The 280,022-nt window shown below is 48.0% G+C and overlaps 1 protein-coding gene, 3 long non-coding RNA genes, 52 other non-coding genes and 8 pseudogenes across 63 annotated transcripts; all 64 read left to right on the top strand.

The window, feature by feature from the left end:
* Window positions 1–16,764: 16,764 nt before the first annotated feature.
* TRNAE-CUC (transfer RNA glutamic acid (anticodon CUC)) lies at window positions 16,765–16,837 on the top strand. Its single transcript has one exon. It is a non-coding gene; the product is annotated as a tRNA-Glu (tRNA).
* Window positions 16,838–20,636: 3,799 nt separating this feature from the next.
* On the top strand, window positions 20,637–54,844 carry LOC113267266 (uncharacterized). 6 transcript variants are annotated; one of them, XR_008961467.1, is made up of 7 exons: window positions 20,652–20,739; window positions 23,317–23,393; window positions 23,638–24,372; window positions 26,074–30,606; window positions 30,715–30,892; window positions 40,092–40,167; window positions 54,470–54,844. It is a non-coding gene; the product is annotated as an uncharacterized LOC113267266 (long non-coding RNA). The 6 variants fall into 6 exon arrangements; XR_008961466.1 differs by having other exon boundaries at window positions 23,638–26,187; window positions 30,531–30,606; XR_006411279.3 differs by having other exon boundaries at window positions 20,637–20,739; window positions 23,638–30,606.
* Window positions 54,845–73,233: 18,389 nt separating this feature from the next.
* On the top strand, window positions 73,234–202,473 carry LOC113267261 (uncharacterized). 2 transcript variants are annotated; one of them, XR_008961464.1, is made up of 67 exons: window positions 73,234–75,999; window positions 76,404–76,508; window positions 83,233–83,345; window positions 87,700–87,774; window positions 87,875–88,025; window positions 90,209–90,367; window positions 91,510–91,606; window positions 99,663–99,734; window positions 102,566–102,637; window positions 105,705–105,798; window positions 109,971–111,082; window positions 115,381–115,476; window positions 118,194–118,317; window positions 120,959–121,314; window positions 123,835–123,921; window positions 125,852–125,934; window positions 126,513–126,664; window positions 127,339–127,415; window positions 131,844–131,884; window positions 133,862–133,925; window positions 136,015–136,056; window positions 136,519–136,656; window positions 137,349–137,425; window positions 138,297–138,358; window positions 139,253–139,323; window positions 140,031–140,113; window positions 140,897–140,977; window positions 142,044–142,132; window positions 143,068–143,136; window positions 145,763–145,831; window positions 147,155–147,240; window positions 148,127–148,211; window positions 149,108–149,191; window positions 150,057–150,134; window positions 151,075–151,160; window positions 152,861–152,918; window positions 155,529–155,690; window positions 155,920–156,005; window positions 156,653–156,811; window positions 157,086–157,769; window positions 160,018–160,102; window positions 163,917–163,999; window positions 164,880–164,962; window positions 165,505–165,578; window positions 166,906–166,991; window positions 167,920–168,010; window positions 168,839–168,912; window positions 169,831–169,901; window positions 170,795–170,877; window positions 171,765–171,852; window positions 172,692–172,777; window positions 175,050–175,129; window positions 176,086–176,171; window positions 177,229–177,310; window positions 178,492–178,577; window positions 179,073–179,156; window positions 180,014–180,100; window positions 181,570–181,624; window positions 184,647–184,729; window positions 185,456–185,542; window positions 187,344–187,427; window positions 188,313–188,398; window positions 191,407–191,491; window positions 192,334–192,425; window positions 193,343–193,424; window positions 195,074–198,904; window positions 202,270–202,473. It is a non-coding gene; the product is annotated as an uncharacterized LOC113267261 (long non-coding RNA). The 2 variants fall into 2 exon arrangements; XR_008961465.1 differs by lacking the exons at window positions 73,234–75,999; window positions 76,404–76,508; window positions 83,233–83,345; ... (10 more) ...; window positions 120,959–121,314; window positions 202,270–202,473 and adding an exon at window positions 121,327–121,748 and having other exon boundaries at window positions 195,074–196,923.
* Window positions 90,466–90,542, top strand: LOC113267441 (small nucleolar RNA SNORD112). The gene has a single exon (XR_003320788.1). It is a non-coding gene; the product is annotated as a small nucleolar RNA SNORD112 (small nucleolar RNA).
* On the top strand, window positions 108,655–108,726 carry LOC113267416 (small nucleolar RNA SNORD113/SNORD114 family). The gene has a single exon (XR_003320770.1). It is a non-coding gene; the product is annotated as a small nucleolar RNA SNORD113/SNORD114 family (small nucleolar RNA).
* On the top strand, window positions 110,766–110,837 carry LOC113267413 (small nucleolar RNA SNORD113/SNORD114 family). The gene has a single exon (XR_003320768.1). It is a non-coding gene; the product is annotated as a small nucleolar RNA SNORD113/SNORD114 family (small nucleolar RNA).
* Window positions 118,936–119,005, top strand: LOC113267434 (small nucleolar RNA SNORD113/SNORD114 family; annotated as a pseudogene).
* On the top strand, window positions 121,635–121,706 carry LOC113267419 (small nucleolar RNA SNORD113/SNORD114 family). The gene has a single exon (XR_003320773.1). It is a non-coding gene; the product is annotated as a small nucleolar RNA SNORD113/SNORD114 family (small nucleolar RNA).
* Window positions 124,537–124,611, top strand: LOC113267412 (small nucleolar RNA SNORD113/SNORD114 family). Its single transcript, XR_003320767.1, has one exon. It is a non-coding gene; the product is annotated as a small nucleolar RNA SNORD113/SNORD114 family (small nucleolar RNA).
* LOC113267414 (small nucleolar RNA SNORD113/SNORD114 family) lies at window positions 126,639–126,716 on the top strand. Its single transcript, XR_003320769.1, has one exon. It is a non-coding gene; the product is annotated as a small nucleolar RNA SNORD113/SNORD114 family (small nucleolar RNA).
* On the top strand, window positions 128,022–128,094 carry LOC113267428 (small nucleolar RNA SNORD113/SNORD114 family). Its single transcript, XR_003320782.1, has one exon. It is a non-coding gene; the product is annotated as a small nucleolar RNA SNORD113/SNORD114 family (small nucleolar RNA).
* Window positions 130,113–130,189, top strand: LOC113267421 (small nucleolar RNA SNORD113/SNORD114 family). Its single transcript, XR_003320776.2, has one exon. It is a non-coding gene; the product is annotated as a small nucleolar RNA SNORD113/SNORD114 family (small nucleolar RNA).
* LOC113267490 (small nucleolar RNA SNORD113/SNORD114 family) lies at window positions 132,504–132,577 on the top strand. Its single transcript, XR_003320831.1, has one exon. It is a non-coding gene; the product is annotated as a small nucleolar RNA SNORD113/SNORD114 family (small nucleolar RNA).
* Window positions 134,696–134,768, top strand: LOC113267411 (small nucleolar RNA SNORD113/SNORD114 family). The gene has a single exon (XR_003320766.1). It is a non-coding gene; the product is annotated as a small nucleolar RNA SNORD113/SNORD114 family (small nucleolar RNA).
* On the top strand, window positions 136,578–136,652 carry LOC113267456 (small nucleolar RNA SNORD113/SNORD114 family). Its single transcript, XR_003320801.1, has one exon. It is a non-coding gene; the product is annotated as a small nucleolar RNA SNORD113/SNORD114 family (small nucleolar RNA).
* LOC113267455 (small nucleolar RNA SNORD113/SNORD114 family) lies at window positions 137,726–137,800 on the top strand. Its single transcript, XR_003320800.1, has one exon. It is a non-coding gene; the product is annotated as a small nucleolar RNA SNORD113/SNORD114 family (small nucleolar RNA).
* LOC113267468 (small nucleolar RNA SNORD113/SNORD114 family) lies at window positions 138,682–138,756 on the top strand. Its single transcript, XR_003320812.1, has one exon. It is a non-coding gene; the product is annotated as a small nucleolar RNA SNORD113/SNORD114 family (small nucleolar RNA).
* Window positions 139,661–139,735, top strand: LOC113267466 (small nucleolar RNA SNORD113/SNORD114 family). The gene has a single exon (XR_003320810.1). It is a non-coding gene; the product is annotated as a small nucleolar RNA SNORD113/SNORD114 family (small nucleolar RNA).
* LOC113267484 (small nucleolar RNA SNORD113/SNORD114 family) lies at window positions 140,428–140,497 on the top strand (annotated as a pseudogene).
* Window positions 141,326–141,400, top strand: LOC113267458 (small nucleolar RNA SNORD113/SNORD114 family). Its single transcript, XR_003320803.1, has one exon. It is a non-coding gene; the product is annotated as a small nucleolar RNA SNORD113/SNORD114 family (small nucleolar RNA).
* On the top strand, window positions 142,472–142,546 carry LOC113267462 (small nucleolar RNA SNORD113/SNORD114 family). Its single transcript, XR_003320806.1, has one exon. It is a non-coding gene; the product is annotated as a small nucleolar RNA SNORD113/SNORD114 family (small nucleolar RNA).
* On the top strand, window positions 143,471–143,545 carry LOC113267472 (small nucleolar RNA SNORD113/SNORD114 family). The gene has a single exon (XR_003320815.2). It is a non-coding gene; the product is annotated as a small nucleolar RNA SNORD113/SNORD114 family (small nucleolar RNA).
* Window positions 146,381–146,454, top strand: LOC113267423 (small nucleolar RNA SNORD113/SNORD114 family). The gene has a single exon (XR_003320778.2). It is a non-coding gene; the product is annotated as a small nucleolar RNA SNORD113/SNORD114 family (small nucleolar RNA).
* On the top strand, window positions 147,580–147,653 carry LOC113267486 (small nucleolar RNA SNORD113/SNORD114 family). The gene has a single exon (XR_003320826.1). It is a non-coding gene; the product is annotated as a small nucleolar RNA SNORD113/SNORD114 family (small nucleolar RNA).
* Window positions 148,551–148,625, top strand: LOC113267470 (small nucleolar RNA SNORD113/SNORD114 family). Its single transcript, XR_003320814.1, has one exon. It is a non-coding gene; the product is annotated as a small nucleolar RNA SNORD113/SNORD114 family (small nucleolar RNA).
* LOC113267450 (small nucleolar RNA SNORD113/SNORD114 family) lies at window positions 149,515–149,589 on the top strand. Its single transcript, XR_003320794.1, has one exon. It is a non-coding gene; the product is annotated as a small nucleolar RNA SNORD113/SNORD114 family (small nucleolar RNA).
* Window positions 150,499–150,570, top strand: LOC113267453 (small nucleolar RNA SNORD113/SNORD114 family). The gene has a single exon (XR_003320797.1). It is a non-coding gene; the product is annotated as a small nucleolar RNA SNORD113/SNORD114 family (small nucleolar RNA).
* LOC113267473 (small nucleolar RNA SNORD113/SNORD114 family) lies at window positions 156,125–156,202 on the top strand. Its single transcript, XR_003320816.1, has one exon. It is a non-coding gene; the product is annotated as a small nucleolar RNA SNORD113/SNORD114 family (small nucleolar RNA).
* Window positions 157,137–157,209, top strand: LOC113267489 (small nucleolar RNA SNORD113/SNORD114 family). Its single transcript, XR_003320830.1, has one exon. It is a non-coding gene; the product is annotated as a small nucleolar RNA SNORD113/SNORD114 family (small nucleolar RNA).
* On the top strand, window positions 158,528–158,600 carry LOC113267425 (small nucleolar RNA SNORD113/SNORD114 family). Its single transcript, XR_003320780.1, has one exon. It is a non-coding gene; the product is annotated as a small nucleolar RNA SNORD113/SNORD114 family (small nucleolar RNA).
* Window positions 160,433–160,504, top strand: LOC113267451 (small nucleolar RNA SNORD113/SNORD114 family). Its single transcript, XR_003320795.1, has one exon. It is a non-coding gene; the product is annotated as a small nucleolar RNA SNORD113/SNORD114 family (small nucleolar RNA).
* Window positions 161,563–161,637, top strand: LOC113267492 (small nucleolar RNA SNORD113/SNORD114 family). Its single transcript, XR_003320833.1, has one exon. It is a non-coding gene; the product is annotated as a small nucleolar RNA SNORD113/SNORD114 family (small nucleolar RNA).
* On the top strand, window positions 162,697–162,770 carry LOC113267481 (small nucleolar RNA SNORD113/SNORD114 family). Its single transcript, XR_003320823.1, has one exon. It is a non-coding gene; the product is annotated as a small nucleolar RNA SNORD113/SNORD114 family (small nucleolar RNA).
* On the top strand, window positions 164,323–164,394 carry LOC113267463 (small nucleolar RNA SNORD113/SNORD114 family). Its single transcript, XR_003320807.1, has one exon. It is a non-coding gene; the product is annotated as a small nucleolar RNA SNORD113/SNORD114 family (small nucleolar RNA).
* On the top strand, window positions 165,287–165,361 carry LOC113267474 (small nucleolar RNA SNORD113/SNORD114 family). Its single transcript, XR_003320817.1, has one exon. It is a non-coding gene; the product is annotated as a small nucleolar RNA SNORD113/SNORD114 family (small nucleolar RNA).
* On the top strand, window positions 166,141–166,222 carry LOC113267432 (small nucleolar RNA SNORD113/SNORD114 family; annotated as a pseudogene).
* Window positions 167,322–167,389, top strand: LOC113267478 (small nucleolar RNA SNORD113/SNORD114 family; annotated as a pseudogene).
* Window positions 168,349–168,423, top strand: LOC113267475 (small nucleolar RNA SNORD113/SNORD114 family). The gene has a single exon (XR_003320818.1). It is a non-coding gene; the product is annotated as a small nucleolar RNA SNORD113/SNORD114 family (small nucleolar RNA).
* Window positions 169,235–169,309, top strand: LOC113267491 (small nucleolar RNA SNORD113/SNORD114 family). The gene has a single exon (XR_003320832.1). It is a non-coding gene; the product is annotated as a small nucleolar RNA SNORD113/SNORD114 family (small nucleolar RNA).
* LOC113267465 (small nucleolar RNA SNORD113/SNORD114 family) lies at window positions 170,230–170,301 on the top strand. The gene has a single exon (XR_003320808.1). It is a non-coding gene; the product is annotated as a small nucleolar RNA SNORD113/SNORD114 family (small nucleolar RNA).
* LOC113267469 (small nucleolar RNA SNORD113/SNORD114 family) lies at window positions 171,207–171,278 on the top strand. The gene has a single exon (XR_003320813.1). It is a non-coding gene; the product is annotated as a small nucleolar RNA SNORD113/SNORD114 family (small nucleolar RNA).
* On the top strand, window positions 172,188–172,266 carry LOC113267479 (small nucleolar RNA SNORD113/SNORD114 family; annotated as a pseudogene).
* On the top strand, window positions 173,322–173,394 carry LOC113267483 (small nucleolar RNA SNORD113/SNORD114 family). The gene has a single exon (XR_003320824.1). It is a non-coding gene; the product is annotated as a small nucleolar RNA SNORD113/SNORD114 family (small nucleolar RNA).
* Window positions 174,508–174,582, top strand: LOC113267422 (small nucleolar RNA SNORD113/SNORD114 family). Its single transcript, XR_003320777.1, has one exon. It is a non-coding gene; the product is annotated as a small nucleolar RNA SNORD113/SNORD114 family (small nucleolar RNA).
* LOC113267433 (small nucleolar RNA SNORD113/SNORD114 family) lies at window positions 175,538–175,579 on the top strand (annotated as a pseudogene).
* Window positions 178,011–178,082, top strand: LOC113267467 (small nucleolar RNA SNORD113/SNORD114 family). The gene has a single exon (XR_003320811.1). It is a non-coding gene; the product is annotated as a small nucleolar RNA SNORD113/SNORD114 family (small nucleolar RNA).
* Window positions 179,450–179,521, top strand: LOC113267457 (small nucleolar RNA SNORD113/SNORD114 family). Its single transcript, XR_003320802.1, has one exon. It is a non-coding gene; the product is annotated as a small nucleolar RNA SNORD113/SNORD114 family (small nucleolar RNA).
* Window positions 180,434–180,505, top strand: LOC113267424 (small nucleolar RNA SNORD113/SNORD114 family). Its single transcript, XR_003320779.1, has one exon. It is a non-coding gene; the product is annotated as a small nucleolar RNA SNORD113/SNORD114 family (small nucleolar RNA).
* On the top strand, window positions 181,942–182,013 carry LOC113267480 (small nucleolar RNA SNORD113/SNORD114 family). Its single transcript, XR_003320822.1, has one exon. It is a non-coding gene; the product is annotated as a small nucleolar RNA SNORD113/SNORD114 family (small nucleolar RNA).
* On the top strand, window positions 182,868–182,942 carry LOC113267418 (small nucleolar RNA SNORD113/SNORD114 family). The gene has a single exon (XR_003320772.1). It is a non-coding gene; the product is annotated as a small nucleolar RNA SNORD113/SNORD114 family (small nucleolar RNA).
* Window positions 184,092–184,163, top strand: LOC113267427 (small nucleolar RNA SNORD113/SNORD114 family). Its single transcript, XR_003320781.1, has one exon. It is a non-coding gene; the product is annotated as a small nucleolar RNA SNORD113/SNORD114 family (small nucleolar RNA).
* On the top strand, window positions 185,056–185,127 carry LOC113267461 (small nucleolar RNA SNORD113/SNORD114 family). The gene has a single exon (XR_003320805.1). It is a non-coding gene; the product is annotated as a small nucleolar RNA SNORD113/SNORD114 family (small nucleolar RNA).
* LOC113267494 (small nucleolar RNA SNORD113/SNORD114 family) lies at window positions 185,827–185,901 on the top strand. The gene has a single exon (XR_003320834.1). It is a non-coding gene; the product is annotated as a small nucleolar RNA SNORD113/SNORD114 family (small nucleolar RNA).
* On the top strand, window positions 186,784–186,858 carry LOC113267485 (small nucleolar RNA SNORD113/SNORD114 family). Its single transcript, XR_003320825.1, has one exon. It is a non-coding gene; the product is annotated as a small nucleolar RNA SNORD113/SNORD114 family (small nucleolar RNA).
* Window positions 187,748–187,819, top strand: LOC113267420 (small nucleolar RNA SNORD113/SNORD114 family). The gene has a single exon (XR_003320774.1). It is a non-coding gene; the product is annotated as a small nucleolar RNA SNORD113/SNORD114 family (small nucleolar RNA).
* On the top strand, window positions 188,722–188,796 carry LOC113267487 (small nucleolar RNA SNORD113/SNORD114 family). The gene has a single exon (XR_003320827.1). It is a non-coding gene; the product is annotated as a small nucleolar RNA SNORD113/SNORD114 family (small nucleolar RNA).
* On the top strand, window positions 189,668–189,733 carry LOC113267430 (small nucleolar RNA SNORD113/SNORD114 family; annotated as a pseudogene).
* Window positions 190,850–190,921, top strand: LOC113267477 (small nucleolar RNA SNORD113/SNORD114 family). Its single transcript, XR_003320821.1, has one exon. It is a non-coding gene; the product is annotated as a small nucleolar RNA SNORD113/SNORD114 family (small nucleolar RNA).
* On the top strand, window positions 191,785–191,859 carry LOC113267459 (small nucleolar RNA SNORD113/SNORD114 family). Its single transcript, XR_003320804.1, has one exon. It is a non-coding gene; the product is annotated as a small nucleolar RNA SNORD113/SNORD114 family (small nucleolar RNA).
* On the top strand, window positions 192,782–192,857 carry LOC113267454 (small nucleolar RNA SNORD113/SNORD114 family). The gene has a single exon (XR_003320798.1). It is a non-coding gene; the product is annotated as a small nucleolar RNA SNORD113/SNORD114 family (small nucleolar RNA).
* Window positions 194,109–194,189, top strand: LOC113267435 (small nucleolar RNA SNORD113/SNORD114 family; annotated as a pseudogene).
* LOC113267431 (small nucleolar RNA SNORD113/SNORD114 family) lies at window positions 196,000–196,073 on the top strand. The gene has a single exon (XR_003320784.1). It is a non-coding gene; the product is annotated as a small nucleolar RNA SNORD113/SNORD114 family (small nucleolar RNA).
* Window positions 202,474–217,629: 15,156 nt separating the features above from the next.
* On the top strand, window positions 217,630–227,721 carry LOC130544825 (uncharacterized). Of its 2 annotated transcripts, XR_008961463.1 has the most exons (4): window positions 217,630–221,646; window positions 222,447–225,036; window positions 225,207–227,536; window positions 227,635–227,721. It is a non-coding gene; the product is annotated as an uncharacterized LOC130544825 (long non-coding RNA). The 2 variants fall into 2 exon arrangements; XR_008961462.1 differs by having other exon boundaries at window positions 222,447–227,536.
* Window positions 227,722–245,723: 18,002 nt separating this feature from the next.
* Window positions 245,724–251,293, top strand: LOC130544824 (uncharacterized). Its single transcript, XM_057318664.1, has 5 exons — window positions 245,724–245,952; window positions 246,038–246,476; window positions 246,887–247,188; window positions 249,827–249,884; window positions 249,975–251,293. The coding sequence occupies exons 2-5, from the start codon at window positions 246,244–246,246 to the stop codon at window positions 250,024–250,026; spliced, it is 645 nt and encodes a 214-aa protein (XP_057174647.1). The 5' UTR covers window positions 245,724–245,952; window positions 246,038–246,243; the 3' UTR covers window positions 250,027–251,293.
* Window positions 251,294–280,022: the final 28,729 nt, after the last annotated feature.

The following is a 280,022-nucleotide window of genomic DNA, read 5'->3' as shown; positions in this document are numbered from 1 at the left end:
CGTCAGGCTCCCTGCTCGGTGGGGAATCTGCTTCTCCCTCTCCCTCTATCCCTTCCCCTGCTCATGCTCTCACCCTCTCTCTCTCTCTCTCTCTCTCTCTCTCTCAAATAAATAAATAAAATCTTAAAAAAAAAAAACCAAAACACTTTTCACTTTGTACGATTTAAATATCAATATACCTCGACAAAGTAAATAATATATTGCTGCAAAATCTCATCCTCCTGGATGCCTGGGATGGAGTTAAATGGGCTTTCGGGGAGAAAGGAACTTCTGGAGAGATAGACCCGAAGGGCCTTCCTTGCCCTCAGTCATTAGATGGCAGGACTGGGAACTGTGGTTGCTTCCATGTGCCAGGCCTTGCCTGGAAGGAATCTAGGGGGCTAAGTGTGGGTTCAGCAGAGGATGGAGGGGTGACAGATCACACATATATGGAGTCCTGAGGCACTATCCCCATCACTGTCAGATTTAATTTTGCTTGAAAATGCTCTGAATGGCTTACAGGGCACCTGTGCCCAGAGAGCCCAGCTGGCGGAGGGGGTCTCAGTGGGATCGGGAGACTTTTGGATTCTCCTGTGACTGGCTCTAAGGCTGTCCCTTGGAGCCCGTGACAAATGACAGCACAGAGAAAGTGTGCTGGTTCCAGAACTCCCTTCCTTTCTCCCCCAGATATAGACCAATAAACACTGTCACTGTGGATACTTAGCCTTTTACTTTCTAGCTCTTTGCACTTTTTTCTCACAAACCCCCATTTGAGAAGCTGACATGTCTAGATCTCTGTGCCTGAAGAGGAAGGTCAGAAAGAGGTTCCCAGTGCCAACGTTCTCGCACTCTGTGGTTCTGGGTCCTGGCAAAGCATTTCCCATTCAGGGCAGTTAACCCAGGGCCTAGCACAGAGCCAGCGCCAGGCCATGCCCCGGGAAGCCTGGCTTCCCTTCGCCTTCTGCCCTCCTTACCCTCAAGCCCCTTTCGGGGTGCTGCTGTTCTCCTGGACCACTGGGGATCACTGTGGAGGGAGGTGATGGGATCGGGGTGTTTAGCACAGCTCCCATCCCCCACCCCATCCTCCATCTTCCTCCGCCCCCCCCCCCCCCACCAGGTCCCACCTGGGGCAGCAGCCACTTTGGCTCCTGCAGAGACACCTCAGCAGGGAAATGAAAATGTTCTCAGACCCTGACCATCCTCCTCCCTGGGGTTGGGGCAGACACCTGGCCAAGGAGAAAGGAATCGGGCTGGAAGTCAGCCCCCCAGGCCCTGTATCTTCACTTAGCAGAGTGGTTTCCACTTAACCCAGCTGCCTGTCATTTCCTCTTCTGTTAAAAGGGAATCTGCAAACCAGCCCCCTGGACATTGTGAAGCAGAAGCTGGCACCCTGGGGACCATCCCATTTAGTCCCTGACCTAGGAGGCCATCAAGCACTCCCGCCTCTCTATGCATTTGTAGAGGGAGTGGGCAGGGAGAGAGGGACCAGCAACTTGCTTCAGGAGGAAGTGTCTGTCTCCTGGAGTTGGCCATGTCCCTTCTTTCCTCCGCATTTCGGAGTTCACCCTCCACCCCAAGCTCTTGGAGACCTACCTGCTCAGCGAGCTGATTTGGCAGGAATAACAGCCTCCACAAAACACGGAAGAGGTTTCTGTTGGCCAGCATCCTCTCTGGTCCTCCCCTCAGCCACGAGGAAACCCCTTCACCTGGAAACTGAGCGTGCCCCTGACCCTCCAATGGTGTTGGGGAGCTCTAGGGTGAAGAGGCACTTCCCTCTAAGGCCACCTTCCCATCCTCGTTGTGCCTGGAGACCCCACTGGCCCAGGCCCCCGCAGGGGAGCAGCGGGTCAGAAGGGGAGTAAGAAATCACACTTTGCACTGTCACACACCACTGCGTTCTTTGGCTCTGTGTTGTGTGGGCTTCTTTTTTTTTTTTTTTTCAACAAGAAACAAGAATTATTCCTGTAATTGTCTTAAAGGTTAAACTATTATGACAGTTCCCTGATTGGGCCGTTGGGAGAACTAAACGAGATGACACTCCAGGGAACAACAGGACTGCTTTCGGGAGCTTTCAGACCGTGCAGGAGAAAGGACAGCCCTTCTGCCACCAGGCTCCTTTGCCTCAGTCGTCCGTGGGGAGCTCTTTGGTCCCTGAATCTTGTCACTCATCACATCCTAGCTCCTGGCATCTTCTACATGACAGATTCCCTTACGGGTTCTCCGGGGAAGCCTTGCATCCTAACGGCACACTTATGCCTTTGAGTGGAATCTTCAGTCATAAAGGACTGTGGGGGTGCGATCCTGACTAGAAGAGTTGATCTCGCCTGTCCTGCCACGCTCCCACCCCGGGCTCCCTTCCCCGACCAGGACCTGCTCCCCTAACCCTCGTCATGGGTGAGAGCTCCGCACCACTGTCCGCCCCCAGTCTTTGTCTCCAGGGTCCTGTGCTAGGACGTTCTGTGCCCCCGAGTCTGCCTTCTCACCCGCACACGGGCCTGGGGGCCGTCACCAGCCTGGGACCCCACCTTCGGGCCGCCAGTGAGGGAGGTCGAGCGTCTTCACTTTTCTGGTTTAGGCAATCATCATGTTGGAGAACAGAAAACACACCTCGAGGGACTGTCGTGAGGATTCAGTGAGATAAATGCCAAGTAAAGACCCCTGAGATCCCAGGAAATTGAAGAGTTGGCAGCAGCCAGACGCCTGGGCTCCCAGAGGAGCTCTCCACCGCGGAGCTGGAGAACTCGCGGCTCCTCCCGGGCCCCCAGAGGCAGCGCGGAACACGCCGGGCTCTAGGGCTTATCGATCCATCGGATCCGCATCCGCGGGCCCCTCTCCCAGCCCAGGGCAAGGGGCGGTGGCTCAGCCAGGAGGCGGAAGGAGGCAAAACGCCCCCAGGGGAAGGTGGCGCTTGGTGCGCAAGTCCGCCCCTGGCTGCTCCTCTAAGAGGGGACATAGTCACGGCGGGGCTTCCCACAAACAGAAGGTGGGTTTTCCTCGCCCTTATTTGAAGGCGCAAGTTAGCAGACAGCAGAGGACGGGGTTTGGGAGGGTGGGGGAGGGGGGACTGGAGACCTGAGGGGACTGAAACTGGGGAATGGGCCCTTAGGTGCCTGCAGGGCCGCCCCAAGCCTGGCCTTTGCCACTTGGGTGCTTCCTGGCCACCATACTTACACTTCGAGCAGAGAGATTGGGTCTAGATGCTCAAAGGCATAGTGTGGGGCTGCCAGGTGACACTGGGGATGAAATGAACGGCAGGCCCCAGGCCTCCATCCCACTGGGAGACTGTGAAGAGTGACAAGCTGGCGGTGCCGAGGTTTGCCAGGTCCCAGTGCCTCGATGCGCTGGCTTCCCTGGTCACCGGCTGCACTTGCCCGGCTCACTGGCTGGCACGGGTTGCCCCACCACCGTTCCTGGTGCTGCAGTCAGCTGGCTCCCCATCACTGGCTGTGCTCTGGTACCCACGCATGTTCGAGGTCCACCGGGGGCTCTGGGACCTTGAACCGCTGTGTGCCACGCTTCGGGTCTTGGGAGTCTGGCGCCCGCTACGAGCGCTAGTGTCGACATCCTGACAGCTGCGCTGTGCCTTGTGTATTTGCCACAAGGCTGGAAGGAGAGAAGTGTGTGTGGGGAGGAGGACACAGAAGTTGCTGCAGGCCTTTGCCCTGAAACTGTCCCCAGTGGGGTTGTCTGTGACAGGGGCTCCCCCATGCCTGAGACGGACCAGTTTGGGGTTCTACAAAGCTGGAGACTAGAATATCCATTCCTAGATCTGTTGTGTTAAGAAAATGCTACAGTTCAGGAGAGCACCACACACTGTAAGGCTGTGCAGGACCCAGACCCTGTAGGACCCCCCCATCTCTGATACAGAGTGGGGTGCAGGGAGGGATACCATGCTGCCCTCTCCTCAGATATGAGGGAAGGACACTTTAGCCAGAATGATTTAGCCATTGTTACTCCAAAAACCTGCGGACCCCACTCTGCAGACCCTCATCAGGGAGAGTGTACGGTGAATACATGTGCCCCCCAAACCCCCTCCCAGGCTGCACTCAGTAAGTTCTAATCTTAAAGTGCCCCTTTAAGGCTGTCTGGAGAGACTCTGCTCCTTTAAGAAGAGAGGGCCCACTGAGTTGGAAAAGACCACCAGTGGAAAGAAATACCATATTCCTACTGCCCTCCTGCTGCTTTGTAAATGGCTCTGTCCGTTGGAGGCCAGAGTACTGGGACTAGCAAAGCGATCCCAAGAAAGAGAACCGACCCACCCCTGGGTCCAAGAGAGCACAATTCTCCTTTTTTCAGCCCTGGTTACTGTAAATTTGAGATTTGGGAGTCCTGACAAGGTTTGGCACCTACGGGATTCCCCAAAAACCTCCAAAAGTGCTGAGCCCAGTGCAGGATCCGGCTGCGGGGCTAGGAATTGAAGAGATTTTCATGCCCCAGGTCCGAAACAGGGATTGCAGAGTTTGTCGGCCTACAAGAGGCAACTTCCCTTGGGCTGTGGTTCACCAGTGGCCCGCGGTCCAGCAACAGCCAGCACCATAATCCTGCGCAAATGCTGAGGTTCACCACAGTTCCTCCGGTCTCCCTGCCCCACCCCTACCAGACTGTGGTTTGTGCCACAATTCACCATGATTTGCCAGGTTTCACTGGTGTTTACTCAAATCTTGATACTTGGAGTGGCGTGTGACCATTGCCCAGGTCCAGGGGACTGGTTTCCAGCTCCTCCCACCTGGAGTGAGCAAGCAAGAATAGCGGCAACTGCAAAGCCTCTCCAGGACTACTTTGGTAAATTTCATCCTTAGGGCAGCTCGTTAAAGCTGGTTGGGGTTGCCCTGTTCCTTTAATTAAAGGAAACTCAAAAGCCAGCTGAATTCCGGAGGTGGCTCCTTACTCCCCTTACTGTTTTGCAAATGACTTTCTTTGCCGGAGGCGAGTCTGCCTTGAAAATGGGCCCTGTATCCCTCTCCACTTGAGTCCTGGGGTCCAAAGAATTGGATATAGGGTCTCTGGGGGAGACTTTGCACCTGAAGCATATTTCCAAGACTATTATCTATCCCTTTGGGCAAAGAGAGCATGATCTGCTACTGGTTGGGGTCCCCCAGGAGCCTGCGGTCTGCCAGTTGCCCGTGTCCGCCATTTACCCATGGTCCACTGGTTGTTCGCGGTCCGGTCGCAAGTTACCTGTGGTCCATCAGTTTCCCACGGTCCCCCAGTTGCCCGTGGTCCTCCAGCTGCCCGCGGTCCCCCAGTTGCCTGCGGTCCCTCAGTTGCCAGTGGTCCACCCGTAGCCCGTGGCCCGTCAGTTGCCCGTGGTCCCCAAGTTGTCCATGGTCCCCCAGTTGCCCGCGATCCTTCAGTTGTCCACGTGGTCCCCAGTAATGCGTGGTCCCCCAGTAGCGCGTGGTTCCCCAGTTGCCTGCGGTGCCCCGGTTGCCCGCGGTGCCCCGGTTGCCCGCATGGTCCACCAGTAGCCCGTGGTCCCCTAGTTGCCCACAGTTCCCCAGTTGCCCGTGGCCCCTCAGTTGCCTGCGGTCCACCCATACCCCATGGTCCGTCAGTTGTCCGCAGTTCCTGGGTTGCCCATGGTCCCTCAGTTGCCCGCACGGTCCACCAGTAGCCCGTGGTCCCCCCGTTGCCCCGGGGTCCACCCGTAGCCCATGGTACATCAGTTGCCCGCGGTCTGCCCGTAGCCCGCGGTCCGCCCGTTGCCCGCGGTCCGCCTGTTGCCCGCGGTCCGCCCGTAGCCTGCGGTCCTCCCGTAGACCTGTGGTCCGCCCGTAGCCCGTGGTCCACCCATAGCCCATGGTCCACCTGTAGCCCGTGGTCCATCAGATGCCCGAGGTCCCCCAGTTGCCCGCGGTCCGCCAGTAGCCCGCGGTCCCCCAGTTGTCTGCAGTCTGCCATTGCCCATGGCCCATCAGTTGCCCGCGGTCCCCCAGTTGCTCACAGTACCCCAGTTGCCCGAGGTCCGTCAGTTGCCCGCGGTTCCTCAGTGGCCCACGGTCCGCCGGTTGCCTGTGGTCCTCTTTGCCGTCATCCTGAAGCACCGTAACTGCCACACCAGATCTGTCCTGATCCCCTTCCCATCCCTTCTTTGCTTGGAGGCAGTTCTCTGTAGCACAGTTCACTGTGATTCGCTACCATTCACCCTGGTTTGTGACTTTATGGGTCTCTGCAATTCTCAGGTCTGCAAGCTCTCACTGTGAGGTATCTGCGTGTAATCGCGCCAATCTCAGTGGTCCTTGGGCAACTTTGTGCACCCTCTTGAGGATTTGCTGAAATTTTGCAGTGGCGATTGCTCCAGACCTTCGTCCTAACTCAGGAAAACTGTTCAGATCCTGTTCTCCTGCTGAGAGCCTATCTGAAATCCCACGTCTCTTCCCTTATGGTTTGTGTGGTCCTGGCACCAGCCCGGTTACTGAGAGGAGCCAGTTTGGGATTCTCCAAAACCGGAGGGCAGAGGACCCATTTCTTAGCGTTGTGGTAATGAATAAATGAAATGAATGACATGGCATCGTTACTGAAGACACTACGAATTGTGAGCGTGGCAGAATCAACCCCGTCAGGAGCCACAAAATCCTTGATACGCAGGTGGGGTGTGGGTGGCCACACCAGCTTCACCCCACATCTGGGGAGGTTAGTGTAGCCAGAGTGGCTTTGCCTGAGCTGCTTCTGAAAGTCTTGTGTCTTCTCTGTGGCTCTCCACTGCTGGGTCCACATCACGATGGGCTCCGCAAATTTCATCCATGGAGTCATTCATTACCACCTGCCTGGGTTACCCCGTTCCTTTCAGAAGAAAAAGACAGGCTAGAACTGAAAAGACCAACTTATCTCCTGAACTCCAGGGGTGGAGCTGCTCACCCCCTACTCCCGCCCCATTGTTTTGCAAATGGATGTCCCCTGCGGGAGCCAGAGCTACTGGGGGCTGGCCAGATCTGCCCTGAGAATGAGATCTGTGGCTCCCTTCCCTTTTAGGCTGGGGACCTGAGTTACTGAGTTTGGGGATCTGAGTAGGTTTGGCACCTGTAGCTCTCTACCCTTTGAGCAAACAGAGCACAGCCCTGCTGTCCTGAGAGTGGGTTCTGGGCAGCGTGGGTGCCAGCATGATATTCACGTCTCAGACTCAAATCAGGAATTGCCAAGAGTTTGTGGGCCCTTAAGAGGAGACTGCACTTGCCAGGATGGGGTCTGCCAGTTGCCCGCGGTCCGCCAGTTGCCCGCGGTCCACCAGTTGTCCGCGGTTCACCAGCTGCCCGCAGTCGGCCGCCACACCATAATCCTGCAGCGCCGAGACTGACCACATAAGTCTGCCCTGATCCCCCACTTCCTGGCCCTTCTTTACCTAGACACATTTCTGTGCAGCGCAGTTCAACTGTGATTCACCACAATTCACCACGGTTTGTGATTTCATGGATCTCCACGATTCTCAGTTCCGCAGGTTATCTACGGTCCTCCGGCAACTTTGTGCACGGTCTGTAGTATTTGCTGAAAGGCTGCAGCAAAATAGCTCCAGGCCCTTGTTTTTCACCTCCCCCATCTGAAGCTCTGCATTTCAAGAGGAATTGATACTTGACTCTTAGTCGACCCTCCCCCAAGGCTCTTGGTTACCAGTGAATTATTAGCCCTCAGTGGGGGATGGTGGAGCCAGATAGGGGCGTAGCCTCGTCTCCATTTCCCCGGGCAGATTTCAGCCCCCTGGGCTGTCTGAGCAGAGGTGGTGGAGTCCTGGGGGTCCTGCCAGTACTTTGATACGATGCCAACTGGGTATCATACTCACAGGCACAGCCGGAACTGTGTTGTGGGTTGTAACCAGCTCAGGCTCACCCGAACACATATGAGCATGCATGTACATATGTGTGTGCACACATGCACGTGTGTGCACACACAAGCTTCTGTCTGGCCCCTCTCCATCTTCACGAGACGGACCTTGACCATTTCCTAGATGCAGAGGTGCAGGAACTCAAGCCATGTGTTCCTTGAGGAGGAGCAATTCTTAGTCCCTGGCACTAGGCAGAGCCCTGGGATCTGCTTTTCCAGAAGGAAAGACAATAGCTGTTAGGAGACAGAAGAGGCTGGCAAGGGAGAAAACTGGCGCTCACCGGGGAGACTTTCTGTGTCTCCTGAAATGCCCATCTCATTAGATGAGGTTTTTGTGACAACTGTGTCTCTTTCAGTGGGGGAGTCACCCTTTGAAGAATTCTCTGTCCTTGACTTTTCCCACTCTCTGGGGCTCTCTGCTCTCTCAGACTGGCCTGGTGTGAGGTGCAGGAAGTGCCCTAGTTAGTCCTGAGGGGTGCCCTTTTCCTTTTGACCTTTGACCAGGACATTAACCTGTTGCCAGGGATACCAGGAGACACTATTCTGCAGGACCCAGCCCAGTGGGCCCCCACCATCCCATGCAAGTCCTGGGCCTCAGACACTGGGTTCCTTGTCCCCCGACATCTTCTCAAGCCAGCGACTTGGCTAGGGCAGAAAGGAGAAGGGCTGGCTCCCACAAATTGGCCCTCATCTTGGTGCCCGCCAGATCAGAGTTGGGGCATATGGGCAAGTCTCTGGGCTTCTGGGAACCTTGACTGAGGCATCTGGAAAAGGGAAGAATGGAAGCTCTGTCGGGCAGGATTTGGGAATAAAAACAAGACTACAACACTATGTCGTGATCCATGAAGTCATGATAAATTGTAAGGGGGAACTCTGAACTGCTCCCCCGGGAGCCCCCGAGGAACCCTCACAGCCCCTTCCCAAGTGCTGGAGTAGATACCAGCCCCTTCCCAGGCTCTAGGAGACCACAAGGGCCCCTTCTCCCAGCCAGGGGTGGAAGCTGGTGCCACTGAGCCCAGGAAGTGGATGGAAATGCACTCCCTCAGGGGCAGTGGTCTTCGGTCCCCAGGCTGCTCCCAGCAGGGGTTGTTCTGTCCCTTTAAGAAAGGAAAGGACTCCAGTACTGCAGTTTTCAGGCCCCATCCTGGTCCTGCTAGTTTGCAAAGGACTGTGTCTGCATTGGGGGAGGGTGAGGCTGAAGGCTGCCCATCCCCCCCCACCCCCACTGCTCAGCCCCAAAGACAGAGAAATCGGCTGTAGGGTCCGGGAGTCTCAGAGAAGGCTAGGCACCTGGGGCTTTACCCGAGAGCGAGCACCGAAGCCCCTCTTGGGCACTTCTTGCTGGCCACGTTTCTCCTCTGAGCAAATGGAGAGGGAATGTTCAGACACGCAAATGTGTGACAGGGCTGCATGGTGGCCTAGAAAATAGGATAGTTGGAATGCCGTAGCAAACTTGAACCATCGGTGGGCCGGTGAGGGGCCAGGTCACTCACTTGTCTGGCGCACAGTGGTTTGCAAAACCGCCTGCCGCGCGTGGCTAGGCTGTGGCTCATCAGGACTCCCATCGCCGCCCTGCGGGGCCAAGGTTGGCGGTGCGCGGGCACCTGCTGCCCTCGCCATGGGGCCTTTGTGTCTAAGGGCAGGGCTTGCTCAGACCCGCAGCACTGGGGAGTGCTGGAATAGCGGGGCCGGGGTTCTCTGCGGTTCCCAGCGACTGCCTGTGGCGAGCCGCACCTCGCAGCGGTTGGTTCAAGGACGCGGGCAGCATCCCACCCCTCCTGGTAGCCTCTGGAGAGCTGGGTGGGAGCTGCTGCAGGCCTTTCTCTCCAGGCAGGAAAACCCAGCTCTCTCGTGGAGGGTCAGGTCAAAACGATTTCTGACCCTGTAGTGCCCCCCTCCTGGGCCAAGTGTGGGGGATGTATGGGCCTTATCACATCTGCAGGGGGAGAGATTGGTAACTCCCAGACTGTAAAGTTGTGCCCACGGGACACTCCGGCCTCCTTGGGGTTCTCTGTCACCTGCGTGGCCAAGGAACTCTATTCAATGTCCTCATCCTTTGCATGTTACCTGCTCTCCCGGGGCGGGGGGGGGGGGGCAAGGGAGTCCGGAGAAATGTGAATGCAACGCATCAGGTGGAGGAAGTGCCTCCTGGCATGCACCCCGGGTCTGCTTCTCATCAGCCGTAGCTCTGTGCCTCAGTTTCCTTCTATGTAAGCCGGCGCGATCATGCACTTGGCTCTCCAGTGAAGACGAAATGAGCTATTGCAAGGCACAGAGGAAGCGCAGGTAAGCATGGTGGTCGGTTTGCCGACTGACAGTGCCACACCAGACCCCGCCACTCTGCACTTTCACACACTTGCCCCGTCCCGTGTGCGGGGACCACCTCTAGAGGAAAGCGGCCGGACTGAGGCTCACGTGCCGTCAAATGTTTGGTCTGCACGGCCACAATGCCCGCCAGAGAAGTCGTGCCCGTTTCCACCGCAGACACGGTATAGAGCTGGTGAGTGGAGCTGTGGGGGGTGGTGGTGGCCGTGGCATTTTTTAAAAAGATTTTATTTATTTATTTATTTGTTTGAGAGAGAGTGTGAGCGAGGTGGGGGGGGGGGAGCACGAGCTGTGGGAGGAGCAGAGAGAAGGAGAAGCAGGCTCCCCGAAGCGGGGCTCCATCCCAGGACCCTGGGATCACGACCCGAGCCGAAGGCAGCCGCTTCACTGACTGAGCCCCCCAGGCACCCCGGTCGTGGCATTTTTATGGTAAATCTTCCAACAGTTGAATACAAGAACGTAGATTTTAAAAAACAAACCAAAAAAAATCTTGCAGGGACATTTTGACAAGGTCCAAATCAAACATTACCCTTTTTTGCGTTCTGTAGACCCTGAGTCTCCCCGGCCACCCCCCGTGGCTGCAGGTTGGGGGTGAGGGGTGCCAGATAGTCACAAGCTGAACTTGGCCAAGTGAGGAAATAAAGCAAAGCCAGCCTTAGCGCACGGTCTCGCTGGGAGCCAGTGAATCTCGGCGTGGAGTTGGGAGGGACGCGTCGGGTTTTTTTTCACTTTATTTAGAGGGAACATGGGTTCACGTGTGAAATCCCGACCTAGGGGAACACAGCTCTGCCTCTGTGCTCTGCTTAGCACGGACTTCTAGAGCTGCCAGGCGGCCCGATCCCGGATCCCTGGCTCGGAGATTCCCGCCCCAACCCCAGCCTGCCAGGAGCGCAGCCTTTGGGGGTGAGGCCATCTTGATTTGATTCAAGGGCTCCCCAGCAGACGTTAAGGTCCTTCACATTTTGCTTCTGCCTCCCGTTGCCTTCCACTGAGGTTGGAAATGCAGGCACAGCATCGCCTTTAACATATGGAAATGTGACGATGACTGCTGCTAAGTGCCCAGCCCCCCTTCCCCGAGCCCCTCAGTGAGGCTGGGGCTGGAGCGTCCCTGACCCGGCTGTCCTGTGCGCTGCCTCCGATCCACCGCAGACCCCCACACATGTCTTGGGCAGGAGGGGCACAGCAGCCCCCTCTTTTGGATTGCCTTCCTGGTCCCCCAATCCAGCTCTTAATTCACAAAACGTGCAAGGACCCCAGGGAGGCCTGGAGTGACCCTTTCCTCAGTGCTTAGACAGCCTGCTGTTGGGGTGTGTGACCCCCACTTCCAGCCATATCCACCAGGCTCCTGAACACCTGTTTCAGCTTCTGCCCTGTTCACTGGCGAGGGGTGGGGGGTCTGTTTTGAGCCTCTGCTCCTTACTCTGTGCTCCAGACCCCATCCTGGGACAGGGCAGAGAGCAGCCTGCAGGTTTCATGTGGATATAGACTTCCCCTACAGAAACCTCACCCACAGAGAGGTTTGGGGGCGGGCTTGCCACTGAGCTCCTGTTTGCCTTGACCCCTCTGCCCCCTCCCCTCACCATCCCTTCTCCACCTCTTACCCCGCCCTCAACTCGGCTTCCCTTCTAGCCTGGTGGGAGAGGACAGCTTATATACAGTCCCCCCCACCCGCAGCCCCCGCCACTTCCTGACCCCCGTCAGCCCAGCTCCACTCAGGTTTCTCCAAATGAGGGTCCTCTTTGGGCTGCAGAAACCAGCCACGAGTGCGGGCCTGGGTCCGCGGGCTGTTCAGGGCGTGTGTGAGGGCCCCGTGCAAGCCCCCAGAGCGGGGGCGGGGATATACACTGAAGCCTTTCAGGGACAGCTTGGGCTGGGCAGCCAGACAGTTTTGCTTGGATCTCTGGGGCGGCCACGTGGCCATACGTTCAATGCTCCGAGATGTCTGTGCCCTGAGCCAGCCAGAAAAGTGACTTACAGCTGAAAGCAGGGTTTGAACGGCTTCTGCTGTGGGGAGGCCCCTCAGAGTAAACAGTAAGAATTTCTGGGAAATGTACATAAGGCCAGACTGTTGGGAAAGACGTGGGCCCAGAATTCCTGATCCTCAGCCCCGGGCGAGAGGTGCCAGCTTTTCATGGTCATCCCAGCCCCCACTCGGCTCTCTCTTCCAGTTAAGTGACAGTTCTCTATTTGCCGAATGTCCCCAGGGAGGGCAGAATGGCTCACTCATCTCGGGCCCGGGCTGAGCATACTGCCTACCTGAGATCCAAGCAGAGGCAGCCAGAGGCGGGCCCGACACATAGTAGGTGTGCAGCCCAGCGCCTCTGATCTTCAGCTGGCCTGGCTGGGAGCTTGTCCCATCACTTGTCATTTTATCCCTAGCAGCTAAGACAGTGACAGCCCTGGGCACCCAGTGTTTCTTGAACTGAATGAATGCACAAATACCTGGACTTGCCCAACAAAATTGATAAAAACTTAGCTAAAGAGGCAAAAACCTCAGCTGGCGTGTTTTGGGGCAGCCCCCCCCCCCCCCCCCCGCCCCGCTTTGAGCTTGCCGGCCTGGCTCCTCGGCCCAGGAGCCACCTACTAGGTGACTGGCTCCAGGGGGCCTCCACCACCCCAGGGGGGACTTTGACCCCCAGGGTCCCTCAGAGAATGTGGAAGGCTTTTTGTGTTTCACAGTCTGTTAGTCGATCTTACTCTGTGTTCAGAGCAAACCTGTGGCCTGAGTATTGATTTTCATATTTTTTGCCGAGGGAACAACTGGACGCTCCGTGGGGTGAAGTGGGCAGGACCCTCCTCAAAGGGCCAAGGGGTCCAGAGACCTTCCCAAAGCCCCCCACCCCCAACAGTTCACAAAGGCCGGGGGATCTTTAGGTTGGGAGCCAGTGGGAGCAAGCAGGCCTTTGAAAGGCGGCCTTTGTTTGCTTTTCTTTATCATCAAAAGTGCAAGGGCAGCTCCGTTTACCTAAAGGCAGGCGCCTTTAAGCTCATCCTTTCTGCAAACACCTAAAGGGTATGTTGAACGTTTGAGCCCTGTCTCAGAGGGCAAAGCGTTTGCAGAGCATAAGCCCGAGCAAGCTGGTAGATGGGGGCGAGACACGGAGGCCTGCCGTGACCTGTGGAATTCTGAAATGACCTTCAGTGCCTGGCCTTTACCCCCAGCACCCCTGGTGGTGCAGTTACCCCAACGGGGGGGTGAATGAAACTTTTCGGTGGGCTGTGGCTACAAGATGTGCGTGCGTTCTGGCTCTAGAAAGGGCACGCAGCAGGGACTGGCGTGGACGGTGCCTCCTCGCCCTCAGAAACTTTGCCACTGCCCCTCCATTGGGATTGCCAGGACCGAGAGGCTCATGACTCTGCTCTCCCAGTCCCAGAGCTGTTCCTCCTCAACTGTAGGGAGGCTTTGGCAGAGACTCTGTGCTCTGTGTTCCTCTGGAGAGGGTGGCCTTGCTAGATCTGCAACCCCGGGGAGGGTGTGTGTGTGGGGGGGGTAAGTATGGGGTGGGAGGAGGCCACCCCAGTGACTGAGCATCTCCCCGAGCCCTGCACTGAGGGCTTCCCGTGAACGGCTTCATTCAACCTTCTTAACAAGGTGCTCACAGAGAGGCAGATACCATTATTATCCCCATTTTACAGATGAGGAAACTGAGACACAGAGACACCTAAGATGCCCTCAGAGCCAAGCAGCTAGTAAGGGGCGGTATCCAAGTTGGAACCCGGGTCTGAAGTCAGAGCCAGCATTCTCGCCCACCTGGCCTCATGGCCTCCTTGCCAAATGTCCATGCCTGTTGTGTCCTACCAGGTCTAGGAGGACAACAGGGAAGAGGGGGAGGAGGAGGGCCATGTGTCCTGGGAATAATTTTTATCTGAAAGATCTCGTTTCCCTCTGAGCTTGCAAACTGCATCTCAGATCCCAGACTTGAAGATGGGAGGTCATACCAAAGAAGACAGTTGGCCCTTGGTGGTGGTGGGGATGGAGGGTACTGGGCCAGGTGGCTGTGTTCTGGTGGCCGGCCTGGTCCACAGGGAGCCCACAGGGCCCAGCAAAGAGGCTACAAGTGGGGAGGCCTGTTTCTCCTTTTTTTCTGGCCGATCGTGGGGACCGGCAAAGCCCAGCCCCAAAACTGGGGGGGGGGGGTTCAGCATCCGTGCTCTCAGGCATTTTGCAAAGAACGGTGTTCAAGGCCGTCCTACCCACATGAGAAGGGCACCTTCATGTCTGTGGCAGGCCGACAGAGTGCACAGAGCACAGAATTTTTGCTCATTGACCTAGCAGTTTTACTGAATTTACTTCTTAAAAAATTAAATTAGATTTTATTATTGTTATTTTTAAAGAAGATAGACGTTTATTGAACACTCCACAAGGGAGTGACAGGGAGGACAGCAAGGGAGAGACTATCTGCCTTTGCCTTCTTTTTTTAATTACAAAATAAATTTATGCTTCCTATAAAATAAAGGCAAACAACAACAAAACAAGAAGATCTCTTTGTGCTCTCTTCGTGTCCTATAGGTGGGGACACACGGTGAATACACACTCATTTTTTCCCTCCCCATTTAATCTTACCACCAAAAAGAGGCATTTTGTCCCCATTCTACAGATCATGAAAATGAGGCCCGGGAGGCTGAACAACTAAGTCAAGGCCACACGGGGAACAAGTAGACTTGCACCTGAGGTCTGATCTCAGGGCCCAAACCCTCAACCACCAGGTGAGACTAGTCCACCAGAGGCTGCGAAAGGAGGCCAGCAGTGGGACTTTGCGACCGCAGGGCTGTCATCCCCCAGCCTCTCCTTTGCAGTACAACTTCTGAGCTGTTCTCTCCCATGGGAGTCATGTGCACGTGCTTCCTTCTGGCTTTTTGGTGAAAGCCAAGGGGCTGGGCATTCCTCTTTTCACTGGTGCCCTTTCCAGGGGCATAGACTGTGACACGGACAGCCTAGGGTCCACAAGGGAGGACTGTGTGCCCCTGGGACCCCTCTTTGTGCAGAGGGCCCCTAATTGCCCCATTTCCTGGACGCCCTTGACTCTCTACCAGTGAGCCGGTGGCTTCTGGGTGAGGCTGAGACACAGATATCACCAGGCTTGGCCCAGAGAGGCCGACTGTGCTCTCTGAAAGGATCGAGACCTTGAATGTTTAAATTGAAAGCGTGCCCAGAATTGGCCCCCTTCCCTTTGCCGTTAAGAAGACAGGTCTTGCTTTAGTCATCACTGAAATCTAGTACAAGTGTCTTCTCTTGGAGCCTCTTGGGTGGGGTGGCAGTTTTTCAACTGTCAGCGATCTTTTAGTTTAAAAAAAAAAAAAAAAAGCAAACTTTCCAGTCCTGTTCTACCTGGAATACATTTTCTTCTGGGGGCCCCTCCCCCAGGCCTCAGCCCTTCTGTCAACACAGCAAAGCCAGCCCCCTCCCTCGCCGCAGGCAGTTGAATGAAGCAGTTCTTTGCTCCACCGAAGGAAATATTTCCATGGAGTGGGGCCAAGAAAACCCCTTGCTCGAATCCGGGGGCTGGCCCACGCCCAAAGCCAGGGGGGCTGGGTGGGGGCGGGGCGGGTCGACGTGGCCACCTTTTCCTCGTGTCAGGATGTGACTTCTAAAATCTGACCCATGGCGGTGTTCTGCTCCGCCAAGATCCCATTCTTGGCCTGCCTCATCCCCTGGTAGATGGATTTCTTTAGGCCCCTCCTGCAGGAACAAAACCAGGGAAGTTCACTTTGTTTTGCTGTGACCAGCTCAGAATTTGCTCCCCTCTGGTGCGGGTTCGAGAGAGCCCTTCCAGAAGTTGGGTGTGGCTGTGGGGCTGTCCCAGCCCTTCCATGCCCACCCCACTCTTGAAAGCCTCTATCCAGGGACCGTGCCTGAACTACTCAGGAGGGAAGTCCTGAGTCTCTTCATCTGCATTTATTTCAGAAAAAAATTTCGTACTTGAGGACCCTAAGGGGGAGGCTCAAATGGTCAGTCATCTTGCACTGCTGCATTTTTTTTTTAAATGCACATTATAAAAGCAATACGTGTAGTAAAGACACGCATAAAAGTAGAAGAAAAATCACCCAGAATTTATTCACCCAGAACAACTAATGGTTTTGGGGGGTATTCGGGGGTAATTTCGGCCATCACCTTCCGGTTCTTTCTCACTGGCTCTAGTCATGGAAAGTATTGGTAAAGAACCGTGTCTACCCTCTCTCCCGCATACCACAAACCCCCAGAGCCAAACATGCGCGCTGCCTTGAAGCCCAGCTTCAAGTCTACCGGGAAGTAAGCTTTATCCTTGGCCTTTAGCAAAAGGCGCTGACTTTTATTTGTCTTTTAATATCTACAATTTGACAAACTCCTCTATGCAAAGGTTGAGGCTGCACCCAGAAACTCAGGTTTCAGGGAAGCGGGGTGTTCCTGATATTGGTGTCCTGGGTGGGAGAGGTCCAGAAGTGCAGAGGCAGCCACAGTGTACAGCCCCCGACTCCCCAACTCCAGAATCACGACATCCACCAGAGAACCCCCCCTCCCCAAGCATCCAAATCACAGGGAGTGTGGGTATGAACTGTGTTTGGATAATAAATAAATAAATAAAAAGTGAGCCCCTCATACAAGTCCTTAAATGGGAAAGAGGTTAGACTTCATTTTGAAGGCAAACTCAAGCTCCTGAGAGGGGTGCCTGGCTGGCTCAGTCGGTAGAGCACGCGACTCTCAATCTCAGGGTTGTGAGTTCAAGTCCCACGTTGGGTGTAGGACCTACTTTAAACTTCCTGAGGGGTTGGTAGTATCAGAGCAGTGGGTCTGTGTGCAGTCCAGAGGAGCCACTGTCAATTCCAGGACCCCAGAATATGGGACTCTTGATCATTTCCCCCAAATCCTTGACTGCTTGAGGTCCAATCTCTCACCTCATAGGAGGCAGAGAGGCTGTTCCTGACAATGCCCAGGCATCTCTACCCCAAAATAACTTCAAGGGAAGGCCCTCTGAATGCCCTGCTGCTTCTCTGATTTTGGTTGAGGTCTACGGGGGAATGGTAGGGGGTTCAGAGATGTGTGATTTTGGGACATTGGCATTGCCGGAGGCTGGCTTTGGAACTGGGGATTAGGAAGGCACAGCTTTGCTGTAGCCACTTGTGGGAAGTGTGGAAGGAGCCTCAAGAGATTTCTGGGGAATACTATCATTTTAGGGGTACCCGGAAGACTGGGAAAATCTGCTTAGAGGAGCAGCCACATGGTATTTTGTAAAAGCTTGCATTGTGGTTTTTGAGAAGAGAGTGCATTTACCCGTGGCTGGGAGATTGATATAGGAGGACCTTGTCTTCATTTCCTAGCCAAATCTTAGGACATTTGTACACTTGCCCACAAGTATGTACATGTGGATAGGAGACTGCTCACACAGCTTTTGAGGGTTCCCAAGTATGAATTAAAAAAAGAAGAAAAATGTGTGCTTTGAATTAGATCTATGTGAAAAAAAAAAAAAGGCAACAGGCTAAGCCATGCGTCTGGGACACTGGCTCTCCTCCAGGGCCCTTCAAGAGAGCTGGGTTTCAGCATGTACAGAAAGAAAACGAGTCATTTCTCAAACCTGGATTTCCTTGTCTGTTTGGCCCTATTGATATCAATCTGAGCCCTCAAATGTCCTTTTTTGAGCAAGGAAAGCATGCACGACATTGCTCAGATTGAGAAACAGTTTGGATCCAAATATTACCATAGATTTGGCTCTTTCAAGTTATTTCTTCCATTGCTTTGGACCAATAAACATTTAAAAAGTTAGGTTCTGAGCTCCAGAAAAGCCAACAAAAACATTTAAACATATGGATATCTTTTTTTATTGTGGTTAAAACCACGCTCAGTAGAGATTAGTTTACAGCAGTGTTTTCTTTCTCTCTTTTCTTTTTCTTTCTTTCTTTCTTTCTTTCTTTCTTTCTTTCTTTCTTTCTTTCTTTCTTTCTTTCTTTCTTTCAGGAAGCCAGAAGGATAAACATGTTGCCATGGTGTTCTGTTTAAAATAAAATACAATGGAAAGAAAAGCAGAATGATGAAGTAACCACATGGACTGCAGGATACACCTGATACTAATTACTGTCATGCAGAATGTTCTGGAAGACATTTGACTCGCCTGATGTATACATTCAAATCAAGCAAAGCAGGACTGGAAGGCTCCTTGGGGACCATCTTGTCCAACTCTTTCCTTTTTCCAGATGAGGAAATAGGGGCCCAGGGAGAGGCCTGGACCTCAGCCTCCCAGTTAGGAGGGAGCAGAGAGGGGATTCAACCCCCCCCCCCCCCCCCGGGCGCTTTTGTCGGAAACACATAATTTCCAGGGTCCTTTACCTTGGCCTGTCAGTAAGACCCTGAAAAAGAGGAGTGGGCTTTATCGTTAAACTCTTGAGCACAGGGCTTTGGAGCCAGAGAGCCCAGAAAAAAAGCAGAGAGGCTGATTGCGCTAGGAGGCCCAACTTTCCTCCTGGGCGCCAGGCCCTGAGAAGAGATGCGCATGGATGTCTGGAGTTTCTCCTTCCTGGGCCTCCCGGGGGCACCCAACCAAGGCCTGGGGCTCCTCCCAGAGCATCAACTCATGTCCTTTTGGGGCTGCAGGGCTGACGCCATGAGGCACTGTCTCTAGGACAGCCTCCAGGGGCCCGGAATGCATGGCTACTGACGCTCTCTGGTGGCCGCCTGGGCGCCCACGCAGGCCTCCCACGCGTGGAGGGCGAGCGGGAGCCCCCGTGACAATGCGCACCCCTCGCCTCTGCCCCCCGAGAGGCTAGCAACCGGGCCTGCTGGCGTCTGATTGGCTGCGCGGGCCTGACGACAGGGGCTCCTGGACGCTGATTGGTCCCGGCCTGCTCCGGCTGTTTCCTAGCTATTAATACTGAGGCTAATAAACGTTCTCCTGTTGACAAGGATGCTCGGAACCATGATTTTTTGAAGCTTTCTTGACGTCTGTGGCTGGTGCAGGCCTTTCTGTCTCGCAACTCTTGATGGGGGACTCTAGTCTCTGGGGCTTCTTGCATGCTCCCTAGGCTGTAAACTGGGTGTTCTCTTTTCCCCCCTCATATTATCTGACACTTTGGGGTGGCTCCCCGCCATGCCCCCCCAAAGCCCACTCTATCTTCGTCTCCCCAGCAGCACAACTGCTCACCTATAAACGAGCCCCCTGCCCAAGGCTCGGTGTCTCTCGTGACCTGGTGGTCCACTTTCACCTCCCTACTACAGCCCGTGGGCTTGCAAACAGCTCTGTCCCTTCTTTTCAGCCCCGGAGTCTCCTGTCTGTGTGAAAAACACCTCGCAGGATCGCCGGGCATGGGGGGGCTGGTGGCTCGCTCTGAAGCTGCTTTGAAACTCCCCCCCCAAGTAGTGCAGGTCCCCACAGGGCCCCTCTGCTTTTCCCCTTTGGGACCCATCACTCATTCTCACCCCTCTTCTGTCACTAGGCGCTTCATCCTTGCCCTCCCGGCTGCCACCCACCTGTCACCCTAAGATAGATCCTTAGTCCCTTTCAACAGCATTTTGACCTTTTCGAGAGGACATTTGATTGACGGCCCTGCCCGCTTTGCCACTCAGTGCCCGGCAGAGCTGCCGAAGGCGCCACCTGTTACGGATTAAATCTCATGTGCCAAGTCCTGGAGCACGAGGCCGTGCAGCTATGCTCTGCCGCAACATGTGTCGCTGCCTGTTTCCCCGGGGCAGTACGGGGGGGGGGGGCTTTTCAAAGTGTGTGGGGGAGATCACCTCAGTTTGGGGGGATACCCCATGCATCTCCACGTGGGACACAGTCCTCCTCGAAAAGTACTTTCCCTAGAGGGACACAGCTCGTGTCTAAATTATTATTACGACCCCGGTTGGGGGGAGGTACCCCCTTGTTAACGTGTAGGAAACGGACCCCCTGGCAGAGGAAGGGACGTTGCAAGATTCTCGTGCACGGCTTGTAAGCGGCAAAGCCCCGGACTCAAAACCCGGTTTTTTTCTGACTCGGAGATGCTACGCTGTGCCGAGTCTTCTATGTCAAAGATAACCAATCAGAAATGGACGGGTGGGCTAAAAGGGGGTGACAGCCGCCGACTTACATTTGGGTACCGGTTATCTTGCTCAGGGCGTTTTATTTTCCGGGACAATATGCAGAAAGCATCATTTTCTTTCCCTAAGCCGCATCCTTTGGTGGAGGTTCCGAAATAGTCAGGTGTGTGATCTGCTGCCACCAGCGCCCCAGCTTTACCCTCGGCCCGCCTGAGGAAAACCATCCCCTGTCCCGTTCTCCCAGCAAATTGTGCAGACAGATCGCCCTGCTCGGCGAGCGGGGCTCGTGTAGAGAAAAAGCACCAGCGAACACAGGGTGTTGGTCATGGCGGCGAGGGGCACTGCGGCAGATTTTTTTCCTCCCTTCTTTGCTGCAATCTGGGTGCGGCTAGAGCAATTTGTCATAGAATCTGGGGGGCTCATTTTTCCGGCCAATCACTTTTGGAGAAATGAGCGCATTGCAGCAGAATGCGCTGACGTCAGAGACCACCCCTTCTGCGCCTGCATATAAACCCCACCCAGCCAGCCCCTAGCGCAGACGGCGGAGAGCTGAGATGGAGCGCGCCTTGGCCCGCTGGCCTCGGCTGCAGCTCCTCGGGAGAACCGGGGCGCCCACGCGAGAATCTCCCCACCTGGTGAGTGGTTGGCCATCCTTGCCTGAAAGGATGTGCAAATCGAAGACGACAGCCCTTCGAGGTTGGGCTCTGTCCTCTGGACATGCCGATGACAGACGCCGGGGACCTTCTCTCGAAGGCGGCCACCTCGCCTGGTCCCCGAGTGTCGGCAATGAAATACTGTCAGGCAGGAAAATCTCGAGGCACATTTTCCTGGGGTTGGGGGAAATCAGGGCCCCTTTCTTGTCCAGGCCCTCATCTTGAGGGTAGCCTGGGCGGTAGGGGCTTAAATGGAGACCGGGGGGAGGAATCCGATCAGATCCCTGTCAGAACCGTGTACCGCAGTGACCGGGGTCCAAAACCCCGATTTTCTGTGCTCGAAGCCACCTTTAGAATCGTGGTTGGTGGGAGATATGGCGGCGGGTACATTCTGCATGCCCCACGAGTTGGGGGGGGGGGAACATCTAAAAAGAAGAGTCTCCCAGGTAGATTCCCCCCTAATTTTTGGCTAGGTGGCCCGTAGGCGTGAGGGGTACAGGTTCCCGTCCGCAAGGGATTGCGAATCCAAATACAAGGGTTTAGTGCAGAGCCGACTCCAGTCAAAATTTAGAGTAGAATTGTTAACTGCTATCATCTGGTTCCCCCGATCAGTCACTTTAATAGTGGAGAGATATGGCGCCCAAGTGTAGCCCATCAGAAGCCCCCTAGGATCAGTTCCGTAGAGAAGGGCGGCTGGGGGAGGGTCAAGTCATTGGGGGCACTAGCAGAATAGAAGCAGGGGGGTGATTTGGGGTGGAGAGAAGGCCATGTCCTTGGGGCTGGGGAAGACTAATCTAGAGGGAAGAGAGAAATGCAGAAAAGGGGGCGTGTTGGGGGTTGTCCAGGCGCTGGGAGTTGGGAATTGGGGGTCGGGGGTCTTTTTAGCATTGCGTGATGGTCGCTAGAAGATTCTGACATGTTGCGGGCTTTTGACTTTTGATAAAGTCGTCTTTTGCCGTTTCCTTTGTCCCTGTCAAGCCCCCCCCACGCCGCCCCCTCCCCACTCTGGGCCGGCGGGCTGGGGGGGGGGGGCGCGAGCGGATTGCTACGTGGCAGGTTTCTGGAAGGTTCTCTTGCTGGCCGCCAGAGGGCGCTGGTGGCACTGCGGAATTTTGGGGGGCGGGGTGGCGAGGGGAGGTGGCCTTTGTTCTTCTGCTGGAGGGGGTCGAGCGCGGGATTTACTGGAGAATTCTGGATTCATTTACCTGAGGGGGAAATGTTTTAAGATCTGGGGGTTCACTGGGGAGCAGCTGGAGCATTCGCGCTGGGCAGAGATGCCGTGATTCGCACTAGCTGTGTGACTTGGGGTGTCGTGCAAGAGCATGGACGCATATTAGTTTATCTTAGTCGGTTTTGGTTTTGGGGGTCTTAAGAAGGTGTGGCTCATTTGAGCAGGATGAAGGGGTCGTAAAATTGTTAATTAGGTGTCATCGTGCGAGATCTTGAAATTCTTGCTGTGACCAAGAAGGGAGGTGAGATTGCGTGGTGGTGGTGGTGGGGGTCGATGGTGCTCTGGGTGGTTTTAGGTGGTTTTGGCCGCCTTTATATTATCTTTTAGCAGTACTATTTTGTATCATGTGTCCAGAGACCACGCAAATGAGTGAAAACAGTGTATCGAGAACTGGGCCTTTATAATTTTAATTGATTTATGTTTAATTGGATTTACCGAAGGTCAGAGTCAAGATTTCTGTGTTTTTACTTATTAAAAGTGGAATCGTGTTCTGGAAAGATCCTATAGCGAGTGCCTTCTTGATAGCCTCATGTGTCCCTGATGCAGGGTGACCCCCATAGTTGGGGGGTGCTGAAGGGCCCCTGGACTTGTGTTGGGGGGGCGCTGCTCGATGTCCACAGGTGGATTCTGGCATGCGATGGCGGGCGTGGTGTTTCGGGGACATAGCGGCCCTGCACGATGTGCTGGTGCGGGCTGTGGCTGCTCCCCACCCCAGCCTGAGACCTGTTGGGTGCCCCCCGCCCCCCGCCCATTCTATGCCAGCTGTGCCCCTGACAGCTGCTGGCCAGGCGCTGCGGGGGCGCGAGAGGCTCTGCTGCGGGGGCGCGGGAGGCTCTGCTGCGCTCGCGCCGCAGGTGGCTGTGCTCCTGAGTCCTGAGTGCTGGCCGCGCGCCCCCTAGCGGTTTGTGCCTGCAAATGGTTCTTGGCCCGCTAGACCTGGCTTCAGGTTGCGCATGCGCATACAGCTAACACTTGTGCCCTGTCAATCAAGTCTTCCTTACCCCCTCCCACTTCTCTCCCTCCTCCCCTTTTCAGTTCTTTCCTTCCTACTCCTCCCATTTCTCCTCTTCCCCTCCCCTCTATTTTTCCTCATCCCTCTTTTCTCCTCCCCTTCCTCTCTCCCCTTCCCTCCTCCTTCCTCCCTCCTCCCCTCCCTCCTCCTTCCATTCCCCTCCTTCTTCCCTCTTAACTCCTCCCTCTTCCTGCCCCCTCTTTCCCACCTCCCTCCCTCTCCCTCTGACTGCCCCCTCCCTCTCTCTGCTGTTCCTTTGCTGACCGTTAGAGGTCATCAAGATGGTTTCTAATCCGGCCCCCTTCCCATGCCATAGGGTCTCTTCAGGGATGACATCATCCGTTCACCTCCTTGTCTTCAAGGACCACCCCTCGATGCCACGCTGCTGCCAAGGTGCTTGCTGCTCACCTCCACCTGATGGTACCTCAGCCCCTCTTTGTAGCAGTGTATAACCCAACGTGACAGGCTGAATCCCCACCCCGGCCACCCTCCTTGTACCACCCCCAGACCCATTAGCAATTAAAAGACCATTTTAAATTTTAACTAATTAGTTTTAGTTGTAATTAATTCATTTAAATTTAATTACTGCCTAGACTTGGGCTTTTAAGTGGGTCCTCTAACCTTTGATCAATTGCAGAGGACACTAGGAGCTCCGACCCCTGGATGACACCAGCATACAAAGCAGCCACTGGCGGAGACCCCCGGGACGAGGATGACAGAAGATGAAGAGGACCAGAACTGACCAGCCAGCTCCCCCTCTTGGCTGAATGTTGAAACCAATGCCCTAGTGAGGGGGCATTGGTCATTAACGCCTGACCTTTGCTATGCTTATGCCTTGATGCTATGAATACTTTCCTATAAGTCTCTGCTTGTGTTCATGTGCCAGCGACCTGGAGTGTTTCCCTCCCCAGGGAGTTGTCAGTCTTTCTCTGACGACAACCCTGTTGTTGCCTGTATGATGTCCTGAATGAAAGGATCCCTTTGGGAACTTCTCAGGAGGGGGACCTGGGCCAAGGGCTCGACCAGCATCTCACTGGCAATTCCAAGGCCCAACATGGGCTTCTGGAATGAGCATGAGCCCTGACGCCATGCTACGGAACTGCCAAGGGCATCCCCACCTCTTCTCAGATCTCCCTGTTCTTTCTGGGGAATGGGGCCAAGAAGAGCAGCCTCCCAGGGTTGTTGTGAGTATTGAATGAGATAAAACCGCCTCAGGCAGGGCTGGGCATAGAGGAGGCGGTCAGCAAATGTCTGTTGAAACATTTGGTAGGTCAGTCCCTTCCCACCCCTGTCACTCTCGTCTCATGCTTCTTGTTTATTCTCCCACAGCGCTCCAGGCAGCCCCCTGTCCGCGGGGCTCTCCTTGAAGCAGGTAGGGGTCCACCAAGATGGGTGTTGGGTTGACCTGAGTAGAACATGAATCTTGCATGTGGTCATTTCCAGAGCACTTTCTATGTTCTACAAGTGTCTTATTTCCATGTCGTACATACATATGAATGAAGCAGCCTCACTTACAGATGAGAATGGGTTCGACATTGATTTGAGGGATTTTTAAAACGGTCGGGGGGGCAGGGGGAATAGGACTTAGGAGAAGCAAGTGCCCCCTCCCATGGCATAGGACACGTTCACATTCACAGCGGGACACTGAGGCTGGAGGAGTGTAAGTGTTTTGTCACATTGTTGGCAAGAGAAGGGGTCAGAGTTGGACCCTGGGTGCCCTTGTGGCTGCCGCTTACACGCCCCCCCGACCCAGAGTTCTACTAAGACCCTTTTGATTTCCAATCAGGCATTTGACAGTGGGATAGCTTGTTTGAAATCCCAGCTGTCCAGCGTGGTCTCAGGGGGTCTGGGTGGCCCCAGCGCCGCTGCCCTGTGCTGGTTCCACCTCTCAATGAAGGTGTGACCTTAAACAAGTCACTTAACTTCTCCAAGCCCCAGTCCCTTTCATGGGCTAAATGGGGATTTAAAAAAGAGAAAAGAAAAAAAAAAAAGCACCCGCTTTTATCAACCCCACAGGGCGCTTTTGAAGACCAAATGATGTAACCACTATGAAAGTGCTTTGTAAATCGCTGTGGAAATTGCTAGATACTTAACTCCCGGGGTTAGTGCCTCGTGGTGCACATGCCCAACCCCATTCTCCCGCAGTAATAATGGCACCCAGTAGGTGCTGTGTGTTTGTGCTGAATAAATAAATTCCAGAGTAAATAAAAGCAGAATTAATCCAACAAACATTTTCTGGAACGCCGACAATATGCCCAGCACACCAGGCCTGGCATGTGATCCAAAGATGATGAGAACGGTCTCCTGGAAGCTAATTGGGGTCCTCGTCCGACCCGCACTTTCTTTCGTCCCCTTTTAAGCCAACCAGTTTTGTCCGGACAAGACAAAACAACTCCGGCGCTTTAGAGAAGCCCAGCTCGGTGGAGACAATAGCTCCCGGGCATCTGAAAGGGGCTGATTGGATTATGTGGCAGATAGAAGGTGGAAGGGTGACTTGGAAGGTGACAAACGAAGTGGGCGGAGAGCTGCTTTGAGTTAATCCAGGCTATTAGGAGGGAACCCTTTGTCTTCCAGGGGCTGGCAGGAGCTTTTACCACTGGTTTTTACATCCTTAATGTAAGGACGCCTAATTTATGGTCAGTGAAAATCCAGGCCCCGGTGAGGTTTGAGTGGGCTGTAGAATTGGGCGTCCTGCTACCAGTGAGTAATTATAGCGAACATTTATGTCTCCCTTTGCAGTCTGCAAAGGCCTTTTGCAACCATGGATTCATTTGAACCTCACAACTCCCTGTCCCGACCCCGGGGCTGGCCTGCCACCTCCAAGGGGAACAGAGGCCATCAAGGTGTTCTTCCAATTGGGGTCCCACGGCACATTTGCACCCCCATCACCTCTTGGGCTGTGAAGGAAGAGGTGTCTGCTGTGCTGGTCCCTCCTGTCTCAGACCTACCTGTCCCTCCCACCCCTAGTTCTTCCCTCTCAATTCCTAACTTTGCTCTCTCCACAGCCTGGAGCCTCCCAGGCCCCCCTGTCCCCCTTTCCAGCCACTACAGCCTGTCTCTTTCCTTTTCACAGCCAAGCTTCTCGAAAGGCCTGTCTACACTTGCTGTCTTCCTTCCTCACCTCCAATTTCCTCTTCAACCCACTGCTTCCTGACTTGTTCTGCTCCGTCGAACGACCCTAACTCAGGTAATGACTTTTTTGTCACTTAACTCTGGATCCGTTTCCAGCTCACGGACACACGGACACATGGACACATTTTCATTCTTGGCCCTCACATGGCTTTTGGCTTTGGTTCTCTCCTGTTGACATAGACTCCCCAGACGCTTCACAGAATCACCTGCTCCTGGCTTCCCTCATTCTTAGTTTCTCCTAAGAACTGGAGTATCCGCAGCTCTCCTGTCTACGAGACTGCCTCTCCTACTGTCTTACCATCTTGGCCAGGTTCGAGGCCTGCCCAGACCACCTGGTGTTGAGGCCTTGGGGTTAGTCAGTTTTTCCAAGCCACGTTTTTCTCAGTTCTGGAATAGGGTTGCTAGTCTTTACCTGGCAGGTCAGGTGGGATGGGTTGCAGGTAAGAACCAAATACTAGTTGAAGGACTTGAAATAATGTCAATAAAATGTTCATGAGAAAATTGGAGTCCCCATCAGCTTTTCTGACAGGTTAAGTTCCCACAAGGAGAACCAAAGGGGGAAGAAAGATGTGGGGGGCGGGGGGAGGAGTAGCAGAGAAAGAAAAAGAAAAAAAAAAAAAAAACAGTAAGAAAAGACACTAGAGGCACCAAAAAATGGAGAAGGGAGCCTTGGAAAATATTGAAATCTACCAAAAACCCATCCAGAGAAAGGTTTCCTCTCGGGTCGGGTCCGGCTAAAAGAAGGTAAACAGGAAAAAGGTTTTAAATTGATTATCCCAGTGACAAATCCCAGGAAGCTTTCAAATCAAATTGCCCCATTTTGGGTTTTTAACTCCTTCTATCAAGTTTAACCTCTTTACCTCCTGCATCCTGGTTAAACCCTCCCCAGCCCCCCTCGCTGGTGATTAAGTCCCGAAGGTACACGCAGCCTTTCAGCGAATGAATGGCCCACAGAAAGCGCCCTCCCCCTCCCCCCAGCTGTGGTTTTCAGTTTTATTCCACTTTCCGCCCTTTCCCCTTAATGAACACAGGGCTAATCTTGGGCCTTGTCAAGGAAGAGGCTGCAGACGTTAATGAGGTAGCTGCTGGATTCCAATATTCGTCTCATAAGGAGCCCTTCTTTGTCTGTGAAGGAAAAACACACTGATTATCATAATGAGGTGAACTGGCGTCCGCAGGCAGGGGCAACCGGTGCTTAGGCCACACTTCTAACTCTGGGGCTGGAGCCCGGGTTTCATTGGCTCCTCATGTGAGTCTTTGCCTCTGTCCCAGTGAGGTTCCATTGAGCGGGGTTGAAAGTTGAAGGCCGCTTTGGGAAGCTGGCCACAGATACGGCCGCTTTGCAGAAAGTTCCTTTGTTCGACCCTACTACACACAGATGTCGCAGTGGTCCAGGCGCTTCATGCCTCCTGGATTCAGTCTCCGAAAATCCCGGGAATGGACGTGTGCATTTCCTACAGAGCACGCACCTGACCTGTTTCAGGACTCAACTGATCTTTAAACACATCATAATCTACCTGTAGAACCCCTGGAATTATCCTAAGGCCAACACCCATGGAATGCCCCATCCTGATCAAGAGATAGATGGATATTGGTGCCCCAGAGCCCCCGCCCCGTGAAACAGCAAGATTTGCGGTTCCCATTTGGCTCCCACATTCTCCTGAGTGCGAGCTTCGGAGGGCCAGCGATTTGTCAGGGTCACTCGGTGAGCCAAGTGCACAGAGGGGACATTACAGCTCAGATCTGGTGTCAGAACCAATAGTCAGTGCTTTTACTGGCTTCCTATCTCCCTCCCCCATATATCCTGTGCCCCAAAGGAATACCACGCCCCAAGCTTCTGTCCTGATATTTGAACTCCCCAGAGCCCATCGATCCCTTTAGAGCAGGTATCTCCCCAAGTCTGCAACCTGCCCTTCTGGGTCCCAAGTTTTGGACTTTTCTACCCCAAGGCTGATCAGGATTAGACCACTCCCAATTAATCATCAGATTCTAGCCAGACCTTTAGCCAAATGAAAACTAAGGGAGAAAGGAGGTGATAGGGGCCAGGGGAGGAGGCCCACAAGTTCTCTGTTGGCTAACGTTTCTCTGGCATCATGGCTCAGAATTCGCTTGCTCTTTTCAAATCTGCAAACCCAAATCGTCTGGCACTTTAACCGTGTCAAGGGATGGCCAGGTGACCCGGGGTTGCCTGGGTGAGGATGAGCACCTCTGAAAATAGGGATCCCCACCCTACCCCACCCTGGGTCGTTATTGGAGAGTAACATAATAGAGCAGTTCCTGGTGTTTCTAAATGAGAAGGCTTAAATAGGAAAAAGTTAACCATGGACCTCTTCTCAAATAGTAATTAAAATACAAGCCCCCAAGTCATTAATATGCCAGCATCTGAGAACCTGGGAAGGGTGTGGAAGGCATTAGTTGGCCAGGATCTTGGGGGTTTTTGTACTCATTCCTGGTACCCCGAGTGCCTAGCATTGACAAAAATCCTCTCCCCCAACTCTGCTTCTGCTTGGGTTTCTGGAAACTAGGCGGTCCTCTTTTAAGCTTTTCTGAAGCCACCAGCAGAGGGGTCTGAGCTAATCGCTCCCTTGAGCATAGGGGTGGCCCGTTGTCACTTGGCCCCTTGTTTCTGCCACATCTCTGCTACGCCTGGGAAGGACGTCGCTCTCTGTTGCCTGTGCACACAGGACTTTTGCACCCCACTTTTCCAGCCCAGGGGTCCAGTCTGGCTTCCTGTGTGAGCCCTCTGGCTCCCAGAACCCACTGGTCTCAACACCCCTCAAATCAATCCTGGAGGCTCTGGAGTTCTAGGAAGAGGTGGCTTCACCAGGTGGAAAAGTAGAGAATGCGTGAGGCCAGGAGACGCCCCCGCCCCACAGTTCTGAGTTTCTGCTTTTCTGCTTTTACTGGCCACCTCTGTTCTCCGCTCCCTTCTTCCTCCCCTCCTTTCATCACCACTTCCTGATTTGGTCCTCTGGGGGTGCCCTAGGCCAGCCCATGCCACCTCTGGGTGCCCCAGCCTCAGCTTGGCACAAAGTGGGGTTCAGTAAGAGTATGTGGGATGTCTGTTTGGACAGGTGAGTCAATGAAGGAACCGCCATTACTTGTGATGCTAGAGGGGAGTCTTTGGGACCCTAGGAGTTTAAGGCGATCGGGTGGTGGGTGGGTTTGGTTTCACTGAGGGGGAGTGGGCCTCGCCCCACCCCCAGCCCCGTTTGAGCTGGGCTTTGCTGGTCCTGCCCCTTCACTCACTCAGGCGGCCATGCCGTCATCCAACAGTTGATCCTTACTGAGCGAGCCCACGGCCCGGCCTCGGCTCGGCCCCAGCATCCCATAGCGTGTCCCTTGATGGCCTCTGCCTCCCCGGGAGGGCTGGCCGGGGGGTTGCTTCTGTTGAGGGCGGCCTTGTGCTGTCTCAAGAGCTGGAGCGGTGGCCTCCGGCTCTGTGGAGAAGGCCAGCAGAGGGCTGAGAGGGGTAGGCCTGGTCTGCCTTCTTTGGGCCAGTTGGCCCCCGTGACCTTTAATTTAATCCCTGGAGGACACTCGAACCTGCCCATCTCCAGGGCTCTGCCCCCCGCCGCCCTCTCTGCCTCCCAGCCCCCATCCCGTAGCTGAGTGCTGATGGCTGCCCTGGCCCCCCGCCCTACAGCTCAGGACTGAGGCGGGCACAGGAACTGCGGTGGTGTGCGTGCCCCTCGGGCTCCGGCCACATGGGTCTCCCTCTTGAGTTGGGGTCTGTGACCTGGACCTCTATCTCCATGATGCCTTCCTCCCCCTGGGGCTAAATGTAGCCCCTCTGCCACCCGGGCGTTGGCTGGGAACCTCCAGGGAGCTCTGCAGGCCCCCTTGGCCTGGTTGCCTACCTGCTTCGCTCTGTCTGGTGGCCAGCCTGACCCACCTGGACCTCTGCTTGCCACAGTCTGTCTGTCGCCTGGCCTGACCCACATGCCCCTTCTCTGTGCCTGAATCACAGGCTCCTGACCCTCTGGACCTCAGCTGTCCAGCCCTGTGCCTAGCTGGTTGGTTTTCCTTGCTGAGCCCACACCTGTGGTTACCTGGCCCTGCCTGCTTCCTTGTCCACTTCCTGCCTGCTTGCCTCTTGGCCTATTGGGCCCAAATGCCCCCCCCCCCAGCCTAAGGAGCCCCTTCCCCTGTGTGGCTAGAGAACCAGTCCCCAGTGCCCATGGGCCAGGCCCCCGCTGGCATGCCACCTCCCCCAACCATCCTTGGATGCCCCCTCCCTCGGGGGGGTTGGAGGGACCATGACTGCAGCCAGACTTCTGTCCTGCCCCCACCCCCGCCACCTCTCGTCCCACTGGGTGTTAGCCACAGCCTGTCCCTGTGAATCCTGGGCTCTGCTGTGCCCCTGGCCTCATGGCTGGTGTGGGCGCTGCCACCTAGGCCCGTTGCTTCTCCGCCTCTTCATATCATTGCTCATCTTCACGAACCACCTCCTTCCACGAAAACCACGCTGCAGGTGAGACTGGGTTTGATGCCTTTTCGTGTGTGTGTGTGTGTGTGTGTGTGTGTAGCTCTTCTGGAGTGCTAGCCTTGTCGTAATCCTAATTTCCTGCCTCTCCTGCAGGTCAGCCCTGTCCTCGGCACACTGGCTGCGACCTGGCTGGGTCGGCCCAAGAACCAGACGGAAGAGGCTGAGGCAGCCCCCGGAGGACCGCCGCCCTGCCCCACTGAGCCCGCCCTGCTGTTGGTCGCCTGGTACCTCATGTCCAGCCCTGCGCTTCTCCACTTCCTCCTGGTTTGGGGTGAGTTTCTTGCTTTCTTGGGACACTAGGATTTTGTTAGTTTCAGCTCACACATCTCTATTCACGGATGTACACATTTAGCCTGGGGAGGGGGCCGCTACCAAGAGTGAATCTTCTTCACCAACCCTGTGGCCTGGGGGTCTGCACGCTGCCTGGAGCCAGGACTGTGGCCACATGGAGCCAGCGTGGGGGGCCCACCATGGGTAGTGGCATGCCGTGGGTCAGGCACGGTAAGTGAGGGGTGTCCACAACTCTGGCCCTGGGCCCCCGAGAACCAGTTCGGGCCAGGCACACAGTAGGTCCTCAGTGCAGCTTTGCTAAGCACGTGAATGAAATGAAGAATGGTGCATTTGTCCTCTCTGGTCTCCGAGGCTTGCCCAGAGGGCCAGCGTGGAGACAGGGAAATAAGAAAGCTTGTCTGTCTGTAGAAAACCTTTCTCCCTGAAAGCCAATGCTATGGTCAGCCCTCGTGAGAGTGCTGGGTTCTCACACACCAGGCTTTGATAATGTCCTTTAATCACAGAATGGTTTTTGAGTGAGTTCTTCTCTTGGCCCCTTTTCCTCACCCCTGAGATTGCAATGAGATGGGAATGTTTGTGTCTGTTTAAATAAAATCAGTAATGGTAGAGAAGAAGAAAGCGGGGGATTATAGGCGCACGGTTCACGCCAGAACGAGTCATTTGTTTATCTGTGCTTTACTTATTCGAGACGCATGGATGGAGCCATGGGGGCTCAGGGCTGGGGCTCTCCTGGGGTGCCTAAGACCAGCTTTGCCTTAAGGACCAGAGGGTCTAGCGGGGTTCCCTGGGAGATCCTGTGCAGTGACGTGGCCCATGTGGCAGCTAAGCAAGATGGACAGGAAGAAAGGAAGCTCAGCTGAGGGCACGTTCCTTTTTCAGGTCCCAGGAGCCAAGTCTCACGGAGGGGCCGGGGGCGTTGTCAGAGCCAGCGCAGGGGGCTGGGCTAGCGAGCCTGGCTCTGTGTCTGCTGTGCCTTGTGCCGGATGCTCCCGGGGCAGCCACGGGGTGATGGATGAGGCCAGTGAGACTCCTGGGCTGGTCCAGAGGAGATGGGGAAGGGCCCGGTGAGGCTACCTCAAGCCCACAGACAGTGATGAAGCCTCGGGTGGGTCCCAGCCGTGTCCTTGGGCCAGATGCCAGCATTGTCCTTGGTGCCCACACGCAGGGTCTGGTGAGAGGCAGGCGATGAACACAGTAGGGGCCCCCTCCTCCAGGTGCCGCAGACACCCCCACCCCCCGCCACACTCACTGCGAGGTCTTGGGTTTCTAATTCAGCTTCCGTGATGCCCTTTTATCTGACAGAGGTTTCAGAGACGGGTCTGCCCTTCCCTTCTCCACTGAAGGGAAATGGGGTGTGGATATTAATTTTAAACAAAACCCGTCAGTGTAGGCGGCAAGGGTGGAGGCATCCGAACCTGGGGACTGTTGTCTTTGCTTGTTTTCATTCCCTGGAGAGCCAGGCAGGCTGCCTCGAGGTGGGGAGTGTGTGCCCAGGGCTGAATCCAAGGACGGGCACCAGGAAGGCTCTGCCCTGTGATATTTACCTCATAGCTGGCATTTGCTGAGCCATTGCAAGCACGTGGCAGAGAGGCCTGGGCGGGAAGCTTTACACAGGGCAGGGTGCGGGTCTGGGGGGGTGGGGGGGGTCTCATCCGGAGCTTACCAGACAGATCCACGTAGCTAGTCTGAGCCAAGCGCCCGTGGTTTCTGGATTCTTCCGGAGGGACATCTCAGCACTCCCTCAAGGTGGGCTGAGCTGAGGGGCAGAGTCAAGGTGAAGGCAGGTGTCCAGCCCGCCCCAGACTTTGCCAGCCCCCTGCCCCTCGTCCTCCACAGCAGTGTGGGGTGGCGTCTCTTTGCGCCCAGTTGTATTTCAGGTACACTTGGGAACGTTCCGTCTCAGGCAGATACATGTTTTTGTGTGTCATGAAGCAGAAAGTAAAGACTAGATCAAGTATTCTTCTCAATGAAAGGGTTAGAACATCATAAATCAGCCTTGCAACCGAACATCCCAGGCATTATTAAGTGTTAAAAGAAATGATCATTTTCAGGAAAATTCTTTTTTGGAGGGCTTGGCCCACCCCTGAGCAGTAAGGGGTAGATAGGAGCCCCTGACAGGCCCAACGGAGGGCAGAGGGCCCTGTTACTGTGGCAGGAGGAGTTTCTTTGGCCATTTGTCACATGCGAGGCTGGTCGCCAGGGCCTTCCTCTAACTGGGCACTTCTAGGAGGGCACAGATGCACGGAGGAGATGGTGGTCTTGTCTGGAAGCTGGCGCTCCCCTCCCACGGGCCTCCCCCTGGGTGGGTGGGACACGGAGCCCAGAGCAAAGCTCAGCCTCTGTGTTCATGGAAGGACACAGAGTGACCCTCAGCCCCATGTTTTCCCACCTGCAGGTTGCTTGGGGTGCTCATTGTAGCTTTTGGGGCCCCTGACCTCATGCCTCCTGACTTGTGATTCAAACCCCAAATGCATTTCCAAGCACATTTCTCCAAATAATGTCAAAACCTGGCAAGACTTAAGGGCAACAGGATGCATGTGTTTCTTATTCGTTTACATGAAGTAACTTCAATGTGTTTTTTATGACCATTCTGACTTCCAGAAAGAGAAAAAAATCGACCCATCTTTAATGAGCTTGCTAATGAATTTTTCCTTGAAAAGAAGAAGGCGGCTTTACACAGAGGGGGTGTGGAGGGAGACAAATTAAGGTTCCAAAGGGTTAAAGGGCAGTGGGCGATGGAGAGACCAGCATTGTCAGCTGAATTGAGAAAGGCCTGCCGCTCTGGGGGCGATTTCTTTTTAGAAGACCCGTGTTGAACACAGTGTGAATCCGTCCCAGGAGTGGCCCCCCTTCCCTCCGCTGCTTTGAGCCCTGTCCTCTCTCCTAAAGGGGGAACAAGGAAGCATCGCCTGGTCTCCCATCTCTGGTGTGAGCAGATGGAAAATTCTGGAAAAGAGTCATATCTTTCCAAATGAGGCCATCTCGAGTGGGGGGCTCCCATTTTGAAAGCGAGACATGAGTGTGGGCAGAGAAGGAGGGACAGCTCTCTCTCTGGTGCCTGGTTCCAAGGGGGCAGCCCCGAGTCCTGAGTGGCCTCGAGAAGCTGGGCCTTTAGGGAAGTCTGAGGGATGGGCTGTTGGAGAGGCAGCTCTCGTCCTCGGTGCGGAAAGAGTCTGTGTTTCAGAGCCAGGAAAGAATTCAGAGAGCCATTGGGACTCTGTTGGGAGGAGTTCTGCTCCCAGAGTTGTCCCCCCCGGCCCCGGCACCCTGCACCCCTGCAGGACAGAGCAGCCCCAGCGCGAGGGGTCCCAAGTTCAGTTTGGTGCAGCTGAAGCGGGTGTTGGGGGAGGGGGACTCCTTATCTGTGCCAGGTCGAGAGACCCATCTTTGAGGAGCCCATACATCCTGGAATTTCTAGTGCTTTCTGGATTTTAGAGGCTCGGTCCCATATCCTGGTCTTCACAGTGGAAAACTGATTGCTCTAGCCATGCTTTTGGGGACTGACTGATGAGAAAGTCTCCAGAAATATCTGTGTTTGTCTTCTCAGCTGCCCCCTCCCCTGAGTCCTGGGCTCACGAGGGACCAGGGGCCAGAGCAGGTGCTGAGGAGCTGAGGCTGGGGTCGGCCCCCACTTGGGATGCGTGTGGGAGGGGAATTAATCAGGGGAGAGGAGGCTGGTGGAGGGTGTAGTCGTGGGTCTCTTAATTGCTCTCCAGTTTCTTTGGGCTTAAAAACAATCCAGATGGAGAGTTCTTAAGTCTCCCACCCTGGGGGTCGGGGGAGAGGAAGGCTGCCCACCACCTTTCGCCTGGCTCCTCGGAGCCGTGAATAGGGTCTTTGGCAGGGGCTTAAGGAGGAGACTCTTAGCCTGGGAGCTCCCAGGGCTGTTTGAGACGGAACAAAGGCGCAGGCAGAAAGGAATGTGGGGGCGCCCCCCATGGAGACCAGCCACCTGGGGATAATCGGGAGGGCTGAGTGCACATGAGTTTTCCCAGGTCCTGTGAATACATTCTTTCAATAGAAGGTGTCTTTTCTTCAGATGAAAAGGAGAAAAGCTCAATCACCTTCCCTGGACCCGAGTGTGTGTGTGTTCCCTCGGGCCGCGGTGGCCCCTTCCTTGTGTGTGTGTCGGGGGCTGCACCGCGCAGACAAGAGGCTGCACAATGACACGGTTAACCAGTCACCCCGTCAGCGCGACCTCGGACATGCTTACGCTCCTTGGTGCTAGGGCTTCTCTGCAAGTGTCTCAGGAGGAAGAATTCTCGTGCCTCTGCCTGTAAACAAGAATTGGACTAAACCGGGCCTGATGCCCGAGAGAACGCCAGACAGGCAGATGAGGCCAGGGAGACAGGACTCCAGGGTGGAAAGGAGGGGGCTGGGAGGAGGGTCCGAGGGGCTGAAGGCTGACCACATGTCTGTGCCAGCCGTGTGGGCCCACAGGGGGGTGGCTCCTTCTGCCTTCCCCCACCCCCCGTTCTCCGGGCCCGCCTGACACTGGAGGCAGAGTTGCTTCCACCAGCTTAAGAAATTGGGGGCCGGTGTTGGCAGTTAGGGAGGATGACGGGGTCAGCACGGCTCACAGGCCAAGGGGCGGCCCCAGGCAAGGGGACCCTGCCAGGTGGAGGGCAAAGCGTTTGCGCCAGCCCGGCCCCAAACTGTCCCGAGGGCTCTGGCCCCTTTGGGGCAACTGGGGAAGCAGTCCCTGCCGTGAGAGGAAGGAGTCCCCGTCTCAGTCTTGGCCGGTGCCTCTCACTGCTGGCTTGTGGGCCTCAGTTTCCCCATCTGTAAAAGGAGGCAGTAGCCTGTCATCTCTGTGTATTCTCTAAGGCAGAAGGAGCATAGGATGTCAGTTTGGGAAAGGCAAGGGCCCTATTTCACCAGAAGGGGTGGTGGGTGGAAGGCCTCAGGTGTCAAGACTGGGCCCCCACTCACCTCCTGGCTGGTGGGCACACTCCCACTACCTGGGGCTTGTCATTCAGAGGAGAAAATTCTGAATGGGTGCTCTGGACATGGTCTTTTGGAGACTTGGTCCCAGCCCACGCTCAGCCCCAAGTCTGGGAGTGACCTTGGATCCTGTCTCTAGCCTTCTTGACCTCACTTTTCCCATCTGTAACATGGGGCAGTGCAGGATCCCGGGCATCTGAGAGCCCTTGGAACTCTGGGTTTCTTCCAGATGCCTCAGTGGCCCTTTGGTTTGTTTGTTTGCTGGGTCTTTAGAGTCAGAGGGTCAGAGATGACTGGTCCCCTGACATCCCTTCCCCTCTGCTTTAGAGAGGGAACAGAGAGGGCCGGCGCCCCATCCCGGATAGCAGGCCCTGGCCGTGAAGCCCACTGCTGGTGGCTGGCTCCCTCTTGACCAGCACGAGCAATGGGGTTGCAGTCATTAGTGAGTCCCCAAGGCCAGCTTTTTGTGAACAAGATCCCGATAGCGCTCATGCCCCAAGCTAGCTCCCAGGGGCTGCCTGCGCACTCTGAGGCGGGGATGGCATTTTATGGAGCATTTTTCCAAATGGGTGGGCCGCCGGCCAGGCCTGGAAAACCTTTCTGGGCTGTGGAGTGGTCAGTGTGTAATGAGACTGGCCCCGTGGCGGCAGTCCCAGGAGGGTGTGGCTGGCCGTGCCATCCCCTGGGGTTCACCCCGTGCGCTGTGGTCACGAGCCTCTGGGCAACACCTCTGTTGGTGCCCTCGCCTGCTCGCTGAGAACTTCCTGAAAAAGCCATCAGGGTGGAAACTTCTGGAAAAGTGCTCAGTAACCAGGCCTGTACCGGCTGTCCGTCCCAGACCCAACTTAGAAGACGCCTCCAGCTATCCCTTTGTGTTTTAGCATGGGATGGGTAAATGAGCTCACGGAGCCCTCGCTCGGTCCCGCACCCGGTTATCGCCACAGTGGGCTGCAGCCTTTGCTTTGTGACCTTGGTTGCTATAATACCTGGGAGCTGAAATGAGGAGTCGAAAAATTGCCAGCCTCAATTAGACCAGCGACTGCCTTTGCCGAGGCTGCCTCCGCCACTCCAGCCATTAACCGTAAACATACACCAGAGAGGCCCTAATTCTCTCTAATTGCCCACTCCTGAAGCAGAGAGTGAGGTTCCAGGAAGAGGCATATGTAAACATTCTCCGTGGCCTGGCCAACTGAAATTAGAGGGCTGACGGGGGCCGGCGAGAGAGGGGACGTGATTTCAAAAGATGTCCCAATTACCTCTCCCATTTTCATAAATGGGTCCATAATGTCCAGGCCCCTGTCTTCACAAAGGTACAGGAAATTAGCTTTGCAAAGAGCCTGCGTCTGTAAGGGAAGTTGTAGGAGGGTGGTCTTTACTCAACAGGTAGGAAGCATGAGATCTGAGGCGAGGCTGATTATTTGTATACACTATGGGCTCTCTTTCTGGAAATCACCATTTTATTGAAAATAATCCTTTGGTGTCTTTCCCTGCACTAAACATCCATAAGTTCTTTGTACCAAAGGCATGCCAGACCCGTTCGGTCCTGCTGGCCTCCGGGAAAGAGTCACTTTTAAAATCTTGCGATGAACAGCTAGGCTTTTCTAAGCCTGGGAAGCCATGGAGGCTGCTTCTGGGCGTCTACCAGTGGGTCATGAGCTCAGCGCAGGAATTTAGGAGGTCTGAGATCAAATGCTGGTGGCGGCTGTTTCTCTGGACCCCGTAAGGAAGCCCTGAGTTTTCCTCTGGTTCCAGACAGTGACTCATCTCTGCAGCTTTCCTGACGCATCTGTTACCGCTCCAGCCCGGCGCTGCGTTATCACAGATCACGGCGGACCCAGGGCTGTGCTGCACGCAGCTCTGAAACCAAGGCACGACTTTGCCAGTGCCGTGTTTTCGCAGAGCAGCCTGGGTCTGCATGAAGGTTAATCCAGGGCCGCCAGGAGCTCTGGGGGCTCATGGAGCCCTGGGGGCAGAAGCAGGGAAAACAAAACACAGATGCCCCAAGCTACCTGATTTCCCTGGTCCCAGTAAACACACCAAAGTCCTCCCCCTGCCACCCTTACGCCCGTGGGAAGTGGCAGTGCTGGGGTCTTGCTGTGTGTTCAGGGTCTAGAGTCCCATTGTCACCTTAGGACTGTGGTCATGGTAAGAGGGCCACCTCAGGTGCTCACCCCGGGGAGGGCTGGAAACTATCTTGGGGGGCATCTGCTCCAAATGGGGGGCCCGGAGTCTGCCCTTGGTCATCCACCAGCTTACGACTGTTTGGTTAACATGTATTTATTTTTATTTTTAAAGACTTCGGGTGTTTTTTGGTTATAAAATCAACCAATTAGAGGAAAACAGGGTTTTGGAAGCTCAAGGCCAGGGAAGGAATTTTTAGGAGGATTTGGAAGCAAGAGGTATACCCCACTGTGTCCCGGCCAAGTCTTGGGAGGCATAGACGTGGAGGGGATCGCACAGGGCTTAAGTCAGGGCAGGGGGAGTTGCAGAGGGCCTCTTCCTACCTTGGGGCTCCCTGCCTGCGCCCTCTCTCGCCTGACCTCTGGCTCTGCTCTCACCCACCTCAGAGCGCTGTTCAGACCTCAGCTGTGGCCGACTACCTTTTGGCCACGCTACTTAACCTTCACGAGACTACTGAATGTGTGTTCAAAATCAATTCACTTAGAACAATCGGTTTTGTTTTGTTTTGTTTTGCTTTAACAAATAGACGTTTTTTCCCCCCTAAGGAGCCTTAGGTTTATGGAAAAAATGAATGGCAAGCACAGAGAATTCCTACACCTGCCCCTGTCCCTGATTGCTCCTGTTATTAACAGCTTGCGTGTGCGGCCCATTTTGTTACAACTGATCAGCCAGTGGTTGATACGTTGTTATGAAAAAAAGTCCGGTGCTTAGGTCATTCGTTGGGTTCCCTCTTTTGTATAATCTGTGTTTTTTTTTTTTTTAAAGGATTTTATTTATTTATTTGACAGAGAGAGACAGCCAGTGAGAGAGGGAACACAAGCAGGGGGAGTGGGAGAGGAAAGAAGCAGGCTCCCAGCTGAGCAGGGAGCCCGATGCAGGGCTCGATCCCAGGACCCTGAGATCACGCCCTGAGCCGAAGACAGACGCTTAACGACTGAGCCACCCAGGCACCCCAGTCTGTGTGTTTTGACAGATATAGTAACTACCGTTGCTTAACTCACATTTTTTTTTTTTAAGATTTTATTTATTTATTCGACAGAGATAGAGACAGCTAGCGAGAGAGAGAACACAAGCAGGGGGAGTGGGAGAGGAAGAAGCAGGCTCATAGCGGAGGAGCCTGATGTGGGGCTCGATCCCAGAACGCCGGGATCACGCCCTGAGCCGAAGGCAGACGCTTAACCGCTGTGCCACCCAGGCGCCCCTCACATTTTTTTTTTTTTTTTAACTTTAAGGCAAATGCTTGAAACGCAAGGTTTGATGTACCTGGACACAGCTCTTCGGTGCTGATTAAAATGTGTACATAGGGGCGCCTGGGTAGCGCAGTCGTTAAGTGTCTGCCTTTGGCTCAGGGCGTGATCCCGGGGTTCTGGGATCGAGTCCCACATCAGGCTCCTTTGCTAGGAGCCTGCTTTTTCCTCTCCCACTCCCCCTGCTTGTGTTCCCTCTCTCACTGGCTATCTCTCTCTGTCAAATAAATAAATAAAATCTTAAAAAAAAAAAAATGTGTACATACTTATTAAAGTGAAGGTATCTCTCCAGGCACCACGATCTTCTATCCTCTGACATGTGCACCATGGTTTAGGACACACATCACAGACAGCACAGCCCGTGGCCCACAGCCTACCACTCTAGTCTTAACCCACGCTCACACCACGCCCCGAGCACATGCTGTGCCTCGGCACTGCCCTTCCTCCATAGTGGGATACCCTTCCAGGGAGTCTTCTCCCCACCCTTTTGGTGTCCAGCTCAGCTGTCATTCATGTCGTGGCTCTAAATTTTTGAGCTCCACAAAATGGCACGTATCTCCATGCGTAGCACTAAGCCAAGGGCTCTTGGGTCAGGAGCCACATCCCTGCCTCTGGGCCTGCCCCCATCGACTCCATGGGTAGTTAAAGCCGGGGCGGGGAGCTTGGCGGGTGAGTGAGCTTGCAAGCCAGGGTACTGAAAAGAGAAATGCTTGATTTCACCAATTCCACACCTGCTAGAAAGTTGGGGAGTCCCTGCTTTGGTTGGGTGAGGTTCCATCCCAGTGATCCCGTGCTCTCTCATTCCAGTTGAAGACGCCATCCGGAATCCTCCATGGAAGGAGACAGCGCGACACATGACCCAGCACCCTCCAGCATTCAAATCGTAAGTTGCTGGAGTGTGGGGGACACGTCTGTGGGCTCGTCACTGAGGGTGGGGGCTGCCACCCAGAGCACATTGCCAGGCGAGCCCTGTGGGAGGGCCTGGTGAGCACTGGCCAGGGGGCCGCTCACGGGGAGGCGGGTGCCCAGTGAGCCAAACTGATTGCGGACCTGGGGGGCTTGTGTTCTAAGGCGGGACCCCCAGCCTCCTTGTGTTGTCTCTGTGGCAAAAGAATTCTATAGGCGGCTTCGAGTGCCGGACCCCCAAAGAATCCCTTCTCTCTCGCTCCTCTCAGTGAATGGCCCTTTCATTATTGAGTGTCCCTTTGGCTCTTGTGCCCCAGGGCAGACTAGGATGGAAGTGCCCTTGTGAGCTGGGGGGCCCTTCAAAGGGCCAAGGAAAAAACGCGGGCCGAGGGACCAGCCTCTCAAACGGGCTTCGAGCTCCAATGACCTTCGCTCACCCCCTTGAAATGTCTGGAAAACAGAATGGGCAGATTTTCTGTCTTCAAAGTTTCCGGCTAAACCTCTTCAAGTTCTTTATTGTTTTGGACTGAGACACTCAGCAATGGTAATGGGTAGTTTCTTTTGTATTGGCCTTGAAAGGCCAAAATATTTTCATATTGCTACAGACAAAGCCGTCTATTTAGAAATGAACGCCATGTCTGTCGTTTCCCACTGGGGAGACTGTGTACAACGTGTGTGTGTGTCTCTGTGTACTCTAGGGTCTTGAAACAGGTTTCTCATGGGGATGGCCATTCACCGGGGTCCAGGGGGAAGCGCCTGCCCTGCCAAAGGGGCCTGGGGAACCCGGCCCTAATTGCACATCTATCCTGGTTGGTCTAGGACGTGCACCCCGGGAGGGTCTGGCTGCACTAATATGGACTCTGCCTGCATCTGCCATGTGTATGTGTTAGGGACTGTGGCTTGTGCCTCCGTGGTCAGCTTGGTGGGAGGAAGCAGGAGACTCTAAGATACTGTGGGTGTTCTGTTTCTCTTGTTGCGAGGTCATTTCACTGGTATCTGTTACATGATCCAAATAATGGCCCATAGATGGATGAATGAAGGCACAAAGGAGTGGATCAACTAATAAACAGGTAGAGAAGTGAGCAAGCCAGGATGCGGATGCAGGGAATGAGATCCCATCTGATGCCTAGCAGAGTGATCTCTGAATCAATAAAATATTGAATCATCAGCTAAAGAGAGCCACACACAAGCTGACACCCAGTCCTCGTGGGCCAGGAATAGGTGTAATGCAAATAAATGGCCCCTGAAGTTTACCAATAAAAGAATAAAATGTAAATAGGAGAGAGAATGACCAAAGGGTGGAAATGCAGAAGCCAGTGGCCACAGGACCGTGCCGTGTGCTCACACACTCGCTAGGGGGCTAGATCTCCTGTGGAGTGTTCTGATCACAGATGACGGCAGTGATAATGGTCCTTCCGGGCGGGAGGAAACTTCTGGAGGTGATGGATAGGTTTAGGACAAGGATCGTGGTGTTGGGTTCGTGGTGCACGCTTCCCTCCAGACTCATCAGGTCCCGTACGTTAATTATGTATGGCTTTTTGTGTGTCACCACACAATCAGAATTAAAATGCATAAAGAGAAGGTCACTGAAAGGACTCCCAAAGCACTGGTGAGCACGACAGGTGCGGGAGAGGGAGAGGGGGCAGGTGATTGGGGGGAACGAGAACACGGCAAAAGGTACTTAGTAAATGAAAGGAAGAGCGAGCATTTTCTTCGATTAGGGCTTGCACGAATATATAAGGAGGTACAAGGAGTGCTGTGCCAGGTGACCGTGAACCAGCCATTACGATGAATCCGCACGTGGGCACCTGGCATAGATAAACAGGCAGCCAAGAGTTCTAAGAACAGATTAAAAAAAAAAAAAAAAGAGAGAGAGAGACAGAACCCAGGACACCAAAGAAGAGAGTTAAATTTTACCAAAAGTTGTCTAACTCCTGGCACACATAAACAAATAAATATCAAAATGAGAGAAAGCCAAAGAGAGAGTGAGTGGTGGAAACTCCCGGACACGGATGGGAGCATGACGTGAGGGGCTTGTGTCCCCCAGTCCTGGGAGCTGAATCTGTCCCATGAAAGGGTAAAAGAGAGAATAAAGTAAAATACCCAAATACAAATCAAGAGGCACAGAAGGAAGAGGAACAGGAATGGGTGAGTAAATGCAGACAAGTAGACGGGGGTAGGATTCGTGCTAGAGCGTTGCCACGCAGCAAAGGTTATGGTGAGTCCAGTTCGACAAGCCAGGGCACTATCAATAAAATAAGTGTCTAAATCAACAAGTAAATCAGGATCTAGAGAAACAGGGCAGAGTGAAGGGGAGCCAGGCCCCTGGGCAACAGGGTTGTCATTAATGTCATCTGGGCCCCAAAGCCCCCGGAGAAGGCAGGCAGGCAAGTGGAGGGGAGAAGCAAAGCTGACTCAGGAGGGAAGGACAGCTCTCAGGGTGTTGGCAACCAAACAGAGAGATGGGGGCTAGGTAGGAGATCCGAGGGAGAGGGTGGGCTCAGACCGCGGAGCATCAAGGGTCAGAGTCTGGACACTCATTTCCGTTAATAGTGGAGTAAGTAGCTGATAAAGAAAAAGAAAACATGAAGGGAAAATGGAAGGAAGGAAGGGAGGAAGAAGTGCACGCACCGCAGAGCCTCAGGGGTCAGGGGTGGCCGTTTGCAGGTGGCAGTAGGATTCGTCGGTCTGTGGTGACTGAGGGCCAAAGATCGAAAGAACGCGAGAGAGAAGAGAGAAAGGAGAGAGACAGAAGCAGGAGAACGGGCTTGGGGTGGGGCGGACGGTTGCAGTTAGGTGTGCCTGCCTCCAGGAGCATAAAAACAGTTACTTAACTAGGGACAAGGACTGGCCGGATCCATGAGCGCCCTAGGAAGGAGTGAGGGAGCAAAAGGTTTGTGTTAAGCAATGAGGAGGGTGCCTAATTTCCAACAGAATGAAAAGGCAGTGAGAAAGACAAAGGATGGGAGGAAGGAAAAAGCAATCAAGATGGGGAAAAAAATAAAAATTAAAAAAAGTCTATAAAAATAATAAATAAATAGGTCAGACAGTTAAGCCTAGGACAGGACATTCATTCAGATCTGGGGCCCCAGAGTTTATAAATGATAAAAACAAGACCATAAATAAAAAGACTGATGCGTGTAGATACACGAGAGGGAGAGGCCCACACTGGGGTAAGAACATGAGCAGGTGCCGTGAGCCCAGAGTTATGACTGGCTCAAAACTGGGCTCTGGAGATGGCGAACTAAATCCTAAACCAAATCACCAGCTCGAGGAATTAACGAACAAAAGGGAGCCTCACGTGCATGGGCGCTGAGACGGCTCTGGGAGCCACGCGTTGTGGTTAATCCAATTCTGTGCACCTGAGGTCCATAAATGAAAGAATAAATATTGAAATAGAAGGGTGACAGAAAGAATGACTGGACACAGGAACGACTGAATCAGAAATGGAGATGCTTGGGACAGCCAGGAGAGCTGTCCTTGGGATCGTCACTCATCTGACTCCGGGCCCCTGAAGGCTCCCCTCCCCCGCCCCTGAGCAAAAAGATGCAGGGACCCAGCTGCAGAGGGCAAGAGAGAGGAGGAGAGTGGAGGGAGACTAACAGGTGAACGAGGAAGGGGGGAAGGACACCATAGAAGGTCACCGCGGGTATGTCCGAAGCTGCAGGCTCTGTTAGGATTAGCCATGAGATCGACTGGTCCCTGTTTGTAGAGCGAGGGAAGTGGAGGGAGTGGAAAAAGAAGCAAAAGACGAGAAAGGGAAGATAATAAACATGAAAACAACCACAGTGCCAAATGGAGAGTTGGGAGAGCTTGTCCGAACAGGGATTATAATTAGTTTACCTACACTCTCCTTAAATAGATCCATGCACTGCCCCTTTCAGAGAATGAATGAAAAATAAAGGGAATACCCAGCCCAGTGACAAGGCGGCGTCATCTAGCACTGTCATAAAACAGACGCAACGGAGGCCCATAAATGAAAGAATAAATACCTAAGTGTAAACGCCGGCTCAGCGCCAGGAAGAGAGATTGCAGATGTGCATGGGGACCTGGTGCTCGGTGTGCGGGGGGGAGCGGGGGGCTTACCTGGCAGGTTCTCTCACAGGGGACCAGGAAGGGAAAGGAGGGCCCTGGGCGGGGGAGGGCAGGGGAAGTGGACTTACCCTCGTGTGGGGAAGAGCAACATCAGGAAGGCGAGATTTGGGAAGAAATACAAGAAAGGAATAGGGAACAAAAATGCTAGGTGAGCACAGAGGTAAGGGCTGTGAAGGGAGGTCTGCACACCCAAGGCTCTGATCGTGGAGGCCCACAGATGAGGGAGTTAGGTGTAAAGGGATGAATGGAGGAGGAACTAAAAGGGGGGGGGGAGGAAGGAAGGAAGGAATAAGGAAAAAGGACGGAAGGAGGGAGGAAGGGAGGGAGGGAGGAAGGAAGGGAGGGACAAAGAAGGAGGAAGGAAGGGAGGGAGGGAGGAAGGAACAGAGGAGGAAGGAAGGGAGGAAAGAATAAGGAAGAAGGAGACGAGGAAGAAGGAAGGAGGAAGGAAGGGAGGGAGGAAGGAAGGAAAGGAAGGAAGGGAGGCAGCAGTTTCTCGGGCCCTGAGCCCAGCCGCTGAGCGAGAGGGAAAGAAGAGGGATGGCTCTTGGTATGTTGTGTGCCTGGCACACGCACTTTGCCTGGCAGGGAGGAGCTGGCTCAGGAAGACCCAGGGCGGTATGCTGGCTGTGTGGGCCATTTCACCTCATTTTTCTGATCCTCAGTTTCCCCAGCCGTAAACTTGGAAGGGCATCAGCTTCCTGCTTGGATTGATCGTGGGGGCAAATGCCGTCCCGCTTGTTGGCAGTGCCCTGTCCATAGCCCTGGGTAGGCGGAAGGGCTCGGGCCCAGGCCTTGCAGAAGGCTGTGTGAACAGGGGGTGTGGGGCCAGGTGGGTGTCTTGGCCCCTCCCTGGGCTGGGTCACCTGTGAGGGAGGCTCTTCCCGCCAGGGGGCAGCAGAGGGCAAGGGAGCAGGAGGCTGTGGGGCTTGTGGGCTGTCAGGGTGTGGCACCACTCCAGGGAAAGGTTAGCACGGGGCCAGCAGGGCCTCACAAAGTTGACCCAGGAGCCCGGTGACCCAGGCGCCCAGAGGCAAGTCCCCAGAAACCTCGTTCATGCAACCTTCTGAAATGGGCGCAGGCACCCTCCAGCCTCGTCTCCTAGGCCGCTTGCCCATCTCATCGGGGGTTCTCAGGCAGGTGCCCCTCAGCCTGGGGCTGCAGACGTGGTCCCGGGATCCCGGCCCCCTTGACATGGCATCCCCAGAGCCCGTTTCAAGGCCTCACTGTCTTCTCGCCTGTTTTCCGATGTCCTCTGTATTTGGGCAGAGATGGCGTGGGGGTGTGTGTTGGAGTTGTCCCCTCTCCTCCTGACCTCCCCCCCCCCCAGGCCCACAGCAGGGCGGGAAGGTCGTTTGTACTGACATTTCCGACCCCAGGGACCCTGCGGATCTGTCCCGTCTCCTTTCTCTGTAGTGGACAGGATTTGTGCAGTGTGTGTCGTGTGCCTGTTTGTCTGCAAAAACCAGAACAAAGTCCCTCTCGACCTCTCAGTTTCTCTTGGGGACGTTAAACCAAAACTGGACTCTTGACAAGTGCCCTGAGCAGGAGGAGCCGTCTTGGCCGGAGCCTGGTGCGTGGCTGGGAGCCGGGGAGCCCAGAGGAGCCGGGCTGGGGCGGGGCTGGCGTGGGCGCTGACACCTGCGCTGACTCTGGACCCTGGGAGGGAGCAGGTGCCGGGGGGGCGGCTGCTGCCCCGGGGGCCAGCCATGCCGAAGGTGTGCACTCAGGCCAGTGAGGTGGGAGCCGCGGGATTCACAGCTGTGGAGTCGGAGACAGGACGTGAGGAGGCGGTGAGGGGGACTGGGGTGACTGCCACGCCTCTTGCGTGGCCCCAAATGGAGGATGGAATTCATGTGTGAGGAGCCACCGTCTGTGCCTCCAGGACCACGTGTCTGGGCCACGTGAGCAGGGCCACATGGGCCTGTATGCTGGGGCTGCAGGGCTCTGCTCACCTCCTCCTTAGGAATCTGGGGGCTCTGGGCTCTGCCTCAGCCGGGCTAAAGCCTGAGGGGTGCACCGGTTACCCCGAGATACCTGCTCACACAGGGACACCCCAAAGAGCTTCCCTAACCAGCTCACGTGTCACTGTGTGGACTAGGGTGGGTGCAGGAGGGGCCTGGAGCAGGGAGAACCCTATGCGGTTAAGTTAGCCAAGGCGCAGGAAGACTTTAAAATGTTGGTGTGCGGTGGGGAGGAGGAAGGGGCCACAGCCAAGCGCCCGGAGGGAGCAGAGGAAGAGGACCAGACCTCTAGGGGAGCCTCCACCCCGTGTCCGAGGGGCTGGTGGGAGGTCCCACTGGCTGGGGAGAAGCTCCAGGGAGACCCGCGGGTGCCCCAGTGGGTGTGTGGGTGGGATTCAGTGGATTGTCTGTGTTCTCAGGAATGCAGAGGGCATGAGGCTTGTCAGGACGCTCAGAGTCTTTGGCCCTTAAGAGTTTTAAGTCTGGAGTTCTAAGGGTCTCCGTTCTGGGGTGCTGAGATTCAGGACAGGGCTTCCCCCCTGCCCCCCGCCCCCCAGCTGCAGAAGCCTGATGGGATCCCTGTCCGGGCCCACCCACGAGCTCCGAGTTGGGATCTTAGTGCTCCCCTCTGATCAGGGCACATCTTAAGTGTGTTTTTCTTTCTTTCCACTTATTAAAACAAGAACAAATTTTCTCTCTTGGACTTTGACTTCTGCATGCACTCCGTGCACAAATCCTTCCCCTGGTGACACTAGGAGCTCTCCTTAGACTCCTCTGTGACTCCCAGCTCCCTCCTCTGGAAACTCAGCCTCAGGGCTGGCCTTCCAGAGGCTGGAGGCTGGAGGCTGGGCCTCAGGCAGACAGGCCAAGGCCCCCCTTGTGTTCCTGATGTAACTGGTGTGGATGGCACATGACCTAGAGCAGGAGGTCGCCCATCGCCCTGACACGTCACGCCACTGTCTTTCTCCCCTTCACATTCCTGTCTGTGGGCATACTTTTATTTATTTTTTTAATGGACTTTTTTTTTTCTTTAATAAGCATCCAGTTTTAAACCTTGCCTTCTTCACTACATATATCCTGCGTTTTCCATGCAATATTTTTGTCATCAGCGTTTTTCTTTTTTCCATGAAAAAAAAAAGAATCATCGCCTCACTGGCTGTGTTGTGTCCCATGGAGTGGTTATTTGCCGTCATTTGCAATGCTGACCTGCTATTGTTCTGTATAACTCATCTTTTTTTTTTTTTCCCCGAATGCTATGAATTCCACCACGGCGAATGGCTTTGCGCACATCCACTTTTTTCATTCTTATGAATTGCTTTCTTTCACCTGGAAATGACCATTGCTTCATGGCATGCCAGTTTCTCCTGCTAGACTGTGAGCCCCTTAAGGGCAAGGAGCTTGCCAAATGGATCTTTGTACCCCCAGTGCCCGCCATGTTGTGGATGCTGCGTGGGTGGTGTGCTGGGTGAGACGGTGGAAGGATGGGTGAATGCGTGGGTGCTGAGCGTATGATTAGCTTTCCTAGGGTTGAGCTTCTTGAGTGAAAGGCCAGGGAGTTTGTATGGATGTTGACTAATTTCCAAGGGCTTATAGCATTTTACAATGTCCAGTGATGTATTAGCATTTTGTTAAGATATTCCTAGTTTATCTCTGTTAAACAGTGTTTTTCTGTCATTTTAACTTGCATTGCTTTGATTACTAATGAAGGTTGAGCATTTTCACATATACTTGTTAACCAATTGTATTTTCTCTTCTGTGAACTGTTTGTCCAAGTCCATTGGGTCATGGCTTTCTGGTGAGACTGTTCAAGGATGGAATGGGTGTCCTTGGGATGTAGTGAGCCCTCCGTCACTGGAGGCATTCAAGGGACAGGCCAGGCAGAGCTTTGATGAGGGTAGTTTAAAGGAGATTCACATAGTAGGTGTGGGGTTGGTCTAGATGGTCTTGCAGGTCTATTCGACTAGGATTTGCTTCTCCCTGGAAATGGGGGGTGGGGGCCTCTTCCACTTGGCAGCCTGGCAACATTTAAGATCACATCCCCTGGCTGGGTTCATACATATGTGATTTATAAACTCTACACCGTACCCTCTGGAACTCTTGTGGGACAGGAGTATCTCTTTGACCCTCCGAGGCCCAGATAACCATGCCTAGCATCTCGTGCAGTTAGCTGGTAACTTCCCGCCAGCTCTGACACCCAGCCTTGTTTTCCTTTGAGGAAGCCAGCCCCCTGGACCATCATTTCCCACCTCTTAGGGAATCAGGAGAGACCATCTGTCCTTTGCATTCCCAGTGTCCTGCGATGTGTGAGCAAATGTCCCTGAGGCCTTAGATGGACGGCACATGTTAGATCAGGACTGGTGAAGAATCCTTCGTGTTTTCTTCAGTGGGGCAATTAAATTCCATGACCCGAGGAGCAGAATGGACCCCCTGGTCTTCTTGGGTTTCCCCTTGTGCCCTATCACAAACTGACCTCAGCTCAAAGGCCATCGAGACCATTTGGGGAGGGTGTGTCACCCACGGAGGGCTTGCCCTACTTCCGGAACACCCCCTGCCCTCAGCACAGAGCTGCTTCCTCCCGCCGAGCCCTCTACTATAGCACTGAACGCTGTTTGCCTGCGTCAGAATTAGTCACGCACATGTCTGTCCCAGCATCGAGGCTTGGGAGGCCAGCAATGACTTCCAGCATTAATTTAATCCATCCATCCATTCATCTGTGCGTTTGGCCTCCATTTCTTGACCTGGTGCTTTGGCCTCTCCCTTCCCTGAAAGCAAGCCTTTTCATTTTGCCGGGCTGTGTAGCGCCATGGGCTGTGGTCATGAAGCGAACGCTCTTATTAGAGCTTTCTCCTCCGGGGTCACTGCTCTGAGCACGTCCCAGCTAGACTCATCTGCCACTGTCACCCACACGGCTTCTGTCCCCATGGCGCTTTCCCAGGCATCACCCACGGCGGCGGATCCAGGGCCAGGGTCCGAGAGCCCCCCCGCCCCCCGCCGTGCGCAGAGGTGTCCTCCCCAGGCCGCCCTGCCTCGTGCATGGTCCCTGCCCTGAGCTTTGCCTTCAGCCTCTCTGCTTCCTCCACCAGACGGCAGTGGTTGTAATTCACCCCTTCATTCCTTCATCCCTTCATTCCTTCACAATCGACACACATTTTTCCGAATTAGCTAGTGCTATACTAGAGATGGCTCCCAACGACTCATCCTGATTATCTCCTTTTGGAAGAGAAGACGGGCCTGTCTGCAAGGGGCCATGTTTGTGTGCCAGCAAAAGGCGCCACCCTTGGTTCAGCCCCAACTTCCAGATCGGAGTTCCGTTGGAAGTTTGATGGCCTCCCCGACTTTTTTCCTTACAAAACTAGGTTGATTGGTAATCAGCAAACTGCGTCCCCGGGTGTTCAGAAATCATAACCTGTGTCCTCAAGAGGCCAGAGTGACGGCTAGGGGGTCTGAGATGAACGGCTGCTTCCGGCCGTGAGCTGGCTTTTAAGTCATTAGGACACCCTGATCTTGCCCGCTGGTGATCTTAGAGCTGTTCCTGTCCCTTTTGAAATTAGTTAATGCTGAGCTCTATTTAGAGAAAATTGGGGGAGATGATTGCTCCCCGAGGTGACAAGGATCATACCCTGTGTGCGGGTCTGTACCAACTCATCCGTTGGCAGACCTGGGCATCCAAGACATATGGTACTTTGCAAACCCTGGACGTGACCCCGAGCATTCATGCGGGTCCCAGGCCAGGCAGGACCCCCCTCCCCGCCTTTAGTTCACTGCTCCCTGTGTGGGACAAGGCAGAGGTCTTGGGGCCTCTGCTTAGAATTCTGCAGTTTATTCATTGCATTGGAGAGAAGGCGTAGTGGGCAAAGCCAGGACCCTGGAGCTGGACAAACGTGTGTGGTTGAAACTGACCGTGACAGCTTGAGTCTGTCTTCTGGGGGGACAATGGCACCCACCTCGCAGGGCTGTTGTGAGGATTGCTGTAACCAGGGCTTTGAACTGGGATTCTGACCAGGCGGTGCGCGTGCCCCCGGGGGGCTGCTGGGGGTGGGATGGCAGGCCGGGAGGGGCAGCCTGACTCAGCAGGTTAGTGGGAAATTGCTTTGCCAGACACGCAGGGGACACCGTGGGATAGGGTGCTAAATTGGTATGACATTGTAGGGTTAGATGGGAGTAATTTTGGCAGGGATCTTTATGCCGGGGGAATGGGGGCCTCTTTGGGCAACACCCTTGCCCCCCCTGGGGTACGCGTTCACGCTCACCTCTGTAAAAGGTTGGAAGAACCCTCTGGGTCCTGCCTACTGCTGGGTCTTGCCTGTGGGCGGCACTCACACACATTCCTCCCTCCGCAAGAGCTCTCTCCTGGCAGTGTCCTCCCCCCGACATACTAGGCACCGGCCATCAAAGACACCGCAACGTCCCCTCCCTCAGTTAACAACATTTGGGCTCAAATGCCAGCAGCCTGGGTGCCTAACACAGAACCAAGCCAGTGGTAGGGGCTGCCTTCCATTTTTGTTGAATGGCCAAATAACGAGTTGTAACCACATGCAAGCGGCAGATGTTAAAACCCTTACTAAGATTTTGTATCTCGCTCCTGATTAACCTGTTAACAATTGTTGTATTGTATCTCACGGACTTCTGTATGATGTGTGTTGTTTGAAAACCAGGATTCTTGTTTTGGGTGTTATGCGATGAAACTTTAGCTGTGTTCTGTGTTAGAAATTAGAAATTAGAACCCGGCCGACCCAGGGGCCACCTAACTGTTGTGCGGTGCTGGGCAAGTCACTTCTCCTCTCTGACCCTCGGTCTCCTTTTCTCTGATGGGTCACCAGAAAGCTTCCTCCACTGGGTGGTTGTGAGGCCAGGGGCCGGGTGAACTATAACAGAGCTGATCAAATGCCGGCTCTCATTGAGAATGGTTTTATGTTGGGGATTGCCTGGAAAGTTCCAAGCCTTTGCTGGTTCTAAGTGAGTTGAAAGTCAGCATTGACTTTGTGCTCAGATTGTATTTCAACAGTCAATAGAACGTGTGAGACAGAGGCTGAGCGGTCTGCAAGTATTTAGCGAGTTGGCCCAGGGTAAATACTGGTTTGATTCATGAGTGACGGCTTTTTTCCTTCCTGGGAGCCTCCCCCTCGTCCCACTTTCCATCCTGGCTGCTGCTTCTCATGGGGAGGATTGCCACTGGCTGGGGTGACTGCTTCGGGCTTGCTGTACCTGTCGATGCCGTGTCTGCTTGTGGGGCTTCCGCAGACGTCCGTGTGTGCCCCGGGTCGAGTCGGCCAGGCAGGACGAGGTTTAGAGGCAGCGTGAGGAGGGGCTTCTGGGTGACGTCTTTGGGTCATCTTCTTCTGCCCTTTAGGGGAAAGGCCTGTGCTCCTCATTTCCTCACACCCCTCTTCCGTCTTACTCTGGCTGTAAGGTGAAAAAATCAGTCTGCAGTCTCTCTGTGGGCCTGGGACCAAGCTGGGGCAGGGCTGTAACCACTACACCCCGCAAGCTTCCTGCTTGATTGGGGGGTGGGCCCGGTTTCTCCATGAGGGAGCTGAGATTCAGAGACGGGATCAGAGCCAGGGCTCAGCAGTCTTGCATGAGGAGCTGGTGCCCTTTGACCCTGCCAGCCAGGCTCTCCTAGTTACTGAGGCTGGTCTCTGCTGGCCCACATGTGCTTGGCCGTGCCCCTGGCAGGGGTCACAGTGCTCCAGAGCTCAGTCGGCTCCAAGGGGGACTTGGAAGCTTGGCTGCATTAGATAAGATATTAGGGGTCATTTTGGGTGGGTGGGTGGGGGGGTCTCTTCAGGAGACCCCTGAGTTTCTTTCCTGGCCCTGTCCAGTGTGTGGGGGGGAGTAGCACTCTGCTCTGTCACCCCGAAACACCATCCAGGTGGGTTGGAGTTCTGCACCCCCAGCCTCTCTCCTGCTCTGCCCGCCCTCTGCGGAAGCCTCACCGGCCTCCCCTTCTTTCTGCCTCCTGCTTTCACAGCCTTGGTAGGCAGGCTCTTTGTGGCCCTCGCTGCTGTCCACCTGGCCACTTCTTGCGGGAGGTCTGGCGTCCACCCCTGTGCACCTGCAGCCAGGAGCACTAGCACCGACTCCCCGATACTCCTCTCCCTCAGGCTTAGCTGAGGGGGCCCTCGCTCTATCACTGTTGGCTGTCTGCCCTGTGGACATCCCACATCCTTGAGAACATGCCTGAGCGGAGAGGGGCCTTGCCTTGGTGCTCCTGAGGGACCCCAAGGGAGAGACAGGTAGATAGGGGCCTCCTCCCAGGGGACTATGAGTTTATGTTCAGGTGTCCGCTCCCCGATGGGCCTTGGGCTCCTGGAAGCTTAGGGCTGTGTGTGACCCAGGATGAGGAAGTCTCCTTGGTGCCCAGTATTGACACGTCACCTGCCCCTTGAAATGGGCAGGGCTGGGTCCCCATTTCCTGAAGGCAGGTGAGGGACCGGAGGGTCGGAGGGGTGACGGCCAAGCTGTACTTGAACCCTCACTCTGAGAGCTATGCTTCTCTGACCTTACTGCACTAGTAGCGTCTAATAGGTGCTCATGACTGAGGAGGCGGGGTTTTTCAAGGACGTGAAGAACTGAATTGATGGTCAGCTGATGTGCAAGGTGAATCCACATGTGTTTCTTTAGGAGGAAAGTGTGTTTTCTTTGCAAAGACTCCCCAGGGCACATCCTGAGGGTCTCTGCCTGTGGCGGGGCTTCCCCCCGGGGCAGGTGCAGCTCAGAGGAGGGCCCCTCCTGACAGACATGTCTGTCTGCTGCACATTTTTGGAAGTATTTATGTCTAGAATAAACTTCATTTAGGCTCAAGTGTCCTCGTTTGTGCTGTGGCCCAAGTGATTTTGGTAATGTGGCATTTGGTAATGCCCAGGTTGGAGGGAGGCCCTGGTCATGCCCACACTCTCTCTGTGGCTGGTGGTGGTGGGTCCTGGAGTGTGGAGATCTCCACCAAATGTCTTTGTTTCCACCATTGGTGACAGTTAACCTGTAAGGCACATGCCAAGTCCGAGATGCAGCCATGGGCACCCCAAAAGCAAGGAGGGATTGGACTCCAGACCGTGGTTCCTTTCATCTGCTCTCACCCCCAAAGACGGTACCCGGGCACAAGTTGAGGGATGGGACTCTGGAGGTCTTGCTCTTTTGAATTCTGGTCCTGGTGTCACCGTTGGCCAGCGCAGTGGCCTTGGGCAGGTTACAGGCACCCCGAGTCTTGGTTTTCCCACCTGTAGAATGGGTACTGAACAATTGTATCCGCACAAAGGACACTGGTAAGCCCCGAGAACAGGCCGCGTGCCTTGCTGCACCCCATATGCTGCTCTGAGAATCAAGGTCTGGGTTCGAGGCCACTCTGGGGCCCACGTGTGTGTGGCCTGGCCGATTTTTGCTCACCTGTAACCTGGAAATAGTCACATTTACCTGGCACGGTATTGTGGGATTCAATGAGTTTGTTTATGTGAAAATAAATGCTTTGTTACCTGGTGCACAGGTGGCCTCACCCCTTGTTCTCTGGTGGGCCCCGGGTCTGGCCAAGGTGCCCTGTGGCCTGTGGGCGCTGGTCGCAGAAGTCCTGTGCTCCCCAGAACTACGGTGGCCCAAGTGGCTGGTGCGCGGAGTGGAGGGTGTCAGGGAAGCACGCGGCCAGCTCTGGGGAGGCAGGCAGGGAGGGCAGGGTTTGCTTTTAAATACAGAGATTTAACAAGATCAGAGGAGGTGGGGTTGAGGCCAGAGGCGTTGAGGGCAGGGGGGAGCAGGGGGAGCTTTTAGACACCCCCAGAGGAGGGGGGCTGCTATTTTAGAAAACATCCAGGTTTAATTGGCAGTGGTTTGGGCAGGAGAGCTGGGGTGGTGTTTAGAAAGGCTGAGAGTTCCAGATTCTGGGTTAGTGAGGTGAGAATCTTCAGAGGTCATGGGTACAGGAGGGTGTCAGGACTAAGGGTATGCTTCTGGAAATCTCTGCAGGTGGGGGAGACTGGGGAGGTGGTGATGTGTGGGAGCCCAGAGATCGAGGGGCACTAGCTGGAGGGCAGGAGCTGGTGCCTGGGTGCTCCTCCGACCCCCCCATGGCTGCTGGGAGCCGGGGCCTTCCCCCCGTGGTGTCCAGTGGTGTCCAGTCCCGGGGCCCTCTCTCCTCTCCTCGCCCCCCCGGCCTGCCTGTCTGCATGAGAACTCTTGTCAGCCAGTGAGACCGGGAGCGGGCCCCTTCATCTGCACCTGTGTCTCTCTCAGCCTCCGCAGCCACAGGGACACCCTGCACACGTTCCCGCGGGACAGGCCGGACCCAAAGACTCTGGACCAGGGCCGCCCCCTGCGAGGAGGGGCATGCCCTCCCGGCCTCTCCTTGCCTAGCCACCCGCCCTCTGACTGATGGACTTCACTGATCTGAGGCTCAGACACGTGGGCTGGACCCCTACCCACCCCTCATGAACCCTGAGACTTGGGGGAGCCACCGAGCCTTCACTTGTCCACACCTGAGGAGTGGGCTCGGACACCTACCTCACAGGGTTGTTGTGAGGAGCGAGTGATGTGGTTTGAAAGCGCCTGACCTGGGGCTTGGCACAGCCTATTGTGCTCTCAATAAATGTGTTTCTTGCCTTAACAAAACCAGTGATGGACGTGCTACTAATATGAGGAGGGCTGAATGTCGGGTGTGCCGTCTGGCTGGGGCTGCTCTCACCCCGGGAGTGTGGTGGGCGGGGAGGGCGGGGGAGCCAGCGCTGACCTCCTGTGGCAGATGTGTTTTGGGGTGAACTAACTCCGGCTGGTCCCCCTTCTTCTAATGGTTTTGGGATGTCAGGTTCCTTTCCAGAAAGGAATGTAGCTGGGGAGTGGAGGATGTCTGAGCTGAGTGCAGCGTCGGGGTCCCCAGAGCCCCAGAAGGGCTGCCCCCAGGCTGCGACTCTTCCTCCCCTCCTCCTGCACTCCCTGGGCCCTGCAGGGGCCAGGCAGAGCTGCGGTCCTGCTCGAACTGACGGTGAGTGTGTGGCCAGCCTGGGTATGACCCAGGGCCAGCGCTCACTGCCTAGGATGGTTACCGAGCTCAGAGGGACCCTGAGGAGATGGCAGCGGTGCAACCTCAGATACAGCTGCTGTCCCCACTGGTGCGGGCGCCGAGCCTCGTGCCTCTGAGACCCAGCTCAGGAAAGTCAGGCTGTTGGCTGAATGGTGACAGAGAGGAGCAAGGGCCAGGGAGCTGTGGACCAAGTCCACACGGAGTCCTGGGGGTCGGCACACCTGGCTTTGCTGGAGCAGATGAATTCGACATGCAACCAGTGAGAAAGGAGAGGCTGACCTCTGCCACTACCACCATCAACACCAAAAGCCACCTCCACTGCCATCACCACCACCTCCTTCCTCCTTCACCTCTTCCTACTTCTTCCTCCTCTGACTTCCTCCTTCATCACCTTCTCCTTCCTACTTTCTCCTCCTCCCTCCTCCTTCTCCTCCTCTTCTTCTTTCTTCTCTTCCTCCTCCCTCCTCCTCCCCCACGCAGGGAGGTGCCTCAAGAGAACTACAGGAGAGTCCCACCATGAGTGCATGGGGCTGAGGATGGCTCCTTTGCAGAAAGAAAGAACTACCTTGGTGCCCATGGCCATGTCTTGGCCAAGGAGACTCGACCCCAGTCCCTGATGGAGATGATGACACCCATGGTGTAGAGTATGGTCCAGGCAGCATGAAGACAAGGAGAAGATGGTCTCCAGAGTGTGCCCCACTGAGATGAGTCCATCCCAGCCAAGATGGGGCCAAGAGAGTCCTGCCCATGGTGGATAGAGCCCCAGCCTCTGATGACATTCAGATGTCCATGATGAAAGACCCCCTTGACGTTCCAGAGCCGAGACCCCAGCTCCAACCTCCCATGAAGCTCAGATGTTCATGAAGGGCCTCCTTGATGTTCCAGAGCCAAGACTGCAGTTCCAGCCTCTGATGAAGATCAGATGTCTATGATGAAGGGTCCCCTTGATGTTCCAGAGCCAAGACCACAGTTCCAGCCTCCGATGAAGCTCAGATGTCCATGATGAAGGGACCCCTTGAAATTCTAGAGCCAAGACCCCAGCTCCGGCCTCCAATGAAGATCTTGCATCCAGAATGAGGGTCCCCTTGATGTTCCAGAGCCGGGACTGCAACTCCAGCCTTTGATGAAGCTCAGATGTCCATGATGAATGGCCCCTTGATGTTCTAGAGCCATGACCTTAGCCAAGACTTTGATCAATCTCCTGCATCCAGAAGGAGGGTCTCCTTGATGTGCCAAAGCTGAGACCCCAGTTCCAGCCTTTGGTGAAACTTGAACATCCAGAATGAGGGTCCCCTTGATGTTCCAGAGCTGAGACCCCAGTTCCAGCCTTTGATGAAGGTTGGGCATTCAGAATGAGGGGTCCTTTTGATGTTCCAGATCCAAGACTCCAGCCCCAGCCTCTGGTGAAACTCAGATGTCCATGATGAGTGGCCCCCTTGATGTTCTAGAGCCAAGACCTCAGCTCCAGACTCCAGTATGGCTTGTGCATCCAGAAGGAGGGCCCCCTTGATGTTCCAGAGCTGAGACCCCAGTTCCAGCCTTCGATGAAACTTGGACATCCAGAATGAGGGGTCCTCTTGATGTTCCAAAGCAAAGACCTGGGCTCCAGCCTCTGATGAAGCTCAGATGTCCATGATGAAGGGTCCCCTTGGTGTTTCAGAATTGAAACCTCAGCTCCAGCCTCTGATGAAGCTCAGACATGCAGAACTGGTGAGAAAGCCTCAAGGCTTTCTTGGACAGGACTTTGCTTGGGCAGGACTGGGTGTGTTGAGACTGGAGATGGCAAAGGAGACTCTGCTCTCCACCCATGGCCTGCAGCACTCCTCATTAGCCACACCAGAGGTAGCATTTGGACCCCATGGGAAGCTGGGTTCCAGATGCATTAGGAAAGATGTGGAGTAGGGACTCCTGGCAGGAGGAACAGTGTTAGGAAGAGCATGGCAGCCGAAATAATGGATTGTGGGTGGCACTGCTGATGAAGCTTGCCCATGAGAGTGTATCTGTGCAGCAAAGCTCTGTTTTATGCCTTTTAGTTGTGCTGGACTCATGGCTGGCTGCACACCAGCCTTGACCCACGGGGCTGCCAAGTTGGCTGGACCCTGGAATGTAACCCAAGCTCGTTTCTGCGGCTTAGCTCCTCTCCCAAGGGAAGGTGCTAAACGCCCACTCGCCAGACCGGCGTGAAGCTGTGACCTTGGGGCTGGTCAGATCTGGTTGCCTCTTTCTAGCAACGGAAGCTCATTGAGGTTGGGACTGAGACAGGGCCAGGCCATCACGATGGGTGTGAAGACAGCATGGGGGGCGAGGGGCGCCTCCAAATACATGGGGACATGATGGCAGCTTCCCAGATGCAGCTGCCTTCTGGGCTGGGACTCTGCCCCAAGCACCTTGATGATAGCTGTGGTCTTTCCGGAACTTAGTTGACACCAGACTGTCCACTAAGCTGAAGAGGGATGACAATTAAAGAGATAAGGCCAAAAATATTGACCTTCTCAGAAGCCATAAGAACTCCATGGGTGGATAGAGTTGAAGCTATGCAAAGTGTCAACTTTGGGAGGAGAGAATGCGTGGTATCTGCATGTGCGGACTCTGAAGTCTCTAGACTGGGAGCTTCTGAGAATCTGGTATCATCAGTTATGCCACTGAGACACAGCTCCAATAATATATCCCAGAAACTGACTTATTTTCTGCAGTTGGAGCCTGCAGGAAAAGGAAGCAGCTAGCAAGAGTTCTTGAAAAACACATCCTAACGATGCCAACATCATTTTGGTGATATTTCCTGGAAATTCATTAGCATTTGGAACTATGCACACAAAAACTTCTTTTATGAGTAACTGGAACTCTAGACCTGGGATGGAATGGAGGAGAAATGTCATCTTAGAGGACTGCCCTGCCCTACCCCCACCCTCATTTGGCCAAGTTATTTTAGGAGGTTTCCAAGAACAAGCGATTATTAGAATCACTCGTTGCTGATTTCCTAGAAGTCCCCACAACAAATTCAAAGCCAAATGCAAACCGGGTGAGCCGGCAGTCTTGCAATGTTTGTGAAGAAATGTGGAATCTGCTCTATAAAAAGTCATCTGCTTCGGGGAGTGAGGCTCAGAGTAGGCATTAAGGATGAATGGATAGAAGTTCTAGGTCATCAGGCAGAGCCCTTGATTTAAGATAGTTCAGAGACTCGTACACGGCCCCTCCCAGGAAGGTCATCAGCTCCGGGATGTTTCTGGACTGTGCTAGGCATTGTGCTGGACTTAGGGAGGTGAGTTTGATGCAGGTGTGAGAGGCCAGATTCCAGGTGCTACCACCGTGGTCTCAGCGCAGAGGGCTTCCCTTGGATCAGGATTAGATGGCCCAGAAAGGTCTCCCAGTTACCTCTCCTATTTTTCAGGTGAGGAACTGAGGCCCAGAGAAAGGTAGCTTCCTTGATGTCTGTTAAGACTAGCCCTCTCTCTGGAGGTCAACACTCCCTGCCCCAGGCTGCCTCTGATTTTACTGAGATTCAGGAAGAGCCCCGAAGGCTGAGTGGATGGTCTGCAGTCACCCGTCAAGAAAGCAGTGGTAGGAAGGCTCGGCACCGGAGCTCCCACCTCCTTGGGCAGATTGACCACGGTGGTGACATCCTCCAGGAGCCTGGCCCCAGCGCCATGCTGGAAGAGCAGAGCAGAGAGAGTGAGGGTGCTCTGGGGATTGCGGGGGGCGGGATGGGCCAGGAGGAAGCCCGACTAGGAGTCCAGGGAGCCAGGCCCAGTCACAGTTTGCTCTACCCCCCTTCAGGGCCTCAGTTTCCCCATCATTTACTTTGTCCTTCTCCTGCTTGTTGGAGTGGCTGCTGCTGGCCAAATGGATCAGTGACAGGGAGGCCGGGGTTGCTGAGGGAGTGGAAGGTCATGGCTTTCTTCCTTCCCCGGAGGGACAAAGTGGGGCCCCAGACTTCACTGACACTTCTAGTTCAGCTCTTAGAGGAAGCAGGGAAGGCAGGGAGAGGCCTGGAGCTGCAGTTTTCTCCCAGATGACTCTGATTTTCCCCTTCTCATTCTTCCCAGCCGCTGCCGTTCTGGAGTTGGCAGCTGGGGTGAGGCAGCGTCAGGTGGGCCCTAGGGAAACTTTCTCCCCGGCTCCGCTCTCCTGAGGGCTGTTTTCCTGTGCCAGCCTGCCAGGGAGGGGCCGTGTTCCTAATTGTGTCCTCCGTGTACTTCTCAGGGGACACTTCGAGCTCTGCCCCTCTCTGTACCCTGCAGTCACATGGGGGCTTAGGGGAGGCAGTCCCAGCAGCAGCAAAAGCCCCTTGCTGAGGCTGGGCCCACCCATGGGTGGGTGGAGGTGGGTCAGGAGGATGGACAGGGCAGGGCAGTGGGGGTAGGACTATGGCCAACTAGCCCGGAAAGTCAGGCTGAATTCAAGCCAAATGTTACGCAATCAGCAGAGGAGGGGGAACCCCACACCCCAGAGAGGTATTTATTAGGCTGATTTGGTATCTGCATTTCCCAGACGGCCCACAGCCCCATACCTGCCTTCCTGCAGCCGCGGGGCCTCTAGGGACAGCGCATCCCCAGACCTCGAGCTGGGTCGGGTGCGGGGCGGGGTGGGGGCTGGCAGGGTGTCGTGGAACATTACCTGTATACCTGCACTTTACAAAGCACTTTATCTGTTTGCTTGGTGTTGGCTGATGGTGGAGCTGAGTGGAAGCGTGCCTGTCAGTGGGCTGGGGCTCCTGTCAGCCCCCCACCACGTCAAGGTGGAAACCCTGGGCTCAGAGAGGGGCAGAGGCCATTCTGGGATACTCATATGTACCTAGGGGACAGGCCTTCACTCTCTTCGGAGGGGCCCTCCGTGCCCAGCAATCAGAGGACCACACTGCTGGGAGGAAAGCCCCCCTCCCCCCCCAGTGTGCCCCAGAGCTGACCACCTGGGATTAGTTTCCCAGCCTGGAACATGTCTCCCTTCACTTAGAACTTACTGTGACCCCAACCACAAAGGGTCAGGCCTTAACTGCCCCCCACCCCCCACAGCCTTTGCTCACGCTGCCTGTGAGTAAGCTGCCTCTAGAGCTTTTCTGCAGCCTGGGACCCTGGTCCCGGCGTTACTCTGCCCCCCTTTACCCCAGCTGCCACACTAGCCCCCAGCACCAGGTGGGCCCTGGATCGGTGTTGGGTGACTGCCCCAGGCTAGGCTCAGGCGTGGTCCTGGCCCTGGGAGGACTCAGTGTGCACAGGGTCCCTGGCCTAGGTTGGGGGGGCAGATGTGTGTCCCTGCCTGCTTGTGTGTGCCTGGATTGGGGTGTGTGTGTGTGTGTGCGTGCGCGTGCGTGCGAGTGTGCATGCGTGCGAGCGTCTGTGCTTGTGCGCATGTGCCTGAGTGAGAGAGACAGATGGTGGAGGGTGACTGGAAGTGAGAGACAGATTGGATCTCTCCCTAAGCCCGGACACCCTGAGTGCAGAGTCCCCGTCCGCTTCTCCCCCAGACCCACTTCCCACTGTCAGCCCCTGCCACATGCCCCCTGGAGCTTTGTCCACAGGCCGTATGTGTGTCCATTTCTGCCACAGCGGGCAGGAGAGTGGCATCCTTGGCCCCAGACCCCTTACCCTTCACTGTTGCCCCCCCATTGCCTCACCCTAGCGATGCTGTCACAGGTCAGGGGGATTTTGTCCTGGTGAGCTGCCGACATCCCCTCTTACCAGCTCCGCCCAGTGGACCCAGTAGGCTTCTCCCTTCTGTGTCCTGGAGTGGAGCCCTCCCCTCCCGCAGCCCCCCAGCTCCTGCCCCTTGGGCTGGGGTTCTAACTAGCTCCCCCGTACCAGCCCCTAGACCCCAGCTACGAGGGCAGCTCACGGTAGAGTTCAGCCATCTCACAGATGGAGGGACAAGAACGGGTTGAGCGAGGCACGGCTGGGTCCTCTGCCCAGCCTCCGTGACCTGCCCAGCTTCCCCGGCTGCTGTCCTGCCACCCGGGGCATCTGCCACCCATGGTGCTCGCCAGGGACCCCAGGACCAGATGGAGCCTCCCAGACCTCGGCCGCTGCACCCCACCCTTGACAGCCTCGGACCGGAGGAAAGCTGTGTCCCGGACGCTGCAGGATCCAGGTCAGTTCCCGCTGTGCCTCACGGCGCCCCGGCCCCTCAGCCCCCAGGTGCCGTGTTTACTTGAGATTCAGTCTGAACACCGTGACTCGGGTGGGAAAAGGCCAAGAATGACATCAGACATCTTTGTGTGTGTGCCGGTGAGGTTGAGAGTGGACAAATCAAACGAGCCTGACCACAGCCCCGAGCTGCTGACAACTCTACAGGCTCCACACGCATATTACAGAACATACGGGAGCTTGCGTTGTGGCAGCCCTGCAAGCTTGGCCTTGTTGCCAATTCAAGAACGGGCTGGGGGCAAGGAGGAGATAGGCATCTTTTCAAAATTCCTTTATGGACTATGCAAGCAAAAATGTTTGCTGACCCCTGTTCCAGGGCGTCCACTGTTCCTCACCTGCAAGGTTCTCGGCCTCCGTAATTGTTCTCCAAGCTTCGTGCGCGGTGGATAGTCTGTAGGTGACGTGGGCGTGGTGGGGGTGTTGGGCCAGATGCCGGGCTGGGCTGTGGTTGTGAAGGTTCTTGATTCATGTCCCACATTGGCCTTCAGAAGTTTCCAGGTCCCCCTGGTGGGTCCTGGGTTCCTCCTCCTTGCCTTCGAAGCTTTTGGGGGTCCATGTCAGGCGTATCTGTCACCACGGGTTCCTGCATCATGGCTCCTCGCCCCTAGCACTGTCTCACTGTCATCTGCACCGGCTGGGTCCCAGGGCCCAGGACCCTGCGGGCCGGTCATCTCGGGCTCCCATCACCTCCGCCTGGCCTCTGTCATCCTGGGCACGGCATCTCATCTCCATCACTGTGGACCTGGCCATCACCCATCCATCATCTGCCTCATCTCCATCATCCTCACTTCGGGGCTCCCTCTGGCCGCCAGGGCCTTGTACATGGTAGGCTTTCATTCATTCGTTTGCACATTCGGTGAAGGTCTACTGTGTGCCAGGCCCTGTGCCAGGCGTCAAGTAAATGGACATTGCTCTTGGGAGTGCACGCCTCGGGGAGACGCACGAGAGCCGGTGGATGGCAGAGAGCCTGGGCCAGGGCAGCGGGGACGCGGTGCGGAGAAGAGGGAATCTGACCGCGGCGGGGGCCAGGGGGCGGAGGGTTCAGCAGAGGGCCTGCTGAGTGGGGTCTGGAAGGAGAGGTCCCATGTGTTGTCTTTCTTCCCCGCGGGTGGCTGACATCTCAGAAATGGTGCCGGGAACCCAGGTATTCACTGCTTGTCCATGGGCTCCTTGCTCCTAGGCCTCGGCGCAGTTCCTGCCCCTCCGGGAGCCTGGGCTCGCTGCACTCTGCACCCCATTTTCCGGTGCAGCCTCCTGGCTGTCCCCTTTGTTGGAGATCACCCAGTCCTACCTACACCCGTCGTTGGTCACATCATTCCCTTTTTAGAGGGGAAAACGAGTGCTCAGATGTCAGCACTCAGAGGGTTAGGAAACAAATTCTGTGCCCTTGCCACCAAAGGGGACATGAGAGAGGGAGCAGGACCTTTGCTTCTCGTTGCTCAGCCCTGGGGTGGTTTCAAGGCAGAGTTAGATCACCTTGGAGGAGGGGAGTTTGCTGGAGGGGAGGAGGGAGCGGGCTCCATGTGTGATGCAGTGTTCGTGCTCCTGGGGTGAAATCAGAAAATGGTGGACAAGGCAGTGAATGTTTTGTAAAGCAAAATGTATTCCATTGTAGCTGAGTGATATTCCATTGTATATATGGACCACAACTTCTTAATCCAGTCATCTGTTGAAGGGCATCTCGGTTCCTTCCACGATTGTAAAAATCTGAGTTGTGTCCTTGGGGCTGTTAGTGTATTCGTGTTCTCCGACACGATGCTGGTCTAGGACGGACTTGTTCTGCTCTTGATGTTAGTGCCTGTGCTTGGCCAAGTGTTGGTTGTCAAATATCCATTTTGGAAGTTTCTAGGTCTTGGAGAGCCAGAATCTTGGACCCTCTGTTGTCCATGAAGACCCTGTGGATGTTTTGGGTGGAGGGACATGGGCTTGTGGGGTGTGATGGTGGCTCAGAGGTCTTAAAAGTCCCCTTCAAAAATTGGAGTGCACTCAGTTTTAGAGGAGCTGGGTGGGCTTCTGGAGACCCGTCAGGTGTGTTAACCTGGAATTCTGCTTTCGCTTGATGGTCTTGTCTAACTTCTAGAATTGTCAGGTGGCCCCTTTCGGTTTGCTTCTGAATCACAATGAGTGTGGTGTGTACCGACTGCCTTGGGGTGAGGTGGTGCCCTGGGCTCCCTCCCTCACCGCAGTTCGCCCATCATTTTAGGGGAGGGGCAGCTCCTCGCTGGGTGTTCCTGAGGGCGAGCACCACTCCCGGGTCCTGCCCGAACTTACCTGTCCTCACTCATGTGTCACACTGAGCCCCTCCTTCCACACCTGTCACACTGACACCCTCCTTCCACATGTGTCACACTGAGACCCACTCCCTCATGTGTCACACTGAGCCTCTGATCCCTCATGTGCCACATTGAGCCATGTCTCAGTCAGATGTCACACTGAGCCCCTCCTCCCTCATGTGTCACATTGAGCTCCTCCTCCTTCATGTGTCACACTGAGCCCCTCCTTCACCTGTCACATGAGCCACTTCTCACTCACTGGTCACACTGAGCTCCTCCCCCATCATGTCAGACTGAGTCCCTCCTTCCTCATGTGTCGCACTGAACCTCTGATCCCTCATGTGCCACACTGAGCCATGTCTCACTCAGATGTCACACTGAGCCCCTCCTCCTTCATGTGTCACATTGGGCCCCTTCTCACACACCTGTCACCCTGAGCTCCTCCCCCCTCATGTGTCACGCTGACACCCTCCTCCCTCACATGTCACGCTGAGCCCCACCTCACTCACATGTAACATTGGGCCCCTACTCCTTCACATGTCACACTGAGCCCCTCGTCCCACACGCATCACACAGAGTTCCTCCTCCCTTATGTCACACTGAGCCCTTCCTCACGTGTCATGCTGGGCCCCTCCTCACTCACCTGTCACACTGACTCACTCCTCACCTGTCACACTGAGTCCCTCTTCCCTCAAGTGTCATGCTGAGCCCCACCTCACTCACATGTCACATTGGGTCCCTTCTCCCTCACCTGTCACACCGAGCCCCTCCTCTCACATGTGTCACACTGACTTCCTCTTCCCTTGTATCACACTGAGCTCCTCCTTTGTAGTGTGTCACACCGAGTTCCTCCTCCCTCATGTGTCATTCTGACACCCTCCTCCCACATGTGTGACACTTTGCCCCTCTGCCTTCACGTGTCACCCTGAGCCCCTCCCTCACGTGCCACACCGAGTTCCTCCTCCTTCATGTATCACACTGAGCTCCTCCTCTGTCATGTGTCACACTGGGCTCCTCCCCTCTCGTGTCGCATTGAGACATGTCTCACTCACCAGTAATTCTAAGACCCTCTTCCCTCATATGTCACACTGAGCCCCTCCTCACTCACCTATCACACTGAGCCCTTCCTCACTCACCTGTCACATGGAGCCCCTCCCCCTTCACATGCAGCTGAGCCCCTCTCCTCTTATGTGTCACACTGCAGCATGTCTCATTCACCTGTTATACTAAGCCCCTTCTCCCTCATGTGTCATACTGATCCCCTCCTCGCTCACCTGTCACACTGAGCCCTTCCTCACTCGTGTGTCACATGGAGTCCCTCCTCCCTCAGGTGTCACATTGAGACACATCTCACTTACCTGTCACACAAAGGCCCTCCTCCTTCATGTGTCACACGGAGCCCCTCCTCCCTCACCTGTCACACGGAGCCCCTCCCCCTTCAGGTGCAGACTGAGTTCCTCTTCCCTTATGTATGACTGTGCCCCTCCTCACCCACCTGTCACACTGAGCCTCCCCCGCCATGTATCACGCTGAGCTCCTCGTCTTTCATGTGTCACACTGAGCCCCTCCTCCCTCATGTGTCACATTCAGCTCCTCCTCTGTCATGTGTCACATGGAGCCCCTCCTCCCTCGTGTGCCACGCTGAGTTCTTCGCTCAAGTGTCATGCTGAGCCCCACCTCACTCACATGTCACATTGGGCCCCTCCTCCCTCACCTGTCACACTGAGCCCCTCCTCTCACATGTGTCAACTGAGTTCCTCTTCTGTTGTGTCATGCTGAGTCCCTCCTCCCTCATGTGTCACGCTGAGCCGCTCCTCACTCACTGTCACACTGACTCCCTCCTCACTCACCTGTCTCATTGAGCTTCTTCCCCGTCATGTGTCACACTGACACTCTCCTCCCACATGTGTCACACTGATCCCCTACTCACTCACCTGTTAAAGATTCCCTTCTCCCACATTTGTGATAGCCCCTCTGCCCTCATGTGTCACACTGAGCCCCTCCTCCCTCACGTCACACTGACTCCCTCTTCCCTCGTGTCACGCTGAGCTCCTCCTCCCTCATGTATCACATTGAGACTCTTCTCCCTCATGCGTTATCTGAGCCCTGCCTCCCTCATGTGTCACATGGAGCCCCTCGTCCTCACCTGTCACATTGAGCCCCTCCTCACGAGTCACACTGACACCCTCCTCCCTCATGTGTCACACTGACCTTCTTCCCCCTCATGTGTCACATGGAGCCCTTCCTCCCTCACATCTCTCATTGAGACACATCTCAGTCACCTGTCACATAAACCCTTCCTCCTTCACGTGTCACTCTGAGTTCCTCCTCACATGTCACATTGAGTTCCTCCTCCCTCACGTGTCACACTGACTCACTCCTCAGTCACCTGTCACACTGAGCACCTCCCCCCTCATGTGTCACATTGAGCTCCTCCTTTGTCATGTGTCACACTGAGCCCCTCCTCAATCACTTGTCACACTGAGCCCCTCCTCCTTCATGTGTCACACTGAGCCCCTACCTCATGTGTCACATTGAGCCACTCCTCACTCACCTGTAGCACTGACACTCTTCTCCCACATGTTTCACACTGAGTCCCTCCTCCCTTATGTGTCACACAGAGCCCCTCCTCACTCATATGTCACAGATTCCCTCCTCCCACATGTGTGACACTTAACCCTTCTGCCCTCACATGTCACACTGACCCCTCCCCCTCACATGTCACACTGAGCCCCTTCCCTCTCATGTGTCACATTGAGACATGTCTTGCTCACCTGTCACACTAAGCCCCTCCTCCCTCACGTGTCACACTGAGTCCTTCCTCACTCACTCATCCCACTGAGCCTGCCCCCCTCATGTGTCACATTGAGACACATCTCACTCACCTGTCACACAAAGCCCCTCCTCCTTCATGTGTCACACGGAGGCCTTCATCTCTTATGTGTCTTACTGGCCCTCCCCCTTCCACATGTGTCACACTGAGCCTCACATGTCACACTGAGCCCCTACCTTATGTGTTACATTGAACCCTTCCTCACTCACCTGTCACAGATACCCTTCCTCCATATATGTGACACTTTGCCCCTCTGCCCTCATGTGTCACACTGAGCCACTCCTCCCTCACGTGCCACACTGAGTTCTTCCTCCCCCCGTGTGTCACACTGAGCTCCTCCCATCTCATGTGTCACATTGAGACATGTCTCACTCACCTGTCATTCTAAGCCCCTCTTGCCTCATCTGTCACACTGAGCCCCTCTTCTCTCACGTGTCACATTGAGTCCCTCCTCACATGTCATGCTGAGCCTGCCCTCCTCATGTGTCACATGGAGCCTTTCATCCCTTATGTGTCACACTGACACTCTCCTCCCACATGTGTCACACTGAGTTCCTCCTCTCTTATGTGTCACACTAAGGCTCTCCCCTCTCATGTGTCACACTGAGACACATCTCACCTGTCATTCTAAGCCCTCTTCCTTCATATGTCATACTGAACCCCTCCTCACTCACATGTCATACTGAGCCTGCCCCCCTCATGTGTCACATGGAGCCCCTCCTCCCTCACGTGTCACATTGAGACACATCTCAGTCACCTGTCACACGAAGCCCCTCCTCTTTAATGTGTCACATGGAACCCTTCATCCCTTATGTGTCACACTGACACTCTCCTCCCACATGTGTCACACTGAGTTCCTCCTCCCTCATGTGTCTCACTAAGGCTCTCCCCTCTCATGTGTCACATTGAGACATGTCTCACCTGTCATTCTAAGCCTTCTTCCTTCATACATACTGAGCCCCCCCTCACTCACGTGTCACACTGAGCCTACCCCCCTGATGTGTCACCCAGAGCCCCTCCTCCCTCATGTGTCAGACTGAGTTTCCCCTCCCTCACGTATGACATTGTGCCCCTCCTCACCCACCTATCACACTGAACTCCTCCTCTGTCGTGTGTCACACTGAGCCCCTCCTCCTCCATGTGTCACACAGAGCACCTCCTCTGCCGTGTCCCATGGAGCCCCCTCCTTCCTCATGTGTCACGCAGAGCCCCTCTTTACTCACCTGTCACACAGATTCCCTCCTTATTCACCTGGCACACTGAACCCCCCCTCCCTCACGTGTCACACTGAGTCCCTCATCCTTCAGGTGCACACTGAGCCCTTGCCTACCTCTCTGCCCTTCCCCCTTGGCCACGGCTGTTGTCTTTTGCATCCCCTACCAAGGTTCCACGCGTGGCAGAAGGTGACCCACACGGAGCCCCTGTGCCACTGGAGTCACTAACCCATTACAGCATGGCAGGCAGCCCGGGTAGACGCGTGGGGTGGCAAGGCGGTCAGTCCTTACCCACAGCAGGAAGCTGTGGGGCAGGTCGCGAAAGTCCGTGGCTCTCCCCCCACCCCGCAGCTCCCCTTCCCTCGCCTGCCTCCTGCCTTTTCCTCCCTTCTCCCCAGTCTGTCATGGCATTAGGAGGTCTTGCCGAGCTCAGGAAGGCCTTCCTGAGGAGCCGGGCCATGTCAGGTGTCGAGTATGTCATGTGTGCCTTCGTTGGATGGAATGCATCGGAGCACGACGTGACACGTGCGAGATTGAAGTCCCCTCCTGAAAGGACTTGGTCTTGGCCTCTCAGGGAGGCTCCAAGAAGTATGTGACACGTGGTGGACAGGTGGTTCTCCAGCGCCCCCGGGCACCAGCTTTCTGAGGCCTGAAGGCCGGGGCCAGGGCCCTGAATCTGCATGTTCAACCAGCTGTCTTGGTGACTGCGGTGGGTGGCCCGAGGCCTCACTTTCGAGAAACAACTTTTGGAAGTGGTCAGTGCCTGATACTTCTCTTCCCTGCTCCTGACTGCACTGATCAGAGGGGCCTGCTGCCCGAGGGCTGCCGCGCTCATCCTGGCCTCTCTCTTCCAGGGCCGACTTGATTCCTTTGGGCTGAGCTCAACTCACCTTCCATGGAGGCCTGGCTTTCGGCCGCCTGGGTGTCTGTGCGAAATCCTAGGGTGATGGTGTTTCTGAAATGTGTCCTTTGTTTGTTTTGGAAGACCCTGGACAGGGGTCAGGATGAGGGTCTCATTTGGGTACGAGATCCCCTCGTGGTGGTGCCCGCTGGCCCAGCAGCAGGGCCCATGGGGTGTGGAGGGCAGGCCTGGGTGGCCTTTGTCTTCTCACTTTGGGAGCAGCGTGGGGGCTGCTGGCTTAGCTCCTGTCACCCCCCTCATGTGGGGGCCCGTGTCAGAGGCCCCGCATTGGACCCGTGGCAGCCTGTAGGAGGGGCGGGCGCATCCGGACCTGGGTGGTGAGTAGCCATCAGTGTGATGGCTGCATGTTTGGGAAATGGGTCCAGTGTGAGCCAGACCTCAAGGCTGGAGCACTTGGGACATGGGGGTGGGCGGGAGGGGAAGGTAGGTGACAAGAGGGGTTGATAACCTTCCATGGGGTGGACCTCAGGGTGTTCCCTGGTCCCTGGGCGCTGTCAGAGCTCACTGGATGCCAGTGATCCTGGGAGGTGGGGTGTGGGCACACATAGGCATGACCTCGTGCAGGCCAGGGCCCAAGAGCTGGGAACCCATTTTCCAGAGTCACCGCATGCTTGTTGTCTCACCTTGTTTGTGGTGTCTGTGTTGTCGTAACCCCCCAGCCCAGTTGTCATTTAATACTAACTTTCTTTTCCTTTTTGTTTTTTTGTTTTCTGTTTTTGTTTTTTTTTAATCTTTTTTTTTCCAGGAGGAAAATGGTTTGTATTCTGTTTTTTAAAACTCTTTCTAGGGAGGCAGGGACCTCAAAAACACCCCATGTTTTGTCAGTAGCTCTCGGAGGCCCGGGCATAAAGCCCCTCTGTTTGGGACAGCGGCAGGGGCTCAGTGAGGCCAGGACCCTGCCGTCTGCTGGTGTGGGAGGCAGAGGCCTCTCCTGCTAGACCCCGTGTGTGTGTGCGTGCGTGCGTATGTGTGCAAGTGTGTGCCCGCCACTGTGGGTAAACCTGTGCACCTTGGTGGACATCTGGCCCTTCCACTGTAGGGCAGGGCTGATGGGTGACAATTTCTCCGTTTGGCCCCCGCTGAGAGGCTGTCCTGGCCTGGCAGGCATGGCAGTGCTCTTGGCAGGACTTGGGTCCCAAGCACATGAAGGGTCACCCTCCACACCCCAGGCCCCCAGGGCTGCCCCTACCGAGCAGGCACACAGGTTTGCCTGCAGGCATCAAGCCTCTGGGACTCCCAGGGGCGGCCCGAGTGAGGGGCCAGTGCTGGGAGTGACATCCCCACTGTGACCCCAGGCCGTGTCCCAAGGCAGTTCACCACCATCAAGGAATTTGAGAGCCCCCAGAAGTGCCACCTGGGAGCAGAGGGGATTTTAGGAACCAAGGGTCCTTGGACATTGTATCTTGTTGCCTCTGAAACTCCTCTCTCCTCTCCCCTCCCTCGTTTGATGACAGGCAACAGACCTGAGATGAGCAGCCATTAGCCAGGGCCACCCAAAAGTCAGGATCAGGGCCACTAGGGGAGACGGTGGGGTCCTGCAGCCAAGCCGTTGATCTTGACCCATAGGACCCACTTGTGGCCTCCTGGGGCCGCCGTCAGGGGCAGATGCTAGGAGGGCAGGCAGAGCGGTGTGGTGCCCCTGGCTCCTAGAGCCACCATGATATCAGCCCTTGGTGGGGGTTGTTCCGGAGCCCTGTGACAGTAGACATGCGGAGTGGGCACTGTAGGGGTGGAATGGCCTGAGGTGACAGAGCAGAGGCCACCAGGGAGGGTTCCCAGTCCCGGCTCTGTCTGTTCCTGACTTCTCTGCAGCCACCAGCAGGTTGCCTGGGGTGCAGGGGGCGGAGGGTAGAGCCCTGAGTGCAGGTTGTGCCGATTACTTCCTTTGAGCCCTGCAGGGTCCGGTGACAGATGAGGAAACTGAGGCAGGGGGTGGGGCTTGCAGCCAGCCAGCAGGGAGGCCGGGTGAGAGTGGGTGGCAGCCCAGAAGTACTCCTGAGCCCCTGGCTTTGCACTTGGGGATCCTGACCGTGATCTCTTGGTGCTGCTCTCCGGGGTAGATGCCTCAATTAGATGGACAGGGTGCCACAGCCAGTCGCCCCTGGAGACCAGTGAGGGCACAGGACATGAGCCTGCTGTGCTGCTACAGAGCCTGCAGAACTTTGGGGGTCAGTGGGGCTGTGCTTTTCCTTAGGATGAGGTGAGGGGGGAGGGCCAGTAAGGGAGATGGACGGGATGTCAGGCACCTGCCGAGCCCCTGACCTTTGAACCTGAGATCTGCTTGGTGATCTCATGGTGCCACAGTCAGGGGCAGAGTCAGGGGCAGTTAGAGGCAGTCAGGGGCAGAGTTGGTGGCAGAGTCAGGGGCAGTCAAGGGCAGTCGGAGGCAGAGTTGGGGGCAGAGTCAGGGGCAGAGTCAGGGGCAGAGTCGGGGGCAGTCGGGGGCAGGGTCGGGGGCAGAGTCAGGGGCAGAGTCAGGGGCAGTCGGGGGCAGGGTCGGGGGCAGAGTCAGGGGCAGAGTCGGGGGCAGAGTCAGGGGCAGAGTCAGGGGCAGTCAGGGGCAGTTGGGGGCAGAGTCAGGGGCAGGCCTGGTCGGAGGGGGGGTGGGGTGTTGTTTGAGGGCCTAGATTCCCTCCCCCAGGTGAGGGTCCTGGTCGTGCAGGGAGTGGTTCACGTCCTTCCACCATGCCCCAGTTCACCAGTGTGGACCGTGGGGGCAGCTGTGCTCTTGGAGGTCTGAGGCTGCTGCTGGGTGGGTGAAGCTGAGACCAGGCAGGGGGCCCTCAGTCTGCATGTGCTGGACCGTGGGTTGGATGGGCCCTGAGCGAATGAGTGCCATCCTCCCTTTGCCTGGACTCCCCGGGGGCACCCTCCCCTCCCCAGGGCAGTGCACCCTCTAAACAGCCATTTTGCCACTTTCAGGGCAGTGTGACCTTGGCCTCCACTGGGGATGGGAGAGGGGCAATTGTGTGAAGCTGGTGCTCCTCTGCGTTAGTGGGCAGACAATAGCCTGCCCAGCCTGTCTGTCTTATGGGGGAGTTAGGCCCAGGCCAGAGGTGAGACTGGACTCTCAGGAGGAGGCAGCTTCCCAGTGTCCCTCTGCCCCCCATCCCAGTTTATGTGCCAGGCACGAGGTGGGGCCTGTTTGGGGGGAGAGCCCAGACCCCCCAGTCCACTTGCCCCCCCCTCCATCCTGCCCTCTACCATCTACCTTCAGATCAAACCACAGAGTCAGATAATCTTTTATTTTGCTTTATTTTGGGGGTGGGAGAGGTGAGGGGGTGGGAAAGTGGGGGGTCTCCTCCCCGTGGCAGAGAGCAGTGGTCTGGTAGGGACTGGCTCAGCACAGTCCGCTGGGTGTCTGGGGCCTTCCTCAGTCTCTCTTGGAGCCCCCTCCCCTGTCGTGGACCTCCGGGTCCCTGTGCTGTCAGTGTTGGGAGGGGAGAGGGAGCCCTGCCAAGGGAGGTCACCCCCTCAGTGTCCTGGGAGTCATGGGGACTCTTGAGAATGCAAATCCGGTGAGTACTGGTACGTCGGACGCTCTGTGGAGAGGCACCGTCCAGGTAAGGGCAGAGCTCAGGGCCAGGCAGAGTCAGGGTCGAGGGAGCCGAACCAGACGGTGGGGTAGGGGTGGGCTTGCTTTGCAGGGGGTGGGCGAGGGAGGTGTCACAGCGCTCCACGAGGTGTGAGCGGGGTGGGGGGCGGGGGGGCGGGGCGCGGGAGCCCAGGGGAGCAGGAGCACCGGTGGTGGAGGTAGAAGAAGTCAGTGGAGCACCCGAGGTCAGTGTCCCAGGATGGCACATGGTGGCCACTCGTCACTCCAGGGGGTGGGTCCCCAGCATCTGCTTGCTTGGCTGCGTCTGCTGTGCCTGATTCTTCACCTGGCCTTGGGGCATGGGGTCATCTCCTGCTCACCACTGCTCTCTCCCTCATTGATCTCACTCCCAGCTGCAAGCCTGGGACCTGGGCAGTTAAGATGGGACTGTGGTCGTGTGGCCCTGCGCTGGCTCTGGGTCTCTGATGGTTGGATAGTCCATTGTTAGCACAGATGATGTTGCTGGTTGATGAGTTGAAGAAATTTTTGCCCTTCACAAGTGGGTTCCCCTTGGGTCAGGAGTGGCAGGAGGGGGGCACTGGGTCTGAGCGAAGCAGGCCGAGGCACGGGGAGGCTGGAGGGAGAAGCCCAGGTGGGGGGGCAGAGGAGTGGAGGGTGTGGTGCGGGCTGGGAGGCAAGTCACTGGAGGCTCCCGTCATCCTGCGCCCTGGGCAGCTCTTCCAGTGTGGCTTCTTCCCGGGCCCAGACAGCGGCCGGTTGCGCCTGTGCGTAGACTGCGGTCAGAAAGCGGATCAGGGCCCTGGCTGCCCGCTCCTGGGCGGTCAGGTCGGGCTGCACGGCGGCGCTGCGGACACGGGGTGGGTGTTGGCTCAGGAAGGCGAGGACGTCGGCGGGCATGGGGAGGTGCCGGAGGGGCTGGAGAGCCACGGTGGTGTCGGGGCTGAGGGCCTCCTGCACGTCGTTCTGCTCGTCCTGCGAGGTGTCTTGCAGGCCGTCATGCAGGCCACACTGACGGTAACGTTGCAGGTCGTCTTGCAGGGCTTCTCGCAAGACGGCATCTTCATCGCCCACGACGTGCAGCTCCAGAGAGTGGGTCCCTCCCGGGAGGGGGCGGGCTCCTTGCGGGCTGCCGCCTCGGACGCCGAAGAACTCGCACAGCAGCAGCCAGAAGCCGGGGGTGAGCTGCAGGCCCTGGCGGCTCAGGGGGAGCAGGGCGCCCCGCTGCCAGCTCCCGGGGCCCGGCAGCAGCCCGGCCAGCTGCTCGGCGGGCACGGCGCTCGAGCCCAGGGGCAGGGGCACGTGGCTCAGGAGGTGAGCGACGGCGGCGGCCGTGCCGCTGCCGGGGACGAGGCTGGCGGCCTGGCTGAGGCGCAGCCAGCGCCTCGGGGGAGGCCGGAGCCCGGGCCAGGCGGGCGTGGGCCGCGGGGACAGGCGTCGCCTGAGCTTCAGCAGCACGAGGAGCGCTGCCACGGCCAGGGTGTCCTTCCAGAACAGGAGGCCCCGGAAGAAGTGCAGAATGACTGCTCGGATCTGGGCCATGCTGAAGTGGGCGAGGACGCCATGCAGGATTTGGTCGATGGGTATGAGAGCCAGGAACTCCTGCTGGAGGTTCCGTCCGTGGGGCTCGTCCTGGGGAGGGGCATCCTCGTTCTCGTCTTCTTCCCCGGAGTCTAGTGACCGGTCCCGGGGGGGCCCTCCCGTCGGGAACAGCGACCTCGACCGGGTGGCAGTGTTGTGCTGGAAAGGCCTTCGGTTGAGGTTTCTCAGGGGCGGCAGAGGCCGACCGCCATCTAGTGCTGGCCGCTGCATGACGTCAAAGTTGAAGTGGGAGAAGAAGAAGACCCAATGCCCGGGGAGAAGTACGGTGAGCCTGTCATTATTCAGAGAGGCTAGATCCTCTGTGTTGAGAAGGATCATGATGGGCTCCTCGGTGTTCTCCAGGTAGCGGCACCACACCGTAAAGGCAGCCCTTATGGGAAGAATCTTCATCTCCAGTCGAGAGTAGGCGACTTCGATAGGGGAGATATTTCGGGAGTAGAAAGCGCAGGAGACTCTCTTGCCGGTTTGGTCGTCGATTTGGATCAGGGAGGCGTGCAGAGCCGTCTTGGTGACGCCTGTTTCCAAGTAGAAGGGGTTCTGTGGCTTGGGGTGGTGCAGGAGGGGCGCCTTGCGGAAAGCCCGCTTCAGGCACTCGAAGGCCTCTTGCTCCTCGTCTCCCCAGGAGAAGGTCGGGGCGGTCAGCAGCAGCCGCGCCAGGGGCTCTATGATGACGCCGAAGCGCTCCACGAAGTGCTGGTAGGGCAAGATGAACTGGATCAGGTGTTTCAGGGACTTCTTAGAGCCCGGGGTGGGGTACCCGGTCACGGCGGTCACGATGCTCTTGTTGAGTTTCACCCCTTTGGGGGTTATGACGAATCCCAGGAATTCGACAGTGTGTCGGTGGAACTGGCTTCTGTCCAGTGAGCAGTAGACGTGGTGGTGTCGGAAGCGGACCAGGACTTGTCGGACGTGTTGGAAGTGTTCCTCCTGGCTCATTGAGTAGACCAGGACGTCCTGCCCATACGAGAGCACGAAGTAACCTAGCATGTCCTTCAGGATCAAGTGGAGCACGTGCTGAGGGATGATCGGGTCTGAGGATAGCGGAAAGGGCTGGTAGCTCTTCATCTCTTGAGGCTGGAAACCGAATGCCGCTTTCCATACATCTTCCGCTTGGTGTATGTTCATGCTTTCCTCCACAACGGTCCCCCGCAGCTCCAGCTTTGTGAACCATGTAGCTCCGTGTAACTGGTCAAAGAGTTCTGGAATCATCTGTATGTAGTCCTGTTTGTTGGTCAGCATGCTCTCCAGGTTCCAGTTTTCATCCCGCGGCCTGGCACTTTTTTGCATCCCGGCACCCACAGGTTCCCACGGCGCGGTGGAGGGACATTCGTAAAAGGTCTCTCTGTGATCACTGTCTCCAGCCTGCTGAAGCTCAGAGGGCTCTGATTCAGAAAGATCATCGGATCCGTCTGAGCTTGGCTGGTCGGAAGTCTCATCATCTGCTTCCTTCGGGTTAAACACGTCGGCCAGGTCGGAGTACAGGGGCGGCAGTCCGGGCAGCAGGCTTATGGCATGTCTTTCCAGCGCGATGCATGGTGGGGGTGGGCGGAAGCACTTCTGCAGGCAGTAGGGAGAGTGGAAGGTGCAGCGGCCTTTGAGCCAGTCGACTTCGGGGGTGTGGATCCGGAGCCAGTTGATGCCTAGTATCACGGAGAAGTTGGGGGACGGAACGATGTCGAACTCGATGGACTCCTGGTGGTTCTGATGGATGCACACCAGGGGCTCGGTGTAGAGCCAGACAGGTTCGTTGCCGATCAGTGAGCCGTCCACGCCTTGGACCATCTGCGGGTAGGGCTTCTCGTAGAGCTCCACGTAGTGCTCCTGGGCAAACCTCTCATCCATGAAGTTGCCGCCCGCCCCTGAGTCAACCAGGGCCTGCACCGCGACGCTGTGGTAGGGGTTCACTCGGACCAGGAGCAGCAGGAAGAGGTGCTTGCGGGTAATGGTGGGGCGCACTTCGCAGGGCAGCCAGCTGCTAACCGTCCACCTCTCTCGGGCAGGTGAGTCGATCCAGGTCAGGTTCCGTGGGCGGGCCTCTGGGGGAAGCCTGAGCATGGCCCTTCTCTCTGCCAGCTTTTCTTCTATCTGCAGGACGAGCACGATCAGGCTGTCCAGCGACTCTGGCTGCGGGACCCGGAACAGATAGTGCCTGATCTCCTCGTTGAGCCCCTGGCACAGGTGGGCCTGCAGGACTTCGTCCGACCAGCCCAAGGTGGGTACCAGGCCCTGGAACTCATTGATGTATTCGATGGCGGGGCGATTCCCCTGCCTGATGTTGAACATGGCGTCTTCTGCCACACGCAGTGCCTGTCGGTACTCGAACATACCTGACATGGCCTCTAGGAAGGCCGGGAAGTCATCCACCAGGGGGCTGTCTTCGTTCACCAGAGCCCTGGCCCATTCTAAGGCCATGCCCGAGAGGTGGCACATGACGTACCCCACTCGCAGGCGGTCGTTGTAGAACATTCTCGGGTAGCTTTGTAGGATCAGCTGGCAGAGCACGATGAACTCGTGGTATTCTCTGCGATCACCAGAGAATTTTGATGGGACGGGCAGTTGGCCTGCATTGATTCCTTCCATCAGGATCTCTTCCGCTACTCTTTGTTGCTCTCTGAGGTCTTGCATGCGGAAGTACAGAGAGATGATGGATCGCACGGTGGCCATGATCTCCGAAGTGTCGGGCTCCTCTTCGGGACGCTCCTCCTCTCCCACATTGGCCAGGTCAGTGTCGTTGACTTGTTGGTCTTGGGCTCCCCATGGGTTGACTGATGCTTCTTCCATTCCGCCAGGTGCCTCACTGGTTGGATCCCCCACTTCCTGATGTGAACCGTTGTGTGACTCCTCCAGGTCTTGGAGTAGGTCATTGGGTGGATCCTTTATTTCCCTATGTGGGCCACTGGATGGCTCCTCCATGTCTTGGCGGAGATCAATGGGCAGCTCTTTCATTTCCTGGGCTGGGCCACTGGCTGGCCCTGCCGCCTCCTGCGCGCCGCTGCCTGATGTCTCCACGGTCGTGTTGGATGAGCCCTCGGAGGACTCCATTTGTTTTGATGATGGATTCTTACGCTCCATCATCGTCTCAAATGAGTCTTCAGAGGGTTCTATCATTTCGTCGGATGGAAAGGAGTGTTCTCTGAAGACTGGTAAGGTCGTGACGCGTCTGGTCCGCAACTGGGACCGCAGAGATCAGAACCTGGGGGTGGGGAGGATGGGTGGGGAGGAAAGGCAGCTGTTTAGGATTCACGAGGTCGAGGTTAGGTTCTCTGGGGCAAATCAGATGCCCAGCTCATCAGAGCAGAGAGAAACTGGGGAGAGCTTCCCTTGCCCAGCTTAGAATACCGTTTCTACTCCTGACCTTCTCCCTATTCTCCCAGGCTCGCTCGGCCTGTCTGGCTTGCCTGCTTCCTCCATGGCCGTGAGAAATTCACAGCCCATAAATTCTGTGAGCAATAGGCCCAGAGCAGCCGCTGTGGCAGGCAGGCACCTGGCAGGACACGCTGGCCGCTTCATCTGCCCCTGGCACCCGTGCCTGGTCAACCCTCCTTCCCTTCTCTGGTCACCCCAAAGTTGCAGAGGTTATATGACTGTGCCATCCAGAGCTGTTCCTGGCAGGCCGAGTGCCCTGGAGCAAGCTTGGCCCCCCTGGTTGTGAAGTGGGAATCTCTAGCAGATGCCTAACTGTTTAACAAGGTCAGGGGAAGAGGAGAAAATGGGCCGTTGGCCACAATCCCGTCAGTTGGATCAGCAGCCTAAAATAGCTCTCACTTCCTACCCTAGATTCACAGTAGAAATTGGGCCCGTGGGGGGGGGAGGAGGGCAGATATCGAGGTCTGGCTTTTATTTTTTCCATAAACGTTGATAAAGCACCTACTATGTGCCAGAGCCTTGCACACTGTGACTTGGTCCTCATTCAGACGTTTTGCTGATTTCTCTTACTCTTTCCTCAATTTCCAATCTCCCCAGCTCTGAGCCCTCGGGGAGATCTGTAGATCCTCTCCCCAGCCCTCCCAAAACTTCCACTTTCCCAAGACTGTGAGGGTTCAGGCATCAATTCCATACACACGAGCAAACATATTTACCTGACCCTCCAGTCTTACCGGGGGGGCTGGTTTTGCCCTCTAGCACGCACCCCCTCTCTATTGATGGCTGGTTTCTCCCTAACCTACGGGTGTCTCTAGGAGACCTGGGGTAGTGACTAAGGGGTGGGGGTGGGGGAGGGGGAAGAGGAGGGCCCGAGATATCATTGACCTCTGATTGTCTTGGAATGGAGTTTTCACAGTAGAGTCATGGGTGGTTTGAGTGGGCTAGGGCGGAATTTAAAAGAGATGTCTGGGTTGGGGTTATTTTGCATATGTCTTCTCTGCTGGGAGAGCAAATTGAGTTCTTTATCCAAAAGAGCAGCTCTGTGGTTACCCTTCTTTCTGCATTTAACACCTCTTGTTACTTCTGAGTACTTCTCTTAGCCACCAAGCCCATCTATTTAAACAAAAGAAGTCAGGCATTCCCTCATTGGCTAATATCCAAACTTTCCAACAGGATAGATGATTCTAATCTGCTGTTTCTCAAAATTAAGTCCATCCTTGTTAGCATGACAGTTAATTCCATCCTGCAGAGCCTCTGATGAAAAGGCTTTGTTGTTTATTTACTGTTCACAATATTAAATCCAAACCTTTTAGCATGACAGTTCCTGACGCAGAAACTCACCAAAATCATTCCCTGGCTAAAATGTAAAGGCCTTAGAATAAGAGAAAAGTCTGCTCATGTCATTCCTCCAGGTAGAGATGACATTTCTCAGCACGACGCCCCGGTTGCAGAAAATCACCAGCGTCCCCACCCCCATCCTCACCACACACACAGAGCCCGGCACCGCAATGAACTCATTTGTCCTCACCAGCGTCCTGTAGGGAGTGTGCCACTCCCGCACAATTCCAAGGTTGAATATAAAGTTCTAACTGAAATACAAAATTTGACTGACTAACTCATCTGCAGATTCCTCTATTAGAAATAAAAATCTGTCTCTTCACGCCCTTAATTGTCTAAAATTTAAAATGGAAAAATTTGAATTGGCTGAAATTTACATTTTAAGATGGAAAAATTTAAGTTGGCTCAAATTTCAAACATGAAACCTGCGCATGTCTTAAAACTGTTAAAACCCTTTATTGGCAAAAATTGAAAAATTGAAAATTTTAAATTGGCTAAAATTTATATTTTTGAATATGAAATTTGTAGATCTCTTAAAACCCGTAAAGGTCTTTATTGGCTAAAATTGAAAATTTAAAAATTTTAATTGATGAAATTTAAATTTTAAAATGGAAACATTTAAATTGGCTAAAATTTAAAATTTTAAACATGAAAACTGTATATCTCTTAAAATTTCAAAACACTTCACTGGCTAAAATTTAAGACTTAAAAATTTAAATTGGCTGAAATTTAATTTTTATTTTATTTTAAAAGATTTCATTCATTTATTTGAGAGAGAGAGAGAGCGCAGGAGCAGGGGGAGCAGCAGAAGGAGAGGAAGAAGCATGCTCCCTGCTGAGCAGGGAGCCCAACCTGGGGCTCGATCCCAGGACCTTGAGATCATGACCTCTGTCGAAGTCAGACACTTAACTGACTGAGCCACCCAGGTGCCCCTGAAATTTAAATTCTAAAAATTGAAAAATTTAAATGGGTTACAAATTAAATATTGAAATATTTAAATTGGCTTAAATTTAAAAAGTTTAAACACGAAATCTGTATATCTCTTAAAATTTTAAAGCACTTTATTGGTTAAAATTTAGAACTTAAAAATTTAAATTGGCTGAAATTTAAATTTTATTTTATTTTATATGATTTTATTTATTTGAGAGGGAGACAGAGCACAAACTCTCTTAAATTTTTTGAGAGAGAGAGCGGAGCTTTCAAGAGAGAACACGAGTGGGGGTGGAGAGGGGCAGAGGGAGAGGGAGAAGAGGGCTCCCCGCTGAGTTGGGAGCCCCGACATGGGGCTCTATCCCAGGACTCTGAAATCATGACCTGAGTCGAAGTCAGATGCTTAACTGACTAAGCCACCCAGGTGCCCCTGAAATTAAAATTTTAAAATTGAAAAATTTAAATTGGCCAAAATTTAAAATTAAAAAATTTAAACAGTTAAATTGGTTAAAATTTTTAAATTTTAAACATGAAACCTGTATATCTCTTAACATTTTAAAACACTTTATTGGCTAAAATTTAAGACTTAAAAATTCAAATTGACTGAAATTTAAATTTTAAAATGGAAACATTTAAATTGGCTAAAATTTAAAATTTTATTTTTTATTTTATTTTATTTTTTTAAAAGATTTTATTTATTTGACAGAGATAGAGACAGCCAGTGAGAGAGGAACACAAGCAGGGGGAGTGGGAGAGGAGGAAGTAGGCTCACAGTGGAGGAGCCTGATGTGGGGCTTGATCCCATAACGCCGGGATCACGCCCTGAGCCGAAGGCAGACGCTCAACCGCTGTGCCACCCAGGCGCCCCAAAATTTAAAATTTTAAACATGAAACCTGTATATCTCTTAAAATTTTAAAACACTTTATTGGCTAACCTTTAAAACTTAAACATTTAAATTGCCTGAAATTTAAAATTTTAAATGTAAAATTTATATAGCTTTTAAAACTTTTAAAAGACTTCGGGCACCTGGGTGGCACAGCGGTTAAGCATCTGCCTTCGGCTCAGGGCGTGATCCCGGCGTTATGGGATCGAGCCCCACATCAGGCTCTTCTGCTATGAGCCTGCTTCTTCCTCTCCCACTCCCCCTGCTTGTGTTCCCTCTCTCGCTGGCTGTCTCTATCTCTGTTGAATAAATAAATAAAATCTTAAAAACAAACAAAAAAAACTTTTAAAAGACTTAATTGGTTAAAATTTAAAATATAAAATCTCAGTATGGCTCTTAAAACCCTTAAAACCCGTTATTGGTTAAAATTTAAACTCCTTTGCCAGATGATTTAAAAACTAGATTATACTCTTTTTAACATAAGTCCATATGTCTTAGCATATTTATGAATTTGATGATGATGTAACTGATGAAATCATTCACCTGTCCTGTCTTCAATCTAAAATCTAATATCCTTGGCATGTTACAAAATTCTAATCTTAACATCACTTAGCATCAAAGTTTAAACTTTTAGCAGGATGCATGAAAGTTGTCCCATAACTGCTCTATTTAAAATGTACAGAAGTTTCTTTTCATTGCGTAAAATATAAAGGTCCAAGCACTTAGCATAAAATAAAAAAGTTTTGCCGTGTAATTTATCTGCAAACGGATGGATATAAACCCCCGAATCTTACCAGGCGACGTCTTAAACTCTTGATTGGCTTAATTCCAAACCTCTAAGCATTATATAAAAATTTGACTGTGTCATTCCTCAAAATAAAAGGTCGCACTTCTTGCAAGGTACATGAATTTGGTCTTGTAACTTCTGCTTAACGCCTTATAATATCTCTTAATCACCTATGAGATAAGATCTAAACCGCTTAGCCAAAAATACAGATATTACTATATCATTTCTCTGCAGACTACTCTTATCGAACACAGAAATTTTAGAAATTTTACCATGTCACTCTCTTAAAATCTCTTAATGGCTGAAATCCAAATTCCTTAGCACAGCACAAAAATGTATTCCTGTCGTTCCTCAAAATAGGGTCCAAACTTCTTAGCATGCTATGTAAATTCAGTCACATAGCCTCTGCCTGAGACCTGCCCCGCCTCTATGTCCCTTGCTATAAACGATCCAGTTTTTCAACATAAAGTACAGAGAGGTTGCACTTGTGCCGAGGGGCACTGCCTCTGAGCTGTCGATGTGCGTTCATTATCAGATCCAGACACCTTAGCATAAAATATATTTTACCAGCTAATTCCCCTGGAGACAAAACTCTCATCAGTCACTCCTTAAAACCCTTTACTGGCTAAAATCCAAACGGCTCTGCATGAGGGCTCAAAAATGAGATCATATCCCTCCCCAAAATGAAATGCTCGAATACCTTCGACTCTCACATAAAATCACATTTCCTTGGCATGTTATAAAAATCTGATCATATTATCTTTACCATAAAAACCCACTCTTGTAGGCCTGCCAAAATGCAGTAAGTTTGATCATGTAACTCCCAATTTAAAACTTTCCAAGATTTCTTCATTGCCTATAACATAACGTCCCAACTACTTAACATAAAATGCAACGTGGTACCATGTAATTTATCTTCAGACTGGTCTATAAAAAAACCCCCAAATCTCATCCCGTCATTCTTGTAAACCCTTTATTGGCTTAAATCCAAACTTATTAGCATGATATAAAAATTCGATCTTGTCATCCCTTAAAATAAAGTTCACACTTCCTTGCACAGCATATAAAATTTGATCTTGTAATTCCGCCTTAAAATCTTTAACAATATCTCTTCATTGTGAAATTATGGAGTCAAAGTCCAAATTCTTAGCATAAAATGTGAATTTTATTTTGTGATTTCACCGCACATTATTTATCCACTCCAAACAAAAAATCTTACCATGTCACTCTCTTAGAACTTTTTATTGGCTAAAATAAAATTTCCAGGCATGTACCAAACTCCAATCATGTCAGAGCCTCAAAATAAATTTCAAATTTCTTTGCGCATTCCCAGTGTTGATCATATAACTCTTAGGATTGAAGTTTTTCAACTGTGGTGTCAACACCCATCAAATCTCTGAGAGTCAGACGTTGGCGCCCCCGAGATATAAAGTGCAAAGGTTTTTGCAGGAGACTTAAATTTGTGGCTGTTATCGTTTTTTCTCTTTATAGTTTTTCAATGTTCCCTGTATAATAAAGTCCAAAGCTGTTAGCCTTAAAATACACTTTTTCATGTTTTTCTGCGGATTTATCTTCCACAAGCAAAAATCTCAGCATCACATTTCTTAAGACCCTTTGGCAAGAATCCAGACTCCTTAGCATGATATAAAAACTTGTTCCAGTCACTCCTCACATTAAAGCAACCCCCCAAACCCCAAATCTATTCCTAGAACCCCGCTTAAAATCTTTTCCTGTATTTTCATCACTAACAACATGTCTCAGCATCTTCAATCATGGTGTTCTCAGTGTAAAACCTTTCAGATTTCATGTCCAAAGCATAAAATCCAGATGCCTGAGCATGAATCGAAAATTGGACCAGGTATTTGTTATATTAAAAAGTCTTTACATTACTCTTCACTACTTAGGGAATAAAGCCTAAATCCCTTTGCACGAAACCGACATTTTTCAATCCTCCCTAATTTCTCCATGCAGCTTCTTGTTCCTTTCACACTTCGCTCCTCCAAGACTGGGTTTCTTACCTCCTGTCCCCGAACTCATTTTAATGTTTTAGTTCTGGATCTTTTTATGTTGTTAAGCTGGTTCCTCTGCCTACATTTCATTAATTCATTACAGCAACATGTCCTGATTCTTTTTTCTGGGCCAGGCACTGTATGAGGACCCCGATGGGAAGAGATGGAAACAGGCTTTCCTTGCAGAAAGAGCATCGCCGGCAATGGAAATGAGGACTGTGCCCTCCTGCTAAATGTCGTGCTGGAGGTGAGTGCATGGTCCTGGGGGGCAAGACCAGGGGATCTCCTTCTGCTGGTGAGCGTCTCCTTCGAGGCTCTACTGGGCTCAGCTGCTTGCCCCTTTGGGAAGACTCTGGGTGTTGTTGGGGCCATGTTTTGTAAAGTGAAGGAGTCTCTGGCCTCCCATGTCTGGCTTTCTACAGTGGCTACGGGCTTCCTTCTGACTCCCACCCTCTACACGCCCACCTGCTGCTGTTGGGACAGCCTGGAGGCTACCCGGCCTCTTCTCTGGGCTCCCCAGAGGTAATATGGTCAGTCCTACAGATGTAGCGTGATAAAAGCTCAGATCTCAGGCCTTAAGGCAATTTCTTTAAGAAATATCTCTTGATTTGGCAATTCTCACCTTACCGGAAAAAAAAAATTCAAAATCAAAATCAGGATTTAGTGCACCTGGTCCGGGTCAGAAGTGCCCTCGAGGTCTTTGAGTTGGACCCTCTGCCCCCCGCCGACACTCATAGACAGACACCCCAGCCTCACCACCTTCAGTGCCCGAGCCTTCTTGGCCAGGTCAGCTCCCTGCTTGCCGCTGAGCAAGTGGCCCATTGGGTCAGGGCTGCCAACGTGAGTCTATGAAGGGTTGGGTGGGAGGGGGGCGGGGGGGCCAATCCCTCAGCGAATACCTCGCCCTGTCGGCTCACTTGTACAGTAAAGGAAATCTGATTTTAAAAATAGAGCTTGGAAGAGGAGATGAGGGGTATTTAGGGGCATATTCGAGCCTGGGGCGGGGATCGGGGAGAGGTGAGGACAGGGGAGGGGGCACGCAGCCTGAGTTGCTGAGAAGGAAGGTGGAGAGCCAAGAAAAAGGAGGCGTGCGGGCAGAGGGGAACGAGGGACAGCGGGCGTTCTCTGTCACGTTCTCCCCTTTCCTGGCCTCTCAGACACTAGCGGTCACACCTGCGGCCCTGGCCCTCTGGGCTGTCAGAAGGGGCATCGGGGCTGAGATCAGGGGGAGACCCTCGTCTGCCTTGGCCTGCCTCCAGGCCATCCTCAGAACTGCGTGGCTCTGTGGGACACAGCTACCAGGTCTTGAGGGCTAAGCGACTTTGAGATGAACGTCCCGCATTTACTCCCTCCGCTGCCCCGGACCTGCTGTGCCTCACTGCGGGGTGGGCACGTGGGAACACTGGTGGGTATTAGTTATTTTATTAAACTAGCGTCAAGGTCCAGGTGTACCCTTGTTAGGCTAGGGCTGGGGCTCCTTGGTTTCCTGGTGCAGACCGGTGGTGGGGTCACTCTCCCCCCTCAGCTTGCCAATTGGGATTTCCCAGGTGGCTCCCTGAGAGCCCCGGGAGGAACTTGGGTGGGTCTTGGGTCCCGTGGACTCCCGGGGACTCCTGCTTTGTCTGCTCGCCCCCTGCCTTGTGGATTCAGACCACTCGGGCCTTACAGCTGTGAGACCCTTCGCACCTGGAACCAGAGCAGTCAGCCTCAGTTGCTTCCCGCTCTTCACCTGGGGGCTGGGGCCTGGGGCCTTGGAACACAGTTTCACCGAGGAAACAGTCTCTGGAAGGGGCTTGCAGTGATTCAGGACAGACATGGAATTACAGCAGAGCTGGGGTTGGCCCCAGGGCTTCGTCACCAGCCCCAAGCTAGCTTGATGCGATACCTCCCGGAAACGGTTCCTCGGCCCCTTGCCTCTTCAAGCCATCGAGGTGAGGGGCAGTGCCCCTGACGTAGCAATATTTCTGTGGCCAAGTCCCTACACCCCCGCCCCCTCACTGCTTGATTGGCAGCTCCAGGGGGCAGCTGGATCACTCTGCCCAGAATAACCCTGGGAGGGATTGGGAGAGGGGTCACATACGAGAATGTCCTTCTTCTTTGGGCTGCCCAAATGGGCCAGGCCAATCAGCTGCTCCCCAGGCTGCTTTTGCCTTTCAAGGCAAGCGGGCAGAGGAAGGAGCCTTGCCAGCTGCTAGCCCGGGGCCCACACTGACTTTCAGTGTGACCTTCTCTTCCTGGGCCCTCAGTTTCCCCAGAACTGCAAGGCGGGCTTGGGCAGGGGATCTTTGTTCCTGTAGCTCTGGGGTCCTGGCAGGTGCCAGATGGGTGACTTGGGGAATGGCGGTTAAAGGAGGGGTTGGCTGAGCAGGTGGGGCTCAGGGACCCCACCCTGCCTCAATTCCAGAAGCTGGGGGTCCTTGTACTATTTAAAAATAGTATTAGGAGTTGGGGTCCTCACACTATTTCATTTACGGAGAGCCCCCCACGTATAAGTCATGGTTGGGAGCTTAGGCTGGCCGGTTCCTCCTGGGGTTTGTCCCGTTCGACATTGGGGCTGGGAGGGTCTCAGTGGAGCCTGTCTCTGGTGGGGCCCTCTGGGCCTGGTGTTCTTCTGGCTCTGTGGACGGGACGGGAGCTGTAGACCTAGAAGCTGGGTGAGGGCTTTGAGGGAGACGAGGGGGCTTGGCCTTGCTGTGGGTGGAAGTCGGGCAGAGTGGGAGGCAGACTTCCTTCCCAGGGGAGGTGGCCCTTTGTAAGCTGGAAAGGGTCCCAACAAGGAAGGGCCTGTGATTATCATGAAGACTGGCGACTTTTAGTTTTGGAACACCTGCTGTGACTGGACGGTCAGCCCTCAGACAGCATTTTCACGCCTGGGTCAGCTTGAATTTCCCCACTCGCCCTGTGAGGCGACGGCGTTCCGCCTTGCGAGTGAACGCACGGGAGCCCTGGGGCTGCAGTGACTTCCCTGGGAGCTCCGATCAGCAGTGGCTGTGGCAAGGGGGCCAAGACCACCGAGCGAGCACCCCTGGCAGCAGGCTCCTGATGACCGGAGCTAGCGAGGGGCGGGGCGCGTGCACGAGGAGGCGAGTGCCGTCCAGACGGGGCTAATTAGAATTTATTTATTGAAACTGACGTTTCCCCGGCGTCTGCTCTGTGTCAGGCATGACCCTAGCAGCTTGACCCCCAGACACTGACTTTGCTCCGGACATAGTTCCCCATTTCGTGGCATCGAGAGAACCCAGGTCAGGAAGGAAGCGGCAGTGTAGAAAGCCAAGTTTTCCTGCTTCCTTCCACCAGTGGCTGGAGAGAGCAGGAATGGATGCCCCAGGGGGGCAGACAGTGGCCATTTGGGGACCCCGAGGGACCCTCGGCCAGAGAGGCCACTTTGGTTCCGTGGCATCCATGTTCTCAGCCTCGTGACCCGATGGGAGGCCAGGCCCTCCCTCGGAACAGGGGGCCCCAGTGTCTGCCTCCATCTCCCTGAAAAGCTCATGTGGTCATGGCCAACTCATTTTGGCCGATTCGGTTGTCGGCAGAGGGACAGGACAGCTGGCCCTGGACCTGCTAATTATAGCCGCTCAAGTATTTGAACGAGGTACTGAGTCCCCCATGTCATGGTTTTTTCCTGCAGACAGACTAACCCTTTTACCTTTGTTCCTGAGTGCTGGCCAGCCTAGCCGCCCCATGTATCGCCCAGGCACCCCACGTCCCCCAGCGAGCCGCCTGCCCGGTGGGGAGGTCAGCATGGGACCTCCACCCCAAGTCTTACCTTTGATGCAAGCGTTCAGTTGCTCTGCTCCTGTCCCGCTGTCGGCTAGAATCTCGCTTCTTCCTGCAAAGTGATTGGATACGTTTATTTCTGTAATTAAGAGTGTCCAGGCTTTGGGTCACTTATGGACATTCTCCTGTCCCCCATGGCACACCCCACACCTTCTTCCCTGCTTCTGTCCCAGGGCTGAGTCACTTTGCTCCCTTTGGGTACTTCCGTTTTTAGTACTTACTATTTTCCAGACGCTGTTCTAATTCTTTGAATCCTTATGGCAACCTGTGACGCTCTTACTGTTACTGTCCCCATTTTTCAGAAGAGGAATTGGAGGCTCAGGGGCGAACCTCAAATCTTCAGCAGACCTGAACTTGTTCTCCCACTGGGTCTGATGAAGGCTGCGCCTCCTGCTGGCCTCAGGGATAGCCTACCACCCACGGAGGTCCGCAGTGGCGCTTCCATTCAGCTGTCCCCATGGACTCCTGAGCTTTTGGCAAGACCCCAGTTCTTTCCAGACCCCATTTTGCTCTCAGCAAGAGCAAGAGTTGATGTGAGTCTGGGGTCTGGGCCCCGTACGTCACCCCGAGTTGGTCTCTTAGCTCCCTGAGCTTCGACTTCACAGGCGAATCTAAGTAGCATCTCCTCAGGCTGGTGGTCCTTCCTTCCCCTGGGGCCCCGTCCAGGGGGACCCCCGTGCTGTTTTGTCCTACCCCTGGTGTCTGTATGCACATGCTACTCCTTCGTCCCACCCTCTGTTGGCACGCAGTAGGGCTGCAGGCAGCAGGTGTGTTCTCAGAGGCGGGTGGAACTCTGAGCGGTTTCCTTTCTCCCCTCCCAGGTGGCTGGAGGTGAGACTGCGCTTCCCCCCCAGGGAGGGAGCAGATGCCTGGCCCAGAATCCAATCGAAAGAAAGGTCTGCAACATGAATTTTTTTTTTTGATTTGTAAATTTGGACAATTTGTAAATGTGTAGCTCCCTCAGGATGGAACTAACCTGACCTCTTTATTTTGCAGCTGAGGCTCACTGCTCCCTGGGTGGGCAGTGAGTTGTGGGTTCCTGAGGCCAGCATGCGGCCTGGCGCCCCACCCCCACCCCCCCTGGGACGCACCCCTGTCCAGAGGGGGGTGCATGCTGCCCTCCTAGGCTGACCTCATAGCAGACCAGGTATGTATGCCCTATCTTTACGCCACACAGGTTCCGTGGGCAGAGGCCTTAACACCACGTTAATATGGTAATATAATTAAAAATCCGGAATAACTGTCACTCTATTATATGTAATCAAGGGAGGTATTAAAATCTCTGACCAAGATACAAAGGAGTGCAACAAGTGAGACCTCTGGTGGGGGCTCAGAGGGGGCCCAAGGCGGAGCAGAGAGCACAGACTCCCCTGGGGGACCTTGGTCAAGTGACGTGAGGCCCCCTCCCCTTCTGTAGGATGGGGACTGTCATCTGTCAGCGTTGCCTTGTTGCCTTAAATGAAATAAAATAGAAAGTGCCCGGCACACAGTAGGTATTCAACACAGATAAAAATAACCCTTATTTGAGGCAGATCTGTCCCCTCCCTGTTTGAAAGCCCTTCTCATTTTTAGAGAGCCCAGAGGGAAGACGAGGGGAGCAGGGACTGTTGGGGGTCAGTGTAGGGATCCAGAGAGCCTTTTCTTGAGTCAGCTGTATGACTTGGGCTGGCGTTGCCTGGATTTATGAGGCCTTCCGGAGGAGCAGACGTCTTCATGTTGAATTAGCCTGGCCCGGAGGTGGACGCAGGTGATGTCAGCCCGGGTACGGCATTTTATTTTTCTTTATCCTGCCATATTTCATATCTGAAATCTATGACAAACACCTCAAAGTATTCACCAGGACCAAACCTAGGCCAAAATAAAATGCTGTGTAATAAACAGCAGAGCCTCGCGTGTGGGAAAGGCGATTACGAGCTGGTCACGCTGGCAGAGGGCTGGTTAACCTGTGCTCACGTTTCTTCTACATAAAGTCATGGTCAAAATAGATCTCTGCCCGGCAGGGGGGAGGAAAGTTCTAGAAGGTCCCTGTCTGTGCTAGCAAGAGGAGAGACTCTAGGAGGCCAGGGTGAAACAGGACGAGGGCTCACACTGATTCAGGTTGAACGTTGGCTTAGTTTGGTGTTCTGGAGGTCTCAGAGCCTCAGCGGCTCCATCTTTAGGTGAGACCAAGATGGTCCCTGCTGCGCACTTAGCCCTGTGCCTGCTCAGGGATTCTGACAGCCTAGACAGCTGGGAGGGGGCCTGGGGAGTTGAGTCTGAAGCTCAGGGAGCAAGCAGGAATTAAAGTGTCTTGGGGAGAGGGGCATTCTGATGGGACACCAGGGTGCAGCTCGCCACCCTGGACACAAAGGGGGGCAAGCAAGGGCCTGTGGGGTTGTTCCCCTTTGTCCTGGAACCGACAGATCGGATATACCCGTGCCCTTGAGCCACACTCCGTCTTGATGAGATGTGGGGGAAAAGATGGCAGCTGCAGGTTCTGTACAGAAATCTAGCTGTCAGGACTGCTCACTGGGCAGCCGCGCGGCTGTTGACGACGCACGTGAGCTGTGGGGCTGCTGCTCCCCAGAGGCCCGCATGTCCCCTTCACCAGGCCCAGCTCATGTGACATTCTCCTGGAGTTCTCATTCCAGCTAGCTAATCCCCGAGAACATGGGGCCTCTTAAAGACTGAAAAGGAAAGTCCTCCCTGATGGGTGCATTGCAGACACTCCCGCTAGTTGGCTCGGGAGGGATTTGGGGCCTGGGGGCGGTGAAATCGCAGCCGGCAGGCCCACACCTGCTGGCCTCCTGTCACTGACACGCCACCTGGAGGCCCGGGGCTCTGGCTTTAGGACATATAAAATTAAAAGAGGAATGATCTTTGGGATAAAATAAATCCCCCGTGTCTGGCAGAACTTGTTTTGGGGATGTGTACCCCATCCTGGGCCATCAGCCAAAATGCTCTTCCTTTTGTTTTTGTAAAAAAAAGAAAACAACCCCCCCACCCCACAAACAAACAAACGAGAAAAACCAAAAAAAAAAAGAAAAAAACCCCACACCAAGTGTTTATTTTAATTATGTAGGGAATGTACTGATAATTAATACACTCGTTACTAAAAATCAAACACTGCAGATAAAAGCTAAAGCCATCTGCAGCCCCTCCCTCACTCCCAGCTCCCCCCACCCCCAGCATATTCACTGCCGTTGCCAGTTTCAGGTGCATGGTTCCAGATATTTCTCTGTGCATTTATGTATGTATATAAATAGACCTCTAAAATATATGATTTTGTTTATTTTTTACATAAGCTACAGCACAGTGTACATTCTCTTCTGCTGCTTTTTCTTCCCTCAGGAATCTGCCTGGAGATAATCAAGATCGACACCGTGCCTTATAACACATCTTAGTACCCTGTAATCCGAACGCCCCGGGGCTGACTTAACCCCCTCACTGCTGCGGCAGGAGCCCCAGGTCCTTACCCCGTGGGGACAGGAAGCGGAGTGCGGGGCAGGTGTAAGTAATTTCTCAGAAGCGGGCTCACAAGTGTTTATGACATTATCACAAATGAATATATGGCTGCATCAATTAGCAAAATAAAAGGGGGACATGCCTGGACCAATGATGGCAAAGTGTTTATGAACAAAGGATCATGATGAATCCAGTTCTGTGCAAAATACTGAGGTCCATTAAAAGACAATAGGTCTCGGCTGTTTCATTCTTTTTAAGAGCTGTTTAATATTCCAGGGTATGTATGCACCCTTGTTGATTAGACCCTCTTCTATTGTTGAAAATCCCGGCTGTAAGTGTGCCGGGGGGTAGAGAATGTGTCCAGATAGGAGCTCTGGTCAAAGTCCTGGTCATCTGGGTTGGTGGGGGGAGTCACAGGTTCATGGCTGCTTGTTACGTTATTTAAGGAAATAAATAAAAATGAATACGTAAGATAAAAGTAGACCTTGCAGAGATAAACGAGCATGTCATGAGCCGAGGTTTCAATTCCTACGATTTTGTTCCACTGATGCCGCTAGAAAGGGATCTAAGCCATTCGTGTTTTGTTGTTTCAAATGGCCCCGCAACGAGCATTTTTATAGCCAACTCTGTAAACATATCCCTGGCTGTTCCTTTATCCCAGCTTCTTGGAGGTGGGGTAGCTGGGTTAAATGGTTTGCAAAGTTTATTTTCATTGATCTTTCTAAAATGCCATTTTGACCTTGTCACTGTCCTGCTTTAAATCCTCCCTCTGACTTCCTGGAGCTTCTGGGATGAGGTCCAAGAGCCTTAGCCTGGCACGCAGGCTCCTTCAGGGTCTGGCTGGAAGCTTCCCAGCCTCGTCCCCCCCAACCCCTTGCCCCCCACTAGGCACACTGCAGCCCCAAGAGCTGCCTGCTTCTGTCTGTGTGTGCTTTGCCCTTTTACATTCGGGGGCTTCAGCCTGCCTTCCCAACCAGCTTCCCCCGAGCCTTTAAGACCAGGCTTTGAAATGTACCCCACGCTGAACTCCCCCCAGCACCTTGTTGAAAAGTCCAGCAAAGCACAGTCCCCGTAAGTGTGATGCCTCATTGACACATTTTCCTAGTTCAGGAGAAGGTTTTGAATTTTTCCAGAATGCATGAAACCGGCCACATGTCAATCTCCCCTTTTCCTTTGTCCCTTTCTAGGGCCCTGGGCTCCTGGGTCGCCTGGATCTGCCTTCCTCCCACTGAGAAGGCCTCCTGTTCTGCTCCCGAGGACTGAGCCGTCTGCCCCGTGCACTGGGTGAGTGCTCCGAATGTGTCAGACCACAAACGCATGCCTGGGGGGGAACCTTCCCCTCCACTGCCCCCAACGGCTCTGCCCTGCCCTCCAGGGCACAACACCAGGTTCCCTCCGTGCCTGCTGGCAGGACCCCAGAATCCATGAGTAGGGGGGATGGTAGCATCTCGGGGTTGAGTGTGCTGGTGATGGGTTTGGGGGGCATAATTACAGCTTGGAAACGGTTGATTGCATCTTTTATGGCCTTCTCCTTGCCAGAGGGAAATGGGCTCAGTCCCAGAATATAAGAAGGAGGTAAGTCTTAGCATGTGACAGCAGGGCCACCAGCTGTGGTAAGGCAAGGGCTCTGGGGAGAGGACAGGCTGACAGTGGATGCTGCCTTGGGGACAGGGTCATGTTCCAGAAGGAGCACAGGCTTTGGGGCAGAGGGACGATGATGCCAGGTCCACATCACCCTGGGGGCAGAGGGCCTCACCTGCTTGTGGGAGGGACCAAAGTCACCGGACCTGCTCAAGGTTTGGGTCTTTTTTTTCCCCTCCAGGATGGGGGGTTGGGGGGTGAACTCCGAGAGGCCGGCCATCTTGAGAGCACAAACCCAGCTACAGAGCAGACGTGAAGTGTACGTCTTTGGCAAGGCCCTGAGAATTCCTGTGCCTCAGTTTCCTGATCGGAAAAGCATCTGCACACATGGAGTAGTGATAGGCAGAGTGAGACAAGAACACAGATAAATCACCAAGCACAGTAGCCAGTGGAAAACGGGAGCCTTTCCCCTCCTGTCCTGTCTGAAATGCATAACCTTCCCTCCTGGAGACACAGGCAGCCCCTCTTTGGAGCAGGGAGACCCACAGAGGGGAAAAAAAAGGCTGCAAGAGTGTGAGTGGGATTAAAGGCCCCCCCCCTTGCCCCTCTCGCTCCAGTGCAGACGCCCCCAAGGGAGACCCTGGCCTTTCTGTCAGTGCCCTGGCAGGGGAAGGGGCTGCCCCCGCCGGGTTTAATTGGGTTCTCCTGAAAAGTTTGGCAATAGTTTATTTTATTTTTTTATAAATATATATAAAATGTCAGACTGCTCTTCAGGCAGATTTTTTAGGCGTGTATTTTATGGACTTTGGCAAGGACGGCTCGGAAGGAACAGTGGTACAGTCTCCAGGGGTTAATAATTCCTGGAAAAACTTCTGGCTAAACCTGACTTCTCCTGCATTTCACAGAAAATGCTCCCTGGGCCCGGCCCAGCCTGAAGGAGGTTTTTGTGCAGTGGGCAGCCTTACCTAGCGCCCGTGTGGCTTGTCTGTTGCCTTTTACACAAAAGTGAACTTCCTCGGGGGCGGGGCACAAAGACTCCTCTCTCCGAAAGGTTGGGTTTATTTACTCTGGAGCGGCTCACCCCGGCTGTTTCTCGGTGGCCCCGTGTGTGGAGCTGCCTGCACCCCTACCTCGTAGCCCCGTGCTTCTCGAAACCCCACTCCCCACTTCTTCACACAGGGACGGGGGACAGGGCCCCGGAGCCGGCGCTGTTTGTGTCTGAAGCAGGAGGAAGTGTCCTGGGGAGGGGGATAGAGCCTCCCTCTCAGCGGGAGCCCCTCCCTAGCCAGCCTGCCAGGCAGGGGCTAGAGGGTTTGCCGTCCTGTGGCCTTTGGCTGGTTAGCGATTTGGGTAGGTGACTTTTTAAATCCACACCGGTGCTAACCTGAGCTCTTTCCTGCACCACAAGCTACCCCTGACCAGAAACCTTTATTTGCAAAATTTCTTTTGTGCGAGTCTTGTGTTCCGCACCCCGCATTGCCCCCCCCCCATAATGCTGCAGCGGCAGGAACGCATATGCAAATACCTCTTTACCAAACATTTGCAAATTGACACTTTCAAAGCAATCCTTTAATAGATTAAAACAAGAGCAGTGACAAAATAACAACAGAAACCCCAGGCTCTGAAAAGCAGTTTCCCCAAGGTCTCACAGTAGCTCCCAAGCGGGGCAGCAGGGGCAGTCTGTCTGTCTGTCTGTCTGTCTGTCTGTCTGTCGGGAGTCAGCCTGCACTGTCCACCTGCAACACGATGCTGCCCCCCCACGGCGGGTCAAAGCAGCTGTCGGGACCCCGACAGTGCCCTGGCCCATTGGATTGCCAGGAGCGGGACAGTCAGGCTTGCAGTGACAGGGGTCTCCATCCCCAGGTCCCCAGGTTCCTCTGCCCCCCCCACCCCGAATCTTACAATCTTACTGCCCCACGAAAGTGCGTCACTGCCTTGAGGGTGAGCTAAGACAGCCTGGTCATTCCACACAGCCTGTTACACACGCACGCACGCACACACACACACATGCACACACACACACACACACACACACACACACACACACACACACACGTGCGCGTGCCTGCGCGCGTTCCCTGAGCGCCTGCACTGGGAACAAAGACAAGAAAACTCCTTTAGAAACTGCAGAACAGAGCCTCGTCTAGCGGGGGTCCCCTGATAAAGGCCCCGTCCACCCAGAGTTCCTGGGAACTGAGCCCCCATGAATGGGCCTGGAGATCCAGTGCCTGATGCGGCGTGGGCCGCATTCATCAACATGCAGGCCCCTGGGCCCCGTCGCCGGGCGAGGGGCTTTCACGAGTCCCCAGAGCATCCAAGTCACGGTCCAGCAGCCGGCTGAATCCGTGGCTGCGGCCCAGCCTCCAGAAAAGGGCCCTGCTTTTCCCATGACCGGGAGGCCTCTCAACTCACCAGACCCCCCCCTCCTACTTCCCCCCTGCAGGAAGGTTCCCCCCCACCCGCTGCACCAGCCTGTTGCCCCAGAGAGGACCCAGGCCAGCCTTTCTGGGCCTGGGAGTTGGGGCGGGCACTTGGCCACTCCAGGTGGCCCGGCCCTTGAGATGGGGAGTTGGCTGCAGGACAGCCCCCCACCTCCCCCCTGCTGGCCCCGAGCACTCACCCCCATTCTCTGCTCCTCTCCCTCACTGCCTCATTGTGACAGAAGCGCTCCACCAGCCATCTCCGTGCCTTTGCCATGCAGCTCAGGGCAAGGTACATGGGAAAAGTCTGCGCATCCTTGCTCTGACCCCAGCCTGTCTCCTCCGCAGCCAGCCCCGCTCGGGACTTAGCTCTGTAGGAGCTTCTCAAAGGCCTAGACGTGCGGGCTGCCAGCCCGGGCAGGGAGCCGTGCTGCAGCCTCCCGGCCAAGTACCGGCCTGCCTCTCTCTGCTCGGATGCCTCCCGTAACAGGGAGCTCCCTCTCTCCCCGAGCAGCCCGCTCAGGGCTCGCACACCGAGCTGCTTTGCCGAGCCCTCCCCTGCTTTCTGCATCTGCCTCCGCGGCTCTGCCCTCGGCTCTCCGCAGACAGCAAGCTCACTTCAGTGCTCTCCTTTCCGTGCTGAGGAGCGAGCCCCCCACCCACCGAGGGATCAGATCTGGGGTCCCTGTCACCGTCCAGATCACAGCCGTCTACACCTGTCCCGGGGCGCCTCTGCCCCTGCTCGGTGGGGTCTGGGACAGGAGCCCTTTGCCCTGCTGTTCTGCAGAGAGCCCAGGGGAGGGCGCGGGTCTCCCCTCCCAGGTCCAGCTTCTCGAATCTCTCTGTTAAGCGGCGTCTGAGCCCTCCGTTTTTTATGGCCCCTCTGCTAGTTGCCAGGGAGAATGCTCTCTATGCAACCCCCTGCCTTTTCTGCAGGAGCTGCTGGCGGCTGGCCGGCCCTGGGCAGCAGCAGCGGCGGCGGCAGGCGGCCACAGTGGGGCTGGGGGGCTCCTGAGACAGAGAACACCAGACCGGGCTGGACTCCCTGCTTCCTAGCTGTGAGACCATGTAATTCCTTTTACTTTTCAGAGCCTCTGTTTTTCCCTGTGCAATAGATAAGAGAGGGGCTCCCTCCCCGTGAGATAAAAATGAGATAAGAGTCACCTAGCACACATCAGACACTTCATGAATGCTTATGGAGTAGACAGTGGGACCCAGGGAGGGAGACGCACATGTAACAAGTGGCACGCAAGGAAGAAAACAGTCTGGCCTTTCACGACCCTGCCCCGAATACAAACAGGAACCTTGCTTGCCAGAGACCCCTCAGCCAGCTTAATTGCACAAATGAAGTCAGCCAGAGGCAGCCCCTGGCCTGTGAGCTCACAGTAGATGCAGCAGGCGGTAGAAATGCATGCGAACCCACCTCTGCATTTAATACGGCAAGAATTTGCATTGTGTGTAATAGCACGCGGGGCCCCGGGGTAAGGCATGAAGAAACACTTTGCTCTGCTGCTGCCTGGAAGGGCTGGCTTAGACAGTAGGGGGGGCCATCTGGGAAAGAGAAACCCAGTGGGCTCCGGGCATCCCACAGACTGTGGGATCCGGGTATCCTCCCATGCACTCATTCTCCAAACCACCGCAGTGCACCTACCTTGGCAGGCCCAGACCCGAGTGGGAGGCTGGACCCCGAGTAGTGGCAGTCGGCTTCCTGTCCTCGAAGTTCAGTCTGGTGGGGGAGAGAGACAAGGAGTAAGTCAGTCACTGCACATCAAGTGATCGGGGGGCGGGGGGGTGATGGCAGGTGAGATTTATGGAGCCCTGTCTCGGGGCCAAGCCCTGAGCCTGCACAGGACTCACCCGGGGAAAATCTCTGAGCACCAGCTTCATAATCCCCATTGGGTTGATAAGGAAACTGAGGCAGGGGATTGTGAAGTCGCATACTCACCGTCTCTCAGCTGCTGTGAGGCCAGGCTGGGATGGAACCCCAGACCGTCTGAAGCTCCCCACCACACCCTGCTGCTGAGGGCTGCTCAGGAAGGCAGAGCTGAGTGCTGGGGGGGCGTGGGTGGGCAGGGGATGGATTGATTAGTTATAAGCACCTCCCAGCGGTGCTTGAGATCCCAGCTCCTCTGTGGCCCAATCCGTTTGAAGGGCAGATTCAAAATTAGGTGGTAGCACCTATGGGCAGAGGCTTATGAAAATGGCATTATTAACCTGACGTGGAGAGGGCCCTGCCCACCTCCAGGCAGATTGCAGATAGAGACGGAGGGGGCTGGGGCTTGTTTATGTGGACAGTGCGTGAGAGAGGACAGAGCACATCCGGGGGTGGGCCCGCCAGGGCTTCTTCGTGGGGAGGACTGGCTTTGGAGGGGATGAGGGCTTGATGGCTGAGAGAGGGGAGCAGGGGAAAATATTCAGGGCAGCCCCTCACCTCAGGGAGATGCTCTAAGCTAGAACCCACTCTTGGAGGGAGGGTCTCTGGGCCCTTTTCTGATCGGCACAGGGACTGTGAGCCTCACTGCTCCTCAGTTTCCCAAACGTCACTTCAAGAAAAGCCCCTGTCCCCACACCTTCCCTCCCACTCCCACCGCTGTTACAGTCGGCAGACACCTGTCTGCGTGTTGGAGCAGTATTCAACAGGAGAGCTCTGGTTCCCGGAGGGAGGGAGCGAGGAGGGCTCGATGTGGACGGGGGAGGGAGGGAGGAAAGCCGTGCCCCCGACTCAGAGAGGCGGCTGAGCCAGGTCTGCAGCGGGTAGGACTTGGGCCACTTAAGATTTGTGCCAACTCACGGTGCAGTGGAATCAGACAGTCTGAATTCTTCAGACACCAGCCAAGAGTCTGTGGCGCCCCCAAGTGCCGCAAGGGGGCTGCCTGGGCCACATTTCTGAGCCCAGAAAGTGAGGAGGGGGAGACCGTCAGTAGGGACTGTTGCTTTTGCATCTGTATTGGCGCTTTTAATTGCGGCATGGAGAGGGGGGCCAGGCCATGTGCTGGGCTGGGGACAGCCGGGAGGGGGTGGCAGGCTCTGGCTTGGGGTGGCTGCTGGCTGTGCCCCTCCCTCACAGAGGGCTCCGCTGCAGTGCAGCAGGCTGCCGGAGGGTCCCGGGAACTGTCCCAGGGAACTGTCCCGGAGGGTCCCGGGAGCTGTCCGCTGGCCGGCTTTCCAGAATGGGAAACGGAGGAGGAGGGAGGGAGCTTTTCCAGGGTGACGAGGTGCCCAGGAAGCCCACCGCACAGAGTCTGGCAGCTTTAGAAGGGCCAGGATCGGGGAGAAGAGGAGGAGGGGGGTGGTGGTCCGTAGGGTCTGGGGAAATTGGCTGGACCTGGGGTCGAGTGTTAGTTTGCCGTGGGTGATATGACTGATGCAGAAAAAGGGGGCTGAGAGAGGGAGAGGAAGGGGCTGAGGAGTCAGAGCAACTTGGTACACAGTTTTAGGGCAAAAGCACTAATTCTTTTCCTCCCCAAAAGGCAATTAAAAAAAACAAAACAAAATAAAATAAAATAATTTTAAAAAGGCATTTGAAAGCTAGACAGCTCAATCCTTAGCAGCCAAGCTGGTCTCCGGAAGGATTCATCAGGTGGGCAGCTCTGTCTTGGAGAAGGGAGGGGCTGGCAGGTCCTTTAGAGCCAGTGAAAAGGTTGCAGGGGCCTGGATGGCTTAGGGTGGAGGAAAGGGGCCAGGGAAGGAGAGGGCCTGGGGGGAACACAGGGGATCTGAGGGAGGCAGGAGGGCCAGGGAGGGGGCTGGAGGGCCTGGAGGGAACATTGGGGTGTATGTGTGAGGGAGGCATGAGGGCCAGGGAAAGGGCTGGAGGGCCTGGGGGGGCGGGGGCATGGGAGTGGGGTCTGAAGGAGGCAGCAGGGCTTAGGGGTGGCTGGAGGGCATCTGGTTCTGCAGCTCCTGCACCTTTGCACTTTCTCCTGGATCCAGCCAACTTACAGTGGCCTGCTCCCATCAGCCCCAGCCCCTTTCTTGCACCCTCTCCACTTTGAGGCATTCGTTCTGTGAATCAGCTCCCTAATACCCCCCAACATTTAGTTTGGATGCTGGGCTCCTCTGCTTTTTTTGATGGCTTCCCCTCTCCTACCCCCTCACCTCCTGCACTTTATTTTTACCTATTGATCTTTAAGACCTTCAATTATGTAAAATTTGAAATAACACAAAAGTAGAGAAAATAATACATATTTTCATCACAATTTACAGTTTCCACATTGCCGGCACCCAGGTGCCAACAGCTCTCAGCCCCTCCTGTTCTGTCTGAGCCTTACACTGGCCCCTTACCACCCCCACCCCAGACTATTTGGAAGCAAATTCCAGACACCATATTGTTTCCTCTGAGCATATTTCAGTGCCTATCTCTAAAAAAGAAGGACTCTTTTCTGTTTTAAAAACATAACCACAATGCCACTTTCACAGTTAAAAAATTAACAGCCTTTCCTTAATGTCATCCAACATCTATTCAGCATTCAGATATCCCCAGTTGACTCATAAATTTCTTTAACTGTTGGTTTGTTCAAATCAGTGTCCAAATTCTTTCCTGCACTTTCAAGGGGCACTGGGATGACAGCAGGTAAGTTACAGATACAAATTCAGGGGTCTGACTATATACCCTCACCTTAAGTGAGTAATCCACCCTCAGTAAACCTCAGTTTTCTTACTGAAAATGGGGCAACTTCGGAGTCTCTCCCAGGGTCATTTAGAGGATCGGAGACAGTGCACGGGAAGCCCCCAGCCCTGTTTCTAGACATAAAAGACACTAAGCAAACAGAAGTTGCTAGAACTTCTTTTTTTTTTCTGGAAACATTTAAAGGGGAGTTGGTCTGGGGTAGGTAAAACAAAACTGGCTATCATCCACAAAACAAAAGGCTCCTGGCAGTCCAGGCCCCCTGAGTGATGAAGACAGTACGTGTACCACATCTGAACGAGGGCAATCTGCAGTCTGGGGACTGGGACCTCCAGCTGGCTCGGAACTGTCACCCCACATGGGAACAGCAACCTGGGACCTATCAGGGACCCCGCCGGTTGCTGATCCACTAGATGGCAGTCTCTGCTGGGAGTCCAGGAGGGACCACTACCCCAGAAGGCTCTGGCCACCCCCCAGCCCCTGGGGCCGAAGGGGGATGCACACCACTAAAACACTGCAGATAATTTCTAAAAAGCATTTCTCAAGATGTCATGCAAGACATTCTGGTTTTCTCCCTGTATAAATCCGGGCCCCACTGCAGAAGCAGAGGGAATGAACATTTAATGATCATTTGCTCAGGCCAGTCATTGGTATGTCCACTCTCTCTTTAAATCATCACCACAGCTATGACTGATTTCCCTTTATTTTACAGCTGAGAGGACTCTGAGAGGTTAGTGGCTTATCCAACATCAGCTAGGAAGCAAGACCCAGGATTCCAATCCAGGTTTGTCTGATTCCTGCCCATAATATGGAGAGGAGGAAGGATGGGTGTTTGGTCTGATGGGTGGATGGATGCTGGCCTCGGTGAGGTGTCCGCAGATGGAGAAATGGTGTGATGGCTGGTGCATGCTGGTGAGATGGGTGAATGAATTCAAGTGCAGAGGGTGGAGAGATGGATGAATGAGAGAGAATAGCCAGCTTCTCACCAACATTAAAGGCTTACTTGGTCTCTGAAGAGATGTCTCCTCTGAGTGGAGCTTGCTGGCGAAGCTCCTGCCTTTTGCTCTGCCTCTGAGCGAACTGACTGGCTCAGGTGTCTCTGGGACAACAGGTGGGCTGCCAGCTCACAGGGACCAAGCCCCAGCTGTGGTGCTGGAGCTTCTCAGCAGCAACTCTCAGTTCCAGCAGTTTTCACACTGCACTGAGAAACAGCAGGCAGCCTCCCTCCACTGGCTCTCCTGGATGACTAAGCCCTGAGCCCAACCGCATGCTCAGTCCTTATGTAGCCACTTGGCATAATTTTATCTCCTCTAAATCATTACAATGACCCTCTATGATAGCAGTTACCACCCTCAATTAAGATGCAAGAAAATTGAGGTTTAGGAATGCTAAGTGACTGGCCCCAAATCATGTAGGGGACAATACAGAACCAGGATTTGAACCCTGGTCTGCTTTATTCTTCCAAACTCATACACTTTTAACATTTATTTTTCTCTAAGTCTGTGTCTGAAAAAAAATTCACTCCTTGGGGTTAACCCATGTTAGACTCCTCCACCTGGTCTGTCAGGGAGCTGGACCTCTTATCCCCCATACTCTAAATTTATTTCTCAAGTAACACCTTCTCTAGTTTGTCCTATTTGTGACTATCACACATATAAGGGTCAAGCATACTACTGACATCTTGCAGTATAATTAATCAAGTCAAATTTCTGGTAGTTCCTATGATGACTGAATACTAAGGGAAGCAGATGTAAAAATGACTCTAGAGCCTGAAGGAGTACAAGGCAAGGAGAGAGGGAATCAGACAGAGGGCTTAAGGGCAAATCAGTAAGCCTCCCTGAAGACCTGGCTCAAATTCAGCAGATATGTTTTGATAACCTGCATATGGACTAAGTCCTGTTACACATATCCCAGATGCTCAGGTTTGATTCCCAGGTTTGCTGTTTACTAGTTTTGTGAGTATTTAACCTCTGTGCCTCAGTTTCCTCAGTTGTAATATGGGGATACCAACAGCACCTTATTAATGGGTACTTGAAAATTAAATGAGTCAAACATTTAAAGAGCTTAAAAACAATGTTTCCCATATGGTTAGCATTCAATAAATACTCCGTTACAGTTAAAATTGTAATTGTCATAACTACTTTATTGAGATGGTATTTAATATCTCTAACTGCTAAAGAATCATTATCCACATTTTATAGACGACAGAACAGGTGCTCAGAGATGTGTATGAGCTTGCTTTTGGAGAGGGAGTCTGTGAAATAGAAACACATATAAATTTAAGGCTAGAAGATTTTAGCTCTAGTTAGGGAAATGAGAATTATATACACTAAATGGACATTATCCATCTAATGAAATATTAAGCCTTGGAATAGGCATTTCCTTGGGGGTATCGAGAATTATAGAAAGAATGGGAGCTGAGAAGAAGCTGAGTAGATGAAGGGCAAGATGAACAATTACGTTGTCTTGGTTCAACTTCCTGGCTTCTAGAAGCAGTGGGCAAGTTCCCCCAGTATTCTCATGTATGTTCTTACCAAATTTCTTTCTCTTTCTGTTTTTTTTGGGGGGGGTAGAAAATAATCATTTTAGAAACATTTCTTTGTTTGCTCTTTTGAGGGTGGCTGTTTGGAATGAAGAATTGTTCCATGGAGTCTTAGCTTATGTAGGGCATGAGGACTGGGTGACCTCCTCCCATTTCTGGGCAGGATATTTGCAACTTAAGCCTCGGCAGTGTGTAGCTGCCTGTGGGGGTAGTGCTGGGGTGGGGTGTACATTTGGATGCCCTGCTACCCCAGACAAGGTATGGGGCTAGCATCCGTGCTGACTTGCTGGGCTGTGTTGGGTGCATGCTCTGATTTCAGCATTACCTGACAACGACTCTGCAGGTCCTGCAGGAACTGTCGCCTCTGCGTCTTCTTTAAGGAAGGCAGTGTATTTACTCATCCATGGCTGTTAGTATATCCTGGAGATGCCCTGTGCTCCTGGGACTGCCTGTGTGGGAGGTCACATAAGCCGTCCCACTCACCCACACACACGTTCACACACTCACCTTGGAGGCTGACAGTGGGGTATCAGAAAGCAAGAACCGCCATAAAAATGAGGCAGCAGGGGTAAGTGGGTAAGGCAGACTCTGGAGCTCAGCATCTTCCTTGCTGCGTGACCACTTGTAAGTCACTTAACCTTTCTGAGGCTCAGTTTCCCCGTGTGTAAAATGGGACTAAGCATGTCTGCCCATATATCAGCTTCTCAGGGAGTCTCTCTCGTCATTTGCTATTGCTCCCTCTCCTGCTTTATTTTTCTCCATAGTTCTGTGTCATATACCGCATATCATACTTACTTATTCTTAATGTTTTCTGTTCTGTCTCCACCCAAGGGATGTTAGCTCTCCGATTTTGTCTGTTTTGGTCATTGCTGTATCCCAGGACCTAGACCAGTGCCTGGCACAAAAATTGCGTGCTCAGAACTTTTGGGGGGAAGAAAAAAAGAGATGCTGTTGAATTGTACCCCTCCCCGCCAGAGACTGTCAGTGCATGCCAAGCAGGCAGCATGGTGCCTGGTGCAGTGTATGCATTCAATCAATATTGGCTAATTATGATTATTATGTCTAATTCGCAGGGCTGCTGTGAGGATCAAACAAGATAATGTATGCTAAGGCATGCTGTGAACACTACGTGCTGGGTACAGGAGGTACAACATTAATGATCGTCTGATGCTTGGAGGGAACTTGCACTTAAACTTCATGCTTTTCACTTCCACACCACCTGGGAGGGAGGGCAGACTGGTGGGTTTTTGCCACCTGAGGCTCAGAGAGGGGAAGGGCCTTGCCCAAGGCCATACAGTGTGATGAAGGCAAAGGCAGAAGCCTAGGTTCCCAGCCTGGTGGTCTACCCATGACTCCCTTAGGAAAGTACCCAAGTGGATATATTTATGTATATATTATGTTATACACACATAAACATGATGTATATGTGTTTTAAATTTTATTTTTAATGTTTCATGTCTCGAAAGTTGCACTGTGGTCAGTGTGCTGGGCACCTACCAGGCCAATCTGGGAGGGTAGGGAGGAAACTGGCTATATTGTCAGTAAGGGTCAGAGTAGAGGCATTTGTAGTTTCTGGGAAACGATTTGGTCATCAAGAATCTCCTGGCATAGACTCCCCCGAGGGCAGCCCCATTTCATGAAATGAATTTTAGTTTTCTAAAGCGCATCCCTTAGTTGGATTTCTATTTTCCAGGGCACTTGTTTAAGCTTTGATGCCGTGTCCAAAAAAGAACAGATCCCAACAATTTCCTGCCCGAGGCCCATCCTTCCCGAAACCCTCGGCTTGGCCTGAGCATCGAGATAATTCGTTTTTCTAATCAGATTGGGGGCTGTTTGGCCAGCAGGGTGGGTGTGTGGGCCGGGGAGGGGGGTGTTCAGGGTGGGAGCTGCTTGAGGAACTGTCGATAGTTCACTGCACCCTCACGCTGGACCCACGAGGGTGCTGCTGTCCTCAGTCTACAAATCGCGCAAGTCGGGGCACAAGACAGAGAGGCCAGGTCACGTCTCTGCAGTTACACAGCTCATGAGTGCCTGCTGGGGTGGAACCTGGTCTGTCTGTCTGTCTAGCACCACAGCTCGGGCGCTGCTGCAGAGGGAAGAAAGATTTGGATGAGGGTCTCAGAGGCAGGGTGGGGGTGGGGGAGATTACCTGGTTGCCTTGGTGGGAAACTAATGGCTAATTCTGCTTAGGAACTAGTGCTGCGACTATCTTACAGATGGGGAGACAGGCACAGAGAGGTTCGTTAACTTTCCTGATGCTGCCCAGCTCGTCAGGGTTTGAGGCTGGATTTGGAGGCAGGCAGTGTGGTGTTGAGCACATGTGCTCTAACCATGGGGAACAGAGCTTTATGACTGAGCACGTAGTCACGCAATGTAAAGATGGCACACAGAGTTCAAGGATCTCGGCTGGACTCCCTTTACCGTCCCCTGGTGGGTGTGCTCTTCAGTGAGTCAATGGATTCATTCTCCCCCTTAACAGAGCCCTGCAGAGGCCCTGCAAGCCAGTGGCCCATGGAAGTTACTTGTAAAGAATCCACATATGTGATAAAGCTTTATATATTTATAAAAGGGGGAGGAGAGGGTACCTGGGAGATTTGGGAGTGACCATTGAAGGCAGAGGGCAGCAAGGGTCTAAGATCGAGGGAAATGGAGGTGGGGGTCATGGTTGTTGTAGAGGTTTTAAGAATCAGTAAACCAAGAGAGGGGCAACCCTGGTGCAATGGCCAGAAGTGACCCTGAACCAAGGATCATGATTAATTCTCCACAACCGAGGGATATAAAGAGATCAGACTGGTTTGTGGTTATTAATTTTATTATTAAAAAGAATAGAGTCAAGAAATAAAGTAATAAAGGCCTTGAATAGAGCAATCGTGAGAATGTGTTCTGGACAAAAGATTATGATTAATCCAGGTCTGCTAACCTGACATGAACAAACAAAAAAGGTCTAGGCTATTTTCTTCCTTTTAATGGGGCTTTGTGTTCCATAGAATGGGCACACGGGGGTTTTTCGCGAGAGATGAAAGATCTTTGTGGGGAAGGAAACTGTGGATGGGTGTAGGCGGGGCTTAATGGGTTTTACTGAATAGTCAAAAATGAATGAATGCATAAATAAAATTATAGAGGTCCAAGTGTGGACCAGTGACGAGGATGTGTTTTTAAACAAGAGTTATGAGTAATCTGTTGTATCCACCTCTAGTTACTAAAAAAACAAAACAAAACAGAACAGAAACAAAGCCCAATGAATTCGAGGGTATTGGGATGGTGGGTAGGAAGCATATCAACAGCTATATAGAACTGTCATTGGTCTGGGGCTGGATGGTGGCTTCGAGTGTATTTGCTGTATAGTTAAATATGAATTAGAGGAGTAACAAACTGAGGGTTACTGGAGGGGAGGCGGGGGGCGGGGTAATTGGGTGATGGGCATTAAGGAGGGCATGTGATGGGATGAGCATTGGGTATTATATGCAGCTGATAAATTATTGAACACTACATGTGAAACTAATGGTGTACTATATGTTGGCTCATTGAATTTAAATGAAAAATTTAAAAAATTAATTTGATGAGAAAATAAACAAAAGGATGAAAGACAGCTGATAATGAAGCACCAAAGATAATGTTGTATGAATTATGGATTAAGATTAATACACTTATGTACATTATTTATGTACTTTTATGTATTATTTATGTACTATTATGTACTACTTATGTACACATTTAAAACCATAAAACAAAGCTCTTACGTCTGTGGATAAGAAGCATTGGAATAGAAGTACTAATAATATAAGTGCTGATGGATATTTTTGTTCTGCGTTAGTGCTGACCTGGTGTGTTTATTGTATTTAAAAAAATAAGTAAAAACAGTAAGGGACATGTGGGAAACGATGATGCAATTATACCTGGAATCAAAGATTGTTATTACCTCAACTCTGCATACCTGAGTCCATTAGGAAGAAGATCTGGGCTGGTTCCTTTGTGGGTAAGAAGCATAGAGACAGATGCTTATAATGGCTGTTACTCTGGTTTTTGATTAGGTCATGCACGTTGATTATAATATATTAAGTGAAAAAATATGTACGATGAGAACTATGCTTAGGCCAATGGTGAGAGAGTGTCATGAACCAAACTGTGATTAGTCTTGAGCTGCTCATCCAACAGCCGTTAAAGAATACCTGGTTGTTTCATCCTTTTTAACACATGCCTTGTGTTCCACAGAATGGAGGCCCCAGAGTAGGTCTAATGACACTCTGTTGATGAAGATCTTGGCTGTGACCTCCTGTGGGAAATGAGCCATGGACCAACCAACCAAGTGAGTGATGGGTAATGTTATTGTTCTAAGGTTGGGTGGTTGGGTGATGGGTGTGTGTGTAGCATTATTAAACATGAACAGGCACAAATAAAATCAAAGATGGTCAAACATAGACCAGTGAGGAGACTGTGTCATGAACCAAGGTGATGAATCTCATTTGGCATAACTGTCACCAAGGTAAGAAAAAAAAAAAAAAAACAGGTTGCTCTCTGTGTAGGAGATGAGCAAATAATAACAAACAATTATATTCATATATATTAATTTTATACATGTATAGAACATGCATATCTCTTTACAGAATTGTTACTTATTCCTGGGTTGAGTGGTGAGTTCCTGTTTATTGATTTATTAAAAATAAATGAATGTGTACATAAAATAAAAAAGAATTAAACATGGACTAATGAAGACAAGATTTATGATCCATGATTACATAATCCTGCAAATCTGAAGGACATTAAAACAAAAAATCTGTGCTATTTTATTTATTTTAATGGCATTTCACTATTAATTTATACGCTATGGTTTATATAGACACTTCTGCATTGATAAATTTGGGTGTTACCCTGGCGACAGCGACGCTCCGGTAGACATAGATACTGGTAGTTTTCTGCTTGTCGGTAAGATTCATAGGTATTCTTCTATGATTTTTTGAAAGGAATAGATAAAATTAAAAAGGACCAAGTGTAATCCAGAGAGGGTAATGTTTAATAAACTAAGGCTCATTATTTTAATTCTACACAAGTGAAAGCCATTGAAAATGATCCAGAGTGTTCAGTTTTTAAACGGTTGTCTTCTGTTGCACAAAATGGAACACCATAGTTCATTTAATCATGCAATATTTATGAGGATGTTGAATCTTATTTGGATGGATAAGGTACATAAAGAAAATGTAAGTAATAGTTGATGTTCTTAAATCTTTGGCTGGGAAGTTGTTCAAGGGTGTTCATAGCTAAGAAAATGTATGAATGAACAAATTAAGGAGTAAAACAAGAGATGGCAGACATGGGCCTATGATGATAATATCTCATACTCCCAGGATTAAGATGATTCTAATTCTGTACATCTAAGGTCCGTTTAAAACAATGTGTTGGTTAAGGAGTAGTCAGTATTCTTGCTTTTGCATGATGGTGCATTGGATGTTGATTTTAGTACTAAAAACAAATAAATAATTACATTAATGCATAAAATACAGGAAAGGCCAAAACTCAGACCGGTGATGAGAAGGGTCCAAGGATTACAGTTAATTCAGTTCTGCCCTTTGGTCCGCTATCAAAATAATCTAGTCTTTTTCATTCCTTGGACCAGCTACTTTGTGTTTCACTGTGGATATATACGTAGTTTATTTAAACAATTCTCCATGGATAAAGATCTAAGATACTAACTCTGAGCAAGGAGCACAAAGGGAGATGAAAGATAATGTCAGTGTTTTACTTGTAAGAGTAAGAGATTGGATTTATGGTTGCTCATTAAAACTTCTTTAGAAATGACCAAGTCAAACAAGAGAGAATCAGCATGGACCAACGATCAAGAACTATGATTCATCCAATTCAGCTTCATTAGAAAAAGTTCTAGACTATTCCGTAAAGATAAAGAATATTTATTAGTGTTGCCCAATAGAATTTTCTGCAGTGATGGATGTGTTTTATATAATTTGTTCTGTCCAATATGGTAGCCACTAACTACATGTGACTCTTGAGCACATGAAATGTAGCTAGTGTGTATGAGGAACTGAATTCTTAATTTTACTTGATTTTTATGAAATTTAAATAGTCCTATGTGACTCATGGCTATTCTGTTAGTCAATTGTGTCGGGTAGTTGGGTAATGGGACTTTCTTGAATACTAAATATGGATAAATAAATATATAAATTAATAATACACAAATCAATAACAGGATTAGTTATGGGCTAGAGATGAGAATGTCTCATGAAACAAAGATTATAATTAATCTAGTTCTGTGCAACTGAGATTCATGGGCAAGGAAGTCTTAGGTTCATGGAAAAAAGACATAGGCTTATTCATTTGTTTTATCAACTGTTTATATTACCTTGTGTGTCTGTTTCACAGTTCATGTGAACATTTCTCTACCATTGAAGATCTTTGTATCTTGGTGGGAGAGGATCAAAAACATACTGTCCAAATCATAGTTGGAGGGCTGAATGGTGGTGTTGTCAATATTCAGTACGTTATTATATTATTTACTTTAAAAAATGAATAATAAATTATAGTCCATGCTTGGTGCAAGGATGATAATGTGACATGGACTAAAGTTTGTGATTCATACAAGTCACCACAACTGCGGTCCATAAAACTTTATCAGAATGGAAGGGAGGGAGCACCCCTTTCATTAGGCCCTATTAAGCAAGGTCCTTTTTGAAAAAAGGTGAAAGAAGATTCTCCATTTTACATTTGTTTAATATTTCATTTTATACTCCATCACTCTAGATTTATACATTCCACCATTGGTAAAGATTTGGGTGTCTAACATGTTGATAGAGAAACACAAGTAAAGATTTTTGGTGAACCGTTGGGGAAGTAAAATGAGATGTTCCTGGATTTTCTTTGTTATGTCTTTAAAATTTGACCAAATTAAAGAAAGACTAAAACAAGAGGGCCACGCATGGTTATGATGGGTGTGGGTTTGCATGAAGAATGGTGGATCCGTATGCACAACAGTGAGTCCATTGTAGAAAGAGGTCTAGTGTATTAGTTCTGGGAGAAATTAAACAAAAGACAGAAGTAGGTGATATTCTTTTATTCTTGCTTGTGATTCATGAATATGATCAAGTCATTTTTAGTCAATGAATGAATGAATGAACAAATGCGTAAATGAATAAATAAAAAAAAGTCCCAAGCCTAGACCAATGATGAGTACCCTGGGGTGTCTGAACCAAGGATTTTGATTAAACCCTGTAACTCTGAGGTCCATCATAAAAACAAACCTCATTTCTTGCCTTGGTGGGACATGGATTGTGGCAGTTAGGAATACAGGCGTCTTGCTTGTGGCTTTGGCACATCTTAGGGATGGGTCCTTTTATTAGTGAATCCGTGTGTGAGTACATAAAGAAACACATCCACAAATAATGACAATGAGACCTAGGTATTTGCCAGTTACGAGAGTATCTAATGAGAAATAAATTATTATTCAAACATTTCTGAGGAGCTGAGTTCCAGGAAGTGAAGATTTCATGGTTTTTACCATGTTTTATCAGAAACTCGTAGGCAGATGTCTGTAAGCATCAGTGTTGTTTCTGGGTTGGTGGTGGTTACTTTTATCAAGTAAAGGGGGTTAAAGGGAAACATCATAAATATTGATTACAGAATACTTAATTAAAGAAGACCAAGCATGGGCCGATGTTAATGTGTTACGTGAGAGGAGTTATGATTAAATTAGTTATTCTCAATATCATTTTTGAAAAACACATCTAACTTTTTCTGTGCGTATTTGAGTTTATGGGAAGATATTAGTTGCGTTTAGGTATGTCTAGGTATGTAGTTTCACAAATGTTGATGATATTATTGTAAGTGATTGAAGGAAGAGATTATTTAAAAGAGGGCAAACATGTATCAATGAAGATAATATGTCATTAAAAGAAGTTCATTATTAATCTTGCTCTACCCTTCAGATGTCCATATAAGTAAAAGGGGGTGGTTTGGGGCTCTGTCCTCTTTGGGTAAAGGGCGTAGAGACAATTGCTTATAACAGTATTTTGCATTTTTTTTTAAGAGAAAATACAAGTTATTTCATGAGCAAATAAACCAAAAACAAACAGATAAAGGAATAAATTTATAAGGTACAGTTATGCATGGATCACTGATGAGCATATGTCAAGAAATGAAGATGTAGATTTGCCAAATTCTAAACAAGGAAGATCCATAAAAAAGACAGTCTAGGCTCGGACCTGCGTGGTTAGGGTTTAATAGACAGGATTTGGAACGGGAAGAGTTCTTAATTCTTCTACTAGGATGTAGATTTAGCAGTTGTCCTTATATTACATACATTAATAATTAAAGAAGTCAGCAAATAGAAAGGTGGCCATTTGTGGGCTCATAATGGGAATGTGATAAAAAGGCCTTTACGATAAATCTGGTACAGTAGGACTAAGGTGTCTTTAAAAAAATCTAAATCTATACCACTGCTTCAGTTTCCTAAAATCTGCATTTTATCCACAGATTTCAGTCTGCTTTCTTCATTATCCCAGGAGGAAGATCTTGGCTGTCCTTTCTGTGGATAAGAAGCAAAGTGACTCATGTAAGTGACAGAGTTTGTGTTCTTGGTTTGGAGATAATTTGTGTGGGTTTTTTGTGGGGTTGTTTTGAAGGAAGAATGGGCACTGTAAACATAAGTGAAATCAGACTCATCAGGCCCGGACCACAGCTGCAAATGTGTAATGAACCACGGATTAAGATTAGTCCATTTTAGTTTAATTGAGATCCATTAGAAACAAAGTTTGAGGGGTTTGCATCCATTTTCAGAGTTCCTTAATATTCCATTTTATTTCTGCACCACATTCTAAGAACATACTCTACTGATAACTATCTAGATTGTTAAACCTCTGAGGAAGGAGCACCTGGGAAGATAGAAAGTATTGCCAACGTCCTAGTTATGGAGAGAGTCAAATGGTAGGTTCAGTGTACTATTTTTAAAATATGAAGAAATTAAGTGAAAGACCAGCAAGCAGAGTGCAGTGAAGCCCATGGGATGGGTATGAAGCCAATGTATTGATTAATCCGTACATGTAACACTGAGGTCCAATTAAAAAGAGATCTCATTTACCAGCTCTGTGGGAAATAAGCCTGTGAACAACTCTCTGCAACATTCAAAGATCTTGTTCCTGGGTTTTTGTGATTCATAGGAAGTACTTTCTTTAAATCAGCAAGGCCATGAATGAAGTAATCAATAAATAATGCATAAACAATCAATATACAATGTAGAAATAAATAAATGAAGTAAAAGAATGTTGAGCTTGGATCAATGATGAGTAGTTCTGGGGTATATGAATCAAGAATTTTGATTAAACCCTAAACTCTGAGGTCCATATAATACCGTATATTAACTGTACAGGAATTGAAATTAAAAAAAAAAATAAAGAGACCTAGTCGTTTTCTCTAAAGGAATAGAGTTCAAGCCCATCGGGGATCTGGTTCTTGGGTCTTAGGCGGTTTTGCATGTGGATTGTATTGACGCAGGTGAATCAGTGAGTGCACGAATAAATGAACGTGTAAGTGAATGAAGACAAAGAAGCTCACGTGTGAATCATTTACGAGAGCGTGTCGTGAAACAGGTATTATTAGTAATATATTTGTTTAACACCAAGTTTCAATATAATATGTAGGTAAAAGCTGTTGCCCCCTTTAGAGCACATAGGAAGTCCGGACACATAGGAGCACACACGCGACGTATCTATATGCACGTGTCCGCAGTCTGCGTTGATGGGAGTTTGTGGTTGTTGGTTTTGTTAAGAAGAAGGAAGAAACGCTTACATAAGCCAATGATTATGTGACTGTCTAATTGAAAAGAAGCAAGAATGGGCCAGTGTTGAGGACGTGTTATGTGATGTCAGTCATACTAACACATTAACACAATTAACTTAATCGTGTTCACTGAATTTTATTTAAAAACAAAAAATGTCTGTATGGTGACTAATATAACAAAAATTATAAAAAAAATCCCCCCAAAATGAAAAGGGACGCGGTTATTTCTGTGGGCAATGAATGTGTAGGTGTGGGCAGTTGTTAGTGTGTTTATGTGTTCAAGGATAGGGTCTTGTAGAAACTCAAGTAATTATATATTGTGTTAAGTCACGGAGTGAATGAATATGATCATTTTATTCGATTTTTTTAGAGGGGGGAAGGGCAGAGGGAGAGGGAGAGAGAGAATCGTGTGCAGGCTCCATCCCTAGTGCGGAGCCCCACGCAGGGTTCTGTCTCATGACCCTGAGATCATGACTTGAGCTGAAATCGAGTCAGACATTTAACCAACTAAGCCACCCAGGAGCCACAATATGAGGATTTTCAAATGATTACTTAAAAGAGGGCAAACTGGACAATTTGGAGCATTCGTGATGTGAAATAAAGTTAACAAGTAATCTTGCCCTACTCTACTGATGTCCATACGAAGAAGATGGGATCTAGTTTCTTCCTACTTGGGGTAAGGACATAGAGATAGGTTTATGTAATGATGGTATTTCAGTTCTAGATTTCAGTTGGAAAGTTTACAGTTTTATGTGTGTGTATATATATATATATAATATATATATAATACATGATTATATATTTACTATTATATATATAAAATTTTATAATTTTATCATATATTTATCTTATACATAATGCATTACATACAATGTTACATTCTGGAATGTGTCTTTATCATATATTATGTATGTTTTAAAAAAAATAAATAGGTGATGAAATTATTCCATGGGCAGTTAGATAATGATAAAGCTAGGACTGTTGAGAATACATCATGATGCCAGGTTCTAAATCTACACAGTTCTGCACAAGTAAAGTTCATGACAATAATCATTAGGCTGTTAATGAAGAGTAGGGAGTATAATAGTTACAAGCCTTATTCCTGAGTCAAGTCTTAGATTCCATGATGTTTCCATGGCCAAGAATTAAAAATAAAACGAACTGATAAATAAAAAGGAGCACAGTTTTTGCACCAGTAATGAGAATGTGCTATGATCCAGCTTTATTATTAATCTGGCGGTGTAAAGCTCACGTCCACTTAGACATATCCAATAGAGACTGTTGAGAATTGGCGTTTTCATTTACAGCGTGAACACACCACAGCCAATGTAATAATTCTCTAATGGTGAAGGTCTCTGTTGTTGCCTCTGTGAGTAAAGAGCACAGAGACCAGTATAAATAACTATCAAAGCCACTGTTCTCTGGGGAGAGTGTTCATGAATTTCCAAGGAATTATTTTTAAAAACTGGCTTTATAGAAATAGATACATGTATACATATATATAAAATCAAAGAACAGCAAGCATTGACCAAAGCTATGACTACGTTATGAACCGAGGTTCATGGATTAGTCGTTTTCAAGACCACGTAATAGTATGTCATTTTAGTTTGGCACCAAAGTGTATTTAGAAGTATATCCCTTCCTTGATAAAGATCAAGGTTATTTACTTTTTGAGGGAGGAGAACATAGGACGGTGGGAGAAAATGACATTATTCTAGTTGTGAGGGAAGAGGATGGTTCACAGTCGTTCGTTTTACCACCTTTACAACGTGGACACATAAAGAGACCAGCAAAAACCTGTTATCACTGTGACGCTGATAGGAAGCACAGCTGTCCACCAGTCCCCATGTGCAACCAGAGCTGCACTGAGAAAAAGACGTCAAATGCATTAGCTTTGTGGGACAGGTACAGATAGACTAAGCTTAGTAAGAATCATTCCTCTCGTTCTTGGCATTTGTGAGTCATGGCTATTGACTGTATTATAATGTATGCATCTAAAAATGATGCAGAAAGGAAGATAGGAATGAAGAAGACAAAAAATGCCAAGTGTAGGCACCTGGGTGGCTCAGTCAAGCGTCTCCCTTTGGCTCAGGTCATGATCCTAGGGTCCTGGGATCTAGCCGCATCTGGCTCCCTGCTCAGCAGGGAGACTGCTTCTCCCTCCCCCTCTGCCCCTCCCCCTGCTCCTGCTCTTTCTCTCTCTCTCCCTCATAAATAAATAAAATCTTTTAAAAAAATTGCCATGTTTGGATCAGTGATGAGTACCCTGGGGTGTCTGAATTAAAGGTTTTGATGAAGCTCTGTAGCTCTGCGGTCATTCCAAGAAGAGGTCTCGTTATTCCCTCTGTGATGAGGCACTTGAGAAGCAAGAAAGGAATATTCCGGATCCTGTTCTTAGGCTTCGTGTTCCTTGGGTGTGGGGTGTTTTTAATCACAAATGAAATAACGCCTGATTAAGGAAAGACATGAAAAGATGAATGATGACAAGGAAAGGCACACATCATTCAATTACGAAAGTATGTTTTGAAACCTTTCCGAAGCAGTGAGGTCTAGGAAAATAAGTAGGTCAAGGTTTTACTCGGTTCAGCAGGGAACAAATGGAAAGGTATGCCCAAGATTGACTGTTGTGATTATGAATTGATGGTGGGTTGCTGATGGTTCATTTTATTAAGAAAATGGAAAGATGTTTGCATAAGTAAATAATAAGACTCTAATTGAAAAAAAAGGTTATGGACCAGTGATGAGAACAGGTCCTATTAGAAGCTGGTTTACTGTGAGCGTACGATCACACGTTAATATTATTCAAAGTTTTGTCCAGTGAGTTATAATTATAATAATGACATATTATATGTTATTGTAAGCATATGAATAGATTCATATTTTATTTAAAAGGTGAAAATCATACCCCAGTGAGGACCTTATTATGGAATAAGGATAATGATTATCCTGTTTCACAGTACTGTTTGCATATTTAAAAAAGGCTAGGCTTGGGGTGCCTGGGTAGCGCAGTGGTTAAGCAACTGCCTTCGGCTCAGGGCGTGATCCCAGCGTTCTGGGTTCGAGCCCCACATCAGGCTCCTCCACTAAGAGCCTGCTTCTTCCTCTCCCACTCCCCCTGCTTGTGTTCCCTCTCTCGCTGGCTGTCTCTCTCTGTCAAATAAATAAAATAAATAAAATCTTTAAAAAAAATAATAAAAAAATAAAAATAAAAAAGGCTAGGCTTTCCCTGCTTTGTACGATGTACACAGACAGATGCACTAGTAGTTATTTCCTTTCTGAGGGGCTGCCTGTTTTACCATTTCGCTTTTTCTTTTCTTTTTTTCTTGTTTTTATAAATCGAAGTACAGTTAACACACAATATCACATTAGTTTCAGGTGTACATCATAGGGATTTGACAGCTCTATACGCTGTACTCACCATAAGTGAAGCTACCATCTTTGCCTTTTCTTTTCTTTTTTTAAATTTATTCATTTATTTTAGAGAAAGTGAGAGTGAGTGGGGGGGAGGGGAAGAGGGAGAGGAAGAGAGAGAAATCCTAATGCAAATGCTCTGCTGCGTGTAGAGCCTGACTTGACTCCCAGAACACTGAAATCACGACCTGAACTGAAATTAGGAGCTGGATGTTTGACCAACTGAGCCACCCAGGTGCCCCTGCCTTTTTTAATATAATGAACAACAGGTAAAGTTACTCCATGAGTAATTGAATGAATGAATGAATGAATGAATGAATGACTACATTAAGTAGAGTCAACCATGGACCATTATTAAAAATACACCATGAAACAAGAATTTAAATTTATCCAATCAGTACAAGAAAGATCCATTGAAAAGGATAATGGAGATTTTCCCTATGTAATGTACATGGGCGTGTTTGTAATCGCCATAGTTGTTACTTGTGGGTTGGGTGGTAGATTCAATCATGTTCTTTATATTATTTAAAATTAAAATTAAATGATTAAGTAAATAAACAGTAGTGATATTCTTGAGCCAATGAAAAGAAGCAGGTTTTATGTTTAACCTAGAACTCTACAATTAATATCTTTTAGACATAACAAATTTATGGCTTTTTCATCATCATCATCATTATTTTTTTTATTATTTTTAAAGCCTGATTTTTATCTCAGAATTAAGATACCATAATTGATTTAATCATATCTAATGATGAAGATTTTGGCTCTGTGGTTAAGGAGCATAAATACTGAGGTGAGTAATAGTCAAAATTTATGTACTTGGTTAGGGGAACTTGCTCAAGGGTGTTCGCTAAGTATTTCAAGTAATAAAGAACTACACAGAAGTATAACATAAAAGAATGCTGCATATTACCTATGACAGGAATAGATTATGAACCATAAATAATGATGTTTAATTCAATTCTGCACAACTGATGACTCCTTAAGAAAAAGATGGAAGATGTTTCACACATCTTCATACATGATATTTACATGACAGTGGATTTTAATATTCATCCCTTCAGATGATTCAGGGAGCACATGTGTGCTACTCTAAAGGCCATTGCAAAAAAAGATCTAATGTATTAGCTCTGTGGGAAATGAGCATATGAATAAATCTTAATGTTCCAGGTAGTATTTTTGAGCTTTTGTGATTTATATGTGTTGACTATATTACTGTTGGAACAGTGAGTGAATCGATAAACAAAAGACAAAGGACTGAAGAAAAAGAATGCAAAGCTGGGGACAATGATGAATCCTGGAGCCGGCATTGAGTCTGAATCTAAAATTGTGTAGGATGTGGGGAAAGGGGAGCCCTCTTCACTGTTGGTGGGAATGCAAACTGGTGCAGCCACTCTTGAGAACAGTATGGAGGCTCCTCAAAAATTTAAAAATAGAACTAAGCTACAATCCAGCAATTGCACTACCCGGGATTTACCCAAAGAATAAAAAAATACGAATTTAAAGGAATACAGGCATTCCTATGTTTATAGCAACATTATGTGCAGTAGTAAAGATACGGAAACGGCCCAAGTGTCCACTGATGGACGAATGCATAAGGAAGAGGTGAGGTATATATAAAATCGAATATTACTCAGCCATCAAAAAGAATGAAATCTTGCCATTTGCAATGACATGGATGGAGCTAGAGAGTATTATGCTAAGAGAAAAAAGTCAGAGAAAGACAAATACCATATGATTTCACTCCTGTTTGGAATTTAAGAAACAAAAAAAACGAGCATGGGGAAAAAAAAGAGAGAGAAACAAACAGAGAAACTGACTCTCAACTACAGAGGACAAACTGATGGTCACCGGAGGGGAGGTGGGGGGCGTGGGGTAACAGATGATCGGGATGAAGGAGCGCACTTGTGATGAGCACTGGGTGGTGTATGGAAGTGTTGAATCACTAAATTGTACACCTGAAACTAATATTACACTGTAGGTTAAGCATACTGTAATTTAAATAAAAACTTAAAAAGATAAAAATAAAAAATAATGGAACAAACAAAATTGTGTTAATCCCTGTCTGGAAATCTGTGGACTGTTGTCACAAAGAGAAAAGGCAGACTCTTTGGGAAAAAATGAGCTCATGAATGGATGAGGAAATGTGAAAATGAACAAAGGTAAGGAGGGCCACATGTGGACCGGCTGTGAAGTTATGTAATAAAACAAAGATTATTTTGCTTAGCATAATCCCCTCCAGTTCCACCCATATCAATGCAAATGGTGGGTACTGGAACAGAAAAAGCGCATAAGGAAAAACTAAGGAAATCTGAATAAGGTATGGACTTCAGTTAATGATAATGTATCAATATTGGTTGATTAGTAACAGATGAACCATACTACTTTAAATGTTAAGAAGAAGGGTTACCTTCATAAATTTTCTATAAATCTAAAATTGTTCTAATATTAAAAAAAAGATTATTAGCATATATTTGAAACACCTGGTTCCAAAGATAAATCAAAGCTCTGAGCTCTTCCATAAGGACAGGTATGGACAGATACATCCAAGAGTTTGTGTTGTTGGTTTGATTGATTGTTTGGTGGTTTTAGCTAAGAAGGACAAAGAAAAAAAGGGCTTACATAAATAAACAATTGTTTCAATATTGTATTATTGAGAGAGGGCCAAATGTGAATCCATATTGAGGATGTGTCATATGACCAGAGTTAGAGTTAATATAACTGTATTCACTAGTTTAATTTTTTTTTTAATCAAAAGAGGTTTTAGTAATCAGTTATGTCTCTGGGCCATGAGCATGTAGACTGGATATTTAATATTCCCGTTCCGTGCTTTGGTTTTCATTGATACTGACATATTGTCATAAGGGAATGAAGGAGTGCATTTCTGTGTAGGTTAATTATTCAAAAGAAGGCTGAGCAAAGGCCAATGAGGAATATGTGTTATGAATCAAAGATAATGATTGCTCTTTTTATACCCAAATGTCCAGATAAAAAAAATAGAACTCACAATTTCTTCCACTTTGGGTAAAATTTACATTGCAGTTGGTTAACATGCAGTGTACTGTTAGGTTCAGGTGTACATGGAAATTTACATGGGGAAATTCTTTAGAAAAATGGGTAGGTAATTGATTTATTTTATGCCTAATTGTATACATGAATAAATAAATGAATCTGTAGACATCAGTCAGAAAACTTTGTGCTTCATTGGTGAGAATATGCAATAAAATAAAGATTTTACATTTATCCAATTTTGGACACGTGAGGTCTATTAAAAGCAACCAGTGAGTTGTTAAATTTATGGATAAGGAGTATGCAGACGGATATATTATGGTAGATAATTGTTCTTATTTTCATGTTGGTGTTAATTGTGTTGTGTAAAAAGAAAAACTAAGTAAGTCAATAAATAAGAATGCGATTCATGGGCAATGATGACATTCTAAAATGACCCATGTTCATGACTGGTCTGATACTACAAGACTAACCTCACTTTAAAAAAACATCTCACTATAGGCTCTTTCTCTCTTTTGAGAGTCTGCATTTTCACCACGTGAACACACCACCGATTTAATCATTCTCTAATGCTAAAGATTGTTGGCTTTCACAAACGGTGTGGGTAAGGAAAGAAGAAATTGATGTAAGTAGCAGAGTTTATATTCTTGGGTTGGGAGGTTGGTTTATGGGTGTTGTTTGACTTTTCCAAAGTAATGAATGGCTATATTAATAAATAAAGCCAAGTAACACCGGCACAGACCCAAATTGGGATTTATGATTAATCTGATTCAGTACTACTGAAATTCAATAAAAAAGATGCAGGGTGTGTCATTGGTTTTCAGGGTTGATCCACATTGTGTTTTATTTTTGCATTGCAATACATTTAAGTACTTCTCCATTGATAAAGATTTAAGTTGTGACTTCCTTGAGGGAGGAACGCACAAGAAAATGGACAAGTTGATGTTTTAGATATGGGGAAAGATTAAAGGTCCCGCAGTTATTTCTTGAATCATCTTTAAATGTAAAAGGGTCAAGCATGGACCAATGAAACTGATACGAAGCAAAGATGTTAGCTAATTTATATTTGCAAAGAGCATATGTATATATTGCAAAAAATGTCCTTGTCTATTAGCACTGCAGGAAATGGGCATAGAGCCAGTTCTTAGTGTTGTTCTTGGGCTTTTAATGGATTATATTGTTATTAGTGAATCAATGAATAAAAGAAGAATCAATTTATAAATGAAGGAAGAAATGTTCAGTGTAGATTAATGATGAGTATTCTGAGATGTCTGGATCAAAGATTTTAATTAAACTCTGACTTTGAGGTCCATTAGAAAAAGAAATGTAGTTAACTTCTGTGAGAGAGGGACTTAAACAGCAAAAGTTAGGAGGAGTCAATGATCTCTTCCTGAGCTTTAGTTCTTAATGTCTGTGAAATGTATCCTAATAAAGCAATGCAAGGGTAAAGATGAGTAAGTGAATGATGACTAATTATGTGAGTCTGCGATGAAACAAGAATTATTATTATATTATTTCCTGAAATCTGAGTTTCATGATCTAAATAGATCAAGTCTATCTTACTTTTTTCCATAAAGAATATGGATCCTATTCCATGCGAATCCACGTTGTTTCAGATTTCTGGTAGGTAGCTGGTTGTTGGTGCTGTTTAGAAAAGGAACAAATCTTTCACACTAGAAACAATTGTTTAAATAAGTACCTAATTGAAAGAAAGCCCAGCATGGACTAATATTGAGAATACGATCATAGCTCTGATCGAACAAATCCTGTTCACTGACTATTACTTGAAAAAAAAAAAGAATCTAACAGGTTATATCTGTGGGCAATGAACATATGGACAAATACTAGTATTAGTCAGTATTCTTGTCCAGTGCCTTAGCTTGCCTTCACTTTGAATGTATTTTTAAAAGTTAATGAACAAATGCGTTCATATATTGGTTAATTATTTAAAAGAAGGCAGAGGAGCAGGTGTCATGAAACAAATACAGTGATTAAACCATTTTAGACGAAGAGGAAGAAATCTAGACTTATCCCACTTTGGACAAAGTAGATATCAGCAATTGCATGAACTGGTATTTCAGTTTTGGAGTACTGGTGGGTTTTACTCTTTTTCTTTAAAAAATGAATAAATAATCAAATTAGGGCAAATCTTAGACCGATGCTTCATGGCGCACTCTGAGCAATGCATGAATGTGGACCCTTAAAAAAGATTAATGGGGCTGTGAACCATGTGGTTAGGGTGTATATAGATGGATAGTAGTACTAGTTACATTTAGTTATTTAGCAACTAGTGGGTGGTGGATTTAACAGTGTTCATTACATAAATTAAAGATTAAATGGTAAATAAGTCAATAAAAAATAGAGTCATTCATTTTTTTTAAAAGATTTTATTTATTCATTTGACAGAGATAGAGACAGCCAGCGAGAGAGGGAACACAAGCAGGGGGAGTGGGAGAGGAAGAAGCAGGCTCATAGCAGAGGAGCCTGATGTGGGGCTCAATCCCAGAACGCTGGGATCACGCCCTGAGCCGAAGACAGACGCTTAATGACTGCACCACCCAGGCGCCCCAAAAATAGAGTAATTCTTGCGTCAGTAATGAGAATATGGTAGGAACTAAGGTTTAGTCATCTAGTACCTCATGACTCCATTAAAAAAGGTGTCTGTGCTGTTCTGCTCTTTATAAAATGTGTATTTTAATTCATGGAACAAAAACACTACAGCTGATTTAATTATTCAATAGTAATAAACATTTTAGTTTTTACCTTTGTGGGTAAGGAGCCTAGAGACTGTAGTAGATTATAGTCAGAATTCATGTCCTTGGTTTAGGCGGTTATAAAATCAAAAGACCCCATGCGGGGACCAATAATGGAAACTAACCAAAGTGTATAATTAATGCAGCCCAGTGCAGTTAGGGTTTATTAAAAATCATGGAGAACTGTTTTTCATTTTTAGGGCTTTTAATGTTATCGTTTGTATCATGGTTAATTTAAACATTTTGCCAGTGTTAAAAAATCTAGGCTATTTACTCTTCAAATGGCAGGGGGCAGATACAAAAAGGGAAGGTAGTATCAGTGTCCTCATCGGGAGATGTGATGGTAGTTGGTTCATCATCGTATTAGTTATCTATTGCTATATAAAAATTTCCCTATAACTTAGCGCTTTAAAACAAGAGTAAACATTTGTTATCTGTCACAGTTTCTATGGGGCAGGAATCCAGGAGGGGGTTAGTGGGCAATTTGGCTGAGGGTCTCTTGGGTTGTTGCAGTCAAGATACCAGGAGTCATCTAAGGTCATCTAAAAGCCTGACCGGGCTGGAGGATCTGCTTCCATGGCTGCAAAGTTGGTGCTGGTTGTTCGTGGGAGACCACAATCCCTTCCTACACAGACCTCTCCTTAGGACTTCTTGAGGATGCTCACAACCTGACAGCTGACTAAACGAAGAATAGCCAATCCAAGAAAGAGGAAGGTGGAAGCCGCAATGTATTTATAACCTAGACTCAGAAGTCCTACACCCTCACTTCCACAGTATTCTATTGGTCATGGAAGCCAGGCATGATTTCCTATGGGAGAGATTATACAGGCTGGAATACCAGAAGCCATGGATCATTGGGAGCCATCTTGGTAGGCTACCTTATTATGTACCATCTTTAAAACATGGAGTAACTAAGTGAAAGAAGGGCAAGAATGGACAAAGTATAAATATGGGGTTGATGTGAAGCACGAAAGTTGATCATCTGTATGCAGAGTGCCGAGACTCAATGGAAAAAAAATGTAGTCTCTTAGTTTTATGGAAAACAAGCCTACAGATAGAGCTTAGTGATATTTTGGGATCATGTTTTTAGGTTTTGTGATTCATGAGTGTTGCTTTTATTATTATTAGTGACTTAATGAGGGAACCAGTAAACAAAGGTAGCAATGAATGAAGGAAAGGGTGCTAATTTTGGACCAATGATGAGTATCCTGGGGTGTCTGAATCCATGATTTTGATTAAACCCTGTAACTCTGAGGTCAGAGACCTAGTTAATGTCTATCTGGTAAATCAGCTTACAGCAGAGGTTAGTAATAGTCAGGATTTTGTTTTTAAGCTGTGAAGTTTCATAGTTCTGAATTGTAGCACTATAAGTGAATTAATAAATGAATAAATAAATAAATACATAAATGAAGACAAGGAGAGCCATATGTGGCCCAGTTATGAGAATGTGTAGTGTGTTTATTATCATTAATATTTTCTGAAGCACCCAGTTCCATAATAAATTGATTAAATCTGATACCTGTTCGGGACAGGAACATATACAGATGAGTACCAGGAAAGCAATGTTGTGTTGTTCTGTGGTCTTCGAGGTGCTGCTTGCTTGTTGAAAACAAGAAAATATGATCTGGTTGGTTATATCTGGGAGGAAGGAGCATATGAACAGCTGTTAATTCTATTGAAGTTTCTAATCTGGTTTGTATATTTGTAGATATTGATGGTATTGTGAGTGAATGTATAAATACATTTATGTCTCAACCAATTATTTTGAAGAGGGTACAGCAGGATTTTCCCAACCCCTCTTTACTGACATTTTTGGCTGGATAATTCATTGCCGGGAGGCTGCCTGTACATTGTAGGATGTTTAGTACTTCATGGCCTGTGCTAGATGCCAGTACTGACCCCTGCCCCTGTCAGTTGTGACAATAAAAAATATCTCCAGACATTGGTAAATGTCCTCTGGTAGCAGATTTTTTGTTTTAGTTTTAGTCTTTTTAAAAAGATTCTTCATTTAAATTCAATTTAATTAGCATATATTGTATTATTCGTTTTAGAGGTAGAATTCCGTGATTCATCAGTTGCATGTAACACCCAGTGCTCATTACATCAAGTGCCCTCCTTAATACACATCACCCAGTTTCCCCTTCCCTGTACCCACCTCCCCTCCAGCAACCCTTAGTTTGTTTCCTAGAATTAAGAGTCTTTTATGGTTTGTCTCCCTCACTCTTTTCTTATTTTATTTTTCCTTCCCTTCCCCTATGTTCATCTGTTTTGTTTCTTAAATTCCACATATGAGCAAAATCATATGGCATTTGTCTTTCTCTGACTGACTTATTTTGCTTAGCATAATACCCTCTAGTTCCATCCACATTGTTGCAAGTGGCAAGATTTCATTCTTTTTGATGGCTGAGTAATATTCCATTGCATATATATACCACATCTTTCCATTCATCTCTCTCTCTTTTTTTTTTTAAGATTTTATTTTTATTTATTCGACAGAGATAGAGACAGCCAGCAAGAGAGGGAACACAAGCAGGGGGAGTGGGAGAGGAAGAAGCAGGCTCATAGCGGAGGAGCCTGATGTGGGGCTCGATCCCATAACACCGGGATCACGCCCTGAGCTGAAGGCAGACGCTTAACCGCTGTGCTACCCAGGCGCCCCTATCCATTCATCTCTTGATGGGCATCTTGGCTCTTTCCATAGTTTGGCTCTTGTGGCCATTGGTGCAGGTGCCCTTTCGAATCACTATGTTTTTATCCTTTGGGTAAATACCTAGTAGTGCAATTGCTGGGTCATTGGGTAGCTCTATTTTTAACTTTTTGAGGAACCTCCATACTCTTTCCCAGAGTGGCCGCACCAGTTTGCATTTCCACCAACAGTGTAAGAGGGTTCCCCTCTTTTTGCATCCTTACCAATATCTGTTGTTTCCTAGGTTGTTAGTTTTAGCTATTCTGACTGGTGTGCAGTGGTGTCTCATTGTGGTTTCATTTTGTCATGGCATGAGTCATCACAGAGAATGTAAAATAAGTAGTCAAGTGTACCCAATTCTGCAAAAGTAACATCTTTTAAAATGATCTTTTATCCTGTTAAGACTATTAAAATATATATATATATATTTTCTTTAATGATGTTTTATTATATTATGTTAGTCATCATACAGTACATCCCCGGTTTCCGATGTAAGGCTCGATGATTCATTAGTTGCGTATAACACCCAGTGCACCATGCAATAGATACTGTTTTTATCCTTATGTGGTGTATTCAACGGTGGCCAGTTCATTATTTAAACATGAAGAAAGACTAATTAAGAAGTACCAAAGTTTATTACTAGCTAATTCCACATAATCAACATACATTAAAACCTAGGTTAATTCTCCTTTTTCCTTCACAGAATTACCATAAGGCAGCAGACTTACTCATTTTCTAAGAAACAATATCTTGGCAGTTAGCTCTGTGTGTAAAGAACATAGAGACAAATGTAAGTAAGACTCAGAGTTGCCATCCTTGATTGGGATGCTTTGTTCATGAGTGTTTAGTGGTGTATTGAAAGAATCAATGTCCATAAAAGAAATAAAAATCTCCAAGTATGGACCAGTGATGGGAATATGTTATCAATCAAAAGTTACTTTTAATCTAATTTGGCACAATTGAGGTGATTAAAAAGATAGTCATTTGATTCATTCTCAGAACTACTTAATATTTCACTTTATTTACCTCCACAGACGACTCAAACGTTTCCATATGGGGCTAGTACCGGCTGACAATGTTTTGTGTGGCAGCCTATAAGCAAATGGAAGACTTTGTTTTGAGATGTGATTAAAGATGGTGGCTTCATCACTTTTCATTGAAACATCTTTAAAATATGGGCAAATTAAATAAAATAAAACCACAGGAGGACCAGTGGTGAATGTGGATTTGGCAGGAGGCATGGATATTAATTGATCACATGTATTCTCTGAGGTCCAATATAAAAGGAGATCTAGTCTATTTGCTTTTTGGGGAAAGAGCCACTAGTGGGAGGATCTTGTCCTGGAATTTTATGTGATCAGTGAATAACTAAATAAATGAAGATATTAAGGAAGAAAAACGTGCCTGGACCAATGATGAGTACCATGGGGTATCTGAAACAGGAGTTTTGATTAAACCCATATGCAACTCTGAGGTCCATTACAAAGAGACACGGAGTTATTCCCGCTGTGGGAAAGGAGCACATGGTACCTTGTGCTTGGGCTATCGTGGTTCTTAGTGATGGACTGTATTTTATTATAAAATTGACCCACAAATAAAAAAATGTGTCAATGGAAAAAAGAAGACAAGTTATACACTTACTATTAAGGAATGTAATGCGACATGGGGTAGTATTATTAATATTTGTCTGAAACTCTGACTTTCATTAAATTAATAGTAAATGAAAGGGGTATATGATTATTTGTACATAATACTCAGGAGTGTTTGTTGGTGGTGGGGGTTGCTGACTCTTTTATTAAGGAAATGACAACACATTTACTCTATAATAGTCGGTTAAATGACAACATAATGGAGAGCCAAGCAGAGACCAATGATGAGAATGATTTATATGACAACACTCATCATTAATCCAATCTTCTTGAAAACTAACTTTTATTAAAACAATAAAAAAGAAGCAAGTCTGTTATTGACGGTAATAACTATGGCCAGACATAAATTTTGTTCAGTGTTATGTCCAGTGGAAGAGATCACAGTTATTAGTTTCTTTGTATAAGAGAAATAACGTATAATTTTATATATCAGTCTATTTTTAAAAAGTCAGCAAACCATGGACCAATTAAAACACAGGTTTAAAGATGAGGATTTTGATTCATTATAGTTTTCCAATGACAAATATTCTAGGAACGATTTTAGGCTCTTCCATTTCTTGAAAGGTGCATTTGGACCTTTCCAAATTGTGGTAATTTGGTTCTGGGTTGCTGTTTAACCATTTTGAGTTTTCTTTAGAAAGATGGTATTATTATTCCCTGAATAATAAAATCAGCAGTAAGTGGGTGAATCCATAAATCCATAAATACGTGTAGTGGAGGATTGGGAGATAGAACCAGGAAACAAATTAAATATGTTAAATTCTGCACAAATAAGTCCAATAAAAAGGTGATCATGGCTCCTCCTTTGTAGGTAGCAAATAAAGCCAGATGTCTCTAATTGGTCATTATTTTATTTTATTTTGTGTTGAGCAAGGAATTCAATAGTATTCCTAATATTTCGTAGAAATTCAACTAAGTAAGAGAGTACCATCCTTGGGAAGATGATGAGATTGTGATCTGAAATAGAGCTTCTGGTTAACTAGTCCTCTTCACAAATTTCAGTTTAAAAAAGAGAACTCTGTTTTCATTGTGTTTACAAATTGGCCTTCCTTCCCCCTTTTTCCTTTGTAGAATGAACACAAAGCTGATGTAATCATTCTGTAGTCCTGAAGACCTGGCCATTAATTCTGGGACTAAGAAGCGTAAAAACTGATGTGAGTAAATATCAGTGTTTGTGTTCAGGGCTTAGATGGGGGTTATTTATGGAAGCCCACGAAATTATTTCAATAAAATAAATAGTTAAATAATATATGAAATTGAGGAATGCCAATCCTGAGCCCCATGATTGGAATGTGTCACAAATTAAAATTTATATTTACTTTGACTCATCTCAACTAAGGACCATTACTAAAGTGATGGAGGGCATTTCATATATTCTCAAAGCAGTATATCTTCCCATTTAATATTCTTGCCACATTTGCTTAATACATTCCTTCACTGGTAAAGATCTCAGTTGTTAACCCTTGGAGGCTAGAATACCTCGGAAGATGGCAGATGTCAGTTTTGTCACTTGTGGGTGAAGATGACAGGTCTGTGGTTGTTGATGACACCAGCTTTAATGTATGACAAGTCAAGTGGAAAAGGAGCAGGCGGATACCAGTCATAAGTGAGGGACTGATATGAAGCAGCATGCTGATCAATCCCTACGTGTCAAACGGGTTCATTGTGAAAAGTGAGTGACTATTTGCTCTCCATGAATGGGGGCAATGAACAGATTTTGGTTGTTTTTCAGGCTTTTGTTCTCAGTTTTGTGTCATTAAAGGTTACTGATTGTAGAACTATTATCCGTGATTCTGTGAGTGAATGAATGAATCCATTCAAGAAGGCATCAGTGAATGAAGACCTAGCAAGCTGTGCCTGGATCAATGATGAGTATTGGTGGAGGTATCTGAATCAACACCTTTGATGAAGCCCTCTGTGTAACTCTGAGGTCCATTACCGAGAAGGAACCAGTCAATATTCTCTGTAGAAATTAGCTAATAGTAGAAGTTAGGAAAATTCAATAAACTTGCCCCAGGCTTTTGTGGTTCATGGATATGGATTGTATTATTTCAAGTGAATCAATGCGTGAATAAATAAAGAAATGAATACATGAAACACTAAAAGCCTCCTCATGGGACAATTAGCAGAGCGCAGTAAACACTATTAATATCAATACAATCCTGAAGGAAAATGGAAAGGCTTACTCTGTAATCCCCTTTTATATGGAACATATTAGTGTCTGCAGCTAAGAAGCAGTGTGTGGAGTTCCTGTAGTTTGCTGGGGTTTTTTTTTTTAAAGAAAAAGGAAAGTGTTTGCCTCAGTCAATAATCTGTTAGATAGCCATCTCTTTAATAGGTATTGATACAGGTGGATATTTGAAACCATTATAGATCTTAATCTTGGGTGAGGTGTGGACTTAAGAGTATTTAGTGTATTTTTTATCACTAAGAATTCCATACTGGTTTAATAATGAATTGTATGTTTGAGCCGAAGTTCTTATTGGTATCTAGCTCTGTCTGATGAGCAGCCATTAAAAAATTCTAAATGTGGTGTAAATCTGCTTTTTCCTACACAGAATGAACCATAGCATGGCTGATTCAATCATTTATTAAGAATGATTATAGTCAACCAGGAGCATGAAGACTAAGACAAGTGAGTCCCTTAGCTCACATTCTTGTTTGGATGACTTGTTCATGGGTGTTATCTGAAGCATTTCAAAGTAGATAATTGTGTACCTCACAAAATAAATAAAACACTCCAAGTGTAGACTGGTGATGGGAATGTGTTATAAACCTAATATTACGTGTAATCTAAATCAGTACAATGGAGGTAATTTTAAAAGAAGATACAAGTTATTTTATTTATTTTCAGAGCAGTTTAATATTCTTTATTTTTTACCATGGTTGATTTAAGCATTCCCATTTGGGTAGAGCTAGCTGATAGCTCTTTGGGGGCAGCCCAGAGGTGATGGAAGATGGTAGTTTCATTATTTTTCATTGAACCATCTTTGACATTTGGACAAATTAAATAAGAGAGGGTCACACAGGAAGCAGTGCTAAATGTGGGTTTGATACAAAGCAGGGAAGTTGAGCCATTTGCATGTGTAGCTTTGAGCACCATTACAAAAAAAATGAGTTTATTAGCTCTCTGGGAGAAAAGCCTAAAATTCAAGGATCTTGTTTTTGGAATTTTGTGATTGTATTATTATTATTTGTGAATCAGAAAATTAATCAATAAACACAAAAAAATTTCCTAGCATGGACCAATGATGAATGTCATGGGGTTTCTGAAACAAGAATTTTGATTAAACCCATCTGCAACTGAGGTCCATTACAAAGAAACACCTCATTATTCTCTTTGTGGGAAATGAGCCTACAGCATCTTATTCATGGGCTTTTGTGGCTTGGGGTATGAATTCATTATTATAATACAATTAGCCCATGAATAAAGAAATATATCAATGAATAAAGAATAAGAGAGATATGCATGCACTACTTTTAAGGCATAGAATGAGACATGGGTAGTTATTAAAACAATTTTGAGATATTTAGTCCCAATAAATTAATACTCAAGGTTTTTATCACTTTGGTAAGGGGCATGTGGTCAGGTGCGCGTAAGAATCAGTGTTTTGTTTTGTGTTGAGGCACACTGCCAATTGATCATTTTATTAAGGAAAGGGAAATACATTTACATAAGTAGTTGATTGAATAAACTATGTAATTGAGAGGGAGAGCATGGAGCAATGATGATAATGTTTTATACAGCCACAGTCATGATTAATGCAATCTTTTTATGCAGTTTTATGTAAGCAAGCAAGTATTAAAGAATCAGGTTGCTATTCTTCTGGGTAATGACATAGGACAAATGTAAATATTATTCAAGATACTCCTCCGGTGTGGGTGGGCTGACATATATTGAAGTATAATTATAAGTGAGCAAATGCATTTGCATTTATATCAGTTTTTTTAATATCAGTTTTTTTTAAAAGTCAGCCAGCAATGTGCAAAAGGAAAGCAGTTGGATGTAGAGATCACGATGCATCATGTTTTATACCACTGATATCCAGAGGAATTCAAAGAGCTCTAGGCCTTTCAAATGGTGCATACAGACATTTGTAAATAATCAGTATTTTGCTTCTGTACTGATGGTTGTTTAATTTTTGGAATTCTTTTAGAAAAATGAAGGGATGGCCTTATTATCCCATGAGTAATTAAATAGAACAATTAGTGAGTGAATTAATAAATATATTAAGTAGGGTCAAGCTTGGATCCCTGGTGAGATTGTGCCCTGAATTGAATCTCCCAGGTATCCAATTCTGCACAAAGAAAGTTCCACAAAAAAGATGATCCTGGCTTTTACCTACATGGGTAGCAAGTCCAGACAGATACTCCTCATAATTATAATTATTTTTCTTCTGTTTAGTGCTAGGTTCAATGGTGTTCATTATATTATTTAAAAAATCATACAAATTAGTAAATATAAAATAGAACTCTCTCTTCCAGATGTGTAGAAAATTATGCAAATTAAGGTTTATGGTTACTTGACTTTTGATCATTTAAATTAGTTAAGTGTAGACTGATTCTTTTTCAAGTTTGCCTTTTACTCCTCAGAGTGAGCACAATCTTGATTTGATTATTATCTCATGGTGAAGATCTTGCCTTTTATCTCTTTGGGTAAAGAGAGAAGAGATCAATGTCAGCAATAATCAATGTTCATGTATTGCTTGGGGCTTGGTCATGGGTATTCATTGAGATGTTCTGAAAGACAAATGGCTGCATACATGAACAAATTCAAAGGTGGTCATGCGTTGACCAGTGATTACAATATGTTATGAATTCAGAATTATGATTAATCCATTTTAGCATTACTGAATGATTGAGATGAAGGATGAAAGGCATTTCAATAATTTTCAAAACACTTTTATATTCCATTTTATTTTTGTTCCACAGTGGATTTAAACACTTCTCCATTGGTTGATATTATTATAGACTATGAACCCACTGAGGGGAGAACATAAGAAAACGGGAAATTTTGCTTTTTTCTTAGTCATGATACGAAATGGTAGTTCACTGAACCATCTTTAAAACCTGGATGTTAAATGAAAGAGCCCAAGCAGAGACCAATGACTAAGGGAATTGAGATGATGCAGGGAAGTGGATTAATTCACATTTGTAATTGCACAGAGAGAGCTAGTTCTGTAGCTCGGTAGGGAGTCAGCTTTCATGGACATATTCCTGTCTTCAGGGACCTTCATTTTATTTTCCTAATTCATGCGTGTTGACGGTATTATTAGCAAACCAATGAATAAGTCAGAACAATATGTTAAATGAAGGCACAGAATACCAGGTCTGGATCAATGATGAGTGTGCGTGGGGCATCTGAATAATTCTTTTGATTAAAACCCAGTCTGTAACTCTGAGGTCCGTTCCAGCTATGGGAAATGTGCTTACAGATGAAATTAGAAATATTCAGAGTGGTCTTGATTTGTGTTGTTGCTATTTTATTGTTCACAGCTATGAATTGTATTCTTATGAGGAAGTCAGTCCATGAATAAGTAAAGTATAAGTACAGAGGAGGCCTTACCTGATCCGGAAAGGAACTCGTGAATCAAGGATTATTATGAATATTTTTCTGGAATTTTGAGTTAGAATAAAGTAGACTAAGGCTGCTCCTCCTTTGGGAACATACAGATAGACACATGTGACCATCAGTGTTTTTGTTCTGAGGCGGTAGTGAGTCAGTGGCGTGTCTTATTTAAAAAAGGGACAAGAAAATTATATTTTGTATAGTAATCAGCAATACTTAATAGAATATGTATTTTCAATGATAATCTAGCAAATCATGATAAGCCCATTAGTATACAATGATTTTAATAAATAAGATTTAATCTAATCAATGCTAAAAAATAAAATACATTATTACATAATTATTGAAACTTAGAAAAGGTCTAAGCATGAACATTGGAAAGGTGAGTATAGTAACTGTGTTCATTGACTTTTCTTTCAAAAGAAAAATGTAAAAATAAAAACCTAAAAATGAGAGAAAACTGTAAATGTATTTTGTTGACGATTTCTGCAAGTGAAAAGCCAATGGATACATTTAGTATCACTTAGCTTTCAATTATGAAGTATCCCTAGGGTTCACCATTATTGGTGCCATTATTGGCAGTGAGTAAAAGAATAATTTTATATTTCAATCCATTATTTAAAAGAATGTAAACCATGGGTCAGTGCGGAGCACATATAATATATGAAGGAGCCTGATTAACCCTGGTCTATACCCTTGAAGTCCACTTGAGTAAAAAAGATCCAGGCCCCCTCCTTCAGGGAAAGATCATATAACCCCCATTCTTTAAATACATCTTACTGTTGAAACATTTAAATTCAAATTAATTAAAAATAAAAATTCACACCCTTCATAACACTACCCACATTTCAAACCACATGTGGCCAGTGGCTACCATATTGAACAGTGCTAATAGAGAATATTTTTATCACGGCAGAAAGTTCCATCAGTGCAAACAGTGCTGAGATAGATAGTTGCATGTAATAGCATTTAGCTTTGGATGGTTGATGGCTCTACCATTTTGTCTTTTCTCTAGGAAAAAAAAGAGTAGATAATTAAATTATCCTTAGAGTTATTTACAAAGTGAGTAAATAAATTAATTGATAAACACAAGAATTGAAGTATAGTAAGGCTCGTTGTTCAGATTGTTTGATGAAATAAGAATTTAAATTCATCCCGTTTTGCTCAGGTTTTCCCACTGAAAGATTATCTGGACTTTTTACTATTTGGTAGGTTATAGAGAAAGATATCAATAATAGTGCTAGTTCTTTTTGTGTTGGGTGGTAGATGATAAAAGATCTTCTCTATGTTATTTCACACTAAAGATTGAGTAATTCAGTAGATGAAAAGGATACCACTGTTGTATTGAAATGTGTGAAAATGTGACACGAACCAATATTTATGATTAATCTACTAATGCAGAACTAACTTCTATTTAAAAATCTAAATTTATACTTTTCACTCTTTTAAAAATCTACCTTATCCTCCTGGATGAACACTCCACATTGAATTCAGCCATTGTCCAATGAAGAAGATCTTGACTGTTACTTCTGTGGGTAAGAAGCACATGTAACAGTCAAAGTTTGTTCTCGTTCATATGGTTTGTCCTTATGTGGTTACTAAGGTAGTTAGATAGAACAAAAGGCTATATACACAAAAATATCATCTAAGAACACTATGTATGAACCAGTAGTAGGAATGTGCTCTGGGCCAAGGAGTAGAATTAACCCATTTCAGCACAACTGAGATGCATTTTTTTTAAATGGGTGGCATTTAATTAATTTTTGGAACTGTTTGCTATTTCATATTATGTCTAAACCACAGTTGATTGAAGCATTTTCATTTTGTTAGAGATCCAGGCTATTTAACAATTTAGAGGAAGGAGGTCTCAGAAGGTAGAGCATATTGTCTGTGTTCTAAATGTGGGATACCATTGTATTTTTTTGTTATTAATCCATGCTTAAAACTGGACATTAAATGAACATGGCCCAATCATGGGACATTTTTAATGATGGTATTGGTATGAAGCAAGGTTCACACGGAGATCTGGTCTGAAAGCTCTGTGAGAAATCAGTCTAGAGACAGATCATAGTTCTATCGAGTATCTTGTTCTGGGAGCTGGTGATTCATGGGAAAATGAAAGTAGAAATGAATGACGATAAAGAGTGCCAAGCGTGGACCAATGATGAGATTGGAGGGTGTCTGAATCAAAAATTTTGATTAAAGCCATCTGTGACTCTGAGGTCCATAATTAAAAAGTGGCCTCATTTTTTCCTCTATGGAAATGAGCTTAGAGCAGAAGTTCAGAATGTTCAAGTGTCTTGATTATGGGCATACCCACTTTCTGGGTATAGATTGAATACTTGTAAGTAAATCATGCATGAATAAATTGAAGAAATATAAAAATGAGTAAATATAAAGAAATCCGGGCATAGACCAATTATGAGAGTATGTGATAAAACAGGGATTGTTGTTATACATTTCTGTGGTACTAAAGTCCTTTTTGCCCCTTTTTGGAGGGAGTGGGTAGGCAGATGTATGTAAGACTCAGTATCGTTGTTTGATGTAGGTGGTTGTTTGCTGGTGGTTGTTTTTATTTAGAAAAGGAAAAATTACATACATAAATAATTCATTAAATACTTAATTGGAAAAAGAATGAGCATAGTTCATATTAGAATGTGCCTTATGAGCAGAATTAGTATTAATCTACCTCTGTTCACTGAATTTTATTAAAAAAGAGAAACAGCTCATTTTTAAAGCTCTGTGGGTACTATAATAGACATGGAGACAAAATGGTATTTTTCACGTTTCCTTGTCTAGTATTAGTTAATTCCCAGATATTGATGAATTGTTACATTTGAGTAGATTAAGTCCCAACCACCGTTTTTAAAAGGGGGCAAAACATGGTCCGGTAAGAAGCAAGAATAATGATTAATTTTTTGTATATACTACTGATCCTCTCTTTGTAGCTTGGCTATGGGCATGTGGACACTTGCACATGATAAGCATATCTATTCTGGGTTGTTCATGGGTTTACCTGTGTGTGTGTGTGTGTGTGTGTGTGTGTGTGTGTGTGTTTTAGTATATTTTAATGTATGATCAAATATTCCCTGAGTCACTCCATAAATGAATAAATAAAACAATGAATGGTTGAATTAATATATGAGGAGGGTCAAGCATAGATCTTGGTGAGAATATGCCATGAACTACAAATTTAAACTCATCTATTTCTACACAAATTGAGTCCTTCAGAAAAAGAAAATTGTCTACGTTTTTGCCTATGTGGATTGGGGGTCACTAGACAGATAAGTGCAATGGGCAGAATTTTAATTTTTGCACAATAAACTCAACAGTATTCATTGTATTATTTAAAATTTATAGTTAAATCAAGAAATAAGATATTCTTGGGTCAGTAATGAAAATGAGAAGTGAATCAACTTCCTGATTAATCTTGTACCACACAACAATTGTCTTTTAAATCGGTCTAAATTTGGACTGTTCATTCTTTTGAATATTGGTACTTGACTCCACAGGATGAAGATGATGGTTGATTTAATCAGTCTCTACTGATGAAGATCTTGGCTGTTAGCTTTGTGGGTAAGGAACCTAATGACTAAAGTAAATAATAGTCAAAAGATCTTGTCAGTTGGGGTGAATTTTTCATTAGTGTTCACTGAATTATTTCAATTAAGCCATACATAGATCAATGATGTGAATGTGCTATGAAATAAAGATGATGATGAATCCAGTTCAGTACAATTGTGGTTGAAAATAAAATGGGAGACATTTTATTCATTCTCAAAGTGGATGAATAATCCATCTTATTTTTGCAGTGCATTTGACTTAAACATTTATTCAGTGATAAAATCTAAGACTGCACTGTCAGTGTGGTAGCCCCTAGCCACATGTGGCTATTTAAGTCTAAAGGAATTAAAGTGCAGTGAATTTTAACTTCAGTTCCTCAGTTGCACTGGCCACATTTCAAGTACTTAGTAGCTGCACGTGGCTAATGGCGACCGCGTGAGAGAGTGCAGGAATGGCACAGTCATGTTATGTTGTAAAGTGCTACTGCATAGCTCCCCCTGAAGGAGGACAGAGGAAGATGGAAGGTGGTTGGAATAGGGTGCTCGTGAAGCTGGCATGTTAATTGATCCATACATAACTCGCTGAGGGCCACTGCAAAAAACGGCTTTTGGGAAAAGGTCTAGTTATAGGAAAAGAGCCTGTAACTAGACCTTGGTCACATCCAAAGATCTTGTTCCTGGCTTTTTAAAAATTCGTGGGTATTGATTTTATTACTGTTGGTAGATCAATGAACGGATCAATAAACAAAGGTATACATGAAAAAAAAAAAAGATTGCTTAATCTGGATCAATGATGAGTACCCTGGGGTGTCTGAAATCAAGGATTTTGATTAAACCCTATAACTCTGAGGTCCATTACAAAAGATTCCTCTCTGTTGTCTTTATGGGAAATGAGCTTATTCTAGGAGTTAAAAATATTCAGGAGTTTGTTCTTGGGCTATTGGGTATTTTATTTTCAGTAAATCAGTGCATGAATAAATCAAGAAGCAGATAAATGAATAAGGACAAAATGGGTTATTCCTGGACCAAATAGGAGAGTATGTAATGTAATATATGTAATATAAAAATCATTGTTAATAAATTTCTGAAGCACTGAGTTCCGGTAAAGTAAATTGATTAAAGCTGACCCTTTTGGGTAAAGAGAATTTAGATAAATGGATGTAAGAACCCATGTTGTTTTTCTCGGTTGGGTTGTTGGTTTTTTGTTTTACTGAGAAGAGCAAAACATTTACTCAAAATTAATTATCGATTAAATAACTCCATAACTGAGTGAGGGCTTACACATGGACTTATGTTGAGAATGTGTTACATGACCAGTTACAACTAATCCAATGATATTCACTATGTTTTAATAAAAAAAAAGGAAAAAAATCATCTGATCTTTTTTTCTGTGCCTAAGAAGCATATGGACAAGCATTAATATTGTCCCTTTTCTGTGGAGTCACAAATACTAATGATATTATAAATATATAAAAGAGTAATTTAACATTTTAATCAATTATTTGGACCATGAGGAGCACGTGTTATGAAACAAGGACAGTGATTAATCCAGTTCTACACAATTGCTCTCCAGATAAAGAAAATAAGACTTACGCTCTTGATTTGGGGAATGGTGAATACATTTAGATAGGGTTTCTTTTTCTGGTTTGGTGAAGTTTCTTTAAAAAAGCAGAAGATAAATGACTCCATATAACTATGTTCGTACATACACATATAAAGGTGAGACAAGAATGCACAATTGTTGAGAATGTGCTGGAATCTAGGATTCAGATTAGCCTAGTTCTTTCCAAGGAAGATTCATATAGAAAAAAGAGTTCTCTCCTGGCTGAGTAGGGGACATAGAAACAGATATGAATAGTAGCCATGGTTCTTGCTCTTTTATCTGTTGTTGGTTTCAGAGGTGTTCATTATATCAGTTAAATGTAATGCTTGGCTCAATCAAGCAGTAGGTACGCTGTTCTGAGTTTTAATATATAACAGGCACTAAGGTTTATTTCTAATCATTTATTGTTGACTTGAACTAAAATATCTGAATCTAGGCTGTTCTATATCATCTGTTTCATTGAATCTATTTGTTTTTATATTTGCTTTGTACTCTACAGAATGGATGCATGATGAATCAATTATGGAGTGTGGAAACTTGTGTAAGTAACAGTCAAGGTAATTGCTTGTGGTTTGGTGGTCTGTCATGGGTGTTAACTCCATTACTGAAAGGGAATAAATGGCTACATATACAAATAAAATGAATGAAGGTCATGTTTGGGCCAGTTCAGCACATCCATCGTCAATTAAGGAGAAAAAAGCAAGATCATTTTATTCATTTTCACAGTTAATTATTCAACTAATTAATGTAAAATGTATTACTCAATTTCAATTTTGAGTCACAGTTGATTTAAACCTCCCTTTATTTATGGAGACATAGTTTGGCTACATTCAAATAGTAAAATGGGGTTAATATGAACTATTGTATTAATCTCTATAGGAAACATTATGGACAATTAATGAAAGATATAATCAGTGGGATGTAATTCTATTCAGAAATGTTAGAGATATTCAAGGCTCTTGTCTCAAGTTTTCATGACCTTTATGCATTTTATTATCATTAGGGAATTGGTGAATTAATCATTAAAACGTGCACACGATTGAAGATAATGAAGGCCAGTCCTGGACCAATGATGATGACTGGTGGAGTATGAGTCATGGATGATGAATACTATGTAACTGGAACTCTGAGGTCCAACACAGTAAGAAATCTAGTCTATACCTTCTGCTGGAAATGATCCAATGGACAGACAGAATATTTAGGAATATTTAAAGATCTCCTTAATTTTTTTTTTTTAAGATTTTATTTATTTATTCGACAGAGACAGAGACAGCCAGCGAGAGAGGGAACACAAGCAGGGGGAGTGGGAGAGGAAGAAGCAGGCTCATAGCAGAGGAGCCTGATGTGGGGCTCGATCCCAGAACGCCGGGATCACGCCCTGAGCCGAAGGCAGACGCTTAACCGCTGTGCCACCCAGGCGCCCCTAAAGATCTCCTTAATTTTTGTGTTCATGGAATTCGATTTCTATTATTGTAAATGGATCAACAAAAGAATCAAACAAACAAACAAAGCAAGAATGCAAAACATTATCCAGTTATGAAGATATATGATGAGGACAGAAATGTTGTTAATATATGTTAAAAATACTGAATTCCATTAGGAAATAAATGTGCTAAAGGTATTATCTCTTTGGCTAAGGTTGATATGTACAGTGTAAATCATAGCGTGTTTTCTTGTTTGGCCAGGGCCTTGTTCAACGTTGTTTGTTACTTTGAGGAAAAAACGTAACAATTTAATGCATACCTAAATCACAAATAAAATGAACGGAGGCATGCAAGGAGAAATGGATAGACTGTTTCAAATCTATTTTATGATCTGTTTTTGTGCTCTCAGAATGGATGCTCCCGGCCAGTTTAAGCATCTCTCTCCATGGCCTTCATCTCTGGTTGCCTAGCAGCATAGAGACCAATGTGAGTATGGTCTAAGTATTTGTCTTGGTTTGGGTCCTTGTGAAAGGATCCAAGAAGGCCAACCATGGCCCAGTGATAAATACGGCACTGTCCTGAGCACTATTGCTGATGATTGCAAAATTAAGAATGATTAATGAGAGATAGAATCAACGTAGTAAGGGATCCTGTAGTGAGCTGTTAGAGATACTTGAAAATCTTGTTCTTAAGCTTTTGTGATTCAGAGTTACCTAATTACTAAAGAAATGAGGGGTTAATCAGTAAACAAATGTAGAAATTAATGGAGCAGAAGAGAGCCAGTTCTGGACCAATGATGACAAAGGGTGGCGTATGAGTCATGGATGATGAATATTACGTGTCTGAAACTCTGAGGTCCAACGAATAAGAAATCCAGTGCATTCCCGCCGTTGGAAATAATCCTTCGGGCCGCTGTAAGGGTACACGAGGCTTTTGTTCTTTTACTATGTCTACCCGGTTTCGATTTCCTATTATAAATGGCTCAATGATAGAACCATAAACAAATACGTAAATCAGTAAATATAAAGAGATGAAGCAAACTGTTAAAAAAAATGTGGTGAGGCAAGAAATACTATTAATATTAATTGAAATCACAGACGTCCATTAAGAATTAAAGGGACCGACTGTGTTACCTCTGTGCAGGGATCGCACAGGCACTGATTACTAATAGTCACTTCGGTTGTCACAGACCAGTCTCATGGGTGAGGTGGTTGATTTTGTTAAGAGGAAACTCTGTAAATATTATGAAAAATTAATAAATAATCAAATGGCCGGGTAAATGAAATGTGAAAGCAAAGCTTAATGGAGAGGACGTCTCAATTTTTTAAAATAATCTCTTCTGCTTTGTACTCCTCAGAATGGAGGCACTTGAGCTGATTCCCTGCGGTTGGCTCCATTGTTAGGAACACAGACGCGAATGTGAGTAATAGTTACAGTGCTCTTAGGTTGATGGTTAGTTTTTAAAAAGAATATTCAGTGTTTTAATAAGATGTATTTTGTATAAGCAAAGAAAGCCAACTGTGGCCCAATGATAAATATGCTATCATATGAAACATTGAGGATAATTCATATAAGAAATATATTGATGGGGTAAATGATTGTATAGGTGGATATAGGAATATTTAGGGCCCTTCTTTTTTTTTTTTTTAAATACATTGGTACTTGTTTTATTATTATCAGAGAACTGGTAAATTAATTCATAAACAAATATTGATGAAAATGAAGAAAAAGAGGCTCAAGCTTGGATCGATGATGATGGCTGGTGGCGTATGAATCATGCATAATGAATGATACGTGTCTGGAACTCTGAGGTCCAACGAAGAGAATCTAGTTTACCGCCTCCATTGGAATTGGCCCTATAGACAGATGTTAAGAATATATAAGGTCCTTGGTCTTTTTGTTCATGGATTTTGATTCTATTATCATAATTCGATATATTAAAGTTATAAACAATCAATAAACAAATATAAATAAATATGAATAAGTAAAACATTGTTCAATTATGAAAATGTGTCATGATGTAAGAGAATCTATTAATATATGTTAAAAACACTGAGCCAATTAGGAAAGACATGGTTCAAAAGTGTGACTTCTTTGGCTAATGATTATATAGAAAGTACAGTAATAATCATTGTTCCTATTCTGGCTTGGTGACAAATTTGATATTCATTTTCTTAAGAGGAATATTAATAAATATTACCCCAAAATAATAAATACCTAAATTACTGACTAAATGAAATGGAAGGATTAATAGAGGGATAATGTCTCTCTCTCTCTCTTTCTTTTTCATCTTCTCTGCTCTGTACTTCTCAGAGTGGCCACACCAAGCTGATTAAAGCATCTTCCATGATTATGAGCTCTATATGTAGGAGATGGAGACCAGTGTGAGTACAAAGTTCTTATCTTATTTTTGGTGGTTTGTTTAGGATGTTAATTGAAATATTAAGAAGTATTTAAATTTAATTAAAGGCCAACCATGGCCCCACGATAAGTATACAATTGACATGAAACATATTGATTTACTGGTATTTGCAACATCGTAGATGATTAATGAAATGTAGCTTCAAGGAGGCAGTGATTCTATGGTCAGATGTTAGGGATGCTTAAGGGTCTTATTTTCAAGTGTTTTTGATTCATCAATGTTTATTTTATAGTCATTGATTTATCGATAAGTTAATCAGTAAAGAAATGTAGAAGTGAGTGAAGAAAAAGGGCCAGTGCTGGACCGATGATGACGGCTGGTGGCGTATGAGTCATGGATGATGAATACTGTGTGTCGGGAACTCTGAGGTCCAACACAACAAGAAATCTAGTTTTTTTTTCTCTGTTGGAAATGACCACAGTGGTAGATATTAGTACCATACAAGAATCAAGTTCTTGGTCTTTGTGTGCATGGATTTTGATTCTTTTAGTATAAGGAAATGAAAGAATCAATAATCAAATACAAATTAATATGACTAAGTTAAGGATTATAAATTATGAAAATTAATAAATACCTAAGTGGATGAGGAAATGATATGTGGAAAGCAAAGCCAATAAAGATAAGGTCTTAAATTTTTTTTTATCACCTTCCGTGTTTTCCACTTCTCAGAATGGATGCACTAGAGCCAATTTCAGGATTTTTCCACGGTCACAAGATGTCTGCTTGTCTCTATGTGTTTGGTGCATAGAATGGTGAGTTTTTATGGGTATATACTCTGTATTTGAAAAGTATGAAATGTAATAAAAGAAAGCCATGGTTCATTGATAAATATGGAATTGCTATTACTTTGCATTACATTGGGTAGTCCCTATATGAGACTTTGAGGGTGACCAATCAAGGCAATATGCTGATGTAGCATATGATTCCATGGACAGATGTGGGACTGCTCAAGGGTGTGTATTCTAGGTGTTTTTTTTGCTTCATAGGTATTTTATTACTATAAGATAAATTGATGAATTAATTAATACACAAAGGATGATGAGAGTGAGGGAAAAAAGGCCAAGGGTGGACCAATGACGATGGCTGGTGTCGTATGAATCATGGTTGATGAATACATCTCGAACTCTGAGGTCCAACATCAAAAGAAATCTAGTTTATCACCTCTGTTGGAAATGATCCTATAGACAGATTTAGACTTTTACAGGGATCTTGTTCTGGGGTCTTTGTGTTCATGAATTTTAGTTCTATTAGGATAAGTGAATCAATAAAAGAAGCAATGTAGTAAGGCAAGAATGAGAGAGAAATCGTTCATGGGTATTACCTCTACATAAGAGTGCTATAGATAATATAAACAACGGCCAATACGCTTGTTCTGGGTTAGTGGAAGGTTCAATGTTTGTTTTTCTTAAGAAAAAGTAAAATACATATTACCCTGAATTAATATGCAGCTTAATTACTGAGTAATGAAATGTAGCGCAAGGATCAATAGAGAAAATGTTTCATTCATGTTATTATCTACTCTTTCTACTTTTTAGAATGCACACACCCAGGGTGGTTTAAGTAGTACGCCTTGGCCAGTGATCTCTACATTTGTCTGTAGGAACATGGAAGCCAATGTGAGTAATAGTCAATGTTTTCGTCTCACTTTGGGTGGTTTCACCTGGGGATTCTCTGTATTATTTAAAAACAAGTATTCAGTATAAGAGAAAAGACCAACCATGATCCAGTCATGAAATTGGAAATGTATGAAATACGATGTTGATTAATCTACCTTTATAACAATGAGGATGATTAATGGGAGGTATTTCAATGAGGCAATGATTCTAAAGAAAAATGATAGGGATACTGAAGACCCTTGTCCTTGGGCTTTTGTGATTCATAGATATTTATTTAATTACCATAGTGAATTGATGAACTGATCCTTAAAAAATGTATATGAGAATAAAGAAAAGGAGGCCTGTGCATGGACCAATGATGACAGCTGGTGGCGTATGAGTCCTATACGATGAATGCTACGTGTCTGGAAGTCTGAGGTCCAACACAATGATCCTGTGGATCACCGTTACGACTATACAGGAATCTTGTTCTAGTAATCATGGGTTCGTGAATTGCTGTGTTATTCATATAAATGAGTGGGTCACTGATAGAACCAATCAATAAATATATAACTAAATAAAACCATGGAAGAAGTTTTGCCAACCATGAATATATATGTGGTGAGGCAAGAACTATTAATATAAACTAAAGAAAGCAGTGCAGGTTAAGAGATAAATGGACCAAGGGTGTTCCCTCTTTTTCTTTCTTTTTTTTTTTTTTAAAGATTTTATTTATTTATTTGACAGAGATAGAGACAGCCAGCGAGAGAGGGAACACAAGCAGGGGGAGTGGGAGAGGAAGAAGCAGGCTTCTAGCGGAGGAGCCTGATGTGGGGCTCAATCCCATAATGCCGGGATCACGCCCTGAGCCGAAGGCAGACGCTTAACCGCTGTGCCACCCAGGCGCCCCAGTCCCTCTTTTTCTAAGGATCATAACATTGCATTTATATTTATACGTATATATGTGTATAAATTATGAAAAACAGTAAGTACCTTTATGACTGAGTAAATGAAATGAGGAAAACAAGGACCAGTTAGAGAAGGCCTCAATTTTTCTTTATCACCTGCTCTGCTCTGTAACCCTCAGAATGGGTGCACGACTCCAGTGCGTTGAAACGTCTTCCGTGGTCACGAGCTCTGTGGTTGCCTCTTTGTGTAATGAGCCCAGAGACCAATGTGAGTAATAGTTTCATGTCTGCGTTTGAGAATTTATTTTCAGGTATTCACTGTATTATTAGAAGTGTGAAATATAGTAAGAAATGCCAACCATCAGGAATGATAAATATGGGATTGGTCTGCTGCATTGTATGTATTAATACATATATGGAACTTTGATGATAATTTATGAAAGAGATATATCAATGTGGCAGATGATCTGATAGGCAGACAGAATATTCATTGCTCTTATTCTTGGGTTTTTGTGAATCATAGAGTTTTAGGGATTAATATTAGTGAATTCATGAATTGGTCAGTGAACTTAGGCTGATGAGAGTGAAGAGAAAAGAGGCCCAGATTTGGACCAATGATGACAGTTGGTGGTGTGTGAGTCGTGGATGATGAATATTACGTGTCTGAAACTCTGAGGTCCAACAAAAAAAGAAAGCTCATCTATTGCCTCTGTTTGACATATTATAGACAAATATTAGGAAAATAAAAGATTAATTTTCTCACATATTGCATATTGCATGGAGCACTGGGTGTTATACACAAAAAATGAATCTCGTTTTGTGTTCATGAGTTTTGATTTTACTGTAAAAAAATGGACCAAAGAGACAATCGGTGTACAAGTACAAATAAAGAGGGTGAAATATGTTTGCTCTTAGTATATGTGGTGAGGTGATAAAAGCTATTAACATATATTGAAAATGATGCAGTTCATTAAGAAATGTAAATGGTTCACATATCTTGTTCTGGCTGAGAATGATATATAGACAATAAATAACAGCCAGAGTTCTTACTTTATATTAGTGTTAGGTTTGATTTTTTTTTGAGAAAAATAATAAATATGATCCCAGTTCACTGTATTCCTAAATGTCTAACTGAAGATGGAGTGTGTGGATCAACAGTCTCTCAGCCTCCTGTTATTGTCTGCTTTGGTTTGTATTCCTCAGAATGGAGACACTTGGACTTATGATCAGGTGCTCATGGATGCCCCTGCGTGTAAGATCATGGAGACCAATGTGAGTGACAGTCAGATTCTTCTCCTGATTTAGGTGGTTTGTATAGGATATTCAGTGTCATATTAAAAATTTAAGGAATTCCAAACATAGCTCAATGGTAAATATGATGTTGACATGAAACATTATGGTAACTAATCAATACGTTCCCAATGAGGATCATTAGTCAAATAAACATATTCGGTGAGGCAGAAGATTCTATAGACAGTTGCTAGGGATGTTAAGGATCTGTTCCTTGAGTTTTGTGATTCACAGATACTTATTCTATTATATTAATGACTTGATAAATTGACAGTAAACAAATGTAAACAAGAATGAAGAAAAGAAAATCTGAGTGTGGACCAATGATGACAGCTGGTGGCGTATGAGTCATATACGATGAATGCTATGTGTCTGGAAGTCTGAGGTCCATCCAATACAAAGATATCTAGTTTAACAGAGGTCAGGAATATATAAGGACCTTGTTCTTATTCTTTGTGATCAAGAATTTTTAGAAATATTATAGAAGTGTCAATGGCAGAATAAACGTATGAATGAATAAAAATGAAGAGGGTTAAGTATTGTTCATAATTAAAATATGTAGTGAGGAAAAATAATATGTTAGAATAAGTAATAAATGGATCAAATGCATTTAACACTTTTGACTAAGGATGATATAGACAGTGATCAGTAGTAGTCAATTATTGAGTCATGGGAATAAAGGGTACAAAATAAGGAATACAGTCAGTGACATTGTAATAGCATATTGAGCATACCATAATGTATAACGATGTTGGATCACGTCTTGTACACCTGAAAATAATGTAGCATTGTGTGTCAACTATACTCAAAAATTAAAAAAATTTTTTAAATTTAAATTCAATTTAATTAACATGTAGTGTATTCTTTGTTTCAGAGGTAGAATTTAGTGATTGATCAGTTGCACATAACAACCTGTGCTTATTACACCAACTGCCCTCAGTGCTCATCACCCAGTTACTCCATCCCTCCACCCACCTCCCCTTCGGCAACCCTCAGTTTCCTAGAGTTAAGAGTCTCCTATGATTTGTCTCCCTCTGTTTTCATCTTATTTTATTTTACCTTCGCCTGTGTTCGTCTGTTTTTTCTTAAATTCCACATATGACTGAAATGATACAGTATTTGTTTTTCTCTGACTGACTTATTTTGCTTAGCATAATACCCTCTAGTTCCATCCACGTTGTTGCAAATGGCAAGATTTCATTCTTTTTGATGGCTGAGTAGTATTCCATTGTATATGTACACCACATCTTCTTTACCCATTCATTTGTGCATGGACATCTGGGCTCTTTCCATAGTTTGGCTACTGTGTACCTTGTTGCTGTAAACATTGGGATACCTGTGCCCCTTCGAATCACTATGTTTGTATTTGGACAAATAATACCTAGTAGTGCAATTGCTGGGTCATAGGGTTGCTCTATTTTTTAAAAAATTTAAATTCAGTTAATTAACATATAGTGTATTATAAGTTTCAGAGGTAGGGTTCAGTGATTCATTAGTCTTATATAATACCCGGTGCTCATTGCATCAGGTGCCCTTCCTAATGTCCATTCCCCAGTTACCTCATCCCCCACCCACCTCCCCTCTAGCAACCCTCAGTTTGTTTCCTATGATTAGGAGTCTCTTACGGTTTGTCTCCCTCTCTGATTTTGTCTTGTTTTATTTTTTCCCTTCCCCTATGGTCCCCTGCCTTGTTTCTTAAACTGCACATATGAGTGAGATCATATGATAATTGTCTTTCTCTGATTGACTTATTTTGCCTAGCATAATACCCTCTAGTTCCATCCTCATCATTGCAAATGGCAAGATTTCGTTTTTTTGATGGCTCAGTAGTATTCCATTGTATATTTGTAATACATCTTCTTTATCTATTCATCTGTCGATGGACCTCTGGGCTCTTTCCATAGTTTGGCTATTGTGGCCATTGCTGCTATAAACATTGGGGTGCATGTACCCCTTCAAATCACTATGTTTGTATCCTTTGGGTAAATACCTAGTAGTGCAATTGCTGGGCTGTAGGGTAACTATATTTTTAACTTCTTGAGGAACCTCCATACTGTTTCCCAGAGTGGTTGCAAAGGAATGAAGTAGTCATCCGTGCTGCGATGCAGATGTGCCTTGAAAACATTGTGTTAAGTGAAAGAAGGCAGACAGGAAAGGTCATGTCATGCATGACTCCATTTATATGAAATATCCAATGTAGATAAATCCATAGAGAGAGAATAAAGATTGTAGTTGCCCAGAGCTAGAGAAAGGAGGAGTAGGAGAGACTGTGTCATGAGTATGAGATTTTATTTTGGAGTGATGAAAGTATTTTGAAACTACATAGAAATGGCAGTTGCACAATATTGTGAAAATATTGAATGCTACCAATTTGTTACTTTAAATGGCTAATTTTACCTCAATTAAAAAATGAGAGATCTTTATTTTAAAAAGGCAGTTATTAAACTGACAAATTTGAACATTTGATGTTTCTTTTATGAAGGGAAAATAAATATTACCATACATTAATAAATACCTTAATGACTACATATATGAATGGTGGAAAATTTGGATCAATGGAGAGAATGTCTTAATCTTTTTATCACCTTTTCTAATTGGTACTCTTCAGAATGGAACCCCAAGCTGATTGGCCATGGTCAAGATTGTCATGTTGTTTCCATGTTGGAAGGAGACCAAGGTGAGTAATGGTCAAAGTTGTCATCTTAGATTGGGTCATTTGTTTAAAGGTATTCATTGACTTATTAAAAAGTATGAAACAGGGACGCCTGGGTGGCTCAGTTGTTAAGCGTCTGCCTTCGGCTCAGGGTGTGATCCCAGGGTCCTGGGATCAAGCCCCACATTGGGCTCCCTGCTCTGCTGGGAGCCTGCTTCTTCCTCTCCCAATCCCCCTGCTTGTGTTCCCTCTCTCGCTGACTGTCTCTCTCTCTGCCAAATAAATAAATAAAATCTTAAAAAAAAGTATGAAACACAATTTTAGAAAGTTAACAATGTTCCAGGAATAATGATATCAGCCATGATGTTGGTTTATCAATAATTGCACTACAGAGGTCGATTACTGAAACAGAATCAGTCTCTGTGGGAAATGATTCTATAGAGAGATTTTAGAGATCTGAAAGGATCTTCTTCTCGGATTTTGTGACTCATGTATTTATTTTATTATTATTAATGGATTAATGATTTATTTGATACAAATATAGAAATAAATGAAGAAAAAAAGACCCAAACCTGAACCTTTGGTGGCAGCTGGTGGCATATATGTCTGGATGGTGAATAATATGTGCCTGGGATTCTGAGGTCCAACACAGGATGCAGTTGGATCCCTCTTTTAGACATGCTCCTGTAGACAGATACTAGAAATATACAAAGGTCATCTTCTTGTCCTGGTTTTATCAATTTAGATTTATTATTATAAATGGATCGGTGATTGAACTATTAATGAATTATACATAAGTGTATAAAGAACAAGAGAGTGACGCATTGTCCAGCTGTGAATATATGTGGTGAGGCAAGAATTATTATTACTGAAAATTGAAAATACTGATACCCCTTAAGAAATGAATGGATCAAGAGTGTCAGTTCCTTGACTAAGGATCAGAAAAACTCCTAAGTATAAGTTAATTGTAGTTTTTAGGTCAGTCTCAAATTTGAGGTGGTTCCTTTGTTAAGAGAATGAAAATTAAGGGGCGCCTGGGTGGCACAGCGGTTAAGCGCCTGCCTTCGGCTCAGGGCGTGATCCCGGCGATCTGGGATCGAGCCCCACATCAGGCTCCTCCGCTATGAGCCTGCTTCTCCTTCTCCCACTCCCCCTGCTTGTGTTCCCTCTCTCGCTGGCTGTCTCTATCTCTGTCGAATAAATAAATAAAATCATTAAAAAAAAAAAGAGAATGAAAATTAAGAAATTCCTAAATGACAGAATGAATGAAATGTGGAAAAGAAGGATCGATTCTGATGAAGTCTCTGATTTTCTTTTGACAACATGTTTTGCTTTATATCCCCCAAGATGGACATCCTAAAGGTGGTTGAAGAATTCTTTCCTGGTCACAGTCTCTATGGCTGCATCTGTGTTTCAGGTGTACAGAGACCAATGTGAGTAATAAATCTCATGTTTTCATTTGACAGGTTGTAAAAAAAAGGGGTGTTTACTGTGTTATTAATAGTGTGACTATAATTCGAAAGGCCAATCATGGCCAGTGATAAATACGGGAGTATTACCAAGCGTTACATTTACTAATGCATTTATGATAGATTAAGAATGATTAATGAGAAAGAGTATATCAATGTGATAAATGATTCTAGGGACAGATGTAGAATATTCAAGGTTCTTACTCATTTTTTTGTGAATCATAGGGTTTTTAAAATTAATATTAGTGAATTAGGGAATTAATGAAATAATATGCAGAAAATAAAGAAAAAGGAGCTGAAATATGGACCAGCGATGACGGCTGGGGGCATAAGAGTCATGCACAATGACTGCTATGTGTCTGGAACTCTGAGTCCAACGCAAAAGAAATACCATTTAGTACCTGTCTGAAATTATTCTATAGACCGATTTTAGGACTGTAAAGGGACTATTTTCTTACATTGTTTTCTTGAATTTTGATTCTTTTATTATCAGCTGATCAATTTAAGAATCGATGTACAAATACTAAAAAGTAAAAATGAAGAGCATGAAGCATATGCACTTTTAATATACATGGTGAGGCAATAAATACCATTCAAAGGTATTGAATATCCTGAATTCCATTAAGAAAAATAAATGGTTCGTGTGCCTCTTTAGTGCATGGTAATAGAGAGGTTCTTACTCTGGGTCAGAAGCAAGTGAGATATTAATGCATTTTTAAAAATAGAAGATAAAGCATGATTGCAAATTAATGTATTTCCAAATGATTGACTCCATGTAAAGCGGAATGTCCAGAACGCAGGAGGTAACGTTTCCGTCTTGTTCTCATCTACTTTGCTTTGTGCTTCTCAGAAAGAAGACACCTGACCCGGAGTAAGCATCCCCCATGTTCAGGCGCTCCAGGCTAGCCTCTCTGTGTGGGAGCATGAAGCCCAATGTGTGTAATAATCACAGTTTTTGTCTTGGTTTGGAGGGTTTGTTTAGGGTATCGCTATAATTATTTAAAAAGTGTTAAGTATAAGATAAAAGACCAACCATGGTCCAAGGACTGAGTTGGAACTGCATGAAACATTATGTTGACCAATCTACCTTTACCATAAGGAGGGTAGTTAATGAAGAAGTTTGTTTATTTAGGCAATGATTTGAAAGAAAAATGGTAGAAATACTGAAGGCTTTTGTCTTTGCATTTTTGCAATTCGTAAATATTTGTTTAATTTACTGTTGTTAGTAGATTGGTGAATTAATGGATGAGGGTAAAGGAAAAGAGGGCCAATCCTGGACCAATGATGACAGCTGGTGGCGGATGAGTCCTATACGATGAATGCTACGTGTCTGGAAGTCTGAGGTCCAACACAACGATCCTGTGGATCGATGTGAGAAATATACAGGATAACGTTCTTATAATTTTGGATTTATGGATTTCTATATTATTAATGTACGTGGATCAATGATCGAACCAATAAAAAATCTATAAAAAAATTAAAAAAGGATGAAGCCTTATCAACTACCAATATATTTGGTGAGACAAGAAATCCTTTTGAGGTAACCTAAAGAAACTGAGGCAGGTTGTGAAATTAATGGACCGAAGGTGTTATCTCTTTTTGTAAGGCTCACGTAGACACACTGATAAGCGATATCCAGTTTTGTAAGCCTGGGTCATTCTTGAGTTGAGGATGTTAATTTTGTAATATATACATTTATATTTTCGTATGTATGCATGTTGTGAAAAATTAATTAGCACCGCGTAGCTGGAAAAATAAAATGAGGAAAACAAGGACTAATAGGGAAGAAGTTTTAATTTTTAATTATCTTCTTTGTGTTAACACTCCTCAGAATCGACACACTCCAGTTGATGTAAGCATTTTCCATGGTCAAAAGGTCTGTGATTTCCTGCATGTTCTGAGCATAGAGATGAATGTGAGTAAATGTTCTTGTATTTGCTTAAAAGTTTTTAAAATAAGGTATCCACTGCAGTGTTGAAAGTGTAAAATACAATTTAAAACCCTCAACACAGGAGCCTTTAAATATGGCATATAACATTTGCTAATGCGTATGTGAGGTATGGCTGACCACTGGTGTAAGACATGAAACAACGTGGCAGATGGTCCTATAGGCAGTGGTAGAATATTTGTTGCTCTTATTGGATTTTTTTGAATCACAGGGTTTTAAAAATTAACATTAGTCAACTAAGGAATTAGTGATGTAATATACAAGAGAATGAAGAAAACAAGACCCGGATTTGGACCAGTGATGACAGTTGGTGGCGTATGAGTCATGGATGATGAATATAACGTGTCTGAAACTCTGAGGTCCAATTAAAAAAAAAAGAAATATAGTCTGTTGCCTCTCTTTGAAGTAGTCCTATGGACAGTTGTTAGGGAAAGAAAAAGGTACAATTTCTTGGTTCGTTTTCATGAATTTTGATTCTACTGTAACAAATGGTTCAAAGAAGAATCAATATGCAAGTATAGATAAGAGGGTGAAGCATGTCTACTCCTAATAAAAATTATAAACATTTTTTGAATATACTGGAGTTTTTAAGAAATGTAAATGGTTCAAGTGTCTTACCTCTTCCGCTAAGAAGGGTACAGACAGTAAATAACAGCCAAAATTCTTACGCTTGGTCTGTGTCAAGTTCGATATTGTTTGTTCAGAGAAAATTAATAAATATGTCCCCAACATGCTGTATTCCTAAGTGACAGACAAATTGAAGGTAAAATCAGTGCATCAGTAGAGTGTGTCTCCACCCTGTTAACCATTTGCTCTGCTCTGTGCTCCTCAGAATGGATATGCTCCAGCAGCACTGCCATCATTACGTGCTCTCTGGTTGCATCTGGGAGTTTGGAGCATAGAAACCAATGTGAGTAGTAGCCAAAGTTTTCATCTTCTTCTTCTTGTGTGTGTGTGTGTTTTTTTAAAGGTATTCACTGTATCGTTAAGAAGTATGAAATATAATCAAGTAAGGTCAACTGTAGCCCAGTGACAAATATGGAATTGATTATATTGATTAATAGGGGTTGATTATATTGATTAATGCATTTATGTAAACCATTATAATTAATGAGAGTGATACATGGATGTCAGAATGATCCTAGGGAAAGATTAGAGATATCAAGGCTCTTGTTACGTTGTCATGAATAGTAGCATCTTAAAATTATTTTAGTGAATTAATGAATTAGTCAATAAACAATGTGGCACTGAGTAGAGAAAAAAAGGGACAGTATTGGATCAATGATGACCACTGGTGGCGTATGAGTCATATACGATGAATACGTGTCTGAAACTCTGAGGTCCAACAGAAAAGCAGTCTAATGCACTGCCTCGTGTGAACTGATCCTGTAGACAGATACCACAAATATAGAAGGATCCTGTTTTGGGTTCATGTTCATGCATTCTCTATTTTTATAATTGGATCAATGAGATGGTCAACAAATAATATATAAATAAAGATTAAGGTCATAAAGCATTGTCCAGTTATCAAAATGCGTAGCGAGACAAGAAATACTGTTAATGTGTATTGACAACACACTCCTGTCCATTAGGAAATAAACGATACAGACAAAGGTGTTGCCTCTTCGGCGAAGGACGGCGTAGGCGGTGTTAAATAGTAAGAGGCAATGTTCATATTGTGTGTCAGTAGCAAGATCATTATTGTTCATTTATTAGGAGACATTAAATAAACAGTTCCCCCCATTGCAAGTTCTCTAAGTGACTGACTAGATGAGAGGTGGGGTGCAAGGGCCAATTGAGATAAGGTATAAAGCTTCTTGTTTTCGTCTGCTCTACTCTGTTCTCTGCAGAATGGACACACTCACGCCAATTTAAGCATTCTTCCATGATCACAAGTTCTATGGCTGCATCTATGTGTTGGAGAATAGAGATCAATGTGAGTAATAGTCAATGCTCTTGTCTCAGTTGAGTAGTCAGTTTAAGGGTATTCACTGTATTGTTAAAAAATGTGAAATATAATCAGTGAATGCCGACCGTGGCCCCCAAATGAACTAACATGAAGCATTGTGTTTATTAATCCATATACAAAACATTGAGGTCAGTTAATGAAAGAAGTGAATTGATGGGGGAAATGATTCTACGGACAGATGTTACACATTAGTCACTGCCAACCATGCACTAATGGTAAAGTAAGAGGTTAAAATGAGCATGTTGGCCAATCTATACATTCTACACTGAGGTCAGTTAGCAAAGTAGATCTAGACTGTTTGCCTGTAGAAAATGATTTTATGTACATATGTTAGGGATATTAAAGTCACTTTTCAAAACCTTGTGGGCATTTTTTATTATTAGTGAATTAATGAATTAATCTTTAAACAAAATTATGGTTCAATGAAGAAAAAGAGGATGAAATCTGGACCAATACCGATGACTAGTAGCCTAAGAGGCAAGGATGAATACGACTTATCTACAACTTTGGCATCCAACACAAAAAGAAACCTAGTCTATTGCTTCTGTTACAGATGGTCCTACAAGCAGTTGTTAGAGCTATCCCAGAATTTTATTCTTTGGCTTTTGAGTTTCACAAGTATTGATTGCTTATTAAAAATTAAGCGATGTAATAATAACTAAAAATATGTGTGAGTAAATGAAGGAAAAATAGGGCCAAACGTGGAATAACTATAGCATATGTAGTGAAATGAACATCCTCACGAATTCATTTCTAAGAAATGAAAGTCCATTAAAAATATATTAAGGTGTTTATACCTCATTAGAAGGGATGTAGGGACAGATGTATGTGGTTGTCGATATTCATGTTCTGTGCTGCCTCTGGGATGCAGGTGTTTTTGTTTTTGTTTCTTTTCAGTTGAGAAATTGGGGAAAAGTTTATATCATGTAATCAACTAACTGTATTAAAGAGGGTCAAGCCTGTAGCTGTGACAAAATTGAGTCATGTAACAAGTTATGACCAATCCAGTTTGCTTCACTGTGCTCTATTGGTAATCATTCCACAATGTATGCGTAAATCAAAAGTCAAATATACAACTACATTTATCAATAATTTGTCAGTAACGTTGGGAAGAAGTATATAGTCCTTTGTCATTTATGATAGTGAGCAACTGGGCACCGTTTTTATTAATTAGTGTTATGATCTTGATTTTGTACAACAGTATGCATTTTATCATTGTAAGTTAATAAATAAGGTAACAAGTGAATACAGTAAAAGGGGTCAAAGCTCGTGGCCAGTGACGAGCACACGGTGATGCATGATCCAGCAGTTCTACTCAGGTTTTGTCCCTCCTAAGACACAAATCTCAGCTCTCTGCAGGTCGAGTCAGGAGAACCGCACAGGTGGATACACAGCAGCGTTTCTATTCTGGGTTTCTGGGAGGTTGTTTTCATTCTTTTAAAAAAGTGACTGGTTGTCAACTTTTTATGAGTTAAAGATTGAATGAACGAATATTAAAGCTACTGATAAATATTTAGGGGCATAAATAAAATCAAGGAAGACCAAATATGGGTCTATGATGGAGCTGTATGGCAAGGTTTATGAAGTAACCAATTTCAGTACAGCTTTTCTTGTAAAGGTTTGAGGATTTTCATTCACTCTCTTAAGTATCTAATTTTTCATCTTAGGTTGGCACCACATTTATGATCTAAGTTGTTAAATCAATGAAACAACTCAGAGAGAGATGTAAGTTGCACTCTTTGGATGGGGAGTGGATAGTGGGCTCATGGTTATACTTACATCTTTAAAGATTGTACAAGTTAAATGAAAAATTATGGAGGTTCCTCAAAAGATTAAAAATACAACTACTCTATGATCCAGCAATTGTACTACTAGGTGTTTACCCAAAGGACACAGAAATGCTGATTCAAAGAGGCACATGCACCCTGATGTTTACAGCAGCATATCTGCACTAGCCGAAATATGGAGAGAGATGAAATGTCCATTGACTGGTGTCTGGATAAAGAAGTTGTGGTATATATATATATATATATATATATAATGGAATATTACTCAGCCATCAAAAAGAATGAAATCTTGCCATTTGCAGTGACATGGACAGGGCTTGAGTGTATAACGCTAAGCAAAATAAGTCAGTCAGAGAAAGACAAATACCATAGGATTTCTCTCATATTGGAATTTAAGAAATGAAACAGGTGAACGTAGGGGAAGAAAAGGAGAGAGGCAAACCATAAAACAGGCTCTTAACTCTGGAAGACAAACTGAGGGTTGCTAGCTGGAAAGTGGGTGGGGAAATGGGCTAAATAGGGGATGGGTATTAAGGAGGGCACTTGGGATGAGCGTTGGGTGTTATATGTGATGAATCAGTAAATTCTACTCCTGAAAGTAATACTACACTATATGCTAACTAACTGGAATTTAAATAAAAACTTGAAAAAAAAAAGAGCCAAGCAAGGACCCATGATGTGAATGGAGTGCATTCTGAATGTGTCTTGTGATTAATTCATTTCTTCATTACTGAAATTCATCTCAAAAGGTAATTTCGTATATTATGTCTGCAGGAACAAGGCTATAGCCAGACTTCAGTAATGTGCAAGAATCTAATTATGTGGTTTAAGTGGCTTCTGGGAATTTAGTACATTATTATAAGAGACTAAATTAAAAAATCAGTAGATGATAGATAAGCAGATAGATGATAGATAAGTAGATAGATGATAGATAAATGATGGTAGGTAGATAGATAAAGAGAGTAATTAATGCTGGATTAATTAAGAAAAAACTGTGAGGTTGAAATTTTTGTTTATACGATTAGGAAACCTTGCAGTGTATTAAGAAATCAGTGGGTTAAAGGTGTTACCGCTCGGGGTAGCTGACTGTAGAGCAGTGGTTCTCAAACTTGAGTGAGCACCACCATCCCCTGAAAGCTGGTTAACCTGTAGATTGCTGGCCCCATCCTCAGCATTTCTTTGATTATATTTAATACTTTTTAAAAAGTTTTTATTTCCATCCCAGTTAGTTAGCATACAGGTGTTTCCGGTGTACAATCCAGTGACTCAACACTTGCGTGTAACACCCAGCACTCATCACAAGCACACTCCTCGTCCCCGTCACCTGTTTCCCCCCTCCGACCCGCCTCCACTAGCTGAGATGATGTTAAAAATAGGTCAGGTCCGTGTCATTCATTTTTATAGCTCTTTAAATTTCTATTTCAGCTTTTCCTTAGACATTCCTTAACTCATAAAGATGTAAACTCCCTTTATTACGAGGAAGCAGCACATGGGAGATGTAGGTGGTAGTCAGTGGTTTAGTTCTGATGCAGGTGGTGACTCTATAGAAAAAGAATATACAGATTAGCTGGAAAAGGACAAACTGTGGACCAGGGATGTGAATGGAATGCATTCTGAACCATATTTTATGATCAAAACACCTGTGGCCTATGGAGGTCCATTACAAAAAGGGGTTTAAGCGTCTGTATCTGTGGGACTGAGCCTGTGGATTTCAGTAATACTCAAGGGTCATGTTCTTAGGCTTTGGTGCTTCATGGATTTTGATTTTATTATTGTAATGAATAAAGGAGAGAAACAAATATGTCAGTGCCTAAAGATGAAAAGGGTGAAGCATATCCAGCTATGAATATATGTGGTGAGGCGAGAATTACTATTAATGTAACTTGGGACAAGTGGAATTGATTAATAAATGGATCAGGGGTTTACATTTTGGGACAGGATGATACAGATGGTGATATGTAATATGTGTGCTTGCTTTTTGGGGGGGCTTTATTTAAAATCATGTTAGTTAAGATACAGTGTATTATTAATTTCAGTGTAGAATTTAGTGATTCATCTGTTGCATGTAACACCCAGTGCTCATTACATCAAAGCGCCCTCCTTAATGTTCATCACCCAGTTACTCCAACCCCCTACCCACCTCCCCTCCAGTAACCCTCAGTTTATTCTCCATAGTTAAGGGAGATGGCGTATGAGCCATGGACAATGGAAAATAAGTATCTAAAACTCTGAGATCCAACGCAATACATAATTAGTCCAATCCTTCTTTTGGAAATGATCTTATGGGCAGATGTCAGAAATATGTAAAGGTCACGCTCTCATTTTGGCTTTATAGATTTAAATTTATTACCATTAATGGATCAATGTTAGAACCATTAAAGAAATGTAAATAAACAGAAAATGAAGCACTGGCCAATTATGAACATTCGTTGTGAGGCAGGACATATTATTAATAAAAAAAACACCAGTGCCCATTAAGAAATAAAGGGATCAAGTATGTTACTTCTTTTTTTTTTTTTTTTAAAGATTTTATTTATTTATTCGACAGAGATAGAGACAGCGAGAGAAGGAACACAAGCAGGGGGAGTGGGAGAGGAAGAAGCAGGCTCATAGCGGAAGAGCCTGATGTGGGACTCGATCCCGGAACGCCGGGATCACGCCCTGAGCCGAAGGCAGACGCTTAACCGCTGTGCCACCCAGGCGCCCCCAAGTATGTTACTTCTTTGGCTAAGAATTATGTCAACATAGGTAATTAAAAGTCAATTATTTTAAAATTCTGAATCAGTTCCAAGTTCAAGTTTCTTCCCTTTGTAGGAAAGAAAAATAATGAAAAATTAACACGTATGCAAAACATTCAGTAAATGACATGTGGAAAGGCATGGTAAATGTAGATAAGGGCTTAATTTTCTTTATCCCCTGCTCTGCCCTGTACTCCTCAGAATGGACGCAGTTGAGCTGATGGAAGCATCTTCCATGGTCATGAGTTCTGTGCCTGCCTTTAGGCATTAGGCGCATAGAGACCAATGTGAGTAATAGTCAGAGTTCTCGGGTTGAGTTGGGCGGTTTTCTTAAGAATATTCACTGTATCATTAGTGTGAATTAATAAAGAACTTAGAAGTGAACAAAGGGAAAGAGGACCAGTCCTGGACCGATGATGATGACTGGTGGCGTATGAGTCATGGATGATGATGAATGACATGTGTCTGAAACTCTGAGGTCCGACCAAACACTACAGGGCAACCTCTTCATTTGAGAGGATGCTGTAGGCAGAAGTCAGGAATACAGACAGATCTGGTTTTTGGTCTCTGTGTTTGTTCGTGCATTTTCATCTGCGATTATAATTGGAGCATTGAAATAGTCACTAAACAAATATATATATATATATATAAATATAAGTAAAGAAAGAGGAATATGGGAAAGCATGCTCTAATTATAAAAATACGTGGTAAGGCAAGAAATAGTATTAATAAATTTGAAAAGCGTGTGAAGTCTGAAGACGTGTAAATGGGTATATGACTTAAATCTTTGGCTGAGGATGATAGAGACAAAATAAATGATAGTCGATGTTCATTTTCTGGGCTGGGGACAAGGTCTAAGTTGTTCATTTTCTTAAGAGAAAATGAAATAAATATAGTATACGCCTGATTAATGATTGCCTGAATCACTGAAAAGGGAATTGCAGAAGCAAGGATCCATGACGATGAGGTCGCAGTTTGTTACCGTCCTCTCTGCTCTCGGCTCCTCAGAACGGGCACACTCAAGCTCCTTAAAGCAGCTGCACATGTTGGAGCTCTGTGGTTGCGTCTTTGTCTTAGGAGCCTAGAGAACGATGTGAGTAATGGTCAGTGTTCTTATCTTGGATGGAATGTTTTGTTTTGTTTTAATGACTCTATTATTAAAAAGTGTTTGCTATAATTAAGAAGCCCAAACATACCAATATCAAACATCGTTGTGAGCCAGTATGATGTTAGTCCATATGTGAAACACTGAGTTCAGTTAATGACAGCGTTTGTCTTCAGTGGCAATAATTGTATGGATAGATGTTAGGGATAGTCAAGGGTTTTGTGATTTTTTTTTTGGTAACTTATGTTTATTTCTGTATTAGGCAATTAATCAATAAACAGGTGCAGATGACAGTAGAAAAAAGAGCCAGTCCTGGACCAGTGGTGGCGACTGATGGCATAGGAATTGTGTGGTGAATACTATGTGTCTGGAACTCTGAGGTCCACCGCAAAACCAATCCATTCCATGTTGTTGAAATGGTGCTATGCAGACGTCAGGATATACAAGGATCTTCTTTTTGGTCTTGGTTTTTATTCATTTTCATTCTACAACTATAATTGGATCAGTGAAAATAGCAATAAACGTATTACAAATGCATGATGGGAGTAAATCATTGTCCAGTTGTAAAAACATATGGTACGAAGTACAATTAATATATATTGCAACCACTGACAGTTAATGAAAATAAATGATACAAGCATGTGTCCCTTTTGCTGAGTATGACATAGGCAGTAATGAGTAGTCATTGTTTATTCTTTGTCAATGGCCATATTGATGTGATTTGGTCCCTTAAGAGAAAATAAAATAGACATGATCACAACTTACTAATTTCCTAGATGGCTGAATAAATAAAGGTGGAATTATGGGCCAGTGGAGAGAATGTCTCAATCTTTTTGTTGTTGTTGTTCTTCTTCCACTTCTGTACTCCACAGAATGGACGTATTCCAGTGGATTTAAGATCTTCCATGGTCAGGAGCTCTCTGGTTTTCGGAGCATGAAGACCAGTGTGAGTAATAGTCAATGTTCTTCTTGGCTCAATTATTGTTTTAAAAAACATTTTCAATGTATTATTATAAATTTATATATACATATCATATAAATCATATATATATATAAATCGTATAGAAATGAATGAAATTTTGCCATCTGGAATGACATGGGTGGAGCTAGAGGGTATTATGCTGAGTGACATAAGTCAGTCAGAGAAAGACCGACACCGTATGATTTCACTCATAAGTGGAATTTAAGAAAAAAAACAAAGGGGAAAGAGAGAGAGGGGCAAACCAAGAAACAGACTCTTAACTCCAGAGAACAAACTGATGATAACTGATGGGGAGTTGGTGGGGGTGAGGGGCTATTACCAGGTGATGGGCATTAAGGAGCGCACCTGTGATGAGCACTGGGTATTGTGTGCAAGTGCTGAATCACGATATTGTACACCTGAAACTAAAATAACCTAGTATGTTAACTAACCGGAACTGAAGTAAAAACTTAAAAAAGTATTAAATATAATCAAAAAAGATGAGATATGCCAGTGTTAAGTATCAGATTAATATGAAGCACTGTGTTGATTAATGCATATATAAAACACTAAGCTGAGTCAATGAAAGAGATTTGGTCTCAGTGGAAATGATTGTGTATAAGGATGTTAGAGATACTAAAGAATCTTACTTTTGTTTTTTTCGTGTGATTTATGTGTATTTCTTTATTAATGAATTAAATGGTGAACAAATGTAGGTGGTCATGGAGAAAGAAAGCCAGTCCTGGACCACCAGTGATGATGGGTGGGATATGAGTCATATATGATAGACACATTTTCTGGAGCTCTGAGGTCAAATGCAAATGGAATCTGGTCCACTCTCCTTTAGGAAGGGAACCTATGGATGGATGTCAGGAATATATAAGGATTTAGTTCTTGGCCTTTGAGTTCATGAAGCTTTAAAATATTATTATAAATGTATCAATGGAGGAATAAGTAAACATGGAGAGATGAAGCTTTGTTCATGAGCAAAATGAAATACATACTAAGGAAAATGTATATTAGTGTAAAGGAATGGATAAAAAAAGGACCACGTGGATTTCATATTTGACTAAGGGTGATTTAGACAGTGATAGGTGATAGTTATTGCTCTCAGTCAGGTATCAATTTGAAGTTTATTTTAGTAAGGGAAAAATAAATAAATATTACCAAAAATTAATAAATGCCCAAATGACTATCCAAACGAGTGGTGGAAAATACAGAGAAAATGACTCAATCTTCTACCATATTGTCTACTTGTATCGTATTTTATCAGATCTTCAGAGTGCACACACTGGTTTTTAGCATCCCCGGTGATTAAAATCGTTGTTATCTTTGTGTTAGAAAAGAGACAGAGGCAGGTAATTGTCAAAGGCCTTACTTTGTTTTGGGTGATTTGTTTAAGAGCATTCATGGTATCATTTAAAAGTAATAAATACAATAAAAAGTTAACTGTGGCCTGATGAGAAATATGATATGAAATATTAATGTTGATTCACCGATAATGTGCAACATTGAGGTCAACTAATGAAAGATGTAATCTATGTGGTACATGATTCTGCAGATAGAAGTTAGGCTTCTTCAGGGGTCTTTGTGATTTTATGAATCATTTATTGATTTTTATTATCAATGAAATCACAATTTAATTGTTACAAATGTAGAAACGATTGAAGAAAAGGAGGCCCAAACACAGACCAATGATGAGAACTGGCGGCATAGGAATCCTATGGGGTTGAGTGCTGCACGTCCGTAATTCGGAGTCCACACAAAACAAAATCTAGCCTATTTTCTGTTGTAAATGACACCAGGGGTCAATGTAGAAACAGGCAAAGCTCATATTCTTAGTTTGGGTTCATATACTTAGATTTATTATTATGAAGGACTCAGAATTCAAAGCATTAAAAATGTAAAAATCCCAGATAAATAGGGTGAAGCATTGTCCAGCTGGGAATGTATGTGGCGACATATAAAAAATGAGCAAAAATGCTTATTAAGCAATAAACAGAATAAGCGTTTTTGCCTGTTTGCTTAAGAATTATGGAGGCGCTGATAAGTAAGAGCTGTTATTATTGTTATTAATCAGTCTCAAGTTTAAGCTTTCCTTTAGATAAGGGAAAAAGTACCACATTATGAAAAATTAACGTGGGCTAAATGAATAAATGAAATGCAGTAAAGAAGGATCAGTGGAGATTGGATCTGAAATTTTCTGTTGTCTGCTCTACTCTGTACTCCTTAGAATGGACCTGTCAAGCAGATTTAAGGATTCTTCTTTGGTCACAAAATCTCGGGTTACATTCACGTGATAGGAACATGGAGACCGTGTGAGTAATAGTCGAAGTTTTGGTCTTAGTTTCAGTACTTTGTTTAACAGTATTCAGTGCATTATTGAAAACTGTGGAGTATAATCAGTGGAATCCAAATAGCCCACTGACTGATAAGGGATTAATATGAAGCATTATATTGATTAATGCACATAATATGAATTGATAATAATTAATGAAGGTGATAAAGACATGAGAATGAGTCTAAATAGATATTTGGGATTTCTAGACTCTTTGTTTCTGTGAATAATCATTTTTAAAATTATAAACTGAATTATGAATTGATCAATAAATAATGTAGAAACAAAAGGTGAAAAAGAGGGAGTATAATGGATCAATGATGACCACTGGTGGCGTATGAGTCATGTACGATGAATACGTGTCTGGAACTCTGAGGTCCAACACAGCTGGAATCTACTCCGTTGTCCCTCTTTGATGTGGTCTAGACGCAAAGGTCAGAAATATATAAAGACTATGGTTTTGGTCATTATGTTCATGAATTTTCTTCCTATTTTTATAATTGGATCAGTGAAATTACTAATACACAAATGTGTAAATGAATTTAAATGGAGAAGATGAAGCCTTGTCCAACTATGAAAATAGGTGGTTAGGCAAAAATTACTATAATATAGTAATATATTAATTATATTGAAAAGACTGATATCCATTAGGAAAGAGATGGTATAAGGGTGTTGTCTCTGTGGCTAAGTTGATTGTATAGACCGTATTAAGTATAGTGTTCAGATTCTTTGGAAGGGGCAAGATGGATATTATTTGTTTAGTTAATAGAAAAGAAACTATACATTATCCCAAGTCAATAGCTACCTAAATGACTGACTGAATGAAAGGTGGAGTACAGGGATGAATGAAATATGATCTCGATCTTTTATCCCCTGCTCTGTCTGATACTCCTTAGAATGGTCACCCTTGGCTGATTGAAGCAATCCACCATAGTCAAGAGCTCTGTGGTTGCATCTATGTGTGAAGAGCATGGAGCACAATATGAGTAATAGTCAAAATTCTTTTCTTAGTTTTGTGGTTTTACAAAAAGGTTTTCACTGCATTATTAAAAAATTGTGAAGTATGGAGTGCTGGGTGTTATACACAAACAATGAATCATGGAACCCTATATCAAAAACTAATAATGTACTGTATGGTGACTAACATAACATAATAAGATTTAAAAAATTATGAAATATAATTTATGATTGCCAGCCATGGCCAAATAATTAGAATCAGATTAATATGAAGCATTGTGTTAATTAACCTATATAGGAAACGTTGAGGTCAATTAATGAATGATATATATTGTCAGTGGAAATTATCTGTAGACAAATGTTAGAGATGTTCAGGGATTTGTTTTGAGTTTTTGTGACCCCTAAAAATATTTTATTATTATTAGTGTATTGATGAATTAATTAAAACATGTAGATGTGATTGAAGATAATGAGGGAAATATCCGGATAAATGATGACAAGTGGTGGCATATGGGTCCTGGATGATGAACACCACGGGTCTGGAACTGAGGGGTCCAACACAAAAGAAATCTAGTCCTTTCTCCCATTTGAAGTGATCCTCTAGAGAGAGGTCAGGTCTAGATCCTCTAGAGAGAGGACCGCGCACTTGGTCTGTGTGTACACGAATGTTGTAAAGTATTGTAATAAGAAATAAATAGTAGTATAAATATATAAATGAATAAATACAAAGAGGGTAGAGCATTGTTCATTGCTATAGTATATAATAAGTAAAATGATATTACTATGAATCAGAATGGAAAATAAAAGATTCACGTGTATATGTCTGAGGAAGAATGATGTGGAGAGTAAGTAGTAGTTACTGAGTCAGTTACAACTTCGACATTTGATTTATTAAGGGGAAAATTACAATAACTGCATAAATGCCAAAATGACTGCAAGTGAATAGTGGGGTATATGAATCAATGGAGAGAATATCTCAATATTTTTATCATCTTGTCTGCTTGTTACTCTTCAGAACGGATGCTTGAGCTGATTTCAGCTTCTTTTTTTTTTTTTTAAAGATTTTATTTATTTATGTGACAGAGAGACAGCCAGCGAGAGAGGGAACACAACAGGGGCAGTGGGAGAGGAAGAAGCAGGCTCCCAGCGGAGGAGCCCGATGTGGGACTTGATCCTGGAACATCGGGATCACGCCCTGAACCAAAGGCAGACGCTTAACGACCGCACTACCCAGGTGCCCCTGATTTCAGCTTCTGCCATGATCAAGGTTGTGATCCTCCCTTTGAGTATGGAAAGACACGAAGGCGAATAATGGTCAAGATAAATGTCTTGAAATGGGACATATGTTTAAGGGTAATCATTGTATCACTAAGAAAAATCAGTAAAAAATTAAACGTGTTCTCATGATAAATGTGATAAGAAACATTATGTTGATTAATCTGTAATGTTCAGGTTGGAGGTGATGCAGTCCATTTGGATAATGATTCTGTAAACTGATGTTAGGGGTATTCAAGGATCTTATTTTAGGCTTCCTGTGAACCATGTCTTATTTTTATAATTATCAATGAGTTAATGATTTAATTGATACAGAAGTAGAACTAAGAAGAGACTGAGTCCTGGACCCGTGATGATAACCAGTGGCATGGGAGTCATGGACGATGAAATTATGTGTCTGAAACTCTGAGGTCCAACACAGAACGTAATTTGGTCTGCTCCTTCTGTTGAAATTGATTCTACAGAGAGCTGTCAGGAATAAGATCATATTCCTGAATTGTTTCATAGATACAGACTTGTTAGTGGATCAATGATAGAATGATCAAGCAAATAAAAATAAATAAGAATAGGGTGAGGAATCGTCCAAATAGCAACCCAAGTAGCAAGGCAGAGTATACTATTGCTAAGAATTGAAAGCGCTGTGATGCCGTTAAGAAATAAGTGGATCAGGGGCGCCTGGGTGACGCAGTCGTTAAGCGTCTGCCTTCGGCTCAGGGCGCGATCCCGGCGTTATGGGATCGAGCCCCACATCAGGCTCTTCCGATCGGAGCCTGCTTCTTCCTCTCCCACTCCCCCTGCTTGTGTTCCCTCTCTCGCTGGCTGTCTCTATCTCTGTCGAATAAATAAACAAAATCTTAAAAAAAAAAAAAAAAAGAAAAAGAAATAAGTGGATCAGGGGCGCCTGCGTGGCACAGCGGTTAAGCGTCTGCCTTCGGCTCAGGGCATGATCCCGGCGTTATGGGAGCGAGCCCCACATCAGGCTCCTCCGATCGGAGCCTGCTTCTTCCTCTCCCACTCCCCCTGCTTGTGTTCCCTCTCTCGCTGGCTGTCTCTATCTCTGTCGAATAAATAAACAAAATCTTAAAAAAAAAAAAAAAAGAAAAAGAAATAAGTGGATCAGGGGCGCCTGCGTGGCACAGCGGTTAAGCGTCTGCCTTCGGCTCAGGGCATGATCCCGGCGTTATGGGAGCGAGCCCCACATCAGGCTCCTCCGATCGGAGCCTGCTTCTTCCTCTCCCACTCCCCCTGCTGTGTTCCCTCTCTCGCTGGCTGTCTCTCTGTCACATAAATAAATAAAATCTTAAAAAAAAAGAAAAAAAAAAAGAAAAAGTGGATCAGTGGGTCATCTCTTTGACCCTGGTTCTGTAGGCATGCCTGAGTACGAATCACTGTAATTGTTCTTCCTCAGACCAAAGATTGGATTTTTATAGGATGACAATACATATATAAAGAAACAGTAATAAATACCTAAATACTGGGTAAATGAAATGCAGAAAGCAAGGATCAATACGGATTAGGTTTCAATTTTTTTTTAATCATCTGCTCTGTTCTCTACTCCTCAGGATGAACTCACTGGAGATGATTCAGCCGCTTCCATGGGCACACGTTCTGTGGTTGCCTCTAAAATAGGAGGATGGAGATTAATGTGAGTAACAGTTGAAGTTCTCTTCTCAGTTTAAGTGGATTTTTTAAAGGTTATTCACTGTGTTATTAAAATGTGTAAAATAGAACTAAAGAAGGCAGCTGGATCTCAGTGTTGAATATGGAATGCATGAAACACATTGATTAATGCAAGTATGAAAGCTGAGGATGATAATGAGAGTTATATTGATATGAGATTAGTTCTGAGTATGGATTTGAGACTTACAGTCTCTTTTTATTTGAATTGTACTACTTAAAAATTATTAGTGAATTAATGATTTGATCAATAAACAAATAGAAATCTATGTAGAAAAAGAAGGACGATATTGGATCGATGATGACCACTGGTGGCGTATGAGTCGTGTACGATGAATACGTGTCTGGAACTCTGAGGTCCGATATAAAATTGGTCTGGTCCATTCCCAGTGTTTGGGGGCATCCTAGAGACAGATATCAGGAATAAATGAAGGGTTTGCTGTTGGTCTTGGTGTTCATGCATTTTTATTTTACTATTACAATTGGATAAATGTGAGAATCTATAAATAAAAACATAAAGAAAGATGAATAGAGTAAAGCATTGTCCAGTTATCAAATTATGTGGTGAGGCACAAACACTATTAAACTACTATGGAAACCCTGAAGTTCAGTTAGAAATGAATCATATTGGACCATTACCTCTCAGGGTAAGAATGATGTAGACAGGGTAAGTTACAGACAATGTTCATATTCTGGCTCAGTGACAAGACTGAAGTTGTTTTCTTAACAGACTAAATAAATACGCCAAATTAATGATTGCCTAGAGAGCTCTGTGAATGTTGAAGCTGGGATCAATGGAGAGAATGTCTCAACCATTTTTATCACCTGCTTTGCTTTGTCTTCCTTAGAAGAGACACTGGACCTGATTTAAAGATTCTTCCTTTATCCTGACCTCTAAGGTTGCATCTGTTTTAGGAGCCTGGAGACCAGTGTAAGCTTAATGACATTTCTTCTCTTGATTTGGTTTTTTTTGTCTAAGGGTATTTACTATAGCAATCCAGTATTTGAAATACAATCAAAGAGGGCAGTCTTTATCCTATTGGTAAATGAGATTTATAGGAAGCATGATACGGATTAATGCATGTATGAAAAACTGATAAAAGAGATATTGTGATGTAAAAATGGATCTAGAAGCATATTAGGGATATCAAGACCTTATTGGGATTTGTAAATAATGGAATTTATATATAATTAGTGAATTAATAAATTAGTCAATGAACAATATCGAAATGAATGAAGAGAAAGCCGTCTTTTCTGGATCAGTGATGATAACTGCCGGCGTATGAATCACGGATGATGAGTAACACGTGTCTGAAACTCTGAGGTCCAACACAAAAGCGATATGTGCCTTCTCTTCATGCATTTCCATTTTTTAATATAATTGAACCATGAAAGAATCAGTAGACAAAACTATGGATCAGTTGAGAGAAAGTCTCAATCTTTTTATCACTTTTTGTGTTTGGTACTTTTCAGAATAGAAGCTCGAGATTTCCACCTGTATTGTGATCAGGGTCACCATATTTCCCTTCTATAAGAAAGAGACCAGCGTGAGTAATGGTCAAAGTTCGTTTCTTGGTTTGGGTCATTTGTTTAAGGGCTTTCATGGTATTATTAAAATGTAATAGGGACACCTGGGTGGCTCAGTCGGTTAAGCGTCTGCCTTTGGCTGAGGTCATGATCTCGGGGTCCTGGGATTGAGCCCCGGGTCGGGCTCCCTGCTCAGTGGAGAGCCTGCTTCTCTCTCTCCCTCTGCTGCTTCCCCTGCTTGCGTGCTCGTTTACACGCACGCTCTCTCTCCCTCTCTGTCAAATAAATAAAATCTTTTAAAAAAACCTACTAAATATAAGAAGAAATTAACTATGGCTCAGAGATAAATATGATATGAAACATTATATTGATTGATAATATGTAACATTGATATTTATTAGTGAAAGAGATATGATCTATTTTGGCAATGATTCTAAAGGAAGAGGTTAGGGATATTCAAGTATCATGTACTTCAGTTTTTGTTAATCCTGTATTGATTATATTATTACCAATGAAGGTATGATTTAACTGATACAAATATACGAACAAATATATGGGTGAATAAACTAACCTCTAAAGGAACCAACCAGTGGTGATGACTGGTGGGGGATGAGTCATGGACAGTGGACAGTGGACAGTATGTGTCTGGAACCCTGAGGTGCAATACAGTGAGTATCCTATTTTCTCTATTTGACCCTCTGGATAGATGTTAGGAATGTATACAGATTATGTTCTTATTTTGGATGAATTATTCATTTATTTATTTACTTATTTTTAGAAGGGAGGGGCAGAGGAAGAGGGAGAATGCTAAGCAGGCTCCATGCCCAGCGCAGAGCCTGACGCAGGGCTCGATCCCATGACCCTGAGATCATGACCTGAGCCAAAATCGAAAGATTTGGGCACTTAACAGATTGAGCCACCCAGGCGTTCCTTGGTTGAATATATTTATATTTGTTATTACTAATGGACCATGGATAGAACCATTAAAGGATATTTAAACAATAGATTAAGAAGAAAAGGTGAATTATTATCTAACTATGAACATAAGATGGTGAGGCCAGAAATATGAATAAAATTTGTAAACCCTGATGCCCTTCATGAAATATATGTTAAAAGGGTGTCCCTTCTTTGGCCAAGGATTATATATACATGAGTAATTAAGAGTCAGTTTCATTATTCTGGGTCAATGTCAAGTTCGAAGTTTTCCTTTTAAGAGAAAAAGCTCTACATTATGAAAAATTTATGAATTCCTCAATGAGTGAGTAAATGCAATATGGAAGGCAAGAATCAATAGGGATAAACATTTTATCATTTTTTCTGTCATTGACTATGGTTTGTACTGCGCAGAAGGGACACATTCGAGCTAACCGAGCACTCTGCTATGGTGGCGAGCTCTCTTGTAGCGTCTGTGTGACAGAAGCATGGAGACCAGTGTGAGTTAATGGTCAGATTTCTTGTCCTTTTTCAGTGATTTTTTTCCAGCATATTCGGTGCATTATTCAGAAATTCCATGTAGAATCACAGAAGGCTAACTGTAGCTCTGTGATAAATAGTGAATTTTAGAAAACATTATATTGATTAATGCAGGTATGGAAAGTGAGGGTAATTAATGAAGGAAACTGATGTGAGAATAAGTTTATATTCAGTATAAGGACAGAAAGACTCATTTCAGTTTTTTGTGAATAATAGGGTTTTAAATTATTAGTAAACCAATGATTTAATAAATATACAAAGAGAATATAACGTAGAACGAGGGACAGTATTGGATCGATGATGACCACTGGTGGCGTATGAGTCATATACGATGAAAACGTGGAACTCTGAGGTCCAACAGAAAATTAATCTAGTACATTCTCATTATTTGAAGACATCAATAAATAGATGTCAGGAATATAGTAAGATGTTGCTTTTGATCCTAGTGTTCTTGCATGTAAATGTATCATTACAATTGGATAAATAAGAGATTCTATAAATAAATAGATAAATAAAAATGATGAAGGGAGTGAAGCATTGTCTAATTATAAAAAGATGTGATCAGGCAATAATTAAGACTTAATTTATTTATTAATGTATTATTATTGATTAATAATTAGTACTATTAATATACCATGAAAACCCCGAAGTTCAACTAGAAGCAAGTTGTACATAACTGTTACTATACAGTGAAGGATGATAGAGACAGGGTAAGTTACAGATAATGCCCATCGTCTGGGTCAGTGGTAAATTTGACGTTTGTTTGCTTAAGGGAAAAAAGACACATACACCAAATTAATGATGGCCCAAATGACTGACTACATGGGAGGGGAAAGGCGAAGACCAATGGAAAGAAGGTCTCAACCTTTCTTATCATTTGCTCCTCAGAACAGACAGACACACAACACCTGAGTTAAGGATTCTTCCCTGATCGCGAGCTCCAGGGTCGCATCTCTGTTTTAGGAGTTGGAAGACCAATGTGAGTAATAACCAAAATTCTTGACTTGGTTTGGGTGGTGGCGTGTCTAAAGGTATTCACTGCAGTAATAAAAAAGATGAAATCGACTCAGATGGTCAGCTGTGTCCTAGTGACAAATATGGGGTTAAAATGAAGTATTATATTGATTAAAGCATTTATGAAAAACTGATAAATATAAATATGGCAGAGATATAATAATGTGGGAGTGGTTCCAGACATATACTAGTTCAGTCAAGGCCCTTTGAGTTTTTGTGAATCATACAGTTTTAAAATTGTAATTAGTGAATTAATGAAATAATAAACAATGTAGAAATGAATGGAGAGAAGGCAGTGTTTTCTGGATCAGTGATGATAACTGCCAGCGTATGAATCACGAATGATGAATGATACGTGTCTGGAACTCTGAGGTCCAACACAAAAGAAATGTGGTCTTTCTCTTCATGCATTTCCATTCTTGATTATAATCGGATCAGTGAAACATCAATAAGGAAATGTATTTTTAAAAAGTGAATCGTAGAAACATTGTCCAATTTTAAAAATATGTGGGGAGGCAAGAAGTACAATTAATATAATTTGAAAACACTGAAGTCCAAAGAGAAATAAATGGTACAGGACTCTCCCCTCTCTGGCTCGGATGATATAGACAGGACAAATTACAGACAATGTTGGTGAAGTATGAAGTGGTTCGTTTTTATAAAAGATAGTGAAATTAATGTTCTCCAGTAACAATTTCTTAAATGCCTGACTAAATGAAAGATGTAAAGCAAGGGTCAACGGAAGAAGGTCTCATTTTTTTCTCATGTTCTCTGTCTGGCACTCTTAAAACAGATGCTGTAGCTCATTTCAGCTTCTGCCCTGATCACGGTTATTATGTTGCCTGCATTTTAGGAGAGCAAAGCCAGGTGAGTAGTAATGAGAGGTTCTGTCTGGGTTGGGTCATTTTTTTTAAGGGTATTCACAGTATTATTGAAAATTAATAAATATAATCAAAAAGTAAATTATGGCCCGATGATAAATATGATATGAAACATATTGATTAATTGATACTATGTAACACTGAGATTGATTGATGAGAGAGATATAATCTGTGTTGGCGATTACTCTATAGGTAGAAGTTAGGAATATTCAGGTTGTTGATTCAAGTTTTTGTTACGTATTAATCAATGAATTAATGATTGAATTGGTACAAATATAGAAAGGAATGAAGAAAAAGTGGGTCTTTAATGTACCCGTGATGATGACTGGTGGAAGATGAGTTATGCATGATGAACACTGTTTATCTAGAACGCTGAGGTCCAATTCAATATATAGTCTTTCTCACTGCTTATTTGATCCGATGGACAGACGTTCAGAAAGCACAAAGATTATGGTTTAACTGGGTTGACAGATTTAGGTTTGTTACTACAAGTGGATCAAGGGTAGAACCATTGAAGAATATGAATAGCGGATGAATACAGAAGCGTGAAGCATTGTCCAACTATGAAGACCTGTATTTAGGCAAGAAATAGTAATACAGATTGCAAACCCTGACACCCGTTAAGAATTAAATGGCTCAAGAGTGTCACTTGTTCAGCCAACGGGCATTTAGACATGAACAATTTAGAGTCAATTTCATTGTTCTGGGTCAATTTTAATTTTGAGAAGTTTTGTTACTATTGTTGTTAAAAGAAAAAAAATCAATGTTATGAAATATTCATAGGTATCTAAATGACTGTGTAAGTGAAATGTGGAAAGAAAGAATAAGTGGAAATAAAAGTTTTTATTTTACTTTTGTTTATCATCGACTGTGCTTTTCATTTCTCGAAATGGACACATTTGAGCTGAATTAAGAAATACTCCATGGTGGCGAGCTCTGTGGTTGCATCTCTGTGTTGGAAGCCCAGAGAACAATGTGAGCAGCATCCAGTTTCTTGTCTTGGTTTCAGTGATTATCTCATTCAGCATAGTGAGTCCTGTGTAGTATCATCACAGAAGGCCAACAATAGCTCAGTGACAAATACTGAATTTTATGAAACATTATATTGATTAACACATACATGAATAACAGCATAATTTTAAAGGAGATACATTGATGTGAGAATGATTCTATTTACAGATTTAGGATACCATGACTTTTCTTGGGCTTTTGTGAATGATAGGGTTTTAATATTATCCATGGTGATTTAATGAATTATTCAATAGACAATGTAGAACTGAATGAAGGAAAAGAGGGACAATAATGGATCGATGATGACCACTGGTGGCGTATGAGTCGGATACGATGAATACGTGTCTGGAACTCTGAGGTCCAACAGAAATGGAATCTGGTTTATTGTCCTGTTAGAGGTGATTGTATAGACAGATACCAAGACTATACAAGGATCTTGGTTTTGGTCTTTATGTTTATGCATTTTCCTTCAATTTTTATAATTGGATCAATGAAACAATCAATAAACAAACATACAAATAAATAAAGATGAAAACAGTGACATCTTGTCCAATTATAAAAATATGTGGTTAGGCAAGGAATAGTATTAGTGTATATTTAAAATGCTGATGTCTATAAGGAACATATGGTACAGGACTTGTTCTTTGAGGGTGATATAATGGCTGATAAGTAATAGTCAATGTTCATATTCTTTATTAGTGGCTAGACTGATATTGTTCGTTTACTTAGGAGAAAATAAAATACGCATTATTGCAATTCACTGCTTAATAGTTGACTAAATTAAAAGTGGGGTGCAAGGATGAGTGAGCATAATATCTCAATCCTTTTTTCATCTTGCTCTACTCTGTACTCTTCAGAATGGACACACGTGAGCTGATTTAACATCTATCATGATCCTGAGTTCTCTGGTTGCCTCTATAATAAGAGGACGGGGATTAATGTAAGTAACAGTTGAAATTATTTTCTTGGTTTATGTGTTGTTTTTTAAGTTAATTCACTGTATTATTAAAAACTACAATATATAATGAAAAGAGGCACTGTATTTCAGTGATAAATATGGGATGTATAAACCATTATGATGATTAATCCATGCATACACTGAGGATAATTAATTAAAGAGATATATTGATGTGAAAATTGTCTAAGTAGAAATAGAGACATATAAGTTCATCCTCAGTTTTTGTGAATTACAGCATTTAAAATTATTAGTGAATTAATGATTTACTCAATAAACAATTAGAAATGAATGAAGAAAAAGAGGGATAATATTGGATCAGTAATGATCACTGGTGGTGTATGAGTCATATATGATGGATACATGTCTGGAACTCTGAGGTCCAACAGAATAGAAATCTAGTTTATTCCCATTGTTTGAAGAGATCCTGTGTGGACAGATCTCCAGAATATACAGGGTCTTGTTTTTGGTGTTAGTGTTCACGCATTTCCTTTTAATTTTTATAATTGGATCAATAAAATAATCAATAAACCTTAATAAAGAGGAACGTAATGAAGCATTGTCCAATTATAGAAATACGTGATTATGTAAGAAATACTATTACTTCTATGAAAACTCTGAAGTTTAATTAGCAGTAAGAGCTACCTGACTGTTAACATGTATGGCTAAGGATCCCATAGATAGCATAAGTCATAGACAATGTTCAAGTTCTGGGTCATTGGTAAATCTAAGTTGTTCATTTTCTTAAGAGAAAAAATATTTACACCAAATTAATAGTTGACCAACAATGGATTTAATGAAAGGTTAAAAGCAAAGACCAATAGAGAATGTCTTTACTATTTTTATGATACGCTCTGTTTTGTACTCCTCAGGATGGACAAATTAGACCTGCTTTAAGGATTCTCCCCCGATCAAGAGCCCTAGGGTTGTATTTTTGTATTGGGGAGACTGGAGACAAATGTGAGTAATAGTCAAGGTTCTTGTCTTGTTTCTGATATTTTGCTAAGGATAGTCATTGGATTAATACAAAATATGAATTGTAATTAAAGAAGGCCAACTGTAGCCTAGTGAAAAAAGTAGGATTTAAAATGAAGCATTACATTGATTAAAGCATTTATGAAAAGCAGGATAATTGATGAGAGATACGGTGATGTGTGGATGATTCTAGATACATATTATGGATAACACTTCTTTCTTCATGTTGTGTGAATCATATAGTTTTAAATGATAATTAGTGAATTAATGAATTAATCAATAAACAATGTAGAAATGAATGGAGAGAAGGCAGTGTTTTCTGGATCAATGATGATAACTGCCAGCGTATGAATCACGGATGATGAATGAATGATACGTGTCTGGAACTCTGAGGTCCAACACAAAAGAGGTGTGGTCTTTCTTTTCATGCATTTCCATTCTTGATTATAATCAGATCAATGAAATATCAATAAGGAAATGTGTAAAAAAATTAAATTGTAGAAACTTTGCCCAATTCTAAAAATATATGAGGCAGCAAGAAGTACTATTAATATAATTTGAAAACACTGAAGTCCAAAGAAAAATAAATGGTACATGACTATCCCCTTTTTGGCTCGGATGATATAGACAGGACAAATTATAGACAGTTTTTATATTTTGTGTCACTGGGAAGTTCAAAGTAGTTCATTTTTGTAAAACACAATGAAATAAATATTCTCCAGTAATGATTTCCTAAATGCCTGACTAAATGAAAGATTTAAAGCAAGGATCAGTGGAAGAATGTCTCTCTTTTTTTATCATCTGCTCTGCTCCATACTCCTTAGAATGGACACACTCCAGCTGATTGTGACATTCTTCCAAGGTCGTGAGCCCTCTGGTTGCATCTATGTTGGAGGAGCATGGAGACCACGTGAGTAAGACTCAAAGCCTTTGTCTTGGTTTATTGAGGACAATTCAGTGTATTTATTCAAAAGTATTAAATATAATCAAAGAAGGCAAAATATAACAATGTTTAATACCGCATTGATATGAAGCATTGTGTTTACTAATCCATAAATGCAACACTGAGGTCAGTTAAAGAAAGAGATTTAGCCTCTGTAATATTATAGAGACAGATGTTAGGCATGTTGAAAGATGATATTCTTTTTTTTTTTTAAAGATTTTATTTATTTATTTGAGAGAGAGAGAGTGAGAGAGAGACAGCCAGCGAGAGAGGAAACACAAGCAGGGGGAATGGGAGAGGAAGAAGCAGGCTTCCAGTGGAGCAGGGAGCCTGATGTGGGGCTTGATCCCAGGACTCTGGGACACGCCCTGAGCCGAAGGCAGGCGCTTAATGACTGAGCCACCCAGGCGCCCCAAAAGATGATATTCTTATATTTTAATTTATGTGTATTTTTTGATTAATTAATTAATAAATAAATGTTTATGAGAATGGAAAGAAAGAGGGTCAGTCTTAGACCAGTGATGACAACTGGTGGCAAATGAGTCATATATGATGAATGCTATGTGTCTGGAACTCAGATCTGATAAAAAAGTAATCCAGTCTGTTTCTCCTGTGTTTAGGGAGCCTATATACAGATGTCAGTAATAAATAAGAATTTTGGGGGCGCCTGGGTGGCTCAGTCGTTAAGCGTCTGCCTTCGGCTCAGGGCGTGATCCCAGAGTCCTGGGATCGAGCCCCACATCAGGCTCCTCCACTGGGAGCCTGCTTCTTCCTCTCCCATTCCCCCTGCCTGTGTTCTCTCTCTCGCTGGCTGTCTCTATCTCTGTCAAATAAATAAATAAAATCTTAAAAAAAATAAATAAGAATTTTGTTGTTGATCTTTGTGTTCATGAATTTTAGTAATTAATTTATAAACCTATTAATGGTACGATAAATAAATGCATAAATGAATTAACATAAGGAGGTTGAAGTATTATTTTTTGGTAAATAGATAGCAAGGTGAAAGTATTTATATACATTAGAATGGATATAAAAGGATCAAGTGTATTACCTCCTTGACTTAGGTTGATATAAACAATGAAATTCTGTAGTCAGTTATTTATTGTCTGATTTAGTTTCAAGTTTGAAATTTATTTTTAAGGTAAGAATAAATATATCCATCATGTTAATAAATGCTTAAATGATTATATAAATGAATGGTGGACTCCATGGGTCAGTGGAGAGAAAGTCTCAACCTTTTCATCCCCTTCTCTGTTCTGTCCTCTTCAAAATAGGTGCTTGAGCTGATTTTGTCTTCTGTTGGGATCAGGATTGTCACATTCCTGTGACACTTGTGATATTCCTTTTGTGTTAGGAAACAGAAAAGACAGTAATAGTCAAAAATTTTGTTTTGGTTTGGGTCTTTTGTTTGTGTTCATGGTATTATTAAAAAGTAATTAGTTTGATAAAAAGGTTCACTATGGCTAACTGATAAATATGATATAAAACATTATATTCCTTAATTTATTACATAACATTGAGTTTGATTAATGAGAGAAATATAACCTATGTTGGCAATGATTCTGTATTCGATGTTGAGGGCATTCAAGATCTTATTCTTCAGTTTTTGTGAATTACACTAATTTTAATATTTTCAATGAATTAATGATTTAATCAATACAAGTATAGTAAGGAATTAAGAGAAAGTGGGCCTCTAATGGACTAGTGATGACGACAGGGGATGGAGGAGTCATGGGTGATGAGCAGTGTGCGTCTGGGTATCTGAGGTCCAACATACTAATCGTCTGTTCCTTCTGTTCTGTTTGATCCTGTACGTGGATGTTAGGAATATACGAAGATCATATTCTTATTGTGAGTTTATGGATTTGGGTTTGTTATTATTAGTGGATCAATGATAGAACCATTCAAGAAATAGGTGTAATAGGTAAGGAAGAGAGGGAGAAGGATTATCCAACTATGAACTATGAATATATGGTGAGGAAAGATGTAATAAAATTGAAAATATTTATATTCATTAAGAAATAAGTAGAGGAAGGGTGTTACCTCCTTAGCTAAGAGTTATACAGACAAATAAGACTTTCTGAGTCAGTGTCAAGTTTGAGGTAGTTCCTTTTATTAAGAGAAAAATATATTCATGTCATGAAATAAGTGAGTAAATGAAATATGAAAAGCAAGGATCAGTGGAGATAAGGTCTTAATTTTCTTTATCATTGACTATGCTTTGTACTTCTCTGAACAGACACACTACGCTGACTGAGCATTGTTTTATGGTGGTGAGCTCCATGATGGCCACTGTATGTAAGAAGCCCACAGACCGATGTGAGTAATAGTCAAGTTCTTGTCTTGGCTTCAGCTATGTTTGTTTTAAAGATATTTGGTGTATTTTTAAAAGTGCCATATAGAGTCAAAGGCAGCTCACTGTAGCCTAGTGAAAACCATTGAATTCCTATGAAACATTATATTGATTATTACATGCATGAAATTTAAGATGATTTTTTCACATTTTCTTTATTTTTTTATGTTTTGGTTTTTAAAATTATATCACAGATGAAATTTAAGATAATTAATAAAAAAGATATATTGATGTGAGAATGATTCTGTATACAGATTAGGGGTATCGTGACTCTTGTGTTATTCTGAATAATAGGGTTTTAAATTATTGTTAGTGAATCAATGAGTTAGTCAATAAACAATGTAGAACTGAATGAAGGAAAAGAGGGACAATATTGGATCAGTGATGACCACTGATGGCGTATGGGTCGTGTCCACACACAAAAATGTAGCCTATTCCTATCATTTGATGGGATCTTATACACAGATGTCAGGAATATATGAGGGTCTTGTTTTTAGTCGTGTTCATGCACTTTTATTCTATTATTATATGTGGATAATTGATTTATAAATCTATAATCTATAATCTTGTTTTTGGTCTTTTATGTTGATATATTCTATTTTTTAAATTGGATCAGTAAAGTAATAAGTATGAAGTGGGTGAAATATAGTCCAATTACAAATATATGTGGTTACAAGAGATACTGTTAATATATTTTGAAAACAAGGATCTATTAGGAAATATATGGTATAATGGTGTTATTCTTTGAGTAACCATCCGTGTTTATGCTGGCAGCTACCAGATTGATACTGCTTATTTTCTTGAGAAAGAAAATATACGTTATCCCAATTCATTCTTATTAATGAATGAAAGGTGGAATGCAGGGACCAATGGTCATGAGGTCTCAATTTGTTAATCATCTGCCCTGTCTTGTACTCCTCAGAATGGTCACCCTCGGCTGATATAGACATTCCACCATAGTCACGAGCTCTGTGGTTGCATCCATGTATTAAAAACACAGAGAACAATGTGGGTAATAGTCAAAATTCTTTCCTTGATTTTGTGGGTTTTTTTTAATAATAATTTTTTATTATGTTATGTTAGTCACCGTACAGTACATCCTTCGTTTTTGGTGTAATGTTCCATGATTCATTATTTGTGTCTAACACCCAGTGTTCCATGTAATAGGTGCCCTCCTTAATACCCATCACCGGCCTATCTGATTTTGTGGTCTTTTAAAAAAAGATTGTAGCTGCATGATTAATAATGTGATATAAAGTTAAGGATCACAACCATAGCCAGATGGTAAATTTGAGGCTAATATGTAGCATTATGTCAATTAATCTATATAGGAAACATTCTGGTTAATTAATGAAAGATCTTGTCAGTAGGAAGTAATCCTAAAGACAAATGTTGGAGATATTTAAGGCTCTTTTTCAAGTTTTTGCGGTCTCCAAGCATTTATTTTATTGTTATTAGTTAATTGAATTATTCAATAAAAACATGTAGACATTAATGACTATAATGAGACCCAGATGTGACTGCTCATGTATGAATCTGGAACTCTGAGGCAAACGTGTAAATTAATTAGTCTGTCCCCTCTTTTGGAATTGTTTCAGTGAAGAAATGTCTGGAATGTACAAAGATCATATTCTCATAATGATTTTATGGACATAGATTTGTTGTTATTAATGGAATAATGATGGAACTATTAAACAAACACCAATAAATACTAAAGAACAAGAGGGCAGAACATTGTCTTAACTGTTAAAGTTCGTGGTGAGGCAAGAGATATTTGTAATAACCATTGAAAACCGTGATACCCATTAAGAGATAAAGGGGCAAAGTTCTCACCTCTTTGAGGTCACATATACTGATAAGGAAGAGTGAATTTTATTCTTTTTGGTAGTGAAATTGAGTTTCTGCTTTTGTAAGATAAAAATATATACATATTGAAAACATAAATACTGACTACATGACACATGGGGAGCGAGGATCAATCGCAGTTAGGTCTCAGGTTGTTTTTGTTATGATGTGTTAGTCACCGTCGGGTTTTTATATCACTGCTCTACTCTGTTGTCCTCAGGACGGATGCAGTGGAGCTGATTAAGCATTTCCATGGTCGTGAGCTCCTGCTACCTCTATATAAGAAGAGGACAGAGGTTAATGTGAGCAATAGTTAAAATTATTTTCTTGGTTTCCATGTGTTGAAGGGGGCTCCATGCCCAATGTGAAGCCCAATGTGGGGCTCAAACTCATACCCTGAGGTCAAGACCTGAGCCAAGATCGAGAGTCAGACGCTTAACTGACTGAACTCTCAGAGGCACCCCTCCATGTGTTTTTTTAAAAAGAAGGGGGAATGAACCATGAGAGACTATGGACTCTGGGAAACGAACTGAGGGCTTTAGAGGGGAGGGGGGTGTGGGATCGGGATAGGCTGGTGATGGGTAGTAAGGAGGGCACGTATTGCATGGTGCACTGGGTGTTATACACAACTAATGAATCATCGAGCCTTACATCGGAAACCGGGGATGTACTGTATGGTGACTAACATAAAATAATAAAAAATTTTTATAAAAAAATAAAGGCAATTCACTTTATTACTAAAACATGTGAAATACAATTTAAAATGGCAACTGTATCTCAGTGATAAATATGGAATATATGAAACATTGATTAATCCCTGTGTAGAAAAGTGAGGATAATTGATAAAAGAGATGCATTGTTACGTGAATAATCTATGTACAGATTAGGGATACAAAGGCTCTTCTCGGGCTTTTTATCATAGTGTTCAGAAATTATTATTAATGAATTAATGTTTTAATCAATCAATAAATAGAAATGAATGAAGAAAAAGAAGGACAATATTGGATCGATGATGACCACTGGTGGCGTATGAGTCGTATGTGATGAGTACGTGTCTGGAACTCTGAGGTCCAACGCTAAAGAGATGTGGTCTTTCTCTTCATACATTTATATTCTTTGTTAAAATTGGATCATTGAAATGTCACTGTGGAAATATGTATTTCAAAAAGCTGAATTGTAGAAGCCTTGTCCAATTTAAAAAATATGTAGGAGACAAGAAATACTATTAATATATTTTGAAAACACTGAAGTGTAAAGAGAAATAAATGGTACCTGAACGTAACCTCTTTGGAGGACAAATTATAGACAATATTTATGATCTGGGTCAGTGTGAAGTTCAAAGTAGGTTTGTTTTCTTAAGAGAAAAATGAAATAGACTTCAAATAATGATTGCCTAAATGCCCGACTAAATGAAAGATGTAAATCAAGGATAAATGGAAGAATGTCTCCTTTTTTATCATCTGCTCTGCTCTGTACTCCTCAGAATGGACACACTCCGGCTGATTGTGACATTCCTTCAATGTCATGAGCCCTCTGGTTGCATCTATGTTTTAGGATCATGGAGACCACGTGAGTAACAGTCAAAGTTCTTGGCTTGGCTTGAGCGGTTTGTTTAAGGCTATTTACTGTATTATTCAAAAGTATTCAAAAATACTATTAAAAGGTATTATCAAGGAAGGTAAAATATGCCAATGTTATTTATCAGGTTGATATGAAGCATTATTGTGCTTAACCATTTTATTGATTTTATATTTGTATACTTCATTTTATTTACATATATATATTTATATTATAGATATTTTGTATTATAACTATGTTTTAAAATATTTAATACTTTATGTAATTTAGGTGTTAATATAGTTATACATTCTATTATATACTTACACATTTTATTATATGTGTATGTATAATATATAAATTTTTAATTCATGTATAAAATACGTATTATACAAATAAAGATAAAAAATCCATATCTAAATCCTGCGCCTATGAAATAAAAAGTGAGGATCAATGACAATTAAATCTCATTTTTTAAAATCACTTGTTCTGCTCTGTCCTCCTCAGAATGGATGCACTGGGGCTGATTTCATACGTTTATAGGCGTGAGCTCTGTGGTTCCCTCCATGTGATTGGAGGATGCAGATTAATGTGAGTAACAGTTGAAGTTCTTTTCTAGGTTAAGTGTTTTTTTAAGGTAATTCACTGTATTATTTAAAAGTACAAAAGGTACTTAAAGAAGGCAGTGCATCTCCATGACAATTATAGGATATGTGAAGATTATATTAATTAATCCACGTGTGGAACACTGAGGATAGTTAATGGAAGAGACACATTGATATGTAATCTACGTACAGATTAGGAATGCAGTAACTCTTTGGCGATTTCATAGTGTTTAGAAATTATTACTCGTGAAGAGGAATGAATGAAGGAAAAGAGGATATTGGATCGATGATGACCACTGGTGGCGTATGAGTCGTGTACGATGAATACGTGTCTGGAACTCTGAGGTCCAACAGAAGAAATCTAGTCCGTTCCCAGTGTTTGAAGGGATGCTCTAGACACATGTCGGGAATATACAAGGGTCTTGTTTTTGGTCTTACAGTTCATACATTTTCATGCTGTTATTATAATTGGATCAATGAGAGAATCTATAAAGAAAGGTGTAAATTGATATGAATCAATGAAGCATTGTCCAATTATAAAAATTTGTGATTATGTAAGAACTACTGTTAACGTCCTGTGAAGACCCTGGGCTTCCATTGGAAGTAGATGGTGCATGACTGTTGCCTGTACGGCTAAGGATGCCGTAGACAGTGTAAGCTGTAGACCATGTTTGGATTCTGGGTCAGTGGTAAAATCAGAGTGGTTTGTTTTCTTAAGAGGAAAACAATATTTATACCAAGTGAGTGATTACCTAAGTGTTTTACTAAATGAAAAGTGAGATGCAACAATCACTGGAGAGAATGTCTCGCTTTTTATCATCTGCTCTGCCTTGCACTCCTCAGAACAGACACACTGGACCCGCTTTAAGGATTCTTCCCTGATCATGATCTTTGGGGCTGCGGTTCTGTTGTAGGAGTCTGGAGACCAGTGTGAGTAATAATCAGAGCTCTTATCTTCATTCTGGTATTTTTGCTTAAGGATATTTGCTGTAATAGTAAAAAGTGTGAAATAGAATCAAAGAATGTGAACAGTATCCTAGTAACAATTATAGGATTAATATGCAGTTTTATTTTGAGTAATACATATATGAGAAATTGATGATAGTTAACGATAGAAGTATTGTGAGAATGATTCTAGTCATATATTCGGGAGCTCAAGGCCTTGTTTTACTTTTAATAATAGAGTTTCACAATTACAATTAGTGAATTAATGAGATAATCGAAAAGCAATATTGCAGTGAATGAAGAGAAAGTGGTCTTCTTTGGATCAATGATAACTGTTAGCGTAGGAGTCACGCACGATCAGTGATACGTATCTGGACCGCTGAGGTCCAACACAGAGGAAATGCGAGGTTTTGTTGCTGTTGTTGTTGTTTTCACGTGCTCTGATCTGTACTCCTCAGAATGAACCCACTTGAGCTGATTTAAGCATCTTCCAAGGTCATGTGCTCTCCAGTTGCATCTATGTTGTTAAGAACATTGGAAAGACCAGTGTGAATAATGTTGGTGTTTGAGCTTAGGTGGTTTGTTTAAGGGCGTTCACTGTATTATTCCAAATATTGAATATACTCAAAGTAGGCAAAATATGCCCGTGTTAAATATCAGACAGCTATGAAATGTTAAGGTGATGAGTCCATAAACGTAAACCTCGAGGTCAGTTTTTGACACAGAGGTAGTCTCTGAAAAAGATTGTAGAGGGAGATATTAAGAGGTCTTCTGTTTATTTATATTAATTTTGTGTATTTGTTAATTTATCAATAAGCAAATGTTTATGAGAATTAAAGAGGCCTGATCATGAGTCAGTGGTGATGAAAGGTGGTGGATGGATCAGGGACAGTGAGGACTGTGTGTCTGGATACCGAGGCCCAACGTGATACCAACATGGTGTATTCTGTTTAAGTCGGTAGACAGGTGTCAGGACTATACCCGATGTCGGTATTGGGTTTATAGATTTAGATTGTTATTGTTAATAGACTAATTATAGGACCATTAAAGAAATATAGATAATAAATAAAGAGGACAAGGCAAAGCATTGTTTAACTCTGAACATTTGTGGACAGGTATGAGATATTATTAGTTCAATCAAAAACACTGAAACTCATTAAGAAATAAAGGGATCAGGAGAGCCATTTGGAAAAACAAAAGAAAAAACGGAGTGTCATCTATTTGACTAAGGATCATATTAACACAGATAATTAAGAGTCGGGTTTTTTTGGTTGTTGTATATCTGTTTCAAGTTTCCTGCTGTTCATTTTGTTAAGATGAAAGTATCTAGACGAGGAATAATTTATAAATTCCTAAATGAGTGGGCAAGAGATGTGGAAATCAAGGAGCAGTGGGAATAAGAATTTGACTTTTTTTTTTTTTTTAAATCATCACCTGTGCTTTGTCCTTTTCAGAATGGATACTCTTGAGCTGATTCAAGCAGTATGACTTGGTGGCAGGGAGACCAGTGTGAGTAATAAAAGTCAAAGTTCTCGTCTGGGTTTCAGTGATTTTTTTTTTTCCCCAGGGTATTCAGTGTATTTTTTAAAAGTGCCGTATTTAATAAAGATGGTCACCGGTAGCCCAGTGACAAATATTGAAATGACATGAAACATAAAAATGTAGGATATTTAAAGAAAGAGTATATTGATGTGAAAATAATTCTGTATACAGAATAGGGATTTCAGGGCCGCTTTTTTTTTTTTGATAATTGGGTTTCAGAATAATTAGTGAATTAATCAATTAGTTAATAAGCACTGTAGAAATGAAGAAAACAGGTACAATTTTGGATCGATGAGGACCACTGGTGGCGTATGAGTCGTGCGCACTGAATACGTGTTTGGAACTCTGAGGTCCAACACAGATGGATTCTGGTCCGTTGCCCCTGTTTCAGGTGATCCTTTAAACACATGTCAGGAATATACAAGGATCTTCCTTTGGCCTATATGTTCATGTATTTCTATTATTATTATAATTACTTCCATAAAATAATAAGCAAATATATAGAGAAAGATGAACGTAGTGAAACTTTGACCAATTATGAAAATACATGGTTAAGCAAGAAATACTATTACCATATATTAAAAACAAATGCCTATTATGAAAGATACATATGCATCTATTCTTTGACTAAAGAGGATGTAGTTATTCATAAGTAGTAGTCAATATTCATGTTTTCTGCCAAGGACAAGATCAATATTTTTATTCACTTAAGAAAAATAAAACGTTCTCCCAAACCACTACCTACCCAAATGACTGACTGATTGAAAGGTGGATACAGGGATGAATGAACATAAGGTCTCAATCTTTTATCCCCTGCTCTGTCTTGTACTCCTTAGAATGGTATGAAGAATATGGAGCACATTGTGATTAATAGTCAAAATTCTTTTCTTGGTTTTGTGGTTTTTCAAAAAGGTTTTCACTGCATTATTAAAAAGTGTGAAATACGATCAATGATCACCAACGATGCTAAAAAGAAAAATGATGTTAATATGAAGCATTATGGTAATTAATCTTTGTAGGAAATTTTGAAAGCATTAAGAGAAGATACTTACTGTCTGTGTAAAGTAATTCTATAGACAGATATCAGAAATATTCAAGGGTCTTGTTTCAAATTTTTCTGACCCCCCTAGGTATTTATTTTATTATTATTAGCAAATTGATGAATTAATAAAAACATGTAGACATGATTAAAGATAATGAGGGACATACCTGAATAAATGATGACAAGTGGTGGCATGCGAGTCTTGGATGATAAACACCACAGGTCTGTAACTCTGGATTCCAACACAAAAGAAATCTAGTCCTTTCTCCCCATTTGAAGTGATCCTCTAGACGGATGTCAGGGACATGTGAGGACCACGCACTTGGTCTTCGTGTACATGAATGTTGTAAAGTATTGTTATGCAGAATCAGTGGTAGGAATATAGAGGACAAACTGGTCGTTGCTGGAGGGGAGGGGGTTGAGGGGATGGGCAGATGGGTGTAGGGAGTGGGAGGTACAGGCTTCCAGTGATGGAGTGAGTAAATCATGAGGTAGTATAGCATAGGGAACATAGTCAGTGGTATCGTAATAGTGTTGTAGGTGACAGGTGGTAGCTATAATTGCGGGGAGCACAGCATAACATATGGAGAAGTTGAATCACTATGTTGTACACCTGAAACTAAGATAACATTGTATGCCACTGTACTTCAATAAAAAAAATCAATGGTAGGATAAATAAAAATGTAAATGGATAAATGTAAAGAGGGTAAAATACTTTACTGTTACAATATATAATAAGTAAGTACAATATAATTGGAATGGAACATAAGATGACCAAATGTATATGTCTCGAGTGAGAATGGTAGACAGTAATAAGTAATAGGTATTGATTGAGTCCATTAAAACTTTGACATTTAATTTATGAAGAGAAAAACAAATATTACCACTAATAAATGTCCAGGTGACTGTGCAAACAAATAATGAAAACTGTGAATCAATGGAGAGAAAGTCTCCACATTTTAGTCACATTTTCTGCTTAGTATTCTTCAGAATGGATGCTGGAACCGATTTCAGCTTCTGCCTCATTAAAATAGTCATGGCGCCTCTGTATGGAGAGAGGTCAAAGTGAGTAATGGTCAAAGTTGTTGTGTTGGATTGGGTCATTTGTTTAAGGGTATTTATGGTATTATGAGAAATTACCAAATTAGTTTAAAAGTTTACCATAACCTAATGATAAATATGATATGTAACATTATGTTAATTTATAATGTGCAGGATTGAGGTCTGTTAGTGAAAGATACAGTCTATACGGGAAATGATTTTGTGAATCGATGTTAGGGATATTCAAGAAACTGTTCCTGAGTTTTTATGAAGCATGTATTATTATTGTTATTAATGAATTCATAACTTCATCAATACTAATGTAGAAACAAAGAAAAACAGACTCAGTCATGGACCGGTGATTATGACTGGAAGCATAGGAATCAAGGGTGAAGAAAATGTGTCTGAAACTCTGAGGTCTCGTGTGGGACATGATCACTCTATTTCTTCCATTGAAATTGTTTCCATGAAGAGATGTCAGGAATACACAAAGATCATATTCTTGCATTGATTTCATAGACATCGATTAGTTATTGTTAATGAAGTAATGATAGAAGTGTGTAACAAAATATAAATAACTGTACCAGGAAGAAGTAGATGAAACATGGTCCACTTACGAATGTATGTGGTGAGGCAGACGATATCATTAATAATTTTAAAACCATTGATACCCATTAAGAAATTAATGGATCAGGTGGCTAAGGATCATACGGGCACGTGATGAGGAAGAGTGAATTTTATTTTTCTGGGTTAATCTTTAGATTGAGTTTTTTCCTTTTGCTAAGATAAAAAATACATATTAAGAAAAAAATAATAAATACCTAATTAAGGAAATTCAGAAAGCAAGGCTCAGAGGTGATTAGGTCTCAGTTTTTTTTACCGTCCACTCTACTCTGTACTCCTCAGAAGGATGCACGGGAGCGGATTTAGCGTCTCCGTGGTCAAGAGCTCTGTGCTTGCCTCTATATAGTAGGAGCACAGAAATTAATGTGAGTCACAGTTGAGATTACTTTCTTGGTTCAGTGTTGTTGTATTTTAAGATTATTTGTGAAAAAGTGCAAAATCCATTTAAAGAATGTAACTGTATCTCAGTGGTAAATACGGGATATAGTTAACATTATTTTGATGAATCCATATAAGAAAAACAGGTATTAATGATAAATATATTGATGTGAGAATAATTCTATCTATAGATTACAGACATAAAGACTCTTCTTGAGTTTTTACGAATGATAGCATTGAAAATTGTTATTAGTGAAATAATTCTGTAATCAATAAACCCATAGAAATGAATAAAGAGAAAGAGGAACAATATTGGATCGATGATGACCACTGATGGCGTATGAGTCGTATATGATGAGTACATGTCTGGAACTCTGAGGTCCAACATGAAGGAAATCTAATTCATTACATCTATTTGAACTGACTCTTTAAACTATACATTAGGAATGCCCCAAAAGAAATCATATTATTATAATTTGGAATGGACAATAAATGGACCATTTTGTCAGGTGTGTTTTGTCTGATGAAAGGATGGTAATAGAACAGTATAAGTAACAGTTACTGCTTTCAGTTTCAAGTTTAACATTTGATTTATTAAGAAATTTATATTAACCTAATAAATACTTGAAAGACTTCATAAATGGATGGTAGAAGCTATGGACCAATGGATAGATGTCTTAATTTTTTATCATCTGCTCTGCTTTTGCTCTCAGAATGGACACACTTGAGCTTATTTAAGGATTCAACTACAGTTGTCATCTTTATATTTGCATCTACATGTTGGGAGCATGGAGAGCAATGTGAGTAATAGTCAAAATTCTTGTCCTGTTTGAGTGATTCAGAGAAGGCCAACCATGCCAATGTTTAATATCAGATTAATATGGGGCATTAAAATAATTAATTCATAAAGAAATACTAAGTTCAGTTAAATGAAAATGATTTAGTCTGTTTATATATGATATTATGGATGAATGTTAGGGATAGTGAAGGATCTTATTTCTTGGTGTGATTTGTGTGTATTTCTTCATTAATGAGTAGTCAATAAAGAAATGTCGATGAGAATGTGCAGAAAGACAGCCAATCCTGGACCAGTGATGATGATTGGTGGTCCATAAGTCATGGATGATAAGTAATATGAGTGTGGGACTCTGAGGGCCAATGCAAAAGGAATCTAGTCTAGTCCCGATATTGTAAGTCATTCTGTAGGCAGATTTCAGGATTGTACAGTGATTTTTTCCTTGGTCTTTATGTTCATGAATTTTAAAAATATAATTAGGAAAGAACCAATGGCAGAATAAATTAGCAAATGTATAAATGAATAAAGATGAAGAGGGTGAAGCATTGTTCATTACTAAAATATATAGTCAGGAAAATGAATATTAATATCCATTGGAATGAATAATAAATGGACCAAGTGTATTACATCTTTGGGTAAGGGTGACACTGATGGTGATAAGTAGTAGTCAGTGTCACCCCGAGTCAGTTGCAAGTTTGATGTTTATTGTATTGAAAGAAAGATAAATAAATTTTACTATAAATTAATAAAAACCTAGGTGATTATGTACATGAAGTATGGAAATTATAGATCAGTAGAAAGAATGTGTCAACCTTTTTATCATCTTTTCTGCTTGACGCTCTTCAGAAACAACAAGCTAACTTAAGTATTCTTCTGCCATCAAATTGTCACATTATCTCTGTTTTCAGAAAGACACCTAGGTAGAGTAATAGCCACAGTTCTTGTCTTGGTTTTGGTCATTTGTGTGAGGCATTCACTGTATTAAAGTATTAAGTCTAATTTAAAAAGTTATCTATGGCCCATTGATTAATGTGATATGAAATATGGATTAATAATGTGCAATGTTGAAGTCACTTAATGAAAAAAATACAGTATGTTGAGAAAGATTTCTATCGATAGATGTTAGGGATGGGATTCAGGGATCTTGTTCTTGTGTTTTCATGAATCATGTATATTTTATTATTATCAGTGAATTAATGATTTGATACAAATTTAGAAATGAATGAAGAAAAAGGGGGCCTCTCATGGCCCATTGATGATGAGTGGTGGCTTATGAATCAGGGACAGTGAATAAAATGTATCTGGAATTCTGAAGTCCAACAAAAACCATATCTCTTCTATTGGAAATGATCTGGTAAACAGAAGTCAGATGCACGAATGTCATGTTCTTGTTTTAGATTCACAGGTTTTGGTTTACTATTTATGGATCACTGACAGAATAATTAAATAAAAATACATAGATCAAAAAGAAGAGGATAAAGCATTGTCCAACTGTGAACTTATGTGATAAGGCAGAAAATATTATCAGTAGAAATTGAAAACACCTATATCCATTAAGGCATAAATGGAACAAGAATTTTACCTCTTTAGTTTAGGGTCATATAGACACTGATACGTGAATGTCAAGTTTGGTTGTACAGGATCAGTTCCAAAACAGGTTCTTCTTTTGTTAAGAGCAATATATATATATGTTATGAAAAATGAATAAATACCTTAGTAATTGAGTAAATAGAATGTAGAAAACAAGGATCATAGAGGATATGGTCTCAATGTGTAGAAGATCACTTGCTTTGTTTTCTATTTAGAATGGACACAGTTAAGATGATTTGAGCATCTTCCATCATCACGAGTTCTGTGATGCAAATCTCTATTAGGAGGACAAAGATCATGTGAGTAATAGTCAGATTTCTTGTCTTGGTTTGTGTGGTTTGTGTAAGGGTATTTAGTGCATTATTAAAATTGTGAAATACAATCAAGTTGGCCAACTGTGATAACAATGGGATTGATAGGAAGTATTATTTATAATGCAGCTACAAAATTTGAGGAGAACATATGAAACAGATACACTGATGTTAGAATGATTCTATACACAGATTAGGGATATCCAGCCTCCTGTTGGGTTTTTCCATAGGGTGAAATCATAACATTTAAAATTATTAATAAATTAATAAACAATGAAGAAATAGATGATAGAAAAGAGGGCCAATCCTGGACAAGTGATGATGACAGATGGCATGAGTCATATGCAATGAATACTATGTGTCTGGAACTTTGAGTCCTAACACTACAGAATCTAGTCTATTCCCCTTATTTGAAATGATCTCAGAGACAGATTTCAGAAATACAGAATGAATTTGTGTTTGTTGTTTGTGTGTGTAATTTCATTCTATAGTTATAATGGGATCAGTGGAAGAATCAGTAGACAAATACATAAAGAAGAATAGGGTTCCACATTGTACAATTATAAAAATACGTGATGAGACAAAAATACTTTAATATAAATTGAGAACACTGAAATTTAAAGAGAAATAAGTGGTACATGACTCTTTCCTTTTTTAGCTAATGGTGATATAGATAGTATAAGTTGCAGAAAATGTTTGTTTTCGGTCAGTCTCAAGTTCAAAGTTGGTCGTTTTCTTATGAGAAAAGAAAACAAATATACTCTAAATAATGATTGCCAAAATGACTAACCAAACGATGGTAAGAAAGCAAGGTACAATGGAGACAATTTCTCAATTTCATAATCATCTGCTCTGATGCTCTATATTCCTTAGAATGGTCACTCTTGACCTGATTTAAGGATTCGTCCAAGATCACGAACTGTATGGCTGCATCTTTGTGTTGGAGCATGGAGAACAATGTGAGTAATCATCAAAGTTCTTGACTTAGTTTGAGTGGTTTTTAAAGAAAATTATTCACTGCATTATTAAAAAGAATATAATCAAAGAAGACCAACCACACTGATATTTAATATCGGATTGATATGAAGCATTACATTGTTTAATCCATGAATGAAACACTGAGTTCAGTTAAATGAAAGAGATTTAGTCTGGATGTGAATGATTCTATAGGTGGATGTTCTGGGATATTCAAGGACCTTATTCTTGTGTTTTTGTGATTTATGTGACTTCCTTGTTAATTAATTAATAAACAAATATAGATGAGAATGAAGCTGGGCAATCATGGTCCACTGATGATAACTGGTGGCTTTTGAATCATATGGAATGAATACCTCATTTCTAGAACCCTGAGGTCCAACACAAAAAGACTAATCCACTCATCATATTTTAAGACTGTAGATAGATTTCAGCATTCTACAGTCATCTTTTTCCTGGTCTTTGTGTTCATGAATTTTAAAAATATGATTATAAAAGAATCAATGGCAAGAATAAATTTGCAAATGTATAAATGAATAAAGATGAAGAGGGTAAAGCATTGTTCATTACTAAAATATATAGCCAGGAAAATGAATATTAATATTCACTGGGATGGATAATAAATGGACCAAGTGTATTATATCTTTGAGTAAGGGTGACATGGATGCTGTTAGGTTGCAGTCACTATCGCCCTGAGTCAGTTGCAAGTTTGATGTTTATTGTACTGAGAGGAAATTAAATATTACCATACATTAATAAACACTTAAATGACTATGTACCTGAAAGATGAAAACTGTGGGTCAATGGGGAGAATGTCTCATTTTTTTTAATCATTGTATTTTCTTGGTACTCTTTAGAATGGATACACTGAGCTGATTTTAGCTTTTGATGTAATGAAGATCATGTTGCCTCTGTGTCAGTAAAGAAAACAAAGTGCGTAATAGTCAAAGATCTTAGCTTGGTTTTAATCATTTGTTTAAGAGTATTCTCAGTATTGTTAAAAAGTATTAAACGGTATAAAAAAGTTATCCATGGCAAAAATAGATATAACAGGAAACATTGTGTTGATTAATTTAAAAAAATGGAAAAAAACATAGTGTATATGGGAAAGGATTCTATACAACAGCATTAAGGATATTCAGGGATCTTGTGCTCATATTTTCTTGAATAAATGTCTCTTTTATTCATATCTATGAATTAGTGATTTAATAGAGGACAAATGTAAAACACATGAAGAAAGGGAGGGTCTAGCTTGGACCAGTGATGGTGACTGGTGGTGTGTGAGTTGTGGGTGATGAGCAATACCCGTGAGGGTCAACACAATACCGAGTCACTTGAAATGACCCATTAGACACATGTTAGGAATATACAAATATCATGCTCTCATTTTATTTTATTTATTTTATTTTTTTATTTTTTTAAAGATTTTATTTATTTATTTGACAGAGATAGAGACAGCCAGCGAGAGAGGGAACACAAGTAGGGGGAGTGGGAGAGGAAGAAGCAGGCTCATAGAGGAGGAGCCTGATGTGGGGCTCGATCCCAGAACGCCGGGATCACGCCCTGAGCCGAAGGCAGACGCCCAACCGCTGTGCCACCCAGGCGCCCCTCATGCTCTCATTTTAGATTCATAGATTCAGATTCACTATTACTAATGAATCAATGATAGAGCCATCAAACAAACATAAATAGAGAAGGGGATGAAGTGTTTTTTGATTATAAACCTGTGTGGTGATCAGGCAAAAAGTGTTATTATTAAAAATTAAAAACACTAATGCTCATTAAGAAATAAATGGATTAAGAATGTTACCTCTTTGGTTTAAGATCATGTAGACACTATTTAGTAAGAGTCAATTTTATTGTTCCGAATCAGATCCAAGTTTGAGATCCTTCCTTTAGTTAAGAGAAAAAAATTTATGGAAAATTAATAAATATGTCAGCGAGTAACTGAAATGCAGAAATCAAGGATCAATGGAGATAAGATCGGTGTTTTTTTGTTTTTGTTTTTTCGTAATCACCTGTTTTGCTGTGTATTCTTCAGAGTGGACACACATGAGCTGATTTAACACCTTCCATGGTCATGAGCTCTACAGTTGCATATGCGTGCAAGGAGCATGGAGACCAATGGGAGTAGTAATCAAAGTGCTTGTCTTGGTTTGGGTGGTTTGAGACTATTCAACGTATTATTAAGAGATGGCCAGTTGTACAGTTGTGATAAGTGCGAGATTGAGATGGTGCATTATATTGATTATTGCATATATATAAAACTGAAGTTAATTAATGAAAGAGATTGATTTGAGAATTATCCACTCTACGGATGAGGGACATAAAAACTCTTCTTGGGTTTTTGTGAATCACAGTGATTACAAATTATTATTAGTGAATTAATGATCAATAAACAAATGGAAATGAATGAAGAAAAAGAGGGACAATACTGGATTGATAATGACCACTGGTGGCGTATGAGTTATGTATGATGAAAACGTGTCTGGAACTCCGAGGTCCAACAGAAGAGAAATCTAGTCCATTCCCTTTGTTTAAAGCCATTCTACATACAGAGGTCAGGAATACACAAAGTTTTTTTGGTCTTTGTGCTCATGGTTTTTCATTCCATTATTATAATTGGATAAGTGAATTACAAGAAAGAGAAAAAGAGAGAGAAAGGTAAGTGGAGTGAAGCATCATCCAATTATAAAAATACATGATCAGGCAAGAAATGCTGTTGATAAATATTGAAAACACTGAAGTCCAACAGCACGTGACTCTTACCTCTTAGGTTAGGGAGAATATAGACAGTATAAATTAAGATAGCATTTATGTTTTGAGTCAGTGGCAAGTTCAAAATTGTTTTCTTAAGAGAAAATGAAATAAATACACTTGAAATTAGTGATTGCACAAATGACTGCCTAAATTAAAGGCGAGAGGCAAGGATCCGTGGAGAGATGGCATAATTTTTTTTTTTTAATCATCTGTTCTGCTCTGTACTCCTTAGGATGGGCGCACTTGAGCTGATGTAAGCCTCTTTCATGGGCTTGAGCCCCTGGTTCCTTCTATTCGTCAGGGGCATGGAGACCAATGTGAGTAATACTCAACGTTCTTGTCTTGGTTTGGGTTCTTTAAGGGTTTTCAATGTGTAACAAAGAAATACAGGGTGGATATGAAGCATTGTATCAATGGATACCTGTATGAAAACCTAAAGACATTAATGAAAGAAATATATTGATATGACAATGATTCTATGTACAGATTAGAGATACCAGGGCTCTTTTTCAGTTTTTGTGAGTCATAGGGTTTTTAAAGTATAATTAGTGAATTAATGAATTAATCAATAAATCTCATAGAAATGAATGAAGAGAAAGTGGACTAATCTTGGATCGATGATGACGGCTGGTGGCGTATGAGTCGTATACGATGAATGCTACGTGTCTGGAACTCTGAGGTCCAACCCAAAGAAATCTAGTCCATTTTCTCTTTTTGAAATGGATCTATAAATAGATGTCAGAAGTATACGAGGATTTCATTTTGGTCTTTGTGTTCATGCATTTTCAAACTATTATTACAATTGGATCAATAAAAGAACATTGAAAATGTATAGGTAAAGATGAATAAGGTTAAGCATTGTCCAATTATAGAAATAAAGGATAAGACAAGAATACTATTGATATATATTGAAAACTCTAATATTCACTAGGAAGTAAATGACATAAGGGTGTTATTCTTTGGCTAAGGATGATACAGTGTTACCAATAGTCAGTGCTCTTGTTCTGTGCCAGTAGCAAGACCTATACTGTTTACTTAAGAGAAGATAAAATGTTATCCCAAATAACTACCTAGATGACTACGCAAACAAAAGGTGGAATGCAAGGGCCAACACAGATAATGTCTCAACCTTTCATTATCTCCTCCTCTGCTCTGTAAGCCTTAGAACGGACACTCTTGAGCGGACATAAGCATCTTCCAGGGTCATGAGCTCCATGGTTACATCTCGGGTTTAGGAGAATGGAGACCAATGTGAGTAATAGTCAAGGCTGTTGTCTTGGTTTCAGTGTTTGCTTGTTGTTGTTGTTGTTTTATAATGGCATTCACTGTATTATTTTTAAAAATATGAAATATAATTTTTGAAGGTTAACCATGGCCCCGGCATAAGTATGGGGTTAATGTGAAGCGTTGTTTTGATTAATCCTTACATGTGACATTGAAATAAAGTAATGAAAGAGGTGTATTGCCATGAATAATAGTTCTGTAGACAGATGTTAGAGATCTTTAAGGATCTTACTCTCGTGTTTTAGGACTTCAGGTAGTTCTTTTATTATTATTGATGAATTAATAAAATTCATGTGGACACAAATTAAAATGAGGGCCAAGTCTGGATCAATGATGACCACTGGTGGCGGTATGAGTCATGGATGATGACTACTACATGTCTGGAACTCTGAGGTCCAACACTAATACAATAGATACCTAGTCTATTCCTCTGTTGGAATAAAATCTTATAGATAGATGTTAGAGATATGTAAGAATCTTTTGCTTCTAATTTTATGGCTCATAGATTATGATTATATTAATATAAAAGAACCAATGGAAGGATCAATAAAAATATTTAAATGATTAAAGATGAATGAAGTGAGGCATATTCCAAGTTATGAAAAGATGTGGTAAGGAGAGCAATACTATTAATATAATCTGGAATGGGTAAGTGGACCAAGGGTGTTGCCTTGGATTACATAGCCCTTGATAAGTAATAGTCAGTGTTTTGTTCTGAATCAATGAATTGGAAGTTCAACGTTTGTTTTAGTAAGAGAAAAGTAAGCGAATACCACAATCGATTAATAAATATTAAATGGCTGAATAAATGAAAGGTGGAATATACAGGACCAATGGATAGAAGATCTCAAATTTTATTTTCTGCTTGCTCTTATACTCCTCAGAATGGGCACTGCCACACCAATTCTGACATTTACCATGGCCTCGAACTCAGTGGTTGTCTTAGGAGCATGGAGACCAGTGTGTGTGAGTAACAGCCAAAGCTCTTGTCTTGGTTTGGGCAACGTAAGAGTGGTGAATGCATTATTAAGAAGTAGGAAATAGGGGCACCTGGGTGGTTCAGTTGGTTAAGCGTCCAACTCTTGCTTTTGGCTCAGGTTGTGATCTCTGGGTCATGGGATCGGGCCCTGAATTGGGCTCTGTGCTCACCTGGGAGTCTACTTGAGATTCTTTCCCTCTCCCTATGCCCCTCCCCCTGCTCATGCTCTCTCTGTCTAAAATAAAGAAATAAATCTTTATTTAAAAAAAAAAGAAAAGTAGGAAATACAATCAAAGAAAGCCAAACATGATCCAGTAATAAACATGGGATTGACATGAAGCATTTTGCTGAGAGGTCATACATGAAACATGGAGGCCAATTTAAGAAACAAATGTGATGTCTGTGGGAAATGATTTTATAGATGGATCAGGGATGTCAAAGCTCTTATTCTGGGTTTTTTTGGACTTACGTATATTTCTTCACAAGTAAGTAGTAAATTAATGAATAAATCAATATTTAAAATTTAATAATTTTAATTTAATAATAATTTAAAAATTTAAAATAATTAAAAATAATAATTTAATTTAAAAATTTAAAATAATTTTTAAAAAGTTTAAAATAAATTTAATTTAATAATAAATCAAAATTTAACTGAAAAGAATTCACAAGCTTGGATATTGACAATGATTGGTAGTGTATGAATCAAGAATGATGAATAACTTGTGTCTGGACATCTGTATGGATGTGTTAAATCGCTGTATTGTACACCTGAAACTAGGGTTACAACATATGTTAACCAATCGGAATTTATTTATTTATTTATTTATTTATTTATTTATTTATTTAGAAAAGATTTCATTTATTTATTTGAGAGCAAGAGTGAGTGAGTGAGAGAGCACAAGCAGGGGGAGTGGCAGGCAGAGGGGGAGGGAGAAGCAGACTCCCCACTGAGCAGGGAGCCTGACGTGGGGCTCGATCCCAGGACCCTGGGATCATGACCTGAGCTGAAGGCAAATGTTTAACTGAATGAGCCACCCAGGCACCCCTAACCAATTGGAATTTAAACAAAAACTTCAAAAAATTAAAGAATTAAAAAAAAGAATTCATAGTCATTTTCCCTTTTTGTTCCCCATCTACGTTCTACTCTGCAGAACGGACACACGGAACTGATTCTGTAATCATCAAGACTTTTATGTAATGGTCCCGATTCTGGTTTATTGAGGGTATTCAGGGTTGTCCGTGGGATTAAAAAGTGTACTATATAATCAGAGAAGGACCCATAGGGACCAAAGATGAGATGGTGTCACAAACCAAGGTTCATGATTCATCTGGGTTAGCACAACACATACCCTTTTATAAAGAAGTTCTAACCTCGTAGCTCTGAGGGTACGTGACCCAGACTCAATTGTCTGCAGCACTCCTCGTTTTTATGTCCGGTGGTTTATTTAATGGTGCTCCTTATATTATTAAAATGAATAACTTAATATATTAATTAACAAAATAGAGGTCCATTCATGAGCCAGATGTAAGAATGTGGCATATATCACTCTTCACGAGAAATTTCTGTCACGGACCCCTCATGTTCAGTAATTACACCCCAAACCTAGTTTGTCAGCATCCTCTTTACATCCTGCAGGATGGCTGCACCATAGCTAATCAGATTATTCTCCAGTCTTGAGGATCTTTGCCTTATCCCAGTGGGAAGGAGCGTATCGTGCTACGTAAGTAAGCAAGTTCTTGGTTTGGTGGTTAGTTTGTGGGTTTGCATTGTATCAGTGAAAAAAAAAAGCTCCATCTGTTAGCATGCAACACTATTACAGCACCACTGACCGCATTCCCAGTGCTCTGCCCTTTATTCGTGTGACTTGTTCATTCCATGACTCTGGGTCTGTATCTCCCACCCCCTTCACCCATTTTGTCCGCCCATCCCTGCCCTTCAGGTGACCATCATTTTCTTCTCGCTATGTATAGCTCTGACTCTGATTTTTGTTTATTCTTCGGGATTGTTTTTTAAGATCCCACATATAAGTGAAATCATACACTGTTTGCCTTTCTCTGACTTATTTTAGTTAGCACCATACCCTCTAGGAGTGGTTGAATCACTGTGTTGTGCGCTTGAAACTAGTGTAACATTGTGTGTTGGCCATTCTCAAATAAAAAAATATATCCGGAAAATGGAAACAGAAAGTGAAAGGAAATAAAACATAAATGTAATGAACTTTTCAAATGTCATGCACAGTCCAGTAATGTAAATACGTGACGAACCACAGTTTGTAATTAATCCCATGTGGTGCAGATGAAGTCCAAGTAAAAAACTGAGCTTTTCTCATTCATTTCAAAACTTCGGGTCTCATTTCATGTTTGTCCCATTGATTATTTATTTATTTCTTTAGTCCCACTGATTATTTAAACATTCCCCTCTTCTTAAAGATCCAGGGTATTACTCATTTCAGGGGTCAGTATTCTAGTTGTTGAATAGGATGGTGGGTTCATGGTTGTTCCTGTAACGGCTGAAAATGCTTCCATGTCAGCTCTAAAAGTTAAATGCAGAAGGGCCCCACCTGGACCAATGATGTGAGTGGAATGCATCTGAATGAAAATGATGATCAATCAGTTTTTGAACCACTGAGGTCCACTGCACAAAGAGAACTACTGTGTGACTTTGGGGCAATGATCTCAGGAAGGTTCAGGAATCTAGTTGAGAAGGGTTCATGGATATTGATTTTATATTATTAGTGAATAAAGGAATGGATCAATAAACAAACATATTCAAAGGTAAAGAAAAATAGAAATAGAAAAAGACCAATTTAGGGGCTCCTGGGTGACTCAGTTGGTGAAACGTCTGCCTTCGGCTCAGGTCATGATCCCAGGGTCCTGGGATTGAGCCCCACATGGGGCTCTGTGCTTAGTGGGGAGTCTGCTGCTCCCTCTGCCCCTCCCCCCGCTTGTGCCCTCTTTCTCTTTCTTGCTCACTCTCTCACTCAAGTAAATGAATAAAATCTTAAAAAAGACCAATTTAGAGGCTATGTTATAAAACAGGAAATACTACTAATTCAGTTCTGATATACTTTGGTGCATTAAGAAAAAAAATACACAGATTAAGGTTGTTACCACTTTGCGTAAGAAAGCAGCTAGACAGGTATGTAATGGTCAGTGTTCTGCTCTTAGTTTGCAGTAGGTTTCTAGATGTTTGATTTATGAAGAAAGAAAAAAATTTTAACTGAACAAATGGTTAACTAAATGAGTGCGTGCCAAGTATGGACCGGTGATGAGTATATTTTATTCTTTTTTACATCTGCTTTGTACCCCTGAATGGCCGCACATTGGCTGCTTCAGTCATTACAGTTAAGGATAAAAATCCTGATTGTGGCCAGTGTGGCAAAGTGCAGTATAGATTTTGGCAAGTCGTAGATTAAGTTTTTATTCTTGGTTTCATCCTTTTGTTCATAGATGATGACTATAATATTTGAAAAGAATAAATGGCTTCATGCAATCATAAAATGAAATACAAAAAGACCATGCATGGACCAATGATAAGAATTTGTCGTGACAAGGTCATGCTTAATTTATTTTGCAAAACTGGAAAAAAAAAAGAAACAGATCTCCATTCAAAAAAATAGGTTTAGACTGCTCTCTCTCAGGTTAAGATGATTATAGACCTTTGTTGAGTGAGAAATGGAATAAATGATGAATGAAATAGAGAATGATTGAATGACACAGTGAGTTAGTGAATGACTGAGTCTTTGTGTAAACAAAAAGAAAAATATTGATGAAAATGCTAAGGAGTATGCAAATGTGTTAACAATTGACAGTGAGTTAAGTAACTAAATGGATATGTGCATAAATGCATGATGAATTAATTGATGAATTAACGTGTGAATGAGACCATGTGTAAATAAAAATGTCAAAAGAGAATGAGTGAATGATAACTGAGTGGGTCTGTGAGTCAATGACTGAAAGACTAGTAACCCAAGAAGTAAGTGAAGGATGAATGCCAAATGGATGGGAGAATGAATAAGTGAATCCCTGAATGAGCTCCTGAATTACTAGAGAATTGAAAATTAACTAGTAATGAGGGAATGAATGAACCCGTGAGCCAATGTATGCATCAATGAGTGAGTAAGTAACCAAATGAATTAATTAATAAGCCAGAAACTGAGAGGGCGATGAAGTTCATAAATCAGTAAGAGAAGGAAAAAGTTGAATAATTTAACTAATGAGTAATAAATACGTCCACGAATGAGACAAGTTAATGAGCGGATGCGTTAGCAAGTGGATGGAGGGATGGAGTGGATATTAGAGCGAGTGAACAAAATAATGAATTAGTGAGTGAGTCACTGAGTCAGTGGATGCGAATGTAATCCAAGAACAGCTTCACTGAATGAATGAGTAGACGGGGGAGTCGAGAAATGAGTGAGTGAGTCAGTGATCCGCGTGTGAGGCAGTGCAGGAGTGAGGTCACACTGGGATCCCTTCCCCGACCGCTCCAGAGAGAGCTCGCCACACCCCAACCTCACGGCACGCTGGAAATGCCGGCACGTCGTAAACGGCTCCACTGGAGCGCCCATGCTACTCCAGCACGGGCACCGGTGTACATGTCACCACTAAACGCATGTGCCCCGAGAGCCAAGAACCGGGTCACATTCTTCTCCGGATCCCCGGCGCCTGCCCAGCCCAGAGCCTAGGAGGCGCCTTGTAAATTATTGGTGAATGAATTAATGAATAACTAAAAATACATGTGCTTTTGTGGAACCAGGATGGCCCTTCTCAGAACGGTCTGGGAACTGTTCTGTGGGTCAGATGGTCTGTGGCATCCTCCTACGCAAGTCCAGATTCTCCCTTGGGTCCGGCTTCTGGGCTTCAGTGCCAGACAGTGAGACAGGATACTGGCAGTTCTGACTGCCCTGGACCTTGGCCCATCCTTGGGCAACGTTGGCTTGCCATGGTGGAATGGAAGTCCTGGGTCTTCCCGAAAGCTGCTCTCGCCTCTGCCAAGACTGGAGGTCGAAAATAACCTGGTCTTGTTTTCATGCCTCCAGCAAGTGGGCCAACTCCTTGCCTGTGCAAGCAAAACGAGTTCCTCTGGTTGTCGTTGTAGGACTTCGGGTTAGACGTTAAGTGCCTCTGGACCTCCAGTCTCAGTATCGCCCGTAGATGAGGGTAACAGCTGTTACGGGAATTAACCTTGTCTAACAGGAGCTTGTTAGAAGGTCCACACTCTGGTACCTGGGAGGGAAGAGAAGCCTCAGAAATCACCCAAAGTACCTGTAATCGATGGTTTCAACTGTACTTATTTGAAAGCTTCCAAATGCTACCCAACTAATCCCCAGTTTCCCCTGTCCCAGAAGAATGGCAAGTCCAACAAAGTTCTGGAAGAATGCCAGTTTGGATGGGACCGGCCAGCCCGGACCATGCACCTTTAAGGCAGCAGACCATGCCGTTCTGCCAGGGACAGATAACAAGAAAAGTAAGTTAGCAGCACCTTTGCCCTGTGTGGGTATTTGCCCAAGACCTACCCTCCATCCCCCACCCCTATATTACATCCTCGCCCCTCCTGCAATTATGTGTTGTGATTTTATACCCACTTTATGGCTGACACCGACCACTCCACTTCCTCTCCTGTCTTGCTGGCTCCTGACCCTGGATTCCATCTCTCCCTCCTGGCTTTGCGTCCTTTGGACTTGGTGATGGAACTTGGTCATTTGGCTTGGAACGTGGCTTCCTCCTTCCTGACGATTTGATCTCAGCTCAAATCATTGGCCTTTCTACTTCAGAGTGAATCTGGTAGACGCCCCATTCTTCATTGTGGACATGTGGAACCCTAATTTTGAGTCTTTTGGGCAACATCCAGCCCCTTCGGGCCCCTGAATGCTGAGGGTGGACAGCAGGATGGACATCGGTGGCTTTCGGCTAGAATCAAAGGTGTGACTGGCATGTGTGTGTGGACGTAGGAGACGGGACTTAGTTCTCACATTACCCAGGATTGCTGGGTAAACAAGCTGTCTGGATCTCACAGCGGTCAGCAACTTCCAGTAGATTCTTGTCTGGGCTTCCCATGGTTGCTCAACTTTGTACTAAGCCTGACACCCCCGTAACCTGCCTCACACTCACATAGCCCCTTGTCTTCCTTCCTGGCTCCCCACATCCCCTTGTCCAGATTTGTCCTGTCCAGACTCGCCCTGTCCTCCTTCCTGGTGTGTTCTGACTCCTTTGACAGAGCCCGTGTTATGCTGTTTGTTAGGACCTGTGGGTTTCCTCCGAAGGGAATGAACTCCTTGAGGACAGAGTCTTTTCTTGTGTTATGTAGCCCACCAGAAGGTTGAGACTTGAGAAAATGTTCGGGGAATTAATCATCCATTCTTTCATTTATTCAAAAAATATCGGGCTCCTTTTGTGGCACCAGAGGCTAGAAATAAATAGCAAGAAACCAGCCATAGCTCTCTCTGCCCTTGTGGAGCTCCAAATCTTGGGTGGGAGATAGAGGTTAGACACATTCTCACTGCAAAATTACTTAATTAAGCTCGTGATGAGTTCTATGAAGCTGAGGCACTGGGGGCTTGGTTGACCTGCCGCCGGGCTGGGCCGGCCCTCACGACAAGTTCTCTCTGCTTCTCTTCTATGTTGGGGGGGCAGCCTGAAAGGACAAGGCCATAGCCACGGGGGTCCTTGGATGTCCTTGGAGGAAAGAGGAGTGAGTGGGTTGTGGGTTATTACCTGGGCAGTGGCCACCAGCCACACATCGCGCCTCACGAAAGCCCGTGCTTGTTAAGGCCGGGTCTGCTGAGCGTCAGGGTTTGATCTGCCCCGTCAACTTCCAAGGTTTTCTCTCAGATGTGCGGCCAGATGACAGACTGAGGGTCCAGTGGAATATGTGTTGACCTTTTCTCCCTCTACCACATTTCATTCTGCGTTTCTTAAAATGGCCGCCCAAGAGACTTGTGTCGCTAGCTTCCCTGGGATGCTCTACAGCACACCTGGCCGCCAGCGTGCCTTGTTTCAGCCACCCTGGCCCACGCCGCCTTCCCTCTGCCTCCGACTTCGGTCCCTCCCCATCAGCATGTCTGCAGGGAGTGCCGAGGCCACTTCTGTCATCCCCTATACCACACCAGTCCAGACTGCCCTCCTCTTGGGCTGGTGTCGGCCTCCGCGTTGGTCTTTTTGCCCCTCCTCCAGTTTGCTCTCCTCACTGCAGTCAGTACAATCTTTCTAGATTTTTCTAGAATGCATGAGAAAGAGTCCCATGCTCCCTAGAGCCCTCTAGTGAGTTCAGGAAGCCCCACGGTGAAGCCCAAGGCCCTCGGCTTCCCGCTCGAGTTCTTTGTGACTTGGCCTCTCGCCCTGGCTCCCACCACATGCTCCTGGCCGTGTGTGTCACCCTGCAGACCCTCCCTGAGTCTGTGTATCTGCGTCTCTGTCCTTTGCACACACTCCTGCTCTGACGCTGTCCTTACATGAGCAATAGCTGGATGGGTTGTCCTGCCTCCCCCTGGTGGGTTGGGTTACCCCACATTTGGAACTGTTGCACAGCCGTGAACTTGATCTCCATTCAGAAACCTCTCCTGTGCTGGGTGTAGGTGTCTGCCTTCCCAGCCCAGTGGTGGGTGCTAGGTCTTGGGGTGTTTCGGATCCCCCTCTGTCCAGGACAGAAACTGGTGGGTCCATCCCACAGAAGCTGGTTGAATGAGACAATGAGTAGACACACACAAGAACGATTGTGAGTCCTTTCTGGAGGCAGATTCTATCCCTGGCAGAGAACTGGGGTCCTTGGCGCTGGGGAATATCACCTCCTCATTACCGAGGCCTGTCCTCTTCTCCAGCCAACTCTGCTTTGCCTTCTGCCTGTGACTCATTAAGAGATATGTAACCTTAATCCTTGCAATCGCGTGGGACGGAGCGTGTTTTCACTCAAGGACGTGAACGTGGAGATTTTATTCTTTCTTAAATAAATCTCACTCCCCCAGGAAGTTTGGACAGGATGTGGGCCATCGGACCAGGGCTTGAAACTGAACATGTTGCAAAAGGCTCATTTCAAAATTTGAAACTCTGTGGCCACTGGCCAGAGCCGAGTCTGGTTTGCGGGGGTCGCTGGGGCCTCCTTGCGAAGAAGGGAAGCGAAAATTGAAAACAAGCCTTGAGCTGTCACTGAGTAGGCTGGTGGTCTGCGAGACGGAATTCCGCGGTTCGGTTTTGCTTCTCTGATGAAACTGGAGCGAGCTCGCTCAGCCCCATCAGGTCTTCCTCCAGGCTTCTGGCAGAGGTCTGAAACCCTCCTGGAGCCAGAGTGGAGTCTGGGTTGGTCCTGAAATGGATGGGACAAGTATGTGGCACTAGCTGGGACCGAGATGCTCAGGGGCAGGCCCAGCTGAGGGTTCACCCTTCCCCTGGGGGGCGGGCCCAGGTGGGGCTGAGGAGCAGAGCCTGGGGGTCCTGACACTGAGGAGAAAGTAATAGCATTGCATTATGCCAGAAGTTTCCCCGGCTCCTCCGGAGACAGGTGACATCAATTCCTCACTGTGGAGAGGCCTAGGGAGGTCAGCCATGGCTCCATGCTAGGGCTCCTCCCAGCCTTCTCCTCAGGGGGCTCTTGCCTCCCAGAGTGGTGGCTGAGGCTGGCGCCCCAGCGTCACAGGTGCGGCAGGCTGGGGGTGGGGGTGGAGGGACGCACGGACACACAGACAGGCCCGGAGGACGGTTCTCGGTGTTTGAGCCCTTGCGACTGGCTGTTCCACTGTCCCTGCTGACCTGTGAGTGCACCCAGGCTCGGGACCGACCTCCAGGACAGGGCGATTCGTGGCCTCTCATTCTCTTTTGACATTTTTCTTTTTCTGTCAGGAAAGAGCAGTTTGTGTCTTCGAAGTCACCAGAGCCCTACAAGTTTTGTGCTCCTGATCTGTAAGAGAGAAGTAAGTTTCCTTCATTTATCCTGCAGAAATCTTGCTGCGTGCCATGCCCCATGGCGCGCCCACCTGAGCTGGGCCTCACAGCAGCTGTCTCCCCACCCCCTACCCCGTGTCCGTTCCCCTTCCACCAGCACTGTCTCCACTGGCCTGCCATGCTCGCTGGGCCTCAGCAGCCACTTGGGACCTTCATGAAGGGTGACGTTTCTGTCTTCCCTCCATCAGAGACTTGGGTTGGAGCGAATGGCTGCCCAGCCTCAGTGTCCCCATCTGTAAACACAGAAGGATGATGGCAGGAGTCTCCGCCGTCACCGTTTTACCTGTCCTGTTGGGGGGCGGGGTGGGGAAAAAGATGGCTCTCCCTTGGACTCTGGTCCCAGACCTCTTCCTCGCTGTCCTCTTGATCCTCGCTGGTAACTTTGGGGCCGGTTTGTTATATTTCTTTTCCCTCGGGTCAACATGATAAAATAAGAGATAGTCCTGCTCGCTTGGCAGATGTTCCCAGACCAGCAGGAACCCGGTGGCCCCTGCTGACCAGGGCTGCTGGCAGCTGTCCAGAGGGGACAAGGGCAGGCCTGGGCACATGTGTCCCTCCCGTGGCCTCTCTTTCCTCGGCTGTCCCCTCCCCTCCTCTGCCCCCAGGTGCCACTGGGATTCTGGCCTCATTTACTGATGGCCCCCCTGTGGGGTTCTCTGGGGAAACTCCAGGCCAGAGTTCAGACCTTTTTAAATGGACATTCGTCCAGCCCCCGTGCCCCCGGGGTCCCCTGCTGCTTCCTTGCAACTCTGAGCCCCTGCCCCTGATGTTCTGGCCCATCCTGCCTATGCATACCCTTTGCTGACCCTCCTCCCCCCGTCCAAATCCCACTGCTCCACAGGTCACCTATCCAAATATTTAGTACCCTGGTGAGCCGCGGGCCCACATTCCTTGGTTTGGCTGTATGTGCAGCTGTTGGGTGCTCGTTGGCCTGGGGAAGGCCATACTTGAAGTGTGGGGGTGGTCACCAAAGTGTGGAAGCATTCCCTTCGAGCCACAGAAGACAGTGGGGGCGGCCCGGGACCCTCTGGCCTGAGTCCTTTGCTTTGTGGGTCTCCTGGCTGCTTCTCCCAGGCTCTTTCTCCTCAGCCAGGGAGTGTGTTGTGTGCAGGCTTGGCTTCCTACCGGGAGGAGGAAGGGGCAGAATGGGGGATGGAGGGGCTGGCGTTGGCTGGAAGAGGTGGTCTCGCGGCATGATGGCTGTCCTCTGGGGTGCAGCGGGGCACAAAGGAAAAGGGTTTGGGGACCTAGAAAGCGCTGGGCAGGTATTGGAGAAAGAAGGGAGGAAGAGGCTCTTCAGGGTGTAGCTTCCAGGGGACTGCCCCTCCCTTACCAGCTCCAGTCTCCCCGGGAGCTGGCTCCAGTCGGTAGGTGCTGCTACACTGGCAGCTCACTGGGACCCCTGGTGCCACAGAGGGTGCGTCACCCCCCCCCCTTGCAGAGAAGGAAACTGAGGCTCAGATGAGTGCAGTGAGCCCAGCTGTGTCCCCAAGTCTAGGGTGTGTCCCATCCCCCCAGAGCAGGCCCCATACTAGTTGCCTCCCCAGAATGCATAGCGTGAAGAGGGGCAGCAGACAGGTGCCCTGACCACAGAGCCCAGAGGTCTGTTGCTCCCCTCTGGGAGATTGGCGGCACCATCCTCCTTCGTGCCAGGGGTTTGGGTCCTAAGAGCTTGGTGTCACATGTTTATGCTTTGCTCATCAGGATGAAAGAACAAACTTTCATGACAACGTCTCCCAATTTCAGGACCTTTTATAAAAACCCTGCAGGGAAGCATCTGGAAAACTCCCTTCCTGCTCCTGACAGTTGCCCCAAATAGCATGTTTCAAAACACATAGGCTGTGGAGCTGGCTCGCTCTTGGCCTGGCCCATCAGGGAAGTGGGGTTGGGGCTGCCCTCAGCCCACCTGAGCTTGCTCCCTACCCCAGAGCCCACTGGGTGCTGGCTTGCCCCCAAATTCCCCCTGCGTGGCCTCAGAGAGAGCCTCCATTGGGAGGGCATCCGTCTGTCATTGAGGCCAGCCCATTTCTCTCCCAGCAGGGGAGCATCCAGGAGTGGTGTGGCCAGAACTCTACAAAAACGGGCAAGGGGGTGAACAGCACAAACACAGCTCGGAGCCCAGGGTCGGGGCATAGCCAGGGGCGGGTCTCAGCCTGTGAGGTCAGGGCTGGTGGCAGGCTGCACAACCACGGGGCTGTAGGAACAGACACCCAGCAAGGGGGATGCACGTCGGTTCGTGCCTGGCTCTGGGTCGGAGCTATGCCAGGCTTGTGGACGGGCATCAGATCCTTCACAGGCTGGATAGAGATCATAAAAGAGGGCAGCAGCCAGCTCTGATCCAGCTCCATGTCCCTGGTGCTGGCCTCACCATTCCCAACGTACCCCCCATGGAGTGTTTGCCAGTTCCCCGTACCCTGTGAGGCAGACATGCCCCTACAGGCTGGATTTGGTCTTGTGACTTGGCCCTCTTGTCTTGGAAGGTCGTCTGCAGGGAGCCGGGGAGGAGTGCTTTCTTGAGCATGAGTTTTCCCGAGGACACCTGTGATGGGGGGAGCACCCACTTCACTGGGTGAGTTCCGCTTTTCCTCGTTGCACTCTAAAAGGCATACGTGCCCGTGACAAAGGTGATACATGGACTCTAGGTGATCCAAGACGGACTGGAGCATGTGTGAAGGCCTCAGAGGGGCCCGAATGCTTGCACTGCCCACCAGAGCACCGGCAGGCAGAGGCTGGGCTGTTCTGGCAGCTGCTTTTCTGCGTGCAGGGCCGGCCAGCCAGATAAGCGACTTAGACGTTGCCCGTGGCCGCACTAGGGAGAGTGCAGGCAAGGAGGTGAGGTCAGTAGGGACACGACCCCAGAGAGCTGTCCCTCGTCCCTGATCCCATCCGATTGGTAGGGACCGTGTTCACTTCACAGCTGACTGGACACCAGGGTCCTTTTTGGCAGCTGGAGTTGCGACTCAGGTTTAACTTCATGCTCCTGGCAGAAATGAGGCTTCTTTTAAACATTGTGCATAAAATTGCATTTTGTTAGCTCATTACTATAGTGGAAAATGCAATAAACAATGGAGCCATGTGAGTTTTCCCCATAAAAGGCAAGAAGCTAATAACGAAAACTTATTGCACATCATAATTCCAAAAAAATAGTATTTTTTCTCATTAGAAATGAAATACATGTTTATTGTAAAAGCTTAGAAAATACTAAAAAGAATAAAATGAAAACTAGGAATCGCCTTCATCCCAGTCCCTCAGTGGTGAACACTGCCAGTGCTGATGACCGTCCTCTGGTCTTTTGAGTTCTGTGCATTACACAAGTGGGTGTGTGTGTGGGTGTGCACGTAGGGATGGGCACGTGTTTGTGTGTGTTTATACACATACATTACGTGTGTATATTTTTAACTGGGCTCCTTGTTGTCATCTAGTTTTATCACCTGACTCTACAGCCTGAATATCTTCTCATGCCAGTAAGTAATTTTCTAGCTTGTGATGCTTTAGTGGTTACGGAGTATGCTAGCAGATTCCTGCCTCCGGACGGAGTCAGTGGGCCCTCTCTTATGAGATATGTAGATAATTTCCAAAGCCGGATTGTGTACGTTGGGGTGGGCGTCTTTGTTCACCTCACATATGTGTCCGATTTGCTTCCTGAAGTTCATTCTCAAAGTGGAATGGCTATGTGGGGGGGGGGGGGAGCATTTTGTGCCCAACTTGCCTTCCATAAACTTTGTACCAACTTGCAATCTTAGAATTAGTTTAAGAAGTGCCGGTTTCCATGGGCACTACCAAGTTTTTAACATTTGCCAATTTGTTAGCACACATCATTGTCAGTTCTTTCGTTACCTGTGATCACAGCATTTCCCTCATATCTTTACTGGGTCTTAGGATCTGACCTGCCAGCTCCGGTTCCTTGCATTGTTCGTCTTCCCTTAGTTTTATTTCTGTTGAAGTCCTGCATATGCATCATTCTCAGGGTCAGATCGTTCTGTAAGCCCGCTGCAGGGGCACCAGTCCACCCCCCCACCCCACCCCATAGCCTGCTCCTGTTTGGACTCTTTTAACTCATTCTTTTGACATTTACATCCATTTTTCTAAGTAACATTCTTATTTTTCGGCTTTTTTTTTTTTTTTTAAAGCTTGGGGGTTACCTTGATTTTTCAATCACAGAACGTATGTCCTTGGCCTCACCTTCCACAAGCCATACCTCTGTGCCCCATCCTCTTAATGTTTGGTTTATGGTTTTGGTTTGGTCCGTAGTCAGTGTTTGCATTATTGTAACCATGGAACACTCCTGACAGCTGAGCAGCAATATTATGATTATTTACTTGTCCTTCAAAACTTTTTGTTTTCTTTGGAACTAATAATTACCTGGGTGTTTGTTTCTTTTGGTTAGTTTTAAGTGAACTTATCACAGATTTATTTCAAGCCTCTCAACACATTCAAGTACGTTCAAACAATTTTTTAAAATGTGTTTTATCTTTTCAAAGAAATCTCTTCCTGGAGCGTTCTTGCCTCTTCTGTTCCCGATTGGTTGATCTTTGGGGTTCCTGCCCTCATTCTCTTCTGAGGAAGTCCCCTGATCCTCTATCCATTGTTGGACCCCTGATTTTATAAATCCTGGGTTATCTTTCTTCGTTTACTCCCCTGCTCTGAAAGGGTTCAGGGGAGGTACATTTTTGAAAACTTTTCACATCTGAAAAGGAGAATCTCTACTTCACAATGACGTAGATAGTTTGGCTGGGTATAGGATTCTGGTTGGTCATCTTTCTTCCCCTCAGACTTTGAAAGCAGAAATAATTGTCTTCTAACTTCTAGTGCTGGTGAGGAGAAGTCTGAAACCTTTGTGATTCCTCAGCCCTTGTATGTGATCTTCTTTTCCTCCCTTTCTGGAATGTGCAGGATTCTCTTACTGTCTTCTGGTGTTTTAAATTTCATGCATATGCAGCTTGATGTGGATCTCTGTTCACCCATTTTGTTAGGCCCTTTGATCTGAAACTTGCTGTGGACATTTTTGGGGAATAATCCTTGGATAATTTCCTTCCATCCGTTTTTCTAGAACTTTTGTTTTTTGTATGTTGGATCTCTTTGACTGGTTCTCTAATATTCCCATGTTTTTTTTCCCCTCTGGTTTTCAACCTTCGATTTCTTTGTTCTTTCTTTCTTTCTTTTTTTTTTTTTTTTTTAAGATTTTATTTATTTATTTGACAGAGAGAGAGACAGCCAACGAGAAAGGGAACACAAGCAGGGGGAGTGGGAGAGGAAGAAGCAGGCTCATAGCGGAGGAGCCTGATGTGGGGCTCGATCCCATAACGCCAGGATCACGCCCTGAGCCAAAGGCAGACGCTTAACCGCTGGGCCACCCAGGCACCCCTTCTTTGTTCTTTCTGAGAGATTTCTCAGTCTTCATATTTTAACCTATTCTCATTTCCACAATCTCTTATTTGCAAGATTTTTTATTACACTCCCAAGTGTTATTTTAAGACATTTTGTTTTATGGATGTGATTGCTTTGAGATTCCTGATAATACTTGATATCCCTGATAATGTTAATGATAGTTTTTGTGAAATGTTCTTCTTCCTACAGCGTCGCCAAGCTTTTCTTTTTTCCTTCCAAGTATATGCGTCTCTGACTTCCATGTTACATGCTTTTCTCAACTCTCTGGTGAGAGAGAGCAGCATATAAATATAGATACACACACAGATACACTAGTGAGCTCTTCGGAAGCTCTCAGCGTTCAAACTGATGATGTAGTTGGGACTCGTGAGCTGTGGGCTGTACTGTAGAGTGAGCTAGCTAGTGCCCCCCCATGTTTAGTGTTTTAAAATCTTTTTCTTTTAGACTGCTCAAATGTTCCCAACAAAGGATCTTTAGTTTCTGGCCTAGAGTATATCTGGCTGCCAGTGCCCTGGGAGGTTTGAGGAGGAAGACTGGGGGTTCTCAACATCCAGCTTGTAAATTTTGCCTTCTTCCTCTTTAATTTAGAACTCTTACCCTCAGCTGTGCTTGCTGTTTCTGTGTTAGTCACCTTTGCTTTACTTTCTCTGTACATTGTCAATCTTCTTTCAGGATCAGGGAAGGCTCTGCATGGTGGGTTGAGGATTTGGCGACCTGCCTTCTTCTTAAACAGACTTTCAGCCACTTCATCCTATTAGGCTCAGATTTTCCTGCCACATCAAGGTGTCTGGTGCTGTCAGTTCCTGAGACTTCTGTGGGTCCCATGGGATACACCAGGCTTTCTTTCAACCTCCCTCACAGCCATTTAAATTTGGTTTTCCCAGTTCTGAATCAGTTTCCACTCCTGTCTTCTTGTTTTTGTCCCTGCGTGCTTATCTCAAAATGAACATCTCTTCTCCCCCATTAGCAGTTTTAAGGGGGAAGGCAGGTGAACATCTGTATTTAATTCACCATATTGAACTGAACGTCGTACCCATTTTTCTCTTTTGGTGTGTTCCTCCTTTTATTTTTATCTTACAAGACTTTTAAAAAAAGAACAGTAACTTTTTCTATCCTGTATTACCAATGGTCACCCCACCCTTGCCACCCCCTGCCATTTTCATTTGCCATTCCATTTTACTCATGGTGTTTTTCATTTTTTTTAAATTTAAAACGTTTTTATGTTCTAAAAATCTATCCCTAAGTTTTCCTTATACTTTTCTCTTAGAAATGCCTTTCCCACACTGTGCTTATATAGGCACTTTTATTTTTTCTAGTTCTTTCATGATGTCATCTTTTATATTTGAATCTTTAATCATTTATTTATTGTAAGAAATAACCATATGTTCTATTTCCATATGTACCACATGCTAGATAATTTTATAGTTTTTGATTCTTGTTGTGGTTTTCTATTATTCAATTAATCTGTTTATTCTTATACTTGTATTGCTTTGTTTTAATATAGTATTGTTATAATATGTATTATTATTTGGGAGCAATAGTCTTTCATTCTCATATCTCAGTATTTTCTCCATTGGTCTCACTTGTTTATTTTTCTAGATGAATTTTAGTGATATCAGGAAGTTAAAAACATTCTTTATAGATTTTCTGTGGAATTTTATAAAATTGTGAAATGAAGAGAATTTATATTTTTTGATACTTGTGCTTTATATAATCTTTTGTAGTAATATATATATTATATATTTTTTCACAATTTGTCAAATTTGACAAATTCACAATTCATCATTAAGCTTATTTCAAGGAATTAAATATGCCTTACATGTTTCTGTTGTGAATTTGCTCCTTTATGTTTTCTAACGGGTTACTAGTAGCATGTAGGGAAGAGATTGCATTTTTATTGTTACTGGCTATCTCATTGAATTCTTTCATTTTCCTACAAGTTTTTATTTGAATGTTTTGGAACTTCTAGGTAAAAGTCATTCACTTCTATATAATACAAATTTTACTTCTTTTTCAATATTTTATGTCTTCTGTTTCTCTTTCTTGTCTTATAGCATTGGCTAGATCTTCCAAAACATTAAGCTGTTGAAAATAGAAATCTTCATCTTGTTTCTGGTTCACTGTCAAGTATAATAACAAATAATTTTTTTAGGTATGTTTTTTGTAATGCTAATGAAGTATTTATTTTTAGTTCGTATATGACCTTAAAATCAGGAATGGATTTAGAACTTTATGAAATGCTTTTTTGATTAATTTGTAGTGATATTTGTGTTGTTGACTTGATGCATGAATTATAATAATGTTTCATAACTCTGAAACATTTTTTTGGATCAAATTCTCCCTGGTTATGGAGTATTGTTCTTCTAATATACCACATGATTTGCTAGGATTTCACTTAGGACTTTTCACATTTTTTGATGGTTTTGGTATCAAAGTTATGCTGCCTTTGTAAAATGAATTAGGGAACATTCCATCTTTTTCTGTATTCTGTACCATATATACATCATTTGAATGATCTATTCCATGAAAGCTTGAAAGAACTCACCCATATAACTCTCCCGGGATAATTCTTTGACAACTTTTCCTGTTTCTTCTGTATTAATTGGATTCTTCCTATATTTTGCATCTGTAGAATATATGCTTCTTTTTCTAATATAGCCCAGCATTTAAATGTGCAGGTACTGAAATCAGACAACTTGGGTTCAAATTCTTGCTCTGTCATTTCCCGTGTGACTTTGGGAAAACTATGTCTCCTTCCTAATTCTTAGTTTCCTCAGTTGTTAAATGATGAAAACGAGAGCCTGTAGCTAAGAGTGCCACTGTGAGGACTAAAGAGATAAAGTACCTTGCACCTTCTCTAGCACTTGGCGAGTGCTTAGTGATTTTTTAAAAACCTATTATTAATCCTAGAAAATAATAGATTTTTCTGAGATTTAAAAACTGCTCAGCATAGAGTTATAAATAGTAGTTTTATAACATTCTAATCTATTTCTATGATTGTATCACCTTTGTCATTCTTAATTTTGTGTATGTGTACTTTATCTCTTTTTTTATTAGATGAGCTGGAAGAGTGTCTCTATTAGAGGTTTTTCAAAGAATCAGTTTTTGGAATAATTTATCAATTCAACTGTTTATGTGTGTGTGTGTGTGTGTGTGTGTGTGTGTGTGTTCAATTCAACAATATCTGCCTTTATCTTTATTGATTCCTTCCTTCTGCTTTTCCTGAAGCTTGTTTTGTGGATCTGTCCATATATTCCTTATGTTATTCTTCTTAAATAATGAAAACATTTCATGGTATGAATTTGCCTCTGCTTGCAATGTTGACTGCATAAGTTTTAATATGTAGTTTTAAAAATATTTAAAAATATTTGTAATTATGCTTTTCATTTCTTCTTGCTCTTAGAAGAGATGATTATCTGAATTTAATGTGCAAAAGTAGAGCTTATTTTAAAATTAATTTCTAATCAATTTGGGTTGTGTGTTGCTTACCTTGTTTTACTCAATTGTGGTTATATTTCACTGTGGCTAGAGAATGTGGATATGTAGATTCTACTCTGGGCAATTTACGGATATCTTCTTTGTGCTTTATATAATCAATTCTGTAAACATTCCATGGACCTTTAAAAGTAAGGTGTACATCTCATTTATAGGGTACAGATTTTGATGTAAAGACATTTTGTTTTACTAGGTTTTCAGTCAATTCTTTTGGGCTTTCTTCGTAGAGAATGAAGTAATCTAAAAACATTACAATCTCATTCTAAAAGTTTATAACATTTATCTGTTACATGAGTCAGAGCTTTTTGGACAGTATAACTTAATATTGATGAAGTAAGCATCTTTTCTTTATTTCTCATTTTCTGTTAACTATGATGTTGCTCGCCTCTGAATTTGTTTATCATTTACTTTTTTGCCTATTTGATGTCTTTAGGACTGAGAGGCCCTGGAAACTGTTTCTATCTGTTTGCCCATTTCCTTCGAATGCTATTTTATTCCGAATGTAAATGTTTGTGAATGTTGTATCATTGCTGTGGATTGTACCTTCCACCTCTGAGAGGTGGTTTTTATCAACCTGTTTAATGGTTTTTCTCTTGGGTACTTGAAATTGCAGAGACACCTCTGTTTTATTTTCCTTTGTGTTCCTGAGTTAGGTAGCCCTACCCTCCCATGTAATTGTTTCTGGAAGTCTGTATTCAAGGCAAAATGTTGTTTGGAAGTTGAACCAGAGACTTGCATGTTCCCGAGTGTTCTGCTCCTCGAGAGCTCAATATTCTGCACATTTCTAGGCCATTTCTAGCATTCCACGGATGTTCTTTAATTTTGTTCTTTTCAAACAAATAGTTGACTGCCTTAAATTCAATTACTGAGGCTAGAGATTGGCCACATTGGGTCTGCCTAACGATTTCCATCTTCGTCTTAATTTCTTAAGTATATGTGAGATCTATGCTCTTAACCACAGGTATCAGCAATTTTATTTTTCCATTTTTCACTTATTTTTACAAAACAATAAGAGCAAACTGTAATTAAATACTGGTTCTCAAATGCAGCCAACCCCTTTATTCAAACCAAATATTCCCCAGAAGCCCAATAAGTAAAATAGATCAAATCAGCGCTACCCTATTGGAAGCTGGGCGGTGAACTCAAGCTGTGGGCATCATCCCAACAGAGGCCTGGAGGACCTCAGGTGCCCCTCAGAATACCCTTTGGAAGCCTCTGCAAGGAGGTATTTAGGCAACTGCACAAATTGAACAAATTGCTGTGTATGTAAAACTGGGGATGCCGTTGATAGGGAGTGGATTGCTGGCAGTCAGCTGTTGTATAAATTTTGTGGTTCTGGACATGTCAGTGCATGAGAGTGTGGGTTGCCTGAAAGCCAAATGCATGGAAATTGAGGCCTTCCTATTTATCTATGCCCATTCCTTGGATTTGATTTTTTTTTTTTTGCGTTAATTATTTAAAGTGTGCCTCAAATAGATGACAGATACTTTGGATTTAAGGCTTTTGCCTTGACTTGAAAACTCTCCTTTTTAAGGGTGCGTAACCCATTTACATTTTTATGTTTCGATTGTCTTGTCTGGACTTAAAACAACTGCACTAATGCTTGTTTTATTTGTTTCATCTTTTCTTTCCTGATATTTTATCATATAGACCATATTTTTCTTTTTAAAAATTTTCTCTGGTAATTCAGAGAGCATACAACCAGTTTCTAAGTGTCTTAGAGTTTGAGTTTCAGGTTTTTTTTTTTAAACCATACCTACATTTGTATTTGTCTATGGTAAGGAAAAAAATGAAATAGTATTTTCTGACTTGGCATCATTATTAAGATGCGTGTGTATCTGTTTTTTTCCATTCCTCCTGTTTATGAGCTTCCAGATGATGAGGTCTGAGAGGGGTCTCATTGCTGTCTCCTGTTGGCCTCCCCAAACTGTGCCCTAGTCTTTGGGAGGAGAGAACTGCCTCTCTTTGCTCTTTCGGGGCCTGGCCCCTTCTGTGGGAGCTGAAGCTCCTGGCTGTTTCTGGACTATGGGTGTTGTAAGCCCGATATCCTAGCATTCTGTGCACTTTACCTGATCTCTTATCAACATGTGGGTTGTGTCCGTCTCTCTCCCTACGAGCCTGTGAGCTCCGGAGAGGCAGGAACACTAAGTCAGGGCAACCCCGACCTCCGTACAGGGTGTGCTAGCCAGGCGTGCTCACAGCTGTGTGCCTGAGAGGGTGTGTGGACTGAGCAGTGCAAGGGGGAGCCGCTGAGGAGCAGACAAGTGTGCGAGTGAATCTGTGAGGGCGAGCAAGGAGGGCACACATGAGCGAGAAGATCCATGCGCCATTGAGAGAATGGCCGAGCCAACGGACAGGTGGTGAGTGGGGCATTGACAGGGGTCTGGAAGAGTAAGAAGGGCCGTTGGCCACAGCCGTCTGAGCTGAGGGGATGCTCGTCCAGGCTGGTGTCCATGTGTTGGGGAGCTGGGTGGGGAGGATGGGTTGCCTGCTGCTCTAGAGATCCAGGAGGGCACAGCGGTGTCAGGGTTCATTGCGGCTGTTTGGAGTTGTCCGTCCTTTCATTCCTTGATATTCTTGCTATTCATTCTACAGAATGTCTGGTTTTGGCCACTGGGGATTCAGAGCAGAGGCCAGTGTGACCCCTCCTGCCCAGAGGAGTTCCCATTCCAAGAGGAGACATGAGTGGCGTCCTCTCCAATCACGGACACACAGAAAATAAAAGCCATCAAAAGGCACTCCCCCAGCTTTCCCCCATTAGCCTTAACCCCCTTGCTTCTCTTTCCCTAATGACTAGTGGAGGAAGCCACCTGCCCCTGGTGCATGGCACACCGCCACCTGAGCATGGGCTCTACCCCCCGACCCCCAGCTGCTCTGGAACCTTCTATTGCCATGGCTGGCTTCTCCCATCCCCTGGAGGCTTCCCGTTGGCTCTTAGCATGCTGTAGTGCCTTTAGTCTGAAAAATCCCAGGAAGCCACCTCCTGCCTCTAGCTGCCATCCTCTCGGTGCTTTCTCTGCATTTCACTTTTATTTGGCTTCCAACCCTACCACTCCTCTGGAGGAACTTTCATGAAGATGACCAGGGGCCTCTATCTGATTGCTAGGGCCTCTTGCTGGTGCTTCATACTTGGTGCAACTCAGAACTCAGCTCCTTTCCCCCACTGACACTTGCTTCTCCTCCGGGGCTCCCCACCTCAGGAAGCGGTGCCCTTCTCTCCTACTTTCCCTGCCAGATACCTGCACGGATTCTGGACCTTCTTTTAGTGCTCCCCGTTCCTTACCTGCGTCTGGAGCACCACCAGATCTCTCATGCTCTTCTTCCTACCTGTGCTCAAATACGCCTGCTTTCGCCACTTCCATGACCCCTCCCCTGCCCAGGCTACCATGCTCTTTTTTGAACTCTTAGACTCTCTCCCTTTCCCACTCTTGCCACCAGAAGCACTGTCTTTTCACATCAGCAAGACCTATCTTAGAAAAACATGAAGCTCGTGTTCTTTATCAGCTAATAAGGGCTTTCTTGTGGCTTGAGGATAAAATCTGGAATCTTTAACCTTTGCTATAAGGCTCTGGATGATCTAGCCTCCACCTTGTGCCTTGGTTCTAGCTCGTTTCTGGCTCTCCGTGCCCCATTCACAGGTCTGCTCTCTTGGTTACCATGCTCCATCCAGACCACGCTTTACCTGTCTGGTCCATGGGCTATCCACCTGGTCCATGCTCCACCTGGTCCGTGCTCCACCTGGCCCGTGCTCCACCTGGCCTGTGTTCCACCTGGTCCGTGGGTTATCCACCTGGCCCGTGCTCCACCTGGCCCATGCTCCACCTGGCCCGTGCTCCACCCAGTCTTCCACTTCCACCCTGCATTGCCACTCTTGTCCCCTCTCTTCCTGGCTTATTCCCCTCATCCTTCATCTTTTACTATAAACTTCTGGGAAGCTTCCCCCAACTGGTCAGATATTCTTATTAACATTCCCTGCTTCTTCAAAACACTTTGACCTCTTTTAATTTTGAAATCAACGCTCTGCAGTATTATTTCAACGTGGGTCTCCCCTGCTAAGCTAGAGGCTGCTGCAGGAGGCCAGAGACCCTGTTTTATTCACAGCTTCAGCACCTGATGGGTGTTTCAAAAACATGAACTTATTGCTGTGCATGACCACATGGGAAGTGGGGTTGGGCTGGTGGAGAAGCACAGGCAGGGTGCTGGGGAGGGTCAGGGGATGCAAACAAGGGGCTGAGTTGCCTGGGGCGGTGTCAGGGCTCAGGAAGCAGGAGGAAGATGGGAAGGTAGGCTGAAGCCTTGAATGCCTTTCTAAGGAGTTTGGTCTTCAACAACTGGATTGTGAGCAGGGGGATGACATGCTCTGCGCTGGGTTTCAAGACTTGGGAGGATAGCTGTGTCTTCCCACCTTGCTGCCCAGGAGCCTGCCCTTGCCCTGTCCTTGGAGACCAACTGTCATGGCTGTGCATTCCATTTCTACGGGGTGGTGGTATTGACAGTTGGACTACGAGAGGGGATGGAGAGACCCAAGGAAAGCCTCTTGGGGGAGGTGGAGATGTTGAGAAGGAGCTAGAAGAACCCACTGCTCACTCAGGTCTGTGACTTGAGTAGACCAGGGTGGTGTGGTGTGTGGCAAAGACTGCCATAGCTTGGGAGAGCGTGGGGAAGTTGTTACCCAGAAGTTGAGGGACCCCCTTTCACATCTGAGCTCTGTCCTTCGAGCTTCCCATTCTGCCATGCAGAGCAAACCACTGCCCCTCACCTCGATAAGGAGACAATTGACCATATCCTGGCCAAAGCATGGCCAACGTGGCATGGTTGGCCTCTTCTCAATCTTTCTGAGTTGACATGGCCTTCCTAGGAAAGATGCTACTTCAGGATAGAGGCGCCTCTTCCCCATCAGCACCGCTCCCCCATACTTGAGGGGGGCTCATTTATGTTCACCACGTGTCTGCTTCCCAGTGCCAAATCAGGCCTCAGAGAGCTTTCTGGAAATGACACCAACTTCAGGGACAAGCCCTGGTCTGGGGTCAGCACCACTCCATGGTTCCTGAAGAGATGGTAGACTATGGAACGTAGGCTTTATGATTTTTGACCTATGTAACATGGTCCACTAACTCTCAGTATCCAATCCATCCTCGGAGGGCACCCCGGAGGTGTTGCCAACGTGAGGGAAGAGAACACTGGGTTTAGCTCCGGCACTGCTCCATGGTAATTCCCGGTGCCTGTGTTTGATGTCCGAATTGCGCAACGAGGCTTATTCAATGCACCCTCTGGGGGGTTTCTGGAGGTGATGCAACTCGGGGGCAAAGACGCCGGTTCCAGCCTCAGCCGTGGTGCTTGAAGAGATGGTTTGCCCCGTGGCATTTGCGCGAGGAAGCATTTGTGTGGCATGGCCCACCACTCCCCAGAAGCCCAGCCAGCTTTGGGAGGGCTTCGTGGAGCCCGTACTGCCTTCAGGGGGACCCAGCAGTCCAGCCTCCAGCACACTGTGCGGTGTGGAAGAGCTGTTGCCCTATGTTGATGTTCCTGTGTTTGTATGAATGTCCCCCTCTGGTCGAGATTACATTCAACCTCAGAGGGTGTTCTGGAGGCAGTGCCAAGATGGGGGCTGAAACGGAGGTTCTGACCTTAGGCAGTCAGTTGACCCAAACAACATCTGCTTTGCTTATGAAGATGGCATGGTGGTTACTGCTCAGATCCAGTCGGCCTGAGAGGACCTCCGGGACGTGCCCCTGACTTTGAGGCAGAGATGGCCGTTAGTCTTTACATAGATATATAATACATATATATATATTTTTTTTTTTTTTAAATGCCCAAAACTTGGGTTTACAGCCTGGGCTTCACAGGCCCTGAGTACTTGCTTGGCCTGCTCAGAACTAGACAGGTGTTCTTTTCGGTTGCACACAGGCCATCTTAGAGTTGTCATTTTGCTCACCTGTCCCCTACCCCACCCTTCCAGTCCCGTTAGCCACATGCCATGGCCACCCTCCCACTGTGCCCACGTACCCATTCCCTCAGATCCAGCACAGTGCCCAGCACATAGTAGGCACTTAATCAGTATTTCTGGAATCATGAAATCCATAACATCGTCCACTTCTGCTCAGTGGGACTTGCAGCCTTGGAGGGCTTCCCGGAGGAGTTGCCAGCTTTGGGGCTAAGCCACCAGTTCCAGCGTCAGCACCAACTCCTGACAGTGGAGACAAGACTCCTAGCCTGTGTGTGCTTGTCGCATGATGCATGTGTTGTGCTCGACCTGCCCTCTGATTCCCCCAGCTCTGGAAGGCTTTCTGGACACATCCTCAACCTCTCTCCTCGGCGTCCCTGTGTGGTACTTGGAGAGATAGTAGACCGTATAGCGTACGCTTTATCTGTGACGTATGTAACACGGTCCACTAACCCTCAGTATCAAATCCATCCTCGAGGCTCCTGGAAACGACGCTGTCTTCGGGGAGGCGCCACTGGACCGAACACCAGGCCTCCTCGTGATGCTCGAAGACATGGTTTTCTGTATGGCATGTTCTTTTCTGCATGATGCAAAATGACATACTCTCGCTCTTCTTGTATCAAGTTCTGCCTCGGGAACTCTCGCCATCTCTGGGGAGGAGATTGTGACTTTCTGGGATCGGTGCTGCTCTCTGGCGCTCAGTGACGTGGTTGACCGCACAACTCTTGTTTAGTGTGCATCATGAGCCGCTGCTTCTCAGCATCACATGCAGCCCCGAAGAGGTCCCCAGAGGCAACTTTGTGGACGTGAGCCTTCCTTCGGTCATCACTGCCCTCGTGCGGTACTTGAAGAAATGGTTTACCGTCCCACATACATTTTGAATATGTATGTGGGACGGTAAACCGCTTCTTGGTATCTAGCCCAGCCATCCAAACCATCCTGGAGAGAGCCTGAAGTTAGAGAAGCGACACTGGTCTCCCTCAGCACCCTGTCTGCTCCGTGGTACTTGGCGGCACGGTAGACTGTTAGATGTGTACTTAGTCTGTTAATGCTTGCAACACAGTCTTCTCCTCAGTGTCAAACGCAGCCTCCAAGGGCTTCCCTAGGACAATGATACCCTCTAGGAAGGTGTCCTGCGTCCACGTTGGCACGTTCCCCCATAGTACGTGAAGAAATGGTGGTCAGTGCCTCAAACGTTCGCGAAGGAGGGATATTCCGCGTTCTGCCTCTTGTCATCCTCCAAGCTGTGCTCAGATGGCTTCAAGACCCCGGGCCTATGTAGAGGCAGGCGTGGTGCTCACGAGATGATGCCACTCCAGGTACTTGAAGACACACTGACTCGTTGTTGTCATTGACGATACGTGTACAGTCTATCTTTTTCCCATATCAAGTGTAGTCATCTCGGGGAAGATGCCCTGGCTCTGGACTCAACACGCTCCTCCACGAAGATCTGATCGGCCCTGCCGTGTACGCTTACAGACGATGCACGTTCCACGGCCCACTTCGTCCCTTTCCGCCATCCGGCCTCAGAGTCGACTTGGAGCACTGGTTCTGACGTCAGCACCGACCTCACGGTACCTGGAAAGGGTTCGACCGCACTGCATGTATTTTCTTAACAGCGTATGGAACATGGTCTACTTCTTTTCAGTATCGGGTTCGGCCTCGGAGGTCTCCAGGGCGGTCCCGCCAGCCTCTGGAGTTGAGGTGCTGGTTCCGTCTGGCACCAGCACTGCTTTGGGATACTTGGTAGGAGTTGACCATGCTTCATATGTTTTACTTACAACGCATGTCACCTGGTCCACCTTTTCATAACAGCAAATGCACCTTGGGGGGCTTCCTGTAGGCGATACCTAAGCATCAGGCATCGGGCTCCTTCCGGCGTCATCTCCACTCTGGGTCCTTGAGGGGTCTCTCTGTGCTGCGTCCACTGCATCTGTGGCAGACATTGCATGGTGGCTTCTTCTCAATACTGCATCTAGCCTCAGAGGGCTTCCTGGAGGTGGTGCTAACGAGAGGAAAGAGACGCCGGCTCTGACAGCAGCCCTTTCCACGGTACCTGAAAAGATGGTTGACCATAGAACATGCGCTGGCTCTATGTCGTATGTAATATGGTCCACGTCTTCTCAATATCAAATTCAGTCGCAGAGGGCTTCCCAGAGGCAAAGCCAACTTCGTGGGAGACGTGCTGGTCTGGCTTCAGCACCATTCCACAGTGCGTGGAGAGATGGTAGACCAGAAAGCCTACGCGTTGTTTATGGCATATGTCACATGGTCTGCTAATTCTCAGCATCGGTCGGCCTTAGGGCCTTCCTGGGGGCCATGCCGACTTGAGAGCAGGGCCTGTGTGGTAGGCACCATCCAGCATAAATCACCAGGCGGTTGGCTGTAGACCACGTGCTTTATTTATGACGTTGGCCGCTTGGTCCCCCAACCAATACTCAGCACCCATTCCCAGCCTTACAGGGCGTCCTGGAGGTGGTAGTGGCGTTGGACACGGGTTTGTGGTCACTGCCACATTTGCTGATTGGTGATAACTCAGGATGCTCATTGATTGCCAAGGGGTTCCTGGAGGTGGTACCAAATTAAGGGAAGAGAGGCGGGGTCCGCGTCACTCCATGGTATTTGAAGATGCGGTTGACCATGGTGTGTACGCTTTATTTATGACGTAGGACACATGGTCTACTTCTTCTCAATATCACATCTCGCCTTGGAAGACTTCCAGGAGGGGATATCAGCTTTGAGGAAGAGCCACTGTCCTGGTGTCAGTACTGCTGCTGCTTGGTACTTGGAGAGAGGTGGTCCGTGGCGCGTTCGCTTTATTTATGGCGCACATTACACGGTCGACCTCTTTGCAGTATCTAATCCCGCCTTGCAAGCTTTCCTGGAGCTAACATCAACTGTGGGGTGGGGACACTAGTTCTGCGCTCACTGCAACTCTGCGGGGTTTGTGATGCGTTTCCTTGTCTTGTGTGTGATGATAACTCATGTGTGGCAGCCTTTTTCTCAGCAAACCACTCTGGCTTGGCGGCTTCAAGGGCAGGGGTAACTTTGCGGACAAGGAGAGTGGCATCGACACGTGTCTGGGTACATGAGATGGTTGACCAGAGAGCACACGCTTTATTTGTGCCGTTTGTGACCTGGTCCACTAACCCTCAGTATCTGATCTCCTCTTGGAGAACTCCGGAAGAAGTCCCGACTTTGGGGAAAGAGACAGTAAACCAGGGCTGGCCGGGCTCCGCTAGACTTGGAAGAGAGAGCGTCTGCAAGGCGTTCATCACACGTGGGCCAGATATGGCAAAACTTGGACTTATTTTTAGTAGGAGGGCCTTTCCTTGGAGGGCTTCCTAAATATGAGGCCGTCCAAACGCAGGCAAAGGAGCATGCTGCTGTCTGCACCACCTCAACGTACTCGAGTGATCACCTGACCCTCTGAGTGTGTGCACTTTATGACCAAAGTCACTTGGCCCATGCACCTCAATATCCAGGGAGGCTTGGGAAGACCTTTTGAGGAGCCAGCCTTGGCTTGGGGCATCTGTGTCTCTCTGTGGCCCTGGGGGTTAACCATACATGTGACAGCTCTTTTGACCAGTCTCTCTGTAGTATCACCACCCTCTGGCCAGGATGCCAACTGTAGGAAGTTCAGGATGCCATTGGGGTCTGCTCACTGGGGCACTTGGATAGATGGTTGACGGACAGCATGCATTGAACTAATGGCTAATCCAGCAAATTGACTCTTGCGCAGTGTCCAACTCCCTATTAACAGGACTTCCAGAACTGAATGTCAAGTCTGGGGAAGCATCAGTGGTGTTCTTGTCAGTGTTAATCAGTGGTACCTGAAGAGAGGTTTTCTGGGTTTCTGTTTCTTTAATGAGGATGAAACACACCTGGTTAACCTCTTTTCCAGTATCAGATCCCATCTTGGAGGCCTTCTGGTCCAGATCCCTGCTTCAGGGAAGGGAGTTACTGTCAGCTCCCATCCAGTGGACAGAAATAAGTGGTTGACCACGAAGCCTGTGCCTTATATTTATGACTAATGTCACCTGTTACACTAACCAGCAGTGTCCAATCCATATTAACAGGACTTCCAGAACTGAATGTCAAGTCTGGGGAAGCATCAGTGGTGTTCTTGTCAGTGTTAATCAGTGGTACCTGAAGAGAGGTTCTCTGGGTTTCTGTTTCTTTAATGAGGACGAAACACACCCGGTTAACCTCTTTTCTAGCATCAGTCCCACCGTGGAGGCCTTCTGGTCCAGATCCCAGCTTCAGGGAATGGGCACCATGGATACGAAGACATGCTTGGCCACAAAGCCTGTCCCAGATCTCTGACTTTGATTACCTGTTCTACTCACCTTCAATATCTTATCCATTCTTAGGAGGACTTCCCAATGTGATGCCAACCCGGAGGAAGACAGTGGTCCCATGACAGCGCCATGCCCCAGAAGACGAAGGTAGGTTATCAGAGCTTGCATTTATCTGCCTCTGCTGACCACACACAGCTAGGCTCATTCAGTATCCGGTCCCACTGTGAGGGATGGCTGGTCTTTGTCCCCTTCGGTGATGGGCTTGGAGTTAGTCCAGCCCACGTTAGGGAGATGCCCGCTGCACAGAGAGCATGCCCTGGAGAGACCATGTAGGTGGCCTGGACCACTGCCCCCAGCTTCCAGTTCATTCTGAAAAGATGTGCTGGACTTAATGACATCTCTGGGAAGAAAAGATGATTCTGAGATCAGAGTGAGACCTTTGTGTGTGTGTTTGGGGTGTGTGGGGGGGTCCCTGACATTGGTCTGGGGTGGGACCTGTTTGTTTTTTTTTTATAAAGATTTTATTTATTCATTTGACAGAGAGAGACAGCCAGCGAGAGAGGGCACACAAGCAGGGGGAGTGGGAGAGGGAGAAGCAGGCTCCCAGTGGAACAGCCTGACGTGGGGCTCGATCCCAGAACTCCAGGACCACACCCTGAGCCGAAGACAGACGCTTAACGACTGAGCCACTCAGGCGCCCCTGGGACCTGTTTATTTCTAACAAGAATTCTGGGTAGATTTATTTTAAATCTGGAGGAATGCTTGCTGTTGTGCCGGATGAGGGAGAAGTGAACAGCTAGTTAACCACAGGCTCTGGGACTTACCAAAAACGCACCTGGTCCACTGGCCACTGTATCCGATCGGCCCTCGGGAGGTGATGCTGATGTCCGGGAAGAAGCTAGGTTTCTATGGATGGTTCTTCTCCATGGTCCTCGTGTTTCTTCTAGGACAAGTCTTTCCCCTGACCACTCTTCAGTATCAAATGGCACCTTGGGAGACTTCCCGCACAAGACGGAAGTGGTCGGCCACAGTCCTGGGGGAGTGAGCCAACACCTAGGCTTCCCTCCCTCTGCACGTCATGTCTGATGCTGGTGCTCCTTGTCAGTCCTCCTCAGGAGGACTCCATGAAGGCGAGGTCCACTTTCGGGAAAGGAGATGGTTCTCGGCTGTCTCCAGAGCCAAGGCACAGAGGTAGGTTGTTGGCGGTGCGTTGGTTTAGATGGCAGTATGCCATGACTCTCGGTTCCGGGCTCCTTCGCGGCATTTGGGGAAGGGGCATGGGGTGCCTTAAGAAGGCCCAGGTCATTTCCACCCAACGCCACTTTGTTTTTGAGAGCCAGAGCACAGGTGGTGGTGACGGTGACCGACACAACCCAATCTTTCTCATGAGCTGACACTCCAGCGCCATCCCGTCCACCTGGAGAGAGCCCCATGCATGAAAGAGAAAGGTGAGAGGTGGCAGGGGCACACCAGGCTGGCCTGGGAGAGGAGGGGGGGCACGGTCCTACAACTTTGTAAGAGGAAGCCTGAGGCTCGCTTTCCCTGGGTGGGTGACTCCTCTCTCTGGTCCTCTCAGGATCTTGGCTGGTCCACCTCCCTACTGGGACTGCAAAGAGTCTGGAGATCTCAGTATTCCCCCTACGATGAAAAAATTAGGGTCAAAGGTGTTTGGTAGCAAAACAGAAAAGCCAGCCCAGAGTTGGTGCCAACATTTGGGTAACTGACTTCAGGAAAGGAGATTTGTTTGCGTTCCTCGGTGGTACCGACTTAAATGGAAAGCAGTGGAGGGCACCAAATGGGGTTTCATGGGAGGGCAGCGGCCTGGCCTTGCTACCCCTGCCTCCCTTCCCCCGGGAGGAGCTTGCAAGGGGGCGCTCATTTGACTTGAGACTAAGGCACCCTGTGTCTCTGCTTTAGGACCACACCTTAGCCTGGATGACTGTGCGGCCCGTTCAGCACAGGGTCCTGGCCGCCAGCCCCTGCAGACCGCATCGTCTGCCTCAGGACCACACAATGCGGTTCAATCACTGAACTCTCTCCCGATGCGCCGACCACACTTGGGATGCCCACTGTGGCTGGAGGCACTTGCAGAGGCCTGCGGACTTCCAGAAGGAGACCGTGGTGCCATCAGCAGGAAATCTCTAGTAACTGGAGGGAGGTCGTACACTCAATGTTCTCTGTATTGGTAGAAAATATTTCATGGGTGACCTCTTTCCAGTATCAGTTTTAAAGGGTTTCTCGGCTGACGTCCAGAAACCATTGCAGGACACTTGAATAGGACACATGCCTTCTGGGCTCTCAGGTGCAGCGTAGACTCAGGAAAAGTCCCCAGAGGTCACACCAGCATCGGTGAAGACTCAGCAGTTTCGTTTTTGTGTTTTCTGTTTTTTTGTTCTTTGTCTTTTGGTTTTTTGTTTTTCGTTTTTTTTTGATCAGTGCTAAGCTTCGATACTCGAAGGAGAGGTCGTCCGTGTTGTCTTCTCTTTATTTATGATGAAACATACACGGGAAACCTCTTTTTTAGTATCAAATCCCACCCTGGAGGCACTTCCTGTTCCCGATGCCGCCTTCAGGGAAGGGACATTGCCAGCTTCACTCTGAGTAGGCGCAAGGAAGGTGGACCGGGTGACGTGGGCCGCGGGCTGGAGGGCCGTGCGGCGTGTGGCCCTCAGGATCCCGCCCTCGCGTGGACAGCTCCTGGGAGGGGAGGCCATGTTTGGAAAAGGGCGCGTGTTTTTGCGGTGGGGGGAGGCGGCTCACCGTGGTTTCCGTCTGTCCGATGACCTGTGGTGGCTCTTTGGGGTGGGGTCTCGCTCGGATGGTGGCTTTCTGGACACAGCAGCAGCGTCACTGAAGGGACTGTAATGGCAGCCGCTCTCCAGGGCAGCTGAGAGGATGGTAGACCGGTGACGTGCACTTCATTTATGCTGTAGGTCACCTGTTTGACTACCCATCAGCGCCCAGTTCATCTGTGGGATGACATCTTGGTGCCTGTGGAGACTTTGGTGAAGTTGTAGGAGGGTTGGGGCCAGTGTGAATGCAGTGTTCACAGAGGGGCCACCCTTCTGGTGGGGGAGATCCCTGTCTCATCTTTGTAAAATAGATACAAGCAATCATTAGTCAATGATCTTCTCTTCCAGCCTCAGATCGTGCCCAGGAGGACTGTCCACCTGACGACAGACAAGGTCAGGGAAGAGGCCTTGCTGTCAGGGCCCCACCCACGGGGGACCCACCGCACCTCGGGCGCCGATGGCAGGATGTGTGTATCACCTGGCACAGGGGTCCAGTCTGCCCTCGGGAGGGTCGGCGGGAGGGGGTGTGTGCTGTGTGTGCGCCGTGGTGCTACCGTGGGCAGCGTCCGTGGCTGTGAAGTCGGCTGTGCCTGTGGGGCTGGAACAGAGCCAGTCTGAGGAGCCTGCCACGTCGGCGATGAGTGTCCACGGCCAGTCTCTTTTTAGCAGGACACTTCACCCTGGAGGATTTCCTGGACGTGAAGCCAGGTTCCAGGCAGGGCTGTGGGTGTCCACACCACAACTGGTGAGTGAACGGGTGGGGTCTGAGGAGCTCCAAGTGTGGTTTTGATGAGCCCCTCCTGGGTCATTACCTCTTCGAATCCAGCCCCTCTCTGGGCAGGTTTCAAGTCCCTGCTCATTAACTTGGGGAAAGAGACTTTGTTGCCATCGCTCAGCTCTGTGTGTGTCCTTCAGCCTTGCTGGACTCATGAGGACCCAAACGGACTGGGTGCTTTTCCGTGTCGGCTGCTGTCTGAGAGGCGTTCTGGCTGTGACACCAACTTGAGGGAGGGACCTCATCACTGGAGGTATGGCCATGGATGTTTTCCCTGAAAGCACGTGTCTCCTGGCCCGTAATCCGAGGCATCCCTTCCCCAGGACAGCTTGTGGAGAGCAGGCCTACTCTGCTCAGTGAAGGTGGGAAGGGACATCTCTCCCCGTCCTCTGGGGCTGGCCGGCTCGTCGTTCCCACAGCGATGGCAGGTGCATAAGAAAGTAAGTGGCTCCTTCACAGTAAAACTTAGAGCTGGCACATTTCTGCCCATGTGTGTTTGGCCAAAGCTGGTTATGTGGCCAAGCCCAAAGACAAGGGGTGGGCGTACACCCCACCTACATGGCGGTCGTGGCGAGGGTGTGGACGCGGGGATGGTGAGTATGGAGCCAGTGGGCTGGTAGTCCTCGTGGGCCACTGAGAATGTGGGGTTTCATTCATCACTCATTCACAACTCAGTAACCTCCATGTCCTGTCTGCAGCGCGAGCGCCGCCTTGAGCTGGGCTGACCGGCAGAGGGGACAACGGTCAGGGCTCAGGGTCTTTCCATTCCATTCAGGGCCGTGTTGTTCACGAGCCATTCTGTGTGTTTTTGACCAACAGTAGCCCTCCGTGGCACGCATCGCACGACGCATGCTGCCTGGAAGCCGTGCCGCCCCGCCACTCTGACACGACGTGCGGTACTTAATGAGAAGTTGCCCGTGTTTTTTTCGCTTTATTTGTGACGAAACATTCGCGGTGCACTTCTTCTTCAGTATCCAAATCTGCCTCGACGACTGTTTGGTTCGGGCGCCAGCTTCAGGGAACGCGCATGTGCTCTTGCGGACGTGGGTCAGGAATTTTGCCGCCCTGTTTTCCCTCTTCCTCGGTTTCCCCCGATTTTGGTCCTGAAAGCTCCCCTCTTCCTGCCGTGTGGCCTGGGTTGTCCTGAACCCCCTTCCGCCCCCACCTCCTCACAGCATATGCACAGCAGCCCAGGGTTAAGGAGTCGCTTTACTCCTCTCCAGCTCCTCGGGATTGATCTGAAGATGGGCCCCTAACTCCACTGAGCCAATGAGAGGCCAGGTATTTCCTGAGGCTTCTGGGGAAGGAAATATTTCTCCATTTCCTATGAGAGCTGCCAGGGTAGACCCTGTATGTTCCCGTCATACCATGTGACATGGTAACGTGAGCCTTGATGCTCCCACAGCCATTTGATGACCAAGAGGAGAATGCCCGGGTCTGGGCGTGGCAGAGCTGTGAGGACCCAGAGAGCGGAATATGTACCATGAAAGGCATAGACTGGGGAGTTAGAGAGGACCCAGGACCTCAGTGACATTGTTTGAGCCCCTGGATCAAACCTTGCCTGAAGCTTGCCCTGCCTCTTTACTTTTGGGTCATATAAGCCTATCAGTTATATAAAACCTAAAAATCTCTCTATTGTTTGAGCCAGTTTGAGTTGGGTTTTATCTTACTTGGGCTAAAGACAGATGATAGCCTCGTGCATTTTTTTTCCTGTGCTGTGTGTTTTCCTGTGCTGTGTTGGTTCAGCTATCCTCAGTTATCCTGTCTAAGGCAGGTTCTTGGTAAAAAGTGACTTTTTCCTATGGACTTACTACGTGTGTACTTTAAATGTGTTAATTTATGCATGACAAATAATTCCTGGTTGATGTGTTTTGTATGCAGGGTGGGGCTGCTGGCATGGGCCCCTCTCCGGGAGACCTGAAGGATGGCAGACCCGAAAGCATCTCCCTTGACCCATTGACCCTCAGACTCCCTCTCTCCCTGGAGGAGTTTCCTGGACGTGCTGTTGACTTTGGGGGAGACGTCATTCCTTGCACCTGCTGCTCCCTGGCCCTCTCTGACCGATTTGCTATATTCACCACAAGTCACACCAAACTCTAGACTGCTGGTGTTCCAGAGCACAGCTGTGCCTCGAAGGGACCAGAAGCTTCCTTGAGAGGGGGATACCATCAGAACCATGCAGAGCACAGGAGAGCCGATGGCGCACATTAGGTTTTTGCCTAATTCAATATCCTCGGGGTCCAGACTGTCCTGTTTTCTCTGGAGTGAGGCTCTCCGGGAGCATTTGTGGAGTTCACAGTAAATACTCTGGAACCTGTGCCATGGTGGTTGATTCCCACCCGGGAGGACGTCCTGGGGTCGAGGAGCAGAGGGACCGGTCTGCTTTATCCACAGGGATGACCACATGCCCCAGCGGACTTGGTGTCAGCTTCGCCTGAGAGGGCGTCCCGGACGTGCTGCCCCAGCCCGGGTGAGCTGGTGCCCCCCTGCCTCCGAGCACATGTTGGATGGATGGCGCTGACCCGGCTCAGCACCACGCTCTGACCCTCGGTGTCCCTGTTCCCGCAGGTGGATGGCCAGAGGGAGCGAGTGTGCACGTGCCCAGCAGCGCCCCCCTCTGGTGCCTGGGAAGAAGTTGCCCGTGTTATTTTCGCTTGATATGTGCCGAAACAAACATGGTGCACTTCTTCCTCGGTATCAAGTCTCGCCTTGAAGAGCTCCCTGGGCCCGACGGAGCTGTGGGGAAGGGACCGTGGTGTCCCTGCCTGTCTCGGTATGTACGTGGAGGGTCTGTACCCTTGGCCCGCGTGTTGATGGGGTCAAGGACACACGGCGTCGGGTCGCCTACAGCTCAACCGTGGGCCATATCCACTGCAAAGAACAGGCGGAGCTGGGGAGGCCTCGGTCCCATGCCAGCTCCCCGCGGCGAGGGGGCTGGGGCGACAGACTTCCAGGGTCTCTCCTGAAGAGTCCCCCCGACATTTGAAAGGAGCTCGGGTGACAGTAGCCAAAACACTGCTACAGCCCTAAAGACAAGTAGCCCATGAAAACCGTTGCCAGCTCTCTCCAGCGATGTGAGCGGACGGCTGCCAGGTGAAAGTAGTTTAACTGTGACGTGTCACCTGGCGGACTATCACCCACACATGCATAGTGGAATTGACTGGGGCCACCAACTGTGGCGGAGGGTGCTGGTCCCTGGGGTTCTGGGCGAGGGGTTCCCAGGAGCGGTCATGTGTTGGGACTAACCACCCCCTAGCCTGACTCTTCCCAGGTTCCCAGCACCGTGCACCTCGGTGCTGCCAGCAGAGAAGGGACATCGGCGTCGGCCTCCAGTCAGGACCACAGAGTGGATGTGACTGCAGGACGTGTGCCTCGTGAGCGCCTCTGCTGTTGGGGTCTGTCAGCCTCCATGCTAATCCATCCTGAGGCTGTCTTTCTGGAGGAGGGGGCCCCGGGCTGTACGGTCGGCTCTGTCCTGTGGTACGTGAAGAGGGGTTTTCCCAGATGAATTCGTTGTACTCGGGACGAGTCATTCCTGGCCAGCCTCTCTTCAGTGCCAGATCCGACCGGGAGGAAAGGCTGAGAGTCTCAGTGGTGTCAGCAGCTCTCTGGGTTAAGTGATGGGTCATGGTCCAGAGTGTGCGTGTGGCGGTCGTGGTCGCGTGGGCCACTCATCCTCCGTTTCTGTCTTCCCTAGGAGGAGTCCCTGAGCTCTGCCAGCTGGGACACAGTGCCACGGGGTCACTCTCGGTGCTACATTTTGGTACTAGAAAAGAGGTTATCCGTGTTTCTTCGCTTTATTTATGACGAAAAATACGGGTGCACTTCTGTTTGAGTATCATACCCCATCACCGAAGCCTGGCACTGACCGACTTCTGAGAGGAGAGGTTGCTGGCTCCCCGTTGCTGGCCCCAGCAGAGGCCTGCATGGGGCTGGGTCCGCTCCACCCAGCCTCAAGGGCCGGTCCTCCCTTCAGAGATCGTCCCGGAGGCAAACACACCGTTGGAAGAGAAGCTGCTGTCTTTGCGTCCGGCTCGTCTGCAGCCCATGAAGAAAAGCAGTCCAAGATGAGGCACACAGAGTTAACCTGCTTACCTTCCAGATGCCGGGGTGCCAGCCTCAGGGACGGCCAGCCATGTGAGCCCCTCCCCAGGGTTCCTGAGCTCAGCGCGGCGGGAAGGCCATGCAGGTCCTGTGCCACCCGGCCCGTGGCCCCGCAGAGTCGCCCAGGGGAGACGCTTCTGGAGGGGAGTCTGGTTCCAAGGCACCTGTTGAATGTGGAGAACACTTGTCTCACGATGCCTTTGTTTTATGCCCGAGAAACGCGAAAGGTACAGTACTCTTTCCACCGACGCTCGCTTTCCGTCTCGGAGGGCTTCTGAATCCTGCTGCTAACGTCAGGGCGCCGCCGTTCCCTGCAGCGCCCAGGCAGCCGAGACAGGCTCCGACGGAGGGCGCCCCTTGGCTGGCGTGCGCCCCCGTGCGCGAACCCTCACCCTCTGTCTCCTTTGTAGGAGGGTTCCCTGGCAGCCGGAGGAGAAGCAAGGTCGCAGAAGCTGGTCTGAGATGTTCGAAAGGAGGTTGTCCGTGATGTATTTGCTTTGTTTATGGCAGATATTGCACGGTTGATCTCTTTTCCTCATCAAATGCCTTCTTGAAGGACCCGCGGCACGTGGTGTCAGGTTCAGGAATGCGTGTGAGTGGGAGCCCCTCTCTGAGGGGATGAGCACAGATGGTTGACCAGATGGCGAGTGTTCTGCATGGACTTATCTTGAGATCTGAGAACTTATTGAATGAATCGCCATATAATCCTGTTGCCGAAGGTAAACCTGTAAGTGTGGAAAGTTAGGTTCTGTGACACCAATTCCTCTGAAAAATTGACAAATGTGAACAAAAAAATGTTTAACCTGGTTTTCAGAGTTTTAGAAGAATCCCAAATACACACTCTCTAGCCCCTTGGTCTCTAAAGCTTAAACCTGAACAGGAAGTGATAAGACACAGACACAGGCTGAAAAAAATTGAAATGACAAATACGAGATGATCGTGGGACTTCTTACAAGTATGTGGCAGGTGTACTGATGTTTTAGTATGTAACTTAGTTTAATGTAACTTTATTTTAACAATAACTGTTTTTTAAAGGTGTGAAATACCAGGTTGTTTGGGGGAAATTTCCAAATGGGAGAGAGAGAGAGAGAGAGGGAGAGAGACTATGGGGTCTTTGACTCTTCAAATGTCCCTGTCTCCGGTCTCAGCTAATGGTCAGGGGTTCCCCAGGTCCCCAGAACGTAGGCTCTGGCTTACCTTTCTGCGTCTTCCTGGAGGCCACGCTGCTGTGATTCACACACACCTTTTCCTTACACCTGGTGGGGACGCCTCAGGATTTGGGGGGCAAGTGGGTTATTCAAGAAGCCTTCTAAGGGAAGCCATTCCAGGAGGGAACGAGGGTGGCAGGGGAGGGGAGGCGAGGAAGCCATGCCGTGAACAGACAGGACTCTCAGCTCCCTGACCTTTGGTACCCTAACCCGCATTTTAGCCCTAGCAGGACACCAGGGCAGTGATGCCGGACCTCTTGGAAGTGACAACAGGTAGGGTTGGCATTGCCATCCCGGGGTACCTGAGGAGGACCTTGGTGGCTGGTCACTCTATCTATCCCAGATCTTGCCTGGCTGTCTGCATTTCAGTGAAAAACAATGGCCTAGCCAGTTCCTCCTGCTGGAGAGCATGCCCCCTTGTTCGTGGCCACGCTTGCAAGAATGCCCCCTGGGTACACGCGTGGTGTTGGCCGCAGAGGGCATGGACTTTATGTATGACTTAGACCCTCTGACCCCCTAACCAGTGTGTCTCGTTATTTTTGACAGGACTTCCTGGAGGCAGCACGCACGTAGGGAGCGTGGCCTTGCTCCCAGTGGCATGTGAAGAACACTTGGCCCCGTGTGTTTGCTTTATTTATGACAGATCATGCTTGGGGGCTCTGGGGGATCAGGATGGCTTCCTCAACAAGCCGCATCTGGAGGGGAGGGACTCTGGCTCTTTGTAAATGAGGGGTGTTCCTTGGTCCACATTATCCTCAGTGTCTGTATGGCCTTAGGAGGAATTCCCAGCCCCACCCTTTGGGAAAGGCGTTGATTTTCGAGTGCAAGACTTTTTGGAAACAAGTCCAACCTTAGGAAAACAGTATCAGTGTGGGTGCCCCTTTGTGCAATATGAATGGAGGGTTGGCCACAGAGCGTGTGCTGTGTTGATGACGAAGGCCACCTGGCCCACTTGTCTTCAGTCCTGAATCTGTTTTTAGGAGGGTGGTGGCGGGGGTGACAACCTGGCAGGACAGGGACTGGGTCTGGGATCGTTGGTGCTGTTGGAGGCGGGCTCTACCGAGGACCGATGGCATCTACTTCGGTAAGCCCCTGTGTTCAGTCCACCTGAGGGATGATTTTTCTGGAAGCTGTGTGGTGTTTTTTGGGGGGGAGTGGCAGCGGCTGGTGAATAGCCATCCTTTGCTGCCGCTTGGCTGTATTTGAAGAGATACTGTTTGTGATCTGTTTCTCTAATATACTCCTAACAGCCGATCCCATTGACTTCTCAAACCCTGGCTATTGGGACCTTTTGGATACAAGTCTCCTTTTCTGGAAGGTTCTCTGGTGTCGTCATCCCTCTAAGGTACGTGAAAAGATGCTTGACCATCAGCACACACTTCTATGTGGCCTTTGCCTTTGGTGCCTTAGGCAGGCTTCACAGATCTGGGGCTGACTTTGGAACGTTGTAGACCGTCTTTCTTTTGTCTGTGATATTTCTGGAACTTAAAGAATGGTCATCCCTCCTGTGCTTGCTTTATTTATGGTGAATTTTTGAAGTATGTCCCCTTTTTTAGACTCAGACCCTCTTTGCAAATAGTGGTGGCCATGAAATCCCCGTGAGACATTAGGGGGTGAGTGACAGCGTGAGTGACAGCCCGGCCCGCCCCTAGTCGTGCGCCTGGTAGCCGGGTCTGTCATGTGGACAGGACAAGGCCAGGGCCTGGCATCACAGTTCCTCCACGGAGTGCCAAAGGTCCTTGACTGCCCTGGGATGCTTTTACTCAGGATGAATTAGGGTCAGGTTAGGGCTTTCCAGGGCTGTTCCCTGTTTGATTTTCAGAAGGTGGATGTTCCTTCTATGTTTACGGGATTTATAGTTAATCATAGAGGAAAATCCACATGTTTGCTATTTGAAATTACTTTAAAAACATTTCTGAACACGAAACCCACCCTCCCTCAGGGGAAAGAGAGGAGGGTTATTGTGCGCCCCACCCCCCACCAACAGAGGGAGCAAATGGAAGACAGATCCCAAAACTTAGGTTCTTGCTAGCAATGGGACAGGTGCCGTCCTCAGAGCTGACCGCCACCCTGCCAGCCCAGCGGGCAGAAGCCGAGCGCGCCCACCCTGCGTTACCTCTGTCTCTGATGGATCGTGCTGAGGTTCAGGCTTTACAGGACTAAATCCTTCTTTGGTATTTAAAAGGTGGATATTCCTTCTATGTTTATGTTATTTGTGGTTAAACATAGAGGAAATTCCACGTTTTCAGTATCAAATGCTGCTGGGAAGCATGGCTGGACTGATGCCACCGTCAGGGGAGCCGGGGGGGGTGAGCCCCTCCAGGGTAAGTGGAAAGACGGTGGACCCCAGCCTACGCGCTTTCTTCGTGCCATATGCCCGCGGACCACCCCCCGCGCCCCCTCCCCCACCCCCCGCCCCACCGCCCCGTCTCGCGACCCCCTTGCTGAGCTGCCACCTCGGGGAAGAGGCTGGGCTCTGTGGTCACGGTCTCTCCATGGCAGCCAACGCGCCTTTCACTTTCGATGGATTGTGCGTGGGTTCGAGCTTTCCAGGATTAATCTTCTTTGGTATTTAAAAGGTAGATTTTCCTTCTATGATTACGTGTTTGATGGTTAATCATAGAGGAAAATCCACGTTTTCAGTATCAAATGCTGCTTCGGGAACATGGCTGGCCTGAAGCCGCGGTCAGGGGTGCGAGGTAGGGCCACGCCCCCCGCCAGGGTAAGTGAAAAGCTGGTGGACCGCGGAACATGGGCCTCGTTCGAGCCATATGTCTGCCGACCATCACCTTTCGAAGGCCCCGCTCGCGGAGGAGCCCCCAGGCAGAGAGGCCATGGGTGTCGTCTCAGCTGGGCCACGCGGCCGAAGGCGACTTGCTCTGCTGTCTCGCTTCTACTTTCGACGAACTGTGCACACGTTTGTCCGTTCCAGAACTCAGTCTTTCTTTGGTATTTAAAAGGTGGATATTCCTTCTATGTTTACGTGATTCATAGATAATCATAGAGGAAAATCCATGTTTTCAGTATCAAATGCTGCTTTGGGAATATTTCTGGAGGAGACTGTAGGGCGAGAGCCCTCCCCGGGACCCCACCCCCTCCCCCCGGCCTGGGCAGGTGAAAATGTGGTGGGCTGCACATCGTGTGGTAATTACGGACAACGCCTGAGGATCGTACAGGCTTGGAAGCCATTTCTCACGGGAGGCCAGCTTGGGGAGGTTACCATGTGGCGGGGCTGTGGTCCCGGATTCGCGTGGAAGCTCGCCCGCCCTACGTGACTTTCACTGTTGATGACTCAAACACAGGTTCACGTTCTCCTGGACAGAATCCTTCTTTGGTATTTAAAAGGTAGATTCTCCTTCTATGAGTACATTATTTATGATTAATCATAGAGGAAAATCCACGTTTTCAGTATCAAATGCTGCTGGGAAGTCTCCGACGACGTGAAGTCACCATCCAGGAAGAGATGGTGCGGGTACCCCTGCCGGGTACAGGAGCCGACCACAGCGTCGCCCCACGCTTTGTGTGGGGTACGCCCTCGGCGTCTAATGTGCTGTTTCCAGGCTGTGTGCTCAGTACCGCTCACTGACCTTGAATGAATTTTGTTCTCTGTGTGTTTACCATGTTTATGATGCGTTTTCTGGAACCATCCTCTCCCGCAGGAACTTTAGGCAGTACCCGGCAGGCTATCGGTTTCGGGAAAGGGCACCCGTGGGGGCACCAGGGGGTCCAGGTGGCGTGGGCGCGCAGTCCCCCCACGGGCGGGTACTCCACACAGGGCGTGTGCCGCCCGCTGACCCCGCCCATCCCATCTGTTTATCTTAGGCTCACTTCTGGAGCTGACGCCAACTTTGTCACAGAGCCAGTGGCCTCCCTGCCAGTGCTGTCGTTGCTACTTGAAGAGAGGCTGGCCTTCGTGTGTTTGTGTGATTGTAATGAATAGGCAAGGACCAGCTGTCTCTGAGGAGCGAATCCCGCCTGGGAGGGCTGCTCGGAGACCAGGCTGACTTCGGGGGCTCAGCAGAGGGTCAGGACCGCTGCAGGCCAGGCAGGTGCACGGCTGGCCACTGGGCCTGTGCCTCTGTCCTGCTCTTTGTGACCTGGTGCTCCCGCCCTCCCTGTCCCATGCATCTTTCAGAGAACTTTCTAGAGAGATGATGCCTCAGGAGATGATGCACTGGTTTTCCTTTCAGAGCCGCTGTTCTGTTTAGAAAGCAGTGCTTCTCTGCGTCGGCCTGCTTCATGTGAGGCTGAAGCATCCTTGCAGCTGGTCTGGCATGTGCTTCCCAGACAGGATGCCAAACGCTGGCAAGAGACCTCCTGGTCTATTCACGTCCCAGATACGGTGGAAGGGCGCTCCAGAGCAGTGTCCGTGTCTGGCTGAGATGTGGGTTGGTGCCAGTCCAGAGGAAGGGAATGGAGTGGCCCCAGAGCCCCCAGGGTTTGTGTGAGACTTGCTGCTGGGACCATCAAGCCCCAGTGCCCTCTGTTCACAGGCAGCCCCTTGGCATCACCGCCGGTTGTGACGGAAGGACCCGGCACTCCTAATGTCGTTATCTGTTTGATTAGAGTGTGCTGGCCCATGGGTATTTCATTTTCCTCTGATGGATCTTGCCCTAGATGGGCGCTTTGAGTGGCAGTGTAGGTGGCTTTCTGGACATGTTGCCAAGTTCGGGAGAAGGGATGCCTGTCTCAGCCGTGCTACACGATTCGCAAATGGGCAGTCCTTCATGGAGTGTGTTGGTTTTCTCTGTTTTGCTTTTTTCCCCCTCTAATGATGCATGTTATTGTGTCTTCTGCCCTCAAGCAGCCAACGTGTTACCAGGTGGGCTTCCTGGAGGCAGTGTTTTGGGACAGAGGCAGCAGGCTTTCCCCAGGGCAGCTTTGCAGGCCCTGAAGGAATGTCAGTCTTTGTCCATCCATTTTACGTCAGGTCATGGAGGACTGCCTGTCTGTGGGGAGACAGTCCTGTCTTGGAGAGATGCTGGAAGTATGGCCCATATCAGGGCTGGGTCACAGCGTACGGGGCAGGGTTGTCACTGGCGCCTCCCCCTGGTCTCAGGCCCCGCAGGAGGCCGCCCCAGAAGACGCAGTGTGGTCCTCGCTGGAGCCGCTCTTTGGTACTTGAAGAGAGGATACCCTTTGTATGTTCACTTTATTAATGGCGAATATACAGGGGGAGACTCTTATTTGCGTATCAAACTCTGACGGGGAAGGTGCTCGGACCCAGCTCCATCTTCAGGACAGAGATGTCAGCTGATGGCAGCCCTTCCCAGGTATGTCCGCACTCCCTGGGCCCAGGCTTCGGCTGTGATGCTGACCCTGGGCTCCTCCTCGGGGGGGAACTCCCCAGAGGCTGTGCTATGCTGGTGGGGGCAGGGAGTGGGGGGGCCTTTTGCACAAGCCTCCTCTTGTCTGCACCGAGTTTAATGGTGGATTGCTTTTTTAAAGATGAGTTATGCATGGACCTGCCCTTTGTCAGTACCGAGTCATATCCAGGAGCATCCCGGTGCAATGTCAAGCTCAGAGACCGACCTTGAAACCAGCCCCTTTCGAGGGTAACACATGAGTGATGGTCGACCACAGAGCACTGGCTTTATTTAGGATGGTCTCAAGCCTGATGAACCAACCCCCACTAGTCTATTCTGGAGGGCTTCCTGGAGGTGGCATCAGCTTTGGGAGAGAGGCTGAGGTTCAGTGTTCAGATGGACATTGTCCTGCTCATGGTCCCTGAGATGAATCTGTAAGAGCTATTTCTTTTTGTGATTTGTGGTCCATGTCCTGCCTTGGAGACAGTGTCCTCCATAGGAACTGCCGGGCTCTGGGGAAGAGCCACGGGAGCCCATCCCCCTGGGCCAGGTACGTGAACATGGGAAGGTCAGAGGGACGTGCTTCCATCTCAGTGTTTGCCTTCCAGTTCTCTAACAGCCTGCATTTTGTTCACCCCTAGGACGATGGCTGGGAGAAGAGAGCTCCGGCTCTGTTTGCCGAGACAGTTCTTGGGCCATGTGACTGTTGGCTTTGCCCTGCTTGCCATGGGGGTGAGCTGGCCCTGGGGCCAGCCTCGGGGAAGGAGTACTGCGGCAGCCCCCATCAGGAGCAGATATCGTCTGAGAGAGGTGAGCACCTCACCCGGGGGGTGAGTCAGGTCCCCTGTTGGCCCGTAGCCTTCACTTGCTGCTCTTTCCGTGGGGGCCGTCTCAGGGAAGACGCCACCCTGGGGAACTGGTTGTGGGCGTGTGTTCTCCATTACTCTGTGGTATGTGGGGTTTGACTCCTTTTCCATAGAAACTGTCCTAGCATGGCTTCCTGGGCATGATGCCAACCTCCAGGAGGGTGTTGGGGAGGGGGTTGATTCTGGGAATGACATCGATATCTATGCCTCTGTGGGAGGTATGATGGGGTGGTGACCACAGGGCCTTTGCTTTATCTACGATAAAAATATGCCCGGTCCCCTTGCCCTCAGTGCGCAGTGCGTTATCAGGAGAACTTCCTGGAGGAGGTGCTCATGCTCATTCCACTCCTGGTGTCGTTTTGCAGAAATCGAGAGGCTGAGCTCTGTGTGTGCACTCAAAGGCTGTGGGGTTGATCTCCTTCTCAGGAACAAGTCCTGAGCCGGAGTGATTCCTGGACATGATGCCGATTGCAGTGAAGGGGTGCTGGCGTCTCCGCCCCTCCCTGGGCTCCGTGGGATGGGGAGCTGACCGACGGGCACACACCTGGCAGGAGGTGTTTGCCCGCGGGTCTGCCGATCTGCATGTCCTGCCCCTCCCTAGGACGGACCCCAGGAGACGAGGCCAGGCCTGTGAACCATAGCGATGGACCTGCCCCTTGCTACTGTTTGGTACTTAAAGCGAGGTTGCCCTTTGTATATTCGGTTTATTGACATAGAATATACAAGGGCAAGCTCTCTGTGAGTATCAAACCTTGTCTGGGAGTCTTCTTGGACCCAGCCGCACTCAGCGAGCAAGGCGGTATGTGTGTGCATGACTGCGTGTCATTTGCTGTGTGACAAATTGCTCACGGGTCACCACTCTTCGGAGGGGACTTCACGGGTGCGTGGCCCAGGCAATGTCACCTGTCCCTGTGACGTGTGGGTGGGTCAGGACGCATGCGCTGTGTGTGTGGTTGGGTCCTGAGAGGGCCAGGTCAGCGTTGGTGCGGGGCGGTGTTTGTCGTCTCTGCTGTGATTCGGTCCGCGAGCCTGCACGCTTCTGCTTGGTGCGTGTGCCCTGGTCCACTAACCCACAGCGTCTAATTCATCCCCAGGACTGCGCCTTGAAGACGGACCAAGTCCTCCCAAGGCAGTGGCTTTCTTTTCCGTGCTAACCTTTGGTACTTGGAGAGTGGTTATCCCTGTCCTGTTCGTTTTACTCATGTCGAATCGTACAGGGTCATCCACTTTTTCAGTATCAAGAGCGCAGACCGTAGAGTTCGATTTCCTGTGTTTGGATCCCGCCTCTGACACTTACTAACCATGCAACATTGGGCAAGATCTCATCGCGCTGTGCCTGCTGCCTCGCCTGTCCAAGGGGGGTCGCGGGGGCTGCTGGGGGCTGACGGAGTGAAGGCTTGTACGTGGCTTAGAGTAGAGCCTGGCGCTTGGCGCTTCATGAGTTGTAGCTGTGATGCTTACGTGCCGTGACCTCGGTGGTGGTGGTGGTGGTGGTACGTTCCCTCCTTGGAGTTGTGGAGCAAGGTCGAGATGTGGACATCAAGCCCTCCCTCAGGTATGTGACTGGATTGTCGAGACCAGAGTGGGTGCCGTATTCGTGCTGGGGGCCCCTGAGGCCCTTCTCGTGGTGGCGCTCGGAAACATGGCCGGATACGGTGGGGCCGGCAGGGCAAGCGAGAATGTTCTCCGTGTCAGGGGGACAGCCCTTGGGTTCTTGACCGCCGCTGTCCTCCTCTGAAGGCCTCTTGGGTGTGGACGCCAAGTGGTGCGAGGCGCGGGTTCAGGGAGCTCGTCTCCCCAGTGCTGAATGAGAGGCTGTCCGAGGTGCACGCGGCATGCGTGCGTGCGCGCGTGGTGTGTTCCTGCGTGTGAGCGCGTGGGCGTGTGTGCGCGTGCCTGGGTCTGCTGAGTCAGTCCCTGTCCAGCCCTGAGCCAGAGACCTGGAGGTGCCGGTGTCCTGTCTGCGCTGTTTCATACTTGAGGAGAAACGATCCTTGGTGTGTTCGCTCTGTTCGTGACACATCATACGAGGACAGTTTCTTTTTGAGTATCAATTCCTGCCTCCCAGACTCCCTGGACTCCACGGCCGGTCCCATACAGGGCCGCGGGCGGCACCCCTCCCCAGGGCTCGTGCCGGAAGAGCGGCTCGTGGTGAGGGCCCTGGAGGCAGGGTCGCGCTCAGCCAGGGCCCGGCGGGCTCCTCGGTGCTGCTGCCGACTTGCGTTGGTCATGTCCGGTGTTAGGCAGGCACGGCATTTAAGGCTCGTCAGTCCTGCTTCTGGGACCTGAAGCCAACCTCAGGGACAGGTCGTCATGTCGGTCCCCTTCCCCTGCCTGAGGATGTGACTGGTCCCCAAGCGTGTGCCTGACTCTCGGTGTGTGAAGCTGACCTGCTAACCCTTATTGTCTGGACCGCCCGGGAAGAATTTTCTGGAAGGGACGCCGACTTTGGAGAAGATGCCAAGCTCTTCTGGATGGTGCAGTTCTTTGGTGCTTAAAGAATGGTTGTCCGTAGTATGGTCTCTATATTCATGGTGATTAATATCGGACAACCATTGTTTTAGTATCCAAATTTGCGTCAAAAGTTCTCTCAAGCACAGTGCTGACTTCAGCAGGAGGACGTCGACCCCTGCCCTACCGTGGAGCATGACTGTTCTGAAGATCTAGAATAACTAGTTCAGTGACCCCAGGATGCAAGCCGTCAGTGTGAACTCCTTGCACTAATACCAGCTTTGGGGTGGAGATACAGTGTGGGTGTTTGGGGCAACTTGGAAGACGTTCACCTAATTATTCAGCTGTCTTTATCTTCTTGTTCTTAAATACTAGCCGTGAGGAGTCCCTCGGAGAGATGCTGCTTCCAGGCATCTCTCTAGGTACGTAGGTGGTGGGCTGGGGCACCTGCGTCCCACGTCCCCAGGTCTTTGGCATATATCCTGAGCACGGAGGACCTCCTAGGGGAGGCGCAAACATTCAACACCGTGTGTTTCCTGCCACTCCTACCCCTTCGTGCTCCCGAGCGGCTGTGTAGTGAAAGTTCTGTGTGTTCTCGGCCACAGGCCTTCTTTTGCACCCACTTTATCTTAGAGTCTCAGATGCAACAGACTTTGAGAATAAGACACTGGGGTCAGCGGCCCCTCTGGGTGTGTGTGTGTGTGTGTGTGTGTGTGTGAGTGTGCGTGTTCGTGTATGTGTGAAGCATTAGCTGGAACAGTGTCCCTCACACTAGAAAATGCTTCTAAGATTTTCATCACCTAGGGATCTTGTTAAAAGGCAGATTCTGATTCAGGGACCAAGATTCTGCATTTTTAGCAAGTTCCCAAGTGATGCTAGCGCTGCTGGTCGGTGGACAACACTTGGAACCATTCGGGGCTGGACGTGACGTGCCTTATCTGTGATGTGTGGCCCCCGGACCCCCGCCTTCCTTACGCCATCCATCCCGAGAGAGCTTCCCAGAATCCACACGCCGCTCTTGGGTTTGTGAACAACGGTTATCTGTGACGGGCTCCCTGGACGCGTCAATGTCATGAGATTACTTGTCTTTAGAATCAAATCAGGCCTCAGAGGCTCCTCAGAGACAAGGCTGCGTCAGGGAGAGGCCACGAGTGTCAGCCCAGAGCAGAACCTGTCAGGTCCTGGGTCAGCAGCGTTATTCATGGCTTGGACCCTCTAATTCTGTAATCCTTCCCTTGCAGTCAGTCCGGAGGAGGTGTTCCTGGCACCAAGCCCATCTTGTGGTAGAGACCTTGTCTCGGGATCGGTGACACTCCATTTTATCAGAAGAGGTATGTCTATGACATACGTTCATCTGCTGACCACTCCTTGTCATCCAATCCCATCTGCCCGGAATCCCTGGAGGAAGGCCTCTTGTTGCTTTGTTTCGCGTAGAATCTGCTTCGGAAGTCTTTGGGAGGATGGCTTGGACTTTGGGGTTTGGATGGTGGTGTCAGGGCCAAGCGTAGGTCCTGGGACCCAGGCGTGGGAGCGGACGGCTGAGGCTGGTCCTTGTGCTTTCTTCACAGGCTGTGAACGCCTTGCTCCCTGACTTTCGGGATTCAGCTCGTCCTGAGAATTTTCCAGAGACAAAGGCACCGGTGGGGAAGAGGCCATGGTTTTCGTGTCAGAGCTATTCAGGGATATTTGAGGAGAGGTTATCCGTGTTCTGTTCGCTTCTTTCATCATGAATAATACATGGTTAACCTCTTTTTGAATATCAAACTGTGCCTCGGAGGGCCGCCCGCACAGGAGACGTGAGCGTGTGTGCTTCTGGTGTGTGATGGGTGCCGGGGCCCAGCCTGAGCTCCGTGAGGCATGCTTCCTGGAAGGGAGGCCGGCGGGGGGACGAGCCCGGGTGGCTTTGCCGTGTTTTTGCAGTGAACTTGCTGTGTTTTTTGATTTGTACAAAGTCGGCCCCATTTCGATGCCGACCTGCCTTGGAGTGAGGGTGTGATGCAAGGTCCGCTCCAGAGACGGGACCTCCGTGTCCACATGACCGCAGGGCGGCTCGGGGTGCCTGGCCAGTGAGCCTGCTCCTGGGGGTGGAGCTCTGCCTGGCCCCCAGCCTCCCGACCCAGCCCTTTGTAGGCTGGCTTCCCGGAGGCCGTGCTGGCCCCCGGATACACTGTGGTGTCCACCCCACTGGGATCTTCAAGGAGAAGTCACTTCTTTCGAGACTTCTCTGAGGGCAATCTGTTTCAAGGGTCAGATCCCACCCCGGCTGGCTCCCTGAACTCAGGGCCCCCGTTTCTCCAGGTATGTGAAAGGGAGGCTGACTTCCGCTGTCCGCTTGCGGGTCTCTGTGAAGTCACGGACCCTACTGTCTGCTTCCTTTTCAGGTGACTCCCACGAGGCAGCGCCCACAGGCGGGTCTCGAAGAGACCGGCTCTGGGCCGTGTTCCTGTCCCGCGCTCCTGTCCCGCGCTCACGTGAAGGTGCGCGCAGCCGACGGCGCGGCCTCCACAGCTCGGCCCCGGGCCAGCGCCTGCACGCGACCTCCAGCTGGGGAGAACAGCAGTCTCAGCACCCCCCTGGTTGTAGGGGTGGGGGGCTGACCCAGACCCCAACTTTGGTGGAGGGTCACCTGCGCCCCAGGATCTCACCGATACTGAGGGTGACATCTGGAGCTGCTGCAAAGGCTGCCCCCCCACCCCCCCATCCTGATGCCTCTGTTCCGTCTGTGGTGACCAGCGTGGTCGGGTCTGTGGGTGGCGTGCGTTTAGGATGGAGGCGTGTTAGGATGGCGGCCACACAGTAAGAGGACTGTCAGCCCCTGCCTCAGGTACGTGAATACAGAGTCGACCCTGCCGTGTGTGTTTTTTGGTGAACTTGTTCCTCGTCCACTGACCTAGAGAATTCATTCCACCCTCAGAAGGAGGAGAAGCCCCCGCCCGCAGTGAAGCAGGCTTTGGCGCTGGGACACCCACGTGGTTGTCAGCATTCGGTGCTCGAGGCGCGGCCACGAGGGCGTGGCAGGTGTCGCACCGTGGACCTCATGCTGGTATCGTGGAAGGATGCGTGGAGGTGTCCCACCTGCAGGGAGGGGATCTCTGTCAGCCCCATCACACCGTCCGTGGGTGGAGAGTCAGCATGTGGGGGTCCACGGGCCCCCAGGCCACAGCCTGTCCTTATGGAACTTCGGGGGCCAGGCCGTTTGAGTGCCCAGCTCCCCCCCCACTTGTCACGAAGACAGAGTTTTGGTCTGGGGAGTACTGTATTCATGGTATAGATTACGTGGTCCTTCAGCTCTCAGTATCCATCCTGCCCACGAGGCTGTTCTGGGAAAGTTGCTTGTTGGCAGTGCCAGCCCAGGGTCTAGGCAGAGCTGATCTGGCCTTAGCATTCAGCCCACCTACAGGAGGAGGTGGGGGGTGGGGGGTGCGCGGGGGGCAGACATGGCAGGTCACCCTGCAGTGCTTTCTGTACCATAAACACAGTACACTCTTTCATCCTTCCTGGATAAAATTGCAACTTCACAGAGGAATGATGTCCCCAGGACTTATCGTAGAGCCTGTGCCTTACTTAGGATTAAGCCACATAGCTCCCCTCCCCGTCTCCCGCGGAGACCTTGGACGCTCAGCCTCCGGGGCTGACTGCTGGGGCTTCACCGTGTTTGTGGCGAATCGCATCGGAGCCGCTGTTTTTCAGGACAAAGTGCCACCTGGACATGTGCCCCGACAGGACTGCCGCATGAGGGCAGGGCGTTGTCCATGATAGGGGAGTGGATGGTTGATCAGAGAACATACATTTTATCAGTGATGTATGTCAACTGATCCACAGTCCCTGCCTATCCAGCGACTTCTCGGGACAGACTCCGGGAGAAGAGGGGTGGCTTCCCTTGCCGTGCCAGGACCTGGCCCTTGAAAAGACCTTCTCTTTGCTGGGTTGTCTCTCTTTATGCTGAGTCATATGAGGGAAGGTTTGTGTTTTTAAGTATCGATCTTGCCTGGGAAGAGCTGTTGGTCCCAGCCCCTTCCTGGGGGACAGGAATGCATGGCTGGCCAGAGAGCATGGGCTTGATTCACAACACGTAGCACCCAATTCTCCTAACCCTCAGTCCCCAATTCGTCCTTAGGAGGACTAGCTGGAGGCCAGGCCGACTCTGGTGAAGACACAGTTCAGCCGCGTTAGCCTTCGGTACTTGAAGAGTGGTTATCCCTGCTGTGTTCGCTGTATTTATGACGAATCATACAGGGACATCCAGTTTTTCAGTATCAAATACTGCTTTGGAGGGCCTCCCGGACAGCATTCCGCCTGCGGGGAGGAGGTCTTGGCTTCCATACCCACCCAAGGTATGTACATGGACGGTGGAGCACGGCGCACATGCTTCTTTCATGATGCCCGTCACTCGTCGCACCCATGACCAGAAGCTACTCTGTGCAGACAGTGGCTGTCTGGGGGGGCTGGGCTGTGATCTTCTGGAAGGGGTGTTGGTTTCTGCACCACCCGTCATGAGAGGTTGACCAGTGAGAATCCCACTCACACCGAACACCTGCTGCCTGTTCCAGAAGAACCCAGGCCTCGCTATAAGATGAGTCCCTGGAGACCACGCCAGGGTGAGGATGTGGTAGTGATGCTGGCTGATACCTAATGGGTCATCTTTATTGCATTTGCTCCAAGGCAGACTCTTTCTGAGTGTCAAATCTTGCCCAGAAAGGCTTTCTGGAAGCACTGTCAACTTCGGGGGAGACATGTTGGCTTCATGTCTTTCTGGTGTATGTGGAGAGAGAGTTGAGCAGAGTCTGCTTAAGAGCAGACTCTTTCTGATGGTCTCACTTGCTTCCCTCTCCCGCAAGACCCAGCCCATTCTTACGATGGCCTTGGGGAGGGGTAATCTGCTTTGGCCATGATGCTTTCTCTGTAGGGCTTTCTCTTTTCATCATCAGATTCTCTTGCTACTGGCATAACCACATGGTCCGTGAATTGATCAACCAATGAGGAATGATTCAATCATTCCACAAAAGATTGTGTACATACTGTATTCTAGATGATTCTAGAACTTAGCTATTTCCTCTGAACTGTTGTGTAGAGCAGTGGACAATAGAAAGTCCTTGCTCATTATAGCCTGGTGGGAGAGATGGACAATTAGAAGCCAACTATGGGATATAATTTTGTCCACTGTTGAGTTATTTGGAGAGAAAGAAAGTAGAGTAAGCTCTCAGAGAGAAGCAGAAGTGGGATGGATGATTATGTTTACTACAGGGGTCTGGAAAGTTCTTTCTGGGGAGGGGGAACGAGAACTAAGTGAGAGGGTGGGTCAGATGGCAACCTGAGATCAGAGCGTTTCAGATGGAGGGCATGGTACATGGAAAGCCCTTTGGCATCTTTGAGAGGAAGGACGAAGGCCAGTGGGGCTGGGCTGAGCTATGGAGGAGTGGCCGGCTGAGGTGGGCAGGTTTGGATGTTACTCTGCGTGAGGTGGTGGCGGTGGGAGGGTTCCAGGCGGGGGGGACACAGGATCTGTGTTGAAGAGATTACTCTGACCATGAGAAGACGGAACCTGGTCCTGCTGGTCGAGGGTTGTTTGGGAGAAGGTGGGCGAGGGACTTTTGATAGCATCCTTCTTGGAATTGCTTTCTGGGGTGATGGGTAGTAGAGCCGGGTGGGAAGAGGGCAGGTGGGAATGGAGTAGGGGGTCTCCTGGGATGGTGAAGAGCTTGGTGAGCTCCCTCAGATCCTCCTGAGGGTGCCTCGGGTCCTCGGGCTGGCCAGACTCTCCAGGAGCACCCTGAAGTGGCCATGGGGATCTCTCTGGAACTCCCCCAGTTTGGTGGACCCCATGAGTCGTGAAGGAGCTTGGCTAGTGCCTCCATGTGCTTGATGGATAATCGAGTGTGCTCTGTTGAGAAGTCCAAGGACTCCGTTCAGAAACCCTTGGGTCCACACACGCGTGGAGCACCCTGACCTGTGGCGAGTTCACAATTCGAAGCACAAGCAGCTCCCTCTCCTCGTTTCTAAACCCTGCCCCTGAGGACTCAGGAACACAAATTCAACTCCAGGGAGGGGGGGCTGTGTCAGCACCCCTCCCGGGGAGGTGAGTGGATGGCCCCCCCAACCTCCAGCGTGTTCTGGCGACCCCTGTCAACAGTGTCACTAACACTGTGTCCAATCTGCCCGCAGGACGGCGGCTGGAGGCCACGCCCCCCAGAGAAGAGGAAGGGGACCTCTTGTCTGTCTTGTCTCTGCCTTTCTGTGGTACTTGAAGAGAAGTTGTTCGTGGTGGATTCGCTTTACTTATGACGAATCATTCACGGACAACACTTTTTTCAGTACCAAATGCTACCTCTAAGGACTTCCCGGACACGAGGGCAACCTCAGGGAAGATGTGTTCGTGTTGTCAGCCGTGTGGAGAAGACAAGGATGGAAGGTTGGCCAGGGACACCGAGCTTGACCTAGCTGTAAGTCGTCTGGCCCACTAACCTGAGCATCCGACCCACCCATAGGGGGCCTTCCCCCGGGCCGTGCTAACTCTGGGGACATGGCTGTGCTCTGTCGCCAGCGCCGCCTTACAAGACTCGGAAGAGAGGCTTCCTGGGCCTAAGGCCAATTTCCAGAAGAGATGCTGGTGTGAGCATTGTCCAGGGTGTGTGACTGGTTGACCAGAGGGGCAAGTACTCTGTTCACCCTGTGGGCCACCTAGTCACCAACCCTCAGCACCCACCCCGCCCACCCAGGAGGACGTCTTGGAGGTCCCGCCAACTTTGGGCACACAGCAGCGGACTTGTGGCGGCAGCTGCTCGGTGGACTTGGACAGCCGTGGTCGGGAAAGTGTGTTTGCTTCAAACGCGGTGCCTCGTCCTCGGTAGCCCCCTCATCACGGTCACCACCCAGCCTCCCTGAAGCGCCCCCGGGACGTGATGCTGCCTTCCGATGAGGGACCTGACGCGAGCCGGCCAGCTCCTCTCCAGGGTGCGTACCTGTTCGCCGAGCATGCGTTTCATCCGTGCGGTGAGGCGCCCGGTCCCCTAACCTGCAGCATCCTGTCTCCGCACAGGAGGATCCCGCGGAGGCGAGGCCCGCCCTGGGGAGCAGCCCTGGCACTCTGGGCAGTGCGGCCGCACTGTCAGAGCGGAGGGGCCACCACGATGCGCTGCTTCATGACGGCCATCGAATGGTGTCCCCTCTTGCAGGAAGATTCGCGGGGTCCACCCCGCCTTAGGGTAAGTGCGTCTCGGGTGAGCATGCAATTAAAGTGGTAGTATGTCACTCGGCCCACTACCCAATGTTGTCCCGCCCATCCCCTACAGGGCTCCGGAGAGGGCAGCTGCCCGCGCGGGAGAGGCGATGGATTCTCGCCAGCATTCACTTATGGTACTTGAAGAGAGGCTGGCCGTGATGAATTCGATTCATCAAAGCGAGTCATACACGGCTCTCCTCTCTTTTAGTGTCAGATTCTGCCTCGGAAGGCGTCCTGTGCCAGCGCCGTTTCCCAGGTAAGGTGCCTGGACGGCTGAGCCCACAGCAAGTGCTTTCCTGAGGACGCATGCTACTGACGCACTAACCCATGTCCCGGCCGACCCTAGGGCCACTTCTTGGGGCACCACCGCCTTCAGGATAAGCTAGGGGGGCTGTTGGGATGCCCTAACCTTTCAAAGAACTAACACTGAGATACGCGTGGCGAGCTCCTTTTACTAGCAGACCTGGTGTTGGAGGGGCATCAAGAGGCATCTTTTATGAGTCCGCTCTTGGGATGTAGGAGAAACCAGGAGACGGCCCCTGCAACCCCTGGTTTACTAACCTGCAGCAGCCTCACAGCCTCAGGGAACTGCCCTCGCTCGGGTGATTCCAGGTTTATCACGGAGGCGGTGGCTAATCTGTTTTTGCAAACGTGTGGTCTTTCCAGAGCTCTTGGCTTCGTTGACCATGACCCACACGTGGCTGGCTTCTGTGCACTGTTGAGTGTCGCCTGCATGGGCAGCCGAGCACAGGAAGTGGCATGTTCCTGTGCAACTCATCCCGGGTTAGTGAACCAGGAGTTGGCCGGAGCGCATGGGTTTGACTTGGGGATGGAGACGTTTGGTCCCCTCATCCTCAGTGTCCCGTCCACCCTCAGAGGCCACTCCCATCCAAGCTGCCCAGACCGCGCGGATGCAGGGACGCTGCGAGCAGCGCCGCCTCATGGTGCTCGGAGGGAGGTTGTCCGTGGTGAGTTCGCATTATTTAATGATGCCCAATACACGGTCGATCTCTTTTCGGTACCACATCTCGTCAGGCGTCTTCTTGGAGCTAATGCCAACCTCGGGGAAGCCACACTCCTGTGGGTCCCATGCCAATGTTCTGATCCTGCAGCGGGCCCCCGGGGAATTAGTGGCTAGGTGCCCCTAATGCTCCTTATCCTTGTTCAGTCTGTTCATGGAGGACCTTGCCAATTTGGGGTGAGAAGCATGTCATCTAGGACCCTAAGTGACTGAGGGGGTAGGGGTGTTCATGATGCTTCTGGATTGTTTTTTGTGTTTTAAAGGAAAGTAGACAGCTGCCTTCTCTTTTGGTGTTAAATCTTGTCTTGGAGGGAGGACTCCTTAGATATGCTGGCAAAGTTGGGGAAGGGCATTGGTCTCAGCAGTTTTTCTGGGCTAAGCGAATGGGTGATTCACTACATCTGTTGACCTGGAAACTGTACCAAATTTGAGGACAGAGGGCAGTTCTGCTTTCAATTCCTTGCTTTTTCTTTCCAAAAAGAATAATTATTTTACCATATTGCTGTATTTATGAAAATGACACACGCTTATAATAAAAATTCAAGCAATGTGGAAAAATGTAAATAAAAAGGGGAGAAAATTGCCCAATTCTCTGTGCACCCAGAAATAACCGTCTTCATTGCAGAAATTTCAAAGACCTGTCTGAGCAAATATGCAAATAGAAAAGTCTATTTAGACAAAGAGAAAAATATTTTATAAATATGAGATCACACAGTACCTGATCTTTTTATTAAAAAGGTTAACTCTAATTTTACTCGAATTTAATATAAAAAGTAAGCTGAAGAAAATTGGAAGAATCGATAAAGGTCTCTCACTCTCACAAGAAATATTCATTCCTAAAATATCCCTCTAAAATTAAGGGAAATTCTTGTGTAAAACGTTAACTGGTCGGGATCACTAGTTTTTAATTGTTTCAGTTTCACCCCTAGTTCTGAAATATAAGGAAACCAGCACCCTTACATTTTGACCCACGTCCTGCTTTTTACAATTTCATTTTCCCGTTGGAGGTATTTGCATTTTGTTCTGTAACCACAATTCTTACAGGCGTTTCGTCATAGTTTTATATTTAAATGGATTCTTTACTGACCACCAGTTCTGTTTTGTTTTGCCTTAAGCTGAGCCTCTCTTCCAGACTTTTTCATTTTAATTCATCTCCCAATGGAATGGATTTTATCAGTTCCTTCAGGAATGGCTCATAGACACCACTGCTTAGTACTCGCACGTTTGAGAATCTCTTTCTCTTGCTTTGACACACAAGGGACAGCTTAGCTAGGTATAAAATTCTCAGCCTACTTTTTTTTTTTTTTCTTAGAACTTCGTAGATACTGCTCCACTGTCTGCTACGTTTAGCATTTCACTGGCTCTTTTGACGTGGCTTCTCCACGTAACTCCCGCTTAGCTGGACTGTACAGTCTGGTGGATCTTCATAGACTTTGTTAGGAAGGCTTTGGTGGACTACGTTCTGTGAGGTCTTTCATGTCTGAGAATGTCTGACCGTTGCTTCTATTACCTTTACTTGCTCGTCTGTTTTTTCAGGTGCTCTGTGTGATCCTGTGATTTGTAACTCTTTTAATCAACTTAGTCACTTTAAAGATACTCACTGTTAATTTCTTTCAGCTGGAGGGGTACAGTCCTTCTCTTTGTTGAGTCTGTGGACTCCCGATGATGCTTTTCTTCATGGGTTTTTATAGCTTTTTGTAGTGATATTATCATCAGTGGGGATTACAGTGTTTCTGTTTTGTTCCCTTTGCAGAGGAGTTGTGACATTACAGTTCCGTGTTTGGTTCTGTCTGGCACCCCAAGGCTTTCACCAGGGGGGGACCAGTTTTCCTACTCAATTGTTGGCTTAAAGATTCCCACACCTGACAGCTGGTATAAATCCTCACCACATCTTTGTCCTGGAGCTTCGTTGCTCACAGAAGTCATTCCATCCACAGCCTAGACGGAAGCACACTCTCTTGTCATTTCTCTGGGCCCGTATAGTGTTCTAGTTCTCCTTTCTTGTCCGGATTTTGGCACTTCTTGGGCCCAAGGTCACATCCCCTGTTCTACTTGGACAGTGTGACCACAGACTCTTGGAGTCTCCAATGCAGTGTCCCATTGGTGGCAGGTTGCAAACTTGTCACTCTGAATTAAAGTCTCTCTTCATTGGCAGCACATCGTTTCCCTTCCTTTCACTCCTTTTAACTGTGCATTTATTTATCAGTTGATTTTGGCTGTGGCTGTGTTTTGGTCGTCGTTTCTCCGCCTTCGTGGGGGGGAGGGTTCTCTGTTAGCTCAGTACTAGGATCTAACTCGGTCGCTAGTTTTCTTTCTCAACTCTTCTGAATCATATTATGCCTTCTTGATTCAGAGCTAATTTTTCCTTTGCTTCAAAGATGTCTTCCTCTATTATTTCTATGAGTACTTTTCTATGTATTGGTCTTTTCTTGGGTTTCTTGGATCAGGCAAAAACGGTCTCTGATCTGGCCCCATGCTGCCATTTATCTGGCTGTCTCTTTGTTGTCATTTGCTCTTGTACTTGCCTGTTTAAAATGAATCCTACCTGGATGCCCCCTTCACAGTATCATCTTCCACCTTGGCAGGATGCCTCATTGCAGTGCCAGCTTCTGAGATGGGCGCGGAGTCAGTACCATCTGCTAGGTATGTGAATTTACTTTTAACAATGGAAGATTTATTTTTTGATCAGACGTCTACTGGACTATTAACCCTAAATGTGCAATTTATCCTCAGGGAGACTTCCTGGAAGTTAAGACCACCTTTGGAGATGAGGCCATCATTCTGAGGTCAGTGTCACACCGTGCATGCTATAATAACGTTTGTATCCCATGCTATCATTTTTTTTTTTTAACAATCAGTATTGCCAAGTCAGCTTCCTTGGGGAGAACTCCAGCTTTGGAGGGCTTCCTGGACACAAGGCTATGTGAAGAAAGGATCCGTGCTGTCGGTTGTGATGCTGATGTGAGACGGGGAAGTGTTCCTTGCTGTGATCAGCACAGTGACTTCTCATGCACTTGACCTTTCACATTCAAATCCCCCGGAAGTGCTTCTGAGCTACCGCGCCAAGCACAGTGGTGTTGACATCTGGGCTACTTCAGGGTCTAGGATGGGACGACTGAACATGGCGGGTCTACTTCCCTGCATGGCTCTCCGTCTGCTAACTTTCAGTGTTCGCTCTGACCTTACGGGAACTTCCTGGAGAAGAGGAATTGGCAACTGGTTGGCACTCATATGCGGTACTCGAAGTTAGGTTATCCATGTTGCCTTCGCTTTATTTATGCGAATCATACATGGTTCACCTATTTTTCAGTACCAAAGCCTGCTGTGGAGGGGGCTGTTTGGGGCAGGGTCCCACTTTAAGGGGAGACCTCGGTGTCCATTCCTCTCCGGGGTCAGTGGAGGTGGGGGGAAGAGGGGACCATGGGCCAGAGCTGACTACAGGGTGTGTACCGTCCTGACGCAGTGTGCCCTGCTCCTAACCGCCTGTGTGTTCCATCCGTGGCAAGATTCGTGGAGGCGGTGCCAACAGGTCTTCCGTGATGCACTCGCTTTATTTTTTGACAGATCGTGCATGGCTGATGCTTTTTTAAGTATCAAAGTTAGGCTTCAGGCACCCTGGGGGGATGCCAGCTTCAGGAACTGGAGTCGTGTGCACACACTTGACTGGATGGTCTGGAGCACGTGTGTGTCTCCCCGTGTGTGTGTGTGCCCCCGTGTCCACACCCCTCTGGGGTTACCACGTACGCACGATGCCAGTTCCCGAAAAGGTGGTAGTCTTGTCGTAGAGTCTCTCTGTGTTTGACAGGAAGTCATCCCTTCACGTGTAACAGGTGATGCCCCGCAGCCCGTCCCTCCCCGCATGGCTTCCTGGAGGGGGCGCTCATTTCAAGTAAGGTTTAGTGGGTCTGCACACTGTGGCGGGGCCGGCTGAGCGGGGCTAGCCGCAGAGCGTGCATCCTCCTCACATCGGTGTCACCGGCGTCCTCACTCCATACCCCTTGCGTCCTCAGGCCTGCTGTCTGGGACATGCCGGAAGCCAGCGCCCTAGTCAGGTACTCGAATGGAGGTTGTCCATGGTGTGTTCATTTTATTTATGATGAGTATTACATGGCCAATCTCCTTTCAGTACTAAATTCTTCTTGGGAAAACTCCACAAAGGCGCGTTGCACCCGGTGCCCGTCCACGGTAAGGAGACGGAGCGTGTACCCGCGACGAGTGCTTTATGTGTGACTTGTCACCCGGCCCAGAATTCCCAGGAGTGACGCTGACCTTGTAGGGGCGACCGTGGTTTTCTGGTCCCTGTTACTCCCCCTTCCTTGGAGACTCACTAGTGAAGAAAGCTTGTTTGGTAAGCCTCTGTCCTGTATGAAATCATCTTGAACATGGGACACATTCTAGCGGAGGGGACCGTTGGGCCATTCCAACAGCCTGGCTGTGTGGAAGGCACACGCTTTACGTGCGCATTGTGTTACGACCCCTTCGAGTGTCCTAGTCCTCAGGGTGACCTCTGGGAAGCAAAGCCGGCCCTGGGGAGGTGGGGCTGGGGGTGGGGATTTCTTGGGTCATGAGAATCGAGGTATTTGAAGACAGGTTTCCACGGCATGATTTGTTTATTTCTGGTGCAAGATAAGAATCATTCGTAGCATGTATGATTTGCCTTGTGTTTACTGGCTTTGGGATCTTGGGCAAGTTACTTAGGCCATCATCTATGTGCCTCAGTTTACCTATCTGTAAAATGGAGACAATGCGTACTCCTAGAGTAGGTGTAAAAACTCGATATAGATGCAGCATGTTCGGACAGCACTTGACGTGTACTGAAGTTGAAAGAGAATTGGCTCTTGGGATGACTGTTACCATCACGTTGCTGTTCTGTCATAGATCTTCCTTAGTGTTCTCTTGCCCCCCAGAATGCCAGCTCTCCGGGGGCAGAAGTTTTGTCTGTTTTGCTTACTGCTGTGTTCTCATTGCATGTGGTAAATGTGATGTTGAATGAATGGGTAGCGGCCGGTTAACACATTTTCTTTATTAAGTGCCTCTCTGAGGCCCTCCTGGAAGGAAGAGGGCGTGAAGGACAGCAGCAAGCCTCTGCTTTCCCGATGGTGCAGCTGGTTCGCCCTCGCCATGCCCCCCCCGCCCCCCCAGGAGGAGTCACCGGTCTTCAGGTCAGTGACCCCGCAGGTTTGGAGGCTGGAGGACTTCGCCATGGCCACAGCACTCCTAGACTATGTTAAATGACTGCCCCTTTCTCTGTTCAATCCCCATGCAGGGACTTCCCAGAGGAGATGGCAGCTTTGAGATGGGACCTTGGTGTCTGCGCCTCTCGGCGGTGAGTGACCAGAGCTGCCTAGACATGGGTCTGACTTGGGATGCGTTGCTCAGAGCCTCCCCCACCCGCTGCTCCCAGCTGAAGCCAGGTCAGGGGGTCACCCAGTGCCATTTGAGCTGGTGCTTGATACCCTCCCGTCCAACAAGACATGTTCTGATTGGGCACGGGAGGCTCCCCGGTGTAGTGCCAGCTCTCCAGACAGTTGGGGCGGGGGGTGGACATGAGCAGCTAGACCCTGAAGGCAGCGCTGCCCTTGGTGAAGAGGCGTCTTGCTGGTGCTCTTGCCCCTGCTGACCTTTGACCCTTGAGCAGAGGTTGCCCTTGGTGAATTCGCTTTATTTATGTTGAATCACACAAAGGCAACTTTTGTTTGAGTATCAAATCCTGCCTGTGATGGCTTCCAGGACCCAGTGGCAAGCTCAGGGTCTACACCTCTCCCCTGAACGAGGGCGGATGGTGTGGGTGTGGACGTCCGCACCTCGCCAGTGGACGAGGCTGGTGTGGATCAGAGAGCACAGGCTCGATTCATAGCGTGGGTCCCCTGGGGCATCGAGGGCTGGTGTCCGGGCTGAATCCGCTCCAGAGCTTACCTGGGACCCTCTTCACGTCACCATTGTGACCACTGACCTCAAAGACATTAGGCCTGCCCGCTTCTCCTCAGGAGGAGTTTTGAGCTTGTGGGTTAGTGAAGAGTTCGCTCTCAGCAGCTGGAGAGGCCGCAGCTTCTCCCTCCCTCCATCTGGCACAAAACCCCTTCTGCCTTCCGTCTGTCTGTCTGTCTGTCTGTCCCTCTGGTTCCTCTCCCTGCGCCACTCCTCACCTCCCTCTCTCTCTCTGTCTCGCCATCCCCCTGCCGACCGGCAGTCTCCGTTTCCTCGTGGGCTAGCGGATGAGCAGAAGCCGTCAGTACTGCCTCCCGTTTGTATTAAATAATAGCGAGGAAAGTAATCAACACAAAATTACACTAAACACAACGGAAAAGGCACAGCGTAAGACATGCTCACTTGTGTACTAATTGGCAGAAGAATCCAATTTTCTCGACAACGTTTCGGCTGCCACATCCGACTTGGGGCCACAGAACGTGGCAGGCGTGGCGGCCCCGAGAGGAAGCGGACGGTGGCGCGCCCAGGCGCAGCCCTGGCGTTCGCAGACAAAGGCACACTGAGGAATCCAATCCCCGTTCACATTTGTAAATGGAAAAGAATTGATCCTAATGGAAATGATTTGGGGGAAAATAGCAAAGGGAAATAAAAGAAATGAAAACAACTCAACAGCATAGCCAGGGAGGCTAAACAGGGAATTTGATTAGTTTAATGAAATTCACTGTGAAAAACATGATTTGTATGAAAATCAATGTTGGCACAATTCTCATTAAGGTGGTTAAATTTGCACATGTGGCGTGCAGTCCATGGGATCAGCAGGAACACGGGGCCCAGGCACAGTGTCCTTTATGCATCTGACCTTTTCTTTCTGTCCCAAGTCTTCCCAGAGAGCTTCCTGAGCAGGCTTGCCGACGCCAGGGGTGACACGCTGGTAACGGGGTGCATGTTGTCACCAGCGTGTGTGCCTTCCCGGTGCTGTGCCTGTCCTGATCTGCTTCCTCTTGGCATCCCTCCATCCCCTTGCGGAGCTCTGGGCGACACGCTGACTCCACAAGTGAGGCAGGAGATCCTTGGTCAGTGGTGACAGTTGTCATCAGTACTCCTGTGGCACACACAGGAAGGCTGGGACCGCCTCAGATAGACTCCTTCCTGAGATCCCAGGGTTGGCACGTCCCACGGCCCCAGGCTGGCTCCACAGACCAGCTGACTGTCACTTGGTCACGGGGGCTGGCCTTGCTCGGGAGGTGGCCCGGGACCTGGTGTTTCTCGGATCCACACCGTTGCCGGGGTTGTCCTTTCCTGGCATGATGCGTTGATAACTGACGCTGTCTGGTGGATCTCTTTCCAGGTCAAGCCCTGCCTTGGAGGGGTCCCGGGAGCCACAGCGCCCGCAGGAGGCGGCCAGCAGCTGGAGCCCTCCGCAGGGTAGGTGCGTGGGTGCAGCCCCAGGACGTGCCCCGAGGGTGTTGATGGTGTGTGTCACCCAGTCCAGCAGCCGCTGCCGCCCAGCCCGTTCTCACGAGCACGTCCGGAGGTGACACCGGCTCTGGGAAAGCACCTCTGAGCCGCAGGTCAGTACCCATGGACAGGGACGCCTCCATGTTATGTCCTCTTTCTTCCGGACAGACCTTGGGTGGCCAGTTCCTTGCTGCAATGGTAGCAAGACCCAAGGGCTTTCTTAACCTGTGCCAACATCAGGGAAAGGATTCTGCTGTCGGTCCCACTCCAAAGTTCACAAAATGGGTGGTGGGCACAGAATCCAGACTCTGCCTGTGGCGTACGTCGTCGGCACCCTGTCCCTCCCTGGCCAGTCCCTCATTTGGGGACGTATCCTGGATCTGATGTCAACTCTGGGAAAAACCAGCGTTCTGATGTCAGAGCTGCTTTGCCTTCTTTTGAAGAGAGATAATGTTTGGCCCATTTGCTTTTTGCTCCCCCCCACCCCTCCCAGCCTTTATTCTTGGTGTTTTGCTTGCTTTGTTTGTGAGGCTAGTCAAATGGTCAGCCAGTTGTTGTTTTTTTTGTATTAAATCGCCCTTTGGAGGACCCTGGGTGGCGACACCTACACGGGGCTAGCGGTGGTGCTGGGGGCACCTTGGGGAGCACAGTGCCAGGCGTTAGCGCCGTGCACACACGCAGTTCCCCATGGAGGGAGGATTTGTGCTGGCGTGGGGCCTGGGGTCACCCTCTCCGGGGTCTGTGAAAGACCTGAGGGCAGGCAGGGTGGTCTCTTCGTCAGCTGTGCGTCAGACCCATCAGCAGATAGCCCTCGCGTAGGACAGTCGGGCAGAAGGGCGCCTGCGATGCCCGTCAGCTCCCCTGGGGAGCCCTCTGGGGTGGCACGCCCATGCAAGGGCACCCTCTTGCCAGCCTGAGATCATCTCCCAGCCCTCGCACTTCGCTTCAGGGAGCAATCTCCGGGTCTGGTTCATGCTGGGGAGGGGATGGAGTGATTGGCCTTGACGGCTGGGGCGGGGGGTCCTGGTAGAGGGCGAGGTTACGGTCCCTGAATGCCCAGCGTTCAGACTGCCCTTGGGGAGGGTCTTCTGGAAGCACAGCCACCTTGAAGCGTCTGCCTTAGTCCAAGCGTCCGAGCCTCTCCATGGTACTCGGGGAGAGGTTACCCGAGCAACTTTGCATCTGGACGACGAATGTTGCTCGGTGAACCCCTTTTCGGTATCAAATTCCACCAGAGAGGCCGACTCGGAGGCCGGGGCACCTCGGGGAAGAACGTCGGTAGCAGCACCGCTCTGGGGTACGGGACGGATGGTCGACCAGTTGGAAAGTAATTGTTTCGAATGTACTTCACCTGGTCCACTAGCCGTCCGTATCCACCGCAGCCTGCGGGGCCCGCGGCCCGGGCACAGTCGCTCCTCCGCTCAGCACCTCTCCTGGTACTTGAAGGGAGATCGACCGTGTTATATTCGCTTTATTGACTTCGAATAATACATGGTTGATCTTTTCTCAGTATCAAATCTCACCTTGGAGGATCTCTTGGACATGAAGCCCTGCGGGGGCGGGCGCGGGGGTGGGGGGGTGGTCGGTGTCACCGCCCCAAGGGGGCGCCCGGGATGGAGGCCTGGCCGCTGTGGCCGGAGGGGCGGGGCGGGGCGGGCGTGCTCCGCTGGTCGGCGCCTCATCTTTCCTGTCTGATCCACCCTCAGGACGGCTCCGAGGCGGTCAGCGCGGCGCGGCGGCGGCCCTCGACGGCGTCTCTATGGGTACTTGAGGAGAGGTTGTCTGTGATGAGTTCGCTTTATTAATGCCGAATATAACACAGATGGCCTGTTTTCAGTACCACCTGCGACTCTGAGGCCGGCCCCCTCCAGGGTACGTGAGTGCATGGGCTCTGCCAATGACCTGTGTCGCCCTCTCCGCCGACCCCACGACCCCACGTCGAGTCCGTCCTGGGAGAGCTTCCCGGAGGGCCCGCGGGCACTGGGGGTTTGCACCGGGAGGCTGGGCATGAAGCCCCGCTTGCTGCAAGACGAATGGCTCTGTCTGTCCCCGCACCCCAGGCGGCAGAGGGCCCCCACTGCGGAGGGCGGCTGCCCCTGCCCCGGGGGCCCCTCCCCACCCCGTCTCCCCGGGGGCTGAGCCCCTGCATGGCCTGCACCTGGGAGGGTGTCCCAGCCGCTTTGCCGCTCACCCCCTGCTTCGGGGACCCCGCCGGCCGCCGCCCTTGGGGGAGAGCCCGAGGGCCCGCCTGCAGGGCCGCTGCTCCGTGTGGTGCTTGAGGAGAGGTCGCCCGTGGCGCGTTCGCAGCCATCATGACGCACAATACACGGTCGACCTCTCTTCAGCACCAGATCCCGCCTTGCATGCCTCCTGCTCGCGCTGCCGTCGGGGGAGGGGTCCAGGGAGGGCCGGCGGGTGCATGGCCGGGGTGCATGGCCCGCGAGCACGTGCTGCCTCCCAGCCCCTGGCCCCGGGGACGTGGCGGGCCGTCTGTGAGGAAGAAGCCTCCCGTCTGGAGTCAGCCCCGCTCAGTGGTACCTGAAATAGGTTGCCTGTGAGGTGTTCACTTTCTATACGATGAATATTATACAGTCAACCTCTTTCCGGTATCGAATCCCGCCTCGGACGACGTCCCGTTCGGGTGCCGGCTCCGGGCGGCAGAAGCTCGGCGCTGGTCGGCCCGCGGACTTGGTGTAGGGCCCGTGCCACGCGGCCTCTTCGTTTTCCAGCTCCACCCGTTCTAGAGAGCGGCCTTGTGGCTCCCGAGGCCCCCAGGTTGGCAGTTCCCGTCGTCCTGCGCAGGGCAGTTACCATGGGGCTGGGCTAGGCCTCCCCCTGCTGAGTTTCCTTTCCCAAGGGCGCCCAGCCCTGCCCCAGACCAGGCAGGGTCACAGGGGTGGGGAGTGCGGGTTCGGGGAAGGGTGCGGGCTACTGCAAAGGGGAGCTCCTAGAGCGCCTCCCAGGGGGGACAGGAGGATGTCTGATGTTTGTGCATTGTCTTCTGGGCCCCAGGAGCTCTTCTGTGCCGCTCCCATCACCCGGCGGCGGTGGGGGGGGCGCTAGACAACAGCCTCTCTGTGCACACCTTTCCCTTGGTGACCTCCTCCTCAGGCCTGCGGGCTCTCTGTCCCCAGTGCCAGGCTTCCAGCAGTGACCGTGCCAGTGGAGGGCCACAGCTCCAGATCACCACCCCTTCCCTGTCCGCCAGGCCCCAGGTGTGGCCGCTGTCTGCTCCTGGCCCTCCTCTCCTGCCCTCCACAGCCGTGCCCAAGGGGCCGCCCCACTAGGGTCTCCCCCTCCTGCTTTTGCCAGGAAAACCTTCCAGCAAGCAATCTGGCACTCTCTGCGCTGCCCAAAGCCCCTCCGAGGCAGCTCCTTCCTCACACCCCAGGGCAGGACCCCTGGCAGGCGGCTGGCCAACCACATTTCCTGCCACACCCTTCTGTTGTGTTTCCTCTGTACCTTCCCCCACTCTAGGTCCACCCACCCAGCTGTTGGGGGCTGGCTCCTCTGTGGCCGCCCCACCCCTGCAGCCTGCCTCAGCCGCCCCCTGTCCAGGGGCCAGGTGGGGATGTCCCCATCGCGGGCACCAGCACAGTTTCTTGCTCCAAAGGGGCTGCCCCTTTCTAGAGCAGGGGTTCAGGTTCTGGAGGGGATGGAATGTCCCTTGTTCGGCGAGGCTGTCCCTGACCCCCCCAATCTCGCCGCCCCTCATCCTAGTCGCCCTCTGTCGGTACCCTGTTCTGGCTTCCCTTCTTGTCCACTGCTGTCTGAAATTATCTGCTGTTAATGTCTGCTTTCTCCCCCCCCCCCCCCCCGACTAAGATTTCTCAGGGCAGGGATTTTTTTTCTGTCCTGTTACCTGCTCGGTCGCCAGCCCTGGGACCCAGGCCAGGTCCCTAATAGAGGAATGATGAGTGTTTGTTGATTGACTAACAGATTCCCTCAGGGCAGGGACCTTTCTCAAGTTAATCCCCAGAAAAGTGTGGGGCACAAAAGAGGTACCGAGGAAGAGGAAGACGTGGTCACAGAGCACATGAATATGGTAAATTGGCTTTTAGAAATTCTTCACATTTGTTAAACACTATTTGGTTTTCTGGCTTTTTCTGCCCCTTCCAGATGTCATTTGGGAGAGTTGAGGTTTGCTGCCACAGGGTCAGGTCAGCTGGGTCTGGGCTCTCCTCTCCGCTTTCCAAGGGGCTCCCCAGACCCCCAAAAGGAATGATGAGCCCCAAGATAATCCTGCAACCACCAGCTGAGCGCCCCCTCCCCCCGTAGCACACTGCAGTGCTCAGAGCCAGGTGCTCTGGGGAGCTCCGGCGGCAACAGGCTGGCGTGTGGTGTCGGGGCTAATATTTTATGCATGGAACTGACTAAATGGGGACATTTGGAGATGAAAATTGCTGTTAATGCATCCACACATCTTTGGAATATATTAAATGTTTGTAGGGGGCGGGAAGCGACATTAGCCTTATTTAATAGCTCCAATGTAACCATCCCCACACCCCAGCTTGAAGAGCCCAGGTGCCCCCCAGGCCGCCGCTTGGGGGACGCATTGGGTAGATCAGCCACTGCCTGAGAATTATGCATGAGACAAAATGTGAGCCCGGCGTACCAGGCGTTCAGCGGCATATGTTCCAAACTCATTTTAGACCCAAAGACGGTGACCCCATGCTGCTCGGTGCAGAATTTCATTAAAAGCCAAATTACTGGTTTATCTATTGTTTGAGCAGAAGAGAGAATAAACAAAGGGCCAAATGAAAATGTCTGTCCCCGCAGAGGCTGGGATGACAGTCGCTGTGGACCCTCCGGCCAAAGGGTCAGTGACTTGGGCTCGTCTCCAAGGTGCTGTGTTAACCCAGTCGTGGGTCTGAGCCCACGGGGCACCTGCCGTCTCCTGGGGCCCATGGGGGCAAGGACCCCGACTCCCCCCATTGTGTCTCCTGGATGCAATTCCACGAGAGCCACTTTGAAAACTGAGGTGCTTTATAGCGTCTGGACCTAGTCTCCTTGCCTTACCACTTTCGGGGGGGGCTAAGCAGGGAAATACTAGCCATCCTGAATAAGCTTGAGCCCCTGCCTGTCCCTCCGGCTCTAGAATGTTTTTGCTCATTGCACCCCCCAGCCTGGGGGGGGGCAGACTCTGTTTTACGGTGAGGGTGTGGGGCACAGAGGTGGAGAGACTCCTCCGAGACCACACAGCGGGCACTCCGCTTGCTGCAAGTCACAGGCCTGTGGAATAGTCCCCGACCCAAATTCTCTCTGCATGACGAGGTGGGCCTCCTCTCCGAACACTCAACTGGCCATACTTCCAGCGGGATGTTCCCTGCGCCCACCTGGCATCTCTCCAGTGTGGTGCCAACCCCACGAAATGGGATGCCTGCAGCTGGGTGCGGGTCCCGTGGCCCCCAGCTCCTGTCTGGCCCGCAGAGAGGGCTGCCTGCTCTGTCAGAAGACCCAGGGCCCGGGGGAGAGCTAAGTACCAGAGACCCCCTTTGACTCGTGTCTCTCGCTGCCACCCTGGAGCGCATTTGCGGGTTGTGTGTGGGTCTAGTCAGGACAGCTGGTGAGCAAGGTGGGGAGCTCAGGCAAGCCGGCTGGTCTCGACGGGCAGGGCCAGGCACCAGCCCCGCTCCCCCAGGCTCCCCCTTGTCCCGCTCGGGCGCTGCCCTTGTTTGTGTCCCACCCCGCACAAGGCGGGCTGGTGCGGTCCTGGAAGCACCGTCGCCTGTCCGTGCACGCCCTCTTGTCCCCACCCCAGCCCGCTGCGCTCTTCCTCAGACAGGTAAGGACCTGGGGTCCAAGACGGTGGAATGCTTTGCCACAGCGTTTTTCCTGAGCATCGTCTCAAAGTTCAGGGTCAGGACCCACCTCTGGCAAATAAGTAGTTTCCTTCTTTGCAAAACTGGGGTGACCCAGCACCCCAAGGCTACAGAAATACCAAGCGGGATTCAATACCTCCATACCCGGGGGATTGATGCTGCTACCCTGACATGGAGCTTCTAGAAGCCAGGACCTTGAGCCTGCAGTGTTGGCTCCCAGGAGGTGCTCCGCCAATGCCTGGGTCTAGGCTGGCCACAGACACCAGTGCAAGGAGGGTGTGCAACACGCGAGGGTGTACTGGAATCAGATCTCTTTGCTGCCGGGAGGAAGCACACAGGAGGGGCTGGGAGGACGTTTGTGGAATGAATAAATAAAAGCGTGCTCTTCGAGGGAATAAAGAAGCAGAGAGAAAAAGGAGAATCAGGGGAAGATGGACATAAACCTCCACCAAGCGCCGCCAAGATTTTGCAGCCAAGGCGGCAGAAAAGACCCCACGGAGGCAAAGGGGCCGTTTGTCATGGGCGGGGACCAGGAAGCAAGGGTGCGATGGAGGCTCGCTCGTCATTTTCCCATTAGCCCCACGACGTCGGAGGGGAGCCCGCGCCCGTGTAGCTGCGCTGCCTGCCTGGCAGAGTGAGTGAGGGGCTGGGCGTGTCCCAAAGGGACCCCAAAGGGCAAGTCCCAAAGCCCTGGCGTGGGCAGCAGAGAGGACAGGAGTCACTCAAGGCCACCTGGCCAGTCACGGGGCAGGACTTTGGGGCCATTATGGCTGCTGGGCACAAATGGGTACATGATTGGACATCTCAAAACCCCCCTTGTGTCCTGGGTGTGTGGTGGTTGCTTTCACACCTGCAAGTCCCGGTGCCGTTCCTGTGCTCACGCTGTACCCCTACCTGGAATGCCCGTCCTTCCTTATCGTTAAAGTAACGGCCCAGTTTCACTGGCACCTCCTACAGGAAGCCTTCCCTGATGTACCCCTGCCCCCAACACACATCCCCAGAGCCTCAGTCTGCCTCCAGATATCAGTCCCCTGATTCTTTGATCTACAGGTGGCAAGCTCTGCAGGGACAGGGGCTCTTGTGGTTTGGTCATGGTGGGGCCCCTGTGCCCCACAGGACCTAGCCCAGGGAACGCGTCGTGGATGCTTGTGGACCTTGTCTTCCCTTGGCAGGCACACAGCACGGGGCATTCGGCAGGTGCCTAGTACGTGGAGCCTTTGGTCGATTGCAGCCAGGAGCCAAGGGCTGGGCCGAAGGCAGCTCACCAGACCACTACCACCCGGGAGATGTGGGCCGTGAGCCAGGGAACCCAGGCTGACCCTAGGGGCATTCCTTGGGACAGGTGAGTGCACATTGGAAGGACCACAAGGTGCCTCCCATTCGGGCCCAGAGCAAAGGTGGGATTTGCCCAGGACATGCGGGGTCTCGGGGAGACCCAAGCTCATTAGCAGGGTGGATCTCAGGACAGAGATCATGCCCCCTAACTCAGTATAGCTCCCCCAGGCCCCAAACAGTGCTCATTGAGTGAATGAATGAAACAGGGCCCCCTGATTCCTGCCCAGAGCTCCCCGCTCACCCTAGACGGCCTTGCTCCAAAGTGAGGCTAGCCTAGCTCTGTCCAGCTGTGGAGAAGGGAGGGAGCGAAACCCCCATGGGCTGCCGTATGAGGGAGGCTTGACCAGGTGAGGCCCCGGACAGGGGAACAGTGGGGCCCTGCCTCCAGGGTCCCCTGGGAGTGAAGGCTCTGGTCTTCCTTGGGGCGAGCCTCTGTGCACAGAGCCTGGGTGCACAGAGCCTGGGGTGTGGGAAACCTTCCAGAATGCTGCTTCCCACCATCTGTGATATCTTCGTTTTCTCTAACACTCAAAAATAGATGTTTCTGTTATGCTTCTCGTTGGCAGGGGAGCTGCGGGGCCTGCCAAGGCCTGGGGGAGCCCGCCAGCCTGCTGAGTTTTACTGTACAAACAGTTGGGGAGGGGGGTGTCTCTGTTAACTTGAAATCCCCGATCAGTAAACATGCCAATTTAAAGTGTAATTAACTCAGGCCGGAAAAAAATCAGATCTGGACTGCTTTTCACAGTTGAGGCTGTTTTTCTTTTATTTATTTATCTCTTTCCGGGTGTGGTGGTGTCTGTGGCAGGTTTAAGCCAGGAAAAATAGAAGGGGGGCTTAAGTGGGGAGGGGCCTGGTTGGGAGAGGAAGCAATGGGAAGAAAAGCAGGAGCAGAGGAGAGGTGGGCCTGCCACCCCGACGGCCCGGAGGGTCTGCATCCCCTTTCTGTCCAGGATGCCGGGTGCCAGGTGAGGAAACAGAGGCGCAGGGAAGTAGGGGGCATCTGTGTCACTCAGATGCCCTTGCCAGCTGGGCCTGGAGATTCAGTCATGGGCGCTGTGTGGGGACCCCCGGAAGCGCTCAGCTTGTTTGTGGCCTGGGCTCTGGGTCCTGCTCCTGACTCTCTGTCTTGCCTCCCCTCTTAGGGGCCTCTGCTGTCGGTGAAGCCACCCCGGAACGTCAACATCTTCCTCCCCGGACTCGTCTGCCTCACAGGACTCCTAGAAGGTCCTGCTCTTGGAGAAGAACCATGGCACCCATGCTTCAGTGGACAGATGCACAGACACACAGCCTGCCCCACCAGCGCCCTCTCCTGCCCAGGAAGAAGGGGAGGTCGTGCACTCCCCACCCTTTAAAGGACCCCGAGTGGGAGGGCGCGGGTCTGCGGATCCATCGGGACAGGCCTGCACTGTGGACTGGGGAGGCCTGGGTGGGCCTGTAGAGAACTGGGAGTGACAATGAACTCAAACCAAAGAGCCAAAGACTCCAGCCCCCTCCCCCCCAGGGGCTCAGGAATTCCTGCTCTTCCTTTGCAAACACTTGGCATGTCGTTGGGCTATTTGAATAATAAATACACATTATAAAAATCTAAATATGTTTGTGTGTCTATATGTTCAGAGATGATGTTCATTAAACGGAAGGTTTAAAAACAAAGGCCATCTGCCCAGGGGGGCTTCTCCTATAGAGCCCCCGGCCTTTGCCCAGTGGGGCCCCTGCAGGGAGCATCTCGCGGAAGGGAAGCCTAGGGTTCTTCGCGAGTCCTTCGCGGCGGGGTCCACTCCCCCCGCTTGTGAGCCCGCGCTTCCAGGCGGGAACCAGGGCCCAGAAGGCACGCTTTCTCGCCCGAGGTCTGAGCCGGCTCCTCGCCCCCGCGGCGGCCCGCCCACCCCCCCAGGGGCAGAGGCCGAGCCCCCGCCTCCGCCGTGCAGCCTCCGCCGGTCACGACTCAGCCGGGCTGACTCACACGCGGCCCTAGCCGAGCCCCGTCAATTACATAATTACCTGCGGAACCTGCCGCGCGGGGCCGCGGTGACTCACCGTTCTCCCCAGAGCCTGTCGCCCGCGCTCGGCGGCCGCCTCGGTCTGGGCTGGGCTGGCTGGGCCGGGGGAAGGGCCCCCCCGGCGCCGCCTCCCTCCCCGGCTCTGCAGCCCGGGGGGCGCCGCCGCCGAGCGGGCCCCGGAGTTTGGCTTGGGGGGGGGCACCTTCCCTCCGGAACCCCCCCGCCCCCTCCAGCAGCCTTCCTGAGGGACTGTCCCCACTTGATAGAGGAGGACCCAGGCCCAGACAGGCTCGTTCCTTGGCCCGGTCCACTCATAGCCAGACGTGGCTCTGGCTCCTGCCTGTGCCCCCCCCCCCCCCCCCCCGCGGAGCCCGCGGTGAGCCCAGCTGCCTGGTCGACCCTCGCCCCTCTGCACCTCCCCGCTGCTTCCCCTGGCATCCGCCACCTCTCCTCCGGAGCCCCTTGAGGGGTGGCAAACGCTCCCGTTGGAAAAACACTTCTGACAGTGACTGTGTTTGGGAAGGAGGCATGAGGCTGCCCTTCGGCCCCAAGCTCAGGGTGCACACCCGGCGGGGGCCCTGCAGGGGGCGTGGTTTGTTGGTTTGTTTTTTTTAAAAAGCCCAAGGGGGCACCTGGCTGGTTCAGTTGGAAAAGCACCCCAATCTCTCAGGGTCCTGAGTTCGAGCCTCAGATTGGGTGCAGAATTTACTAAAAAGAAAAAAAGGAAAAAGAAAAAGAAATACCTAATAGAATAGGTCCGGTGGGTGTGGGCTCCTGTGAGGACCTAGGTTTGAATCCAGCCTTGTCCCTTCCTGGCAGAGCCTCTGCGTCCTCATCTATAAAATGGGCACCCTACCAGCCCCCTCGTGAGCTGGGTGAGAGGTGGGTTATATAGAAAGTGCCCTGTGCAGTGCCTGACTGGGTTAGGTTCTCATTAAACTGGGGGCTTCTTCCTGGAGACCCACGGCTGGTCCCCGTGGATCCTGAAGTCCCCACACACCTGCCGCCCAACGCACTCTGGCCTGTAGACTGCCCCTGATGGTCCAGATCACCCCTCAGTGCTAGCCCCAGTGCCCTGTGGCCTCCCCATCTGGCCTCTTGCTCCCAAGGTCACCCCCAAACAGAACCACAAGGAACAGAGCCCCTTATGCTCCGAGCCACATCTAGGTCCCCAGCAAAGCTCCACAGCAGGTCACAGAGGGTGCTGGGGGTTCCCCAGACCTGGGGCAGACATTCCCAAAGCCCCCTGCCCCCCACGACCCTCCTCCGCTCCAAGTCTAGGGAGAAAGCTGCCCATGTGAGCAGCTCTGTTGGTGGTGGGGGCTATGGCCCTGCCGAAGGCACCTGAGGGGGAAGTTGTAGAGGTGTGTGGGGGGGTGTTCTCAAGGTCTCCCCCCGCCCCACCCTGCAGGTCCTGTCAGCTCACCCCATAAGCCCACCACCCATTCTCACTTCTACATTTCCCATAGGGACCCCACACAGACGTGCTGAGGGGCTGGCTTCCTGGGGAGAGTCTCGGCCCGGTGCTTTCCCTACCAGGGCCACAGCCTGCCCGTCCCTCCTTCACACGGTCCCCCTGGAGCTGGCACACTGTTCTAACCATCACGCCACACTCTCACCCTCTCTGATTGTGCAAGGCCTTGTGCCTGGTGGGAGCTGGCCGCTGCCTTCAGACCGATGGGAGAGGGTCCTGGGGACTCTCTGGTTGCAGATCTGTCAGGATCCCGGCTCCAATTTAACCCTGGGAAGTCACTTGCCTACACTGTGGTTCAGTCTTCTCATCTGTAAAATGGGTGTGACTGAATCAGATTCTATGACACGAAAGTCCCAAGAGTCCCTTCCTGGGCCACCACCCCATGGGAGCCAGCCCTCCGGATTCCTGGGCCACCCTCCCCTTGACTATCCAAGCACCCCGCCACATTCGTAGCTCCCCTCCATTATCCAGGGAAGCCCCCCACCCCTGCAGTTCTCCCTGCATCCCTGCAGTCCTGGGAGGTGGGACAGGAAAACGGGGCTCGCACCCCCTCTCTCCCTGGGACTCCTCACCCCTGCTTCTGCTTTCCACCCGTTGCCCTTCTCTTCCCAATGCATCATCCAGCCGGAGCTCTCCATGGAAGTTTCTAGGAGTTACCTGGGGGAATTACGGCTCCCTAGAGGAAACAACTGGAATCTGAGAACCAGACCCCATTGCTCACGAAGCTCCTGGCACGTAGGGGCTGGGCTGGGGCTCCTGGGGGCTGGGCTCCCCTCCTCCCCGCTGCAGACAGCTTTCACCACCGGTTGCTGCGGCCGTACAGGTGCTGTCCCTTCAGCGGATCCCTGTCCCATCTGGGAAGCCGGGGCCTCAGAGTGGGACGTTCTACTGGTCCCCTGGGATGCAGACCTCTGAGAAATAGACATTTCCTCCCGCCCCCCTGCAAAGGCATGCAGCAGTGCTCTGGGGGTGCAGGCACTGTACCCCGACAGCCCGAGTGTGATGGGGAGAGCGCTACTCCAGCTCTGCTTGCCTCAGGCTTCCCATCCATCAAATGGGGCTGCGGTGAGGATCAGATGAGTGAGTCTGGGCGAGGAGATGAATGTTAGTCGTGAGATGATTCACTGCACTCGTCTTGGGACCCTCAAGCTGGGCCCGGAGACCCTGCGACATGTCTAAGGTGTCCCCCTTTACTCTTGTGGTTAAGATGGTGATATACTCCACTATTTATCTGCTCTCTTGCCTTGGCATTGACCCCTTTTGGTCCCTGGAGTAGAGGTCAACTTCTGAGCAGCTCCCGGCCCTGAGTTCGTTGTCTTGGGTACTCCCCTGCCCGGGCTTCTGGAGGCTGGGAGGGGTGGGCTGACGCTTGCGTGGGAGGGTCCAGAGGTAGAAATTCAAGTCGGGGTCGCTGAGTTGGGTGTTCAGAGTTGGGGAACAAGACGGAACTCAGCAGGGAGCCTGGCCTTGGGGAAGAGCTGGAGAATTAATGACAGAATGGGGGGCACTGGGTTTGGGGACTCTCTGATGCATCATATGCAAATGAGCTTGGGGTCAGAGGGCAGGACCGACGGCCAGGCAATGCTGGCCAATGGTCAGTGCTGTGATTCAGGCTGGCTCTGGGTATAGTGGAGACCCCAGAGCTGAGAGGGCTAGCAGGGCAGCCCTCCTTGAGTTTCAGCCCCAAATCTCAGTGAGGGGCCCTGTCACAAGACCTCTTTCACACGGAAGCTCCTGTCTCCCCACTTGAGCCCCAATCCAGAGCTCCACCCTGCCAGCCCTGCACCCCTGCATGGACTTTCAGAAGGCTGAGGAATACATCTGTAAATGACTGTATACGCCATACCCCTACTCTACTCTTCGCGCACACTCACACACACACACACACACACACACACACACACACACTCTCACACACACACGCAGATGCGCGTGTGAGGCTAAGGGGCTGTTCCATGGGTCCGAGCCAAAGTCAGGGACCCTAAGTGGGGTGTGAAGTGGTCTAGGAAGTTGGGCAGCAGAAAAGTCTGCTGGCAGAGATGGCAAGGAGCTATGGACAGTGGTGATGGGTGACGGCTGTATCACGAGCTGGGCTAGAAGAAAGGCTTGGGGTCAGAGTGGACCTCTCTGAAGTGTGGCTTCTCACTGGTTCTTTCTGAGACTAAAGGAACCTGGACTCTGTGCAAGTGTTCCTGGGTCACTGTGTGATGCCACCAAGCCACAGGGCTCTCTCAGCTTGTGCCCCCTGGTAACTAATGAAGGTGACCCCCCTCTGGCCTCTTGGTGATGAGGACTCTTTTCTCGAAGGTGGGCGGTTCTTCCCCTCACATCCAGTTCTCCTAATGGCCGTGCTCATTTGCTTCCCAGGGCTCAGGGGGCACTGTTCTGGCCCTGAGGACCGTTGAGCCGGCCACACCTCCCCTTTGGTGGGTGGCTGGGGAGGCCGCACATCTGAGGAGCAAGGCTGGGGTCACACGCTGCCCGAGAACAACACTGAGTTTCTTTCACCGAAACAAAGTTTGTTTTCGACAGACAATTACATTTCCAGCCCTCAGGCGGGGGGATCCGTGGCTGATGGCCTGAAGCTACTCCCGCCTCGCTGTCCCCTCAGCTTAAGTAGCGGGTTGGGACAGGCTCAGAGGGGTCCCGGCACCTGCAGGAGCCGCGGGCTGAGCCCACCTGGGCAACCAACCCAGCCCCGGTGCAGATGTGCTGGGTGACCTTGGGGACGGGACGCCAGCCCTGCGAGGCTGGTTTCCTCGTTGTCTGACCTGGGGTCTGGGGAGAGAGGCCGGAGACCGCGCCCGGCACCGAGTGGCAGGCTGGCGCCCTGTCGCTCCGAGGTCCCCACCCAGCCCCACACCCGGCTGGGACCCCTGAGCTCGGGCTGTAGCCGGGAGGGCGCAGGGCTCTCCTGGGTCCCCAGGCAGCGGGGCCAGGGCCCCTTCCCTGCAGGGCCTGGCGGGGGCGGGCGGGGCGGGTGTTGGTCTCCCGTCTGCTGCCATCTTCCGTCTGGCATCACCCTGGCGTGCTGACGTTTTCCTGAGGCCGGTCCGGGAGGAAGGGGCTGGCGGCCGCACAGCACACACGGCGGTGGGCGCCCAGCTTCGCTGAGGCTGCCTCTTCCCTGGGCCTGGGGCAAAGGGATGGTGCCCCATCTCTCCAATGGGGGGGGGTCACTTCATGGGTCCCCCCAAAAGCCCCCCAGGTTTCCCACTTTCCTGCCTCACACGTGCACCACGCAGGGGTCCCCAAGCTAGAACTACCCTGCACCTCCGCCCAGGGGAAGCCTGGCCAGCTGCCCCGTCCCCCACCATGTGCCCTTCTCCAGGATCCTTCGCTGTGATTCAGCGGGAGCCTCAGCTGGGGGCTCGCCGGCCTCCCCAAGCTCCCTGGCACTTCGGACGGAACCTAGAACAAGACAGCGACCACGAGTGTGTGTTAGTACTTCATGCATCCAGCTCCCACTTAGCCAGCGGTACCCCAGCACCCCATGTCTCTGAACAGAGACCTTGTGGTGCCTGCCCTCTCCCTAGCCGCGTGCAAGCCAGGAGACAGAGGAGTGAGACCCCAAGAGGCCTGGGTCACCTTCAGGGTCGGGGAGAAAGACCCTTGGGTCATGGTCTCAGCATGGAGTGGTGAATCCACAGCCCCGAGGCACAGCCCACGGCCCGGGGGGACACGGCCCATGACAAAGTTCCGTTTCCTCCTCCCTCTCCTGGAATGCCCCTGCCTCCTGTCTGGCAGCTTTTAATATCACCTTTCCCATTCTCCGCTGAAAACCAGTCGGTCCGGGGCCGGGACAGCCACCTGCCTGAGGTCCTGTGGCCAGCAGGTGGGAGGAGCCGCCACTCCAAGTCGGGGTCCCCCGTGGGAAGGCAGGGGTGCTAGGCTTTAACGCAGGTCAGTGGGCTCAGTGCGGCTGGGCAAACCCTCAGGAAAGGACGGGGCTGGCGGTGGTTACTGTTATAACTGAGGGTCCCCCCTGCAGAAGGGCATCCGCGCACCTGAGGTGGCCGGTGGTCCAAGCAGCCAGGCTGTGGGAGCCCCAGGGAGGAATCCAACCTGGGGGCCCAGGGAGGTGGATTGGGGGGGGGGCTAGGAGCGCGTGGAGAGGAGGTGAGGCCACTAAAGGCAGAGAAAAGGCCAGAACAAGGCTCAGCTGGCAGAGGCGGGGGACTGGGGCCGCGGGGGGTCCCACCCTCTGCCAGTGACTAAGCCAGGCTATTGTTCTCCGGGCCGGTGGGGGCGGCAGCTGAGCAGAGCCCCCTCCCTGCCAGCCCGGAGTGGTTCAGCAGAATTATGGAGAATGAGCCGCTGGTTGCTAATGGGCTTGGGGAAAATGGGATGCAATTTCGCCGGTGTTTTTCAGGCCCAGAGCTATTGAATAAATGAAGTGCGCACAGCCCCAGTCGCTGACGCACCGCCGGCTTCTGGCATCCTGGCAGGAGGCGGGGCGGCGGGCCTGCGGGGGCGGCCGGGCTGGGGGACCGGAGGGGGGCCGGCATGGGGCTGGGGGGGCTGCAGAGCTCAACGAGCCTGGCGTGGGATGGGGGGGGAGCAGCAGCGTGGGCGTAAGGGGTGGGGGGAGACAGCAGCCCTGGCCCAGCTCGGGGGACAGGGGCAGGATGATGAGAGACGGGGGTGATGGGGGGCTTGCAGGAGATCTTGACCTTGTCCCCCCAGGCGGAGGTCAGTTGCTGGGGGACCATGCGCCGCTGTCACTCACAATTTGGGGCCTGACCCAGGCGTGGGGACTTGCAGAAACGTGGGCAGCAAGCAGACTAGGGCTGCTTGGAGGGCGGGAGGATCAGCGGGTCTGAACCCTGGGCATCTCCCGCCTGGGCCCCCACTCCCGCCGTGGGGCCGGAGGGCGGCCTGGGGGTGGTGCTGGGGGTGTGCGGAGCGGTGTGCACCTGGCAGACAGCAGCCCGGGGGGCCCTGGGGGCAGCGCTGGCCGCTGGCCGGGGCTGCAGCTGGCCTGCCTCCTGCTCAGCTGTGGGAGAGAAAGCCCACCCCGGGGCTCTCTGGTGTGGTAAACGGTGGCAGACCACCCAACAGTCCTTGCAGGGGTCAGCTCTAGTCCTAGAGAGGGGTCCAGAGCTCCCTGGATGGAGGGTGGAACACCTGGTCTCCCCTGCGTCCTCCAACAATGTGCTGTGTGACCCCGGGCAGGCTCACGGCCTCTCGGGGCCTTCAGTTTCCAGCTGGTAAAGCACGAGCTGCAGATAGTAGGGCTCCATACCGAGCACTCACATTCACTCCTGCGCAAACACCACTCGCGCTTCTGACCCTATGGTTTCCAGAGCCTGGGGGGCCCTATTTGGACCCCAGCTCTGAGGTGCAGGATCCCTCTCACAGTTTCTAGAACACACAGCCAGGCCAGCAAGGGGGCAGGTGCTTCTTAGCCCCGTGAGGCTCTCCAGGGGAGGGGCTCCTCTTTCTCCCTTGGACCGTCCCTCCTCCTCACCCATGTCACCCTGGGGGACACTCGCTTCCTTCCTGAGCGGAAGCCTGCAGGAGGACAGGGTGAGCGGTCCGCCTTGAGCAATCACCACAAGGGCCCAGAGCAGCGGTGACCTTCAGTCGTCTGGGGCCAGGGGTCTGAAACCAAAGCCTCTACAGACGGTATGGTGAAATGACAGTGGAGGCAGGGCATGGGGCACGCTGGCATGTCCCCAAGAGCCACCAAGTCCACCTGCCTGCCCTCAGGTTCCAGATATCTCTGGGGGTCCCCCTCCTCCCCCACCCGGCACCACTCAACTCTGAGGTCCCTGGGGAAAGTGCTTCTGAGACTCAGTTTCCATATACGCAAAATGAAGAGCGAAGGCCAAGGTGGGCGGACACCTGCGCCTTGGCCTCCATGGCAGGCAGGGCCCTCAGCCCTCTGCTCCTGAGAGCCAGGGGGCAGCTTCTGCCGGCCAGGCCACGGACCTCCTGTTGTTTAATGCTCTCTAACTTCTAGATATGTCCAGAGGGCCGGAGCCCTGTGCCCAGGGCCGCACAGCTGGCGTGCCTGCGCCCTCAGCCAAATGCCACAGCATCCCACCCACAGCTGAGCAAGCTGGGCTTGTCTTGTCACCCGTAGCAGCAAGGGAGAAGCACGCCACGGGGAGCCCAGGCTTTGAGAACCCTGCTCTACAGACTGCGAGGAAGACGAGTCACGGTGGTAACACCGCCGCCGTCGCTCCCTTGAGCCCAGAGAGGGGCTGCTTCCTCATCTGTGGGGGGCACGGCCAGCTTGTCTCCAGCTGCGCTTAGACAATGGTATGAGGTGGCCTCGCTTTGTCTCATTCCATCACTATCTCCGAGGGGCCTTGTCCGAGCGTGGTGTCCATGAGATGATTTATGTCCTCCAGGAGAGCGACGTGGCCTGAGGGGCGTGCGGGGCCGCCTTCCGGAGGGCAGGGGCTGCCTGGGGTCTCTTTCTCACCGGCAGAGAGAGAGGCCGAGCTCCCGCAGCTCGTGCTCCCCACCAGAGCTCACCTGCGTGCCAGGCAGGGTTCTAAGCGTACTGTTTTTTTAGCTAGCATTTCTTTTTTTTATTATCCTCCAGCTTTCTGAAGGTGTAATTGACAAATAAAATTGCATATATTCAAGTTGTACAGTGTGATGATTTGATATACCTATACATTATGAAATGATTACTGTAATCAAGTGAATTGACGCGCACATCCCCTCCGAGTTACCGTGTCTGTGCGTGTGTGAGGATGCTGGAGAGGCGCTCGGCAATTTGCAAGTCTCTGACACAGCGCCGTTACCTACCGTCCCCGTGCTGTCCATCAGACGCCCAGAACGTCCTGGGCGTGCACAGGAAGTATGCACCCCGACCCACATCTCCCCACTTCTGTCATACCCCATTCCCGGCCCCTGCCATTCCACTCTGGGTTTCCATGAGCTCCGCCTTTTCTTTTTCTAGACCCCACATGGAAGGGATAGCATACTGCAATTGCTTTTCTCGGTCCAACTTCTTTCGCTGAGCATGATGTCCTGCAGGTGGATGTGAGCTGTCCCAAACGGCGGGGTTTCCTTCTTTTTGGTGACTCAGTGATACTCCGTCGTTTGTGGGCACCGTGTCTCCTTAGCCCTTCCTCCAGCAGCGGGCACTTAGGCTGTCTCCGTGTCCTGGCTGCTGTGGGTGATGCCGCGGTGAGCACGGGGTGCAGCTATCCATTCGAGATGGTGATTTCATTTCCTTCACACATAGACCCAGAAACGGGGGCCCCCTCGTTTCATCCATTTACATCCTCACCAGCCCTTGTTGTCTCTTGTCTCTTGGATACTAGCCGTCCCGACAGGCGTGTGGGGATAGCCCATCGTGCTTTTGATTTGCATTTCCCCGATGATGAATGACGTTGAGCATCTTTCCATGTGCCCGTTGGCCATCACTATGTCTTCTTGGGAAAAATGTCGATTGAGATCTTCTGCCCATGTTTCCATCAGATTTCATTTTTGCCCTTGACTCGTAGGAGTTCTTTATGTACTATGTATATTTGTCCGACACTATACCTTCTGCCGTGCTCACCACGAGTGTGGCCACCCTCTGTCACAATACAACCCTGTTAGGGCACCATCAACTATACTCCCTAGACTTCTTTGTGTATTTTGAATCTCAGCTCCTTCTCGGGTATAGAGCTGGCAAATACTTTCTCCCATGCAGTAGGTTGCCTTTTAGTTCTGTGGATGCTTTCTTTTGCTGGCCAGGAGCTTTTTTAGTTTGATGTGGTCCCGTTTGTCTAGCTTGTCTTTTCCTGCCTGTGCCTTGGGTGTCAGATCCAAGAACTCACTGCCAAGACCCACATCGAGGAGATCTGTCCCTGTGTTTCCTTCTAGGGGTTTTGTGGCTTATGTGGTTTATGTTTGAGTCTTTGATCCATTTTGAATTCATTATTGTGAGTGATGTAAGAAAAGGGTTCACTTTCATTCTTTTGCATGTGGATGTCCAGTTTTCCCAACACCGTTCAGGGAAGATACTGTCCTTTGCCCATCATGTGTTTCTGGTGTCCATGTCAGCGATTAGGTGAGCCTCTATGCAGGAGTTTATTTCTGGGCTCTCTAGTCTGTTCCATTACCCTGTCTGTCTGTTTTTATGCCAATACCACACTGCTTTAATTACTATAGCTCTGGAATATAGTTTGAAATCAGGGAGCGTGTTGCCTCCAACTTTGTCCTTTTTTCTCAACATTAGCTTTGGCTATTTGAGGTCTTTTGTGGTTCCATTCGAACATCAGGAGTGCTCTTTCTATGTGTGTGAAGAATGCCATCAGAGTTTTTTCAGGGATTGCACTGAGTCTATAGATGGCTTTGGGTGGTGTGGACACCTAACAGCATCGAGTCTTCCAAGCCAGCACCAAGGGAGAGCTTTCGATTTATTTGCGTCTTCTTCAATTTCAAAGAAAAAATTCTGAAGAGCTGAAGAAACTCATCTCAATGAGGGAACCTCAGTAAGGGTATCAGTGGATTTCTCAACAGAAACCTTGCAGGCCGGGAGAGAGTGGGACGATATATTCAAAGTGCTGAAGAGAGAAACTGCCATCCAAAAATACTTTACTCAACAAAGCTGTCCTTTCGAAATGAAGGAGAGATAAAGACTCTAAGACGAACCAAAGCTGAAGGAGTTTATCACCACTGGACCAGCCGTATAAGAAATGCTAAAGAGAGTTTCAAGCTGAAATGAAATGATGCCAATTAGTAACACAAAAACATGAAAATATGAAACTCACTGACAAAAGTAAGTATGTCGTCAAATTCAGAATATTCTAATACTGTAATGGTTATGTCTAAATACTTAACTCTAGTATAAGGCTGAAAAGAGAAAAGTATTAAACACAAATATAGCTACAATGATTTGTTAATGAATACACAATATTAAAAGATGTAAATTGTGATATCAAAAATATAAAAAATTGGGAATGAGTAAAGGTTAGAGTTTCTGTATGTGATTAAAGATAAGTTGTTATCAGCTTAAAATAGACCATTATAACTAAGGTGTTTTATGTAAACTTCAAGGAAATCACAAGGGAAAAAAAAAAAACCTGTCCTAGAGAAAGGAATCAAAGCATACCACTAAAGAGTATTGCCAAGTCACAAAAGAAGACAACAAGAGAAGAACAAAGGAACACAGAAACTACAAAACAGAAGACGGTTAAGATAGCAATAGTTAGTTCTTACTTATCCATATGTCCTTTAAATGTAAATGGATTAAATTTTCCAAGCAAAACTGGTAGAGTGGTTACATAGAAGGGCTGAATGGGTTAAAAAATAAAAAAACGAGGCTCAACTGTATGCTGCCTACAGGATATTCAATTCAGGATCCTCAGAAGAGATGGACGGATAGAGACATTCCGTGCAAATGGGAACCAAAAGAGAGTAGGGATAACCAGATTACATGAGACAAAACAGAGCTTAAGTCAAAACCTGTAACAAGACACAAAGACTGTCATTATAATAAATGATAAAGGAGTCAATTCATCAGGAGGATATAACAATTGTAAATATTTATGCATCTGACATCATAGTATCAAATATGTTAAGTACCTATTAACAGACCTGAAGGGAAAAACACACAGCAATGCAAAACTAGTGGGGGCTTCAATGCTCCACTTTCAACAGCGGATAGATGATCCAGACAGAAAATCAATAAAGAACCATTGGACTTGAACTGCCGAGGCCCACAGACACATACAGAGCACTTCATCCAACAAGAGCGGAGTAGACATTCTTCGTAAAGCTCACAAAGATCTTCTTTGGGATAGATCATATTTAGGCGAGAAAACAAGTCTTAACAAATTTAAGAAGATCGAAATTATATCAAGTTTCATTTCTCACCACATGGCATGAAACTAGAAAGCAATAACAGAAGGGAAATTGGAAAATTCACAAATATGTGGTAATTAAACGACACACTCCCGAGCAATCAATGGCTCAAAGAATAAATCAACAGGAAAATAAAAAAAAATATCTTGGGAAAAATGAAAATGGAAATACAACACACCATAACTTATAGGAAACAATAAAAGCAGTTATCAGAGTGAAATTTTATAGAGATAAATGCCCACATTAAGAAAAAATATGACTCTCAAATAAGAAACCTAACTTTACACCTAAAGCAACTAGAAAAAGAAGAACACACTAAACCCAACGTTAGCTGAAGGGAGGAAATAACGAAGAGCAGAGCAGAGATAAATGAAATAGAGAACAGAAAAACTGTAGAAAAGATTCACAACACTAAGAGCTGAGTATTTGAAAAGATAAACAGAATTGACAAGCTTTTAACTAAGAAAAAAAGAGAGAAGACTGAAAGAAATGAAATTAGAAAGGAAAGAGGAGATATTAGGATTGATACCAGGGAAATACAAAGGATCAAAAGCAAAGATGCCCATGTCCTCATTCCCAGCACCGGTGACTACGTGTCTTTACAGGGCCAAAGGGAGTTGCAGATGATTGTTAAGGACGTTGAGATGCGGAGCTGATCTGGCATTGTCGGCACGGGCCTCATAGCATCACCAAGATCCTTGTAAGCTCAAGGCAGGAGGGTCAGGAAAGGGGAAGGAGATAGGACAATGGAAGAGTGGTCAAAGAGAAGTTGGAGGAAGCCAAGCTGCTGGCTTGAAGACAGAGGGAGGGGCCACAAGCCAAAGGATGCAGGCAGCCTCTGGAAGCTGGCAAAGAAAAAATGAATTCCAACTTAGAGCCTCCAGAAGGAGCGCAGTCCTGCCAATAGCTTGATTTAACCCAGCGAGAACCATTTAGAACTCCTGGTCTCCATTTATCATTCGGTAATACACTATGTATTGAGATTTAAGATGCTGGGTCCAGCTCGGCCTGAAGCCCTCCAGCAGGCCTTTGCTTGTGATTCGGGGGCGGGGACCTTACCTACTACCAATATCTGCTTGATGATGCCTCTTCGTCACTCCCCCGCTCAACAAAGGCTTACCGTCCCCCGTGTCCCTGTTGCTGCCCCCCCGGGCCGTGGTCCGGCCAGGCGCTGGGCACAAGTTCAGGAGGGGGTGTGGAGACGGGTAATCTTGACCCAACTGGCGGGTGCTGGGAAGGAGAGAGAAAAGGCGGGGGGTGAGGCTCCCTGGGAAAGGCGCGGGGGGTGCGGCACCCAGAGGGTAAAGGTCACCAGCCGCAGGAGCAGTGCGCAGCCTGCCCGGCAGACGCGGGGTGTGGGAGAAGGAGCTGAGCTGTGATGTGAGGCAGTTGACACGAGGACCGACACGCACCTGAGTCCTCGGGCTTCAGGGGACCGAGGTGCACGAGTCTGGACACGAAGCACAAGGCTGAATAAAGGCCAGTATCACAAACACTGGCCAGCCAGTGCTGGGGCCAAGGACTGGGAAGGACGCCTTCCAGAGCCTGGAGGCCATCGGACTCCTCTGGAAACCCCATGATGTGGACACTGAGGCCCAGACAGGTGCCCGGGAAGCGATTCCTCACTCTGCCCAGGCAACTCTTCTGGACCATCTCCCCTTCCTGGGGCTCTCGGTCCCAAACAGGGGCCTGACGGGTGAGCACTCCCATTCCCAGCCCCCCCCCCCCCCAAGGAGCTATGGACGGACCCATGGCGGGAGCAGCAGGACTCAGGCAGATTCGCCCTCTGTGCAGGGCCCTGGTCGCGGACGTCCTGGGCTCTGGAAGGCCCGCAGAGCCAGCGGCCCAGCCCGGGATGGGCATGGTCAGTGTCTGGCCCGGTGGACGCAGAGCAGGAGGGGGTTTCAGGGGACCGGGGACTCCCCCATCCACTGTGCCGAGAGGCTGAGTTGGCTGGGGCAGCAAGCATCCTGGGTCCTTGGGAGGGGGCAGGGACCCACAAAGGGCCACCACATGTGGCTCTGACCCTCCAGTGATGCCCCGCAAGCAGTGTGGACCCCAGGGCCTGCTCACAGGCCCAGCCCCGAAGGTGGGAGGCCCAGCCCTGCCCTCCGTGCCTGCTTTCAGAGCTGCGGCCCCTCTGAGACCTGTTTAGCACCCGGCAAAAACCACGAGCAAATTGCCACGGGTGAGACATCACATAAGCATCGTTTCTTGCAGAACTCTGGAAGTCACCCAGCGGCAAAGTGAGGCCTGTGTATGGCGCGATGGGGCTGGGGGCCCCCCGGACGGCACGGCCGCCAGGCTGGGAGCTCCCCACCTCTGCAGCCAGGATTCCTCAACGGCCACTTGGAAACAGAGACGGGGACCCAGGGGACGGGAGCCTCCTTCCACTCCTGCTGGTAGGAAGTGTTTACGGCCGGAGCCCGCCTGACCTGGCAACCTCACGGCCTCGGTGGCCAGCAGGCCACAGCCTTCGGGGAGGAAGCTGTGTCCGGACTCTGCTGGGTCAGCAAGGCCCGGTTCAGGGGACGGCGTGGGCTGGGCGAGGCTAGCAGGGCACAGGGCGGCGTCCTTGTCGGCCTTGCTGGGCTTTCCTGGGACGGCGCTGCTCTTCCACACCCGGGCCCCCCTGAAGCTGGAACCCACCAGGGAGCGCGCACTTCTCCCTTCACTTAGCTCAGGGCCAGACCTCCTCCGTTCCTGCCTGTCGTCCTCTCGCTGGGCCCCCGCCCTGCTGTGCCCTTAGTGGCCATGATGCAGGGGGTAGTGTCCTGGGAAAGCAGGACCTACCAGCACCCCCCTGCCGTAGAAACAGTGCCAAGTGCTCAGTGGTCCCGCAGAGAAAGTAGAGAGTGTGGATGAGGAAAGAAGAGAGAACCAAGAATTTAATCATTTTGAACACCCGCCCCTCGACCCCACACGCAGCAACATCCTTGCTGGACAGGGACTGGGTTTTCCTACTTGCTGACTGACTTGCTCCTCACTGAGCAACTTAAAGGGGTTATCCGGGGCCCAAGCGGCACTGGAGACCCCCAGATATGCTCTCCTGCTGGGTCCTTCTCCTGAGCCAAGCACTTGGCATGTGCGGTAAGCGGTGGCCCCCACCCACTTCTCTGACCGGCAAACTGAGGTTTGAGCTGTGAAGAGCCTGGAGGCCTCAGGGGCAGTGAGGGCAGGGCTGGGACCCCACCCCCGCTGATTCAGACCTGTGACCCAGGTTGACCTCGTGGCATGCTGCCCCTCAGGCCCCTTCCACGCTCGTAGAACTGAGCTCCTGCCCGGCCCCTCTGAAGGACCCTGGCTCCAGGCATGCCCCTGGTTCACAGGCTCGCTCTGCCTTCTGCTCCTGCTGCTAGCACGGGGCCGCCAGGCCTCCCCTCACACAGCCCTGCTCCCTGGCCTGCCCTGGGCACCCGCCTGGGCCACACATCCCAGACTCAGACGCAGGCCCTGGGTGGCCGCCGTCATCGGGGAGCACCATAAGCTAAATTGTGCTTCCTCAAGAGACACGTGGGAGTCCGAACCCCAGCACCTCACAACATGACTTTTTTGGAGACAGGGACTTTTCAGAGGTCATCGTGTTGAGATGAGGTCACTAGGGTGGGCCCTACTCCAACACGACGGATGTCCTTGCAAGAAGGGGACATTTGGACGCAGAGACACACAAGGGGAGGAGGCCAGGGGAAGGTGAGGGGGGAGATCCAGGTGACACGTCTACAAGCCAGGGAACGCCAAGGACACCAGAAACCCCTGAAAGCTGGGGGACAGGCCTGGAACTGACCTCCCTCAGCCTCAGAAGGAACCTATCCCACTGACGCCTGCATCCGGGACTTCAGGTCTCTGGAGCTGAGGATAACACGTTTCTGCTGTTCAAGTAGCCTGGTCGGCCGTACTTCGTCATGGAGGCTGAAGCCCGCTGATCACAGCAATCCCCCAGGCTGGCACACCTGGCGCGCCCCATCCTCCTTCCCTCCCTTGGGGTGCTGTCCTGTCTGTCTGTGAGGGGCCACCCCCGCCAGCCCCACCCAGGGATGGGCTGATCCCAGGGACCATGACCCTGACTTGGGAGCCAGGGTCTGAGTGAACCAGGAGCCTGACCCCTTGGAAGTCTGTGGCTTTCCTGCTGTCTCTTGGACCCCTGGGGGGAGCTTCCTGCCAGCCTGGGGGGGTCCCAGCCTTCAGGTGTTCGGGACCTTGGAGGGTTTGGGCCAAGCTGTTCCTTGCAGAGCAACCATTCCCGAATTAACTGTAAAGGAATCAGAAATACACAGATTCAATTTCCCATGAAGTGTAAGTGGGTTTATAGATGTTAGGGAGTGAGCTTGGCTCTTCTGAAGGGCATGTGGGCTCTGACCTGTGCTGGCTGCTGGGGCCCTGGAGACAGGTGAACCCCGCAGAGGGCCGTGAGCTCAAGCCTGACTACCAAGAGGCTGCCTGCAGGCCCTTCTTTGCCCTCCCAGCCACCCTGTGATTGACTCAGCCCATTTCACAGAAGGAAAAACTGACAAGCAGACTGGACAAGGCCCTGACCTGGAAGGAGGTGCAGCCAGGATCTGGACTCTGCTTCCCCTGACTCTGAGCCCTGAGCTCTTTTCCTACACAATGCGGGTTTTAGGAGCCCTGGGGGGGGGGAAGGGGGATCAAGGTGGCTCCAGAGGGGTGGGCGTGTTTGAACGGGGCTTTGGGCAGGAGCAGAAGCTCTCGGGGCCTGGGGCTGGTGGGGCAGCCTCAGCTGTGGCATGAGGAATGCTGAGGTCCTCTTGCAGGATGTATTCTAGCAGGTTCCAGGCACCCGGACAGGCTTGGGCTGCAAGCAGGCACGGTGTCTCAGCCTACGGTCCAGACACACTAGGACGTGGGGCTGGGGACCGTGGGCCACAGCCAGGTGGTGTAAATGACCTCAGGTGGGGCGACTCCGACAACTCTGGAATTGCTACAACCGCCTCCC

Source organism: Ursus arctos, unplaced genomic scaffold, assembly GCF_023065955.2.
Source record: "Ursus arctos isolate Adak ecotype North America unplaced genomic scaffold, UrsArc2.0 scaffold_25, whole genome shotgun sequence".
Classification (NCBI taxonomy): Eukaryota; Metazoa; Chordata; class Mammalia; order Carnivora; family Ursidae; genus Ursus; species Ursus arctos.
The sequence above is the reverse complement of the archived record's forward strand: the minus strand, read 5'-3'. Positions and strand labels throughout refer to the sequence as shown.

What these genes read in the sequence shown, in the direction of transcription:
- LOC130544824 (XM_057318664.1), top strand. Translation starts at nt 246,244, where the DNA reads ATGTCACTCGGCCCACTACCCAATGTTGTCCCGCCCATCCCCTACAGG. An exon ending in GTGCCAGCGCCGTTTCCCAG is followed by an intron (nt 246,477 to 246,886) that starts GTAAGGTGCCTG and finishes TGGTCTTTCCAG; the next exon opens with AGCTCTTGGCTTCGTTGACC. An exon ending in TCGGAGGGAGGTTGTCCGTG is followed by an intron (nt 247,189 to 249,826) that starts GTGAGTTCGCAT and finishes CCACCTTGGCAG; the next exon opens with GATGCCTCATTGCAGTGCCA.